Source organism: Vidua macroura, chromosome 34 (assembly GCF_024509145.1).
Source record: "Vidua macroura isolate BioBank_ID:100142 chromosome 34, ASM2450914v1, whole genome shotgun sequence".
NCBI lineage: Eukaryota > Metazoa > Chordata > Aves > Passeriformes > Viduidae > Vidua > Vidua macroura.
In genome coordinates, this window is record NC_071604.1 from 633,465 (window position 1) to 868,549 (window position 235,085).

General features: G+C 53.8%; 17 protein-coding genes across 21 annotated transcripts in view; 5 read left to right on the forward strand and 12 right to left on the reverse strand.

Moving 5' to 3' along the window:
• The window catches only part of SLC4A8 (solute carrier family 4 member 8), a 21,070-nt gene extending 20,292 nt beyond the window's left edge, over window positions 1-778 (forward strand). For both annotated transcript variants that reach the window (XM_054002013.1, XM_054002014.1), the window contains exon 25: window positions 458-778. The gene's annotated coding sequence lies outside the window, so the exon portion shown is untranslated. The remainder of the gene's footprint in view (window positions 1-457) is intronic.
• Window positions 779-1,841: 1,063 nt separating this feature from the next.
• Window positions 1,842-4,282, reverse strand: LOC128821121 (pro-glucagon-like). 2 transcript variants are annotated; one of them, XM_054002027.1, is made up of 4 exons: window positions 4,236-4,282; window positions 3,605-3,707; window positions 2,761-2,907; window positions 1,842-2,076 (listed from the first exon to the last, which is right to left on the reverse strand). In XM_054002027.1, the coding sequence occupies exons 2-4, from the start codon at window positions 3,697-3,699 to the stop codon at window positions 2,067-2,069; spliced, it is 252 nt and encodes an 83-aa protein (XP_053858002.1). In that variant the 5' UTR covers window positions 3,700-3,707; window positions 4,236-4,282; the 3' UTR covers window positions 1,842-2,066. The 2 variants fall into 2 exon arrangements, with proteins under 2 accessions (XP_053858002.1, XP_053858001.1); XM_054002026.1 differs by having other exon boundaries at window positions 2,761-2,910.
• An 11,523-nt stretch (window positions 4,283-15,805) lies between these two features.
• On the reverse strand, window positions 15,806-19,377 carry AQP5 (aquaporin 5). Its single transcript, XM_054001979.1, has 4 exons — window positions 18,955-19,377; window positions 17,535-17,696; window positions 17,209-17,292; window positions 15,806-16,553 (listed from the first exon to the last, which is right to left on the reverse strand). The coding sequence occupies exons 1-4, from the start codon at window positions 19,315-19,317 to the stop codon at window positions 16,368-16,370; spliced, it is 795 nt and encodes a 264-aa protein (XP_053857954.1). The 5' UTR covers window positions 19,318-19,377; the 3' UTR covers window positions 15,806-16,367.
• Window positions 19,378-26,630: 7,253 nt separating this feature from the next.
• On the reverse strand, window positions 26,631-31,111 carry AQP2 (aquaporin 2). Its single transcript, XM_054001980.1, has 4 exons — window positions 30,746-31,111; window positions 28,577-28,741; window positions 27,762-27,842; window positions 26,631-26,846 (listed from the first exon to the last, which is right to left on the reverse strand). The coding sequence occupies exons 1-4, from the start codon at window positions 31,109-31,111 to the stop codon at window positions 26,631-26,633; spliced, it is 828 nt and encodes a 275-aa protein (XP_053857955.1).
• Window positions 31,112-44,161: 13,050 nt separating this feature from the next.
• Window positions 44,162-62,234, forward strand: FAIM2 (Fas apoptotic inhibitory molecule 2). The gene is made up of 12 exons (XM_054002047.1): window positions 44,162-44,301; window positions 46,031-46,211; window positions 48,935-49,038; window positions 49,151-49,215; window positions 49,793-49,846; window positions 53,212-53,262; window positions 53,944-53,983; window positions 54,770-54,807; window positions 55,857-55,944; window positions 56,508-56,603; window positions 57,781-57,834; window positions 59,179-62,234. Exons 1-12 carry the CDS (start codon window positions 44,287-44,289, stop codon window positions 59,326-59,328), a joined length of 936 nt encoding a protein of 311 aa, XP_053858022.1. The 5' UTR covers window positions 44,162-44,286; the 3' UTR covers window positions 59,329-62,234.
• Window positions 62,235-66,091: 3,857 nt separating this feature from the next.
• Window positions 66,092-89,119, forward strand: BCDIN3D (BCDIN3 domain containing RNA methyltransferase). Of its 2 annotated transcripts, XR_008441016.1 has the most exons (3): window positions 66,092-66,281; window positions 67,929-69,402; window positions 89,075-89,119. XR_008441016.1 is itself a non-coding variant. In XM_054001952.1 (2 exons), the coding sequence occupies exons 1-2, from the start codon at window positions 66,096-66,098 to the stop codon at window positions 68,523-68,525; spliced, it is 783 nt and encodes a 260-aa protein (XP_053857927.1). In that variant the 5' UTR covers window positions 66,092-66,095; the 3' UTR covers window positions 68,526-69,451. The 2 variants fall into 2 exon arrangements, 1 of the variants encoding a protein (XP_053857927.1); XM_054001952.1 differs by lacking the exon at window positions 89,075-89,119 and having other exon boundaries at window positions 67,929-69,451.
• Window positions 87,192-101,153, reverse strand: KRT80 (keratin 80). The gene is made up of 9 exons (XM_054001951.1): window positions 100,550-101,153; window positions 97,197-97,411; window positions 92,737-92,797; window positions 91,728-91,823; window positions 90,292-90,456; window positions 89,787-89,912; window positions 89,125-89,345; window positions 88,612-88,667; window positions 87,192-88,536 (listed from the first exon to the last, which is right to left on the reverse strand). Exons 1-9 carry the CDS (start codon window positions 100,877-100,879, stop codon window positions 88,388-88,390), a joined length of 1,419 nt encoding a protein of 472 aa, XP_053857926.1. The 5' UTR covers window positions 100,880-101,153; the 3' UTR covers window positions 87,192-88,387.
• Window positions 101,154-114,607: 13,454 nt separating this feature from the next.
• LOC128821078 (keratin, type II cytoskeletal cochleal) lies at window positions 114,608-125,202 on the forward strand. The gene is made up of 9 exons (XM_054001950.1): window positions 114,608-115,355; window positions 116,099-116,307; window positions 118,822-118,882; window positions 119,525-119,620; window positions 120,290-120,454; window positions 120,907-121,032; window positions 122,383-122,603; window positions 123,113-123,147; window positions 124,034-125,202. Exons 1-9 carry the CDS (start codon window positions 114,969-114,971, stop codon window positions 124,219-124,221), a joined length of 1,488 nt encoding a protein of 495 aa, XP_053857925.1. The 5' UTR covers window positions 114,608-114,968; the 3' UTR covers window positions 124,222-125,202.
• Window positions 125,203-127,322: 2,120 nt separating this feature from the next.
• Window positions 127,323-131,110, reverse strand: LOC128821082 (keratin, type II cytoskeletal 6A-like). The gene is made up of 9 exons (XM_054001953.1): window positions 130,619-131,110; window positions 130,021-130,235; window positions 129,697-129,757; window positions 129,506-129,601; window positions 129,102-129,266; window positions 128,723-128,848; window positions 128,106-128,326; window positions 127,811-127,845; window positions 127,323-127,691 (listed from the first exon to the last, which is right to left on the reverse strand). Exons 1-9 carry the CDS (start codon window positions 131,102-131,104, stop codon window positions 127,483-127,485), a joined length of 1,614 nt encoding a protein of 537 aa, XP_053857928.1. The 5' UTR covers window positions 131,105-131,110; the 3' UTR covers window positions 127,323-127,482.
• A 4,154-nt stretch (window positions 131,111-135,264) lies between these two features.
• On the reverse strand, window positions 135,265-139,744 carry LOC128821077 (keratin, type II cytoskeletal 6A-like). The gene is made up of 9 exons (XM_054001949.1): window positions 139,200-139,744; window positions 138,173-138,387; window positions 137,604-137,664; window positions 137,315-137,410; window positions 136,937-137,101; window positions 136,632-136,757; window positions 136,170-136,390; window positions 135,897-135,928; window positions 135,265-135,790 (listed from the first exon to the last, which is right to left on the reverse strand). Exons 1-9 carry the CDS (start codon window positions 139,692-139,694, stop codon window positions 135,594-135,596), a joined length of 1,608 nt encoding a protein of 535 aa, XP_053857924.1. The 5' UTR covers window positions 139,695-139,744; the 3' UTR covers window positions 135,265-135,593.
• Window positions 139,745-147,022: 7,278 nt separating this feature from the next.
• Window positions 147,023-153,535, reverse strand: LOC128821076 (keratin, type II cytoskeletal 6A-like). The gene is made up of 9 exons (XM_054001948.1): window positions 152,891-153,535; window positions 152,119-152,333; window positions 150,427-150,487; window positions 149,708-149,803; window positions 149,309-149,473; window positions 148,806-148,931; window positions 148,387-148,607; window positions 148,057-148,091; window positions 147,023-147,886 (listed from the first exon to the last, which is right to left on the reverse strand). Exons 1-9 carry the CDS (start codon window positions 153,452-153,454, stop codon window positions 147,615-147,617), a joined length of 1,755 nt encoding a protein of 584 aa, XP_053857923.1. The 5' UTR covers window positions 153,455-153,535; the 3' UTR covers window positions 147,023-147,614.
• A 5,844-nt stretch (window positions 153,536-159,379) lies between these two features.
• Window positions 159,380-164,788, reverse strand: LOC128821097 (keratin, type II cytoskeletal 5-like). Its single transcript, XM_054001982.1, has 9 exons — window positions 164,000-164,788; window positions 162,956-163,176; window positions 162,070-162,130; window positions 161,449-161,544; window positions 161,178-161,342; window positions 160,931-161,056; window positions 160,410-160,630; window positions 160,263-160,297; window positions 159,380-159,867 (listed from the first exon to the last, which is right to left on the reverse strand). Exons 1-9 carry the CDS (start codon window positions 164,786-164,788, stop codon window positions 159,380-159,382), a joined length of 2,202 nt encoding a protein of 733 aa, XP_053857957.1.
• A 4,743-nt stretch (window positions 164,789-169,531) lies between these two features.
• Window positions 169,532-176,176, reverse strand: LOC128821101 (keratin, type II cytoskeletal 4-like). Its single transcript, XM_054001987.1, has 9 exons — window positions 175,631-176,176; window positions 174,276-174,490; window positions 173,169-173,229; window positions 172,801-172,896; window positions 171,907-172,071; window positions 171,244-171,369; window positions 170,450-170,670; window positions 170,059-170,087; window positions 169,532-169,944 (listed from the first exon to the last, which is right to left on the reverse strand). Exons 1-9 carry the CDS (start codon window positions 176,174-176,176, stop codon window positions 169,532-169,534), a joined length of 1,872 nt encoding a protein of 623 aa, XP_053857962.1.
• A 14,979-nt stretch (window positions 176,177-191,155) lies between these two features.
• LOC128821059 (keratin, type II cytoskeletal 4-like) lies at window positions 191,156-196,613 on the reverse strand. The gene is made up of 9 exons (XM_054001929.1): window positions 196,158-196,613; window positions 194,956-195,170; window positions 194,528-194,588; window positions 193,807-193,902; window positions 193,056-193,220; window positions 192,851-192,976; window positions 192,389-192,609; window positions 192,102-192,130; window positions 191,156-191,631 (listed from the first exon to the last, which is right to left on the reverse strand). Exons 1-9 carry the CDS (start codon window positions 196,611-196,613, stop codon window positions 191,156-191,158), a joined length of 1,845 nt encoding a protein of 614 aa, XP_053857904.1.
• A 15,383-nt stretch (window positions 196,614-211,996) lies between these two features.
• LOC128821057 (uncharacterized PE-PGRS family protein PE_PGRS54-like) lies at window positions 211,997-216,701 on the reverse strand. 2 transcript variants are annotated; one of them, XM_054001928.1, is made up of 2 exons: window positions 216,250-216,701; window positions 211,997-216,135 (listed from the first exon to the last, which is right to left on the reverse strand). In XM_054001928.1, exons 1-2 carry the CDS (start codon window positions 216,605-216,607, stop codon window positions 212,264-212,266), a joined length of 4,230 nt encoding a protein of 1,409 aa, XP_053857903.1. In that variant the 5' UTR covers window positions 216,608-216,701; the 3' UTR covers window positions 211,997-212,263. The 2 variants fall into 2 exon arrangements, with proteins under 2 accessions (XP_053857903.1, XP_053857902.1); XM_054001927.1 differs by having other exon boundaries at window positions 211,997-216,701.
• On the forward strand, window positions 216,606-218,131 carry LOC128821064 (uncharacterized). The gene is made up of 2 exons (XM_054001933.1): window positions 216,606-218,023; window positions 218,110-218,131. The coding sequence occupies exons 1-2, from the start codon at window positions 216,606-216,608 to the stop codon at window positions 218,129-218,131; spliced, it is 1,440 nt and encodes a 479-aa protein (XP_053857908.1).
• A 33-nt stretch (window positions 218,132-218,164) lies between these two features.
• Window positions 218,165-223,840, reverse strand: LOC128821060 (keratin, type II cytoskeletal 1-like; the record flags this gene model as incomplete). Its single annotated transcript, XM_054001930.1, has 9 exons — window positions 223,333-223,840; window positions 221,831-222,048; window positions 221,101-221,161; window positions 220,401-220,496; window positions 219,918-220,082; window positions 219,703-219,828; window positions 219,077-219,297; window positions 218,858-218,886; window positions 218,165-218,286 (listed from the first exon to the last, which is right to left on the reverse strand). Coding segments are annotated over exons 1-9 (1,317 nt in total), but the record flags the coding sequence as incomplete, so codon positions are not given.
• Window positions 223,841-235,085: the final 11,245 nt, after the last annotated feature.

A 235,085-nucleotide genomic window follows, 5' to 3' on the forward strand; every position in this document is an offset into this window, starting at 1 on the left:
GGGTCTGGAGAGCTCCTAAGAGCTGGAAAGGGGCTCAGCCTGGGGAGAAGGAGGCTCAGGGGGGACCTTGTGGCTCTGCACAGCTCCCTGAGAGGAGGGGACAGCTGGGGGTGTTCAGGATCTGCTCCCAGAACAGGGACAGGAGGGGAGAGAACGGCCTCAGGTTGACCAGGGAAGGTTCAGGTTGGATACTGGGGAAAATTCCTTCATGGAAAGGTTGTGCAAGCCCTGGCACAGCTGCCAGGGGCAGGGGGGGAGCCATCATCCCTGGAAGAGTTCCGTAAACTTGGATGTGGCACCTGGGGACACGGCCAGTGGTGAACTTGGTGGTCGACGGTTGGATTGGATGATCTTAAGCACCTTTTCCAACCTGAACAATTCCATGGATCTCTGATTCCACTGATTCTGGGTCTTCCCCCCCCTCCTTTCCCTCTTTTCCCCCCATCCCCACGTTTAGGCGCCTCGACGCCGCCGTCGAGGAGCAGGAATGTGACTCAGGGATGTGCCAAGGCAGACACGGAGGAGCGGCTCGTTTCCCACCCGAGGGGTCCCATAAAGCCATGCAGCGTTTCCCGTTCCCCGGGCTGCTGCGTCCCGGGGATCCGTGTTGTCCAGCCTCGTGTGTCCTCGTGTGCGTGTGTTGTGCAGTGGTGGAGGCTCCGCTACCGCTTCCCATCAGTTCTATTTTTTTAATCTCGAATTCCTCCTCTCCTTCCTCTTTTTTTTTTAATTTTTTTTTTTTTTTTTCCAAAATATAAACTCTGAATGTACAAAACCATTCCCTGCTCGATCTGGCGCCTTCTCCTTCCTCACCGCTGGGTTTTTGGTCTGGTTTGGGACCCTCCTTTGGATAACTTCTGTCTCTTACTGGTACAAGAGGAATGCTCTCCATGGTGGGACAGCATTGGGAGCATCTCAGAAATTGGGATGAACCACCCCTGAGCACTCGGGATAACATAAAGGAAAACCATTTTCTCCCTATGCTCCATTTTCCCATCTTCTTTGAGGGTTCTTTTTGGGCTCTGCCGCCAGCCTGAAAGCGGTAAAATCCAGAAATGTCCCTTTTTAGTCAGCTCTAAAATGTCCATAAGGGAAGCTTAAAAATAAAATCCCTGGATTTTGGTGGTGGGAGCAGCCAGGTGAGATGTGGAGCTCTGCACCCCCAGAATCCCAGCCCTTGTTCCTCCACTTCTCTTCCTGTCACCTCCCTGGACTCTGGATTTTCCTTCACCCCTGTCCTTGCAAAGCCTCTTCTGGCCTGGCAGGGAACTGGGAAGTGCCTTTTCCTTTTCCCTGCTGTTTCACAGGGAGAGGCTGGGGAGCGGCCAAGGTCCTGAAGCTCTCCCCACATTTCGGGGGCTTGGGGGGCTCTGGTGTCCCCCTGGAATGTGTGGCTGAGGCTGGGGGCTGTGGAGCTGGGAAGGGAGGACATTGCAGAGGAAAAGGTGCTCCCACAGCCCTCGGGATGCTTGGAATGTGCTCCAGCCTCTTGGAATATGCAGCTGGGACAGGAGCGTGACCACTCCTGCCATCAGCTCATCCCACCCATCCGGGAGCCTTTTCCTGCATGGAACCACCCCAAGAGGACAATGGTTGGGGAAAAGAAGATGTGGAATTGCTTTGTAAGGATGGAGGTTCCACCTCCCCAAGCAGGGCAAAACTCCACCAGATTTGATGGATGGGGATTTGGGAAGTGGGGTCTCACTCCTGCCAGCCTGGGATGGGCAGTGGCAGAGCAGGAAAAGCTGCCTTGGGCCTTCAGGAAGCAGAGGAGGCTGAAAAATGAAGTAAATTCTGGAGCAAGGGAAAGCTGCAGGATTGAGCAAAGGTTTTATTGGCATTCAGGGGAAACTGCGGGGAGAAGGAAGCCAGAGAGAAATCCAGGCTGGAGGGACGGCTGATCCATGGGGGCAGATTTCAGGAGGAGCTCCCAGGGCCTGCGGGCTGGGTCCAGGAGCTGTGGGTGATGGGTGAATCCTTCCCCTGGAGCTCCGATCCCGGCGGGTGAGGAGAGGCCCAACCTTCCCGCGTGGACGCGGCTGGAAAGCTGCTGCCTGGATTTGCTGTTAATTGTACCTTAAAAACAAACCCCAGAGAGCTTCAGGGCATGGAGACTCCTGCTAAAATCAGGAGCTGGGAAAGGGCAGGGAGGGTTCCCTCGCTCAGGGAGGAGCCGCCCCTTGGGAATGGCTGGAACAGAAATGCCAGTGACCCCAGGAGGGTAAGGATGGAATGAGGAGGAAAATGTGAGGACAAATCACAGGGAGGACAAGACAGCCCCTTCCCATCCCAGAGTTCCAATCCCACCATAAATGCCTCCACTTTCCTGACCTTATTACAAGAGACCAGAGAATCCCCAGGAGCTGTTTGGCATCAGGAAAAGGGAGTCCAACCCTTTCTTGGCACCAGATCCACGGATTTCATGGTGTGGGTTGGGAGGGACCTCAAAGCTCATCTCATTCCACCCATTGCCAATGGAGGACACCTTCCGCTATCCCAGGGTGCTCCAACCTGGCCCTCGACACTTCGAGGGAAGGGGCAGCCTCAGCTGCTCTGGGAAACCCATCCCAGGGCCTCCCCACCCTCACAGCGATGGATTCCTTCCCAGTATCCCACCCATCCCTGCCCTCTGCGGCGGGAAGCCATTCCCCGTGTCCTGGCACTGCTCCAGGTCCCTCTGCAGCTCTCCCTCAGGGTCGGGACTGCGGGGTGGGCGGCTGTTTCCCAGCACGATCCCGCCCCTCTCCCTGCTCCCGGCACCTCTTTGTGTTGATGAGCCAATGCACGAAGTCCTTGGCCTTCATCCTGTCCAGGTACCGCGTGAAGTCGCTTGTGAAGGTCCCCTCCGAGTGTCGCTTGATGTGGGACAGGAGGCTCTGGGAGTTCTGGGCTCCGAACAACTTCCATCTGCTTGGGGTGGGAGGAGAAGGGAGGAAAACGGGGCTTAATGGACAGCCCAGCAGGATCCTCCCCCAGGTGATGCCCAGGGCAGGGCTGTGCCCTCCAAACTCTGTCCCTGTGCAGATCATCCCCCGGAAAAGATGGAATAGTGCAGAGGAATCAATCTGGAATGTTTAATATGATTCCTACAAATCAAACACACAATCCTTGTTTCAGTTTCTGGAGATTTGCCAAGCCTGGCCTGGGTTTTCCTGGCGTCCAATACATCCAGTGTCCTGTCCCAAATCATTTCCCTCTTTCCTGCTCAGTGGATCCCAACCTCCACCCTGGTCCCTGCTTCCCACATCAGAGCAGGAACGCGGGGCTGCTCCGAGCTTTGGATCATCCTCCTGCAGCTCCCGGGTGATTTGGGGATTCACCACAGAGGGTTCCCAAAGGACTTTGTGCCGTGGGAGCACCAGCCCAGAGGGGGCTCAGCCCCAGCCCGGCTGACCTGGGGCAGGGTGTCTCTGCTCTGACCCCGGCAGGAATTCCCGGGATTCCCTACAGGGAATGTCCCTTCCTGGGCTGTGGGGAGCCAGGAGGGAGTTTGTTTGGATCCATACAAAGTAAGTGGGAACACTGGAATAGGGAGAGCTGGGACAGCCACAGGAATGGAGAGGGATAAGCTGCTCCCAGAGCCCTGCTCCACCCAGCCCCGTACCTGGACAGGTCCTGCAAGTCCTTGGGAGCCACCTGCCATCCGGCCGGGATGAGCACGGCGAACACCAGCCCCGACAGGTACAGCCACCGCACCATCTGAGCTCCTGGGGAGGCAGAAATCCGGGGAATTTCCTGGCTGCAATTCCCACGCAGCCCCCAAGCCCTGCAGGAAGCCCTGGCAGCACAGCCCGGGAGTGCTCCACGTGGAACAGCCCCTTCCAGGGCTGCGGGCAGGATTGGGATGTGCGTGTGGCAAACCCCATCCCCACCCTTCCCTCTGGGCACATTCCCGGTGCGGGCACGCAGAACGACACCCAAAGACAAAATTGCAATGAACTTTATCCCAAACCTCCCTTTTCTATCTGGGGGTGACATTTCTATCCTGGAAATATCACCACAGTGCTGGAGAACTTTCCCACTGCTCGGAAAAGCACCTTCCAGATGAGCAGGTTTATTCGTATTTTACATTCCTTCTTTTTGCTGGACACCTCAGAAATTCTGCAGGAATAAAATGCCACTCCCACCCTTTATTTGCCAAAAATCAGACTTCTGCTGCCCATCACCAAATGCTTTCTTCACCTGGTTAGAGTCCTTTGGAGATTGAGAGAATGAAGGGAGGAAGAGGCACCTACCTTGGGGATTGAGCTGCTCCCTCCACACCAGATCTGATTTTCCTCCTTCGAGCGGGTTCTGGCTGAACTCTTCTCTTCTCTGGTGCTTTTAAGCTCGTCTGGAGGATGCCCAGAGCTGACAGGTGGGTCACAGGTATCCTGCTTTTCCTCGGATGGGTCACTGTGAATCATTACAGCTTTTCTGGAGTGGGGTTGCTGCAGACAATATTGTTACTGGTGAATTTTCCAATTGACGCCTTCAATGAAGTTTTTTTTTTTTTTTTTTTTTTAATTGTTGTTGCTGTTTTTCTTATATTTGCTTTCCCCCTCCCCTACTTTTTGGACCAAAGCAGTGACCTGTGGGTTTCCTCCTCTCAGGTGAGGTGGCCTCTTGCTGGCACAGTGTGTCCTGCACGGATTCCTCTGCCCACGGGCTCCCCTTTCCAGCACCTTCACTGGAGATAAGAAACAAGCAGGAAAAAGAGCAAAGGCATAAACCAACGATTTGTGTCTCCAAACACTTCCTGCCGTGAGAAATTCCCGCTGCAGATCCACTTGTGATCCCAGCCTGGTGTGGTTCCCCGGGTCCAGACCTGAAAATGGGGATGTTCCCTGTGATTTGTGGGATTTGGGGGTGAAATGAGGCCCCATGAGGGGCTGCAGTTCTGGATCCCCGTGAGACATCCAGGCTCAGCCCAGGAGCCCTGGCAACACCTGGAACTCATTGTTCAGGGTTTTCCAGGCTGCCCCACAGGAACGGGGCTCGTTTGTTTCGAATCCTTGAATCCAGCAAGGGAAAAAGGAGAAGAGGAAAACTGAGGGCAACCCTAAAGAGCCAGATCTGGGCCTGGAGGAGGGTGGGGGCTCCCAGGGGGGCCCAGGGCAGAGCCCTCAGCTCCCTGAAGAGCTTCTCCCCACCTGGGGGTCAGGTGGGCTCCTGGGGGCTCTGCATTCCCAGTGTGGATGGCAGGAGGTGTTTCCAGGGCAGGTTTGAGATCTCTGGGGCGTTTCCAGCCAAGGAAGAATGTGCAGGGTTTGGTGTTTGGGGGTCTGAATGTGCCTTTTCTCCCAGGAAAGAGCCAGTCCTGGGGAGCTGGGCCCCACCAGGAGAGATGAGGGCTCCAGGTGCAGATTTCTCTGCCGCTTTCTGTGCTCTCCACCGGGACCTTTCTGCTCGCGCCTGGGTAATTATTGTCATTCCACCACGGGCAGTTCTGTAATTACTGCCACTGTCAAAATAAGGTCGGTGTTCGGGGGACACTCATCCTGAGGAGCCTTTAATGAGGGCCACTCACGGCCCTTGGAGGGAGCCCGACATCACCCGAGGGAGGGGGACATTAATTAGCTGAACCTCGGGAGGAGAGAGCCAACTCTCCTGCCCATCACTTGGGTGGGATGTTTGTAATTAATGCCACCAAATTAGCTCAGGATGTCACCGTTTGCAGTGTCCCCCCGGCCCGGGAGGCCGCGGTGCTGCCTGCGGAGGTGGCAGCTCAGGGAGGGGAGATTCAGCTCAGCCGATGCTCCTCGTGTGGCTCCTCAGTTTTCTCGCCGTGGCTCTCAGTGCTGGAGTGGCCTCAGGAAATGTCCCACGGGGCCCTTTCCCCACAGCCCCCGGGTGATTTTCTGCAGCCCTTTGGGACGTGGTGCTTCCCCATTCCAGGCAAACCCAGGCATGCTCCCTTTCCCAGCTGGGTGGAGTTGCTGGTGCCTCTCCCGGGCTGGAGGAGCCCAGCAGGCAGGATCCTGAGCTTTGGGATGCTGCAGAGCTGAATTCATCCCAGTTCGGGACTTTGAGAGTCTTTATGGACAGCAGGTGGCAGCGTTTGTCTGTCTGTCCTTCCCTGCCCATCCTTCCTCTCCCCATCCTTCCTCCCCTGCCCTTCATCATCCTCGTCCCCTCCTCCGAGGCTCCCAGAACCCCCCTCCAAGGACTGTGGTGAGTCCCTCCTTTTGGGGCTGGGAGGCCCCAAGCTGGGGATGCTGTTGGTGACATCACAGTGACATCAGAGTGACATCACAGTGACATCAGAGTGACATCACAGCCAAACTGGGGTGGTTTGGGGTCAGACTCTGGCTCTGGGAGCATCCCTGGAGAAGCAGCTTTGGGGCTAACAGAGCATCCTGTTCTGATGGAACAGGGACCAAAAAAGCTGACGAGGGAGAGCTCCTGGAGCACGTCCAGACTCCACATCCATCGACTCTGGAGAAGCTCATCCATTCCCCATCCAGCCCTTCTCCTGTTTTTCCCCAGGAGCTCTCATGAGGATGAACTGATCTCCAGGAGTGGGGAGAGGCAGGAGGAGCCACGGCTGCTCCCATGGGGATGGTGGGACATGGTCCTGCTGGGACTGTCTAAAATCAGGCTGGCAACACGATGAGTTTGTCATGGAATCACGGATGATTTGGGTTGGAAGGGACCTTAAATCCAGCTCCACGTCCCTGCCACGGGCAGGGAAGTTCATGTTTAAACCTGCTCTTAAATTTAACCCAGATTGCTGAAGTGGGGTCAAACCAGGGGATGCTTCATTTTGAGGGGATTTACGGCTAACAGGGAAGAATGAAGGCTCACCTTGCTCCTCTGAGAGGCCTTTGCTGCCCACAGAGCCCAGCCCAGGCTCTAACCCAGGGCAGGGACCGGGGAATGTCCCCATCTGTCCCCCAGCTGTGGTTCCGAGCCCGGGGCCCTGGGAATCAGCGCTTTTCACTCCTGTTTTCCTCACGAAGGAGTTTGTGGCCTCCTCCTCCCCACCACAGCTGGAGGTGCCACAGTGGCCAAGGCAAATCGGGTGAAGAAAAACCTCTTTAGGTCACTGGTTCCACCTGGAACCTCCCCAGTGACGCTGAGTGCCTGGGCTTGGTCTCAGCATTTTTTGGGCTGTTTTTTTTCTGTTTTGCTTTGCAGGTGTTGAAGAGCCAAGGGAGGGGCCACTGCAGAGCGAAACTCTGCGTTCTCACCAGGTATTTTTGCAGCTCTGAAGGGCTGGGGATTATTTCCTCTCCCCTTTGTGCCTGGTGTTTTGGCAGGAAACATCTTGGAGTTGATGTCCCACAGGCTTGGTGCTAGGGAGGAGCAGTGGGGTGGGAAGCTGAGCTGGTGCCAAGAGTGGGACTTGATGGGTTGAGCTGTGAGAAGTCAAAAATCGGGCCCTTCCCAAAACCCAGCTCAGGCTGATCCCTGTGGTGGATCCCCATTTCTGATGGATTTATGACTCTTCTCACATTGCTGGTGACAAACTGGGTGAGGTCCCTCTCGTCCCCAGCTCCCAGCTCTCTTCTGTCCCCAGGCACCTTCCCTGAGCTCTCAATGTCCATGATCCCTGGGCACTGGACACGGACACGGAGCCCCTGGGGGCCAAGGACAGGCTTTGCCCATGGGAAACTTGGACGTGAGCCTGGAGAGTGGAAGTGGTTTCATCAGTGGGGCAGAAACCAGTTTGAGCCTGTTGGGAGATGGGTGAGAAAATGGGATTTGCAGGTGAAACCCTTTGGGGTTGAGCATGGGGCTCTCACCTGTGGGTCCCCAGCCATGGAGACACCTCTGGTGGTGTCCCTGCTCCTCCTCATCGCTGGGAGCTGTTCTTTGGGGTCACCTGGAGGTCAGGCTGGAGGCTCAGTCCTCTCACCGGGGTGAACTGGTGCATTTCACCTCTTCTGGTGAACCCCCTCCTTGGCCTTGGTGGGTGGAGCAGGCCATGGGACACACCTGGCTGAGCCTAAAACACCGGGGGTCCGAGCCCTCCATGGCCTCCAGCCCTGGCCCTCCTTGGCTGCTCCTTCTGATCCCTGGCCCTCCTTGGGGGTCCCTCCTGCTCCCTGGAGCTCCTCAGTGACCCCTGTTCCTCCCTGGCTGTTCTTCCCATCCCCCTTGGGGCTCCCTCCTGCTCCCTGACCCTCCAGGGTGCTCCTTCACTCTCCGTGTGCTCCCAGCACGATTCCCTACACTGAAAGGTGGTTTCCATTTCCTTTAGGGAGGAAAGACTTTCTTGGGTACTATCAGATGTTTTTGGGGAATCCTTGGGTGCTCTGAGCAGCCTCAGACCCTCAGGGCCCAGCACCAGTGACTGCTGGTTCATACTGGGACCCCACAGGAGCTGAACTGGGGCAACTCTGGGCATCTCCAGCTGTGAGCACTGCTTTTGGGAGGCTGTGGGATGTTTTTGGGAGGCTGTGGGATGGTTTTGGGAGGCTGTGGGATGGTTTTGGGTGGCTATGAGATGGTTTTGGGTGGCTGTGGGATGGTTTTGGGTGGCTGTGGGATGGTTTTGGGTGGCTGTGGGATGGTTTTGGGTGGCTATGAGATGGTTTTGGGTGGCTGTGGGATGGTTTTGGGTGGCTATGAGATGGTTTTGGGTGGCTGTGGGATGGTTTTGGGAGGCTGTGGGATGTTTTTGGGTGGCTGTGGGATGGTTTGGGAAGCTGTGGGATGGTTTTGACCCGGCACCTCGGTGGTTACACACCTGCAGCCTCACAACCGCTGATCTTGGGGCAGGGTGGGGTTAATTTCCCCTTTTTATCTGAGACAGAGGCAGACGATAGTTAATGGTTTATCCTGGTTAAAGGTTTATTTCTGCTAAATGTCCCTCTCTCTTTGAATGTGGAAAAACATCAGGGTTTTGTTTCCCTGACTCTTCTTCCTGCCCATAATTATGTGGAAATCTTAGACACCCTCCCGAGGCAACTTCCACTTGTGCACGAGCCAAAAACCTGCAGTGGAGTCTGGAGCAAATGTGGCCAAGGTTTTAATTTCCCCCTCCTGCAGGCTTGGGGATGATTAAACAACCCAAATACTCCTAACGCCGAAAAAAACCCTATTAGGGCCCTTTTTGGGCTGTTTGCAGTGCTTTTAGCTGGGCATCAATCACCAGTAACGGCTGATGAAACCCGATGGGGCCATAAATCTGCCCTGCTTTGAATTCAAATGCAGCAATTAATCCTGGGGGGGTGTGGCTGCAATTAGATGACAAATTGAGCCTCCGGATTCACTTGCCTGCTTGGACAGAAGCCGCCCGTGTTTGCTCAGCCGCCGAGGCTGGGCTGCAGCTCCTGCTCTTCCCCGGGACGGAGCGGCGACCCCCGCGAGCTGCAGCTGCACCGCGAGCGCCCTTCGGCCTCAGCTCCTTCCCCTGGAGCTGGGCAGTTCGGCTCTTTGCTGCCTTGGATTGCCTGAGCCCTCCTCTTCCCAGTCACAGAAATCACCCAGGCTGGGAGAAAACCTCCAAGAGCACCAGCAGCATTAACCCAGGTCCCCAGGGGCCGCATTCCCGTGGTTTATGGACACTTCCAGGGGCGATGACTCCCCGGTGCCAGGGCTGACAGCCTTCCATTGAGGAGATTTCCCAGTATCCAACCTAAACTTCCCCAGGCACTTTATTCTTGTCCCTGTTCCCTGGGAGCAGAGTGTGAGCCTGCCCTGGCTGTCCCCTCCTGCCAGGGAGTTGTGCAGAGCCACAGGGTCCCCCCTGAGCCTCCTGTTCTCCAGGCTGAGCCCCCCAGGCCCCTCAGGACTTCTCCAGACCCTCCCCTGCTGCTCCAGCCCTTCCCCAGCTCCATTCCTGGCTCTAGACTCACTCGGGGTCTCTCTTCTGGCCCCAGTCTGGGCCCAGATTTCGGATGTGGCCCTGGCCCAGCACAGGCTGCAGGATTTATCCTGACCATCCTCAGACATCGGGCAGGAGGATTTGGGATCCCCAGCTGGGGCAGGAGCTGCGTCCACCAGAGACACCCCTGGCAGTGCCTGATTTGGCCCCTCTGGGCTGCTTTTGAGCCTAGAACTGGTCCTAAATAGCATCGGCCCCAGCTGGAGGAGCCCAGCGCTGGATTTGCTGCCGGATCTTGCCCCCGCCGATCCCGGTGCTGCAGGCTGGCTCACCCAGGGATGGTCTGGGGCTGTTCCCTGCCCTGGCAAGGCTCTGGTTCACCACCCCGAGCCCTTTTTCTGCTGCAAAGCCTGGGGGAGCTGCACGGAGGGGAGGTCTCAGCTGTTTCCATGGAAAGAAAGGAGCATCTGGGGGTTGGATGGTGCAGGAGGGATGAGCAAAGCCCAGCACAGCTCTGCTGCTGCAGAGAGGGAGTTGGGCTCAAAATCCAAACACAACGTGGCAGAAATCCAGGAGAAAGCCGTGGAGATGCAAGCCCTGATGTCAGCAGCGGGATAAGGTTGTGTTTGCACACCCAACACGCTTTTATCCACTGATTAACTGCTCCTACAGGGCTCCTTTGCGAAACACACGAGCGCTTTCTGTTCCAAGAGATAAGAAAACAAGCTCCGTTTTATATCCCTTCCCTGTGAGGGTGATAACAGAATTTCAGAATTCCTGTGGACTCTGATCTCCAAATGGGGGGCACCCGGTGAGGAAACAATTGGCTGTTGGGATAAGTAGCTTAAAAAATAAGGAATTAAAAAAAAAAAAAAAAAAAAGAGTGGAGAAAGGGCTCATTTTCTTTGGCTGCATGGCAGGAAACCAACTGCCCTGTCCCCAGAGAAACCAGCTCCCGGGAAGGAGGGAAAAATCCCCGCTGGTAAAAGCTGAAAGATTTGCTGGGGAAGAGGAATCGATTTATTATTTTTTTCTTCCTGACTTTTTAGAAAAGGCTGATTGTGCCGGACATTTAAGTTTGTTTTCATCTCCATTTTTAATCCCGGCTGCACAAGAGGGCTTTATCCCAACCTGCAGCTGCACCTTGCTCTTGGGCACAGGAGCTCCCGTGGCCTTTGCCAAGCCGGATTAATGTCAAGTGGCAGAGCCGGGCCTGGATCCTGGAGGCCTCGTGCCAGGGGATTTATTTGGTTTATTTTGCTGCTTCGTGGTGATTTTTCAGGGGTTGTTTCTGCCATGGATCAGGCCCCAGTTCTCCTGAGTGGTTCTGTTCATGGAGAGGGCCCTCGAGGTGTTGTCCTCCCTTTCCTGCACATCCTGGGGCTGGATGGAGGCGCGGAGCTTGAAGAGCTTTTGTTTGGGAGGAACTCAGCCCAAAGCCGGGCTGGAGGAGCTGGGCCAGCTCCGACTCCTCACCCCAGGGCTGCGGTTTGACAAAGCTGAGTTTAATCCCTGCTGGGTTCTTGCTTTCTCCAGCCTGGGAACTCCTCACAGCTCCGGAGCTGACCTTTCCCAACAAAGCCCCTTTGTTAGGCCAAGCTCAGGCCTGCAGGGCACCTTTATCTTCCCTTCTTACTACTCTTGATTTTTATTGATGCCATCACCAGCAGCCCTCAGAGGAGCCGCCTGGACTTTGTTTGGAGGGTGATTAAGAACAAACAGATCCTGGAAAGCCGAGGCAAAACCTTGAGCAAGAGGAAACTTGGCAGCGGGAAGAGCCGCGCCGCCGCCAGCGCTGAACTGGAGTCCCCAGAGGCCAGGGAGGAACCTCCATTTCCATGGGGTGCTGAGCCTGAGCTGTGGGGAGCGTGGATGGAAACAGGAGAGGGCTTTTCCCTCAGGTGGAGCTGCTCTGGGGAGGGTTTTCCTGGCCACCCGTGGACAATCCCAGCAGAGGGCAGCAGGAGATGCCCTCGGCAGCCTTCGCTCTCCCAGGGGTGCTGCTCCACAGGACCCAGGGCTCGGAGCAGGGCAGGGGGACACCTGTCCCCCCCGGTCCCCACCTTGGGACATCTGGCTTGAAAGAGGCTGTTTTGGGGCTGAAGGAGTTAGAACTTTACTAGAGTTGAGTTGGGACTTATTAAAAGCTAAGCTGGGACTCATTAAAGTGGTTGGGATTTATTAAAGAGGCTTTTTTTTTTTTTTTTGGGCTGTAGGAGTTGGGACTTATTAAAGTTGGGAGTTATTAAGGAGCCATGTGGGGGGCTGTGGGAGGTGTTTAGTGGGAACAGAAGCACCTTTGGGTCTCCTCTTGCCCTCCCTGCTCTCTGGACGTCTCCAGCCCTTCGCCTCCTCAACGTCCTGGGTGTTTTTTTGGCAACTCTCACATTTCCATGAATTATGGTGCTGCCATGCACACGCTGGGGTCTCGGTGCACTGTGGGGACCAGGCAGGGCACTGGTGGCACTGGCAGCACTGGGGGGTGCCCAACCTGAGCCCCAAATCCCCGTGAACCGAGCCAGGGAGCCAAACAGAAATCCCAGGAGGTGCCGCTCCGGCAGAGGCAGCGTTCCCGGCCGGGGTGACAACAGGAAGGGTGGCTGCTGTCCCTTGCTGGCCTGGGAGCTGTTTCCTGGCTCCTAACGAGGGATCTCGTGGCACAACAGGCTGGGTAGAGGCTGAGTGGGAGGAGGAAGGCTCTGGAGGAGGTGGGTGCTGGCACAGCCTGTGCCGTGACTAATGCCAACACCCAGGCCGGGCTCTCCTGGGGCACAGCTCGCTCCTCTCCGGGGGAACTCAACCCTGGAAAAGCTCTGGAAGTGCTCTGGAAATGTCACTATTTGCAGGACTAAAGTTTCCTGGTGTGGAGCCTCGAGCTCTGTTCTGGGTTCTTTGTTCTGAGTTCCCTTCTGGGTTCTGGGTTCCGTGTCCTCAGTTCTCTCCTCTGGCTCAGCTCCTTCCCTGGTGCTCCTCAGCCGCTCTCTGCTTGCTCGGGGCTCTCCAGAGCAGCCCTGGAATTCCTCCTGGAGCAGGGAGGTGCTTCCTGGGCTGCTGGGATTTCCCAGCTGGGATTCAAGCCCCTCTGGGATGCTTTTCTCCCTCTCTGGGATTTCCTGCGCTGTTTTCTCCTCATCTTTCCAGCAAGCTGGGCTGAGCTTCCAGGTGAAACCAGGCTCTGCTCTCCAGGACCTGAGGATTCAAGCAAAGCATTCAGGGATGCAAAATAGCTGGAGCTGGGAGCAGGGTGGAAGGGACGTGCCCCAGATGTGGAGCTCTGTCCCTGCTCCCTCCTGGACTGAGCTGGGCCTCACCCTCTGCAAGGAACAAAACCAAAGAAGCTCCTGCATCCCACAGAAAAATCCTTAACTGGGCCATTTCCACTGAATTTTGCTTCTTCTTAGGGCCCTTCCCCTGTCCAGAAAATTTGGAATTCAGGGAATTTAAATTATCTGGTGGAGATCTTTCTTAATTAGACTCAAATAGACCTGAAAGCCTTTTGATGTATAAAAGATGTGAGGTTTCCAGACTGTTCCAACCTGTGAAAATCATTGGGCTTGTCCTCCGTCCAGGAAAAAAAAAAAATCCAATTTTTAAAGCTGAGCAGTGATTACCTGAGGATGGAAAAGGTACTCAGGAGAGAGGAATTATCTGTGAAATCTTCTTAGAGCAGAGCAGCTGCTCGTGGGCATGTTCAGGGAATAACCCTTAATTAGAGCAAAACCACCCAGGAACGGTAATGAGGTGCCTTTGGAGTGGTTTCACCTGGTGAGAAACATTTAAATTAGGGTAAAAAAGCTGGTAATAAAGTGTAATTCACCTTTTTATACCCCAAATGATGGTGGAGCTGTGTGGCTTAGGGAAGGCTGTGGGATGGGATGGGATGGGATGGGAACTCCTGTTTTTGGGAGAAGCAGGAAAACCAGCGCAGCACTGCAGGTAAGTCAGGGTGAACACACGGCTTTGTACCTGGCCTTGCTGCTTCTGCTGAAATAAAGGTAAAGGTGGATTTTTCTGTGAAAAGCCAATTTCTGCACAGGGAGTGAGTGGGGCACTGCTGCCTCCCAGCCTTCCAATCGAATTAAAAATTAGTCTGAAGAAGCTGGAATGTTAAAGGAGCAGTAATAATAAATTCTCCAGTGGTTTTCAAGTGCTGCTGTTGCCGTTCCTGGACAGGTGAGGACAGGTGGGAGGCCCTCAGTCCTTTCCCGGCCCTGCCCTGGGCCCTGCCCTGGCCAGGTGAGGTCACGGGGTTTGCTGCATGTCAAAATTCAGTCTGGATTAAATTCACCTCCCTGCCTGGATCAAATCCTCAGGCCCAGGGAAGCCGGGTGGGGAAGGAGCCCTGGGCTCTGTTCCTGAGGGGTTCTGCTGGGCTCAGCTGCACCTGCCCTGCTTTGGGGTCCCCGTGACCCCAAATCCCCCTGGCAGTGCCCGAGCTGGGCTCAGGGCTGGGCCCTGGCTGGTTTTTGTGCTGACACAGAGCTGGAGCTGCAGGAGCCTCTGATTCATCCCGGGAGGGCTCACACCCAGCCCGGGCTCCTTCCCCTGCTGCCGATCGCCTGGGGGGGCTGGGGGGGCTGGGCACGTCTGGGGGAGGCTGTGGTGGTCCCCAGTTCCCACTGGGGCTCCCCCATCCCTGCTCTGGTGTGAGGATGGAGGGGGTTCAGAGCTCCAGAATCAGGGGGATGGCCAAGATTCCCAGTCTGGGGGGGCTGAATGCACCCTTTGGGTGCTTCCTCAGGGTCCTGGGGCACAGGGGAAGCACACGGGGGGTGTGCAGGTTTTGGGGGGGGGGGGCTGCCCTGCCCCAGCCCCTGAGAGGGGGTCTCTGGGATCTGCTGTCATCTCCCCAGGGCCGGTGTTTTTCCCACCCCCCATGGGAAGGTGGCCCAATATCCCTCAACAGGGGAAACTGAGGTGTGGGGGGTCCTCAGCCCATCCCTGAGGACACTTGAGGGGGGCTTGCAGGGTTTAATTTCCTGGCCTTGCTGCTGACCCAAGGGCTCTTCTACCTCCCTTCGTCCTCCTGCGTGTCCCCAACCCCTCCTGGGGACCGCTGGGGGAGTGAAGGTGCCGCTCCCCAGGCTCAGCTGGGACTGCAGCTCCAGGAGTGCCAAAATCCAGGTGAGGCTGCCCATCCCCCCCGGCCAAGGCTGCAGGACCCTCCGGGCTGGGATCGAGCTGAAGCTGGGATGGGGCAGCTCCCAGGGAAGAGTCTCCCACCTCCCTGGGGGTCCGCGGTGGGAACCTCCCTTGGCAGCAGAGCAGGGGCTGGATCTGGGGAGTGGGGCCAGGGTGGGTGTCCCCGTGCCCTGTGTCCCTGTGCCCGTGTCCCTGTGCCCCTGTTCCCATCCCCGTGTCCCTGTGCCCCTGCCCCCGTGTCCCTGTGTCCCTGTCCCTGTGTCCCTGTGCCCGTGTCCCTGTGTCCCTGTGTCCCTGTGTCCCTGTGTCCCTGTCCCTGTGCCCCCCTGTCCCTGTCCCTGTGTCCCTGTGTCCCTGTGTCCCTGTGTCCCTGTCCCTGTGTCCCTGTGCCCGTGTCCCTGTGTCCCTGTGCCCTGTCCCTGTGCCCCTGTCCCTGTGCCCTGTCCCTGTGCCCGTGCCTTGGCCGGGAGCTGCTCTGGCAGAGGGTTGTGGTGGAACTGGAAGAGCAGGGCCAGAGCCGAAGGTCAGGTGAAGGTGTGGGTTTGGCACAGGTGAGGGGCTGGGGAGTTGTGGGTCACTTTTTGAGGGCACCCGTGGAGCTGTCTGGGAGAACTGGTACGGCCGGGGTGAAACCGGCGCCGTGGGAAGGCCTGGAAGCACGGGAAGGATCGCTCCCGCTCCTGCCAGCCCCGGGATGGACTCCCAGCTGCACCTGCTGCTCTCCCCCCTCCAGCACCGGTGCCCACTTCTCCTCCTCAGGATTGATTTTTCCCCTCACAACCCACCAGTTCCCACAGGATTCAGGGTCTGAGCCCTTGCTATTTCCCTCACCTTTTGGGATGAGTTTGTGTCCAGCTCGATCCGTTCTCCCTCCAAAACTTTGAGACTTGAGCCGATTTGCACCCAGGATTATTTTTGTTTTAAACTTTCCTTTATTTGCAATAAATAATAAACTATAATACAAAGATCTCAACACAGAATCCAAAAAAAGTCTCATTCTTTGGGAATAAAAAGGACTCCCAGCACCAGGAAAGGTGAAAGAGCATCTACGAGCAGCCCCTGGGCTGGGGGTAGCTGCACCCCCCTGCCCTAAGCAGTTGTTCCCCTTCCCCCAGGTGTTCCCATACCTGGGCCAGGTGAGGTGCTCAGGTGCCCCAGCGTGGGGTGTGGGGCCCTGCCACGGTGCAGAGCCGCACGGGGAGGGCAGGGATGGAGCCGAGGGTGCCAGGGCCTGGCCCAGGGGCTTTGTGGCTGGGGGGGAAGCTGGAGAGGTTCTAGAGCTCATGCAGGGGTTCTTTACACACACACAGAGCCCGCGGCCTGCCGGCACCCCGCGGGGGCCTGGAGGGGAAGGCTGTGCGTGAAGAGTCAGCAGCTGCAGCTGGGTGTGGTGGTCGCCTGGCTTTGGGGCACACACGAGCCCACGCGTGGGCCTTCCTCCCCTCCCTCGGCTCGGCTTTGCCAGCTGCTCTTACGGCGGGGTCAGCTCCATGGACTTCTTCCTCTCCTCCCGCTGCTCCTCCCACTCCTCCTCGGACTCGTAGGTGCCCTTGATGATGGCCACCCTGTCAGACATGTTCATGCAGTAGGGCACCAGGATGTAGAAGTAGAGCAGGGAGGCCAAGCAAGCCCCGAGGATGGGCCCGACCCAGAACACCTGGAAAGCAACGGGGACGTGGTGAGAGCAGCTCCTGGGGCTGAGCTCCAGCTCCACCGGTGGCATCACCATCCATCCCTGCTCCGCATCTCCTGCCGCGCAGAGAGAGGAAAATACCTGTTCCAGAGACTTCCTGGGCTGCAACCCCCTCAGCCTGTGCTCACTGAGGGCCAAACCTGCTCTCTAAGTTTGGGGCTGAGCTTGCAGGAAGTGCTGGGTGAGAGGAAAGACCAAGCCGGGCTCCTCCGTGGGCTTCCTTCCCCTCAGGTGATGCACCAATGGTGCTCAGAGGGCACCGGGGCTGATTTCCATGCCTGGAAGTGTCCAAGGCCGGGTTGGATGGGGCTTGGAGCAGCCTGGGCTGGTGGAAAGTGTCCCTGCCCATGGCACGGGGTGGGACTGGATGAGTTTTTAGGTTGTTCCCACCCAACCTACCCTGGGATGGGATCATTTCTGTCCCTGGCTGGCTCTGTGCCAGGGGATTAACTGCTCCCGATGCATCAAGGGGCAAAACCTCCCTCGTTCTCCAGCCCCTTTTAATCCTTCCTGCCTGTGGTGGGCTCTGAAACCCCCAGCCCCGCCATTCCCATGGCAGTCCCTCCCTGTCCCCACGTGGCCCCCACCTGTCCCTGTCCCCAGCGTCACCAACACCCACCCAGTGCACGGGGCTGAACCTCCTGGTGACGACGGCGGGCCCGAAGGAGCGGGCAGGATTCATGGAGCAGCCGGTGAAGTAAATCTGGAGGTGTGGAAAGAACCCTGGGTTAAGGAGCAGATCGGAGCCACCCTTTGGGAGCAGGGGCTGAAGTGGCCCCTGTTCCTGGAGCAGTGTCTCAGGTCCAGAGAGCTGGAGATGAGCCCTCACCACCAAAGACCCCAAGATCTCCTGTGTTTGCTCCTCCAGAGCAGCTCGCTCAGGACCAACTGCACGAGGGCATTTTGGGAAGCTCTGTGCTCACAGGACCCCCACCCTGGACTCACCCCCACCAGGTGGCCCACGGTGACGGAGAGGCCGATGGACAGCGCGGGGGAGCCGACGCCGCTGCGCCGGTTGTCCGTGGATGCGAAGATGCAGGCGGCCAGCTGGAAGGTGAGGATGATCTCCACCACCAGGGCCTGGCCTGGGGTTATGTTGTTGTTGAGCTGGAACCACGAGAGTGACAGTAATTAACCCTCCCAGGGGCTCGGCATCGCCGGGAGGGCTCCCGGCTGCTTTGCTGGTAGGTTTGGGAGGGTGAAGCTGGAGAAGAAGCCCCCCAGGGCCCCTGCCCAGCCCCTGCTTGAGCTCCCTGCTCCTTCTCTGAAAGGAAAAAATGATCATTCTTTCTTTGCAATTCTCCAAAATCTTTCTCTCCCCCGAGCCTGTCCCTTTCCTGGGCTCTCCACATCTCTCTCCACTTCCCATCTCCACAACACTGAGTGCTTTCCCACCAAATCCCTTTTTTCCTGCATTTCTTTGATCCTTGCAGGCCGTTGTGCCCTGACTTCTGCCCTGCACTTTGTGAAGCACCTGCCCAGGAGGATGAGGAGCAGCTGGGATGGGGTGGAGGGAGAGGGTTGGGATGAAGGTCATGGGCTGGGATGGGCTGTTGTGTCCCAGTGACTCTGCACAAAACCCTGCGGACTCTCAGGGGAACCTGACCCCTCTGGACATGGAAAGGACAAAGTGACCCAACCCATCACAGCTCATTTTTTATCTAAATCTGGCTTGTTTGGGATGTGGAACCTGTGGAATGAGAGGCATTGGAGCTCCTCATCCCAGCGACCGATCCCTCTGCAACGTCTGTGCTGCCCCCCGGGCTCCAGGCTGTCCGTCCCACCGCTCTCATTCCAGATGTTCTCCAGCACTGCCCCGAGGGTTTCAGGCCATGCTCCATTCCTGCTTATCTCAGAGGGTCCTGCTGTCCCTCCTCCTCCCCTGGGAGCAGCCCCTCGACACCGTCCTGCCCCTCGCTCCTTCTCCAGCTCTTCCCCACCACTCTCCCCATCCGTCTCCGTTCCCAGCTCCCCCAGCGCACTGGTTCCAGTGGGCTCCTGCTCCCCCTGCCCATACTGGTCTGACTGGGCTCTGCTCCCTCCCTTCCCCCTGCTGCTGGCACGGCTCCTGTCCCGCGCTAATCTCCAGGTGGAGAGGCTGCGCTCGGGAACATCTCAATGGTGCGGGTGACTCACGGGGCCCTCAGGACAGAGGAAGCTCTCATTAAAGGAGGGAAAAACATCCCACTCGTCACTCGCACAATAAAGCCGTCATGTCAGAGCTGGGCTTCACTCCCGTCCCATTCCCAGCCCGCTGTGCGTGCGGGACGGAGCGCTGAGGATCCATCCTGACGGATCCTCCTCCCCGCGCCCGTGCCGAAGGAAAGGCAAGGGAAGAGGGGAGCGCCCCCGGGCCGGGACTCACCGCGTTGATGGCCAGGTTGCCGCGGGTGTTGGCGGGGGTGACGCCGTAGAGGATCCCGGCGCCGGCGATGGCCCCGACCAGCTGGGCCACGACGTAGAGCAGCGTGCGGAGCAGGGAGATCTGGTTGCCTACGAAGAAGGCGATGGTCACAGCGGGGTTGATGTGGGCGCCGCTGATGTGGCCGAAGGCCTGCACCAAGGTGCCGATGGCCAGCCCGAAGGCCAGCGCGATCTGCAGGATGCTGGGCAGCGCCGACGGCCACTTCAGCGCCGAGCCCAGCCCAATGAAGACGAAGATGAGCGTGCAGAGGAACTCCACAAAGACGGCTCGAGCAAAGGCCAGGGTTAGTATTTCCTTCTTCATGGTGGGAGCAGGTGGAGAGCAGGCAGGGAGGAAGAAAGTTTAGGATTGCTCTGTGTCCGGTCTCCGATGTGTGCAGCCGGGTGTAGGGCCATGCCTATCTATATATGCAAGAGCAGCAGGAGCTGTGTTACAGGGTGGTGGGTGGAGCCAGGGGATTAGCCAGTCCTCCCCAATTACCATGTGAACCTGCAAAAGTTTCCACCTGAAAATGTGTTCGGAGCCTCTTGGTGAACCTGTGACTCAGATATTGGTGGTATTTCTCTCCTTTCCCTCTGCAAACAAAGAGCCCCTATAGGGTGTCTCTGTGGTCGTTAAATAACGAGGTTGCATAACGAGGCTGAGCTCCCTCCTCTGCTTTTTGCTTTTACTGCCTCTCGCCACGTCCTGGGTGTTCCACTAGCACAGGTGTAGTTAATATTTGCTCCCTCCCTTCCTTCCCTGTGCTTGCACACTCCTCCTCTTGGAAAACCCTTGTTGGGCTGGAGGAGCTCTGCTGGGGCTGGGCTCCGGGTGCGTTCGATTTCCATGGAACCTTGAAATGGAAAGGAAAATCAAACACCTGGAGCTTCTCCCAGGCTGTCAACAGAGCTCAGCTCCAGGAAACAAGTGGTTTGTGGTTGTCCAGGGAGCAGGGGAGAGTTTGGGGGAAGCTTTGTCCATTTGGGGAGCTGTAGATGAGCTGGAGCTTCCTTGAGGTGCGTGGATAGAGTAATGGCATGGAGAGGGCTCCTGGTACAAAGCCTGGCTGGGAACCTCTGCTCCCTTTCCTTTCTGCTGCTCCTTCCAGAGCACTGGAGCAAGCGCTGGAATTGGGGTGTGCAGCTGGGAATGGTGTCTCCTCCCCTGTCACCCCGTGCCCTTTCCTTTTCTTTCTGCCTTTCCAGCTCTTGCTCAATGAGCAGTGATTTTGCTCCTGGGAATGCCAGCACCAAGGCACAGGCTCTGCACGGACACAGGCTGTTTACACGTCTCCTTTCATGTTTCTGGGGCGCTGCCCTCCATCCCAAACCCATCCATTGGCAGATGCTTGGCTGGCAGGGAGGGGCAGGGCAGGCTCTCGGGGCTGTGCACATGGAGCTGGTGGGGACGGAGGTTTTGGGGTGGAAAAGGTCTCGGGTGACACTTAACAAAGAATTCTTGGTTCTCTCATAGTCCTTGCAGCCTTGTGCCAGGATATTTTTTTCAGATGGGTTTGGGTGCCAGATCTGCTCTCCTTGCTCGGTTGATCCCCTTTTCCTTTCCCAAATGATGCCCAGGCTGGTTTTATCCCTGGCTGCCAGGTCCCTCTGCAGGGGCAGCCATGCTGCAGCACTCGGGGAGCAAAGCTCTGCAGGCAGGACATTGGTAAAATCCTCCCTAAATCCAAAAAGTTGGATTCACTGCTGCCTTCTGAGGAGGCTGTCAGGCCTGGGGGAGGTCAAACACCTGGAGGACTCCTGTCCACAGCAAGGAGAGGGGACTTCTTGTCCAAGACTGGAAATAAATGAGCTTTTCTCTTCCTTTGTACCCAAAATCCTGAGCAAAACAGACCTGGAGGGCCTCGAGGGACTGAGGATCTGTTACAGCCTTAATTCCTGATAATGGTTTTCTCCTGGATCTGCTGATCCCGGGGCTGATTGCAGAGTCAAAGCCCAGATCTGTTATCCTCGAAACACCTGGTCCGTTGGCGTGTTTTGGTGAAAGTTTTGCAAGCTGGTATTTCAAGACACCCTGGCCAGATTCCAGCTGCTGTAATTACTTGCCACTTCCCTTCAGCCCTGTCTGTGGCTCCAGCTGGATAAAATGTTCCCTGTTCCCATCCTTCAAACCCTTCCTCGATGTCCCCATCCTGGATCTCCCTCGGTGGCAGCTGCATTGTGCTGTCCTCCAGCACACTCCTCGCTTCAGCTGAAAAGCCAAAAATGTGCTCTTCCAGCCTCCCAAGTGTGGATAACAACAAGCAAAATCCTGCAGCTGACTAGGAGATATAATCAAATAGGGCTGGGAATGACAGGGAAACTTCCGGAAAGCACACCGAGCAGAGCCTCTGTTCCCGAGGCACTTCGGGAACCTTTTCATTTCAGCTTGGCTCCTCCGATGCCAGCCCTGGATTTGGAAGGCTCCCTGTCCTGTCCATGGCTCCGTGCCACCCAAGGAGCTTGGCTGAACTGAAAGTGCTTTGATAGGTCAGGTTCAATGGAATTGGGCAAGGTGCTGCAGGCCTGGGGCAGGCCGGGGCTGACAGACAGACACCCACGTGGAGGGGTCACACACGCCTCGCCTCACCCGCCCTGCAGGAGACAACACGAGGAGGCTTTTGGCAGCAAGGGCAGGTTTGGCTGCCTTCCTCCTCCTCCTCCTCACTCTCCTCCTCCTCGCTAGCATCGGCAGACAAACAACACAACCAAAACCTGCCTCGATCCACCACCCAGGAGTGGGACCCCAGCGTGGGGAGGGGGTGGGAGGGAGGCAACTGCTGCCTCATCCTCACCTGGGGCTGCCCCGGGCTCTGCCTCGCCCAGGGAGGCTGTGTGTCATTGAGGCCACCCTGTGCCAGCCCCTGGCCGTCCCTGCTCTCCCCCAGCTCCTTGTTGGAGCCTGTGCGGGGCTGTTGTGAATTTGCTGTCGTTAATTTGGTGTCGTTAATTTGCATTTCCTTGCCTTTTCTGGTGAGCTCAGCTCTGTGCTGCACCTCGGGGCCTGGCAGAGGCTGCTCCAAATTCAGGTTACAAACGCTGCTGAGCCAGGATTTGGGATTTCCTCCTCACCTGCCTCCGTACCTCAGCCAAGGACCTTAAAACTGGCCCAGCAACAGAGGCAGGAATAATAACAGTGACAGGATGTCCTGAACAGGAGACGCCAATTCTGCTGGAACTGGGATGAGAAACACACAATTAATTGAGCTGGAAGAGCCCTCTGAGATCTTCAAGTCCAACCATGACCTAAAGTCATGAGCTGGGATTAGATGACCCAAAGACCTTGGCTGGGATGACATCAGAGGAGAAAGTTTGGTTCAGTTTTTCAAGAGAAAAGGAGTTTCTTGCTGGCTCAGCTCCAGGATTTTGCAAGGAGGGATTGATAAGGAAAAACTGAAATATCTCAGAGCAGAAGCAGCAAACTTTGCCCTCGTGATCCTCAGTTTGAGGGCTGCAGGGAAGGGTTTGCTGCTGCTTTGGGATGCCCCTGTGCAGGTGTTTCAGATGCGGATTTCAAGGATCCCTCTTATCTGACCCCCATCTGCTGCCCTCTCTTTGAAGCTGAGGGATGACACCCGCTGGCCTGGGGCTGGTGGCGTTTCCACTTTCTCCTGCCCTGCAGCAACGAGGCTTTGGCTTCCTTTAGAGCTGCCTTCAGAGCCGGAACGCTGTGGCATCGAGTTCTGGGGCTGTCCTCACGTCCCCTGCTGCTGATGGTGCCCTGGTAACCCGTGCCCTGGAAGCTCGGCTGCCACCTGACCACTGCTCTGTGCTCAGAAACTCCTGCTGGTCCCGAGGCAGCTCTGGGGCTGCTCTGCCCCCTCAGGAGTTCATTTGCATTGAAATTGTCCCATGGGATAATGAGTGTCAGGGAAAGCAAAGCCCGCTTGGAAAACCAAATCACACCGTGGGAAAGGTGGGCTGGACCCCCGGTGTCCTGATTTTCAGGTCCAGCCCCTTCCAGCAAAGCCACCAGCACCAGGGACATCCCCAGGCCCCCTTTCTGCTCACTTGGAATTCTTACGGGCCGTTTGTTGTGCCCTCGGGATTCAGAGTTGGGGCCAGTGGTGTTTGTCCTTTGGAGAGGTGTTTGCTGTGGGAAGTCTTCACCTGTGCAGCCCTTCCTTGGTTTACAAGGAGCACACCCGGGAATAGATGGAAAGGATCTGGGGTGGGAGATGTCCCTGGGAAGGTGATTTCCCCCCTCCCCTTGGCACTGCCATCCTACCTGCCTGGAGGAGCTCCAGCTGCACCAAGGCAGAGGGGCCTGAAATCACAACCAGGCTCTGAATCACCTGGAAAACACCATAAACAAATCAACGAGTTCTTGATGTCACTGTGGGAATCTGGAAACTCCTAAAAACATTCTGAGGACTGAGAGCTGAACAGGACCCAGAGACCCCTGAGCCTGGGCTGAGCCCCCCCTGAGCCCCCCCTGAGCCCCCCCTGAGCCCCTGTGCTCAGGTGAGACCCCACCTGCAGAGCTGCTCCAGCCCTGGGGCCCAGCACAGGCAGGACCTGGAGCTGCAGGAGAGAGCCCAGAGGAGGCACCAGGATGAGCAGAGGGATGGAGCAGCTCTGCTGGGAGGAAAGGCCAGGAGAATTAGAATTATCTAGCCTGGAGAAGAGAAGGCTCTGGGGCGACATCACTGTGGCCTTCCAGTGCCTGAAGGAAGGAGCAGGAAAGATGAAAGGAGACAATTGCCAAGGGTCTGGAGGGACAGGACACAGGGAATGGCTTCCCACTGCAGAGGGCAGGGATGGATGGGACACTGGGAGGGAATTCCTCCCTGTGAGGGTGGGGAAGCCCTGGGATGGATTTCCCAGAGCAGCTGGGGCTGCCCCTGGATCCCTGGAAGTGTCCCAGGCCAGGCTGGACAGGGCCTGGAGCAGCCTGGGACAGTGGGAGCTGTCCCTGCCATGGCAGGGGTGGGCCAGGATGAGCTTTAAGGTCCCTTCCCACTCAAACCCTCCCATGGTTCTATGAAAAGCCAAGATTTTCACACAGTCCCATGGCTCCAAGTGCCCAAGGTTTCACAGCAGAACACTGGGGACAATACATGGGTAGCTGGGAAATGGGAAAATCTATTTTCACCCCGTTCTGCCTCTGAAAGTCAGAGCAAATGCACCAAGGAATTTCTCAGCTTTAAAAATCGTCACTGGGGAGTTAAAGAGACCCATGCTGGGAAAATCCCTTGTGCCATCAGATCTGAAGCTGAAGGTTCTTGCCCTGAGGGGTGTCTGGAAATGTGGGCTTTTTCTTTCAATTGTTTCGATTCCTGGGAAGTTTGGATAAAAATTGAAGCACAGACTCCATTCTCTCCAGCAGATCCTTAGGCAGAGCTCTGGGAATAGAAGAATTTTGGGATGTTTGGCTTCCCCCTGGAGCACCAGCGCCTTCTGGGATGCTCTGTGGTCGTTTCCTACACCTGACCCTGCCTCCTCCTCTTGCCCTCCTGGCTCCTCAAGGAAAACACACTCAGGAAATATTTCTCGATCTGCAAATAGATCCATAAAAATAATGATGTAAAATAATGATGTACCTGATCCCAGGCAGGTCACGGCATTGCAGGGAAGTGGCTGCTGGAGGCTCACGCAGCCTCTGGGGTTGGGACTGGGAAGATTTGGAAAGGTCAGGCCAAGAAATCCCAAGCAGAGAACTCAGCTCTGCCCCACCTCCCCCGAGGTGAGCATCAAAAACCCCATATGACTTTTAAAAGTGAGAATTTGCTAACAGAAATACAATTTTGACACTGGGATTGGTTTAAAACATGATTTTATTGCCATTGCTGAGAACAGAGGGAATTTTTGAGAAGCCTCTTCTGAGCTAAAATTGAGATTCACCATCAAGGAGCAAAGGGAAGCAGAATCCCTGTTTTCGGGAGGATCAAACCAGGGCTGGAAGTGCCTTGGCAAAGCCCTCTGGGGGTATGTGCAGGGACTGGCTGTGGGTAAACACCTGGTCTGGGCCAGATCAAAGCTGGGCTCCCTCCTCAGCCCTCCAGCAACAGCCACTGCAGCACCTGAGGAAGAGCACGGGGAGGAAGGCAAGGGTGGATCTGATGGGAGGAGGGGATGGTGCCAGTGGAGCAGAGTGAAGAGCATCCCTTGGTGGGGGTGTCCTGTCCGAACCGGGGAAGGGAGATTTCCATTCTGCAAATGATCCAGAATGATCCATAAATCATCCCTTATGATTTGGAATTGGGCCCAACCTCACGGAATATTCCCAGAACAGCCTTTCCAGGGAGATCCTGCTGGAGCTGACCCTGGTGGGGCAATGCTGGAGACACTGCTGGGATTCACTCTGGGAATGGAGAACTTGGGGCAGAGCAAGTGAAATGGGGTTAAATCGATGGCTGAAAGAGCAACGTTCACCCAAAGACCACCCAAATTCCTTGTTCAGGCTGAGGACCACGACCAGGTCCAGAGAGGGCAGAGGGGAGGGGTGGGAGGGGTTTGGAGGGTCTGGAGTGATGCAGCCACGAGAAAGGGATGTGAGAAGCAAGTGATGGAGATGAGAAGGAATTCCTCCCTGTGAGGGTGGGGAGGCTCTGGAATGGAATTCCCAGAGCAGCTGGGGCTGCCCCTGGATCCCTGGAAGTGCCCAAGGCTTGGAGCAGCCTGGGATAGTGGGAGGTGTCCCTGCCCACGGCAGGGGTGGCACTGGGTGGGGTTTGAGGTCCCTTCCCGTCCAACCCATTCCATGGTTCTGATTCTTCACACCTGGAACGTGCTGGGTGTGAAATCTTTCCTTTGTGTGTTCCAGGTGATCTGAGTGTCCAAGGGGAGCAGGACCAGACGAAAGAAGGGAAAACCAGGGAGAGAGAGGAAGGACAACCCTGGCCCAGCAATAAGGTGGGTATGAGTTTGGGCTGTAACCTGGGCTTGCTGTTTCACAGGAGAGAGAATTTGCAAGTGCTCCCCAGTGGGGCCTGCAGGGACTCATGGCCGTGCTCCCAGTCCCATCTTCCCAGGAAAGCCCCTGAGGGAGCAGCTCTGTGTCCCGTGGCGGGTGGGAAATGGCACTTGGGTCCCCTTCACAGCAGAACCTGTCGTGTGTGACACTCATGGCTCAGCGTGAGCGCTCCTGCTCCTGCTCCTGCTCCTTTTCCTGCTCCTTTTCCTGCTCCTTTTCCTGCTCCTTTTCCTGCTCCTTTTCCTGCTTCTGCTCCTGCTCCTGCTCCTGCTCCTGCTCCTGCTCCTGCGTGTGAGCCAAGAGCCGAGCGGGGACCGAGACGGGAGCAGAGTGCAGCAGCAATGAGGCATCGGGTGGCAACCTCCACACCCAGGGTAATGAACACTCTTCAGGCTCCTCGGGGCTCTCCGGGAGGGACCAGCCTCAGCCGAGCTCCGTGTCCTGCGAGGGGGACGTGGAAGAGGGCATCCTGGGGAGCTCCCTTGTTCCTGCGGGGTTGGGATTTACTGGCTGTCCCCCAGATCAGAAACCCCCCCGGCGTGGGGAGAGCTGGGGACAGGAGGTGGGTGGGACCAGCACAGCATCTCCCCGGGAGAGGAGTCAACTTCAGTGCCCCAGGAGAAACGAAGGGAGAGAGGGGAGAGGTGAGATGCTCCTCTGGACGAGCACTGAAGCCATGCCAGAGGTTTCCAGCTCCTCTCTCGGCCCGGGGAGAGGTTTGGCTACACCTTCTCAGCCATGCCCCTGGGCAGGGTCTGGGGGGAGTGGAGCTCCACGGACTGGCGCCGCCGGACCTCGCGCTCGGCCCAGTCCTGCTCGGGCTCGCAGCCCTTGAGGACGGCCAAGCGCTCCGAGAGGGTTTTGGCCTGCGGGAACAGGACGTAGTTGTAGAGGATGGAAGCTGCTGCAGCCCCAATCAGGGGGCCCACCCAGAACACCTGGAGAGGAGAGAAAAGTGGGGTGAGCAAAACCCAGCCTGGCTTTGGAGGGTGGGGAAGAACTGGGATCTCTGAGGGGCATTCCAGGGGCTTGGGTTCCTTCCGGGGAACAAAACACGAAGTCAGCTCTGCCTTGGCCATCGCTGGGGATCTGAGCTCCCCTCCAGTGCCGGGATATTCCCAACCATCCTCTTCCACCATTCCCCCTCTGCTCAGAGTGCATTAATGACAGGCCCATTGTGAACGTGCTGAGTGATGTGGCATCATCTGGAGGAGCATTTTCCTACCCACTCATGGATTGCTGTGGGAGGAGGAGCAGGAGGAGGAGGAGGTGGAGGCACTGGCCTGGGCCAGACACCTTGGAACACACCAGGAACCACCACAGCTCTGCCTCCAGCCAGGCTCTTTGTAGATGAAAACAATAAAATCATGGAATCTCCTGAGCTGGAAAGGACCCACAAGGATCCTCAAAATCCAGCTTCCGTCCCTGCTCAGGACAACCACCACCAATCCCACCCTGTGCCTGAGAGCATTGCCAAAATGCTCCTGGAGCTCCGGCAGGCTCAGAGCCATGGACATTCCCTGGGGAGCCAGGGAGTGTTCCCAAAGGTGTACCCAGATCCAGGAACCAGGCAAGTTCCCCAGGACTGGCAACAGCTCCACTCTCCATTGCTTTTGTTCCCTGTGCTCAGTCATGTCAACAGACCTCACACCCTGATCCTGTTGCAATGCTCCCAGTTTGGAAGAGCCAATTAAGCACCCAGCAGCCCCACCTCTTCCTCCTAATCTCCCCATCTCTCCTCCAGCTGGGAGCTGGCATGGAAATGCCCGGAATTTGTCTGGCTTGGTGAGTTTCGAGGAATATTGGCAGTTTGGGGGCCTCACCCAACGCGACCCCCAGAGCCGAGTTCTCACCCAGTGGTCGCTGAAGTCTCCAACGACGACGGCGGGGGCGAAGGACCTGGCGGGATTCATGGAGCAGCCGGTGTAGCGGATCTGCCGGGAACACCACGGCTGCTGTCAGCATTAAGCCCTTTTAGCTCATTTTTAAAAATGTTGGGGTGTCATGAGGGTGACAGCTGAGCTGCTGCTTCACCCTTCAGCATTGCTGGTCCAGGCAAAGGGATCCCAGGAGCTGCCACCACCCGAGTCAGCACTGCCAGGTGTCTGAGCTCCTGTGTCCCGGGCTTGCTGTGCTGCAGCCCCAGGACCTGCGGGGATGAGCTCCCAGTCCTGCAGGAAATTCCCTCTCGTGCCTCTGAGGACAGGAGAGGAAGCGTCCCGTGGACAGCGGGGCTCGTGGAGCGCTGAGGACGGGAGGTGTGGTGGGACCACAGCGCTTTCCTGCGTGCACCGGGAGCGGGGGCTGCTTTGGGCCGCCACCCAGGCGGGATTCCCCCGAGCATCCATCCCAAACTCTTCCCAGGCTCATCCTGCACTTGAGAGCCCCAGCGGCCAACACGTTCGCTCCGGGAGAGATCCCACAGATCCCTGGAACTCCCAGTGGGACTCAAGGAGAGGCAGGGTGCAGAAAATCGAGTTTTTCATGCCGAATAAAGGCTGAGCTCAGGCCATGACTCCCCCATGGCTTCGGTGGGATTTTTCCCTCTCTCTGCTGGAAAACCACGGGTTACGTATTCCCTGTCAAGCCCGGAGATGCAGCCAAACCAACTTGGGGCATAAACAAAAAAAGAACCCCAAAAGTGCCAAGTTTTGGCCCATCCACTCACCCCGAGGAGGTGCCCCACGGCCACAGAGAGGCCAATGGAGAGGGCGGGGGAGCCCAGGTTGTCCTCACGCCGCTCGTCCGTGGAAGCAAAGATGCACAGGACCAGCTGGAAGGTGAGGAACAGCTCCACCGTCACCGCCTGCCCTGTCGTGGTCTCATTGTTCAGCTGGAACGGGAGGAAAAACATGTTCCAAGGCCGAGTTCTGTGAGTGGATGGGAAATGTGGAGGAGGACTCCAAAATCAGGGGGAGCCAAAGGAGACAGGGGAGATTTTTGGCACCAATAAGAAAAAACTTCCCAGGTAGAAGAAGTGGCTCAATGGGAAATGCTTGATTGATCTCTCAGGAAATTTTATTGGCAATTTTTTGGTATTTTTCCATTTTTTTCCTTTTCCTCGTACTCAAAATGCCTTTTGGAAAAGTTTACAAGTTGTTTTTTGAAGACATCGAAAAGAAATATTTTAGCATGAAAAAAGAAAACAATTTCCTTTCCACACTTTTTTGACTCAGAGAATTTGCCAGGTCTGATCTGGAGCTGATCCTGGTGGCACCCCCTCTCCTCCAACTCAGTCCCTTCTTTCCCTGTGTCCCCCAAATCTAATCCCATCGCTCGGCGATCCCAGGAAGGTCCTCACTGCCCTCCTGCCCGAGCTCTGGAGTCAGATCTTCCTCATTCTCCTCCCCAGTATTCCCCTCCCTTTTTACAGGGGTGATCTGTGCAGGCAGCCACACGATGAAAGCTCACCGGGGATAAAAGCCTTCTCAAAATCCCCAGTTCCCACCTTTAGGTGGTTTAAGCTGTAAGCCAACAAAGCTGAGCAGTCCGAGTCTCGCTTAAACCTCCCGCTTTTATTACCCTCAGTCATTACCAGCCTAAATCACTTCATTCAGATTAAACCACAATCCCTCTTTTTAACCCTCTTAATCACTCTGGCAGCGCGGCTGAGCCCTGGCAGTGCCTCCCTGCTGTGGGAAAGGTGATTTCCATGTGCTGCTTCCCAGCCCAGCTCCCTGCTCCTCCCTCGCTCCCTTGGGGTTGGGTGATGTTGATCCTGGCAGCATCCTGGGAAGCTGATCCTGTGTCCCCCTGGGATGGGACAGTGAATCCCTGCTGTCAGTTCCTTCCTGTGGGGAAGGGGGTGTTGGAGGCCAGGATACCACTGGAGAATCCCCCATGGCTCCCTGAGCTTCCCTGGCTTTGTTTTTTCCCCCTGTCTGAAACCAGCCTGTGAAGCTCTGGGGAATCCATGGGTTGGGTTTTGGGAGGAACCAGCTGGGTCTGGTGCGACCATCCCACCACAGTGGGAGGCAACGAGCTGAATCTAATGAAAATCTGGGGTTTAGACCCAAATCTCTCCACTCCCCACCACTTCAGCAACCTGGGAGCTGTGGCTTGGCCAAAGCAGAGCCAGGAAAAGGCGGCCTGTACCCACACCAGAGGGGAAATTGGATGAGCCTGGCACAAGAGGAAGCAGAGCTGCTATTCTGGATGTGTCCTTCCTTCAGCCCCTGGGGCCCCCAGAATCCAAGTCCCCCGAGTACAGTCCCAAGGAAAAATGAGATGGTTGTGACTCCAAGGGACAGGTCTGTGGCCAGCTGGATCCTTCCTCTGGCTTTAGCCCCCAAAACAGGGGATGTTTTTGGCACCAATATGAAAAGAGCAAAAATTTCCCAGCTGGAAGAAGTGGCTCCATGGGAAATAGTTGACGGACCTCAGGAGATTTTAGCCCTAAAACTAGAGGAGGAAGACGAGTCCTGCCTTCATCCCTGCTCCTGGCAGGACTGCTGGAGCAGCAGGGTCCAGCAGGTGCTGGGCTGTGGCATTCAGAGGCTTCCTCACCTGGAACTCTGGGAATTTTGGGGAATTTTGGGAATTCTGGGATCCCTGGCAGGAGGCTTTGGGGAGCTGAGGGGGTTTTTAGGGATCTTTGGGTGGATTTGGGATGAAATTCCCATGGAATTCCCCCGATTTCGGGCCTCTCCCGGTTCTCTGAGGAAAATTCCCAGTGGGAATTTTAGGGGATTCCGGGAATTTTTGGGAACTCCGGGAATTCTGGGATCCCCAGCTGGAGGTTTCGGGGCAGCTGAGGGGGTTTTTGGGGCTGGCCAGAAGCGCCTTCCTCCCACCCCACAGGTCCCCAGAGACCCCGCCCGGTGTCCCCCAGGCTGACCTTGTTGAGGGCCAGGCCCTGGCGGGCGCCGGCCGGCGTGATCTGGTGCAGGATGGCAGCGCCCACCACGCCGCCCAGCAGCTGCGCCGCCACGTAGAAGAGGGCGCGGAGCAGGGAGAGCTGCGAGCCCAGCAGGCAGCCCAGCGTCACGGCGGGGTTGATGTGGGCGCCGCTGACGTGGCCCAGGGCCTGCACCAGCGTCCCGATGGCCAAGCCGAAGGCCAGCGCGACCTGCAGGGTGCTCGGGGCCGGCGCCGAGGGCCAGCTCAGGGCAGAGCCCAGGCCGAAGAGGACGAAGACCAAAGTGGCCAGGAATTCCGCAAGGACGGCCCTGGTGAAGGCGATGGAGCGCAGTTCCCACATCATGGGGGCTGCCAGGAACGATCCTGCCCGCAGTGTCCTCAGTGCCCACCTCCTGCTGTGTCCCCGAGGGTCACCTGGGACAACGTTTATATACCTGGAGGCGGGGGGGCCGCAGGATCGGCTGCTGAAGGGGATGGGATCACGGTCCCGGGAAATCTGATGCTTTTTTCCTCCTGTGTTCCAGCTGAGGGAACATCAGATCCTGCCCCTTCTCTTAGAGCCGGGGAATGCAGCGCTCGCGCCCCGGGGAGGTCGGAGATCAGCCCCCAGCAGTGCTGGCAAGGACTGCTCCCTTTCTCCTGGGCTTCCTTACCTGGGATCTGTCCCCAGAGCTGCTCTTGCAGCTGGGAACGTGGAAAGGGCAGGAAGCAATGGGGGATCTGTGGAGCTGGAGCCGAGGTCAGGTTGTGTTGAAAATCAGGCCGTGGGCTGTGATTTAACAACCAGAGAAATCCAGGAACGTGGAGGGATTCCTGGGGGTGTCCTGTGCAGGGCCAGGAGTTGGATTCAATGATCCTTGAGGGTGTCTTCCAACCGAGGGTGTTCCATGATTCCATGAAAAGTGAGTGTGGGGGAGGCACAAAAGTGATTCACTACAGCTCAGCTCCTCAGAGCACCAGAATTTTGCAGCCTGGACACAGATTTCCTACCCAGAAAATTGGGAATCAATGCCAAAGCAAAGACTGTCAGAAATTCCCATGTGAAAATCTGATCCCAGGGCTGGAGCACCAACTGTGCCCTAATTATGTCCATTTGGGCCAACTCAGCTCTTCAGAAAAGTCCTTTTAGTTCTTGGTGTCAATCCCAGAGTGAGAATTTCTTCTCTGGGATTTGGTTCTTCCCATCTGCACCTTGCCCAGAAAGTTTCTTTTCCCTTTTCTCCATTTCCCATTCCTGAGGGGTATCTGCAAAACCTTTTTCTTGCCTTGTCTTTGGGGTTGGTGGCTTTACTGGAAATTGAGGAGCTGGTTTTTCCTCTCCAGAGCCGACTCTGAGGTGGGATCACTCCTCCAGCTGTAGCTGGAAGAACCATTTTATCCCAGAGGGATACAGAGCACCAGGCCAAGTGTCCATGTCTGGGCTCTAACAAAGGCTCTTGCTCTACAATAAACTGAGCGTTTTTCACTTCCAGAGGAGCTGTGCAAGTGCCATGGGACTGATGGCAAATGTTCCAGATTGGTGGGATTATATCATGGAATGATGGGGTACCCCAGGAGCTCCCAGGTGGAGCAGAGGATGGACATAGGTCCCTTCCAGTGGAACTGTTCTTCTCGTCTTCCCCCTTCTCCCTTCTCGTCTCCCTTCCTTCCTCCTCCACTTTCCCCTTCCCCTTTTCTTTCTCCTTCTCCCTTCTTTTTTCCCTTCCCCCTTCTTTTCCCCTTTCCTCCTTCCCCTTTTCCCTTCTCCCTCTCCCTCTCCCTCTCCCTCTCCCTCTCCCTCTCCCTCTCCCTCTCCCTCTCCCTTTTCTTTCCTCTAAAACAAGGTTTTTGGGAACATCACTCTTAACAAGTGAGGGACTGTGGGAAAAACAAGTCCAGCCCATGGCTGAGTCTGAACAAGGTGGGACTGTGGTCCAATAAAACATTTTCCTCTGAAAATCCTCTCCTTTGACTGTGTCCCGCCCCAGCATCTCTCCAGCCAGAGCTTTTCCATCAGTGGAGTCAGTCTCGTGAAACAGGTTTGGAGGCTAAAGGGATTTGGGTGCTGCTGAGCACCAGGATCATGGTCCCGGCCAGGCTCGTGCTCCACATGCCTGGCACAGGGCTCAGCCTTACTCAGGGCAGGAGTTACTCAGAGCTGCAATTACTGCAGGGAGGATGGAGAGCAAATCTGGGTAATTACTGGAGCTCATACCCTGCCTGATTAGTGGTTACCTGTGAGGAGCGTGGGGATGTCTCAGTGCTCAGGACTAATTAAAAGGAAGGAGAAGTCAGCAGGATTAGTTCGGAGCACTTAGAAGTCCAACCCTATGGTCCTGACTTTTGTCTGGAGATGCAAAACTCATTGCAGCTCGTCTGTACTGAGCTTGGAGATGCTGGTGCTGAAACTGGAGATGTTTGTTTCGAGCTCGGAGCAGCCTGGGCCATGGCTGGGGGGTTCCTGTGGTGCTGGACTGTGGGGAAAGGGTCAGAGCTGCACTTTGAGACCGGCTCTCGTGGTGTCCATGGCATTTGCTGGGAGATGGTGTTTTCCAGCAAGAACAGCCCATCCCATCTTTCCCCAGAGCCCCCCAGCACTGTAATTCCACTGGTTTTACAGAGGAATCCATCCACAGCACAAAACCAGACCCTGCTGGCTCCAGGCACTGAGTCAGTGGCAGAGCCAAGGTTTCCTGGCAGTGCCCCAGAAAAATGGGAGATCCCACAAGCTGAAGGGCCGGGAATGGGCTGTTGAATCTGTTCTTGTGTCTAGGAGGGGGTCCTGGAGCTGCTGGAGATGATGGAAATGTGGCTTTCCACCTCACCCCAAGTGTGCTGCTGCTTTGGGAACAGCCAGGAGCATTCCAGCCCTGCAGGGACTCCAACGAGTTTGGGAAGTGCATTATTTTACCTGTTAACCTCAGCCCCTGGAGTGTGACGGCGTTATCAGCCCTCCCTGGAACCAAGTGCAAATTTAATGATCTCGAGGAGCGGGTTGGCATCTGCAGAAAGTTGGAGCCCGTGTGGGTGCCTCGTGCTGGTGCCCTGTGTTGGAGCCCCACGCTGATGTCTCGTGTTTGGAGCCCCATGTCTGGAACCCCCTGGTGGTGTCCGTGTTTGGAACCTGGGTTGGTGCCCCGTGCTGATGTTTGGAACCCCCTGGTGGTGTCCGTGTTTGAGCCCCGTGTTTGGAGCCCTTGTCTGGAGCCCCGTGTTTGAGCCCTGTGCTGGTGCAGCAGGAAAGGTCCCGGTGCCTCGTTTCAAAGAATGTTTTGAAGGTGCCATGTTTTGAAGAACGTTTTGCAAGGCAGGGAATGGTTCTTGCACAACCAGGAGCTCCTCCAGTGCTTTAGATGGCCCTGATATCTCTGCTCCCCTGGCTTCCAGGAAAGTATAAACATCCTGAGGTATCTCCATTCCATCTGAAATACCTCGGAGCCACAAAAACACTTATTGCATAAACAAAGCACAGTTTTCCTGCTTGGATCCGACCTGTCACAGGAGTCCCATGCGCTACCCAGACCCTGCTGGAAATCCCATTTTTTGCTCTTTTCTGGGAGCAGGGAGCACCTGCAGGCAACTCCCCCTCCTCTAAACCAGCCTATGGGACAACCTGAACTGCTTCTTCCCATGGCAGCAAACGCCCTTTTCACTGGACACTGGAGAATCCACCACTGGAATAAGGCTTAGGAGAAAATTTTGTACAAACTTGAATGGCTTTGGTTCTGCTGTTCCTTGAAATGCAAGATTTCTGTCCCACAAAGGAAGGGGCAAACTGAGATGTGTAAAACTGGAATGGGTAAAACTGAAATCCTGTCTCAGAGAATGCTCCAAGAGCAGCCCTTAAAAGAAAAAAATTAAATTCTGGTATTGTGACAAATGCTGCTCTTGGTTGAGGTCCTCTGTTGGCGGCCTGGGAAAACGGATGTGCCTGAGCATTTGGTCCCACCCTGCTCCCCAGCAGAGCGTGGGGAATGGCAGCGTGGGCTCGGGAAGCAGATGGGAATGAAGGAATGGACTCACCTGTCTGGGACCAGCAGGGGCAGAAACCCCTCGGCCTGGCAGCAGCAGTTTGGCTCCAGGGATCTTCGCACCCTGGATGTCCTGATCGTGGTAGGAGCCCCAGACAGGAGGGGCTGTGAGTGGGGGTCCCTCAGCAGGGACAGGACCAAACATGGGTTCCTCACTGTGGGAGGGACTCTGTGCTGGGATTTTCCAGGATTTGGCTCCTGTTGCCTGATTTCAGACTGGTTTGGTTTGGAAAGGGTATTAAAACCTTTAATTCCAACCCCCTGCCATGGGCAGGGACAGCTCCCACTGTCCCAGGCTGCTCCAAGCCCCATCCAGCCTGGCCTTGGGCACTGCCAGGGATCCAGGGGCAGCCCCAGCTGCTCTGGGAAATCCATTCCAGGGCGTCCCCACCCTCACAGGGAGAATTCCACCCCCATCTCCCATCCATCCCTGCCCTCTGGCAGCGAGAAGCCATTCCCTGTGTCCTGTCCCTCCATCCCTTGTCCCAAGCCCCTCTCCAGCAGGGAGCTGTGGCAGTGAGGGGGGGGTTTAAGGTCCCTTTTGGTGACCATCAGGAGAAGGGATTTTCTCCCACTGCCAAAGGACGTTCAGCCAGGGGAGCAAAGTAGGGAAAAAATCCCCACCTTCTCTGCCTTGCAGGCCGAGTCCTAAATCCCTTTTTGCACAGAGCTTCTGTTGGCTCTGGCTGTGTTTGTTGTTCCTCAGGGAGGCACATGGATTACTGCAGCCCCGATTCCCTCCAGTGCCTCCCAAAGGGACCTTGGGCGCGGGCCAGGAGCAGAACCCGCCTGAGAGGCTTTGCTTGGTTTCTTTATCCCATCTCAAGGACTTGCAAGTTCAGTCCTGAATGTTTGCCTGGGCTTTAGTGCAGGCAGACAGCAAGACTGGTGCTGCCAGAGCCAGGCTGTGGATCCTGCTGGGATCAGGACATTCCCGTGGCTGTGGAGACCACGGAGCCTTTTGGCCCAGCAGGAATCATGGAACAGTTTGGGTTGGAAAGGACTTTAAAGCCATCCTGTCCCATGGCAGGGACACTTCCTGCTATCCCAGGCTGCTCCAAGCCCCGTTCAACTTGGCCTTGGACACTTCCAGGGATAAGACAGCCACAGCTTCTCTGGGATTTGGCCATTCCCAACATCCCATGACGTCAGAGATGGAAGCTGGGACCTCCCTTCAATCCCACCTAAGGGATGGCAGAGAGGAGAACATTCTTGCCATGTTTGGGTGCTGAAGTTCAGGCCAGGGCATATAAACATTTATAGGAGAATAATGAATGCTTTTCTCCCCAATCCATGAAACAACTGCAGCCAGGCTCCAGGACATCCAGAAAGCAGCAGATTCCCAAGTGATGGAGCCCCCGTGGCCCCGCTGGGTGCTGGAGGCTCTCTGCCACCTGCCTGGGCAGGAATGTGACATCGGTGAGGAGCAGGGAGGGTGGGACACGACCCCGGTGGCAGAGCCGGGCAGGAGAGCTCAGCTCGGCTGCACCGGGCTTTGTTTGCACAACCAAACACCTCAGAGAGCCCCAGTGCTGCGGGTGGGACTGGGGAGTGGCTGTGACATGGTGCGGTGACACCGAGCAGTGACACGGGGCAGTGCCAGGCTGAGCCCAGCTTTCCTCATTCTATGTAAATCTCAGTAATCCGGGGCCGTGGGCTGGAAGGGAATGAGCTCTGGAAATGCCAGCTCCACGTGATCCCAGAGTTAGAAAAGAAAATGAAAACCAGCGTTAGACACTGCTGGGAATTGGTCCTGGTGGTGGCTCTAGGAATGATGTCCTGTATCCCGACACCTGCAGCCCCTTTTCCCTGTCCCCTCCAGCCCCGGGGATCCAAGGTTCTCGCTCTCATTCCCTGTCCCCTCCTGTCCTGTCCCCTGCACATTATCCCTGTGCTAGTGTCTTTCCTGGGGAGCTGCTGCTGGTGAGGAGGTGCAGGGATGGGCAGGGAAAGAGGAGGGTTATTTCCAAAAATGCCTCTAAAAAACAGCTGGGATTGAGGCAGGAAGAAAAAGGATTTTGGGTTCTCTCACCTGAGCCCAAGGTCAGTCCATGGCCCTTGTGGGCCAGACACAGCAGAAGCAGGGCAGGGAACCTGGGGGTCCACAGGGGAAAAAACAAGGATGATTTTCAGGCTGAGATGCAGCAACCAGAGGAAGCCAGAGGAAAGGTTGGACTGCACCAAATACCTCCCGGCCTCTACATGGAATATTTTCAAATAAATTCCTGAGCAAGAAGCTGCTCCTGCCTCTGCTTTGGGGGAGTGTGGAACTGGGAGCTGGGTGTGGAGTTGGGAGCTGGGTGTGGAGCTGGGATCTGGGCACTGAGCTGGGATCTGGGCACTGAGCTGGGCACTGGGCACTGGGCTGGGATCTGGGCACTGAGCTGGGATCTGGGCACCGGGCTGGGATCTGGATGTGGAGCTGGGATCTGGGCACTGGGCTGGGATCTGGGCACCGAGCTGGGATCTGGGCACTGGGCTGGGATCTGGGCACCGAGCTGGGATCTGGGCACTGGGCTGGGATCTGGATGAGGAGCTGGGATCTGGGCACTGGGCTGCGATCTGGGCACTGAGCTGGGCACTGAGCACCGAGCTGGGATCTGGCAGCCCCAGCATTCCCAGTGCTGGGTTCCCAGTCCAGTGGGGTTTGTGCAGGACTGGTTGATTGCTGAAGGTCGATCCCACCCAGGATGGGATCCAGGGAGGTCGCTGTGCCCAGAGCCAGGAGGACAGGGACAGTTTCTGTCCCCCAGCAGCTGCCCCCTGCCTGGAGCTGTCCCTCCTGGAAGGGATTGGAAGCCATTTCTGGGCTCTGGGACAGCATTGGGAGCAAGGTTGGGAGCTTGTGATGAATTCCCAGACTTCCATCCCACCAAGCTGCCTCTGGGAGCTGCTCTGGCAACCTCCAGACACAGCAAATGAAACCCTCACGCTTCTCATGATCCCGACATTGCTTCAGGAAGTTCTTCCCATGGAGATTGAGTCTGGGATGGTGGGAGAAGCAGGCAGAAGGGCAGAACAGCTCCACAAGCTGGACACCCCCATGGAAAGGCCTCCACAGCCGTCAGGGCTGGCTGCAGCCCTTCCCACCAGCCTGGATTCTGCAGAGGTCTCCGTGTGATCAACAGCTGGAAAGGGGCTGGGACAGGCTCCAAAACTGCTCCCAAAACTTTTGTTTTTACACAGCAGGTGCAGGCAGGAGATCCAACTCTTGCTTTTCAATTTTCAGAGGAAGGGCCACTTATCTTCCCTCCTTCCATCTCTTTTCATCACTTCTTTCACCTTCCATCCTCCATGTCCCTCCTTCTGCTTCCTGGTCCTCCCCACACCCCTCCTCAGTGCTGAGGCTGAAATGAGAGAACCCCAGCGTGGGTTCTGCAAAGCCTCTGCCTCCTCCTCACTGTGGAGGAGAGAGGGAGGGTGAAGGTTCAGGGTGGGATATTTTTGTTTGTGGTGACTGGATTTCAGTGGGGTTTGGGTGTGGTGAGGCCTGGGTTGGGATTTGCCCTCCTGCCATGGTACAGAGACTTTTGGAGTATTTTGTTTTTAAATCTGGGCTGTGGCTCTGGTTTCCTCCCGTGCCCATGCCTGTGCTGATGGGATTTGGCCCCGCTGTCACTGTGATTTGCTTTGGCTCTCTGAGCTGTGCTGAGCCTCGGGGAGCCCTGGCAGCTCCTCGAGGCCATGCCAGTCAGTCCAGCGTGAGGAAAGCTCTGAAATCCTCTCCTGGGTGGGGACGGAGCTGCCCAGGGAGCTCAGAGGTTCATTTTGCTGCTCCAGTGGAGCTCGTGAATCTGCTGCTCTGGAATCCAAGAGGGGCTGGGTCTCGCTGGGGGTGGAGAAGCTTTGCTGTACCCCAAAACCTGGGAAAATCCACCCAAAGAACACAAACTAAGACTAAAAGAACTCTGCCTGGAGGTTTTGGGGGTAAAGGTCCCAACGTGGGGCAGGGAGAACTGGGGGCAGCCCCACGTCCATCCCGGGAGGATGGAGCCGTTCCCTCGTGGTGGAACGAGGGAGAGAAATCTGCCCCCATTTAGGGGCTGAGGTGCTTCCCAGGCAGAGATGTGAGTGCAGGGATCTCACAGGAAAGGTGGGGTTTAGGGAGGAAAGCGAAGAAGGAAGTGGATTTGGGATGTCTGGAGCCACACAAAGGAGGAAAGCGAGGTCTTTGTGCCCCAGGGTGAAGGTCAGGGAGGCGTCAGGCTTGGTTTACAAACTGCTGCAAGAACCTGGAGAGGAGGAGTTCAGATACTGGGAAGGAATTCCTCCCTGTGAGGGTGGGGAGGCCCTGGGATGGATTTCCCAGAGCAGCTGGGGCTGCCCCTGGATCCCTGGCAGTGCCCAAGGCCAGGCTGGACACCGGGGCTGGGAGCAGCCTGGGACAGTGGGAGGTGCCCCTGTCCTGGTCCCTTCCAACCCAAACCATTCCAGGACTCCCTGATTCTACAGTTCCATTCCTGGGACATCCTTAGGCCAGATGGGAAATGCCCTTACTTCTAAATTTGGGTTTCCAGGGCAAAGACAGAGGATCCTTCCAGGAGAACACCAGCAAACCTGGATCTTGAGGCAATTGCTGGAAATCTGGGCTCTGGAACCACAGAACCTGGAATGTCCTGAGCTGGAAAGGGACAGGGATCGCCCAAGTCCTTCCTCCAGCTCCTGTGCGGGGCAGGATGCAGCCCTGTCACCACCACGGCGGCAGGAAGAACGCCAGCCCCTCGCGTGGCCATCCCTGGGCCGTGTCACATCCAGTCCCTGCACAGCAGCACGGCAGGGGCGGCGCGGAGGTGTCACCGGCAGTGTCCCCAAACCTGTTCTGCTCCCCCTCCCAGGCAGGACTCGGAGCTCTTGAGCAATTCCTGCCCTCCAGCAGCCCAGCTGCACCCGGGGGCAGGACAGGCTCTGCTGGCAGCGGGCAGGGAAGGCTGCCAAGGCCTGAGAGCCGCACGGTTTAATCCTGGGCAGAGCCGGGCTGGATTTCAGCGTTCGCTCGGGCCCCGGGAGCGCGCGGAGCTGCTCCTCTGACCTGGGATCACGGGCTTGGCTTCCGTTTGCTCTCTCGTGTCCGCACCATCCCCCGTGGGATCACCCTGGAAACCTCACACCACAGCTCTGGGGGTGGTCGAAGAAACGAACCAGGCCCAAATTTCTCCAAAGAGCCCAGTCCTGCCATTGCCTTGGTGCCGAGGCAGGGATAAAGCAGGAGCTTCCTCAGCAGGTGCTGCCCACCACGGCAGGCCGAGCCCTCGTTAATTACAGCGGCCTGCTCAGGGTTATAATTAATGTTCCCTGGCAGCTGGGAGCCCAGGGGCAGGGGACGGCTCAGTCTGTGGGATTTCCCTCCAGGCAATGGAAAACTGGAGGCATAAAGGGGGTGCTGGAAGCGGGGTCTGGGGCCAGCTCGGGCACCAGCAGGAGCTCTCCAGGCCTGAGTGCAGAAACCCAGAAGGTTCCCATCCCAAAGGGTCCAGGCTCAGCCAGCTCCTTCTCCCATGGCTTTAGGGGCTGTTGTCCCATCCTTCAGGAACATCCTGGGGAGGAAGGAGGGGACATTTCAGCTGGAGGGGGGCTGGGTGGGAGTCAAGAGGCAGGAGCTGGCTGGGAAGGGAGACGGGAGCTGGGGATCATGGAATGGTTGTGTGGGAAGGGACCTTAAGGGAGCATCCAGTCCCAGGGCAGGGACACCTCCCACTGTCCCAGGCTGCTCCAAGCTCCTCCAGCCTGGCCCTGGGCACTGCCAGGGATCCAGGGGCAGCCCCAGCTGCTCTGGGAAATCCATCCCAGGGCCTCCCCACCCGCACAGGGAGGAATTCCTTCCTCACATCCAATCCGAATCTTTCCCGGTTTAGTTTAAAACCATTCTCCCTTGTCCTATCCAAGTTTCCATCTCTCATGCAGATGAAGCTCCAAGGCTGACAGCCCTGGGAAGTTCCCTGGGGTGTTGGCAGGGCTCTGCCCCTCAAGGACAAGGAGGTTTTCGTTTCTTTTATTCTCCAAACCCCTCTCTGTGCATTCCCTGATGTTCCCAGCCTGCATGTTAATCCCCCACCCAGGGACCAGGGATTTACCATTAATAATCCATGGATAATTCAGTGGCCTGGGGTAAATTCCTCAATTTTTAATGTTTTATTTTGAAGTCCACAGCACAGCTTTCACTGACAGGGATTTTTTTTTTTCCCTCTTGGGATGGGGGAGAGAGTATTTACCGAGGGCTTCTGGGTGTGCCACTGTGGATGTTGGTGCAGCAAATCCCTTAATTATCCCATCAGGTTCCCTTTCCTTTGGTTTTGAAGTGATTGAGTGTTCAGCAAAGTTGTTTTAATCCTGCAGAATCCCTGGTGGATTTGGCTGGGTGTGGCCTGGACAGAGATTTTTTATTACCATTATTTCTCAGTCTGGGTGTTAAAGGGAAGAGTGAGGAGGGGAATGGCCAGAGCGGGATGGGTGTGCCAGACACCTGGATCTGGGATCTGCTCCCCGTGGGACTGGGCCCTGGGGACAATTGACACCTTGGGGGACTCTGGCACATTTGGGAGCTGCCAGCTCAAGCAGGGGAACAAGGATCCAGGCTTGGGGCAGCGTTTTGGGGGAGGGATGGTCCCTGCAAGCCCGAGGGATCTGCTCTCCATCGCTGCGGGCTGGGCAGAGTCACCCTCGTCTTCTGGAGGACCGAGCAGAGCCCTGGGGGCTCTCCCAGATGGTTTTCCTGGCTCAGGAAGGACCTGGTGGCCCCTCAGAGCCCCACGGGGGTGGTGCCTGCTGGTGCTGGATTTGGTGCCAGGCTGGGCCAGGAGGGGAGACCGAGCTCCCCTGGCTGGGGATGGACCTTGGACACGGCCTGGAGCTGGGCCAGGGGGATCAGGCCGGAGATCAGGGCAAGGCTCTTCCCCCAGAGGGTGCCGGGGTGCTGAACAGGCTCCCCAGGGACTGGTCACGGGCCCCGAGGCTGCCAGGGTGGGATTTTGGGGTGTTTGTGCAGGGCCAGGGGTGGACTGGATGATCCTGGGGGTCCCTTCCCCACTGAGGATGTTCCCTGAACAGAGCAGGGCAGGGGCTGGAGTCTCTTCCTTCCTCCCCAGAGGAGCTGCTGGGGTCGTTGCTTTGCAGGGAGTTTTTCCTCTCCCAGAGCAAATTTGAGCCTTTTTTAGCCTGGGATGGAGCGTGTGGATCCGGAGTTAAGGCTCCAGGCAATCTGGCTTGGCTGGGCAGCGGAGCCCTGGGGCTTCCTGCGGGATTGGTGTCACAAATCACCCCGGGAGCTCCTGTTCCCAAGCCCTTGACCCCTTGGCCAGGCCCCTGCTTGGAGGGGATCACCACCTGAGCGTGTTGGAGGTTCTTCACCCGTCCTTGTGCTGTTGTTTGTCCGTGGTTGTTTGTCCATCCTTGTTCTTGGTTGTTTGTCCATCCTCACCCCCGCATCCCGGAACCGCGCTGGGCTCAGTTTCTCTCCCTCCCCTGGGACCTGCCCAGGTTTCTCAGCCCCTGCCCAGCCCCAGGAGAATGAAGCCCTCGAGGAGCCGGTGGTTAAGTGGCCCTTAATTGATTCGGAATAATCCTGACAGGTCCTGCGGAATCGCCCCTTTCCAACTGAATGGCTCGGGCTGGGTCCGCGTGGATGCCAAGGCTGCTTTGCTTGGCTGCATTCCTGCCCTTCCAGCTCGTGCTTTCCTTTTAACCCTTCCTTTCCCGGCTCCTCCGCAGAATCCAGGAACGGGGATGGTTTTCCCACCCCCTTTCCCTGCCAAGATTCCTCACCTTCTCTGCGCTGGGCCTGGGGAGCCTGGAGTTCGGCACGGCTTGTTGTTTCTGCCGGCTCAGAACAGCTGATTTATTGTTTGTACCTCTGCTATCGACCTGGCAAACTCAGGAGTGACTGGAAGGGGCTGGGGAGGGACGGGAGGGGGGATGGAGGGTCCCAGCTCAAATTGGCTCATTCTGGAGAGCTGCTCTGCTGAGAGCTCCCGTTCCTCTCCTGGGGTCCGGGTGGAGCCTGGGCTGTGTTTCCACTGTGCCTTCCTCTGTCCTGGGCCCGCGGGAACCACTTCACCCTTCAAAAGGGACAATTTTCCCCCCTGTCCTGCTGCCGCTGGCACAAGAGCAGATGTCCCCACCTCCCTGTGCCCTGAGGTTGTATTTTCCCCCCCCAGGCTCTGTCACAGCAGTGAAAACCCTGATTCCCTCAATGCCCCTTCCCCTGGACCCCCATTTCCCCCCTGCCCATGGGCCTGGATCAATAACACTGATCAATAATCTGCTGGGGGGTGGGGCTGCCCAGGGCACCTCCAGACTCTCCCTGTGCCCCCCTGGGCCTGCAGCGGCCCGAGGGGACAAGGGTGGGACACAGGAGCGTCCAGTGTGGGATTCCTCCCTCCTGCTCTCTGCCCGAGCCCGGCTCAGGCCGTCCCCTCTTGTCCCACTGGAGCCTCCAGCCCCCCCCAGCACCCCCAGGATATTTGGGAGTGCTCCCACAGTTGGCTCTGAGGCTGCAGCAAAGGCTCCTCAGAGCCTCCCTCCCTTTGCAAATCCCAGTCCTGAGGTTCAGCAGCTCTGGGGCAGCTGCTTCCCAGGCCTGGAGTGGGGCCCTCTCCCTGCATCCTCCCCATGCCCAGATCATCCCTGTTCCTGGATCCCCACGCCCTCCCTAACCCTGGGTTATCCCTTTCCCTGAATCCCCACATCCTCCCCATCCGTGCACCCTCCCCATTCCTGACCCTAACCCTTCACCCTCCTGGGTGCCATGTCTGTCCATCCCACCCCACCCCATCCCATCCCATCCCATCCCATCCCATCCCATCCCATCCCATCCCATCCCATCCCACCCCATCCCATCCCATCCCATCCCATCCCATCCCATCCCATCCCATCCCATCCCATCCCATCCCATCCCATCCCATCCCATCCTCCCCAACTCTGCATCCTCCTCATCCCATCCCTGCATCCTCCTCATCACCCCAGCCCTGTATCCTCTCCATCCCTAAGCCCATCCACACATCCCCCCCATCCCAGCCCTCTCTCCATCCCGACCCTCTCTCCATCCCAGCCCTCTCTCCATCCCAGCTCTCTCTCCATCCCGGCCCTCTCTCCATCCCAGCTCTCTCTCCATCCCAGCTCTCTCTCCATCCCAGCTCTCTCTCCATCCCAGCCCTCTCTCCATCCCGGCCCTCTCTCCATCCCAGCCCTCTCTCCATCCCAGCTCTCTCTCCATCCCGGCCTCTCTCCATCTCAGCCCTCTCTCCATCCCAGCTCTCTCCATCCCCCCGTGCACCGCCGCCTCTCCCGGCTCCCCTGTGCGGCGTGCTGCCGATGGTACAGCCCTGCCCGCAGCGCCCGCTGCTCCGGGGACGTCGCTGGCGGGCGAAGGCAGCGGCTGCGGGGGCTGCGGGGGCTGCGGGGGCTGCGGGGGCTGCGGCGGCCGCATCCGGCCCCGACACCTCCCGGCAGAAGGGCTGGAGGGGACCCCGCGCCCGGCTCCGTCCCGATCCCTCCCGCGGTGCAGGCAGGAGCCATGACCCAGGGGAAGGTAGGAGGGCGGCCGGAGCGGGCAGGACCAGCCCGTCCCTGTTGCATAACGGCGCGTTTGGAGGAGGAAAGGGGGCTGGAGGGAAGGGCTTTAAGGAGCAGAATCACGGTGGAAGGGGCAGCCGGGCACCCGGGCACGGAACCTGCCACGGGGCTGCAAGGGGCTGGGGGTGGAAGGGGCTGGGGGGCTGGTTTTGGGGTTGGGGGCTGGTTTAGGGATGATTTTGGGATTGGAGGCTGCTTTGGGGTTGGTTTTGGGATCGGGGCTGGTTTAGGGGTGATGGATGCACAGCTCAAACCCTGCTGGACCTGTGGCCGTTTTTACCCCCCTGCGCCCCCCAAATCCCGGGTGCCGGGGGCTCCGTGAGCTCTTTGTGCTGTCCCACCCCCGTCCCCACCTGGCAGCACCTCCTGCCCGGCCCGGGGGCTCTGGATTTTGGGGATTTTGGGGTTCTCCAATGCTCTCAGACCGAGGAGGGGGGGTTGTGGATCCTCTGCCAGCTCATGCACCATCGCCATGGCAACGCTCTGGATGCAGCTCCATCCCTCGGCATCTCCTTGGGTATCTGGGGGGGTGGTGGGGGGCGCTTGTATGAACTCGGCCCCCTCAACCCAAGGGACAGGGAAGGACAGGGAAGGACAGTCCCTGGGGCTGGCAGGGGAGGTGGCACAGCCGGACGTGCCCGTGGGACACATCCCAGCCCGGGCCCTGCTGTGTTTTCAGACCCCAGCTGGGGCGCTGCTCGCTCCGCTCTGTTAGCGCCCGCTTGCTCTGGGGCTCGTTGCCGTTGCAGCCCCCCGGAGCTGTGGGGACGCCCCCCGGGGCTGAGCCGGCTCCTCCGTGGGCAGCAGAGTTTATCCTGGCAGTTTATCTATGCCAGGCCCATCGGGAAGGTTAAAGGGATCATGTTCCCAAGGAGAGGCGAGTGCTCAGGTGGCCCCACGCTGGCTCCTTGCTGCAATCCCAAGTCCTTGGAATGCTGGGAAGCAGCAGAGCTGAGCCTCCACACGGGCAGAGAGGAGAAAATTCTGGAGGGCCAAAGCAGAGCATTCCTGGGAGCAGCTGAGCCAAAATGGGGATAAATGGGAATGAAGAGCCCAGGATTTTCTGCCCAGGAACTGAAAGCTCTTTTTAAGGAGCAATGTAGGGCGTTTGATGAGAAGCAGAGAATTCCCTGGATGGTTTTGGTGTCACATTGAGCCCGAGGCACTGCGGGGGCTCCGTGTCTCCCCTCAGACCCCCCTACCTGGAACTTTTCATCCCAATGAGCACCTCCAGGGCTTTCCCATCTCCCCTGAGTCATGGATGCCCTTCCTGGGGGTGCAGGGATGGGCCCGTGTCCAGCGCCCAGGAATGGCTGGGGGCTCCCCGTTCCCGTGGGGCTCCCAGTTCCCGTGGGGCTCCCCGTTCCTGTGGGGCTCCCCGTTCCTGTGGGGCTCCCAGTTCCTGTGGGGCTCCCAGTTCCTGTGGGGCTCCCAGTTCCTGTGGGGCTCCCAGTTCCCGTGGGGCTCCCAGTTCCTGTGGGGCTCCCAGTTCCCGTGGGGCTCCCAGTTCCTGTGGGGCTCCCAGTTCCCGTGGGGCTCCCAGTTCCCGTGGGGCTCCCAGTTCCCGTGGGGCTCCCAGTTCCTGAGCCCTTTTCCAGAACCTGTCCGTGCCAGCTTCTCATCCAGGGCGGTTTCTGGGATGCTTTTACTCAGATCTCTCTCTCTCTTTGCCCCTTTCTGTGCAGCTCTCTGTGAACAACAAACCCCCCGGCTCTGAGGGGCAGGGGGACAAGAAGGACAATGCCACAGCCCCCCCGGCTCCTCCGTCCTATGAGGAGGCGACAGCGGGAGAAGGGATGAAATCCGGGGCTTTTCCTGCCCCGCCCGCGGCCCCGCTCCACCCCAGCTGGGCTTACGTGGATCCCAGTAAGTCCCTGCATGGCTGTGCTGGGGTGAGCCCTGGGAGAGGGGCAGAGATCCCCCCAGGAATGGAGAGGAGAGGGAAGCAGGACAAGAAGGGGAGCAGGGTAAGAGGGGGAGCAGGGATGTGCTGCCCGGTTTGGCCCAGGGTGGAGGTGCAGCCGTGAGCTGTGAGCCTCTGTCTGCACAGGAGAGTCTCTATCAATGGCTGAAAGTCTCCATCTGCACATAAAAGTCTCCATCTGCAGAGGAAAGTCTGTATCTGTAAATAAAAGCCATTCCAGCCATCCCAGAGACCTCACTCCCTTCCAGACGTGGGAGTGAACTCCTTCCCAGTCCCATGGTGGGAGAAATCCCCATTCCCAGCTCGCTGCCCTGGGAGATCCCAGCTCCCGGGGCTGGAGGGAAAGTCCTGGAGCAGCTGGATCCCCCCACCCCCTCCTGCAGCTCCTGCTCAGCCCCAGCTCTCAGAGCAGCTGAGGTGGCACAATTGGTGTCACAATTGGTGTCACAGCCCTGAGTGTGGCTGTTGGCAGAGCCAGGGAGGCTGGGACACGGCTGGAGCCAAAGGCTGGATTGTTCCAGCATCCTTGTGGCCCTTCCTGGGCAAACCAGCAGCTTTTCCAACAGCCAGAAGCTCCCTGGAGCTTCTGCTGGGCCGCAGCAAAGGACAGAGCCCTGGCTGTGCCCAGGGAATGGCTGCAGGCTTTCAAGTGGGGCTGGAGGGGGATGGGGGGGCTGGGAAGTGACCCTGGGGGTGGCTAAGTGCTCACTCAGCACAGCTCCAGCCAGAGAAAACGCTGGAACTACGGGATTTAGGGATGCCTGAGCTCTTGCCCTGCTCCATCCCTTGCTGCCTGTTGTGTCCAGCTGCAGGGATGGGATCCCTGGGGAAGGGGAAGGAGTGAAAATGTCCCCTGCTGTGTCTGTGCTGGCATATTCTGATGTTTCTCAGCCTTTCCCCTAAGGAACAGGATAAATCCCCCCAGGTTCCTCTGGGGATCATCTGGATTTTTCTGCTGTTGTGATGAATTAGGGTGGGTGAGGCCGAAATGGGGTGGGATGGGGTATTTGGGTTTAGGGGGTGGGATGGGGTATTTGGGGTTTCCAGATGGGAAACCCCCTCTATGGGATGTGTCACACCTTACTGGGAGCAGCTGGAGAGAAGGGATGTGGATTTGGGGTTGTTTCTGTGACCATGACCTCAGGACACTCTATCCTGCCGTGGCCTTGGATGGGGGGACAGAGGTGGGGACACCAGGAGGGAGGAGGATGAAACCCTCTGGATGCTGGGAGGGAGGGAGGAGGGTAAAACCCTTCAGCTCCTCCGGGGCACTGAGGTGCCAGCTGGGTGTTTAGGGGCCAGTTTGGTGTTTAGGGGCCAGCTGGGTGTTTAGGGGCCAGTTTGGTGTTTAGGGGCCAGCTGGGTGTTTAGGGGCCAGTTTGGTGTTTAGGGGCCAGCTGGGTGTTTAGGGGCCAGTTTGGTGTTTAGGGGCTGGGACTGCTTTGGTGCAGGAGCCGTGGAAGTGTCCCAGGGATTCTCCTGGCCCCAGGTACTCTGGGACCCGCGAGGGATCCGGGGGAACACGCAGGAGGTTCAGCTCCAGTGGGGCAGGAAGGAAGGACCAAGGGATTTATTGACAGCAGAACAGCAGCAGAGACTTGTTTCCTGCTGGGGGCACCTAAGTGAGGCTCCTGCTTTTTGACCAGGAAAACAGGAGAAAATCAGGATCAGGACCTTGAGTTTGGTGCTCCTGGTGTCTGCCCTGAGACTGAGAGGGCCTTTGCTCCATCTTCCCGAAGGATTTGGGTATCCCTGAGCTCAGAAGCTTTAGGAGGAGGGGAGGCATCTGTGGACCAGGCAGGGACAGGAATGTAAAGCAGGAAAATCACACAGAAATCCTTCTGTGGAAAGCCAGCAGGGGGGACTTCAGTGACACAGGAGGGGACATCAGCAAGGGAAGCAAAGAGGGCACAGAATGATCACAGAGTCATGGAATGGTTTGGGTGGGATGGGACCTTTAAGCCCATCCCGTCCCACCCCTGCCACAGGCAGGGACACCTCCCACTGTCCCAGGCTCCAAGCCCCATCCAGCCTGGCCTGGGACACTGCCAGGGATGGGGTAGGGGAAAGCAGCAACAGGAGCTTCTGTTCCTGCTGGGGCAAAGCAGAGATGACTTGTGCAGGGATTTGAGGCTTTGGGGGAAGGTTTTTCTCACTGGTAGCATTGGAGCTGTTTCCTCCTTTTTCAGGCTCGGTGCTTAACTGATTCCTGAGTCCCTGCATGGAAATGGGATGGAGGGCTGGAGCTCAGGGAGCTGCCAGGAGCTGCTCTCGGAGCAGGGACGTTGTTGACAAAAGCCACGATGCAAACCCAGCTCAGGAGAGCAGCGAGGGAATCCTCCTGCTCCGCTGGGAATGCTGAGTCACGGCTGCTCTGGGGATGCTCTAACATCCAGTGAAAGGAGAGCAAGGGATGATCCCAGCCCCCCCACTGCTGGGAAGGTTTGGGAAGGTTTCAGACAAGGATTCAGCCTGGTGTTGGGCTGGTTTGTGGGAATGTTCCCCCTCTGTTCCCAGGGATGGTCCTCAGGAGCCGCAGGAGCGGGAAGGGAGCAGAGGAACGCTGGGGAATCTGGGGCACCTGAGCTGTGATTGCTCCCTGGGCTCAGGTCCTGCAGCTGGGGGGGGATTTGGGGTGGGAGCTGCTCCTTTGGCCTCTCTGCAGGCACCAGCCCCAGCTACGGCAGCGGGGGGTACCCGGGGGACACGGAGCTGCTCACGACCTTCAGCTGGGACGACCGGAACGTGCGCAGGGTGTTCATCAGGAAGGTGAGGGAGGGACACGTCTCTGGCCCTCTGGGCTGGCAGAGCTGGTCCCCAGCCCTTGGAGGGCCTGGCTGTGCTGGGCTCTGGGATCCATGGATCACCTCTCTCCCTGCAGGTTTATGCCATCCTGATGGTCCAGCTCCTGGTCACCGTTGTCATCGTGGCTTTCTTCACCTTCTGGTGGGTGCTGGGTGTGTCCTGAGCCACCTGGGCCCTGGGCAGGTTCCTGGGGCTGTGTCACACCTGCATTCTTTCTGAGTATTCCAATAGAAAAGCAAAGCTGAGGGAACACTCGGAGGTCCCTCAGTCCTTTTGCTCCCATTCCCACCCAGCTCGGGGTTGGATCATCCATCCTGGGAGCTCCTGGGTTTTCCCTGCGGGAGTTACCAGATCCCAGCTCCAGGGGCTGGCCCCCCTCCCCTGCTCATCCCCCTCTCCAGCTCGGATGACCGAGCGCTCTGGGTGTGTGTGGCTCATGTTGCCTCCAGAATAAATAATGGATCGGCCAGCCTGAGGATTTGGGCTCCTGATCCTCTGTGGGAGCCATTCCCAGCCAGCTCCAGTGTGGAACTGGGGGAGCAGCACTGCCCTTCCCACCTGGCAGCTGGAATTCCTCTCCACAGGCCCAGGCTGCCGCGAGGGTTCCCCCCGGGCTGGGTTTTTAATCCCCGTGCTAGGGCTGTTCCTGGGGTCCTTGAGCAGGGAGCTCTGAGGGACTGGATTCTTCCTGCTCAGGATCTTTCCTTCTGTCTTGCAGTGAACCAGTCAAGGGCTACATCCAGACCCACTCCGCCTGGTACTGGGCTTCCTAGTGAGTATCCCTGGCTTTTCCTGCAGCCTGTGCGCTCCAGACAGCCTGGATGGGGCTGTGGGGCTGTGGGAAGGGTCTCCAACACTTCCCAAACACTTCCCTGTCCTGCATGTGAAGCATCACTCCAGGGTGTCCAGGGACAGCTGGGGAAGGTCATGGAATCGTGGGGTGGGTTGGGAGGGAGCTTGGAGCCCACCCAGTGCCTCCCCTGGGTGGGCAGGGACGCCCCCCACCATCCCAGGCTGCTCCAGCCCCAGGGTCCAGCCTGGCCTTGGGCACTGCCAGGGACCCAGGGGCAGCCCCAGCTGCTCTGGGCAGCTCTGAGCCTGAGCTGAGCAGATGGGAAATGTCACCTGAAAGAGCAAGAGGCACGGGAGAGGAGAGCTCCAAACCCTTCCCCAAAAATGGCTCTAGAAACCAGGGTCGAAATAAATACCTGCAGGAAGCCAGAGAAAACTGGGGAGTTTCCAGGGAAAGTGTGGAAACTCCTACATGAGACCTGGAAGGATGTTCAGGGTACCTTAGAGGCTTGATTTTGGGAAGGTCCCTTGGGAAGCTCCAAAGATCTCCTTGCAGAGCTTTCAGGAAAACACTGCAGAACCCCGTCTGACACCTGGAAGGATATTCAGGGCACCATGGAGGCTGAATTTGGGGATTTTCCCCTGGGAAGCCAGGTGGTTGTTGGGGTTTTCATTACATAATACCCAGTGGATATGGGGGTTGGATTTGGAGGTGTTGGGATGTTCCTGGCCATGTCTGAGTGAGTGGGGCTGTCACTCCTGGGGCTCCATCCCAGAGCCCCGAAATTGGGATGCCATTCCTTGGTCGCCCAGCCCAGCCCGGAACGGAGCTCCCAGGTGCTGGCAGCTCCGTGGTTTCCGGGCTGCTGGCAGGGTCAGTGCAGCTCAGTAAGTGTGAGGTGAACTCAGCTTTAATCAGTTCCCACCCAAACCAGGAGATGAGGCACCGGCTTATGTAACCTGGGAGAAGTCTCCAGACAGCAGCGACGGGAGCATCCGGCAGCTCCGGGGCACCAGGAGGGGACCAGAGGTGCTCCAGAGGGCAGCTGGGCTTGGAGAGGCAGTGCCACCTCCCAGGGGACAGGGAGAGGGGGCTCAGCCGTGCTCAGGTCCCCACCTTGCCCTCGGGGGTCACCTCTTCCAGCTCCCTGCCCAGGCGGAGTTTATCCCCTCCTGTTTCCCAGGAGGACACCCTTGGGGCAGCTGGGGGGGCTCTCCTGGGGGAATTCCCCCCTGGTCATTGTCCCCCTGTGCCCCGGTGAGACCCCACCTGCAGAGCTGCTCCAGCCCTGGGGGCCCGCACAGGGAGGATGAGGAGCTGCTGGAGAGAGCCCAGAGGAGGCCACGGAGCTGCTCCAGGGCTGGAGCCCCTCTGGAGCCCGGCTGGGAGAGCTGGGGGTGCTCCCCTCACCCCAGGCAGAGCTCAGAGCCCCTGCAGGGCCTGAAGGGGCTCCAGGAGAGCTGCAGAGGGACTGGGGACAAGGCAGGGAGGGACAGGAGCCAGGGAATGGATTGCCAGTGCCAGAGGGCAGGGCTGGATGGGAGATTGGGAATTGGGAATTGTTCCCTGGCAGGGTGGGGAGGCCCTGGGATGGATTCCCCAGAGCAGCTGGGGCTGCCCCTGGATCCCTGGCAGTGCCCAAGGCCAGGCTGGACAGGGCTTGGAGCAGCCTGGGATAGTGGGAGGTGTCCCTGCCATGGGATGGGATGGGATGGGATGGGATGGGATGGGATGGGATGGGATGGGATGGGATGGGATGGGATGGGATGGGATGGGATGGGATGGGATGGGATGGGATGGGATGGATTTTAAGGTCCCTTCCCACCCAGGCCATTCCATGACTTTGATGTTTTTTCACTGCCCAGTGAGCCAAGCCCTTCCCTTGATTCCAGTGACCCCAAATGTTTTTCCCGCTCTGTGCCTGGGTCTCCTTCCTAACCAGAGACCCCTGGAAAATAACCCTGGGAGCCCCAGGAGCCCTGGGAGCTGGGATGGTGCCTCAGCCAGGGGATGGGTGACCCCGCTGGCTCTGTGCTCCCAACAGCCTCTTTCCAGCTGCTCAGCCGTGTCCAGTGTGGCTTTCCTGGTTTCCCAGTGGGAGGGCAGGCCCGGCTTTATCTCTGTGCCCTGGCTCTCGTGGCCCTGGGCTCTGCCTTGGCCGAGGGTCAGTGGCTATCAGGAGCCATCGGCACTGCTGCCCCGGGGGAAGCAGGGGAGCAGCTTCCAGAGCCTGGAAAAACAGCCAGCTGCGGGCAGGAGAGCTCTGGGGCTGCTGTGCTTTGAGAGGGGTCAAGTGCTGGGAGGTAAAACCTGCCAGGACCTGGGCGGGGCTGGGCAGCCGCGGCACGTTGGGCTCTGCTGAGCCGGGAGGATCCTCCTGCCCTGGGTTTGGCCCTGAGTCCTTTTCTGAATGGATCCTCCTGCCCTGAGCCCTTCCCCGAGCAGCCCCTCCTGCCCTGAGCTCTTCCTCAAGCACTCCAGCAGGGGAATCCTGGAATGGGTTGGGTTGGAGGGACCTTAAAGTCCATCCAGTGCCACCCCTGCCATGGACAGGGACCTTCCACTGTCCCAGGTTACTCCAGTCCCTGTCCAGCCTGGCCTTGTGCACTTCCAGGAATGGAAAATCCAAAAATTCCCATTCCTGGCAGGATGTGCCATGGGAGCAGCTCCCTCCTCCAGCACAGCTCTTCCAGCCCTGCCTGAGCCCCGTCACTTTTCCAGCCCTTGGTTTAAGAACCTCCAGCCTTGACACCCTCAAGCTAGAAGGGGTTTGGAAACGAGGGGCAAAGCCTGGCAGCTCCGTGTGAGAAACTCACAGAACCACGGAATCTGGGATTGTGAGGGTGGGGAAAGCCCCCGGAGATCATCGAGTCCCACCACCAGCCCTCCCCTCACCGCCGGCCGTGTCCTCCAGCGCCACATCCACAGGCTTTTGGGCACCTCCAAGGATGGGATTCCACCACTGCCTGGGCAGCCCCCTCCCATGCCGGACCTCCCTTTCCACGAAGGAACGTTTCCCAAGAGCCAGCACAAACCCAGCTCCTGCCCTGTTTGTCATTAACACATTTGGGTGCTCCCCAGGGTCTGAACCCGACCTTGGCTCTGCTCTAAATCCAGCCCTCGGCTTCTCCAGGGGTGTTTTGTCCCAGCCCGGGTCAGGCACATGCAGAGGAGGCCCCTGAGGGCAGGAGGGAGTTAGTGAGGGGGAGCAGGGGTGGGAGCCACCCTGATCCACGCCTGCTGGCTGTCTGCGCTGCCAAGATCATCCCCATCTCAGGGAATTCCCCCCTGCACCACCCCCCCAGGCTGCTTTTCCCCCCTGAGCTCTCCCTCTCTCCTTGCAGCGCCGTGTTCTTCGTCACCTACCTGATCCTGGCCTGCTGCTCCGGGCCCAGGTAAAGGGGAGGCTTTGGGATCTGGGACAGCCTGGGCAATGCAGCAGGAATGTTTTCCTCAGCTTCCCAGCTCTCTTAGGGCCAGGGATGCAGCTGCTGTGTTTCCATGGGATCGTGGAATGGTTTGGGTTGGGAGGGACCTTAAAGCCCATCCAGTGCCACCCCTGCCATGGCAGGGACACCTCCCACTGTCCCACGGTGCTCCAAGTCCAATCCAGCCTGGCCTTGGGCACTTCCAGGGATCCAGGGGCAGCCCCAGCTGCTCTGGGGAACCTGTTCCAGATGCTGGGAACATCTGTTCCAGGCCTTGGGTTGCTGCAGCTCAGGAGTCCAATTGCAGCTGTGACTTCCCGGCAGAAACATTCCCCCGTTTGCAGCTCTGGACTGTGGGAACGAAACATTCCAGAGGATGCTCTGGTCAGCTCCCAGTGGAGCAGGAATATCCTGGGGACCTTGGTCCTGCTGGCCCCGGAGGAGCCCGAGTGCCCTGTGGCTCCCAGCAGGGTCACTGTGCCCTGCACTGCCCGGCACCTGTGCACAGGGCACCAATTACCAGCGTGGACAGGAGTGACCCAGCAGGGTCATTAAGGGCCATTAATTACCCTCACAGTCACTAATTACCCTCATGGTCAGGGATTGCCTGGCACAGCCCCTGCTGACTGGCCCCTGTTTCCTTTGCAGGAGATACTTCCCATGGAATCTGATCCTGCTCAGCATCTTTGTGAGTAGCACATCTGGCCAACATCTGCCCTGGGGCCCGAGTGGCTCCAAGGACACGCACAAGGCTGGAATTCCTGGGGAAAAGTGGGAATTTCATCTTCTTATTGTCCCGTGCTTGGGCTGAGGAGCTGTGGTTGCACTTGGATGGGAGAAGCTGGGAAAAAAGGGAGCCTCTGTTTGTTAAAAAATTGCAAAAAATAATCTGTGGAGTCTGGTGGGAGCTGGGGTGAGAACTGGGATGGGAACTGGAGTAGGAACAGGGATGGGAGCTGAGATGTGCTGGGATGGGAGCTGGGATGTGGGATGGGAGCTGGGATGTGGGATGGGAGCAGGGATGTGGGATGGGAGCTGGGATGTGGGATGGGAGCAGGGATGTGGGATGGGAGCTGGGATGTGGGATGGGAGCTGGGATGTGGGGTGGGAGCTGGGATGTGGGATGGGAGCTGGGATGTGGGGTGGGAGCAGGGATGGGAGCTGGGATGTGGGATGGGAGCAGGGATGGGAGCAGGGATGGGAGCAGGGATGGGAGCTGGGATGGGAGCAGGGATGTGGGATGGGAGCTGTGTCCTGTGCAGGAGGGATGCAGGAGCAGGGGATGCTCCTGTGCTGTTGCCCTCCCTCTGCCCTGTCCCGTGCCTGTCAGTCACTGGAGGGCTCCCAGTGCTGCCCAGGTTCCTTCTCCCGGGAGTCTGAGAGGCTTCCCGGCCCTTTTCTCTGGCACTGAGGGGTTTCCTGTGGTGTCTGCTCCGGGACACGAGGGCACTAACCAGACTGTGCTTCCCCCCAGACCCTGTCCATGGCCTATCTCACTGCGATGCTCTCCAGGTGGGTTGGGCACTGTCCTGTGTCCTGTCTCTCCCTGGAAACATTCCTTATTCCTGAGGTCCCTGGGCCGCCTGAGCTGCCTGGGGCTCCCAGCAGCCACACAAAGCTGGAGCTTCCCTGTGAAAACACTTCCCCAGGAAGGTTTCCAAGGCCTGTCCCTGTCCCAAGGGAGGCAGCACTGGGGGATTCCCACATCCCAAATCCTGCAGGAGAGCCCTGGAGGGCCAGGACAGGGCAGCACCTGGATGGGCTGGAGGTGACCAGCCAGTGATCCCACAATTCTCACTGGGCAGGTCCCAGGCAGGTGGGGCTGCAGTGAGCCAAGGAATTTTTTCCAGCAGTTTCAGGAATTTGTTCCCTTCCGCTCATTTGCACCAGGAAATCTGCTCCTAGCTCACGTGGGAGCCTGGAGAGAGGGACACGGTCCAGGGCGGGTGATGGATGTGTTGGGACAAAGAAATCCGCAGCCTCAGCAGCTCCAGGGGGAAAGCTCCAGTGACTCCACACAGATCCCCCCAGGGAGAGCAGGACTGGCTTTTCCAAGGGCTGAGCCTGGCACTGCAGCCAAAATCCTGATCCAGCCTGGAAACCATTCCAGCCTGAGTCTGCAGCCCCTGTCCTGCTCCAATCCCTCCTTCCTGCGCTTTTCCAAAAGCCAGACTGGGCAGGAGCCCAGGGGCTGCTCCTTTGCTTTCCCCTCACGCTGCAGTGACTTTTGTCATCCTGGTTTTGTTACCTCCCAGTCAGGATCTTCCCCATTCCCTGTCTGTCCGTGGACAGTGGGATTGGTGGAGTTGGAGCTGCTCCGAAGCTCTGGGAGGCCCCGATGGACCCTCCTGCCTTCCCTCCATCCTTCAAAACAGCAGGAAAACCCATCCAGCCTTTTTTCTCTCCTTCCTTTTTTAACGTTAGTGTGTGATGTTGGTAATTCCAGCGCTGTTTGTGCCCGTGGGATTTATGCTTTCCTTGCCCAGCTCCTGCCTGTCTGAATCCCCCTTTCCCATCCCAGTGGGAATGATCCAAACGTGGTTTTCCTGCTCATTTCGCAGTTACTACAACACCAAGTCGGTGCTGCTGTGCCTGGGGATCACGGCCCTGGTCTGTCTGTCTGTCACCATCTTCAGCTTCCAGAGCAAGGTGGGACTGTGGGCACCTCCCTGGGGAAGGGCACATCTGGGGCAGGACAGGGAGCTGGGGGAGCTGGGAGTGTCTGGAGGGCTCTGGGTACAGGAGCAGCCCGAGGGACGTGGGGAGGTTGGAGTGGATCAGGACACGTGCTAGGGAGGGATGTGGCTGGGATGTAAGTGGGGCTAGAAAGTGCTGATAAATGGGAATAAAATGAGATTTTTTTTGTGGATTGGGGCGTGCCATAGGTGTAAATGGGACTGGAAGTTGCTGATGTGTGGGAATAGTCTGGGATGTGTGGAGGATTGGGATGTGTCAAGGATGTCAGTGGGGCTGGAAGAGGCTGCACGGTGGTAAACGGGGAATTTCCGAGGGTTGGGCTGTGGGATACAGGAGGACACTTGTGTGGGATGGATTTGGGATTCCTGGTGCGTGGCGGGACCCGAGCCCCTCCCTGTGGCACTGAGGGGGATTTGGGAAGTTGGCTCTGTGCCAGGGGGTGGCTGCTGGGATGGAGAGGCAGAAGCAGCTCCGGGTGCAGCCCTGGAACGGGAATTCCTCCCTCCCGCCCGCAGTTCGACTTCACCTCGTACCAGGGCGTTCTCTTCGTGCTGCTCATGGTGCTGTTCCTGGGGGGGCTGGTCCTGGCTGTCATCCTGCCCTACCAATATGTGAGTGACCAGCTGGGCCAAACTGGGCCAAACTGGGCATGCTGGGAGGGGGGCCCAGCTCCCTGGAAATGGGCGGGAGCCCCCACGGAGGGATGGAGGAGCAGGGTCATTCCCTGGGATGGACCACGGTACGGCTCAAGGATGGAACTGGCCCAGGGCTGAGGACGTTTCCTGCTCTTCCTGGTGATGGAATCATGGAATGATTTTGGTCGGGAGGGACCTCAAAGCCCATACAGTCCCACCCCTGCCACGGCAGGGACACCTCCCACTGTCCCAGGCTGCTCCAGCCTGGCCTTGGGCACTGCCAGGGATCCAGGGGCAGCCCCAGCTGCTCTGGGAAATCCATCCCAGGGCCTCCCCACCCTGCCAGGGAACAATTCCCAATTCCCAATCTCCCATCCAGCCCTGGCCTCTGGCACTGGGAGCCATTCCCTGTGTCCTGTCCCTCCCTGCCTTGTCCCCAGTCCCTCTCCAGCTCTCCTGCTCTGTGCCACAGAAACCTTCCCAAAGCACTGTGCAAGCTGGAAGTGCTGCAAATCCAGCCTGCCTTTCAGGGCATTTCCCAGATTTCCCCCTCCACCTGGGAGCCAAGTCCCTTGGGAGTGAAGCCCTGCATAGCCCATTCTGTGCAGCTCTGACGGCTGTGCCCGTGTGTCCCTGTCCGTGTGTCCGTGTGTCCCTGTCCATGCCCGTGTCCGTGTGTCCCTGTCCGTGTGTCCGTGTGTCCCTGTCCGTGTGTTCCTGTCCGTGTGTCCCTGTCTGTGTGTCCGTGTGTCCCTGTCCATGTCCGTGTCCGTGTGTCCCTGTCCGTGTGTCCCTGTCCGTGTGTCCCTGTGTCCCTGTGTCCCTGTCCGTGTGTCCCTGTCCGTGTGTCCCTGTGTCCCTGTCCGTGTGTCCCTGTCCATATGTCCCTGTCTGTGTCTGTGTGTCCCTGTCCATGTGTCCATGTCTCTGTGTCCCTGTGTCCCTGTCCCTGTCCATGTGTCTGTGTCTGTGTTCCTGTCCATGTATTCACATCTGTGTCCATGTCCATGTCCTTGTCCCCGTGTCCCTGTGCCCGTGTCCCTGTCCCTGCCCTGTCCCTGTGTCCCTGTCCCTGTCTCCGTGTCCCTGTGTCCCTGTCCCTGTCTCCGTCTCCCTGTCCCCGTCTCCCTGTGCCCGTGTCCGTGTCCTTCAGGTCCCGTGGCTCCACGCGATCTACGCTCTGCTCGGGGCTGGGATCTTCACCCTGGTGAGTGGCTGCTCCTGGGCTGCGGCAGGGAGAACAGGCGGCAGGGAAGGAAGGGAGCCTGGAGCCCGGCAGGGAGCGGGCAGGGATTGCAGCTCGGGGCGGCCCCGGGGCAGCGATCCGTGCCGGGCACGGTGTGAGTGCCGGGGTGAGCAGTCCCGGCCGGATTGCTCCGCGGGGATCGCGGGGACACGCCAAAGGCGCCTCTGGAGGGGAGCGGGCAGAGCCGAGCTCGGCAGAGCTCCGGGAGCGGGGGGATCCAGGGATGAGGCTGCGCGGTCGGGCCGGGGCTGGGTGCGTGAGAGCGAGCCAAGGTTTGGGATGAGTTTGGCTCACAGAGGCGCAGAGAAACAGGGAACGCTGAGATGGGGATTAAGAGGCTTTAGGAGGGTTTGCACGGGCTGGAAAAGCCCTGGAGCTGGGCAGCTCCTCCAGGGAAAGGCTCGCCTTGCTCCCGGCGGTCCATCCCCCGAGCGAGTCCCGGCGCTGCTGGGCCGGGAGCCGGCCGGGGGACGTGTCCGGGGAGGTGCCCGGGGCTCCCGGGGCCGGGGCTCGGCCCGGGGCTGCCCTGGGCTCCGAGGCGGTGCCCACTGGGCATGTTGGGAATCGGAGCAGTTGAGCAATTGCCTTTATCGCCCATAAAAGTCACTCCAAGGGAGCGCGGGGAGCTCGGCGCTGATTCATGGCTCAAGATCCCTCTGTAAAATACAAGGAGGCTTCAACATCTGATAATTACCCCATAAACATCAGTCAGAGGCTCGGCCTGGCCCTGCCTGGGCAGCTCGGCTGGGATTTGTTCTGGGGGGATAAAACAGCCTCTCCTGGAGGATGCTGCAGCCCCGGAGGGCTCTGGACCCCTGAGGGACAGCAGGATGGCAGAAGGAGGAAAGGGAGGGAGGGGAAAATGGTGGATTGCAGTCACACCTGGGATTTCTGGCGGTGCTGCTCCGGATCCTGCGGGGGCCAGGCCACCCTGTGACTGCCTCATTCCCTGGCAGGTGTTTCCCAGCCGAGGGAAGTCTGGGAGTAACAAGTTACGGCCTCTGGGAGAGGATGAGGAGGGAGGATGGCTCCAGAGCTGGCCCTGGGATGGAGGAAGCCTGAGGGAAGAGGGCCTGGAGTGGGAGTTACACTCGGGGTTTGATTGTCAGGAGGGAAATGAGGGAAGGGGAAAGTTGCAGCTTGTTCTGAGCTCTTAAATTTTGGCCCCAGCACACAAAAAGGGGCTGCACTTTCATCCCGGGTTCAGGGAGGCAGCGGGGACTTCTCCTGTCATTAGAGCCCTTCTTGCCTCCCTGGGCCAAACCTCCCTGTCACTGTCCCGGGGCTTCCTCCTTTCCCTTCCAGTTCCTGGCCCTGGACACGCAGATGCTGATGGGGAACCGCCGGTACTCGCTGAGCCCCGAGGAATACATCTTTGGAGCCCTCAACATCTACCTGGACATCATCTACATCTTCTCCTTCTTCCTGCAGTTCTTTGGCTCCAGCCAGGAGTGAGGGCAGCGGGGCAGGACGCTCCCTGTGCTGGCAAATGCGAGGGGTTAAACTGGGGAGCAGAGGTGAAAGGGTTCAAAGCCGCCAGCCTGAGCCAATCCCTCCCTTTCTGGCCCATCCAACGCACTGAGGAGCCCCAGGCCCCTCCCGCAGCTTTGTACATTTGCTGCCAGGCCTTTGTGACCCAGAGAGCAAAGCAGGGCTTCAGTGTCGTGTCCCTTCTGCTCCCCCCACTCCCGCCCAGCCCAAACCAGCCCAGGGGCTGGGGGCAGGAGACCGGGACCTGCCTGGCCCCAGGGGCTGCTGGAGGTGCCCTCTGAGTCCTGCCCAGGGCTGTGACAAAACAACAGTGAGGGCAGCAGAGCAGGAACTTTGCTTAGATCCTGGCAGGAAAAGCAGCTGAGCCCAGGGAAAAGCCTTGGGGAATCCTTGCACTGCCCTGTTTCCCACAGTCCATGGGAGCTCGGTGGCCTCTGCGCTATTCCTGGTGGCTCCTGCTGTTGGAAACGTGGAGTGTGGGATCACGTAGCTGGATTTCAGTGCTCCAGGCACAGAGAACCTGTTTGTTCAGGACGTGCAGCTCTCTGAGGTCATCCCTGGTGCCACTGCAGGAAAAATTCCCCTGGATCCCTTGCATCTGGCTGAGTGCCCTTCCCTTCCCTTCCCTTCCCTTCCCTTCCCTTCCCTTCCCTTCCCTTCCCTTCCCTTCCCTTCCCTTCCCTTCCCTTCCCTTCCCTTCCCTTCCCTGGGTCCCTCCCAGGGGGATGTGCTGGTTCTCTTTGGAGCGTGGCTCCTCACCGAGGGATTGGGATCCCAGGGAAGGAATATTGCCAGGAAATGGCAGAGAAGAGCTGGAGGAGGCTGAGTTTCCATGCTGGGAGATGCCATTCCACGTGGGAAACGGGCTGGGGTCCTGTGACCCACGCTGAGGCTCTGAACCCCTCACAGAACTGTCTTGGTTGCTCCAAATGAGCGTTCCTAAGGGGTTGTTTCCGGGGATGGAGGCCACTGGAACAGCAACGTTCCCTCTCCCTGGCTGTTTTCCACTTCTCCTCTCCCAGACGGGGACGTCAGCGCGGGCTCTGGATGTGCTCAGGTAACTTTCCACCGTGGCCACGCTCACATTCCCTGTCTGGGGCTCAGCTGGCTGATCTTGGGCTGTAAAGCTCCCCAGGGAGATAAGGGGCCTTTTGCTCTCATTCCAAGCGTGATCCTTCCTGCAGATAGCACCTGGTATCTCCCATCTCGCTGGGAATGCCGGCGCGTGCGTCAGGGAGCTGCCTCCAGCAATTCCTGCTGCACAGAGGCTCTGCCAGAACGCTGGAACGTTCCTGCTCCTTCTGCCCTGGGTTTTACCCCACACGTCCCGTCCTCCTGCCACACGTGTCCAGGGAAGGGCACTGTGCAGGGAATGGAAACGCTCCGGCCCCTCCGCGGCTGCAGCGATGAGCAGAAGTGATGCCTTCCCCTTATCTTCCTCCCTAAAACACCCCCCAAAAAACCCAACCAGGCCAAGAAACCCCAGTCAGACACAAAAAACCCCAACCAGACAAAAAAATCTCATCCAGGTCAAAAAAACCCCAACCAGACCAAAAAAACCCCCAACCAGACAAAAACCCCAACCAGACCCAAAAAAACCTCAACCAGAACAAAAATATCTCATCCAGATCAAACATCTCCAAACCAGACAAAAAAAAAACCAAACCCCAACCAGACACAAAAAACCTCAACCTGACAAAAAAAATCTCATCCAGATAAAAAAAAAAAATCCCAACCAGACCAAAAAAATCTCATCCAGATCAAAAATCTCCCAACCAGACAAAAAACCCCAACCAGACCCAAAAAAACCTCAACCAGAACACAAATATCTCAACCAGACACAAAAAACCTCAACCAGAACACAAATATCCAGATCAAAAATCTCCCAACCAGACCAAAAAAACCCAGCCAGACCCGAAATCCCCAAGCAAAGCCGAGCTCTTTGTAGGGATGAAGGCCACCACGAGGTGATGCCAGCAGGAAGTTCATGCCCTGCTGGCTCCTGCTGAGGAGAACCAAATCCTTGGATTGCGGAGCAGGCAGGACTGGGAATTGCACGGGAGGCACCCTGAAAGTGGATGGAATAAGAGTTTCAAGAGGGAACTTCCCGGCCCTCAGCAGACTGGCTGGGCAGCCTTTCCTTGCTCACGGTTATTTCCTGTAGGGATTTGTGCTTTCCAGGCTTGGAGGGAGGAGTGTGGAGCTCCATGATGAGCTCTGGCTCTGAAATAGTCCCAGAACTCCTCCAAAATGCCCTGCTGGGAGCTGGGGAGGAACACACGGACCTGCAGCCCCCTCTGGAATTGTTCTGTTTCCTTCTGGTGTGGAGTAACTTTGCTGCTGCTGCTGCATCCTGGCTTATTGCTGATATCTCCTGCCTTTCTGCTGATATCTCCTGCCTTTCTGCTGATATCTCCTGCCTTTCTGCTGATATATTCTGCTTTTCTGCTGATATATTCTGCTTTTCTGCTGATATCCCCTGCCTTTCTGCCCCTGCATCCCAGCTTTTCTGCTCCTATTGGGAACACCTGGCATGACCCCGCTCCAGGCACCTGGCTGGGGGGCACTTCTACCCTCCTGTGTCCCTTGCACATGTCCTGGTCCCTTTTCCACCCTGATCCCACCCCAGCCAGCCCTGCTGGATGCTGAGCACTGCCCTGCTCGGGGAGCTGGAGCTCCTCGGGAGGCTGAGGAATGCAGGATTTGGGGTGGGATGTGGAGGGCTGCTCCCCCTCCCCCTGTGTCCTCCACCCAAAATCCCCACCCAGCTCCATATCCCAGTCCTTTGGAGCGGTTGTTCCTATGATTTCACTGTAAATAGAATTTTGTATCTTCTCTGACTATTGCTAATAAATGGTTGCAAAACTGTGCCCGTGCCTGTTCCTGCTCTGGCTGTGCAGGTGCTGCTTCATCCCTCAAAATGCAAACAAGATCCTGGCACGGCCCAAAGGTCTAACGGAGCCGGGGTCGCGGCTTCCCCGGTGATGAGAGTGGAAAAGATCCCACAGCGAGCCATAAAAAGCACACGGATCTGGGACAGGTGCCGTGGATGGGGAATATCTGAGAACTGAGGGCCAAAGGGCTCCTGGAATGAGGGGTTTGCTCCCTTTCCCACTCGGTTTTTGTGACCACAGGGTTCAAAAATCAGTGAGTGGGGATAAGTTGTGGGAGGGCTCCAGCTCCAAGGGAATTTTCTGCGGGGCTGGAGAGCAGCCGGAGCTTTCCCAAGAGTAAATGGAAGAAAAAAATTCCTCCAGAGACAATTCACCACCCGAAATGAGAGCCTGCACTGGGAGAGGTAAACTCCCATCTCACTCCCTCAGCTCTGAAGGGATGATTGTCCAGGACAGAAAGCCCAAGGCAGCAGGTCTGTGCTTTTGGCAAGGAGTCAGACCCAAAGTGTGGGAAATTTGGTTCCTGGGAAGTGATGCTGATGGATGGATGGGATGGGATTTAGGGGATGGATGGGATGGGATTTAGGGGATGGGATTTAGGGGATGGGATGGGATTTAGGGGATGGATGGGATGGGATTTAGGGGATGGGATTTAGGGGATGGATGGGATGGGATTTAGGGGATGGGATTTAGGGGATGGGATTTAGGGGATGGATGGGATGGGATTTAGGGGATGGATGGGATGGGATTTAGGGGATGGGATTTAGGGGATGGGATGGGATTTAGGGGATGGATGGGGTGGATTTTAAGGTCCCTTCCCACCCAAACCATTCTGTGATCCCATGAAAACACAGAAGGGCCGATCCCGGGAGCAGGAGCCTTCCACCTTCATTTGTGAGCTCCAGGCGCCCTCTGCCCTTCACGCTGGGGTTGAAACCAGCAGCGAATGAAACCCAGGCTGCTGCGCCAGCTTAACCCTAAAGCTGCGCCAGGGCCCCCGGCCTGGGCCTCCCCCTCCTCTTAAACCCCCCTTGAACCGGGAACTTGCATTTTCTCCTGCTTTAAAACCTCTCTGAGCTGCAGCCTGCGGGGTCCTGGGCACCCCCAGCACAACCATGTGTTTAATTGTGATTTAAATAACTTTTATTAGGGGATACCACGCACAACCATGTGTTTAATTGTGATTTAAATAACTTTTATTAGGGGATACCACGCACAACCACGTGTTTAATTGTGATTTAAATAACTTTTACTCGTTATCGATGTGTGCAACATTTGTACGGTATTTATTTGATAACATCCGTTTCTATTATTCAAAAATGCTTTGTTGTCACCGTCCCTCTGCAGCCTGGCAGGGCCACACAGGGCTGGGGAGAGCAGAATTCACTGCTTAGAGTTTTTAAAAGTTTAATAATAATAATAATAATAATAATAATAATAATAATAATAGGATAAAAAGGACGATATTTCCAGCGCTGGAGCGCTCCAGGCCAACAGCCAAAGAGCACAGCTGGGTACACAGCCAGTGGTATTTTCACACTGTTCTATTGCTGGGCTGCAGGCATATTCATGTGTTTTGTGCACTGCTCAAAGGTTCTTTCGACCTTCCTGGTGCTTTGGGGACTCCTTGGTTTGACTTCACGCTCCGGCCTGTCCGTGTGACATCCCGGCTGTCAGGTCAATGCATTTCATTTCTTCTTGAGTCTCCATCTGCTGTTTCACATCCTCTGGGAAGATTTTCCTATGTCCTCCTCAATTTTAGCATGGTATTCTGTAATTGTCCTTAAATTTAACATGGTATTCTGTAATTGTCCTCCTTAATTTTAGCATGATATTCTCTCTTTGTCCTCCTCAAATTTAACATGTATTCTATAGTTGTCCTCCTTATTTTTAACATGGTATTCTCTAATTGTACCCCTTAATTTTAACATGTATTTTCTAATTGCACCCCTTAAATTTAACATGGTATTCTCTAATTGCTCCCCTTAAATGTAACATGTATTCTATAGTTGTCCTCCTTAAATGTAACATGTATTCTCTAATTGCACCCCTTAAATTTAACATGGTATTCTCTAATTGCACCCCTTAATTTTAACATGTATTCTCTAATTGTACCCCTTAAATTTAACATGTATTCTCTAATTGTACCCCTTAATTTTAACACGGTATTCTCTAATTGCACCCCTTAAATTTAACATGTATTCTCTAATTGTACCCCTTAAATTTAACATGTATTCTCTAATTGTACCCCTTAATTTTAACATGTATTCTGTAATTGTACCCCTTAATTTTAACACGGTATTCTCTAATTGCACCCCTTAAATTTAACATGGTATTCTCTAATTGCACCCCTTAAATTTAACACGGTATTCTCTAATTGCACCCCTTAAATTTAACATGTATTTTCTAATTGCACCCCTTAATTTTAACATGTATTCTCTAATTGTACCCCTTAAATTTAACATGTATTCTCTAATTGCACCCCTTAATTTTAACATGTATTCTATAGTTGTCCTCCTTAAATTTAACATGTATTCTCTAATTGCTCCCCTTAATTTTAACACGTACTCTCTGACTGTGCTCCGGGGCTCTGGGTTGTGTCACGGTTGTCCCTCGGGCAGGTTGGTCAGCGGGTGGCCTTACCCTGTTCTTGGTCACACAGAAGCCTTTTCCCCACTTTGCTGAGCTCTGTACCACAGAGCGTCCATCCCACTCCCGTTTCCAGAGGCGACGCAGGGCTGTTCCATCCCTTACAGCACGGCTCCCGCCAGCGGCACGGCGCACGCCGAAGCTGCTGAAGGGCATTATTCTAACGTGCAGCCAAAAGGAGTTATAACCAATATAACTGTGGAAAATGCATGTTTTCTTATTGGCTTTTCTCAAGTGTTAAAATGAATGTTCTATGTGCAATGTCAGAAAGTTATGCTGGATTAATTCTCCTAAGTGGTGCGTTGAGTATAGCTTTAGGCTGTAACACAATGTTAAAATAGAATATGTGGGGTTTTTAAGGGAATGAGACACTCGCTTGGAGATAACAGTCCCAGAACACCTAAATCTCCCAGAGAAGAGGAATTTCTGGTTCTCTTATCAGAAGAAGTGAATTTCTTCAGGCCTTGCTCAGACTCAAAGACACCACGGGGATTGGAAGAAAGAGTTGAAATATTCCAGAGAGAGTTTCTTGTTTTCAATAGAAGCTATGCCTAAGCATGAAGTCTGTATGAATGTGCAGCAGTGGATGGTTTTAAGGGGATTCCTCTGCTCACAAAACCCGAGAGCACCCGCACATCCGCAGTTCTTGGCTTTTCATTGTCTTGTCACTGTCCTAACTCTACATTTTCATTGCTCTAATTGTAGTACTATTTTTCATAACCATTTTATTATCACCAAACTTCTAAAATTTCAAAAACCAGGCGACTGGCGATTTTCACAGCTGTTATAACTATTTCTAAATAATCCCCAGCAACGCGCACGGGCAAACGCGGAAATGCGAAAGGCGAGATGAGAGCCGGGCATGGCCGGGGGATTTTGTACAGGATCGCTGCTGCTGCCCGGGGCTCTGCCTGCCCTGGCGCCGCGGCCGCTATCGCTATCGCTGTCGCTGTCTGTCGCTGTCGCTGTCTGTCGCTGTCGCTGTCTGTCGCTGCCGCTGTCGCTATCGCTGTCACTGTCGCTGTCTGTCGCTGTTGCTGTCTGTCTCTGTCGCTATCGCTGTCACTGTCGCTGTCCCTGTTGCTATCGCTGTCGCTGTCGCTGTCGCGGTCGCTGCTCGGGCAATCTCTGCCCCGGAACGTTTCTCTTCAGTTGCGGTTCCCGCCCGGCGCGCGGAGCAGCGCCAAGATGGCGGCGCCCATCGGCCGCGGCCGCCCCGAACCCGGCGCGGCTCCCTACGGGAATTTCCCGAATTATTCCCGGTTCCACCCGCCCGAGGGGCGCGTCAGCCTCCTGCCCCGGGGGCTCCTGCGCAGCCTCTTCCCCGCGGCCACCCGCCCGCTGCTCGGGCTCGATGTGGGCTGCAACTCCGGGGTGAGGGGGCGGCCCCGCGGGCGGGTTTGGGGCGCCCTGAGGGACGGGGAGGGGGCGGCTGGGGAGGCACCAGTTTGGGGTGTTGGGGGCACTGGGGCAGGCTGGCAAGTCCTGGCGTGGGGTCCTGGGGCAGGCTGGTGCAGACTGCAGGACACTGGTGTGGGGTACTGGGGATCCTGGGGGGCGCTGGGGGGGCACTGGGGCAGGCTGGCAGTGCCCTGGGGCTGGGGGCACTGGGACACACTGGGGAGGCAGGAGTTGGCACTGGGACAGACTGGGGGGCGCTGGGGGCCAATCCAGCCCGTGGAAAAGGCTCGGGATGAGGCACTGGCCTGGCGTGGTGCAGACTGGGAACACCGGTGGGGAACGAGGGAGGAGGGCAGTGGGACAAACTGGGAACACAGGGAAAGGCGGGGGTCTGGGGGAGATGGAGGAGCCGAGGGAGGCGCTGGTGAGGAGTGCTGGGAGCACTGGGACAGTCACTTCCATGGGGTGCTGGGAGGGCTGGGGCAGACTGGGAAGAAGCATTGCCCTGGGGCTGTTCATTCCCCCGGGAATGGGGACTCCTGCCCTGCCCTGGACAGCCCTTTCCATGAGGAATTTTCCCTGAAATCGAGCCTAAACCTCCCCTGGGATCTGCTTCCTGTCATTCTGTTCCCGGGAGCAGATCCCACCCCTGCTGCTCCACCTCCTGTCCGGGTTGGAGAGCGAGGAGGTCCCACATGAGACCCCCAGCTCCCTCGGGGATTCCCAGCTCTGACTTTCCCAGCTCCAGACACCTTCCAGTCCCTCAGAGGCCCGCCCTGGATCCAGGTGTGGCCTCACCTGGCCCAGCAAAGGTGAACTCTTGGTCCCACCTGAAGCCCACCGTGGCCGGGACAGCGCTGCTGTTCCTGGGGTTTGCAGTTCCCCCCGAGGCAGTTCCAAAGGGACAATTCCAGATCCCATTCCTGGTGAGCTGTGGAGCAGGTCGGTGAGAGGCACCTGTCACCCCCTGAGGACATTCCCAGCCTGTCCTGTGCCTGCAGCTCCAGGAGCTCCGTGGGATCTCCTTCAATTAAGGATTCATTCCCTTTCCACCAGCGTGCACTGTGCAAAGAGATTCCAGGCTGGACGTTCCAGGAGCCAGCTGCTCCTGTGGAAGTGTCCCGTGGCACAGGTGGATGGGCTGGGTTCCTCAGCATGCCATGATTCCCTGATTTTGGAGCAGGCCCTCGCTGTGGGGGTGATAAGTTACACAGACTCCACGCGTTTGCACAAAGTTGGGCAATTTCTTTATTAAGAAACCCATTGCTTTTTTATAGCCTAGTTCGCTACAGATAGACCTAATTAGTCCTCTAATTAAAACACCATCACCATTGGCTAATTAAGAAACTACGCTTTGGTAGACAAATCTCCAGAACACACTGCACATCACCAGGTGCAGCAAGTGAAGATAAGAACGAGAAACAATTCTTTTCTCTGATGTTCTCCCGGGCTTTTCCAGACCCATGCCTGGGAGAGTCGTGTTGCTGCTGCCGCACGGGGGATCCGCTCCAGGCGCTCCGGGCCCCTGGGCAGATCTGCTGACCTTGGTCAGGTTTTCCTTTGGACACCCACGGAGAGGAAGCTCTGGGGGGGTCCCTGAGTCCCTGTTTTCCCCCGCAGGAGCTCAGCGTGGCTCTGTACCAGCACCTCCTGGGGCTCCAGGACAGCAGTTCCGGCCCGGAGCCGCCGGGCGCCGCGAGGGAGCTGCAGCTGCTGTGCTGCGACATCGATCCCGAGCTGATCCGCAGGGCCCAGCAGAGCAGCCCCTTCCCTGCGTCCATCTCCTTTGCCAGCCTGGACATCATGGACTCGGGGGCCAGGGAGCCCTTCCTGAGCTCCTTCCTGGGGCGCTTCGGCCGCTCCTCCTTCGACATCGGCTTCTGCATGTCGGTGACCATGTGGATCCACCTGAACCACGGCGACCGCGGCCTGCTGGACTTGCTGGCCCTCCTGGCCTCGCTGTGCACGTTCCTGCTGGTGGAGCCCCAGCCCTGGCGCTGCTACCGGGCGGCCGCGCGCCGGCTCCGCAGGCTGGGCCGGGACGACTTCGAGCACTTCCGCTCGCTGCGGATCAACGGGGACATGGCCGAGAGCGTCACCCGCATCCTGACGCAGGAGTGTGCCATGGAGCTCGTCCGCTCCTTCGGGAGCACCAGCTGGGACAGGAGCCTCCTGCTCTTCAAATCCACCGCCGCCCGTCCCGGGGGCTCCGGCTGAGGAGCCGCGGGCAAGGGGGCGGATCTGGGAATTCCTAAATGCCTGTTAGGGCCAGGCCTTGACTTCCCGTGGGAATCCAGGGCAAGGAATGCCTGTGACTGATTCTTTTAACCAGTTCTGTGGGGTGGGAGGTTGTTCAAGGAAGTGCTCCTTCAATCCAAGTTCCTTCGTGTGCTTTCCACGTGTATGAAGAATAGTCCCTGGAATACCAGGGAGTATGCCCGAGGGAATGTAGAATGTCCTGATTGGAATGGCCTCACAAGGATCCTCGAGTCCAGCTCCTGGCCCTGCACAGGACATCCCAAAAAAAATCCCATTAATCCCAAAATCCTGATGCCCAAGTTGTCCAGACATTGCCAGACCTCCAGAATCATGGAATATCCGGAGCTGAAAGGGACCTGTGAGAATCAGGGTCATGGGACACCTGGAGTTGGAAGGGACCCACCTGGATCATCGACTCCAACTCCTGGCCCTGCACAGGACATCCCAAAATCCCACCCAGAGCCTGAGAGTGTTGTCCAAGCACTCCCCCCTGACTTCCAGAATTGTGGAATAATCAGAGTTGAAAGGGACCCACAAAGGATCACAGTGTCATGGAGTACCCCGAGTTGGAAGGGACCAACTCCAGCTCCTGGCCCAGGACAACCCAAAAATCCCACTGATCCCAAAACCCCAGCACCCTGGGCTCTGGCTTCTCGGGGCTGTCACCATTCCCTGGGGAGTTGGTCCAGTGCCCGACACCCTCTGGATGAGGAACCTTTCCCCAAAATGCACCCCAAAGCCCCCAGGACTGGGGTGAGGCACCTGCAGGAGGATCCCCTCCCTGGACCCAGCGCCCCTGGCTCAACTCTCCCGGGACAGGGGCTCATCCCTAACGGTGAGTGCTTTTGGGAATGGTATCTTGGAATAAAAATCACTGAATTGTATCCTAAATTCCGTGCTGGGGTGTGCAATCCTGTTTTTATTCCCATCCCTTTCAGCACCTCGGGGGTGCCAGGGAACTGAGCTGGTAATTCTGTTGTACTTCCACTTTTCCTTGCTCCAGTGGGAGCGAGGGAAGCCCAGGGGAGTCCCGAGCCTTGTTCCAGGTGAGCTCCATTCCAGAGGGAGAGGAGGTGTCACCTCCAGGAGGTGGTGCTCGTGTGTCACTGCTCCTGCCCAGGTGAGCAGGGCCACGGGAAAACCTGGATGGATTTGGCCTTGTCCTTACAGGGAATTCCTTGTTTCCTCCTGCTGGGGGAAAGCAAATGTGAGGGAAGGGAAGGGAAGGGAAGGGAAGGGAAGGGAAGGGAAGGGAAGGGAAGGGAAGGGAAGGGAAGGGAAGGGAAGGGAAGGGAAGGGAAGGGAAGGGAAGGGAAGGGAAGGGAAGGGAAGGGAAGGGAAGGGAAGGGAAGGGAAGGGAAGGGAAGGGAAGGGAAGGGAAACCTTGGAACCCCTCCTGGTGCCTAAAGGGAGAGCTGAAGAGGGGCTTGGGACAACGGGCTGGAGGGACAGGACACAGGGAATGGCTTCCCACTGCCAGAGGGCAGGGATAGGTGGGATATTGGGAAGGAATTCTGGCCCTGAGGGTGGGGAGGCCCTGGGATGGATTTCCCAGAGCAGCTGGGGCTGCCCCTGGATCCCTGGCAGTGCCCAAGGCCAGGCTGGACAGGGCTTGGAGGAACCTGGCACAGTGGGAGGTGTCCCTGCCATGGGAGGGGATGGATTTTAAGGTCCCTTCCCACACAAACCACTCCATGATCCCAGGTGTTTCAAGATGCTGAGCGGGGTTGCAGGAAAACTTTGAGGCCCTTCCCATAAATGCAACTTCCACAGGGATCCTGCAGCTCTTCCAGCCCGTGAATCCCTTTGGGAACTCCCTGACATTCCAGGAGCTCTGGGGAAGCTCTGCTGACTCCAGGGGTGTCACTCACATCGTGTTTTCCTCCCTTTGCTCCTGCTCAGCTGCTCTTTCCCAGCCGTGCTGCTGGGGGCACTGGAGGATCATGCATCCCACACCCTTCCCCCCCTGGAATGTTTCCCTTCCCTTGTGTCAATATTTGGTGCTGTTTTCTTTCACCTTTGAAAAGTTTCTGAACTAAGCCCAGCCCCGTTCCTGCTCCCAGTTAAAGGGGGAAAGAATTTCTGCCTTTCTTTTTCCTGTGGGGATTTTTGTGCTTCCCTGTGAAAAATTCTAGGAAGAGTTGCTAGGAGGGTGCATCCCAAATTGTTGTTCCTGCACCTGGTTGGAAGGATCTTTTCCTTCAGAGAGACCCTGGTTCATGCTCCTTATTTACTGGGAATCCCCCCAGGATGTTCCTGGGGAATCCTCCTGGGCTGCTGTTTGAGGGGATGGTGTGCTAGTTCCTATCTTATTTTTATGGACTTGATAGTTCCTATTTTTCCAGCCTTTCCATGCTGTCCACGCCTGGTGTGTCTGTAACTGCAGTGGCTCCTTATCTCTCATTCCTGGACTTTGGAATTGCTGATATGGCTCTGTCCCAGGGCTCGGGAGTGGCCCAGCTCCAGAATTCCTCTGCTTGGCTTTGGCACAGCCAATTCCTTTGGGTTTTGCCACAAATACAGCTCAGAATGGTCAAAACAAGTCCCTGTGCTCAGCCTGGAGAAAAGGAGGCTTAGGTGCTGGGGAATGGTTGGACTCCATGATCTCAGAGGGCTTTTCCAACCCAAGCCATTCCATCATTTCCATGGCTGCTTTTCCTGAGCCCCTGGAGCAGCAGGAATTCTTCAGACTCCTCAGCTCAGCTGTGATTCCTTCCCATTCCCCCACCCCTGGCCCTGGAAGGGATGAGTCTCCCCAGCAGCCCCTTTCCCAGAGCTCATCCAGGTTTTCATTCTCTACTTCCCAAATTTACCACATTTAGAAGTTTCTCTGAGTTCCCCCTTCCTAGAATTGGGATGGACTTAGCAAATGGAATTGCATTTCCTCAAAGGCACTCTCCAAACCAGAGCTGGATCATACCCATAAAAGGCTTTCTCAGAGTTTGTTCAGCTGTGTTTGGCTTTGATGCTGAGGGATGGACAGCTCCCACCCCTGGGAATTCCTGGCTGGGAAAATGGAGGTTAATTCTGTCAGTGTTAAATCACGGCTGCTCCATCCCAGGTGTTCCAGGCCAAGCTGGACAGGGCTTGGAGCACCTTGGGATAGTGGAAGGTGTCCCTGGGGATATTAAAGCCCACCCTGGGACTGGGTGGGCTTCAATGTCCCTTCCTACCCAGGCCATCCCATGATTTCTAACTGGGGACATGGCAAAAAATGGATTAATTCAACTTCCAGTTTAATCCAAGCAGCCCAGGAGTGGAGGGAGCCACTTCAGGAGCTGGGAGTTGGCAGCAGCTTCCTGGGCTTGGGAACTTGTCCCTGCAGGTCCCAGGGCACAGGTTTGGACTTCCTTGGCTCAGCTCAGGGCAGGTTCCTTCTTGCTCCTCCTGTCACTTTGGAATTACAGGAGAAAAGGGAGAGGTGGCAGCCTGTGGACACCTGGGAATCTGATTCTGGAGAGCTGGGAAAAGAGCAGTCCCAACCCAAACACACTTTGGGAGTTTGGCTTTTCCCTCCCAGTGTCACCAGTTCTGAGGCAAAGGTTGGACTGGGGAGGTGAAGTGGGGGGGAACAGAGCCCTGGTGGGAAAACCAAGCCCAAATCCAAGGGTGATGCTGGGGTCACTCCGGACATTTGTCCAGAGCAGCTGTGGCTGGCCCTGGATCCCTGGAAGTGTCCAAGGCCAGGTTGGATGGGGCTGGAGGCAGCCTGGGACAGTGGGAGGTGTCCCTGCCCATGGCAGGGGGTGGGATGGGATGGATTTAAAGGTCCCTTCCCACCCAAACCATTCCAGGGCTCCCTGACGTGCTGCGGGCAGGTCCTGCTCCCTTGGGTTACAAACAGGGAGAGTTTGGCTGTTCCCTTCCTCGGGCTGTCAGTGCTGGAAATGGAAGTGCCTTGGCCATGAACCCTCAGGTTTAAATTCCAGGTGGGAAGGGTTCCTCGGAGTCCCCCAGGCTTTATCCTCGCTGGTCCTGGTGGAGAAGCTGGCCCATTGTGGAAGCTTCTCATTGAGCTCCTTCATCCCTCTCTGAGATTTCATTTCAACACCTCAGGTTTCCCATTTTATTCACTTATGGAACAAACTGAGGCAGGTTTGTTTTCCCCCTTGGCACAGAAGTCTCTTGGATCATTATGGACATAATCTTTGCCACCATTTCTTAGCTCAGGCTCAAGTTCTTTGGAATGAGTAAATTTAGAGCATCCTTGTTCCTGTGGAGCTGGGCCCATTGGAAGGGGCAGGAGTCGTGGTGCAGGGTGGGGATCTGCTTGCAGGGAATATAAAATGCTCTCAGAACTTATCTCTTCTGACCCGACAATCCCTGTTCAATCAGGATCATAAAATGCTTCTTTATCAGCCCCCTGGAATTTCATTCTGATGTTTAACAAAGCTGCTCCGTCCTTGGGTCCTCCCCGGAGCACGGAGCCAGTTTTATTGGGAGTGAGAAAGTTCCGAGGGCAGAGCTGCCCAAGCTCGTGTGGGGACCCTGCTGTGGAGCAGGGAAGCTCAGCAGGGATCTGATCCACCTTTCCATGGCAGGGAACACATTGGATAATTGAGCAAACCCCCATCATGGGGTGGCTCAGGGATCAGACCCAGCCCTGTGAGGTGGCATCCCTGTGGGATGGGATGCACCAGGATCCCAGAATAACCCATTCTGCTGGATTGCTGGGCTGTAATTCCTGGGAAGGACAGGGGAGCTGATGCTGAGGGGGTCTCTCTGTGTCACTTGGTGTCCCTGCTCTGCCCTGGGGCCAGTCCCAGCCTCTGGAAGCTGCTGAGGTGCAGCTTTGTTCCCGCAGGAATCTGGGAGCAGTCGTGCTGGAACAGGCCCTGCTGCCAGGCTGACACATCAAAGCAGCTCCCTGGGATCCTCCACGGATCAAACGGAGGCAGCAGGGAGGGAACAGGGAGGCTCCCAAACCTGCCAGCCCTGCGATGGCTCAGCTCTGTCTCCACATCTCCATTAACTCCGGGAACATCCCTGCTGGACACCCCTGCTCCAGGCACTCCCAGCTTGGCTCCAAAGGCTGGAGCCCCTCTGGAGCCAGGCTGGGAGAGCTGGGAGTGTTCACCTGGAGAGGAGAAGGATTCAGGGAGACCTTGGAGCCCCTCCCAGGGCCTAAAGGGGCTTCAGGAGAACTGGAGAGGGACTTTGGACAATGGCCTGGAGTGCCAGGATAAGGGGGAATTCCTGGCTGTGAGGGTGGTCAGGGCCTGGGATGGATTTCCCAGAGCAGCTGGGGCTGCCCCTGGATCCCTGGAAGTGCCCAAAGTCAGGTTGGATGGGGCATGGAAAAACCTGGGATAGTGGGGGTGTCCCTGCCATGGCAGGGATGGCTTTAATGTCCCTTTAATGTCCCATCCCACCCAAACCATTCCATGGATCTGTGTGAGATGGTGCTGGGAAAAGCTCAGTGAAGGGACTGCTGTGAGGGAAGAGATCCTTGCTGGCACTTTGGGCAAAATTCCTGTTCCCTGTGTGAGGAAAACAGGCAGGAGGGTGAAGGTTCTAATGGGAAAAACTCCTCTAATCCAGCTGGTCTTGGTGTCCCCTCAGAGCAGGTGACACAGCCTGAGCCAGCAGTCATGGAATTGTTCAGGTCGGAAAAGCCCTCAGAGACCATTGAGTCCAGCCTAGCAAGGTCACTCCTGACCGTGCCACATCCCCTCACTTCTTGGACACTTCCTGGGATGGGCACTCTGCCCCTGCCCTGGGGCAGCCTTTTAGGGCTGGGCAACCCTTCTACGAAGGATTTCCCCCAAATCTCTAATAAATGTATGCAGATATGGAAAATCTCCTCCAAAGGCCCTGGTGAGCTGCTCTGGCTCCGTGTCCACCTGGAGAAGATCCATCCCCTCGGGCAGGAACATCCTCTGTTGGTGTTTCCACGGGTGGCCAGTGCATGGACACAAGGGAATTTGGAAGTTGTGAAGTTGGAATGTGTGGTGGCTTCTGTCCAGGGCTCATGGATCTCCTGGGAGTGATTTGAGGGAGTGACTGCTGTGTTGTCTGGCTGGACATTCCCAGCCTGAGCAGTGCCAGCTCCTGGGGGATAACTGGGGCAGATCCCAAAGGATTTCCTGTCCCCCAGCCCCTGAAGCAGGACCTGCAGCACATTCCTCAGGTGGGGCTTTACCTCCACACCTGCCCCCTTGCCCACACAGGTGGGGCTCAGTCCTTTCCTCAGAATTCCCACCGGATGAACCCCTGGGAGCTGCCTTTGGTTTGCCCCAATCCTGTTGTGGATCCCAGCTGTGGACAGCCTTGGCCTTGGATCCAGGCAACCACGGGGACCTGGGAAGGCTCATCCCACCTGGGGGTTTGGCTTCTTCCGGGACAGCTTGCTCAGTGCTCAGGGCAGGTGGGAAAGGTGTCCAGGTTTCCATGGAAAAGCCAGGAGAGAACAGAGGGGTTGCACCTGGGAGCACAGGAACGTGCAGGGAAGGTCTGAGTGGAAAAGGTGCTGTCTGGAAGGCTCAGGGAGAGGGAACAGGGATCCCATGGGATTTGTGAGCCTGGGAGCTGCTTGGGAGAGGAGGGAGGGAGGAAAGGAGGGTGACTGGATGAGAACTGGGAATCAAATTAGACATTCCTGGGTATCTCCTGAGCTTTGAGTGTGGATGAGGTTTGGGAATCAGGTATTCCTGCAGTACCTCCTGGGCCTTGTGTTCATGAGCTCCATTCTCCTGAAGATTGAGGGAATCTCACCTGAGCTTGGCTAACCCTGGATGAGGCTTGGGAATGGAACCAGGAATTCTTGGGGTTCCTGCTGGCCGTGCCTTCCTGAGCTCCCTTCTCCTGAGGGTCGTGCTGTGGGTGCTGGGGTGGGATCTCACCTGGCCTGGATAACCTCAGCACAAATCTCACCTGGGGGATTCCCGTGGCCACAGGAGCTTTCCCCAGGCTGCGGGAGAAGGGAAGGCCAGGCCTGGGCTGGGTCCAGGTTTCCCAGGAGACTCCGACATGTCCCAAACAGGGCCCTGTGCCTGGGGGGGAGGCAGAGCTGCTCCCTGTTCTCTCCCGCTCCGCGTTTCTGCCGGCTGCTGTCACCAGCACATTCCCGGTGCCCCGTGCCAGCCCGGCAGGCCCCGGCGGGTCCCCTCCGTGGGGATGTGGCTGCGTTTTTCCAGGCCTGGCTCCAGCTGGTTTGTGGGAAGTGCTGACTCGGGCGTTGTGCGGAGCTGACTCACACAGGACAGGCTCAGCCAGGAAAGGCTTTGTAAGGAGTTGTAGGAGCTGGACTCCATGGTGGAGCTGGGCTGGTTCCCCTTCAGGCTCCAAAGGAAGGGTTGTAAGGATTTTTAAGGATTTACAGAGTTGGAAGGTGAAGGAATGTTTTAGTGAGAGTGGAAATGCCCATAACGCCTCTCATCCAGTGAGGGGTGTGGACACAGGAGCAGAGGATGGGACAGGGCACCTGGAGGTTCCAGAGAGCCCTGGAAGCTTCCAGGTCCCAACTCCTTCTGGGATTCCATGGTTCTCCCCCTGTTCCCTGGGAAATACCCCGAGGATGGCCCCAGTTGATGATGCAGAACTTGGTTCCTTTGGACTCTGATTTTGGGTGCAGGGTGGGCCTGAATCTGCTGATCCCTGAGGGAACACCTTGTGCAGGAGCATCCCAAGGGTCCACAGGGCTTTGGGAAGCCCAGAGGAGCCATGGGATCCCTTGGAGGGAGGTCCTAGAGTGGCTCATCCCAGCCCCTCTCTGTGATGTCCAGAAATCCAGGTTTGGTTGGTGACAGAACAGGGAAAGGTCCCAGCCTCCCCATGACAGGAGGATGCCTTCCCTGGGCATCGGGACCATGGTTCCAGGATGGAAGACCAGGTGGGACTGTGGGGCTTGGAGGTGGCTGGGTCAGAGGGCAGGGGTGGGAGATGGTGGAATCACAGAATCACCAAAGTTGGAAGACACCTCCGGGATCATCCAGTCCAACCCCAGCAGCACCACCAAAGGGAAGGCTGGAACAGGAGCTGGGCACCTCCACAGGCTCCAGGAGCCCCCCCTTCCCTGGCCTGGGCATTTCTGTGCCAGGATGGCCGGGAAGGCTCCGCTCCTGCCAATGTGCTGATGTGGGAGCTTTGCACCACCAAGATTTGCCTCCTGTGCAAAACCCAGGGAAAGTGGGTTGGAGCTGGAGCCGCGGCGTTCCCAGCCCAGGGCAGGGACGCGGGAGGATCAGAGGGATCGCAGCTCGGGAGGCTCCAGGGCCGCACCCACAGCGGCTCCCAAAGCTGCCCCGGGGCCGGGCGGGGCCTCCCGAGCGCCTTTCCCAGCCAGGTGCAACAGCAGCTGAGGAAAAACGAGGATCCTTACTGAAAACAGGGACGTGCACGTGGGCTTTCAGGGATGCTCCCACACGGGTGGGATTCAGAGGTGCTCCCCCAGCTGTGTTTTACAGATGCAGGTTTAGCCCCAGATGTTCCATTCCCACACGCAGGGATCCGTGTGTGTGATCCTGGGCCTGATATCCCTGGATTCCCCCCTGCTCTGGGCACTGTTTGCTCTCTGAGTCTGTTTTCTCTCAAATTCCAGTCTCCTGACACTCGGAGCTGAGCACGTCGGGGAGCAGGAAGAGGTGAGAGGAGGGAGCTGGGTGGGATCTGGACGTGATCCAGGACTCCCTGTCAAAACATCCCCACCCCATTCCTGGCATGATTGGGATGGTTGGTAAAAACCTCCCAGTTCAGAGTAAAACACACAGGAATTGGCACAAAGGGACTGTTAAAGGGGCCCAGCTCCCACAAAATCCACAGGGATTCGTCCCATTTGTGCTGGAGCTGGAATTCTGGGTTTAAGCTGGCAGGGAAGGGCAACTCTGTCAATGCCTCCTTCAGGTACACCTGGATTAGTCCCAGAATCCCAGGATGGTTTGGGTGAGAAGGGGCCTTAAAGCCCATCCCATTCCTGACACCTTCCACAGCCCAAGCTGTTCCAAGCCCCGAGCAGCCTGGCCTGGGGATGGGGCAGCAGGATTCTGGGGGACTCGGAAGCACCATGAGGATGTCTCTGCCTTTTCCATGTGCAGCTGCAGCACCGGGGTGGCCGAGCACAGGGAGCAGCTGGGGGGGTTCTTTCCCTGAGGGGAGAATTTGGGGCTCTTTCCTGGTTGGAACAGCTCAGCCTCTTTGGGAAGGAGAAGGGAATGCTGCCCTTTCCCAGGATGAAGTGAGGAATAGGGTGAGCAGTCCAAAGGCAATTCCCAGTTGTGGACTGGGATTTTATCCAGAGCAGGGGCTGGAGCCACTCGAGGCCTGCTTTATAAAGCCAAATACAAAGCCCTGAGTTGCTCCTTCCTCCACTCAAGGTGGGCTGAGGAGCTTCCAGCAAGGTGGGAATTCCTGGTCCTGGGGGACACGCGGGCAGCTCGTGTTGGAATTCAGTCCCACCAAGCCCTGGATCCCCTGCCGTGGTCCAGGTGGGATCCCCTGCCGTGGTCCAGGTGGGATCCCCACGCTCCTGCCCAAGCTTTTCCCTGCGTTGTGTAAGAGCAGAGCTGCCGCCAGCGCCGGGCGTGGGCCGATCCCAAATCCCGGCTCAGGTCGCAGCGTGTCCCGTGGCTGTGGGCCATGGCAGGAGCTGCTGTCGGGAACTGCTGGGAGCAGGGAGGGAGGGAATCCAGCCCTTCATCCAGAGGCTCCACTGGTGCTCCCCAAAAGCAGGCTGGGGGAGCTCGGACAGGGCTGATCCCATGGGAGCTCTGAAGAGGGGAAACATCTCATGCTCCTGAATTTCAGATTCCCCATGGCAAATCCAAGGCTAGATCAACTCTGGGATTTTTTGAGTGTCTGGTGATCCAGATATCTGGATTTGTTTCCCCTGGTTTAGTCGGGGTTTGGGGTCCAAGTTTTTGAGGGTTTTCCTGTTGGTTTGAACCAGGAGAGCAGCTGGGATTCCATGAGGTCCTCACTTCAGGAACTGGGGCTTAAACTGGTGTCACCACTGGGAATGCTGGGGGATGAACTGGTGCAGATCCATCATTCTGGTGAATTAGCCAGGGAATGCTGAGGGAATGCTGAGGGAATGCTGAGGAAATGCTGCATTTACCCATTGTGGAGGGCAGAGGGGTGTAAATCCAGAGTGGATCCACAGCTGAGGCACTGAACTGGGGCTGTTTTACTCCTCTCCTTGCAATTCCAAACCCCCAAAGCCCCAAAGGCTCCAAGTCTTATGTCGGGCGTGGGGTCCTCATCCCTATTTCCCTTCTCCTGCCCAGAGGAAGTGACAGGTCCCTTTGGCCCCATGACGAGGCTCTGGAAGCATTGGAAATGAAGCTCCAGGTGTTTTATGTTCCCTTTTTTCGAGGGTGAATTGCCTCTCTGTGGGCAGGGGGCCGCTCTTGGCGCTGCACGAGGATTTCACCAGCCTGAGAAGCGCTGGCACGAAGGAGATTTTGGGACCCTTGGAGCTGATTCTGAGCCAGATAAAGGCTCAGAGGTTGAGGAGTGCTTGGAGCAGCTTTGCTGCAGCTGAAAACGTTCCATGAGCTGTGATGGTCCAAGTCTCCCCGGGCACAGGGGGGCGGAGGGGCCTGGCCCCCAGGAGCCCTCGCAGGGCTGCCCGGCCCTCGTGCCACCATTCCCAGCCCTGTTTGCTTCCTGCGTCAGGGCCTGAGTCACCCTGGGATTCCTCAGCTCTGAAGTGGTTCCTCCTCTCCCTCCTCTCCCTCCCGCTCCCCTGCCCAGGTGCTGAGGGCTTTTTTTCCGAAGCCCTGAATTTCTGGGTGTGCCCCGAGCCTCGCAAACACGGCAGGTCCTGGCAGGAGCTCCGCTCCCATTGTGCATTCCTGGCGTGGCTCCAGGGGCTGTGCCAGGAGCAGCCCCCGTCAGCTCCTTTCCCTGCTGAGCTGGGGCTTTTCTGCTCCCGCTGGGTCCCTCCATGGGCACGGGCACAGCGCTGCATCCCCCAGACCCCTGGGGCTCCTCCAGACCCCTCCCTGGACACAGGGCACTGTCCCAGATCCCCCAGATCCCTGTGTGGATCCCAGCTCCCTGAGGTTTGGAGAGTTCCTGATGAATTTGTCATCAGAGAGATCCGTGGGGCTGGGAAGGTGCAGGCTGGGAGAAGGGAAGGCTCTGGAGACACCTTGGAACCTTTTCCAGTGCCCAAAGGGGCTCCTGGAGAGCTGGAAAGGGACTGGGGACAAGGCCTGGAGTGCCAGGACACAGGGAATGGCTTCCCAGTGCCAGAGGGCAGGGATAGATGGGATATTGGGAAGGAATTCCTCCCTGGGAGGGTGGGGAGGCTCTGGGATGGATTTCCCAGAGGATGCCCCATTCCTGGCAGCATCCAAGGCCAGGTTGGACAGGGCTCGGAGCAGCCTGGGACACTGGAAGGTGTCTCTGCCCGTGGCAGGGGTTTGGAATGGGATGAGCTTTGAGATCCCTCAACCCAGACCTTTCCATGACTCCAGGATGTCCAGGCCCAAGCCATCCCCGTGTCCCACAGGGGAACTCGTGCTGTGGTCAGGGCTCCTTCCACCTCCTCCAGTGCCATGGTCTCCAGCTGATCCTGGGGAGGAACTTCTGGGATGGTGTTCAGTGCCTGAAGGGAGCGGGGAGGATGAGCTGAGCCCAACTCCAAACCCCAGGAACCACCTCTGGTCGCCGCTGTCCACAAACCATGGAATTGCTCAGGTTGGAAAAGCCCTCAGAGAGCATCAGGTCCAACCATCACCCCAGCACCACCCCGGCCACCCCCTGACCATGTCCCCAGGTGCCACAGCCACGCGTTTCTGGACACTTCCAGGGATGGGGACTGTGTCCCTGCCCTGGGCAGCCCCTTCCAGTGCTTTACAACCCTTTCTGTGAGGAATTCTTCCTAAATCCAACTTAAATCTTCCCTGATGCATCTTGAGGCCACTTTCACTTGTTCCCTGGCAGCAGATGCCAACCCCACCCTCCTGTCAGGGAGTTGTGAGAGGGAGAAGGTCCCCCCTGAGCCTCCTTTTCTCCAGCTGAGCCCCAGGGGAGCAGGTTTGGCTAAGGGGGAAGGGGAGGCCCTGGAGCAGGAGCTCAGCCAGAGCCAACGCTGCCCCTCCGACCCCACAGTGCCTGGGGGGAGCTGGAAATGGTTCCTGGAGGTGCCCAAGGCCAGGCTGCCACCCCCATTGCTGCCCCCACTGCTGCCCCCATTGCTGCCCCCACTGCCGCCCCCATTGCTGCCCCCATTGCTGCCCCCATTGCTGCCCCCACTGCCGCCCCCATTGCTGCCCCCACTGCCGCCCCATTGCTGCCCCCACTGCCGCCCCCATTGCTGCCCCCACTGCCGCCCCCACTGCCGCCCCCATTGCTGCCCCCACTGCTGCCCCCATTGCTGCCCCCACTGCCGCCCCCACTGCTGCCCCCATTGCTGCCCCCATTGCTGCCCCCACTGCTGCCCCCATTGCTGCCCCCACTGCCACCCCCATTGCTGCCCCCACTGCTGCCCCCATTGCTGCCCCCATTGCTGCCCCCATTGCCGCCCCCATTGCTGCCCCCATTGCTGCCCCCATTGCTGCCCCCATTGCCGCCCCCACTGCTGCCCCCATTGCTGCCCCCATTGCCGCCCCCACTGCTGCCCCCACTGCTGCCCCCATTGCTGCCCCCACTGCCGCCCCCACTGCTGCCCCCACTGCTGCCCCGCCCTGGGCACGGGGTCTGCGCAGGTGTAAATCCGGCAAAGCCCAAATTCCCTCGGTGTCCCAGGCAGGGCTTCCCTGCTGGAACTGGGGCAGGAATTGGGGCAGGAATTGGGGCAGGAATTGGGGCAGGAATTGGGGCAGGAATTGGGGCAGGGCCGCGGCAGCTGCCGCGCTGCCAGTCCCCGTCCCGGAGGTGGCACACGGGGCACTCCCAGCCCCGGGGCCGGGCTGGCACCGCTCCCGCGGGGCTCCGGGCAGGGCCCGGCCCTGGCAGCACGAGGGAATTCTGCTTTCTCCCGAATTCCGGGGCTGGCCGGGCCGGGCCGGGCCGTGCGGAGCCGCGGCTGGCAGGGACAGGGACGGGGACGGGGACAGGGACGGGGCAGGGACGGGGCAGGGACAGGGATGGGGACGGGGACAGGGATGGGGATGGGGATGGGGATGGGGATGGGGACAGGGACAGGGACAGGGACAGGGACGGGGACGGGGACAGGGACGGGGACAGGGACAGGGATGGGGACAGGGATGGGGATGGGGATGGGGATGGGGACAGGGACGGGGACAGGGACAGGGATGGGGACAGGAACGGGGACAGGGACGGGGACAGGGACAGCGCCCCGCTGTGCCAGCACCTTAGGGCTGCCGTTTCACCGGTCCAGGGGCAGCCTTAGGCTGGCATCCAGGTGAGGTGCCCGGATCCCAGAACACCTGGGGTTGGCAGGGAGCTCTGGAGATCACCCGGCCCAATCCCCCTGCCCGGACAGGGCCAGCAGATCCCGGTGCCAGGGCCGGGAGCAGCCCGTGCTGGCACATCCCGGGGCTGCCGGGATTCCCAGTCCCGGAGCCCCCCGGATCCTGCCGAGATCAGAGAGAGCGGGGCTGGGGACAGCGGGGAGGGGAACCCCGGTCCTAGCCGGGCACAGGGGGTGAATCCCAATCCCGGGCGGGTTTAGGGGGGTGAATTCCAATCCCGGGCGGGTTTAGGGGGATGAATCCCAATCCCGGGTGGGTTTAGGGGGATGAATCCCAATCCCGGGCGGGTTTAGGGGGGTGAATCCCAATCCCGGGCGGGTTTAGGGGGGTGAATTCCAATCCCGGGCAGGTTTAGAGGGATGAATCCCAATCCCGGGTGGGTTTAGGGGGTGAATCCCGATCCCAAATCGGTTTAGGGGGGTGAATCCCGATCCTAGGTGGATTTAGGGGGGTGAATCCCGATCCCAGGTGGATTTAGGGGGGTGAATCCCGATCCCAGGCAGGTTTAGAGGGCTGAATCCCAGCACTGGGATGGCCACAGGATACAGGGAGAACTGTTCCACCTCCCGTGTGGAGAATGGCTGGCAATGGGGGAGGGAAAGGTGCCAGCCGGCCTTAAAACCGAACCAGTGTGGCCACCTTGGGGCCTCTGGGGCCATTGTTCCCAGGGCGGAATTCCCACCGGACACAACTCCCGTTCCGTGCCAGGTGGGGAGGCGCTGCAGCCGCGGCCCCCCCGCCCCGTGCAGGGCGAGCTCGGCTCACCTGGGCAGGCTCGGCTCACCTGGGCGGGGCCGGGCTCAGGTGTTCCCAGTTCCTGCCCGGATTGGGCCGGGAGAGCCCAACCTGGCCTTATACGGGCAGAGCGCGGCCGCGGCCGCTCCCCCGGGATGGGCCGATGGGGCCGGGCTCGCTCCCTCCTCCCCTCCCTGGACACAATGCAGGGATTTGTTTGCAGCCAGCCCGGGGATCTGGGGCTCCCGGAGGGGTTTGGGGCACCCAGGGTGGGGCTGGTGATCCCCTTGAGCCTGGGGAGAGGGACAGGGACAAATCCCTGCTGAGCCCTTCCCTGCCCTGTCTGGAGCATTTCATTAGGAAAACGAAATTATCCTCCCCCAAATTCCATCTTCCTCGAGGCTGCAGATGAAAAAAACCAGGAAACTGAGGCACAGTTTGGGCCAGGATGGTGCAGGAAAGGGAAATCCAAGCCCTGTCTTTTCCCCAAAGTGGGGGAGCTCCTTTTCCCAATGGCTAATTTCCCGGGGTGAGCCACTTCCATCCTTGCAAACAGTTGTGCCAGGTCAGGAGAGGGCCTGGAGCATCCACCTTCCTCCTGTTCCACTGGAGTCACTCCAGGTGTTGGCTGGAGCTGGGGGAGCAGCTGTGGGAGAACTGGGATGGGTGGATTAAACTGGCTTTGGAACTGGAGTGGGAGCCCCAGGCCATCATTCCCCATGCCAGGATATTTCCATCTCCCTTCCCACACATTTAACCCCATGGCACACGTTGGGGGGGATTTTGGCTCCCCTCTGGTGCCGGATTTCTCCAGGCTCCGTGCACTGGGAAGGACTGGGAAAAGGCCTGGCTGCTTCCAGACTGAGGGTGCATCCCAAAATCACTGGGGGAGGAAGGAGAGGTGGAAGAAGAACCAGGAATGCTCCCACCTGCAGCTGTTTCCCGGGGAGCAGAGGGGCTGTGAGCTGAGATTCCAGATGGGAAAAGGGTTTTTCCCCTGATGAAGATGTTTTGGGTGTGCTCCTGGAGGATTTGGCCCTTAGAGGATAAAAAAGTGGAGTCAGACAGGATCTGGGGGTATTTCAGAGAGGGACTGGCAGCACAGCCAGCCAGGGACTGGTGGTGCCTGCCCCCAGGGAGGGGAAGGTGGCAGATCCATTGCTGCTCCAGCTGGGATCAGATGGAGGGATGAGTTCCTCACCTTGGGAGCTGTTTCATATTCCCAGAGTGATTCCAGGTGTGTGGGGGCTCTGGAGGAGGGGGGCAGTGAGTCTGGGAGCAATGGAGCAGCCAGGCTGGATCCCAGGAGTCATTCCCGCCTGGATGGGAGCTCTTGGTGGATGACAAACACCTTTTGGGTCACAGAATCATGGAATGCTTCAGGTGGGAAGAGACCTTAAAGCCCATCCAGTGGGCAGGGACAGGTCCCACCACCCCAGGGTGCTCCAAGCCCCACCTGGCCAGGGATGGGGCAGCCACAGCTGCTCTGGGCAGCGGATCCCCCGTGGGATCCCCTCCGTGCCTCGCTCCTTGGGAGCCCTTTCCCTTTCTCTGCGGGCCGGGCCTGTGGAAGAGCGCCGGGAATTGTCGGGGATTTTTGGGGAGGCTGCAGCGGCGTCACCTGCCCGGCAGAGGGAGCCCGGAGCTCGTTCCTGGCCGCTCCAGGTGTGCGGATCCCGGGATGCGCTCCGGGAGCCGCTTCCCCCCTGCAGCCGGGACTGATTCCCTGCTGCTCTTCCCGAAATCCCCGCAGCCCCCGCTTCCAGCACCCCAGGATTTGCCCCTGGGATGTCTCACGTCCAAGACCTCCAGGACATCTGACGTGTCCAGTCCTGGAGAGGCTCCAGGCAGGGATGGGATCATCCTTGGGAGCGGCTGGAGCTGATACGGCACTGCCTGGAGGAGGCTGCGCCGTGGATTCCTGAGTGGCCTGGCAGATAAGAGGGATAAATATCCCTTGATCCCACAGGTCTCCTCAGCAGCTCCCAAATCCCCGTGGGGAATGTGCCCCGGCACGCCAGGGGTGACTGATTGAAGGGGATCACTGGAACTGGCCATAAAGCACCATTATTGAGCCATAAATGGGGGAATGCTATTAATTATCCCACTTATTCCCATTTTTTAGTTAATTACAATCCTTAGCCCTGTTTTTCCCAGCAATCCGCAGGCCCTGATCCATTTTTTACATGGATCTGAGAAGGTGAGTGATGCATCCACCCCCCCAAGCACCCTTAACCATCACACAACCATCCCTTTTTCCATGAAACCCGACCTTTTCCATCAACTTCTCCCCCCCCACCTCCAAATTCAGGATCCTTTCAGTCCTTAGCAATTTTTACGAAGCAGCCAGGTGGAATTTTTGTCACATCTTGAGGCAAAACCAGGGATGTGACAGTCCTGACACTTTCTGGGGCTGCCCTTCACCACTGCATCCTTCTCTGTTTCCCCCCTTTTCCACATTCTATCCCTAATAAAAGGTAAATCCAGTGTATATTATTCTGGATTGACAGCGCTGACCTGGACAACACGGGGAGGGCAGCCAGGACCTTTTTTCAAGGGCTGGGATAGGGATTTTCTGGGGGCTCCTGAGCTGATGGTGCTGCCTGGAACCCGCAGCAATTCCCTGGGGAATTTACAGCTGGAATTGGGGCTGGTTGTGACTCTGGGATGAGAACAGCAACGGGAATTTGCCCTGAGGAAGAGGCTGGGTCCTAATGAGGGAGGGATGGTGGAGGGGGCAGGATGGGGCTCCCAAAGCCACGGATCATCCCAGGCAGAGCTCAGCTCCCGGTAAGGGAGGGCAGGAGTTCTGCTGGATGGGGCCATTCCCTGGTGCCCTCGGGAGCTGAGGCTGGGAGCAGCGGGAATGCTGGCTTGGGTCTGTCCCAGAACAGGGACCTGGAATGCAGCCAAAATCTCAAATTTGGTCAATCAATTTGGTCTCAAACCAAACCCTTTAATCCCCTGCTGTGGCCTCAGGGATCTCTCCCCATCTCATGGGTGGCGAAGGCTCAGAAACAGCAAAAAGATCCCCAAAATCCGATGTCAGCAGCAGCAAGGTCTCAGCTGAGCCCCAGCCCTCCCTAAGTTCCCCTGTGGGAATCCAGGGCATCCCTGTGGCTGCCCTGGAAGCTCTGGGACCCTGGCAGGGGGTCAGGAGCCCCCCTGTACAGAGCCCCGAGAGCCCCTGCCTCTGATCTCTGTGCATGGAAAAGTTCTCAACCTTACAGGATGAATTACAAGCTCTGAGTGTTTGATATCAGTACTAACTAGTGTGGCACAGGTGCAAAAGTAGAATTTTAGGATTCTAGATAAGGGGTTCAAAGGGGGCAAGATGGAGGAAAATTGGGCGTGCCTTGTCCTTTTTCTTCTTCTCCTTCATGCCCTCCATGTCTCACTGTGCTGTTGGCATTTTTCTGTTGGTTTGGGCTGGGGACACACTGATCAACATGGGAGATGGATGTTGGCACGTTATTGTAAATATAGCACACATAATTTCTAGTATAGAATGTTTGTAACGTCCCACTGAGGGGCAGAGCCCCACACGCTGCCCTGCAGGACAGACCTGCTGCAGGTCAGAGAGAAAATATTGTAGATAAGAGAGAATAAACAACCCTGAAAACCAGCCCAGATGAATTACGACTCCTCCTTTGGCAGCAGGGCTCAAAGACAGAGGTTTCTACAATCTCGGGATCATTTAAATATCACAGATCCCGACATTGCCCCGGCCTCCAGCTCCCCCAGTTTGGGTGTCCCAGGCTCCCATTCCGGCCTCATCCCGGACAGCACCAGCCCTGCTCCTGCTCCTGCCCGGGAACGGGGCTGCTCTGAGCACAAGCCCTGCTCTGTTCCTCTGCCTGGGAAGGGCTTTTTCCAAGGGCTCTGCAGGTTCCTGGCTCCAGAGGCAGCCCTGCACTAACCCTGCCCAACTGGGAGCAACTGCAAACTGCTCAGAGCCCCCCCTTCCCCATCCTGCCAGGCTGGGAAACTGGATTTAACTCTTCCCTCTGGTCTGGAATGTCCTTCCCATCCTCTGTGTCCCATCTCCTGCCCTGGACCTGGAGAGCTGCTCCCAAATTTGGGTCCTCTGGCACCTTGGGGGCCCTGGGCTGCTTTGGATCTCCCAGGGAAGTCCCCCAGGGGAACAGGAAGCATCTGTGATCCGAAAGGGCACCTCTGGAATGAAGGGCCGCAGGAAAATGTGGGTGCCCAGGATGGACCCGGCCCAGGTGTGCAGGAATTCCCCTTTGGAGAGGGGCAGGAGTTTGGAAGGGGAAGCTGAGCAGTGCTGAGCGTGTTCCCCTCGTTCCCAAAATTGGTCCCCAAGCCCTTGGATCCCACCCCGTGCCCTTCATCCCGGGGATGTGCCCAGGCCAGTCCCTGGGAAGCGATTCCAGCCCCGCCTGGCTGCCAGAGCCCAGCCAGAGCCCAGGTGAGTCCTGCTGGGAAGGAGCTGCTGCTCCAGGTGCCTGTGGTGGGAAGCTGAGAGAAAACCAAGGACAGGATGGGCTCTGAGTGGCAGAACTTTATTGTAACAGCCAAACCCCGCGAGCCAGAGCTGTGCTTCCTATCCTACGGGAATGTGGGAATGGGGACCCAGAATCTGGGAATTCGGGGGGCTGAGTGGCAGTGGCTGGAGCCAGGAAGGAAAATACTGCAGGATTCTGGGTGAGGTTGGCAAGAGGCCACAGCATCCCCCACCTGTGGCCACGTGGCACTTCCAGGGCTGGCTCAGGGAGCTCTGGAGCTTTGGGATTGGGATTGGCCAGTGGGGGCAGCCGGGCCAGGTACAAGTTGAGGTCAATAAATACAAAGGCAAGGGAGTTTTCCAGCTTTAGGCTGAAAGAGGGAAGATTTGGATTCAATTTTAGGAAGGAAATTCTTCCCCATGAGGGTAGAGAGACCCTGGGATGGATTTCCCAGAGCAGCTGTGGCTTCCCTGGATCCCTGGAAGTGCCCAAGGCCAGGCTGGATGGAGCTTGGAGCAAGCTGGGACAGTGGGAAGTGTCTCTGCCATGGCAGGGGTGGGAATGGGATGGGCTTTGAGGTCCCCCCCAACCCAAACCGGGCTGTTCCCAGTGCAGTTAAATAGGAACCAATTCCCAAATTTTAGGAGCTGGAACTGCTGTGTGGAGCTTGGAGAGAGGGAGGGATTATGGAAATCAGGAGTTTTGAGGCATTTTAGCTTTGGTGAAGGAGTGAGGGCCCCCCCAAAGGCACAGAAATGCCCTGAGGTGGACAAGGTCCCCCAGGTTGTCACCAGATCTGTCAATCCTGGTGACAAATCCATCCCTGGGGTTGTTTTCCTCCCTCTCCCCCAGTGTGGAAACCTGGATGGTGCTTTCCTTGGAAGCTCTGTCAGGGATCACCCTCGGAGCAGGGAAAGGGTTTGGCAGCACCAGTAAAGGGACCGATGGCAGCTGCTAAAACTGGGCTAGGGACACTTCCCTCGGGCTGGGCACGTTCCAAGGGGTGACTGCAAATCCCTTGGGAAGGGAGCCGTAGAGAAGAAGGGGAAGGGAATGGGAGCGCCCCTAAATTCCTGGGGTGGTTCCTGCTGTAACTGGGAATGGAGCTGTGAACTGGGATGGTGGAAAGACAAGGAACAGCCTGGACAGGACCCTCATCCTTCATCCCTTGCACGTGGGCCGGAGTTCAGGAGGAAGAGCTTCCCAGGTGCTTTGGGTCCATGTTCATCCCGTTCTCCTACGAGCATTCCCCGCGGGCCCCGGAGCTGCACTTGGGCCGGGTCCCGGGGTCTGCAGTCCCCGGCACGTCCTGGGCTCTCCCGCTCGGCTCCGTGGCCCCCGAGCCCCGGGCAAACAGCCGCGAGTTCCGCAGGGTGCTGGCAGAAACTGGGGGAAGGGGGAAGGTCAAAACCCTTCCATCCTTTCCCCCACCTCCTGGATCGGAGGGATCAAAGCACTTACGAGGCTTCGGCCGGGAGCGGACGGCGCTGATGACGGTGGGGATGGGCTGCTCCATGCTGGGAAGGGAAGGACACAGCGTGAGGACATGGCTTAAGCTCTCCCAGAGGGGTGGAAAGGGCTGGAATTGGGCCTGGGGGAGTTGGGATAGTGGTAGGACCAGGATGGGCTTCAACAGCTCCTGGGCAAAGCACCTGGAGAAGGTCTGGAACTTCAGCCTGGGGAGTCTGAGGAAGACTTGGGAGCAAGAAATGGGATTGAACTGCTGGGAATCACCAGGATTTGCTCCTTCTTTGATTTGCTCCTCCTTCTTTGGGTACCTTCAGTACCCGACTCAGAACCTGGGATTGGGCAGGCTGGGCTTTGGGAGGTGTCCCTGCCCTTGGAAGGTGTCCTTGCCCATGGCAGGGGGTGGGACTGGGTTCCAAAGCATTCCATGATTCCATGATGTCTCCATCCCCCCCAGGTGTGCTGGTGCATCTCTTCCCCACCTGAGGCAGAGGAATCCTGGCTCACCTGTTCTCCTCCCCTTCCACGAGCTTCCTGTAGGTGAGGATCTCCACGTCCAGGGCCAGTTTGATGTTCATGAGCTCCTGGTACTCCCGGACCAGGTGAGCCATGTGCTCCCGGCTGCGCTGCAGGGCCTCCTCCAGCCCAGCCACCTTGGCCTTGGCGTCCCTGAGGGTCCCCTCGCCCTGCTCGCCCGCCTCGCGGATGTGCTCCTCCAGGTACAGGCACTGAAGTGTGGGAAAGGGAGTGAGGGGGCGTGGGAGAGGGAATTCCACGTCTATCCTGTTACCCCACCCCAGCACACACCTTCTGGTTTCCCCCAGGACACACGTGTCCAGTTATTCCCACCCCAGCACACACCTGTCCCGTTATCCCACCCGGGACACACCTGTCCCTTCATCCCACCCAGCACACACCTGTCCCGTTATCCCACCCAGCACACACCTGTCCTGTTATCCCACCCAGCACACACCTGTCCCATTATCCCACCCAGCACACACCTGTCCCGTTATCCCACCCGGGACACACCTGTCCCGTTATCCCACCCGGGACACACCTGTCCCGTTATCCCACCCAGCACACACCTGTCCCGTTATCCCACCCGGGACACACCTGTCCCATTATCCCACCCGGGACACACCTGTCCCGTTATCCCACCCAGCACACACCTGGCTCTTCTGGGACACGATGCAGGAGCGGAGTTTCTGGATGCGGATGTTCAGATCCGCGATTTCCCGCCGGCTGTCCAGGAGGTGCCCCCCGAAGGAGCTGCACTGGGAGCTGCTGTCGGTGAGCTGAGGGGAGAGAGGGACAGGGGTGCCCTGGCATCACCTGGATTACTTGGGGAAAGATCTGGGGCTCGTTCCCGTCCTCGCTGCCTGTGGCTGTGCCAGGCTCACCTGGCTCCCAGGACCAGTCACATTCCTGCTCTTTGGAGAGCTGGAAGGACATTTCCATCTCCACTGGGAGATGTCCTGGGTTCCTCCAGTGTGGAAAGCCCGGAGTAACAAAACTCTGGATTTACTGTCCAGAGCTGATCACGGATAGTGCCTCGTCCCTCCCTCCATTCCCAGGGCCAGCCCATCCCTCCCATCCTTGCTGATCCAGCCCTTTCCAGGCCAATCCCTCCTGTCCTGCCCCTGCCTCTCCCGGCACAGAGCAGGGACCGGGTACCTTCCTCCGGGTGAGGGCCTCGGCCTCCTCCCAGCTCCGCAGGGCCAGGGCCTCGTACTGAGCCCTGACGTCCTCCACGATCCTGCCCAGGTCCGGCCGGGAGCAGCTGTCGATTCCCAGCACCACGGAAATGTCCTTGATTTCTGTCAGCAGCGCCTCCAGCTCCTGCAGAGCCAAGGGACAACAGGAAGAGGACACAGAGCTGGAAATTCATGGAATGATTTGGGTGGGAAGGAACCTCAAAGCCCATCCCTGCCATGGCAGGGACACCTCCCACTGTCCCAGGCTGCTCCAAGCGCTGTCCAGCCTGGCCTTGGGCACTGCCAGGGATGGGGCAGCCACAGCTGCTCTGGGAAATCCATCCCAGGGCCTCCCCACCCTAACAGGGAAGAACTTCTTCCCAGGATCTGGTCATATCCAAGATTCCCAGTACTCAGAGAGAGCTCCAGGTGGGCTGTGCTTGACAGATCAGCTTCCATGTGGAGAGGGGGACAATTCCCAAGTTTTCACTCTCTGGAGTTGGGGATCTGGTATTATTTGCTCCATAAAATCCAGACTCAGGTTAAGTTGGGGTTTGGGATCTTTGCATACAACCTGGTAAAAATCTGACAAAACAGTGCCTTTGGACTAGTTCAGGAGCAGGGAGAATCCTGGCATCCTTAAGGCTGGAAAAGGCCTGTAGGATCACCAGATTCCAACTGTTCCTCAGCAGTGCCAAGGCCACCCCTGACTGTGTCCCCAAGTGCCACATCCACACATTCCTGGGGCACTTCCAGGAATTTTAGAGCAGATCAGGCTCCCTGGGCAGTTGTGCTGGGAGGCAGCTCCAGCCTCTCCGTGCCTCAGTTTCCCACATGGAATGTTCATATTCCTCCATCAGGCATTGTAATTGTTTGGATTGCTGGAGTTTAGATAAATCCCGAGTGTTCCCACACTGCTGATCCTGCTGGGTGACATTTTCCAGGCCTGAGTCAGTGTTCTGATGGGGGCCCTCCCCCCCTGGCTGCAGTCATTCCTGACTGGGGACCCCTCGTTTTCCTGGGAAAGGAGGAGGCTGGACTGGGTTTCAGAGCACCCAGGTTCTCCAGGTGTCCTGGTTTTTGGGTTCTTCCTGGAGTCTGAACGTTTGGCTCACCTGGGCCGAGGTCTGGGGCAAGCCCCATCCCTGGGGGCAGGAGCTGAGCCCCAACAGCCAGTTTGGGATGAGGTTGGAATTCTCAGCTGTTCTGGGGGGACCCCAGGCCCCCGCAGAGGCTCTGGGGCAGAAGGAATGTTCTGGCCGCATTGCAATGTTGTTTTTAGGGGAGGGATCAACTCCTCAGGTCCTGCCTGAGCAATGGAATGGCTGTGACACCCTGGCCAAGCTCCCACCAGGATCTGTCCCCAAAATGCCGAGCTTCCCACAGCGTCCCAGCCCTCTCCAGGTGTGCTCCCACCTGCTCGTAGATGGTTTTCTTCAGCTCCAGCAGCTCCTGGAGCCCTTTGAGCTTCACCTCCAGCTCCGTGCGGTGCAAGGTGCTCACATCCAAATCCTGCACGGATGGAAAGGGATTCAGCAGTCCATAACTGGATGTACAGCGAGTCATTCCCTCTGCTCCCCATCCCCAGGGAGCGCCCTGCTCGCTCCATCCCTGGCAATGTTCCAGGACAGGGCTTGGAGCACCCTGGACAGGGAAGGTGTCTCTGCCCATGGAGGGCTGGAATGGGATGAGCTCCTTCCCACCCAACCCATTCCCAGATTTATTAACAGGGGCATTTGGAACTGCTCTCCAGCTGGGGAGGCTCCTTGGAGAACCTTTTCCCTTTGCTTTGTGGGACTTGTTGGTGGAAGGATCTGCTGGGCCAGGCAGGGCTGGGCCATCCCCTCCCAACCTTTGTTCCCCACCAAAAGCTCCACTTATTGAAAACTTGGGAGCCATCCATGGAAGTGTCCAGAAGTGCCTTTCCTGGGGAGTGTGCCAGGGAAAACATGGAATTAGCCAGGATGGATATTTGTGGGGAACATTCCCTCTCTCCAACACCCTTATCCTGCTCCCAGATTGGGGGTTTTGATATAAAATCCCAGTTCCAGCTGATTCCCACTGGCTCCTGCTGGAGTGGGAGCTTTGCCTGGGGTTTGCCCAGGGCGTGGCCCCTCCGCAGGGAACAAAGCAAATCCTTTATCAGTTCCAGCCTTTCCCAACCCTAATGGCACCCGGAGGGAACACGGGGAGCAGGGGCCAGCCAGGGAAGGGTTTGGACCCCTCAGGCCAGGGAAATCCCAGGGTGCAGGGATGGGGATGCTCCAGACTCACCCTCCCGTGGAACTGGGACTCATCCCCTCCCTGTCCTCCTCCAGACCTCGTTATCCCAAACCAGCTGAGCCTGGATCACCTCCAGGCCCTTCCCTGACTGTGCAGGGCTGAGCCAATCCAGTGGGAAACTTCCCCTTCCCTTCCTGCTGACCTTTTTGAGCTCCATGAAGGTGAATTCCATCCCGCTGCAGAGGCGAATTTCATCCTCGTACCTGCAGAGCACCCAAAGCACGGGATCAACCACAGGGCAACTCAGGGACACTCAGAGCTGTCTTGAGACCCCCGAAGTATCCAAACTTTCTGCTTTTCCTGCTTGTCCCCCCTCCTTGAGGCATCATGGGCAGGAGCGAGAAGAAGCTGCCACATTCCAGCTGCCCTGGAACACCAGGAGCACTTTTGGGATGAAGAATCCCAGAGCAGAGGGGAGGGAGCTTTAATTGGGATTTCATCTGGGGGCTGGGCAGCCCCAGGTTCTTCACAGAGGGACAGGGGATGGGGGTGGGGATCGGGCTTTGCCCAAACTCCTCAATTTCACCCAAACCTTTTCCGTTCTGCTCGTGTTTCCTCGAAGTTTCACTTCCAGGGTCGGAGTCTTCCCAAGGGAGAAAACTTTGGCTTGTGGAAATTCTGAGAATTCTGGACTGGTGTCCTAACTCAGCCCAGGTGAGTTGTGAAGGCACACAGGCAAAGGAATTCATGGAAAACTGCCCATGGAGTGGAAGGAAACCAGAGCAGGATGGGGTGGAGTCCTGAGTGTCCCTGTGAAGGACGAGCCCCGCAGGTGTTTAAATCCAGGTGGGAGAGGGCAGGGCCAGGGAGCAAACCTCAGTCCAGGGGCAAATGGACATGAGCGGGACTTGGGGAATACTCCAAGCCTTGCTGGCTCCATAGAATCAGGGAATTATTAAGGCTGGAAAAGCCCGTGGAGAGCATCGAGTCCAACCGTTCCCCCAGCACTGCTAGGGCCACCCCGACCATGTCCCCAGGTGCCACAGCCACAGCTTTGGGCACTTCTGGGGTTCCTCCCGAGTCCCCCTCGGTGCTGAACTCGCCCTCTCCTTCCCTGCTCCTCCAAGGCCGGGCAGCTGCGGCCGATGGGATTTACCTGACTGGTGTGTGCTCCTCAGCTGGAACGTCAGCCCAGCTGGAACGTCAGCCCAGCTGGAACGTCAGCCCAGCTGGAATGTCAGCCCAGCTGGAATGCTGTCAGCCCTGCTGTGCCAGGACCAAGCTGAGTCCCTGTCTGCAGCCCCCCTTCCTCCTCCTCGCACTCAGCTCAGGCCCAGTGTGCCTCAGTGTGTCCCAGTCTGTCCCAGTGTGTCCCAGTGTGCCCCAGTCTGTCCCAGTCTATCCCAGTCTGTCCCAGTGTCCCCCAGTGTGTCCCAGTGTGCCCCAGTCTGTCCCAGTCTGTCCCAGTCTATCCCAGTCTGTCCCAGTGTCCCCTAGTCTGTCCCAGTCTGTCCCAGTGTGCCCCAGTCTGTCCCAGTGTCCCCCAGTGTGTCCCAGTCTGTCCCAGTCTATCCCAGTGTCCCCTAGTCTGTCCCAGTCTGTCCCAGTGTGCCCCAGTGTGTCCCAGTGTCCCCCAGTGTGTCCCAGTGTGTCCCAGTCTATCCCAGTCTGTCCCAGTGTGCCCCAGTCTGTCCCAGTCTGTCCCAGTCTGTCCCCACGCCCTCTGCTCCCGGTGGAGCAGAGCTGGCCCAGCTGGCCCAACGCGCTCCTGCCACGCTCCCAGGACTGTGACTCACCCCGGGCTGGAGCTGGAGCATTCCACAGGCACATCCCAGCGTTTATCTCCTGGGAGATAATCCCGGGGCACCGCAGGAGGGCAAATCCAGCCCTTCCTGCACTTAGCACACTTGGGACGGCGTCTGCTCGCCCCGGGCTCCTTGCATGGAGCAAAATCCAGGGAACCAGATCTCAGGCAGGCTTAGTTCCCTCCTGCATGTGCCTGTCCCTCTCCATCCCTCCCTTTGGAATTGCTGGTCCATGGCAGAATCATTTGAGGAGAAGGTGGCAGTGTCCCAGTGAGTCCCATCCAGGTGGGCTTGGGAAGCAGTCCCTGACTCGGGAGGAATTCAGGGCCTTATGGGGGGACTCCCCCAGGCACACTTCCCATCCTGGAGGACTTGAGGTGTTCCCATGCCCATGGGGTGTTCCATCCAGAATGCCACAGCCTGGCTGAGGGCATCACTCCAGTGGGAAACCCGACTGGTTCTTCGTTTTTCCTCCCCCAGAATTCCCCAGGGAAAAGAAACCTCCTGGATTTGCCTGGTTTGTACTGAGATTTGCTCCAGAAATGCCCCTGGGCTGGGCCAGGGCTGGATGGGGCCTGGGAATTCTCTCCCTGTGAATCAGTTTTGAGGGATGAAGCATCCCAATTGTGTCCTATCCCATTGTCCAAGTCACTGGAAAAGTCACAAGAAATCCAATGGGGAGAACCCTTGGGCAGCACCTTCACCCCTAAGAAATCAGGTTGGAAAACCCTGGAGTGTCGGGAGCTGGGGATTCCTGCAGCAGTTCCTGAGTGCAGATCTGAGCACAGACCACGGCTGCCCCGTCCCTGGAAGTGTCCAAGGGCTGGGGACACCCTGGGACAGTGGGAGGTGTCCCTGCCCGTGGCAGGGTCCTTTCCCACCCAAACCACTCTGGGATTCTGCTTCCTCAGGGGAGTGCAGGGAGGGCCAGGTGCTCCAGAGAGGGATGGCAGCTCCTAACCTTTGCATTATCAAATAAACAGCAGGCAGGCACCTCCCATGAGGAATTTAGGACTTTTTAGGCACCTGGGTGTCATTTGAGGGACTCCCAGGAGGATGATTTCAGTGTAAGGTAAAGAATCAAACTCCTGGTTCTTATTCCTGTCAAATTCCTCACAACATTCCTTGTCCTTGGCACTGCTGAGGCCCCTGGAATCCTGGGCTTTGGGTACCTCACAAGAAAGACCCTGAGGGGCTGGAGCGAGTCCAGAGGTGGGAATAGAGCTGGGGAAGGGCTGGAGCACCAGGTTCTCCTCCTGGAGAACAGGAGGCTCAGGGGGGGCCTTGTGGCTCTGTACAAGTCCCTGACAGGAGGGGGCAGCCAGGTGGGATTCAGGATCCACTCCCAGGGAACAAGGGAAAACAGCCTCAAGTTCCATCAGAGGAGGTTTAAGTTGGATATTTGGAAAAACTTCCATGGAAACAGTTATCCAGCCCTGGCACGGGCTGCCCAGGGAGTGCCCACCCCTGGAAGTGTCCAAAACTGGATGTGACACCTGGGGACCACAGTGGCAGGGGGTTGATGGATGGACCTGATCATCTCCAAGGGCTTTTCCAAGCTGAATGATTCCATGATTCCAACCTGCTCTGAGCTGATTAAGGCATTTCACTGCAAGGTCTCCCTTAGGAGCTGTCAGCCCTTCCCTAATTTGCAGCCACCTCAAGCAGGGCCTAAGGAGCTGGAGAATCCTTGGACAGAACTCCCTGGGGAGGGCACGGATGATTTCTGCCTCACCTCAGGAGTGGGTTTGGATCCCAGCAGGGATTTCTGCCCTCCCCGAGTCCCTTGGCACCACTTTGGGTTGGACAGTCCCTGCACAGCCCAAATCCCCAGGGGAGCCTCCAGAGCTCCAGGAAGGTGCTGGGTGTCAGTGGGAGAGAAAGGAGCTCATTTGGGATTCTCCTGTGGGATGCAAATGAGCCCCATAATGAGGGAGGCATTGTCTGCTCCCCTGTGACCGGGCATGGCCCAGCTGCTCTCCTTTATCTGCACATCTCCGAGCTCCCCAGAGATAAGAGGAGCTCCCCAGAGATAAGAGGCAGCTGCACCTCCCCTGACCTTAGACTGCCTCCCTATTCTTGGTCAGGACCATTTGGGGCACAATTTTGTCCTTTTGGTCAAAGCACAGTTTGGCAGAAATTGGGTGAAGGGGGAAGGAAGGCATCCCACAGTCATGGAATAGAATATTTCTTCCTTATGAAGGAATTCCTCCCTGTGAGGGTGGGGAGGCCCTGGAATGGATTTCCCTGTGGCTGCCCCTGGATCCCTGGAAGTGTCCAAGGTTGGACAGGGCTTTGAGTGGAAGGTGTCCCTGCCCATGGCAAGGGTGGCACTGGATGATTCTAAAGGTCCCTCCTAACCCATGTGTGATGCTGAATATCCTGAGTTGGAAGACACCCACAGGGATCATCAAATCCAACTCCTGGCCCTGCCCATGCAGCCAGGAGCATTGTTTTTTGTACTGAGCAGCCTGGTCCAGAAATCACTCTGGGGACAAAGTTCTGGCTTGTGCTAATTTTGTGGAGAATAAACATTCCCTCTTTTCATGGCTGTCACTCCAGCAATGCCATTCCCTGAGTTGTTCTCTGGCAAAGGCTCCTCTCAGACCCTGCACTCCTTGGAATTGCATTGTTCCAGCTTTCCTTTCACCTCTCTTTAACCAGGAAGATGTTGTGATCCTAAATTCTCAAGTCCATACTTCTGGGCACACCAAACTAGGGATATTTTCCTGGGCACACCAAACTAGGGATATTTTCCTGGGCATCTCAGGCTGGCTGAGTTAAATCAATCCCATGCTGTTCCCTGTTCCCAGCTGAACCCCCCTGGATATGGATAGACATGGACAAGGACACCTACTTGCTCCGGAAGGTGTCCATGGTGCTCAGGACCTTCGCCAGCTCCGACTCCAGGTTTTCCTGCTCATAGTTGAGCGCCTTCATCTCCTGGTTCATTTTGCTCACGTACTGCTCATAGATGGCCTTGATGTCCGAGTCAGAGTGGGAATTGTCCTGGTCCTTCAGGAAGTTCCACCTGGTTGTCAGGATCTTGTTCTGCTGCTCCAAGCTCTGGACCTACGGGAGAGGTTTCAGAGGTGTCAGTGACACTGAGGGCCACAGTCAAAGCATGGCAGGGCAGGAGATTTTGAAGACCTTCAGAGGAGCTGCCAGAATCAGCAGATTTCCAAGGAAGAATGAGAAATCCCTTCAAAATTAGGCCTGAGGATGGAAGGTTATAGAATCATGAAATGGTTTGGGTTGGAAGGGACCTTGAAGATCACCCAGGTCCATCCCCTGGCATAGGCAGGGACACCTCCCTCTTTTAGGGGACTTTTAGGGGTTTTATACATTACCCACTAATTAATTTCTCGATAGAACACGGTGACATCAAAATAGACACAGTGACATTGGAATAAACATAGTGACATCAAAATAACCAGTGACATCAAAATAAACACGTTCACATTGGGCTAAACACAGTGACATTGGGATAAAGGAGTCACTGACAACAGGAATGGTCAGTTCTGTCCCTTTTGCGTGTGACCATGGACTACTGGAAACACCTCCAGCATCACCAGATCCAGGTGTTGAGTCCCACATGATGAAGCCAAGGCTGCGGATCCACCCCAGGACACACAGGGATGTCCAGGGTCAGGGAAGGGCAGATTTCCTGCCCCAGAGAGCACAAAGAGAGGGAACCCGCTGGACTGCGAGGGATTACAGCACGGAGAGGTTCAGGGAATGAATCAGGTTTATTGCAGAGCAGCTCAAAGCTCTGGAGAACATCCCAGGTAATTACAGACTCCAGGTGAGCTCCCTGTGCTGGCTCTGAGAGGACAATGCTGCCCTTCCATCACCTGCCTTAGAGGAACCTGCTCCTCTTTCCCAATATTCCCAATCTCACCAGTAACACTCCAAGTTTAACAGTTCTCCTCTTCAAAGCTCTTGGCCAGCTCCAATTAATTGGCTAATTGCTACCTCGGGGAGCAACCCCAGTCACGTTTTGGCTGGAGATGCCAGAGTTTCCTCCAAGTTTCCCGTGGTGCAATCCGGGATGACTCGGGGCCGGTGCCGTGCCCGGAGCGCTGGGGGCACTGGGGGCAGGAGCCATCAGACCTCCAGCCTTGGCCTTGGGTCCAAAGAAGAAGCAGAATTCCAGCTGCTGACCCAGATGTGGCACCATCTTTCTCCAGATCCTTCTTTTCTGAACAGAGAGAGCAGCCAAGCAGAGCAGAACCATCCCAGTGCTTGGGAGTTCCCAGCAGAGGGGATGGGAGTGTTGGGATGTTCCAGGTCTCACTCTTAGAGACCTCATCCTTTCCTCCTGGGATGAGAATGGATTGTGTTGGCTGTTGTTCCGTGTCAGTCTTTGACCTTTAATTAATTCCTGACCTCCTTCCTAATCCTCACATCCCTGCTCCTTTTGTCCCTGACATTCCTGTTCGCAAACCATCCCTGCGCTCAGCTGGTTCCATCTTGGCTTCCAACATCTGTTTGGAACTGGATGACCTTAAAGGTCCCTCCTGACCCAAACCATTCCATGATTCTGTGTCTCCTGCAATGTCCCCCTCAGTGGAAATCCCCCCTTGCAGAGCCTTTCAGCAGGAGCTTTGCAGAGGGATCACCCAGATTTGGCCTCATTCCCTGGAATTTCATGCCTGAACACACAAGTGGCCACAGTTTGGTCCTTGCAGACCCTCCCGTCTGGGCTGCTTGGGATAACGGCAGGGCTTCAAACAGGGCCTCCAGGGCCTGGCTTTTCCCTGTCTTCTTTTACATCTGTCTGGAAAATAAAAAAAACAGCAGATCTGTAAAGCTGGAAAACCACCAGCACCAAACTCCTGTAGCTGCGTGGTCAATTATCCCTGGAATCACCTGCTGGGGACTGAGAACATCCGAATCCCTGATTCTAAAGCCAGGTTCTCTTTGACAAGGAAGTGTCGTTCCCTTCCTCTGGAATGAGGGCCTGGGGCAGGTGCCTGAAGTTGCCACTTGATGCAGCTCTTGAAGCCTTCAGAGGAGCTCAGGAGCCGCAGTCGGACACCTCGGCCAGGGGGTGTTTGTGCCCCTGAACCCCTGGCCCAGGATCCACACGGATCAGGAGGTCACTGGGTTGGGTTTGTTGGGAAACCTGGAACTCCCAGTTCTTCCCTCCATGGTGTCAGGGAGCAGCCCTGGCTCTGGCACATGGGGTTTTTGTCCCTTTCCCCCACTCCCATCCCTGCTCTGAGGGCCCAGCAAAACCCAATCTCTCTGCCTGGACAGTCCAAATTCCAGCCTCTACTGTGTGGGTGTTTCCCACACCAGGAGTTCTCCAAATCCCCGGTGCCACAATCTTGGAAAGGCTCACAGGAGGAGGCTGTGCCCATCCATGAGAGCCAGGCCTGGGCCCTGCTGACCCTGCCAGGTGTGACTGGTCACAACTGCTCCCCTTGGAGAGATCCACTGGAGATGTTCCCACGTCCTTCTCCTTCCCAGTGTGAATTCAGGTCCTTGGAGAGTTGAAATGAATCAATCCCGGGCTGCTGGAGGTTGGCAGGGAGAGTTGCATGAAGCAATCCCGGAGATTACATCTGTTTACGGAGCAGGGCTCTGCAGGAACCTGCCTGCTCTGGGAGTTGTTTTCCTTGGAGAAACTTCTGCTTCTCCCGGCTCCGCGGAGATGAAAGCAACACTTTCTTGGCCCCTCTCCTCAGAAGCTTGGAGGCAGTGGCTGGGGGGTCCCCCTGGCCCCCCACGCTGCCCAGGTGGAGGTGGGGGTGAGTTTCCAGGGATGAGTTTCCAGGGATGAGTTTCCAGCTCTCTTTAGCAGCCGGAATTGGAGCTGCCGCCAAAAATGGCGTCACTGCCCGTGGCTGTTTGGCCACTCCGGGAGCCAAGGGCTCGTGGCCGTGATGCCTCCTGCCCGTGGTGCCTCCTGCCCGTGATGCCTCCTGCCCGTGGTGCCTCCTGCCCGTGGTGCCTCCTGCCCGTGGTGCCCCCACGGCTCTGCCGGGGCCGCTCTGGGGGTCCCCCAGGAGCTGCCCGGGGTGACAGGCGCAGCCCCGGCCGTGCCTCCCCCAGGGATGCTCCTAACCCTCGTCAGAGAGAGCTCCGAAGGAATAACTAATTGGGTTAATAACCAATTAGCCGGATGTGCCAGCCTCGCCGGGGCTGGCTGCAGACCCCGGCAGGTCCCCGAGAGCCCCCCGCCCAGCCAGGAGCTGTCCCTACCTTCTCGATCAGGGTCACGAACTGGTTGTTGAGCACTTTGATGTCCTCCTTCTCCTGCTGCCGCACGGCCTGGAACTCGGTGTCGATGTCCAGGCGCACGGGGGGCGGCAGCCTCCCCTCCACGGAGAACGGCGAGTAGGGCGAGCAGCGCAGGCTGCCCGGGGAGCCGCAGCCATCGCTGGCCACCGAGCCGCGGCCGTCGCTGGCCCCGCCGTCGGGGCTGCGGCGCTCCGGGGACGGGCTCCCGGCGGCTCCGCCGCGGCTCATCCTCCCCGCCGCCTCCCCGGAGCACAGCGAGCCGCTGCAGAAGGCAGAGCTGGGGTTGGTCATGCCCGGGCTGGGCTCCGGGGGAGGGAAGGGCGCAGGGAGAGAAGGGTGAAGGTTTGCGGCTGCCGCTGCCGCCGAGAGAGGAGCGATTCCCGTCTCCTGGGCTTGTGGGCTGGTAATGAATTCCAGGCACCTGTTCTGCGATGTTCATTAAACGGAGGAGGGTGGAACCCTTGATGGAAATCCAGATCAACCTGTTGGCTTTTTTTTTTCTTTTTTTTTTTTTCTATTTTTTTTTCTTCTTATTCCCTCCTCTGTCTGTTCCCTCCTTTCTTCAGGAGCTTGTTTGTGTGAGGAGGACTCAGGCCCTTGCAGCAAAAACAAACCCTCCCAGGTAATTCCAGCCCCCAGCAGCTGCCTCCCTCATCCTTAAAAGGTGAGGAAAGGAACTGGAGGTGCCAGGGTTGGGAAGGACTGCTCCAGGCACAGCTCTGCACAAGGACTTGGCACAGGGAGCCGGCATCAGCCCCTGGCTGCTTTCCAGCCCAAATTTTCAGGAAGCAACAGTAATACTTTATTTCTTTTTTTTTTTTTTTTTTTTTTTTTTTTTTTTTAAGTACAGGAGGGTTTAAAACCATAAAGAGTCTGAATTGGCTAAAGAAGGAGTTGGAAAATGCATCCCAAGCTTGGTATGGCTGGAGCTCTGTCACCACAGGGGCACAGCGTGGATGGGTCTGGTGCTCAGGTGCTTTAGAGAGGACAGGTCTGGTTTTAGCAATGTTAGGTCTAGTTTATGGATAATAGGTCTGAGTTCAGGGAGGATAAATCTGTTTTTAGAAATGGTAGGTCTGGCTTTTGGGAAGATAGATCTGGTTTAGGGAACATAAGACTGGTTTTGAGACCCCTGGGAGTGGGGTCCAAGAGTGCTGAGGTTATTCATTCATCTGCTCTGGCATCAGCAGAGACCCTCAAAACCTCTGCACCCGAGGTGGATCTCAGGTGCCCAGGTCCACCTTTGACTGCCCCATCCCCATTCCCCAGAAGCCCTGTGAAAGCTGGAGACACAAAACCCCTCTGAATTTCAATGGATTCTGGGTTCCACCCTTAAATCCCTGTTTGGTGCAAACCCAGCCTGGACGGGGTTTCTGCTTTGGCTCTGTTTCTCCTGCGAAGCTTGGGAAAGAAGAATTCCCATCTGCACCTTGCTTTGTGGCATCCTTGGGAAGGGGGATGGTCTTCTCTGGCCATCCCAATTTCCATTTCGTGGGAAAGCTGCTGCTTTGCTGCTCTGGTTCCGCTCCACACTGGGGTTTCCCCTCCGAGGGAGGTGAGGCAAGGTGAGGTTGGATCTGTGCTCTGACAAGAAATGTCTGCTGAGGAGCAGCTGTAGTTTGGGAAGGACTTCCCAGGGAAGGGGACCTGTTCCAGTGGGTTTGACCTTTCCTTCAGGTGGAATTGCAATATATTGCCAGGAACGGGGGGTTTTCCCCTGTCCACCTTCCCAAAACATCCTTTCCAGGGAAAATGCATTTGCACACCCGGTCACTCGCTCAGTGGGTCCTTGGCAGGACTTCTCACGGAAATCCTGATGGTTTACTTTAATTATTAAGCCCAAATTCCAGTCTGGGAGCAGCCACAGCTCGCGGCTCCTGCTCTGTGGGTGACATTATCCCTTCCTGGTGGCTCTGTGGCTGCAGGCACGGACGGATCCCAACGGGCACCAGGTCAGAGGTCACCCTTGGCCTTGGGGCTGCTGCTGGTGCTGAGGGCACTCGGGACAGCCCTGGGAAAGCTCAGTCCCTCTGAGGGAAGCAGGTGGAATGAGGGCACTTCGGTGCAGTAGAGGCTGGGAGCAGTGTCTGCTCTGATCCTCGTGGGATCTTTCATGATCCCAGGTCATCCCACCTGTCTGAGCATCAATCCCTGCTCCTTTCTTCTCTAAGGATCTGTTCTTTCCCTCATCCTTTTTCTTCCATGAAATTAAGTTTCCAAACCTAGGTCTAGCCCGTGGGAACAACAAGTTTGGCTCAAAGAGCATCTCCCAGTGCACAGTGGCCCAGGAAGCCTCTCCAGGTGATGGGATCCAAGTGGATCTCGATGCCTTTTGATTCCCAGTTCCTGCACAGCATTGTGTCCTGTGTCCCACATCTTCCCCATCCCTGGAAGTGTCCAAGGATAGGGCTTGGAGCAACACAAACTAGCCGAAGGGGGTGGAATGGGATGAGCTTTGAGGTCCCTTCCTACCCAAACCATTCCATAATTCCATGATTAGATGCTGGAGTTGGGCCCAAAATCCCTCTGCCACAGAAAGGTGCAGAAGGATGGTGGATGGTTCAGGATGAAAACTGCCTTTAATTCTTGGGACAAGCAGTGTGGAACCCTATTTTTCACTGGGATCACTACAGCCACTCTGCTTTGAGAGGGATGAGGGTTTTCCAAGTGCTGTGCCCTTTCAGCAGGATGGGTTTGATCTGCAGGTGACATGGAATGTGTTGGAAGAGGATTCAGCCTCTCCCACCTGGCGAGCAGAGGGCCCAGGGGAGCCCCGTGGAGGGGGGACGCTGGGGGACCCTGGCTTCAGTGCCCGTGGTGCTGCTCCTGGGCATTTTTGGTGTTTGTAGGGAAGGATCCTGCGGCTCCTCCCTCCCGGAGAAGGGAGGACCTGGCCCCAGCTCAGCATCTGCCCCCGAGTTCCTGCCCCTCGCTGCTGCCCCTGCTGCCCTCCCAGCCCCGGGAGAGGCCGAGCTGACTCAGGCACGTCCTGCTCCTCCTGATGTTCTCGGTGCTCCTCCTTGGCCAGGTGTTTGGTTCAGTTTGGGATGGCCTGGTCCCCAAACCAGGGCTTCTCAGCCTTCCTGGCTGCACAGAAATCCTGCTGGAGAGGGACAGGGACAAAGGAGGTGGGGATAAGGTGGAGAAAGGGATGAAGGCTCCGGCCCCGTCCAGCTGACCTCTTTGGGGGGTGCACACCTCCCTGTGTACTCCCAGCCTGCTGGGTTGAATCCTGCTGTGGTTGCATGGAGTGATCCCAGGATCTCCCACTCCGGACGTGTCACCGTGTGTGGTTCTCTGGGGGGCTGAGGCTCAGGGCTGGGCACAGGGAGATTCAAACCATCACAGGGAGCCTTGAAGGTGCTTCAAGCCCCTTGGACAAACCTGGGAAATCTGGAACCCTTCCCTGGACATTGGGGGTTATTGCCAGCACCTGGAACTCCCAGGGTTATTGGCTCAATATATTCAGGCAGAGTGGAATCATTGCTTTATCAAGGCTCCCTGAGTAATTGGTGTTTATTAATGAGGAATAAACTGGGAATCAGCCCCAAGGGATCTGAGTAGGAGGTAGAGCAGGACTGACGGAGCTCTGGAGGGAAGGAGAGGGTGAGCAGGAGCCAGGTAAGGGAGCTGCCCCTGGAATGGGAATTGTCCCTGGAATGGGAATTGTCCCTGGAATGGGAGCTGTGTTGGGCTGGTCACGCACGGCTGGGAATGGCCAGTGCTGTGGGACAGGGAATGGCCAGTGCTGTGGGACAGGGAATGGCCAGTGCTGTGGCCAGGGGTGGGACAGGGAGTGGTCAGTGCTGTGGCCAGGGGTGGGACAGGGAGTGGTCAGTGCTGTGGCCAGGGGTGGGACAGGGAATGGCCAGTGCTGTGGGACAGGGAATGGCCAGTGCTGTGGCCAGGGGTGGGACAGGGAGTGGTCAGTGCTGTGGCCAGGGGTGGGACAGGGAGTGGTCAGTGCTGTGGCCACAGGTGGGACAGGGAGTGGTCAGTGCTGTGGCCACAACAGGACAGGGCAGGGCAGCTCCTGGTTCTGCTGCTGGGGCCTCCCCGAGGTCAGCTCAGGTTTAAAGAAACAGAAGAAGGAGAGGATTTCTTTTGTGAAATGGTTTGGTTTGTTTTATTCAGTTTGGCTGGGCGGGGCAGGCGTTTCCTGCTCCACCGGGGGCTGGGCTTGGAGGTTCCAGTTTGGGACTGGGCACTGCTCAGTTTGGGTTGGGGGCTTTGAGAGCCCCTTCCTTCAGCTCTGCTCTGTTCCCTCTCTGCAGGTCCCTCTGGGGAAGGGAAGGGGCCAGGCTGGGGACGTGTCCAGGCCATGCCAGGGTGGCACAGAGGGGCTGAAGGAGGTCCATGGCCCTCGAAGGACAGTGCCCAGCCCCAGGTGGGCACAGAGAGGGAGCACTGCAGCCACAGGGTGGGGGACACTGCAGGGATGCTGCAGGGACAGGAGGAGAGCACGGAGGGGACGCTGCAGCCCTTCCTCCCCTTCTCCCCTGCCCGTGCTGGGACCGGGCTGTGGGAACGGGAGAATTTGATGCCAGAGTGGGAGTATTTGTGTACCCTGGTTTGGGGGGTGGCTGGGGGGAGCTCTGCCACCTTCCCGGGCTCTTTCTCCCACTTCATTATTCCTTCTCTTACCGTCACCTGTTCCTTCTCCCCCTCACTCCTCCCTTCTCTCCCTTCTCGTGTCCCATTCCCACTCCCACCTCCTCTTTTCCTTGCTTTCTGCACCTGCCTAGAGCTGTCCGCATCTCTTCCCTGCTTTCTTCTGGAATCCCAAATCAGGCTCTTTCTGATTTCTGGGTGAAACGCGGAGAAGAAGCTGAAACTCAGCCCCAAGCAGGCGTCAGAGCCCAGGAATGTCCCGCGGGGCTGGGCCGGCCGGCCGGGACCTGCCCACGGCAGCTTCGCTCCCAGGAAACGGAGCGTTTCCCACTCAGCTGAGCTTTGGCTCACGGAGTTTCCAGGAAATGTCAGGTATTGAAAAAGAACAACCCTAGAAAGGACTAAAGGCGGGGTGCGACGCCCCCATTCCTGCGGGGGTCTGCTGGCCCTGCCCGCTGGGCAAAGGGGCTGGGTGGTCGTGGCTGTGCCGGGGGGTCGGGAGCGGATCCAGCTCTGGGAGCTGGAAGTGCCCCAGCAGCGTCTCCCTGATGGGATCAAACGCTGCAGTCCTGGAATGGGAAGGGACATCAAAGCCCATCCGGTGCCACCCCTGCCGTGGGAGCAGCTCTGCAGGTGGGGTCTCACCTGACGGGGCAAAGGGGCAGAACCCCCCCCCCCCCCTCCCCTGCTGCCCACGCTGGGGGTGCTGAGGGGGCTCTGCTTCATCTCCGAACCCTCTTTTTTCACCTGAAATGACCCCGAAGTCCAGGAATGGTCTTCCCAGGGAAGCCGTGGCTGTCCCTGGGTTCCTGGCAGTGTCCAAAGCCAGGCTTGGAGCAGCCTGGGATAGTGGGAGGTGTCCCTGCCCATGGCAGGGGTGGCACTGGATGGGCTTTAATGTCCCTTCCAACCCAAACCATTCCATGAATCTCCAGCTCTTTCTGTTGTCCATGCTCTTCACTCTGGGCTGTACTGGGAGCCTGGACGTTCCAGTTCCCTCTGCAACAACCAGTCCTGTTACTTTGGCAAATGGCTTCTCCTTTCCCAACATCCCGCTAATAAAAACAGCAGGAATGAGAGGCACAGGGAGGATTTACAGCTTGGTGTTTCCCAATCCCCACCGGTGTAAATGACTTCATTCCCTTCAGCAGCACCCAGATCCAGCTCCGATCCCGACGGGCTCTTGTGTCACTTTAATGAGGCTTTTGTTTGCTCTGGGTGTCACTCCCAGGCTCTGGAGCACAAAGAAGGAGCTGCTGCTGTGGCTTCTTGGAGCCTCTGGCTCTTCTGGAGCTGTGGGAGGTTCGGGAGCCAGCTCCCTGTTTTGCAACAGGTTCTGTGCATTCAGTACACTGTGATCTTTTTTTTTTTTTTTTTTTTTTGGGTTAGAAAAGGGCCTGTGACATCCCAGTGACAGTTAGAGGAGGATGTTTGCATCTGGAATTGCAGGAGCATCCTTTTGCCCCCGTTTGGGGATTTGTGGTCAGAGAAATCCCAGCCTGCAGCGGCTCCTCTCCCAAAATCTGTGTAGCAGCAGGAACTTTAGGGGTGGGATATCTCTGGGTATGGGTTTTTCTCCCTGTGAGGATTTGGGCTCATCCACTGGGAGTAGAGGATGGTGGGAGAGGGAGAGGGGATAGTGCCACTGCTGGAGGCAGTGTGGGGACAAACTGAGGGACAATTTCTGGTGGGCTCAGGGTGGCAGCACCTCAGCTGGGGAACCAGGGCCTTGTGCCTGTAGTTTCCATGCCCAAATCACCAGGAAAAAGGTCTATTTTTTCCCATATTTTCCTGGCCACTTATGGGAATTGGATCCATCTCCCACTTTTCCCCTTGTGCTACCAGAACCTTTGTGGCTGTGTAAAAGAGGTGTTGGGCCATGGCCAGACCTCACCACAGCATCCCTGGGGTGCCTTGTCCTGCTTCCTAAATCATGGAATCGTGGGATTGTTGTGGTTGGAAAGACATCCAGGATCAACCTCGGACCCAGTGCCCATAAACCCGTGTCCCCGGGTGCCACATCCATTCTCTCTTTGAACACTTCCCGGGATGGGGCCTCCACCCCTGCCCCGGGCAGCTGTGCCAGGGCTGGACAGCCTTTTCCAGTCCTTTCCAGACGTTTTCCCAAATCTCCAATGCTGTGGTGCAGGGCGGAGAGGAGCCCCAGCCCTGGCATTCCTGCAGAGGGGCACTCTTGGGGCTGGTGGATTCCTGGAGCTGCCAGGCATCCTGATGCACCTCGGAGGGGAATCTGGCACCGAGTGTGTGCCCCGGCGGGTTTGGAGCCCGGGATGCAGGCTCAGGCCCGAGCCAGCACCCAGAGGCAGAGGCAGGAATCTCCTGCTGCTCCGCTGCTCCTGCCCCCCGAGGCTGGGCTGACGTGGCCCCAGGCCTGTGGCTGTCCCCACGTGTGTGACGTGTGCCAGGGCCACCCTGTAATCCCTGTGAAGTCAGAGACCAGGGCTGAGTCATCCCCACTTTTAACTCCTGGGCTCAGATTCTGAGGTGCTGAGTCACACCCAGAGCACTCAGGGAGATCCTCCTGCCTTGGAGGGGCTGTTTTGGCCCGGTTTTTGGGTGGCAGAGGCTCTTCCCTGCACTGAGGAGCTCTGGAGCCCACGGAGTGCAGGAAGGAAACATTCTCAGCATGGAATTACGGAGTGGTTCAGGTGGGAAGAACATTAAAGCCCATCCAGTCCCACCCTGCCATGGCAGGGACACGTGCCACTGTCCCAGGCTGCTCCAAGCCCCGTCCAGCCTGGCCTTGGGCACTGCCAGGGATGGGGCATCATGGAAAACTCTTCTTTTTCACTGCTTTTCCCTGTCTCCTTTTCCTCCCGTGGGAGGTGGGAAGTGCCACAGGTGGAGCTCGAGGCTGGAGCTGGCTTTGGGGTGCAGGTGGGTGTGGGTGTGAGGCCGCTGGGAGCTGGGGCTGGAGGAGGGTTCCAGGTGTGGCCCCTGCTCCACGGAATGCTGGACCTGCTCATCCCTCCCCTCCCAGGGCGGCATCGATGTCCTCGGCAGTGTGGGCGGGTCCAAGACAATTATCATTACAATAATAATTGTAATTATTGTTGTCAGCGCTGAGTGCATTGATTAGGAGGGGCCCGAGACAGACAGACAGACAGACAGACGGGCCCCACCCTCTGCTCCATCAGCACCAGGGCTGGGCTGCAGCAGCTCCAAGGCTGCAATCCTGCCCTTTGCTCCCACCGTCCTTCCTGGTTCCAGGTCTCCACCCTGGAGAAGACCAGAGCAAAGGAGGGAATGGCACCTTCCTTCTGGAAGCTTCCGACTGTCACCTTTGGGTTCAGTCTGGGCCTGGAGCAGCTCCTGCTGCTGAGATAAAAATGCCGAGATAAAATCCCTGACTGGGGCGACAGGTGGGAAGGCTGAAATCCCAGATTTGGGAGCTCGGTTCTCCCTAGTTCTGCAGGAGGAGAACCCCCTGTGAGCCGGATTGGCCCCTCGGAGGCTGGGATAACTCAGGGCTTACAGCAGCTGTAAAATCCCTGTAAAATGTGCTTTGTTTGCTCTGCTCCCGTCCCTCCAGTGCAGCCAGTGACTCACGGGGCGGAGGCATCGCTCCTTCCCCCAGCCCCTCTGCTCTCCTGCTCCTTCTCCTGCCCCACGGTGGGCTCTGGGTTCTCAGCTTGGAGCTGCTTTGGGAAGGTCCTTCAGCCTCCCGTTGTGACCAGTCAAATATCTTAGAATTTCTGAGGTATTTAAGAAATACATAGAAATACATAGAAAACATGTAGAAATGTAGAAACATGTAGAAATACATAGGAAATGCAGAAAATGCAGAAAATACATAGAAAATGTAGAAACATGTAGAAATACATAGAAAACATGTAGAGGTGAACAAACCCTTGGTCATCCCTCATCCTTCTGGATCCAGGGGTGCCACCTCTGGAATTCTGGCTGATCCTGTCCACCCTCTGGAGCAGGAGGACAATTTGCCCTGAAAATGATGGAGTTTTTCCAAGATTCCAAGGAATCTTTGGAGCCACATGTTGGTGACATGTCCCTCGGTGTTTGGGGAGTGAGGGAGATGACACCAGTTCTACTCCTGCCTTTCCCATGTCCTTCCTGCAGGACAGTTTACCTTTGAGTTCCTTTTCCATGGACAACAAATCTGTTTGGTTTTGCCAAAGACCCTGGAATTCCCTCCTGGTGGCAGAGGGTGAGGAGCAGCTCCATCCCGTGTCCTCCCTGGGCCGAGGATGGCGCTGGATTCTGTGGGAGATGTTGAGACCCCGGGTCCTTGCCCACCATTCCCTTTGCCAAATGCCAAGCACATTTCTCTCTCTCTCTCAGGGTTTTTCATAGAGGTGCACAGAGAGAAAGAAAGAGAAAACAATTTCTATTTCTGCTCCTTGTTCTTCTCACGTGGAATGTGCTTGGAGAATTGTTTGCCTGGGGTGATTGTTTGATTCTAGTGAGGATTGTTTAGACCTGGTGGCCAATCCAATCCACCAAACAGGAGTTTTCCATCCTCTCCTGAGATGGGTCTTTTCCAGAAAAACGGAGCCCAGCATTCCCAGCGCTGGCAGTTTCACCCAGCGCTGAGAATTAAGTTTTAATTTCTTTGTTTGTTTTTCCTTAAGGCTTTGGCTGTGGGAGGGACTCTCGACTTTCATGTCAAAATTATGCAGGTGATGATGATTATCCATAATTATAACTATATTTATCTGTATTCCTTCAGGTTTTCTTGTAATCACAAGGTCTTGTCATTTGGGGGAAAGGGGAAAAAACAGCTTTAGGCCCTTGTCCAATGAGCTGGGGAGGGGGAAAGTGCACAGCTGGAATACTGGTGTTGCTGGCCAGGGGTCTGTGTCACATCCTGAACGGGACGGGACTGCTGAGGAACGCGGCTCGAGCTGTTCGTTTTCCAGCATCAGTCTCATGACATGGTTATGGCAGTGGGAAGATGCCAGCAGCTCACAGAACAACGCAGACAAAGAACTGAATGTTACAACTTACTTTAAAAGCTTTTTGACCAATCACACGAAGCAAAAGCATATTGACACCTGTTCTATCCAACCACTGCAAGCACACGTTCCTTTGGTTAAAACAACGCTCGCTTCCTTCCAATGCAATGCCTGCTCGTGAGCCTTAAAACACAGAGCTCCATTCCTAAGCTTAGAACTTCCTAATATCTCACTAGATGTACTTTTCTATAACTTAGGGGGTTATTCTAGACAAGCATTAATACACAGACCATTGTTCTATTTGTCCTTACTTTCTACTTCTTGTATAATTTTTCTGCTGACAAATCTTACAGCTACTGCCCAGCTCTGATCTCAGTTCTGCTGTCTCTGAGGCCTGCCTGCTGCAGCTTTCCCAAAACCCTCTGATTTTAAGGACTCCCACAACTGGGATACCTTCCCCATGTGTCAGGCCACATTCCATGTCCCCCAGAAGGATCCCTGGGAAGGATCCTGGGCTGGATTTCCTGGTGTGTCCAGGAGCTCCTGGCAGTGGGCAGAGCAGTGGGGGTGGAAAAGCTCCTCTGCAAGGAGGGCAGGAGGAATGTGGGGCTCCATCCATGGGGGAAGGGCAGCCCCATCGCTGCACTGAGCACCTGGAAGGGGCTGGAGGGAGAGACTCCAGCAGGAGGAACTCCTTGGGGGTGTCCAAGTTGTTCATAGAATCATGGAAAAACCTGAGATAGAAGGGACCCATGAAAATTATAGATTCCAACTCCTGACTCTGCACAGGCCACCCCAAAATCCCCCCAGTGCCTGGAGGGAATTAGGAGCTTGTGGGAAGCCTTGGGAACACAGCTGGATCTGTCACCCTGGGCAAGCTGAGACAGTGCCCTGGGCACCCTGGGGACCTTGGGGCTCATGGAGAATGATGAATGATTTAGGAAAATTTCCTCCCTGTGAGGGTGGAGAGGCCTTGGAGTGGATTTCCCATAGGACCTGTGGCTGTCCCATCCCTGGAAGTGATGGCCAGGTTGGACAGGGCTTGGAGCAGCCTGGGAGAAGGGGGAGGTGTCCCTGCCCATGGCAGGGGTGGCACTGGATGAGCTTTAAGGTCCTTTCCCACCCGAACAATTCTATGATTCCATGATCCCATGATTCTGTTCCTACTGGTCCCTGTGATAATTCATATTTGGGTTTTGCTGTGTTGCAGCAGGAGGAATGCCTGGATGAGGGTTTCCTGGATGAGGAATGCCTGGATGAGGATTTCCTGCATGAGGAATGAGTTCCTGGAAGCCTTGGAGCTGTTTGGGTGAGCCCAGACCTGGCCGCCTCTGGCAGAGCCCTGATTCCTGTCCCAGTGCAGGGCTGGAAAAGTGGAGAGGAAAATGAGGTTTCCATGTGTAAATCCACGTGAAGTTGCAGCCTGAACAATCCACTGGCCTCTGCCAAAGGCTCTGGAGCAGGGAGAGGCCACAGCAGGGAATTCAGGTCCTCGGAAAAGCCACTTCATGGAATGTGAGGAGTTTGGCCCATCCAGGTTGTGTGGATAAAGCTCAGAGTGTGTGACTGGGATGGTGGAAGGTGTCCCTGTCCAGGCCAGGGGATTGCACTGCATAAACCCCAAGGTCCCTTCCAACCCAAGCCATTCCATGATTCCCGGGGGAATCCCATCAGGCTCACAGGAATCACTGCAGGGCAGGGACAGAAAACCAAACCAGGCCCCATTTAAAGGACATCCAATGGGACACAGGGCCCCGAGTGCTGCCCGGAAGGAGGCACCAACCTTTGGAACTGATGATCCCTGTGGATCAGCAGCTGTTGCCAGGCTGGGAAGGGCACTCCCTGTCACTGAGCTCTGGGCTGGAGCTGCGTCATTCCATTGACTTTATGGCCCGGTGACACAGGAAATGGGCCTGGAATCCATAAAACCCTGATAAACCTAATAAACCTCATCCTGATAATCCTCCAGTTGTGGAATATCCTGAGCTGGATCCCGAGGATCATCGAGGCCAACTCTTGCCTGGTGACATCCAACACCTGCCTTTGGGATGCAGGAGAACAAGTTCCCTCTGCTCACAGGAATTATGATGAGCTGGAAACTTTGATTAGTGAGGCTGCTTTGATCCTGGAAATGGATCTGGGTTTGCAGTGTGGGGAAATCTTCAGGATCTTGGGAAAGGTGCTGTTGTGTTCCCATTGATTTTGGGTGGGTTTAGCAGGAATAAGAGCTTGGCAGTGCCATTGGATGTCAGGAGAATTTCTTGGGACGTCATGAGGAATTTTTCCATGGAAAGGACGGTCAGGCACTCCAGTGATGGAGTCCCCATCCCACAAGGTATCCAAAGGATGTGGCACTCAGGGCTCTGGTGGGGACTGGTCACAGCTTGAACTCCACGATCTGGGAGGGCATTTCCAGCCTCAGTGATCCTGGGATTCTGGAATTCTGACAGCCCTGAGTGCCATCTGGGGGATTTGCCATCCCCCAGAGCCTCCCGCCTCCCTGAGCCCGGAGATTGATCCCAGCATCCCATATCCATCCCCAGCCACCAGCCCACGCAGGCACTGGGAGGTGTTGGAACAGCAGATGTGGGATCCAGGGCCAGAGCCCTTTGGATCAGGAACCACCAGCAGGGCCTGTGCAAGCAGAACCTACGGACGCTCCTGCTCCCAAAAATCAATCCAAACACGGAAATCCAGGCAGGCAGCAGGAGGGATCCCCCTGGGATAACACAGGAGGTGTGGAAACCCCACAAGAACACATTCCCAATGCATAATTTCACTCACCTGTAAAGGTTTTCCTCTTCCGTTACAATACTTGAGTTAGTTAGGTTTTTGTTTTTTTTTTTTCCAGCTGGAATTGAGAGCCTGGCTTGTTTTCCCAAGGATTCGTGGAGGGATTGATCATTTGTGGGGGGTTGGCTGCTCTGGGAGCGCCGGAGCCAGTCCTAGGTGTGCAGGGCCAGGGTGATGTGACTCCCAGCATGGCAGGCAGGGAAATCACTTCCCCAGAAAGTCAAAAGTGAGCTCGGTGTCACCAAACCCCATCCGTGGGGTCACTCACTAGGGCTGGGAGGAATTTACCGGTCGGAGCAGTTGTGGAGCAAGCCCGGGTTGCCATGGAATAACAACACAACAAACCCTGGGACACCTCTGGTGGCCACGTGGCTTCAGCCTGGGCTCAAACGGGGAACATCCACCTGGCAGGGGGGGAAGGGAGCAAAACTGGGAACAGCAAGCAGGGGATGAGGCTTCCTGATCCCACCTGGGTTGCTCGTGGTGCAGGGACGGAGGGTTGGACTTGGGTTGAAGATGGGCTCACCCTGACCCAAATCCAGGCTGAAGTCCAGCTTCCCAGTGCCAAACTGGGATTCCTGGAGGCTGCTGGGAGCAGCTTTGCCTTTGTGGCAAAAGGTTGGGATTCACCTGCCTGGATTGCTCCTCCTGTGCCTCTCTCATGTTGTGTACAAGTCCCTGTGTGGTGATCCAGGCTGGAATCCAGCCTGCTGACAGCCAGAGCCGCGTGGGAATTGTTGCCTGAGCGCCGGTGCCACCCTCAGCTTCCATCCCTGCCTCCTCAGGACATCCCGGCGCTGTTCAGGAGCAGCCTGGCTGTGTGAGGCTGGACACTGCCCTGCTCCCAGCTGTGCATGGATGGAGAGATCCCTGTCCTGTCCTCCAGCCCCAGGGGAGGTGCAGGGCATGGCTGTAACACTCCACTTTGTTTGCACTCCATGGATTATTTTTATAATCCCAGGATCAGTTAGGCTGGAAAAGACCTCTAAGATCATCGAGTCCAACCTGTGATGGTGGGAGCCAAGCCAGGTGCAGGGCTGGCAGGAATCCTGCAGGAATCCTGCCCCATCTCTCTTCCTGGATCGAGTTCCCCCTTTTCCCTCTTTAAAAAGAGAATTTCCCTGTAGCAGCCAGGCTTCTCCTCTCCCCCCAGAGCAGGACGGGTGGATTTTGAGCAGGCTGAGTTTGCAACCAGCCTTATCTCCCTGTCCTGGGGACAGAAAAGCTGAAGGGTGACACTTTCAGGCCAGACTTTGAAATCTCCTGGGGAATTTACGACCTGATAGTGAAGGGCTGAGGCCCTCTGGGACTATTTGGAAATGGTGAAAACCCTGAAACCCAATTTTTTCCTCTGCTTTTTCTTCATAGAACTCCAAAATTCAAGCAGGGACCCAGAACGCTGGGGCAGGATTTTAATCCTGTCTCCTTTTGAGTGTGGACTAAATGTTGGGTGGGTGCAACCCTCCGAACCCACTTCGGTTTGGAGGATTTATTTGAGGGACTAGCAGGAGAGGGAAGGGCAAATACAGCCCCCCTGATCTGGCAGGATCTGGGTACTGCTGGCAGGGCCCGGGCAGTGCCCTGGTTTATATTAAACAGCCAGGACCTGGCGCCGGGGCCCCTTTATCAGCTTTGGGCCGTGCCCAGGGGAGAGCCCGCCTGCAGCACTTCCAAATCCATGTGTATTCCCTGTGCCCCCCCTGCTCGTTGCAACACCCGGCTGGGCACGGCGAGTCCGGAGGGAACGGGGATCAGGGCTGGGGCTCAGCCCGCAGGTGGCAGAGGAGCAGAGCGGGGACGCGGCGCCAGGTGTGTCCTGTCCCTTCCCCGCGGCCCTTCCCTTCTCCGCTGGAGGGTGGGAATGCGGCCAGGCACACCCAGCTCCGAGCAGTAAAACGATCCCTGCGGTGCCCTTGGGCCAAGCCCAGCTTTTCTAACGGATAAAAGGGGAGGCAGCGGGAGCGCTCTCACTCCCCTGGGCTCCAGCGCAGCCTCTCCGAGCTTTGCAAGAGCGAGGCAGCCGGACCGTCCCTCGGAGCAGCATGTCCCGCTCTGTGACCTTCAGCTCCCGCTCGGCCGCCGGGCCAGCCCTGAGCCAGGTGCGGGTCAGCTCCGTCTCCTCCAGCCGCAGCTCCGGCCTCGGCCGCGCCGGCGGCTTCGGCAGCGCCAGCCTCTACAGCCTGGGCTCGGCCAGCAAGAGGATCAGCCTGGGAGGGGGCAGCTCCTTCAGCGTCCGCTCGGGCTACGGCTATGGGGGAGCGGGCTTCGGGGGCAGCCTCAGCCCCGGCGGCATCCAGGAGGTCACCGTCAACCAGAGCCTCCTGACGCCCCTCAACCTGGAGATCGACCCCAGCATCCAGAGGGTCCGCAAGGAGGAGAAGGAGCAGATCAAGACCCTGAACAACAAATTTGCCTCCTTCATTGACAAGGTGAGGGCTTGGACGGGCTCGGAGCTCTGGGGGTGCTGAACAGTAGCTGGGACCCAAAATTGGTTTAATCACGAACGGGGTGAGGATCAGTCCTGGAGAACGTGGTGGGATTTGCCCACTGCAATCAAATAATTCTTATTATTCGATGTATTAAAGCATTGCCAACAGAACAGGTCGCCTTGCTCGGGCTGCCTTTGCAGCCTTGATTTACCTGGGATTGCCCAAATGGGGGTGCAGGCTCTGCACCCCCACCCCAGCACCAAATCTGGGGAGGGAGAGGGTCCTGGAGGGAGTTTTCCCAAGAGAGCAGCTAAAACCAGAGACTGTCCCAGGAGAGCAGATGGAACCAGAGCCTGCCCCGGTTGTTCATACTGCCCTGCACAGCTTGGCTCTCTTGCACTAACTGACCTTGTGTAAATCCCACTCTGGCATCCCCGAAATGTGAGGAATCCAGCCCTGGAGTTGGAGCAATTGGAGGGTTTGATGTCTGGGGCAGGTTTCTGTCAAGTATCAGCCCAGCAGAATCTGCTTTTCTTTAACTCCTCCAAAGCCTCCAAGTCACAAACCAGGTCCCAGAGCAGCCAACCTCTTTAGCGGGGTCTCCACGACCCTCCCCTGGTGCTTCCCGTGAACACCCAAATTCCCGGGCCGGGATTCCCACCTGCAGCCCAGTCCTTCCATCCCCTGCCGTGTAAGCTCCCCTCTCTCCCACCATCCCAAACGACCCCTGCGCTCCCTCCCAGGTGCGGTTCCTGGAGCAGCAGAACAAGATGCTGGAGACCAAGTGGAGCCTCCTCCAGGAGCAGAAGACGACACGGAGCAACATCGCTCCCATGTTCGAGACCTACATCAGCAACCTGCGGCGGCAGCTGGACGGGCTCCTGGCGGACAAGGGGCGCCTCGAGGGAGAGCTCAAGAACATGCAGGACCTCGTGGAGGACTTCAAGACCAAGTAAAGTATCAGTGTCCCCCTAAGGGGGTGGTGGAGCCGCCGGCTGGGCCAGTGGCTGGGCACGGATGTCCCCGGCTCTCCTGCCAGGGAGGGAGATGTTTTCTGGCCTGGAATGAGGTGTTTGGTGCAGAGAAGCTGCCTGGATTCTTCTTGCTCGTTGTTTCTGACACCTTGTTCCTCCCTGGGCCGGTGCCTCCATCCTCTTGGCTTTGCTTTGGGGCCTGCTCAGGCTTGGAAGTGGCATTTTGGGGCCTCCCTGGGGCTGGAGGTGACATCCTGGGGCCTCCCTGGGGCTGGAGGTGGTGCTTTGGGGCCTCCTCAGGGTCAGAAGTGGCTCTTTGGGGTGGCTGGAGCCCCGAGAGTTCCACAGGAGCTCCCGGCTGATTCCCTGGGCAGGGAATGGAGCAGCTGCCCTGCAATTCTTCAGTGACTTTTCAGTGTCACCTGGGAGGAGCCCCAGAAGAAAGGTGGCCTTTGTCCCAGCCCGGGGCAGCCCAGCCCAGCCAGGAAATACCTCTGAGAAGGGAAGGGAAGAATAGGACAGAGCTGGCAAACTGGATCAGGCAGGAACTGCAAACAAACAGAGCTGATAATTCCCAGGGTGTGTTTAGGGAGGGTCAATACCCAGAGATTCCCGAAGAGCTGCTTGGGAATGATGCTGCCCCCAGCCCTGCCTGATTATTCCATCCACAATCGGCCTTGGAATCTCTGCAAGGAGCTGGTTTGCAGCCAGAGGGATTAAACCCCAAAGTTTAGTTACATTCCCCATGGATTCAGTCCTTGGACTCATGGATTCATTCCTGTAGCCTACAGATCCATGGAAAGCCAAACTCTCTGTGTGCTAACAGAAGCAAAGCAGGAATTAGGAGCTGAGGGAGTGAGGATGCAATAACTAGAATGCAGAACCTGCTTTATATGGAGAAAATCTCAATTATAGATGGAAAACCTAAACCATGATGTGCTCTGGGGGTGCCTGTGGCCTCTTTTCCATAGGTTTGGTTTCCAGATGGTATTTAGGGGAGGAAAGGCTCCAGGGATGAGACCCAGCCCCTAACTCAGGAACTGCAGTGGGAGAGGGTGTGGAGCCAGCTGGGATCATGCTGCTCACAGGGCTCAGTTCCAAGGAGTGAGTGTCCTGGGCTTTCAGAGGGGTATTGGGACACTATTGGACAATTTAGGAAGAAATTCCTCCCTGTGAGGGTGGGGAAGCCCTGGGATGGATTTCCCAGAGAAGCTGTGGCTGCCCCTGGATCCCTGGCAGTGCCCAAGGCCAGGCTGGACAGCGCTTGGAGCAGCCTGGGATAGCAGAAAATGTCCTTGCCCATGGCAGGGGTGGGAATGGGATGGGCTTTATGGTCTCTACAAACCCAAATCATTCCAAGATTCCATGCTTTACCAGCTCATTGACCAGCTTGGTGGAGCTACCCCCAAGGAAATGAGGAATTTGATGATCCATTCTGGAAGAATTCAATGTTTTTACCTCTCTGCTGATCCCCTGTGTGCGGAGGTGGCGCCTCTGCGTCACTTCCCGGGATTTATTCCTCTGGAATAGCACTGGCAGCTCACTGACCTCCAGAGGGGCAACGTCCATTAATCCTGGTGTGGATGGGCACAATTCCAGGTGGGAGCAGGAGGGAGGGCCAGGGAGGCTGGGCAGGTGAAGCAGCTCCTGCTTTGGAAGGCAAATTCCAGCTCTGGCCACGCAGGGCCCATGTAAATAAAGAGCCTTAACCTGGCAACAATTCCCAAACAGCCAAAGTGCTTCCTGCTCTGTTCCTTGGATGCTTTCTGGATTCCCAGATCCCCAGAGCAGGTTGGGGCTGGATGTTTGGGCAGGTTGGGAGTGCACAGACAGGTGCAGGTGGGCTCCAAGATCCAGGTTTGCGAATCAGTGGTGGTCTTGTAAAATCTATGGAGAGGAATTTTTATCTGCTGGAGACCTTTAGGTGAACCCCCGGAGATTTTCAGGTGAGCCCCTCATCTGAGGGTGAACACCTAAAGAACGGGAGTCACCAAGACTGGAACTTGGTGAGGCTTTGGAGGAGAATGAGGGTAATTAATTACCCAGGACAGTGCCGTGTGTTCAACACCTGCTGAATGGTGCCAGCAGTCTGGAGCAGGGAAGTGCAGAGTGGAAGCAGCTCCAGCAGGTGCTGGGATCAGCCCAGAGGAGTTTGTGTCTCTCCTGCTTTGAATTTGCTCCCTGAAGGGTTGGTGGAAAAGTGGAGGCACGGCCTGGACCCACCCCAAAGGAGGAGCAGGAATCTTCTGAAGCACGGGGAATTTTAAGGATTGTGGGAGAGCAGAGAGGGGACACTTTCCAGGTGGTGGTGGTGGTGTGGAGCAGCTCCTCCAGAGCAGGCCTGTGGCACCGCTGGTGCACCCCCCTGGGGAATTGCTGGGCTGGCTCCCAGGAAATGGAGGAATAGAGACGAGACCTGGGATAACCTTTCACTGGGATGTTTTTCCTTTCATCCAGGCTCTAACTTCACAGAAATCCCTTTTTTTTGGCAGATACGAAGACGAGATCAACAAGCGCACGGCGGCCGAGAATGAGTTCGTGGTGCTCAAGAAGGTGAATATCATCGTGGGTCAGGGAATCCTCAGATGGGTTGGGTGGGAAGGGACCTTAAAATCCATCCCATTCCCACCCCTGCCATGGGCAGGGTCACCTTCCATGGGCCCAGGGTGCTCCAAGCCCCGTCCAGCTTTGGACACTTCCAGGGATGGGGCAGCCGTGGCTCTTCCCTGGGATTGATCATCAGTGTGTGCAGCCCTTCCCCCTGTTTGCCCCTACTCACACTTTACTCTTTGCTCTACTCACAGTTTACTCCAGATCTGATGAAGCTCTGAGGGGCAGAATTCCATCCAAAGGCAGCTCAGGGGAGGCCTTGAGGTCTCCACACATGCAGGGAAGAGGTGGCGGGTCCCAGGGGTATTGGAGATGATGCCAGATCTTTATTTGGGATCTTTCCCGAGGTCTCCGTGTCCAACCTGACACTGAACTTGCAAACAGGGATCCAAGGGATCCCCAGGACTCTCAGGATCTGCTCTCCAGCAGCATTCAGTGCCCTGGGAGATTACTTGTAGGCCCTGGGGTACCACTGGGACACCTGGAGCTGGTTTGGGGAACTCTGCTTTGGAATCCATCAGAGGCTGGGGGGGGCTCAGGCATCAAAGCTCCACAATCTCAATGGATTATTCCTCATTTTTCCAGGATGTGGATGCTGCCTACATGAACAAAGTGGAGCTGGAGGCCAAGGTGGATGCTCTGACAGATGAGATCAACTTCCTGAGGGCTTTCCATGAGGCGGTGAGGACCCTTGTGCTCCTTCAGAGGGGCACAACAGGGAATGCTGGCTGGGAAAATGAACGAGGGGAAGGTGATGGATTCATGGAGTCTTTCCTTCCATAAGCAAAACTATGCCTGCAAGTGAAGTGATTCCTCTGAATTCTGTGGATTGTCCCACGGATTTCTCCCTGTGTGGGATGTGGGATGGATGGATTGCAGACATAAGGGGACAGACGTTGTATTTGAGATGCTGTTTGTATGAAAACAAAGAAAACGAGTGGCTGGGGAGGTGGTGCTGTGTGACAGGAATGAAGGAAAGCTGCTTGTTCCAGGCTCCTTCCTCCTCCCCACTGTTTGCAAGATCAGGGATTACCTGAGCTGGACACACATCCTTGAGGGAGGTGCTGGAATTTGGCCCCTCCAGGTTCTGCACTAGCTGGGATGTTGTCTAAGGAATGGGATAACACTGGGATAAGCAGCCCTGCTGCCAAAGTAGGGATAAACAGCTCCAGCTTTGCTGTTGGTTGTTGCTCTGTGCTTTGCAAGGTTGTTTCCCTCCTAATTAGTAATTATTTTGATGGGATTCTTATCTGCCTCCCTTTCCCTTTTCTCCTTGGAGTCTCCCTTTAATGAGCTTCCAAAAGAGGGTTCCTGAAACCTCACTGACTAATGGGCTTGGTTTTCCTGCAGGAGCTGAACGAGCTGCAGGCGCAGATCTCCGACACCTCGGTGGTGCTGTCCATGGACAACAACCGGAACCTGGACCTGGACAGCATCATCGCCGAGGTGAAGGCGCAGTACGAGGAGATCGCCAACCGGAGCCGCGCCGAGGCCGAGTCCTGGTACCAGAGCAAGGTGAGCTCTGGGAGGGGAGAAGGATCCACGGACACCTTGGAGCCCCTTCCAGTGCCTAAAGGGGCTTCAGGAGAGCTGGAGAGGGCCTGAAGTGATGAGACGCAGGGAATGGCTTCCCTGTGCAAAAGGGCAGGGATAGATGGGATATTGGGCAGGAATTCCTCCCTGTGAGGGTGGGGAGGCCCTGGAATGGATTTCCCAGGGAAGATGTTGCTGCCCCATCCCTGGAAGTGTCCAAGGCCAGGTTGGATGGGGCTTGGAGTTCCCTGCACAGTGGAAGATGTCCCTGGCCATGGCAGGGGTGATGCTGAATGGGCTTTAATGTCCCTTCCAAGCCAAACCATTCCACGTGTCAGCACGTGCATCCCCTGTGCCATGAGTGGGGGGGCTCTATCCTGCTCATTCCCTGCCATCCTCACCCCATCACTCTGTGTCCCACTGCTCTGTCCCAGTATGAGGCGCTGCAGGTGACAGCCGGGAAACACGGCGATGACCTGAGGAACACCAAGAATGAGATCACGGAGATCAACAGGGTCATCCAGAGGATCCAGGGGGAGATCGAGAATGCCAAGGCCCAGGTGAGGAGCTGCCCCTCTCCTGTCCTTCTCTGGCCTCGGAGCTGGGATCTGGCACCGATCCCTCTGGGGACCTGGGATAGCATCTGAGGGAGTGGCTGGGGAGGGTCAGTGTGGGTATTGGGAAAAGCTTCTTCCCCCAGAGGATGTCTGGCACTGAACAGGCTCCCCAGGGAATGGTCACAGCCCCAAGGCTGCCAGGGCTCCAGCAACCTTTGGACGACACTCTCAAGTGTTGAATTTCAGGGTTAGTGGGATTTTTAGGGTTGTCATGTGCTGAGCCATGATGGTCCTTGTGGATCCCTTCCAACTCTGGACATTCTGTGATGTTCGGGATGTTTCAGGGGTCTGGGTGTCACAGAACCCCTTGCACTTGGTGATTTCGCAGATCTTTTCCAACCTTCACAATTCCATGGTCTCTAAGATCCCTTCTGGGGTGGCTGCACTGCTCATCCTGAAGGATTTTAGTTCTGCTGGGGGAGGGGGAGCATTGGGAGCAGGGTGATCCTGCCAGGAAGGTGGATTTGGGAGAGGAAATCACCCCTGGGACACAGAGGGGCCCCCACACAACCATTGTGCCCTCCTGTTCCTGGGATCACTGTCCACTCCCTTTCCCAGTAGGGAACACCATGTTTGGGCACACACACAGAGATTTGGGGAGCTCTGTTTGCTTTCACTGGGGTTTTATCGCTTTATCAGGGCCGTGGCTTAGGCCTGGCCTGGAGCTCCCAAAGCTCCAGATAAACCTGGTGATTCATCCCGGATTATTTGGTTTCAGGGCAGGGAGGCTCTGGCACCAGCCAAGAGCTGTCCTGGTGGGGCTCCCTTGGACAATGGATGGAGCACAAAGCCTCTTGGGAGCCCTTTGTGCCAAACACGGAGGTTTGGGAGCTGTGGGGGCACAGCTGGGGGTTCCCTGGGGCCCCACAGGGCTGGTCTTGGGGTGGGTGTGGGTGTTTGGTAGCTCCAGGTGTGCTCCAGTCCACACCTGCCCACATCTCAGCCAGAGCCTGCCCAGCTCTGAAAAAAACTCTGGGGAAATCAGCAGAGAAGACCTGAGCTTTCCTGAGCCCCAAAGGATCTGTGGGATGTGGGGGACTGGGAAGCTGAGGATCACTTGAAAAAAGTCTAGCCAGTGGAGAGAAACTTGGTCTTCCTTCTGGGACACCTTGGAAGGAGATGAGTTTCCATCTCCATCTAATGCCCAAGAAACCAGGTAGGGATGAAGACCCAGGGATCCAGTTGAGCTCCATGTCCATGAAGGGGATCTGGGCAGCAGAGCCAGAGGTTTGGAGCCCAGGATCCTCCTCCAGGGATCAGGAGCCCCCTGATGTGGCCGCTCTGTCCCTGCAGCGAGCAAAGCTGGAGGCGGCCGTGGCCGAGGCCGAGGAGCGTGGGGAGCTGGCCCTCAAGGACGCCAGGGCCAAGCTGGAGGAGCTGGAGGCCGCTCTGCAGAAAGCCAAGGCTGACATGGCCCGGCAGCTGCGGGAATACCAGGAGCTCATGAACGTCAAGCTGGCCCTGGACATCGAGATCGCGACCTACAGGAAGCTGCTGGAGGGCGAGGAGAGCAGGTGAGGACACCTGGGGGGATTGGTGAGCAAAGATTCCCCGTGTTCCCTCTGGGAAGGATCCAGCCCTTTGCTCCCTTTGCCTGGGGACACTGTGAGAGCCCAGTTCTGATTTCCACAAGGAAATGCAGGCAAGGAAAGTTTTGAAAAACTGAGTTCTGGTCCTGGAAACGCTTTGGCAGAAGAGCCAAACTGGCAGATTCTGGAGGGAAAAAAAAAAAAAAAAAAAAAAGGGCAATATAAGCGAAGAAGGAAAGAATTGGTTTCCATCATGTTTGATGCTGTGGCAGAACATTTCCAAGTGGAAATCCCTGTGGAATTAGGACAGAACCTCTGTGCTCTGTCCTCCCCCCCAGTGGTAAATGCAGGGCTGGAGCAAAGCCCTGGAGGGCGCAGGGATCCTCCCTGCATGGGTACAGCTGGAGTAGTAACTCCCTGCCTCTGTCCTCCTCCTCCACCCCCAGGACCAAGGAGACTGAGTTTAATCCCTCCCCTTGTCTTTATCTTTTCAGGTTGGCTGGGGATGGAGTTGGCAACGTCAACATCTGTGAGTGGATTTTGTTGTTTGTAGTGGTTCCACCTCATTCCAAACCCATGGAAAAGGGGCTCAGAGTGTCCCAGTTCACCCAGTTGAGCCTCTCCTCAGTGGGAGCACCCTGGGACTGGGGGTGGTGCTGGGGCTCCATCCCGAGCTCAGCTCCAACTCACTTGGATGAAATTGGAATTGGGGCAGCATTTATCTTCCTTTCCCCCCATTTTTGTATGGATAGAAAAGCACTGATGGGAAATGCATTCCCTGGGTTGGGAATTAGTGCACAGGTGATGGCAGAGGGCGTTTTTCCAGCTTGGGAAGTGTTGGATCCTCACCTGGCCCGGACCTTGGGCAGGAGCTGCTTACTCAGGGATGCTCCAAACCAGTGGCTCCGATTTTCAGCCACTTAATTCCTGCTGGGAATTGGGGAACCACATTCCCACAGCTTTGGGGCATCAGGAGTTGAGCTGAGTGTGTTTGTGAAATGGGATTCTCCGTGGATTTTCTAGGGGCTCTCCATGAGTGCTCCAAGCTCAGGGGATCCTGAGCCTGGTTGGGTGATGGAGTGATATGACGAAAAGGAAGGACTTTAAACTGAAAAAGGGGAGGCTTAGATGGGATATCGGGAAGAAACTCTTCCCTGTGAGGATGGGGAGGCCCTGGAATGGATTTCCAAGAAGATGCCCCGTCCCTGGCAGTGCCCAAGGCCAGCTTGGACAGGGCTTGGAGCAGCCTGGGGTAGTGGGAGGTGTCCCTGCCCGTGGCAGGGGTGGCACTGGATGGGCTTTAATGTTCTTCCCACCCAAAGCATTGCGTGATCCCATGGCAGCCTTGCCTGAGGGTGCCCAGCTGGGTGCAGTTTCCAGGTGCTCACGTTCCCTTTGCTGCTCTCCCACCCCAGCCGTGGTCAGCTCCAGCGGCGGGGGCGGATATTCCAGCTCCGGCGGATTCCTGGGAGCAGGGATCGGAGGAGGCCTCAGCCTGGCGTCGGGAATGGGCAGCGGAGCACTCGGGTTCTCCTCTGGAGGCTCCTCCAAGTCCTACACCATCACCACCACCTCGTCCAGCCGGAGGAGCGTCAGGAAGTAACTCCAAGAATGGAGCTTGGCATTCCCAGCCCCTGAGGGAAACCACGGAAGGAAAAGTCTTGGAGCCTTTTGCAGGATGAATTGGCTGCAAAACGCCTGCAGTGCTGAGGCCCTGCCCCTGCCTGCCGGGGCTTGACCCTGCACTCTTGGGTTTCAGCCATTCCTCTGGGAGCAGGATCAAGCCTGTGGGGTGAAATTTATCCCGGGATGCAGGTGGGGTATCCCTGCTGTTACCCTTGTGCTTGGTACCCCCTGCTCCAGGCTGGATTTCACCCTTGGAAAGGCAAATCCCACATTTCTGCTGTGCTTCTGCACAAGACCAGAAGATTCTCTCCCTCTTAACAGGATTTGGAAGACTCTAATCCCTCAGGCTCCTCAACCCCTGCAGAGGGCTCACCCTGTGGGTTTTTAAAATATACCAGGAAGAAAATAGGTTTGGGTCTCCCCTTATTTTCTTTGGAAATGGGCTCAGGGTTGGGGTTCAACATTCTCCTGTGACTGAAGCTGTTTCTGACCAAAGGCAGCTCTGACAGATTGGTTCCAGGCTCCTTGTAGCAAAATAACTCCTCAAGAACCTCCTACACCCTTTCCCTCTCTTTAAATGAAGCCCAAAGCTTGAGGGATCTAAAACTGCTTCAAATGCCATGTGTCCCACTGAATTGGGAGATAAATTCCCTATTTTTGGGTGTCTCTGTTTACCACTCCCTATTTAGGGGTGTTTAGTGATATCTGGAGTCTCCTGCAGTGAGGGTTCAGTTGATGCCCCATTCCAAAAGCTCCTTGTTCCTGCCAAAATGGGTCTTCAGCATACCAGGGAAATTGTTACTGCAGTAGGAAGAGTTTTTAGGGAACTAACTCCAAGGACCTGCTCCCAGTTTTTGTGTTGATGTTCAGCCCTGTCCTGGCATTGGGGTTTGTGTTGGATTTTTACACTTTTTATGTCTCTCACGAGTCGTTTAATAAAGTTTCCCTTTTAGCTGCATGTCCAGTCTCAGCTGAGTTCTTTTTGCTGCTCTGGGTGCTCAGGAGCTCTGGAAAAGATGCAGGAATCACCTTCCTGCCAGGTCCAGCCCTGCCCTGGCTCTGTCACCTGAAGCAGGGCTGTGGGCAGGGGCAGGCTTCGGGGTTTGCTGCCTGCACAGCTCATTCCTGGCTGGATTTTGCCTGCCTGGAGTCTGGGCAGAGGGAAGGGGGGAGTTTGTTCAGAGTCATGGTTTGAGCTCAGGACTGAAATGGAATCTGGTTTTAATGGGAGGGAGGAGCAGGATTTTAGCCCTTCTTCAACCTGGATTCCCTGGGAAAAAAACAGCAAAAATCCTGAGCATGGAAAAGATGCTTCTGTGTCCCAGTGCAATGGGAAACGTGGGGAGCTTCATTCCCGGCTTTATTCCCAGCTTTCTTTCCAGCTTTGTTCCCAGCTTTGTTCCCAGCTTTGCCATGATCCACTCTCCCTGTCCCAGCCCTGGCTCCCTCGTGGGAATGTTTGAGCCTCCTGGGAGCTGGGAGCTGGGGTCTGGCTCATCGGGAACAGGGACACAATTCCTTCTGCCTGGGGGGCCCGGGGGGAGCTGGGCCCAGCCCAGGGTGGGCCGTGTCTCTCCCAGCCCTGTCCCAGCCTGGCGGGACATCCCTGGCTGGAGGCACAGCTCTGTGGAGCCAGGGCCAGAGGCTTTGGGATCCCTTGGGAATGCTGATTCCTCTGGGGTGAGGAATCCTTGACGAATTGAACTGCCTCTTACCCAGCCCCGCCGCAGCCCAGCACCTCCCAGCTGATCTGTTCTGAGCCAGTTTGGGGAGAAAGTGCCCCTGTTTGTCATCCCTTGGGTGGCTTTGGGACACTTGGGCAGGAATTGTGTGGTTTTGGGATACTTTAGAGGAGCTGTGGGCCTCACTCAGCGTTACCAGGGATTTCCAAGTGCTCCAGTGCTGCTCCGTGAATTTTTGGCTGCCAGGACCTGGGAAGGGTAGTTGGTCTGGGTGGCTGCAGGTGACAGCTCTGAAGGACGGGACCATCCCGAGGGACCTGGACAGGCTGGAGCAGCGTCCTGTGGGAATCTGCTGAGGTTCAACAAGACCAACGGCAGGAGCTGCCCCTGGGTCAGGGCGACCCCCAGGATGGACCCAGGGGGATGAGCAGATGGAGCAGCCCTGGGAGAAGGACCTGGGGGTGCCAGGGGGTGAGAGCTGGACAGAACCCAGAGACCCCCGAGCTGGGCTGAGCCCCAGCGTGGGCAGAGGGAGGGCGGCTCTGCCCCTGTGCCCAGGTGAGACCCCACCTGCAGAGCTGCTCCAGCCCTGGGGGCCCGCACAGGGAGGATGAGGAGCTGCTGGAGAGAGCCCAGAGGAGGCCACGGAGCTGCTCCAGGGCTGGAGCCCCTCTGGAGCCCGGCTGGGAGAGCTGGGGGTGCTCACCTCACCCCAGGCAGAGCCCTTTCCAGGTGCTCTCTTTGTTTTCCTGCCAGGCCCTGACGTCCTCGATGGTTCCATCCAGGTGTGGATCTCGGCTGTTACCCCTCACAGAAGTGTCTGGACGTGGGCCTGCAGGCAGTGGAGCTCCTGGTGGGGACACGGGCTGTGCCTGCTGTGCGCCCAGTCCAGCCCCCAACTGGTTTAATGGGTATTTTCCATTTCTAATTATGGTAATGGTAGTGGAGGTGTTTTATCAGTCCCTGCAGATGTGTGTGCAGATCAGACGAGCTGCAGCACTCATTTTCTTGGGAAAATCGGATTTATATCCCTCCATGACTCATCCCATTTGATTACAGAAGTTTGGGCACAACTACTGTGGCATAGAAGGCTGAGATGTCATAATGGAAGAATTAAGATAAAAGGACTTTCTCTTGTACCAAGCAGGAAGGGTACATGTCTTCCCATCCTCATGGAAATGGAACATCCAAATGTTCTATTCCTGTTGGATATGAGGTCCATGGAGTTGGAGTGGAAGGAGTTGTCTCAACTTCCGTGTGACTTTTTTTACCTTCAAAGCAGCAAAGTTACTGTGCTGTGCCAACCCCCCTTTGCCACAAGATAAAAGAATTGGAATTAAAAAGAGGATGCGACATAATTAATTCCACATGCCTTTTATTAGACAAACACTGGGAAATGAAGAATGTTGAGGGTCAAAGGACAAACGGGAGCACAGCATCTTTTATATAAATAGTGACAGATGGGTTTTATTTCCAAATCTTTTGAAGGAGCTGGGTGAGAATTGGACCCAAGAGGAGCCTCAGCGCTGGTGGCGCTGGGGCCTGGAGTCAGCTCCTCAATAACATCTCCCAGAGGAAGAGCTGGTGGAGATGGACTTGAAGCTGGAGCTGCTGCCTCCGACCATGCATGAGCCACCTGTGCCGTATCCACTTCCGGAGATGGAGCCCATTCCCATTCCAGCACAGAGCCCACCTGCAGCCCCGCCACTGGAGCTCAGGCAGTTCCTGCTTCCATATCCCATTCCTGAAGTGCTTCTGGTCACAGCTGCCAGAGGAAAACGACCTCATGAGAGGAATCCACAGGAAGTGGGTGAGTGGGATAGGCTCTAAGCAGGGGTGGGAGGTAGATCTAGAAAGTGCCAAATGTCTCTCAAAGTTACTTACAGATGTTCACTGAGCCAGCACCTTCCCCAGAGAGCCTGTCAGGGAGCAAAAGAGAGCCAGTGAGACTTCAAAGGGAACCCGTGAGCAGGACCTGCTCACAAAGGCAGCAAAATTTCCATTGGATATTTTTGAAAGCTGGGAAGTCTGTGTGAAAGGCTGCTGTTCCTAAACAGCTCCTCTTCACAGGCACTCAGTGGTCTTTAAACAGCTTTCAGGTCTGAATGTGGACCAAAACCTGACCAGGGTCTTTAACTCCATTGCACCTCAGAAAACTGGTATATAAAATCCCACCCACCTGCTCTCCTCGCCCTCCAGCAGCTTCCTGTAGGTCGCGATCTCGATGTCCAGGGCCAGCTTGACGTTCATGAGCTCCTGGTATTCCCGCAGCTGCCGGGCCAGGTCAGCCTTGGCTTTCTGCAGGGCTGTCTCCAGTTCCTCCAGCTTGGCCCTGGCGTCCTTGAGGGCCAGCTCCCCACGCTGTTCTGCATCATTGATGGCCGTCTGCAGCCCAGTGACCTGCAGGGGAAAATCCAGATTTTCATTCCTTATCAAAAGCATAATCCATCTCTTTGTATCCTGAGGTCCCGATCCCATGTCTGATGTTTGGGTTAACATCAATAGGTGTGATCTTAACCATCACTGACCCATGAACTGAATCCAATTCATTGAACTGATCCATGTCCTGAGCCAGGTGACAATCTGGATTTACCTCCACAACTCTCAGAATCTCCTTGGGGTCATTGATACTACACTGAGTAACTCTTGGTGATGTCACTGCTCTGATATAAATCCTGTCATGTTCATTCCTGATCCAGCAGAGCTCCCTTGGTTGAATTTATTTTTATTCCCTGGGCAACTCAGAGGTCAGGTCACAGCAAGAGTCATATTTGATGCACTGGTGCTGTCCTTCACCTGCTTTTTCACGCTGTCAATCTCAGATCGGAGCCGCTGGACGTGGCGGTTGAGCTCCGAGATCTCCTGCTTGGTGTTCCGGAGGTCGTCCCCATGCCTGCCGGCCGTGGCCTGCAGCTCCTCGTACTGTCACAGAGAGGAACAACCAGTCAAAGGAAAATAAACTGGATTTAGAGCCCAACAGAGTGTAGGTTTGGGGGTGTTTGCGCTGCAAAATGTGTGCGTGTTCCCAATCCCACATTAACACTTCCGAATTCCATGGGGTTATTAAATCTGAGGATATTCTGTGTTTCAAAATCACAGTGGGACCCATCTCCCCGGGGGACTTTGGGGATGGCACGATGGCTTTCTCCTTGCAGAAGCCTTCCCTGGCACTTACCCTGGATTGATACCAGGACTCGGCCTCGGCGCGGCTGCGGTTGGCGATGTCCTCGTACTGCGCCTTCACCTCGGCGATGATGCCCTCCATGTCCAGGCTCCGGTTGTTGTCCATGGTCAGGATGACAGAGGTGTCGGAGATCTGGCTCTGCATCTGGGACAGCTCCTGCAAAAGCAGCAAATATTCCTGAGAGTCACAACACGAGTGTTGCTTGGAGGATGGAAAGCCCCAGGGTGAGAGGTGAGAGCTGGGTGAACAAAAGGATTTTTCCAAGACAGCTTCATGCAGAAATGTGAAATGGAAAAACCACTGAATTATTTAGCGCAACAGAGGGGAAAACAGTCAGCCCTGAGGCTCTGAAATGGGAAAGGAAGGCAAGGACTGATATAAGCTTTGGTGCTCACAGCTTCGTAGAGGGCTCTGAGGAAGTCGATCTCCTCTGTGAGTGAATCCAGCCTGGCCTGCAGCTCTGTCTTGTCCAGATAGGCAGTGTCCACCTCCTAGGAGAGGAGACACATCACCAGAATGAGGCAAGTTTCAGGGAAGCAGAGGAAAAGCTGGAGAAGGGGTTTCTTGCAGGTGGGTGGGCACCCACCTTTTTCAGGGTCACAAACTCGTTCTCGACGTCTGCGCGCTTGTTGAGCTCCTCTTCGTATCTGTGGAATGGAGGTGGAAGGGTGGTCTAGGCTTGTTTTAAAATAATTTCATGTTTTCAGGACCAGCCTCTACATTTTTTGTGTGTACAGTTCTGCTCCTTAGTCTTTTTGCCCTGTAATTTTCTGCCTGTGACTTTTCAGCCATATCTTGTATTAAACTCAGGCTTTTCTCAAAGGATTAAATCAGCAAAAAGGCTTTTTTCCCTTGTTTTCTGCATCTGTTGCAGCCCACCCAGGCCCAGGAAGACCATGAACAGACTCACTTGTTCTTGAAGTCCTCAGCAATGCTCTGTATCTTGCTCAGCTCCCCTCCTAGGTTCTCCTTGTCTGTCATTAGGCTGCTCAGGTGCCTCCTGAGGTTGTTTAGGTAGGTGTCAAAAAGGGGCTCAATGTTCTTTCTCACTGTTTTGTTCCCTTGTTCTTGCAGAAGAGCCCATTTGGTCTCCAGGACCTTGTTTTGTTGTTCAAGGAATCGGACCTGGAAAGAGAAGGGTGTTTTATTTAGGATGGTTTTCCTTGGAGATGTGAGGGACATCCTGCAAGAATTCTCTTGCTGGAAGGTGGGAGGTCTCAGCCCCTCAGGAACCACTGACAATTTAAACACTCCTGCTGTCTTTCCCAACTCTGCTTCCTTACATCCAGTACCACCACTTTGTCCCTGTTTCTGGTCTCACTGAAGCGTTCCTGAAACGTGTAAATGGGCTCAAAACTGGAAACCCTCAGGATTTGTTCCCAGGCTGCTGGGATTTTTGAAGTGGCAGTATAGGAGCAGCAAAATTGTGGCTAAAGATATAATTCACCCTTGTTTGTGCTTCCCCACCAAAGAATCACCACAGCATAACCAGGACTCTCAGCTCTCACCTTGTCGATGAAGGAGGCAAATTTATTGTTGAGGGTTTGAATCTGATCCTTCTCATCCTTACGGATACTCTGGATATTGGGGTGAAACTCCAGCTTGAGCGGCTTCAGAAGGCTCTGGTTGACTGACACTTCCTGGATGCCCCCAAATGGGACAGCAGGGAATCCAGGGCCACCACCAAACCCAAATGGACCAGCAACTGCCCCACCAAACCCACAGGAGATCCCAGTGCCGGCACCAAAACCTGCAGGTCCGTAGGAGACACCACCTCGTCCAGCTACAGAGATCCTCTGGCATTCGCCAAGGCTGTGGAGGCTCCTGCTTCCAAACCCTCCAGTGAACCTTCCATAGCCAGTGGTGGCCCCACAGCCTCCAGCTTGGGGTGCAGGGCGCAGGCAGAGGCTGGAGCTGCTGGCGTTTGGGATGAAGGCAGAAGCAGCGCTGAAGCAAGTTCTGGCCGGGCTCCTCACGGCGCACTGGCGGGACATGGCAGCTGCCAGGAGTGATCCAAGGAGTAAAGGAATGAGAGGAAGTGGCTGGAGGTGAAGCTGTGCTTCCCCAGCCTGGGACTGGCCCTTTATACCCTCCTTAGGAGGGGATGGCTCCGATGTGGGGCTTATCCCACTGATTAACCGGGCCCGGCACACCCACAGTGAGTTCACCATGAGCACCTATGGAGCTTTCAAAAAAGGGCAGAGGTTGCATTTTTTTGGTGTTGAAATATCTGAGAAAACCTCGATAGTGGCTTCTCAGCTCCTGTTTGCAGCCACCCCTTTCCCACTCCCTCCTTCCACTGCTGCAGGAGATGGTTCCTTGTTGGGCAAGTGCTTGCTCATCTCCAGTCCATGGATGAATCAACACGCATTGTGTAAGGTTAATTTGGTCGATTTTGGAGTGTTGGCTCGTGGTGCAGGGTCTGAACTCTGAGAAGTCTCTGATCAAGGTTTTGAGCAAACTCCAGAGGGGCAACAGCACCTCAGGTCCCAACCTGATGGGAACTGTTCTCTTGTTCCGTGCCTAAACGAGAATTCTTTAAAGCACAGCTGGTACAGGAGAGGGAAAGAAGTGATGGAGGGAGGGCCAGGGTGGTGATGGGGGAGTCTTGGAGCACCCGCCACCAAAAAACAGCTGGGGAGAGGGAAGGATGTGGAGGGAATTTTATGAGTGGTGTTCTCAGACCTTTTCTTTCTGTGAGAACTGTCCACATTGCACAGAGTCATCAGCCTTCAGGACGACCCAGTCCAGCTGCCAGCCTAGCACTACCATGACCACCCTAGACCATGTCTCCAAAAGTGCCAAATCACCCTGATTTGGACTGACAACAGATGGTGAAACATCAGAACCTGATCCAGAAGGGAGTTTCCATCATCAGTGATGCCACAAATGCTGACTCGGTGATTTCTCAGGGCTTCACCTGTGCAGATTTTTGATCTGTTTCCTGACTCATGGGATGACCTTGCCTCCACACGGTGTTACCAGGCTGCCCTCCCCACGCCTGTTATTTTTCCCCTCTTACTCACCAGGAAATTCAGTGCTTACGACGTTGCTCACAGACTCCTCTCTTCACTCCTACACCCTGTGGCTTCCAGGAAAAGCCAAACAGGGGTTAGGAAGGACCGTGAAGGACACGGTGTCTCAGCTCCAGCACACAGGGGATTGTCCTAGAGCAGCCAAGATGCTCCCAGGTCTCTCCTGGTGCCGTGTCTGGATGCCCAGGGGTGGGCAGACTTTTCCCAGCCCCTGCAGCCCCTGGGGTTTGTCATGGTTTGTCTCTGCTGCAGGTGCCCAAGCTGAGCACCCACTCCTCGGAGGAGGTGGCAGCCCTCCCACAGAGCATTCCTGGGAATCTGTAGCTTTCCCCAGCCATGTTCAGGCACTGGGATGTGCTGCAGGAGTTTGCAGGTGCATATTTCAGGAGCTTGTCCTGGCACATGTGGCAGCCGGACAAAAAAGTGAGTGTGACCAGGTCTCAGGAGGGAAATGAGCAGTTTCTCATCATCTCGTTTTGCTTTTCAGCTAAGCTTTTTTAATTTTATTTCTATTTTTCTCTCTGTTCTTGTAACATTTGCATTACACACCCTGGAATGACAATAACTGTCTTGGGAGTGTTTCAGCTCCCGTGTGTTACAACAAGCAGGCGTTTTTAAGAGAGAGGAGCTCGTGTGACTGAGCCTCGGGCTGTCCTAAAGAACTCTGTAAAATCCTTATGGGCACCAACCTGCAATCAGCTCCCTCCACACACTGCAAATCCAGGCCCCTGAGTGCCAGCACCATCCATGTCATTATGACTAAGGCTTTAATCTGGGCTGGGCTGAAATTAATGGGAATCATCTTCTCCTGCTGAAATACCAGCCCCAGGTCATGGCTGCAATCTGATGGGATGCAGGAGGTGACAGCCTGGAGACCAGGGCCCTGCTCTTCGGCAGGGACAGCTGTAGGTTGGTTGTGTATCCAGAAATGTGATGCCCTGGAAGAACAAATATTCTGGCTCTGGCATTTCCTGGGCTGGATGACAGGCTTTGAACTCTCTGTGCTGTGACCCAGCTGTGGATGCAGTGGGCAGCACCTCCTGATGTCCCTGTTGGATGTGGGACCAAGTGTTGGTGTCACAGATGATGGAAACTCCCTCCTGGGCCAGACTTGGACATTTCCTGATCAGGGTGATTTGGCACATTTGGGTTTAGGGTGGTCATGGTAGTGCTGGACTGGGTCATCCTGAAGGTCTCTTCCAACCCTGATGACTCTGTGGAATGTGGACAGTTTTCACAGAAAGAACAGGTCTGAGAACACCATTCATAAAATTGCCTCCACGTCCTTCCCACCCCCCAGCTGGTTTTGGTGGCTCCAAGACTCCTGCTAATGCCCCATGTAGTGACCCCTCACAACATGAGGGGCTGGAGCGTGTCCAGAGACTGGAATGGAACTGGGGAAGCGGCTGGAGCACGAGGGAAGGGTCTGGAGAACTCCTGAGGGATCTGTAATGGCTCAGCCTGGAGAACAGGAGGCTCAGGGGAATTCCCTGACAGGAGGAGGCAGCCAGGGGAGAGTCAGGCTGTGCTCCAAGGGAGCAACAGGACAAGAGGAAGCAGCCTCAGACTGTGCTAGGGGAGGTCGAGGTTGGACATCAGGGGGAATTTCTCCATGGGCATTGGCAGGGGCTGCCCAGGGAGGTTTGGAGTCCCCATCCTGGAGGTGTCCAAGGAAGGACTGGATGTGGCACTTGGTGCTCTGGGCTGGGTTACAAGGTGGGGATTGCACAGGTTGGATTCAGTGATCTGGGAGGGCTTTTCCAGCCTCTGGGATTCTGGGATTATACAATCCCATATCCTCGTGGTGAGTTTGGGCAGCAGAAGGAAGGCCATTGGCTGAGCTGGCCCAGCCTGCTGTTCTGAGGGAGGGAGGATATTGCTCCTTCCCTGGAGGCTGCTGAGAGAGGTGGTGGAGCAGGAGTGGGGACCCACAGCAGATCCACAACCAAGCCTGCAAGATTCCAGGAGGGAGATTTCCTCAGGGATACACATGCAGAGCACAGGGCATCCTAGAAAGTTAAGGGAAACTACTGGTCCTGAAGGAAACCCTGAATCCAGTCTGTCATTCCAGCACTGCTAGTTCCCTTCTATTTCCCCAAATCCATTAATATTTTCTTAAGAGAGCCTCTCTACTCATTACTTGAACCTATTAAAATCCAGGGAGTGAGGGCTTGCCTGTTTTTTCCAGTCACAACTGGAAAAAACTCATTCAAGTGACCTTCCAGCAGTGAGATCTCTCACTGCAGATGTTTCTCTGCTTTTACTCCCCCATTAATTTCTCCCAATTAGTCAGAACCACATCTGAAATCCCTACACCTCCTCTGGTTTTTCTTCCACCATCTCAAAACAAGACCTTGTCTCCAACATATCCTAAGAACCTGAAGAAACACTGGATCTTGAAGACTTTCACTTTTCAACAGTGAAATAAATATCTTTCTTGATTTTTTTAATTGCTACTGGATTAGTGACATTTAATTCAGTGTAGGACCACATCTGGTTCATGATTCTTGCTGACCAGAGTATGGACCTGATCTTTCCCCTCTGTGTGCTTAGAGGAGAGGGAACATCAGCTCCAGGACCCTGAGCCAGGGAGGGCTCTCAGCCTGCTCGGGCAGATGTTGGCACTGCTGGCTCCAAGGCGTGGGTGACACCAGGGGTTTGGGGTGGATGATTCACCTGAACAAGCCAGGGGGTTGCTCTGGCTCCCTTGGGAATTAATTCCCTCTTGTCTGAGGTTTGTGCAAGTACATCACACACCTGGCACTGGGATCCCAGCCTCGGGATCCAGGCTCTTGGATGCTCCATGGGCTGGGTGCTGGAAGTAAATGAAGCTCAGACCTTTTCCCCTGTGCCTGACTCCTGCCTTGGCGTGTCCTGGTGTTTGGCTTCCAGGTGTTTTCCCTGCACAGTGGGGAGGGAATGTCGAAATCAACACCAAACCTCCCTCTGAGGTTCCTGCTGGGCTGGGGTGTTCTGGCTGCTGACAGTGAAATTCAGTAAATCTGAGTGAGGAGCAAAAATCTGAGTCTTTAACTGGTCAGGGCCTGAGGGAAACTTCTTGTTACCTGTGTTTGCATTTGCTCTTGTACCTCTTTAATTAAAAGGACTACAAAATAGAATAAATTACATGTGCATTTTTATTAGACAAACTCCAGAAAGTGAAGAGAGACGAACAGTCATGGGACACATTTTATATACAAAATCCGGCCAAAAATTGCTGAGCTGGAGCAAGCGAGCTGCAAATTTAACCCAGTGAGACTCAGGTTCCAGGGCTGAGCCCAACAGGACGTGTGCAAGACAACACAGCTGAGAGAGAGTTCCTAAAGTAAGGCTCCTGTGGGACAGGACTTGGGGTGCAGGTGGCCCTGGTGGTGCTCACCCCGCCACGCTCCAGTAAAGGACCAGTTTTGGTGTTTTATGGTGCGTGGCGGTGACTGGAAGGAGAACTTTAGCTCCTGTAACTTCTTCTGGTGGAGGAGCTGGAGACAAACTTCATGCTGGAGCTGCTGCCAGCTCCAAGGGTGGTGCTGCTCACCCCGGGAACGCTCCCACAGTTGAAGCTGTTCCCCAGATTGCAGATCCCCCCTCCCATGCTGAGGTTGCTCCCTCCTCCATATCCTGTTCCCACTGTTGTTCTGGTGACGGCTGCAAGGAGGAGAAGGAAATGTTTCAGTGTCTCTGGGCATTGGCTCCTTGGTGTAGAGACACAGGAATGTTTAGATAAGGCAATTCTTATATTTTAGAGACTTACAGATATTCACTGGGACCCCATCTCCAGCCAGCCTGTTCAGGGATGGAACACAAGAGGATTAGAAGTCTGTTGATATTGGGGGAGGGGAACAATAAGATACATTTCCCAAAGGCCTTTGGGGAGCAAAATAAAATCACAGCATAATTCATGGATTTTTGTAATTTCCATTATTTGGGATAATCTCCCCACTCTGTGACCCCTGTTTAGCATTCCCGAAATGCTGAGCTTCTCCTGTGCCATCCCCAGCCCCAGGGCTGGATGTTTCCCACCCACCTGCACTCCTCGCCCTCCAGCAGCTTCCTGTAGGTCGCAATCTCGATGTCCAAGGCCAGCTTGACGTTCATGAGCTCCTGGTACTCTCGGAGCTGCCGGGCCAGGTCAGCCTTGGCCTGTTGCAGAGCATCCTCCAGCTCAGCCAGTTTGGCCTTGGCGTCCTTGAGGGTCAGCTCCCCGCGCTCCTCGGCATCGGCGATGGCAGCTTTCAGGTTTGCACACTGTGGAACACAAAGCTCTGCTCAAAGTCCCCACCCCAGACCCAGGCTGTTCTTTACCTCCCCTGCAAGCACAAGGTTTTATCCCAGCACCATCAGCTCCACCAGTTTTAGTGACAGTTTTCTCTTTGAATGAAAAAGGGTCAACCTGAGCAGAGCTGTTCAGGTTGCTCCAACCTCTCCCTTCCTCTCCCTTGCAAGTCTGGGGCTAAATTGGTTAAAAGTGGGGTTTGCTGTCCTTCACCTGCTTTTTCACGCTGTCAATCTCAGATCGGAGCCGCTGGACGTGGCGGTTGAGCTCCGAGATCTCCTGCTTGGTGTTCCGGAGGTCGTCCCCATGCCTGCCGGCCGTGGCCTGCAGCTCCTCGTACTGTCACAGAGAGGAACAACCAGTCAAAGGAAAATCCACCATTTTTGGAGTTGCCAGGAGCCTGAGAGTCCCTCCTCAAGCCCAGATCAACAGCTGGGAAGGTTTTCTTGGAAGAATCGGTCTTTATCTGTTCCAGACAAGAGATGAAGATAAGAGCATGGAAACCCCAGATCCTTCACCTTGGTCTGGTACCAGGACTCGGCCTCGGCGCGGCTGCGGTTGGCGATGTCCTCGTACTGTGCCTTGACCTCAGAGATGATGCTGTCCAGGTCCAGGTTCCGGTTGTTGTCCATGGTGAGAACCACAGAGGTGTCAGAGATCTGGGTCTGCATCTGGGACAGCTCCTGCAAAGAGCACAGGGAATGAGGTAATCCCCTTGGGAGATGCCTTTTCACCCTTCCAGGTGAGCTGCAGACCTGGGAGAGGCTGTTATAGATCGTTATCTGAACAGCTCCAGGTGTTGGTGCAACTCAACAGAGGGGAAGGATTTAGCATCACCCGGAGGGAGAGGAGCTCTTCACTGAGGGCTGGGATGTTTTGGAGCTGGTTGTACTCACTGCTTCGTACAGTGCTCTCAGGAAATTAATTTCTTCACTCAGCGCATCTGCCCTGGCTTGGAGTTCCACCTTGTTCATGTAGGAAGCATCTACATCCTGGGGGATGAGAGATTCTTGGGTGGTTTACACCCCTATCAGTAAATCAGGAACATGCATTGTGATAACAGTCCAGGGAAGAAACCATAATAAAATGGAAGGGGTTGGAATTGTAATGGGTGGATTTGTGACTGAGTGGGTGATCAGAGCTCTACAGTGAGCTGTCCCACAGTGCCCTGGAATTTGCTCTCACCTTCTTGAGCGTCACAAATTCGTTCTCTGCGATGGTCCTTCTGTTGATCTCATCTTCATACCTAAAGGAGGGCGGCACAGGGAGTTTTTGTTTGGGCAGGTAACAGAAAGATTTGAGTTTGCTGGAATGAATTTACTTCAGAGCACTTTGCATACAATGCTCTTTTCCCTCAATGAGAGACCAGGAGCTGAACCAGTTAAAACAAGTACATCAAAACAATTCGAACAAATCCATTATTTTTTACTTATTTCTGGCCATTAGTCATCCTCCTTCTGCTGTTTTAAGCAAATGAAATGTGCTGCTCTGAAACTTTCAGACCTACTGTGTAATTTTTCCCTCTCAGTAGGTAATTTAGTTAATAAGTCTTTGATCATGCTCCAAATTATTCCCTAAATGCTGGCGTACTCGGATCTGTTACTCCGTTACTGAGAAAATTTCTCTTTGAGAAAATGTTATTGCCAGGAATTCCAGGATCCCAGACTCTCCTGGATCCTCCAGTTGGTTTAAGGATGTTGAGAGGAGAAAGGCTGCACCTGCTGAGGTGAGTAGAGCATTAGCTCAAGACTTACTTCTTCTTGAAGTCCTCGACCAGGTACTGGGTGTTAACGAGTTCTCCCTCCAGCCTCCCCTTGTCGCTCAGCAATGAGTTCAGCTGCACCCGCAGGTTGTTGATGTAGGTCTCGAAAAGCGGCTCCAGGTTGTTCCTCACTGTTTTCATTCCCTGCTCCTGCAGCAAACTCCACTTGGTTTCCAGCACTTTGTTTTGTTGCTCAAGGAATCGGACCTGGAAGGAGAAATATCCTGAAGGGGCTTTGAAAGAACAGAGACTGGGGAGAATTTCCCTGCAAATGGGAGGGTCTCAGAGCTGGACGAGAGGGTAAAATGCTCCTTCCAGCTGGTTTTCAGAGCCAAATTCTCATCTGCTGGGAGTTTTGATTGCAGGGACCCTGTTCAGTGTTAGAAACTCTGGAATAACCCTTGATTTTCAGGCTTCCTGTTCATTGTTTAAATTGAGACCAGGTATAGGGATTTTGTGTGAAAAATGTGAGCAAAATCACATAAGGAGCAAAGCAGGGCTTGGTCTTTAATTAAAATGACATTGTTAAGGTGCTGCTTCTCCTTCCCTTGTCTAGAGCTCCCCTAACCCACTAAATGTCCAAAATATTGCAGCATTTTCCTTGAAACCACAGAGGAGCAGCTTGACTAGAGCAGGAGCTGAGCAGATGTTCTTGTACATCAGTGAAATGTGGTGGAGAGACAGATTAGGTGGGTTTCTGGAATTCATTTGATCATTTACAAAGCTGTTCCCAAGGCTCCTGAAATGCTCAGCCTAAAGTCTCCAGAAGGGTGGGATTTTCCTCTGGAGATTTCTTTCCCCACTGCCTGTGAGATGTAGAGCAGCAAAAGAGGAGGAACTCAAGCACTGAATGATTAATTCATGGCAACCGCTATGGAACAGGTGCCATTCCCTGGAGCTTCCAGGACATCTTCCAGTCTTATTCCTCACTTCTATTCCTCCTTGATCAGCTTTTGTCCTCATCAAGCAGAAAAGAAAAGTGTCCCTGTCAAAAAAATCAGATATTTAGGAAAGCTCACCTTATCAATGAAAGAGGCGAATTTGTTGTTGAGGGTTTTGATTTGTTCCTTCTCCTCTTTTCGGATCCTTTGGATGTTAGGGTCAATCTCCAAGTTGAGCGGTTTCAGAAGGCTCTGATTGATGGAGACTTCGTGGATGCCCCCAGCTGGGAATCCAGGGCCACCCCCAAAGGCCCCGTATCCGTAGCCAAGGTTGGCTGGAACACCAAAGCCGCCCCCGTACACACTCCCGGCGCCACCACCAAACCCTGCCGAGCCGTAGAAGCTGCCACCCCTTCCAGCCACAGAGATCTTCTTGCAGCCACCAACGTTGTAGAGGCTTTTGCTTCCAAAGCCCCCCCCGACCCTGGCAAAGCCACTGCCAGCATTGCAGCTGCCCAGGCGGGTGACGGAGCAGGAGCTGAAGCTGGTCCGGCACGTGTTGGGGACCATGGCCGAAGCAGCGCTGAAGCCACTTCTCCCCCTCTGAATCCTCACGGTGGACTGGCGAGACATTGCTGGGGTTTTTTTGGATTGGGGTGGATGCTGCAGCTAGAATAAAGCAGCAAAGGTGCTGGCCTGGAGCAAGGAGTAGGAGGGAAAGGAGAGAGGTGAACCTGTGCTCTGCAAGGGCTAGGGAGAGCCCTTTTATGCATGTATGAGCCTGGGATGGGTTGGATGAGGTGGATCATCTTTCTGATGAATTAGGCTTGGCATGTCCAACAGCATTCTGGAGAGTGAACTCACTCTGCACACACGCCCTGCTGAAATAATACAGCCCAGGTTCTCAGCAACAGGGAATTGTTTGGGAATAACTGTCGCCGGTCTTTGTAGACAGCCAGACTCGTCCCCATTTCAAAGCTGGAAAGTGCTGATGAGTCACGCTGGGCACTGCCAGCAAAACACCGCTCAAGTGCCTGTCACTCAACAGCTCTGTCATTGGAAAACTTCATCCCTCGGGATTGCTTTTGCCCCTTTTGTTCACAAGCAGGGATTGGGAAAGTTTAAATCCTTGTGCTTTAGGAGTGGGACCGGTGCCAGTTCCACAGCCAGCCCTGCAGTCAACTGTTTTATCCTTGGGTTTTGGGATATCTTTGTGAGAAGATTCTTGTGAAATTTGCCCAGAGAAGTTGTGCACTCCCCATCCCTGGAAGTGTCCAAGGCTGGGTCAGATGGAATTTGGATCCACCTGGTCTATGGAGGGTGTCCCTGTCCATGGGAGTGGATGATCCTGAAGGTCCCTTCCCATCCAAACCATCCTGTGATTCCGTGGACCACATGGTCCCCTCTGAGCCACCACAGAAATCGTGATAGTGATAGAATCAAAAGAATTTTGCTCCCATCCCTAAAAAGCTCAGGTCCCTCTGGAAATCCTGCTTTTCCAGGCTTATTCCACTGTCCTAAAAAATACAATTACATGAATAAAAATGGAATATTTTGACAAGATCTTTTTGTTCCTGTGTGGATTTTGCCAGCTGCCACTGAGCTGGCACGTGTCACAAACATGTGCTGCCACCTCGGGTTTGAGGGTTTGGACTTTATTTTAGCAGGATGAAAACAAACAAGCAAACAACTCAGAAATATATACATGGGAGGAAAGATTGTGGGAATGGCAACTGCTTTGACTCCACTGGCTCTGTGGAAATGGAGTGCTCCGGGGCTGTTCCCAATGCACACTTAATAAACACAATGTCATTTCCCAAGGATTTAATCAGCTCTTTCAGCACATCTGGAAGTGTGATCCTGCCTGCTGAAATCCACTGAAAAGCGCAGGATTCCCTCTGCCCAGAACCACAGGACCTTCTAGGACATCCTGGGTCTTTCCCACCACAGGTACCAGCACAGCCCTTTGCATTTAACAGGTGGTTTGAGTCAAGATAAAAGATAAAAAAGTAAAAAATAATTCATTTTGAGGGACAAAAAGTGCTTGTGGTGTTTTGTGTTGTTCAGGAAAATAGGATTTGTATTTAATTTATTTATACAAAAGGCTGAAATTGTAAATGAATACCCCTGAGCAGCTTCCCCTTGCGCTGGCTGCTGGCTGCAGCACAGGAAGAATGGAATAATGAGGAATCAATGGAAAAATGAGGAATCACCAGGGTGGGGGCAGTTGTGCTTCCATCTGCCCCTGCCTGCTGATGTATCCAAGTGCAGGAAACTCCGAGAAATTTTTTGTGCCCCTGTTGTATCCCAGCTCTCTGAGGGGCGATGTTTGCAATGGAGGTTTTGAATTCAATGTTATTCTTAGGCAGGGTTTGTCAGGTTGCTTTTGTGTTTATTGCCAGACTGAGATTTTATCGCAAGGGAGGGCTGAATCCTGCAGGTTTTGCACAGTGAGGCCATGTCACTGACTCTGCACCCTGGGAGCTGGACGCAAACAAGTTGGAAGCAAAGTCTGTGTCCAAAGGGCATTTTTGAAAGGATTATTGAACAGTCTGGGGGCTTTGCCCACCAGCAGACAGATACCAAGACTTGAGGTCATGAGGTTCATTCCCACATGCTGGATTCCAGCCCCAGGAAGAAAGATCTCCAACTGAAAGAGGGGAAAATTAGGTTGGATATTGGGAAGAAATTCCTCCCTGTGAACGTGACGAGGCCCTAGCACAGGTTGCCCAGAGCAGCTGTGGCTGCCCCTTCCCTGGAAGTGTCCAAGGCCAGGCTGGAGCAGGCTGGGATAGTGGAAGGTGTCCCTGCCCATGGCAGGGATGGGATGGGATTTAAAGTCCCTTCCCACCCAAACTACCATAAGATGACCGTAAGATATTCAAAAGCAGCTGGAAGTTGTCAGCCCATGGTTCCTTTGGGAATACTCTCTCAGCTCTCTCCATCTCCCCTAGCTCTGAGTACTTGAAAGGAATTTTATTCCAATTTTTCCAGTGGAGATCAGCACCAAAGGGCAGATTGTCCCTCCCTATTGTAAAATGCAGGCGAACCCAATGGGAAGAAATTATGTCTGACTCCATTTTCAGAAGGCTGAATGATTTCTTTATTATAACTGTGCCATAATACATTAATATACTATATAAAGGAAGATACTAAAATTGCATACCTACTTTCTCTAACTACCATATCTAACTACCAACATCTCGTGACCCTGTTCTTGAGAGTGCAGACACAGGTGGATTGGATTGGCCACCAGGTCTAAACAATCCTCAACTGAATCCAACCAAGCAATCACCCCAGGTAAACAATTCTCCAAGCACATTCTGCATGAGAAAAACGAGGAGCAGAAATAGAAATGGTTTTCTCTTTCTTTCTCTCTGTGCACCTCTATGAAAAACCCTGAGAGAGAGAGAAATGTGCTGCCACACCTCCCCAGGGAGATTCACAATGTGGGGAGTCTGAGTGTGCAGGGCAGAGCTCCCCCAGTTCTCCCAGTGGGATGTGAGAGTGCTTTCCTTTTTCCCCTCAGGCTCCCTTTGCATCTGAAACTTGTCTTTTTTTGGCTAAGAAATCCACTGGGTGCGTTGGAGCCCACGGTTAATAACAGTAGTAATAATGCAGCTCCTCCAAGCAACTGAGAAGGAATTAATTTCTTTCCATTCCATGTTCTGCCAGGGTGGAGGTGATGTGGTCGTCACTCATCCGGAAGGAATTTCAGAGGTAATTACAAAAGGCAGAACTGGGAGCACAAGGAGCTGTAGCTACAGGTTTGGGGTATGGGCTGATGGAAAGGGGGGTCCCCACCCTGCTCTGTTGATGAAACTCAGGGTTTCCAGGTACCTCCTGGGGGTGTGTCTCCCATGCTCCTGCAGCTCCAGACATGGCATGGATTTGCTGCTCTGGTGCGGGGACCTCCTGATACAGAGGTTCCAGAGGATGGTGCTGGAGCTCACCCGCTGCTCAGGAGCTTTTCCTCCCGATCCCACCTCAGGAGCTGTGTCTGGGCAGGTCTCTCTGGGCCAGAGTCCCTCTGGTGCGAGAGAGACTGGGCAGGTTCTGGACTCCCTTCCCTCCCCCTCCTTGTTTCTTTCCACCAGGATGAGCTGCAAGCCAAGAGCAAGAGGCAGGAGAACACTTTACAAACACTGTAAACCTGGGAGTAAAGTCTTGGCTGAATTTGCATCTGCACCATGCTGCTGTCAAGGTAAAAACTTCTCCTTTGAGATTAGGGAGTTCTGCCTCTGTCAGGGCAGCTAATGCAACTCCAGCCCCTTTAGTGAGAAATTGGAGCCATTTTCCTGTGGTTTAGTGAGCAGGGATGTCTCCAACAGCTTTTCATCACCTCCTCTCCATGCCTCTACTCCACTGCTCCTATCCAGAATCCACCTCAGAATGCTTCATCTGATGCAACTTCTTGGGCTGAAATTTTTGGATGCTCCTCTCTGTGTTTTATTTGCAAAAATAACCATATTTGTAAAACAAGAGCATGTCAAAGTACCTTGCATTGCTTCACCTGTGCTACCTAATCTCAGTTTAATGATCAGCAAAGTCAAGGATGTAATTTAGGTTAATTTCTTAAATTAAAGCCTTTGGGTTAAACTTGGGCTTCCAAGCTAAATTCAAACCCGACTCATTTCGGGCGTAATTTACTATTTCATCCGGCATTAATGAAGACCAGCAAGACAGAGGTTTTTCCACAGGAGACCACTGAACTCACAGCATCTCTGTGCTGTGGGGCCAGGCCCCTCTGAGACCTCCCAGGTGAGAGGTGAGTGTCCATGAATCCCATTTCCCGAAGGGATGAATTAGGGCGAGCTCCTCAGAAGTTTTCCCATAGGTGTTGCCCTGTGCTGGGTCCTTTGAGCCTGTTCCCAGCAGTATCTGGAGGCCAGTCAGCTCCAGCTCCTGGGTGACTTTGAAGTGTAGGCGTGACCTGCTTTCCCCAGATAATTGTTTTCTGTGCCAGAACAGAGACTCTGGGTGCACTCCAGGCTTTGCTGCCTGGCACACGCCTGGGAGGGCTTGTTCTCCCTGGGGCCTGCTGCATCTCGAAGGACCCTCAGACTTTTGGGGGGTCTGGTACCTCCTTTATCCTGTTCTGGTGCCTGGCTGGTGGCACCTGAAGGAACCTGGATCCTCCACATCTCCTTGTAATGCCTTTGGAAAATCCCCTGCCCTGGGCTGGGCTGCTGGGGCTGTGACCCTACATGAAAACATGAACTCCAAAGGCTGACGGTGGTCACAGGGTATTTGTTCTATCCTATCCTTTCTCCTGGCCCTGGGGCATGTCTTTTCTCTCAGTAAAGAACACAGAGCCCTGGAAATGGTATTGCTGGAGAGTCCCACATTCCACATCCCTCAGCTCCATCCTGCTCCTGGCTTGGTTTTCCTTCTGAAGATCCACAGTGCTGGTGTGGAGTTTAATTTCTCCCAGTTAAAACAAACCTGGATCAGCACAAGGAGCTGGGAAGACAAACAAGGATTATCCATGTGTCCTGTAAAGTGGATCCAATCACAGGGCAGTGATCCCAGGGGGCCTCGTGTTTATTTACCACTCAGCTGTCCCGAGGGATTGGTTCCATTCCTGACCTCCAGCTGCTTTGGGCAGCAGGATATTGCTCCAGCTGAGCAGATGGCAGCTGGGAATATTGTTCCATTCTGGATTTGCTGCATCCTGTGTTGCCTTCCCTGCAGGCATTCCGTGTCTTGTTTCATTTGCAGCCTGTGCAAATAAACAATTTGCAAATTAAAATAATTTTCTTTGATGGGAGTTCTGCTTTTGAGTCAAAAAAGCTGCAAACTTTCCTTTTGGAATTGTTAAGGGGAGTTGGTTCAGTGTTTTGGGACAGGATCATTCCCATAGGAAATGCTGAAGTTAAATGTTGGGTTTCAGAAAATGTTTCACCCAGTGTTTTGGTGGCAGCTAAAATCACGTGTCACATTTGACTTGAGTGTGTCAAATTTTTCAGGTCTCTGCAAATCAGGAGGATGGAAGTTGAATACAGCTTTTTGCATCTGCTCTGCAAATTCACACGGAAGTTGTGCCAGGATGGGCTCTTAGAACACTTCACTGGAAACAGAAAACACACAGAGCTGCTCAGGGCTTTTTTGGTTGCATCCTCACCCTCAGAGCGCAGGAGACAGACCCAGCACTGGCTGACGGAGGCTCGGGAGCTGTCCTGGTGCCATGGGGCTGGGTAAGGATTTGACAAAGATCTTTCACGGAGGGTTCATTGGTGGTGGACCCATGTGTTGACGTGGCCGATGGTCCAATGTGTTGTGCAACTTGTGTTAAAAGCTAGAAACCATCAAATGTAACATTTTCAATGATAAAACCCAACAAATTGGGCTGCTCTGCCTCCAATCACCACCTCAGCTCTGGGAGCTTGTCCCCATTCCCTCAAATCAGTCTAAGGAACAAGGCCAGATGCTTGAAAAGTGGGTAAAACTCTTCAATTAATGGAGCCCAACCATTCACCCACCATAAAACCTCCTGTGGTGCAAATGGGCTGTCCCAGCTTTCCCAAGACATCATTCCATGGCCCTTCCCAGGTGCTGGAGTAGAGCCTGGGGATGTTCATCCCACCATAGGACCACTGGGCGGGACCATCCCTTTCCCTGCTCTGGGTCCCCACCTGCTGGAGACGCTTGGCTGGCTTGGCCAGGACACTCACACCTGCACCAGGTGATGGACAAGGGGGTCCCGTTGGTGTGGGAGGCTTTTCCCTGGAAAGCTGCTCTGGAATGTTGCACGAGGGGCTTTCTCTAGCAGACCTGGCTTACGCCCCCTCTCCTCCCCACCCCTGGCTGGAGGTTGCAGGGCTTGAGGGATGGGTTGATGGGCACTGACCATCTCCTTTTGGGACCAGCATTCCCAAAGGGCTGTGGGTCCTTCCTCATCTGCCCCCCTTCTGCCCTGGCTCTTTCCTTGCCCATGGTTCTTGTCCTGCCATTGGGGCTGGATTCCCCTTGCCTGGTGCTGCCCCATTCCTGCCGGGATCCACACCTGGACTGGCAGGAAGCGGGATCAGGAGATGCCTGTGGAGCCACAGGAGGGAGCCCAGGGTTGGTATAAGATCTCAGCTGAAACCCCCCATCCAGGCAGGTCATGGAAACCTCCCGGGTGGCTGGGTGGGAACTGGGAGGCTGAAATGCTGTGGGCACTTTGAAAGACCTTGGGTTGACTCCAAATAAACCTGAGGCCCCGAAACTGCCCTTGCAGAGGAGCAGCCAGGATGTTTCATGGGATATTTGCACGTCCCAGAGAAACCTCAGTGTGTAAGCAGTGTGTATGCAGATTTTGGGTGCCTTGCCCTGTGCCTGCCCCTGCAGCTGCTCTTCCCAACCAGGGCAATGCCCACCTGCTCCAAGCCCTTCCTGCTGCGTGCCGATCTCGCTGTGTCTTTGCCATGGTGCTGATGCCAGAGATGGGCTCCTCTGATTTACTCCTGCTTGTACAAACTAATGGCTGAGCCATGCCCTGCATGAGCCAGCCCATGAATCCCAAATAAACCATTGGGAATCATCTTCCTTTTCCCCACTTCCCTGCACTTCCTTCCTCCTGCAGTGACAGGCAGAAAAGGTAACTTTGTAGGTAACCACCGCAGTGGGCTTCATCCAGCTTTTGGCTCTGTTCTGAGGCAGCTTTTCCTTCCTGTGCCTCAGTTCTCCATCCATAGAACCATGGAATAGTTTGGGTTGGAAGGGACCTTAAAGCCTATCCAGTTCCACCCACATGCCATGGGCAGGGGCACCTGCCACAGACCAGGTTGCTCATCTCACTCTCCTTTCCATTTGCCCCAACTTGTCCTGGAGCCCAAGTCCTAAAAGTGAGTTTTGTTTCCTCAAGGAGCCAGTCCCGTCTCAGGAACTGCCCTCAGGGTGTCCCCAGTGCAGCAGGGACAGGGCACAGGCCAACACCCACAGCAGGAGGAGGGAAGAAAAGCCAAAACCCAGCAGAGTTTAAAAATGACAAATGCTCTTTTATTGGACCTTACAGTAGGTTAGGCAGGGAAGTGAAGAGGCTGCAGCCATGAGGATGAGTAGTTAGAAATCTTATACACACAAAGCAAAAACCTTTCCCACAAGTGCCAGAGAAAACAGAAGGGGCTGGAAGAAACCTTGAATTGCAGACAAAACCTTTGGAGGTTGTAACGTGTTGGGGGGCAGAGGCTTTTAGAGCCTCTTGGAGATGTTTTCACTGCTGAGGACCTGGGACTGTGGTTCCACAAGGCTGTGATTCACCCTTGGAATGGGATGAACGAAATGGCTGTCCCTGTCCCATAGTGCTTCCATTTCCCTTTAAACGCCTGACCTTGAGGAGACACCAAGGGCTTGCTGACAGAGGGGCACCACGGGGTCCATGCCTAGCCAGTGACCTGTTACAACCTGTGCTTCAGCCAAAGGTGCTCCAGATTCTCACAGAGGGGTCCTGGTCCCCCCTGGTGCCCCAGAGGTGAAGGACGGAGGAAGGAGAGGCTCTAGCGCAGCTATTTACACCATGATCTGCAGGGCAGGAGGCCAGAACTGCCGACGGCCACGTGCTTGCCAGCCTTATCTGATGGTCTTTTTGCTGGTGGTGGTCTTGGAAACGATCCTGACGCTGCCTCCTGTGCCGCAGCTGATGCCCCGGCTGCTCCCAGAGCTGAAGGAGCTGCCTCCGCCATAGTTGAGCCCCCCGGAGAAGCCTCCGCTGCCGCCTCCGAAGCCGCTGCTGCTCACGGTGTAGCTGCTGCTGCCGCCGCCGCCGCCCATGCCGAGCCCCCCGCCCAGGCCCAGGCAGCTCCCGCCGCCGTAGCCCATCCCGCTGGAGCTGCTGACCACGGCTGGAATGAGCCAGGAACAGCCGTGTGAGGGCACAGCTGGACTCCCAAGGAGGGGAGATCTGCAGTGTCACCCCCTTGGTGAGGGGTGGCTGGGAAGAGGTGGAAGGGAGACAGATACAAAGAGGTGGAAGGAGGGGGATAAGAAGAGGTGGAAGGGAGGTGATACTCACAGACACTGACAGCTCCGACTCCTTCTCCAGCCAGCCTGTTGGGAAAGGGGAAAGTGAGCAATTGTGCCAAAGCCTTGCCCATGGGACCATCTAATTAGGACTGCACGGCCTTCAGTAGGGTGGGGTATGTCTGTGTTACAGGTGAAAGGTGGCAGTGCTCATTTTTATCAGTATCAGGTGCCAAGAGCTGGAGAAACAAAACTTTGCCTACAAAGTTCACAATTTCAACCATCTGTCTGTCTGCCCTGGTGCTCCAGCCCCTTGGGAAGAGCTGTTTGACCCCAAGGAGATGGTCCTTGGTCAGCACACAGCAGGTCCACGTGTCCTCACCTGCTCTCCTCGCCCTCCAGCAGCTTCCTGTAGGTCGCGATCTCGATGTCCAGGGCCAGCTTGACGTTCATGAGCTCCTGGTATTCCCGCAGCTGCCGGGCCAGGTCAGCCTTGGCTTTCTGCAGGGCATCCTCCAGCTCGGTCAGCTTGGCCTTGGCGTCCTTGAGGGCCATCTCCCCGCGCTCCTCAGCCTCAGCAATGGCTGCTTGGAGGTTGGCACACTGGGAGTTGGGAGAACAAGCAGTTGTTTCATTTGGGCTCCCCAAACCACTCTCTCTCTCGCTGGGGGGTTGTGGACACTGGCTGGTGGCTCCCAGGATGGCACTGAGGGCTCCTGATGGGACCTGGCTCCTCCTGCTGTGCCTGACCACCACTTCCCATCCACCTCCTCCTGCTCTGCAGGACCATCCCTCTCCTACCTGTTTCTTCACGCTGTCAATCTCATTCCGCAGCCTCTGGACCATCCGGTTGATCTCTGAAATCTCAATCTTGGTGTTCCTCAGGTCATCACCGTGTCTCCCAGCAGAGACCTGGAGCTCCTCGTACTGGTGCAGGGGAAGGAGGAGAGCACTGGTGAGCACTCAGAGCTCAGGGAAGGATGAGGGGACTTCAGGGGACAAAGTGCAGGTCTGGATGAGGATTAAGGGGTGGGGGACAAGATTCCTCTGAAATCTGCCCATGGAATAATGGCCTTAACTCTCAATATCTGCTGGGAAGGCAGTGCTTGATGGCACGGGGGACCTGGGCATTGTCACTTACAAGAATGTGGATGGGGAAGTGTTTAAGGCCAGTTCTGCCAGTGACTCTGTGAGCCCAAAGTCAAAACTTTTGAACATCTCGTCCCTGTCTCCCCTCAGCTGATGGGAAATAATTTCTGATCATTTCTGACCACAGAAATCAGTCTGTCACCCTGGTTACCCACCTTGTTCTGGTACCAAGCCTCGGCCTCGGCGCGGCTCCGGTTGGCGATGTCCTCGTACTGCGCCTTCACCTCGGCGATGATGCTGTTGAGGTCCAGGTTCCGGTTGTTGTCCATGGACAGCACCACCGAGGTGTCAGACACTTGCTGCTGCATCTGGGACAGCTCCTGCAGATGATGCAAAAAATGAAGTTAATGGCCTGGTATCGATGGTGGAAACCACAGAGGTGATTTGGGAGTCCTCCCCGCCAAGATGTTTTCTTGCATTTCCCTTTCTCCATCTCCATTTTGTAACTTATTTAGTTACAAAGGCTGGGACCACCTTCTCCTCTGGTCCCGTAGAGCCCTGGGTGTGGGATCCACGGGGCAGGAGCTGGGGGATGCTCTCCAGGAACCACTCACCGCCTCATACAGAGCTCTCAGGAAGTTGATTTCCTCTGCCAGCGCATCGGCCTTGCCCTGCAGCTCAACCTTGTTCATGTAGGCACCATCCACATCCTAAAGAGAAGACACCAATGGTTTCTGATGAAACCAGAACACAAAGGGGCTTCAGGACACCAACGGGACCGTGTCTGCTTCCAGGTCTATTACTCATAGAATTGTGAAACCATGGAATGATTTGGGTTGGAAGGGACCTGAAAGCTCATCCAATTCCCACCCCTGCCATGGGCAGAGAGACCTTCCATAGACCATACATATTGCCTTGGACTCTTCCAAGGATGGGGCGGCCACAGCCCATGGGCAACCTGTGCCACTGCCAGCAGTTCCTTTGGCTCATTTTTATGTCACCGTGATCAAGATATTTTTCTAATGTAATGGACATTGACTGTGAGCCAGAACCAGCTTCTTGGGCAGAAGGCAAAGCTCTGACTCACAAGGATGTGACCAGAGACTGAGCTGAGCTGAGCCGAGCCACAAGAGACCAGAAAACAGGGCAGCTCTACTGGCACAGAGAAGGTTGTGTCCATTCCTGGCCTCAGGAGGACCCAGCCTAGGACGTGCTGATCTCCCAGCTTGACCCAGCCATGAGGGTGCAGGACCCCAACTCCCACCAAGTCTTGCTTGAACTCTGCAAGGTGAGTTAATTCCCTTTCCTGGCCCATAATTCCCAACCCAGTCACCTTTTTGAGGACCACGAACTCGTTCTCAGCACCTGTGCGCCGGTTGATCTCATCTTCATATCTGCCAGGATAAAAGAGTGAGGGGGGTTGGATGAAATGAAGAGGTGGGAGCACCCCATTCCCAAATCATCAGTTGTGGCTCATGGATATATTCCCTACTCCCACATGTTTATCCAGAGCAGACGCAGAGCAAATATTGCTGTCTTTGAACTGTGGGACTGCATGGTGTGAGTAGTCCCAGTTAAATTAATATATTTTAATCACTGCCCATAAAGTCAAGCTCATACATAAATGTGCAGATTCAGAGCCCGTTTTGGCAGGAAGCAGGAGAAGCCATTCCTGGTGACCTTCGCTCCAAGCAAAGTTATGCAAAAGACTTTGAACAAAGCTGCACTGCAATGCCTACAAATGTATAATAAAGCAATCATTTGATATTTGATATTATAATAATGCTAATGGCTCTGAAGAACCCACTGCAGCATTTAATTAAAACAAAAAACTCCACAGTTGTGCAAGAGAGGATCATTACAGCTCTGACAGTAGTTCTGTGGAACTTTCTATGGCTCTGAGCAACATTCTCTCATCAGATAATCAGGGCAGGGCTCAGCTAGAAAGTAGACAAAACATGCAGGGTCTTGGGACAAAACCTGGCTTTCAAAGGCAGATTTGTCCAGTCCTTTCACCAATACTGGCAGAGTTTTACCTGCAGCCGGATCTCTTAGTGGACAATGGAAGAGGTGGGAATTAGCCAGTGGACTGGGAACAAACTCTAGACTTAAAATAAAATGTGCTCTCTTTCCCAGGAGGTAGCTCTGAAATCCATACTGCAGAATGGATTATTTTGGACCTAACCGGTATTTCTAAAAGCCTAGAATACATTTCAAGACCTCAAAAGGACACAAAACCACACCAGAAGCTCTGCCAGTCCCTCCTGTTGGATCTAAGTGTTGTCTTCCCAGCTCCCCTCACAAAAATTCTGTCTCTTCCCATGCTTAACTACCTAATATTAACATATTCCAGCCCTGCAGTGTGATTCTCAAATTTGCAGCCAGGACTGGTTGAAGAAGAGACATATTGTTCTCAGCCAAATAAAAGTCAATGGTCTCACCTAAAAATGCCCCCGCAAAAATCCCCTCCAGGCAGCAGGTACTAACTGGTGTGTCCTGAGAATGATCCATCCCCCCTCCGCTGGATCCCACATCTCAGCAGGGGGTTAATTCCCTCCCCAGGGAAATTTTTGGCAGAGGGCTGATCATCTTCCAGGTGATGGGAGCTGAGTGAGCCGGAACGCTCCCAGGTCACCTGGGCCCTCTAGAAAGGCTGGAATTTCCTTCACAGAATGGGAAATGGGGGATTTTGGAGCTGGAAGTTAATTGTCTACACTTCATTATGGTTTTGCCTGTCTATTATCCTCGCAATTTACTAATTTTTCTGTCTCCTGGTATATTATTTCAGGAGACTCCAGGGATCAGACTATGACTTCTGTTGTGCTGGAGCAGTTCCCCAGGAATTCTGTGCTAAACGCTGACCTTGCTTGTGATAAACATAAAATAACGAGGGGTAATTCCGGGAAAACGTTTTATGCTGGGAAGAGGAACCCGGATCAAACACCAAATGTGCACCAGCAGGAATGAGCACCAGCCCAGATTTTCCTGGCTGGAACAACTCACGCTCCAGAGCGGGATCCCTTACTTGTTCTTGAAGTCTTCCACCATGTCCTGCATGCTCCGGAGCTCGGAGTCCAGCCGGCCCCTCTCTCCCATCAGGCTGTCGAGCTGCCGCCGGAGGTTGTTGATGTAGGCTTCGAAAATGGGCTCCAGGGACTTCCTGGTGACAGTGTGACCCTGCTCTTGGAGGAGGGTCCACTTGGTCTCCAGCACCTTGTTCTGCTGCTCCAAAAAGCGCACCTGGGGAGAAACAAAACCAGGGACATGTGTGGAAAAACCTCACAACTGCCAGGAAAAGGTGGGATCACCAACAGAAAAGGTCCAGAGATGTTGGGACAATCAGAAGGGAATTATAAGGAGTGTCCCAGTTTAGGGCACTGGATTCTTAAAAGTATTAGAAGCTTCTGGAGATGTTTAGCAAGATTTTTTCAGGAGTTTTAATCAGGCCAAACACCCGTACTTGCAACTTTAATGTTTCTCCCCCCAGCAGATGTTCATCCCACCTTACTGGTTTAAACTGGTTGTATTCCATTGTAAAGGAGAAGATTCATCCACCCCAGGATTGTTTTTACAGGGAAGAGAGAGAATTACTTTGTCAATAATAAAAAGATGCTGAAAATCTCATCCTTGCTAAGAGGAAACATAAAGCAGTTCTTAGTTTTCAGCCAAGCCCACGTTGTTTGTCGGCTCGGAGCAGTTCAGGCAAGTCCCTAAATCCAAATGAAGTTTCTTCCTGAAGCTTTTTTCCGAGGCAGCTGATAGCATGCGTGGTTTGAAGGTTCAGACCAAACTCTCACCTTGTCAATGAAGGAGGCAAATTTGTTGTTGAGGGTCTTGATCTGCTCCCTCTCCTGTGTTCGCACCTTCTGGATTTCCGGATCGATATCCAGCTTGAGGGGTGCCAGGAGGCTCTGGTTGACAGTCACTTCGTGGATGCCACCAGGTGGGCAAACAGGGAACCCGGGGCCACCTCGGCCACCAAATCCGGGCCCTCCCAGCCCAAATCCACTTCCCAGCCCGTAGCCACCACCACCGGCTCCTCCTAAGCCAAAGCCAGCGCCTGCTCCGCCACCATAGCCAAGACCAAAGCCGTATCCGCCCCCGGCTCCACTCCGTAGACCTCCACTGACCGAGCTGTAGGAAATTCTTTTGCTTCCACCCAAGTTATAGAGACTTCTGCTGCCGAAGCCACCACCAGCTCCAAAGCCTCCTCCACCTCCAGCTCTTCCTCCTCCAACTCTGGAGACAGAGACAGAGCTAAAACTGCTTCTAGTCCCACCACCACCTCCTACGATAGCAGAGCCTGAGCTAAAGCCCCTCATGCCCCCTCCAGTAGATGATCTGAAAGAGATACGGCTCATGGCTGGTTCAGTTGGGAAGACAAAGAGTAGGAGAGAGGAAAACAAAAAAAGGCTGCGCAGCAGGAAAAGAGCAGAGGGCAATGGAGACAGAAACCCCTGTAATGGGAGAGCTTGGGAGCCTCCTCTTTTATCTGCTTGGAAAACTTGGCACGGGAATTCAGAACTTGACGTGCCTTGCAGCAACTTGCCTTGTCAAACACACCTCGGCTATGGCAAGGCGCTGAAAAATGCATTGTTTGCAGGCAGGAAAGTAACGGCGAGAGGGAGCTCCCCCCTCCACCAAAGCCGCCGCTCTGAGTCATGGAATTAGCATTGAATGGGACGAGGTCTGCACTCAGGGCAGGATGCAACATGATTCCCAAGACCCTGGGAGCCGCTTTCCCTCAGGCGAGCCAAGGATTCGCTGGCTTGAGCAAAGCGAAGATTTTGCAAGTCGCATTTTCAGGTTTAACATGTTGCATAGGCAAGAAAAGCAGGGGCTTTTCCAAGATTTCTAACTCTGCGACTGGCCATGCGTGTCCTGTTGTTGGCTCGGGAAAGTTGGGTCTGAACGTGGTTTCAATGATCAGTGCTGATATTGTGCTCTTTTTTTAATATTCAAGTTTGATTGATTTTTTTTTTTTTTTTTCCTGGATCTAAATGGTCATGGGCTTGAGGAGATGAGCTGAGTGGAAGTTGTATCATGGCAGTATTTTCTGGGATCTTACCAAAAGTCATCTCCCCTCATTCCAGGGGAAACTGAGGAATTAGTTAACACGATTTTGAAAGACAGCAAGTAAATGCCTTTTCCAAAACCACGTCAAAATGGATTGAATAGTACTTTCCTTAATAGAGACTTATACTACTAAAAACCTGCTTGAAATTACTGTGGTTCTGTAGTACCTCCTTGTCAGGCTCAGGTTTCAAAAGCTCTGTCTGAAGTGGTATTTTTATCATTTTTTCTGCCTCCGTCTGCCTCCCCCCCCTTATATTTATCCAACAATTTCCACGTCATTGCTGGCTCTAAAAGATGTTCTGTGGAGGGGAATTCACCCACTTTCCTTCCCAACCCCTCCTTCTCTCCACTGAGATCACACAGTTGGAAAAGGAAAAACTTTTTAAAATAGATTTTGCCTCTTGATGTTGCTTCTGGGTGAACCCTTGTGCAGGACTTTCAACCCCCACAATGAGTCTGGGTTGTGTAAAGGCTTGAGAGCTGGGGATCCTTCTCTTGTGTCCATGAAGAGTTGGACACAAGATACAGGAGAAAAAAATCCCCTCATTCCCACTCAAAATACGTCCCCAAATACTTTCGTGAACTGGATTCTGCCCACTGGCCAGGGCTGCCCACCTTGGCCAGGTGAAGTAATAGTGAAAGACAGAGAGATGAGACCCTGAGCAGCTCAACCAAAAGAATTCCCAAATTCATCTACGTGAGCAAAAAGTGCAGGGGCTCAATCCAAAAGGAGGCGTTTAAACGGACCGGCTGCGTCTCAGAGGTTGTTTGTGTTGTTATGTTTCCAACCGCTGCTTTTTTTTCTGTCTGGGAACTTGAAAGAGCCTGAGCAGGAGGGGTTTGGTTGGGTTGGGTTGGGTTTGGTTTGGTTGGGTTTTGTCTCCTTGCAATCAGAAAACAGCAGTGCTCCCAACTCCCACCTCCTCGGAGCGCTCCCGATTCCGATAGTGAGTCACCGCGGGCGCGATCGGAGCCGATCCCCAGACGGGCTGATCCCAAATCCCTCCCGCGATGGGGAGGCGGCCGGGCTGTAGCAAGGGGGTGCTCTCGCCCCAGGAGTGGAGATGTGGGAATATCCTGCTGTAAACTCAGCGTTTTTCCAGGACTTCACTCCTCGCTCCATCCAAACCCAGCGGCCCCTGATTTCACAGCGGCAGCAGCCTCAGCCATGAGACCTCTGGGTGCTGAAAATAACACAGTGATACTGAAAATAAATAAACTCTGCTCCAAGCATGGCAGATCCATGGAGATTTGCTTTCCTATGCCTGCCCACGTGAACTGGCACAACTGTGCCAGGAGCCTGCGGACGGGGGCCAGGCAGGGAACTTGCCTTTGACTCCCAAATTGCTTATGCAAAGTCACACCTGGGAACAGGAGCACAGGTTTTAATTAAAGCAGAGGGAAAGGATTCATGTGGAAGGGAATCATTACTTCCCCAGCTCTTCTAGGAAAGCCTGTTGCTGCAGACAATGCCAATTAAGTGGAATATTACAAAGGATTTGGAAAAGCAAAGCAAAGGATGGTTTAGGCACCAAAACAAGGAAAATTCATTCAGAATCTCTCGGTCCCTCACACTTTTCCTTTCTTGGTTTGTGTCGCTCACATGCAGCGTCCCACTGAAGGTGCTCAGGGCTGCAGGGGGGCTGTGCTGGCCCCTCAGGTGGGACAGTCCCCTGTGGAGAGGCAGGGCGTGTCATGGGGGGTTGTCTGGGGGGGTGAGGGCACTGCAGAGAAAGGGGAGGAGGAACAGGGCTCCTGTCTGCAGGACCTCAGCTATCGCTCTGATTTGCTCTTTTTTTCAGAAGGGACTGGAAAAAAGATGTTAAAAACTCTCCGGGTTGGTTAAGGTTGGGCTGTCATGAGCTGTGTTAAATCTTTGCACCCAACCTGTGCAATTCGGCGAGATCAGAAATCAAGGTGACTCAGAGTTTATTTTTAACCTTCACTGGTTTTTTGGCCTGTCTGCAACATCCTCTGAACAGAAGAGACTGAGGAGTCTTGGTGGATGACAAGCTGAGCATAAGCCAGCAGTGCTCATGATCAGAAGGAATCGCATTCCCAATGGAATCCTGGGATACCTTGGGAAAAGCATGGCCAGCGAGGGGATCCTGCCCCTCTACTTGGCCCTGGTGGGGCCACGTCTGGAGTGTTGTGTTCTGCTCTGGACTCCACAGTTCCAGAAGGACAAGGAGCTCCTGGAGAGGGTCCAGTGGAAGCCACAAAGGTGATGAGAGGTCTGGAGCATCTCTTTGATGAGGAGCAGGAGCTGGGAGTGGTCAGTCAGGAGAAGAGGCGACTGAGAGAGAATCCCAACAATCATAAGAATATCCAAATGTCCATTAAAATATCTCATCTGAGAGGGTCTCTCATCAATCCACGTGAACATCTCCAAGGGGTGGAAAGAGGATGGTGTCAGACTGTTCAGTGTTGCCCACTGACAGGACAAGGATCCCAGAATCCCTGAGGTGGGAAAAGACCTCTAAGATCATCGAGTCCCATCTGTGCCTGATCCCCACCTCATCACCAGCCCAGAGCACTGCGTGCCACATCCAGTCAATCTCTGGATGCCTTTAGGGATGGTGATTCTACCACCTCCCTGGGCATGGAGAACTCATGGCCATAAACCAGAACACAAGAAATTCCACCCCGACATGAGGAAGAACTTCTTTCCATGGAGGTGGCAGAGTCCTGGAACAGCTGCTCTGGGAGGGCATGGATTGTCCCTCTCTGGAGACATTCCAAGCCCACCTGGACACCCTCCAGTGTCACCTGCTCCAGGTGTCTGTGCCTTGCAGGGGCTCGGACTGTATGAGCTCCAGAGGGCCCTTCCAGCTCCAACTATTCTGGGATTCTGTGACACTTGAGTCTGGTTTTGTCCCTGGATTTAGTCTTTCACTGAGGCTCCTTCAGTTTCCTGGGCAAAGGGGATGAGATATTGCTGTGTTTTGGTGCACCTGGGTTTGAGCAAGGTTTTGCTGAAGCGTCTCCTTTGAACTTGCCAGGACACGCTGACATGTCTGCTCCTGCTCCTTCCCATGTTCCTGCTCCTTCCCGTGTTCCTGCTCCTTCCCAAGTTCTGCCCGGACTTATGCAGGGCCAGGATGTTGCAAGGTCAGGGCAGAGCAAAACATCTGAACCTTTGAAATTCAATAAGGGCTTTGCAATAACGTTTGGCTGAGGGTTTTTCTCCACTTTTTCTTTGTTTTATTCTTCTTTTGCAATGACTGACTGAAATATCTGCATCAGTGCTCCAAAACAAATATCTGTTTTGTGCTCCAGCACCCATCCCCAGCCCAGATCTTCCAGATAAAGCCTCCCCGAGAGCCCTGCAGACAATTGGGTTTGCTCTGGCTTTTTAAGAAAGCAAAAATTGAATCCTGAGGTTTTGCCTGGCTGCCCCAAACCCTCCCTTCCATGGAAGAAAATATTTTGGATTAACCCAAATAAGTTAAGAAAGGAATGGTGATTAATTATCTTGTCACTTATGGATAAACCTCTACCCTCCTTCTCTTCCTCCTCCAGTTTTCTCCAATTCTTCAATTTATTTTGAGACAACCAATTTCAAGAGTTTCATTATAATTTAATCAGAATTTCAAAGCTTTTCCCTGGTAGTAAAGAAAATACGCCTCCAGCTTATTCTAAGGAAGGATGAAAATATTTTGTATTGCTGGTTCTGGTTTAGAATAAAAAGATAAATAAAAAGAACAAATAAATTACCATCTGGTTTTATTGGACACATTCCAAATACAGAGAGGAAGGGAAATGTGGAGTCGCATCACTATTACAGAAATAGAAAAAGCTGCAATTTTCTTTTTTAATGTTGCTTTCCAAAAATAAAAAGACACAGTGGAAGGCTAGAGGGGTAAATTCCACGAGAAAAAGGGAAAATAGATTTGGGATGCTGGAATTCCTTTGTGATCCTGCTCTCGACTGCCTTGTTTCCCACACACTGGGCTGGAACCTGCTGCACTTCCCAGTTTCCCAATGGTCTTTCTTTTGGCAGAGGAACCCACACAGAGAAGAGATGCTGGAATTCCCCCAGGAGCTGTGGACATGGCCCTTCAGGCAGCTTTTCCAGTGTGACTTTCGCAGTCTCAGACTTTCCCCACTTTCTGCCACCAAGGCCATGGGGAAAGACAGCAGGACTTGGATTGCTGGAGGATTTGGGAATTTCTGAAGACATTCCAGCAAAACCTTGTATGGGACAGGACAGAAACCCCATTTAACAGCAAGCATTGATCTTGCTTTTGAAGGACTCCTTGTGTCAGACATTATTTAGAATTTTAAAATCCTATAATTTAGAAAACATGTCCTTTTTCATAGGTTTTGGATCAGTCACTGGTGAATCCTCTGACAAAAACCACCCGCAAAGTTACGTGTAAGGGCCACTGTGGGCAAACTTATTTAAGAAGAGAAAGGACAGGAACGGGAGAGTGATTTGGGAAAAGCTTTTTGATAAGCTCGTGGCACACTGAATTCTCATCTGTGGGTGGAGGGATCTCAGGTTCCTGCTCAAACATTAGTGCTCCGAGTGCCTGGTCACGCTCAAGTGCCTGAGCTGACTCAGCAGCAAAACTTGGCAATTTGTGGAAGAATCATATCTTTCAAAACTTGGCTGTGAATGGAGGAAAGAGGGATTTTCCATCTCACCAGAGTGACTCAGAATGAATAAAATTTTAAGAGGGACATTACAAGCCACTGCCTGGGATCTTTGAGTAGCCTCCAGGGGTATTTCTAGACAGCAGAAAAATAACCCAGACCTCTGATGCAGATGAGCTTCTCTTGTGAAGGAGCGAGTTGGGCTCTTTCCAGCAGTGAAGGCAAAGCAGGGTGAGCTAAACACATTCCCAGCCCATCCCTGGGCTTCTGGGATGAAGAAACCAGAATTGAGCTAAAACTTCCCCTGCTATTTGCTCTGTTTTAGCTGATGGCTGTGGGTGGCCACAATCACAAACTGCTTTGCCTTATTAAAAACAAATGGAAAACCAAACCAATTCCCCATTCAGAACAATCACTTAGGCCCGTGTTTTCCTTTAACTCCTGTTCCAGGGACTTGGAGAGCTCTGGTTTCTGTGTGTTCCACTGCTTTTCTTGACCTGAGATCCAAATGCATGAGAACTACAGAGCAGGAGCAGGGCAGGGGCAGCTGGAAGGGTGGAGGTGGGGGAGAATGGTGGGCAGGAGGAACAGAGGAGGGTCTGGGCTTGGCTTTACTCTGGCTCTGTGGCATTCTTCAGGCTTTGGCTTTTTATGCTCTTTTTGCTGGAGGAGGTTTTGGAGACGATTTTCACACCTGGGTTGACTTTTGCACTTCCAGAGCTGAAATTCCCTCCGCTGGTGCTCAGGGTGCTGCTGCCGCCTCCGGCATGGCTGTAGCTGCCAGCAGTGCCCAGACCACTCCCTCCTCCAAATCCACCTCCAAGACCACCTCCAGCCCCGAGTCCAAGTCCTCCTCCGCTTCCAAAACTGTAGCTTCCTCCTCCTCCTCCTCCACCGCCAGCTCCAAGACTGAAACTGCTCCCACCGCCTCCTCCAAGGCCAAAACCATTTCCAACACCTCCTCCAAGACCAAAGCTGCTTCCACCACCTCCTCCAAGGCCAAAACCACTTCCGCTGCCTCCTCCACTCAGGCTCAGTCCACCAAATCCTCCTCCTAAGCCAGCTCCTCCAGCAATGCCAGAGCTGGAGCTGATGACTGCTGCAAGGAAAAGCAACCGTAAGGTTGGACATCTGCTTGGCAGCCATGGAATCATGGGCTGGGCTGGGCTGGAAGGGGCTATGAAAGTCATCCCATCCCTACCCCTGCTGTGGGCATTATCCCAGGTTGCTCCACGCCCTGTACAACCTGTCCTTGGACATTTCCAGGGAAGGGACAGCTACAGCTGCTCTGGGGAGTCACCCAGTTCCAGGAAGCGCCATCATCAGGACCTTGACCCACAGGACTTGAACCCAACTTCCATCCCCTGTGCAAGCCCGTAAAGACAGTGGAGGGCTCCAGAAGTCTTATGTGGGGCAAAACTTCCCTTTTCCCATGGTTTCCCCCAGGCCTTGCTCCCAAAGCCAGATTTTGGGATCCAAAACTGTGATACTTACAGTAGCTGATGGGGTTCAGTCCCTCCCCACTGAGCCTGTTGGGGGATTAGAGAAGATAAGAGCAAAATTACAGAGACAGCCAGAGGAACCAATCTCTGATGGGAAAAGTGATAGTCACTACTATCCCCACAAGGACTTTGCTCCCACCTGCTCTCCTCGCCCTCCAGCAGCTTCCTGTAGGTCGCGATCTCGATGTCCAGGGCCAGCTTGACGTTCATGAGCTCCTGGTATTCCCGCAGCTGCCGGGCCATGTCAGCCTTGGCTTTCTGTAGAGCATCTTCCAGGTCAATCATCTTTGCCTTGGCGTCCTTGAGGGCCATCTCCCCGCGCTCCTCAGAGTCTCCGATGGCCGTCTGCAGGGTTGCACACTGCAAGGGATGGGGGGGCTTGGAAAGCTGCTCTTCCCTTTGGGTGAGAGTCATCCAAGGAAGAAACCCATTCTGGCTGGGACATTCATGGAAAATGTTCCAGCTGAGCTAACACAGCCGGAGTTGAAATGCCAGGCTGACAAGAATGACTTAATAGTTAAATTTTACAGTGTGAAGTCCTTTCCAGGAGGGAATTCAACACCTTTAACGGGGCTGGAAAAGTCCCTGATTAGCAAAGCTGAGCTGTGGTGTTGAGGGACAACAGAACGGGGCCCTCTTGGCTCCTTTTGCCATTCCTACCTGGTTCCTTGTGTTCTCTATCTCGGAGCGGATCCTCTGGATGAGCCGGTTGAGCTCTGAGATTTCACCCTTCGTGTTGCGCAGGTCATCACCGTGTTTCCCAGCCGTGGCCTGCAGCTCCTCAAACTGAGGTGAGAAGGAAGATGTAACCTGAACTGTCTGAGGTGTCTGGCTGGATGAGACGTGGCTCAAACAGCCCCTCTTCGGGGCAGCAGGAATTTCCTGTGGCAACGATAGGTCAGCTCACCTTGGTTTGGTACCAAGCCTCGGCCTCGGCACGGCTCCGGTTGGCGATGTCCTCGTACTGAGCTTTGACTTCGGCAATGATACTGCTCAGGTCCAGCTCCCGGTTGTTGTCCATGGACAGGATGACGGCGGTGTCGGACACTTGAGCGCTGAGCTGGGCCAGCTCCTGTGGGAAGCACGTGGGAGCTGCACTTACCTCTCCCAACCCTCAGAGTGGTGGCATTCCCCAGCCAAGGACAACGGCAGGACAGGAATTGGGGATTTGACTGTACCGCCTCGTAGAGGGCTCGAAGGAAGTTGAGTTCATCACTCAGGGCATCCACCTTGGCCTCCAGCTCCACCTTGTTCATGTAAGCAGCATCCACGTCCTGGAAAAGAGCAGCTGTGGGGACACCTGTGGCACCTGGATCCTCTTCTCAGCCAGCAAGAAGTTCCTTGGCACAGCCAAGAAACGGCCAAGCCTGGAGATGAGGCTGCCCCTTTCCCTGCTGCCTGGTAGAGAAGCTGTGCTTGGCACATCCCTCTGGAAGAGCACCAAGACAGCATCTCTTGCCTCAGAAAAGTGCTGTGTGTAATCTGGAAGTGGATAAGGAGGGAGGTTCTGGCTCTTTGGCCTTGGTACCTGGGATTCCCAAGTATGACTGATCCCCTCTGTCTCTACATGGTCTCTTTTGCACCTGTACGTGTTGTGGGACCGGAGTGGGAGGAGATTTTGCTTCCTTCCTACAAGACACTCCATTCCTTTCCCACAATACCATGATCAAATGGTGATTTAAAACCCTTCTAAAGGATGAGGATGCAGTTCCGTAAGATTTCCCATCCCTCAGGATATTCCCAGTCTGTGCAATGGTTGGGGTTGGCTCAGCATCTGCAGCACCTCCTGTCTCACCCACCTTCTTGAGCACCACAAATTCGTTCTCTGCTGCTGTGCGCCGGTTGATTTCCTCTTCATACCTACAGGGATAAAGGGAAAGAGGTGCTGGATCAGACCTCGGGAAGCAGAACAGGTGTCCAGGTAGGACTGCAAAGTGATCTCCACTGGGGGTGGCATCTCCAAATCAGCCTCCTGGGAACTGTCCAGCTCAAATGTGTGAGATTCCCCTTCCTCAAAAGGCAGAAAAGACATTCTTGACTTAACGCAGATAGAAGAAGAAAGGTAAAGCTGGTTTAGAGGATTTTCCTTTGCAAGAGCCATCACAAGGTGCTGCATCCTGGCTGAATCTCCATTTTTTGATGGGAAAAATGTTGATGGACCCTTTTTGGTGCTGTTGAGGAAAATGGTCCTGCAGGGAGAGATACCTCTGAGCAGGAGGTATTGGAGGTGATTAGTGATATTCTGTGTTATGGGTTGGAGCACAAACTGGAGACACTTTTCCCCCTTTCCTAGAAAAATTTCCATTAATACTTCAGTCTGGATGTTTGACTTTCAGAAATTGAAATTTCTGACATGAATCATAGAATCATGGATTTACAGAATCATAGAACAATAGAATCATAGAATTATAGAATCACAGAATCCTAGAATTACAGAATTACAGAATCACAGATTCAGCTGAGTTGGAAGGGACCCATGAGGATCCTTGAGTCCAGCTCCTGGCCCTCACAGGACACCCCACCAATGCCACCCTGAGAGCATTGTCCAAACACTCCTGGAGCTCTGGTAGCCATGGGATGGTAACCATTCCCTGGGGAACCTGGGCACTGCCTGACCACCCTCTGGGTGAAAACTCCTGCTGCTCAATGTTCAGCTGAACCATTTACACCCCATTTCACACTCACTTGTTTTTGAAGTCCTCCACGAGGTCCTGCATGCTCTTCAGCTCCCCATCCATGCGTCCCCGCTCGTTGAGCAGGTTGGCCAACTGCCGCCGCAGGTTGTTGATGTAGGCCTCGAACAGCGGGTCCAGGTTGCTCTTGCCAGAATTGTTTTTCTGGCCCTGCTCCTGCAGAAGGGTCCATTTGGTCTCCAGCACCTTGTTCTGCTGCTCCAGGAAGCGAACCTGAGCATTGGGAAGCAGAAGATAAGATAGAAGATATCTTAGGCAGAAGATACCTATGAGCTGACAGCCAATATTCAGCACTGGCAGTGATGCATGGCAGGAGCCAAGGGATTCCTGAACTAAGAGTTTCCAAGCTGGGAATATCCTCTGGATTACCCAGGGCTGTGTTAGCCCAACCTGTAGCTGTGCAAATCCACCCTCATTGGACAGTTCTCTTCAGAGGCAATTTGATTTAGAAAGCCAACGAGCAATGGTAAGAAAATTTGGGTTCAGCTCTTTCTTCACCAGACAGTGAAGTTCTTCTTTCACACCCGCTGGGTTTTCTTTCTTTGTAAGATATGTATCTTCCTTCATTAAAGACAAGGTCTGAGTACTAATGATAAAAGGCTTAATTGTCTTTCCTTTTGCTCACACAACAACACATTTATGAGGAAGGACTTGAGTGGTTGAATCAATTGAGTCAATATAAAAAGGATTTTATCTTGCAGACAATAAACAACAAAGACCAGGACATCTGCTGTGATTGCCCAGAGAGAGAATTGGGTTGAGCCACTAGACGTGGACCCAAAACTGACTTACTCCATTTCAACTAATCTGTGTTATTTCTCAGGCACAAAACCTGGATCTAATCCCATTACTACAATTTTTGTCTTGTTTTCTCCCCTGTAAATGTTCAGAAGGACATTATTGTTTGAGGGAGTTAACGAAGACATGCAGGGAGGAAATGAGTGAAAGACTGGAGATCTCTGAAGTCGTATTTTAGTACCTACTAGATCCTCACTGCCCCTCCACCACAGATCCACAGCACCCAATGAAGCCTCACCTTGTCGATGAAAGAAGCAAATTTGTTGTTGAGGGTCTTGATTTGCTCCTTCTCATCTTTCCGCACCTGTTGGATGTTTGGATCTATCTCCAGGTTCAGCGGTGCCAGAAGACTCTGGTTTACGGTCACTTCTTGGATTGTACCCACTCCAGACGGGCCACCAGAAAATCCCGTGGGGTTCCTGCCACCACCCAGCGCCGCAGGGAATCCTCCCAGCCCCCCCAGTCCACCAAAGCCAAACCCTCCACTACCTCCAAGACCACCACCATAGCCAAGCCCACCAGCACCTCCACCAAAGCCAAATCCGCCACCTCCACCACCAAGCCCCAGCCCAAGCCCACCACCAGCTCCACCACTGCCAAGCCCACAGCCACCCACTCCGCCGCCACCTCCCAGGCCAGCTCCACTTCCAAAAGCAGCTCGGAAGCTGCTTCCAACCCCGATGGAAATCCTCTTGCTACCACCAAGGTTGTAGAGGCTCCTGCTGCCAAAACCTCCACCACCACCAGAACTGCCGCCACCACCTCCTCCAATGAGCCTCCCAAAGCCACCTCCTCCTCCTCCTGATCGTGCCACAGACACAGAGCTAAAGCCAGCCCTGTTGCTGCTTGGAATTATGGCCGAGGCAGCGCTGTAGGATCGGCCTCCACCTCCTGCCCTCATGCTGAGCGTCCGGTTCATCGTGGCAGCAGAGAAGGGCCCTGCACAGCCAGAGAGACTCTGCAGATCTCTGAGGAAAGGGAATAGGGGTGCCCCTTTTATCCCCCGGGGATCTGGGCTTGGTTTCATGGAAGTCCACTGATCAATTTAGTGCCTTCATGGTTTTGACATGCCAGGAGGCAGCTGTCTCCCTGAGACTTGTTAAACCCTGATTGCACCCAAACACACCTCCTGGGGCTGGATCTGCTCAGCTGGAAGGGTTATCTAACACCCAGATTTCTGGCAGGGAGAGCTCAGCCTGGTGCAAAGCCTCTGTCCCCTCGCAGAGATGGATTACTTTATTTTGTATTAGTTTGCCTAACCCTGCAAGGGTCCAAGGCCAGGTTGTGAGGGGCTTGGAGCCACCTGGGTTAATTCAAAGTGTCCCTGACTGTGAGGGGCGGGGGGGTGTGGAATGAGATGGTCTTTGAGATTCCTTCCAACCCAAACCATTCTGGGATTCCATGATTCTATAATTTCCTTACTGTGAAAGAAAATAATTTTTAGATGTTATAAAGAAATAATGTCTTGGATCCCCAGTTCTACTTAAAAGATGCAGCACATCAACACAGAGATCAGTGGAGAGTCCTCTGGACTAACTCAAGTGAAAGACAGTGAGAACAAAATGGTTAAATCTGAACAAAAATAATTCATGGAGTTTCTTCAGCTGAAGGCAGAAGGCAGCTTGATGTTCCTGAAACCTGACATCCCTTTTGGGGCTCTAATTTATCCAGTTTGCTGTTCCTACTCCCTGGGCAAGGACAATCTCTTCGGGATGACTAGACAAAGAGGTCCTGATCAAGTTTTCCTCTTTCTCCTTTCCAGATGTAAATACCACCTTAAATTTTGCCCATTTATATTCATTATTTAGCCTATGGCAGGCTTTCCAGGCTTTTCCTCTGGATATTTGCATTTCCAGAAGACAACTCCATTCCATGCAGAGGCTGTGTTGTGACTTCTCCAGCTAGCTGATGATGTGATTGACACATTTTCATCTTGACCTAAAAACCATTTCAAAAAAAGAGGCAGATTTTCTGGAAAACTGTCTGCCCAGCTCTGTGGAACGATGCCATTTGCCCACTTTAGGATGTAGTCAGTCCTGAGTTTCTGGCTCTCTCTAGCTCTGATTTCTTTTAAAGACCTTTGAACCTTCCATCCAAAATGCTACCAAAAGCAGATTTAACCAGCATGAAAAATACTCCCACAAATTCTCCTTATTTTACTTCCTGAAGTCCTTGGGAAAAAAGATAAATTCCACAGGGTGTGGTGACATTTTCTGGCATCTCAGACTTTGTGGAACTGCAGTGCTGAGAGTATTTTATCCCTTGCATGTCAGAGCTCAGCTGGTTTTTGGCATGGGGCTGCCCTGGTGGCTTTGCCTGAATTCTGCAGGACTGGAGCTTAAATATATTTACAGGACAGGACTCTACTTGCCTTTCAAAACACATCCCTCTGCCCCAGAGCTACAAAACCATTAAGGAGCTAAAATCCCACTGGCATCTCTGGAAGAACACTTAAACAGGTGCTACTGAATACAGAAGACCAAATATCTGATTATCCCTGGAGAAATGCTGCTGGGCAGGCTCGAATGGGAGAGCCGGGGCACTGAAAGAGAATTTCCCTTTGCAGTGAGAAATTATTCCAAGATGGTGCAGATGGTGCAGGTCAGCTTGTTTCTTTTTGGACAATGTGGGTCTGAACCTGGAATGTCACTTTAAATTCATGAGCATCCATTGCCTCGGTGATTTGCATAAAATTCAAAGCCAGGGTGCGATGGGAAAATGAGATTTTTGTCTTCATGGTTCCTTGACCCCAGTAAAGGCAGCTCGTCCTGAAGCTGAAGAACGGGTTCAGATCAGATGTTAGAGCTGAATGAATGTAATGGGATTAAAGGTGGGGCTGCCAAGAAGAAAGAGGGAATTGTCACTTCAGGCTCCCACACTCTTCTCGCTCGGCTCGTTATCCACAGGGTATGTGAGTGATGCAAAGGCCACCTGGAAAACGCTCCCTTTCCTTCCTGGGCTGCTTGGTGGTGTGGAGGAGCCGAGGCTTGGGGCTCCAAACCCAGAGGCAGATGTGGCATTTTCATGTCTGTTTGGATCAACTCTGCCAGGCTCTGGGCTCAAGCTGAAAGAGGGAAAGTCGAAGTTAAATATATGCAAGAAATTCCTCCTGTGATGGTGAGGAGACCCTGCAATGGATTTCCCAGAGCAGCTGTGGCTGCCCCATCCCTCAAAGGGTCCAAGGCCAGGCTGAATGGGGCTTGGAGCAACCTGGCATAGTGGAAGTTGTCCCTGGCCATGGCAGGGGGTGGAATGAGGCAGATTATAAGATCCCTTCTAATCCAATCATTCCATGAATCCATAGGTTTAGACTCTATCAATTTACAAAAGGGTCTGTCCAGATTGACACTGTGCAGGACTTGACCTCCATCTTCCCCAAACCCACATTCCTATCTTTTTTCTCTCCAAAATACCCTGATCTACATGAACATCTTCAAGCAGGCAGCAGCAAACATGGCTTTTGCAATAGCTGGGAGTTGAGGACAGGGATGATTAAAGGTTTTTTCCCAGAAATGCAAGAGCTGCCAGACTGCTTTTTCCCCCTGGGGAGCTGGCTGGTGTTTGGTGTTCAGGTATTGCTTTGCAGGGAGATGATCAACATAAATTATGAGCTGTTGGGGCACTGGAAGCTTCTTGTTTTGGGTGTTTCTGCTTGGTATTTACATAGAAATGAGATGGAGCCTGAGTCGTGTTCATGGAGCAGAAAGGATGAAGACAGCATTTCCAAAAACATCTTTAGCAGAGTAAGTTTTGCTCTCCCACCAAGGGCTGACCCACTTGGCTTTCACCACCCCCCAGCCAACTGTGGCATTTATTAAAATAATATTGGTGCTCTGCTCCCTGCTGATCACATCCAGTATACCACAAGGGGAGCTAAAATGCCGGATGCCGGGAGAGCAGCAGAGGCCAGAACTCATCCCACACTGGGTCCACCCCCACCCCACCAGCGAGGACAGACTGAGTGTGGGATGGGGGCTGACCTCATCCTCCTGCCCTGGAGGGGTCGAGGGAAAGAAGCCGCGAGTCAGCAGGGAAGCCTTGGAAGCAGAGTGGGACATGGGGGAATAAATTCCAGCCCCTGGTTCTTGGTGAGCCTTTCACAGGCACAGGAACCTGCCCACACCCTGCGCTGCTCCAGGCTGGACACAGGGATTTCTCCAAGGGTGATGCAGAGCTGGCCCAGGGGCCGTTGGCTGTACCACGGGGAGCTGTGGGAAGAGAGGAGCTGCAGGGCTGGTTTGTTTTCCTGTGATTCCTGCTGTCCATCCAGCTGGGCTGAGTTGTCACCATGGCAAGATCCTCCCAGCCAAGTTATAGAGACCCATCAGGGGGTCACTGTGCAGGGGAACTGGGAGCCCTGCAGAACTCCAGGAGCGTTGGGACAACACTCAAGCATCCGGTGGGATTTTTGTGGTGTCCTGTGCAGGGCCAGGACTGGGATTCGATGATCCTTGTGGGTCCCTTCCCACCCAGGATATTCCATGATTCTAGGAACTTCATAGAGAAAAAGGAGAGGCTGATACGATTTCTCCTAAATCCCAGTTTCCTAAAATTGTCAGAGAGGGTTTTCCCTCCCTGGAAGGGATGATGGAGGGGCATGTCTAGCCACATCTCCAGACCCTGCTCTTTGTGTGAGTTCACCTGTTTTAAGGAAGGTGGTGGTTGAAGAAGAAGCCCTTGGTGCTGCATTTTGGAAAACTGCACTTTGCTCTTACTTTCTTCTAAAATCAACCCACTCTTGTGAGAGGGTTTCACGGGTGTGGTGTGGGATTATTTTCCTGATCCTCCCTGAGCTGGGTCTCACTGATTTCCTTAAACAAGGGCCTGCCTTTTTGTTCCATCTCCAGAGGTGCCAGACACTGTGAGAGATCCCAAGCAAACGGCATACCCATGCTTAAATAGTCTCCTTTCCAGACTTCCTTGTGGCCACACTAATCAGTGGATGGAATAAAGGTATGCAAAGGTGCTTCAGGAAGGAGAGCAGACAAAACTTTCTTGAAGCTCCAAACTCCACCCGTTTGGAGACTCAGGTTTGAGGAAATTTCTATGATTTGCAATATCAGGGAGGGAAATAAAGCCCAGGCAGTGCAGCATGAATTATGCATGGAGTTTATTGAAGGTACAGCTGAAAGTCTGGAGTAAGCGAAGGGTAATAACTCTGTTCACTTACACATGAAAAGCTTTAACTCCGTCTATTGCACACAGGAAAAACAACACATGCATTTAACTACAGAAATATAAGGTGCTCGTTGGGGTGTAATTAAAATCTGCTCTACCAAAACACAGTGTAGCAACCTGGACCAATTTACATAAGCATTCCCAGCCCTCTTGTAAACAGGAAAAATTGGATTTTCTGCTGTCATTAAAGAAGTTAAATTACAGATGCAGCTTTGTCTTGGACAATTAAATTGTGGCTTCTCTCTCTGAAGTTGGGATGACCAAATTTTTCATCCTTTTGCAATAGCTGCATTAGGAGTCTCTGCTGGAAAGGGGTCAAGCAGGGAAGGGTGATTGAAAAGCCAGCATGATGAGTAGAGACAGGGATGGTCTCTGAAATTAAAATCTCATCTGGCTGAGGGGGGCAGGGGGGAGTTACCCCCAAGAAAGACATCAGGGAGAGGGTGGGTTTTGTCAGGCTAAGGGTGTAGGCAGAGCGATGTCCTAGCGCACGGTTGTGTGATCCCTGTGGCTGTCAGAGGGAGGGGGAATACTGTTTTATTGCAGAAATGCTGATTATTATAAAATCTGCCGTGTCGGGCCCTGCCGGTCTCTACCGGGTCGTCCTGACCACGCGCACGGCTGTGCTGAACCTGTTCCCGCAGACCCCCGGGGGCCCGGGGATGAGCACGGGCCCGGGGCCGCACTGCTCCACCCCCGCGCACACCACGCTGCCCAGGTTGCCCAGGTTGCCCAGGTTGCCCAGGTTGCCCACGCCGGCGGCGCACTGGACTCCGTCCACCCCGGTGAGCACTTCCCTCCCCACGCAGCCGACCGCGCTCCTGGCCCCGAATCCTGCCCCGACCTTGGGGACACAATCCACGCTCCGGGTGCTGAACCCGGCGTTGCCGAAGGACGAGACCATGCCCAGCCCCGCGCCGGCCCCTCCGCTCTTTACGGTGCATTTGCCTCCGATTCCAGACAGGGATCGGCACTCCCCGACCGTGCCCCCGCCGCTGACCACGGCTGCGGGAGAAAAGCAGGCTCGGTCACCCCCAGAGCAGCGAAAACCCGGCTTAAAAGGAGCGTTACAAGCTTTAAAAGCTTGTAAGGAAATCAAGGCGGGGTTCATTAACTCACCTACGCTCACGGGGTTGCCGGTGCATATCCTGTCAAGGAAAGAAAAGTCTCAGAGATGTATTTAGGGACATATTCCTCAAATTCACAGGCAAATAGAGCCCAGCCACTGCCTCCTTAGAAACCTGGCATGTCCTTCGTCTCTTTAGGTGCACCCTGCTGACAGGTGCTTGCTCAAATTGCCCACCAAAGCAGTGCAGGGTTGGATCCCTAATTCCATGGTCATACTAATGTCCCATCCTCTCTTTGGACGAGAACGTGATGCCCTCTGCACCCAGTGGGAGGGAAAAAAAGGGACCCCGCTCCCCTCTGCAGCCCTGGGTGCCACATTTCTTTCTCCTCCCATTGTCTTTTGCTGATCATCCTTGCAAGGTGCGTCCAGGGCTGCTCCTACCTGCTCTCTTCTCCCTCCAGCAGCGTCCTGTATGTGGCAATCTCAATGTCCAGGGCCAGCTTGACATTGAGCAGCTCCTGGTAGTCCCTGAGCAGACAGGCCATCTTGTCCTTGGCCTGCTGCAGAGCTGTCTGCAGGTCAACCAGCTTCTGCCGGGCATCCTTGAGGGCGCAGTCTCCTCGTTGCTCGGCATCACAGATGGCTGTCTGCAGGGCTGAGATCTGGGGACAGCCACGGGAGGACGTTCCCACAAAGCTTCAGTCAAGCAAGGTAAAGCCCATCCAGTCCCATCTCCTGCCATGGGCAGGGACACCTTCCACTAGCCCAGGCTGCTCCAAACCACATTCAACCTGGCCTTGGACACTTCCAGGCACAATTCCTCTGGGCAAGAGGGCAGCCAAGGGTGATATTAAGGAGTATCTCCACAGCACTGCTCATATATTTCTCAGCCAGGAAGTGACAGAGAGCCAAGATTTAGGCTGGATTTGTGGTAGCCAAGCTATTTGGGATGAAGGGGATGGGATCTGTTGGCTGCAACCTGGTGAGATGTTGGCTGTAATCTGGTGGGAGCCCACAGCAAACACTTATCCCGGTACTGGCAAACCAATGCACTTCTTATTTGCAAAGTGAGAAATAAATATGCTTTTTTGTGTGCATGAACAGCAGATGAGAAGTAAAAATAGACCTAATCTGGGGCAAGGGGTTCTTTGCAGCTCCACAGGGTGGGAACTGGTAGGACAATGCCCTTTGGTGGAGGAGCTGCGCTCCCAGGCGGATCCAGCCCTTGGTCCTACCTGTTTCTTCACGTTGTCCGACTCACACTGCAGCTTCTGGATCATCCTGTTGAGCTCGGTAATCTCGCTCTGGTTGTTCCTCAGGTCATCACAGAACTTGCCCCGGCTGCTGTGGAGCTCCTCCAGCTGTTGCACAGGAAGAGGATGATGTCAATGCACCCAAATCCCCCTTCCCAGGGCCCCCACCTTCCCGGGAAGATGGGAATCTCTGCAGCTGCACCAGGGTCAGTGTCCCCAGGGCTCCACCCAGACATGGCCTCAGACTGGGTAAGGTGAGAGTCTCAGGGGAGTCCTGGACTTGCTGATCTTGGAGGTCTTTTCCAGCCTTAAGGTTCTATGATTTGCCCTTTGGGAAGTAGTGATGCTCCTCAGAGTGCACAAAGGGGGCATCTCTGAACATTCTGATCTGCTCTGCTTGTACTGAAATGTCTCAAATCACACTTCTAAGGTTGGTTTGTGTTTGGGTTTTGTTGGTTTTTTTTTTTTTTTTTTTTTGTTGTTGTTGTTTGGTTGGTTTTTTGTGTTTGTTTTTTGGTTTTTTTTTGTATGACTTTATTAAGCAAATTGAAGCTAATACACAGTGTGAGGCAGGTTAAAGTTGCATCATGGAGGATGGGAACGGTCTCAGAAATGGTCAGTCACAGAAATTCACAGAATACTCACCCTGGTTTGGTAGAAAGCCTCCACCTCAGCCTTGCTCTTCTGGGCAATCTCCTCGTAGCAGCACTCCACGCTTTTGATGATGCCCTCCATGTCCAGGTCCCGGCTGTTGTCCATTTGCACGATGACAGAGGTGTCACACAGCTGGCAGTCCAGCTGAGCCCTCTCCTGCAGGACCAGAGCATCAGTTCCATTCCCTCAACCAGCCACGCCAGCAGCAACCCCAGCAAGGGGGGTCTGGCTGGAGGAGGTTCTCCCCTGAACTCCCAGCATGGGGTTTTCCAGTTGGGCAACTGGTGTCCAGCAAAACCTGGCAGCTGGGATTTGTTTTGGTGGCACAACATGGGATGGCTGGATGCAGCTCCCTAAGGATGGGTGGGGAGTCTGGTGAAGTCACTTCTGCATTTTTGGCTGTGTCAGTGCTCTCCTGGATTTGGATTCTTTGAGCCCCACTGACCCCTGCTGAAGGGGTTTAGCTCAAGAAGGTGTCAATGCAAAGTGTCCCCTGTGTCTTTTGTTAAAAACTTGCGGAATTTTAGACAGAAGTGTTATTTTCATAAAAATATTTTGACTAATGTAAAAAAAAAAAAAACCCACAAAAAGTGCTAGAAACATTTGGCCAGCCCAGGGATGGTTTGGACTAGAATGTAAGAGGTTTTCAGGCAAAAGATCCCTCCCCTTGTGGACAGCAATGTAGCAACCAAGACACTCTTTGCCTTCCAAAGTAGGTGTGACAGCGTTGTTATCAAATACTTCCAAAAGGCATACAGTTTTGGGCTGCAATTCCAGGATTTTCTGGAAAGACACCTTTCCCTGCACTCTTGGTGTAAGACTTGGGTGGGGAGGGCAGGAGATGATGCCTCACCCCAGGGAGCAGATTGGGCCAGGAGCTCTTACCTCAGCGTAGATGCACTTCAGGAACTCCAGCTGCTGCCGCAGGAGACCCACCCTCACCTCCAGCTCCTCTTTGGTCAGGTAGAGACAATCCACATCCTGGAGAGATAGCAGGAATTTGGTGAAAAGAGGTGAAGGAACGACTGTGGCAAATCCCAGGTTTTCTTTAGAGTAGGAGAAAACCCTACTATTTCCAGCCCTTAGCGCTATGTGGGTTTGGGCTTCATGTGCTAAAAACCTCAGAGGCCCTCCAGATTCGTTGGGTTGCCTCATTTTTGGGGCATCACGGTGTGCCATGGTGCCAGGACCCCCCACTTCTCCCACTGACCCCACGCCCAGGGTTTGCCCACCCTTATGTGGCCCTGACTCACCTTCTTGAGCACCACGAACTCGTTCTCCGCTGCCGTGCGCTTGTTGATCTCATCTTCGTACCTGCAGGAAAGCAGAGTGGGGAGATGCTGAGCCTTGGGGGTCCCATCTGCATCACCCAACTGCCCAGTGCAGACAGTGGGAAATGAGATTTCACATTGCACCTCGTTTTTTATCATTATTTTTGCTTTGTTGCTGTTTCTTACACCCTCACTGGGTTTTACTCAGCAGTTTCAGCCATGCTAGTGGTTTGGGTGGCTGGAGTCAGAGGACAGAAAATCCAGCCAAACCACCAGAAATGCAAAGCTGGAGGCTTGGGTTGCTGCTTCCATCCCTTCTGCTTTGTGAGATGTTTTTCCAGAGCATCCAGGACTGTGCTCAAAGTGTTTATGGGGAGACTGGCCAAAATACCTCAGGGGAAGTTCAGGAGCTTGAGCAACCTGTGAAACTCCAGGGTGCACTGGGGAGCACAGTCAGGGCATAATGAGTTAGTAATTGGGACCTGCAAGAACTTCCAACAAGATGCTGATTCTGTGAGTTGGACCTGCTTGGTGGTGGCTCAGCCAGAAAAAACACCTGAAATGATGAACTCTGGGGAAAGTTGATCCAGTGACCTGGTTTGTGGCTTAGCAGAGCACACAGGGAGATATTAAGGAGTATCTACAGCTTAGATTAAGAAAAAAAAAAAAAAAATTTCTCACATTCCCTCTGGGAAGAGAGAATGAATCCCAGCATGATGTGGGTAAAGAGTGAGGTGGAGAAAATTGGCTGAGGGGTTTGTTTGTTTTGTGGGAATGGATGGCACTGGGGAAAACACAGGCACAGGTGGTGGGGGAGATTTGATATGGCAAACCACAGGGGTGTGCAGGAGGCAGAGGAAGAGTGGTTCCCTATCCTGCCCTGTATGGAAGCTGGGCTTGAAAACGTCTCCCAGTCCATCTCCAGTGCAGCACTGGATACCCAGTGCAGGAAATTCGCCCGGTACTGCGGCACCTTGCCCTGTGCCCCAGTTTGTTGATCCATCCAGTGCAATTTCCTTAGATTCACACTCAGGGACACCACCCAGGCCAGCAACATCCACCTCTGCAGCTTGCCTCTGTGTGACTTACTTGCACTTGAACTCCTGAACCAGGTCCCGCAGGCACCGCTCCTCATTCTCCAGCCGCTCACGCTCCCCCATCACACACTCCAGCTGCTTCCTCAGGTTGCAGATGAAGTTCTCAAACACAGGCTCCAAGTTCCTCCGGGATGCTGGGAGCACATACTGCTGCAGCAGCTCCCACTTGGTGGTCAGCACCTTGTTCTGCTGCTCCAGCAGCCTCACCTGGGCAGGGAAGAGATGGGAGAGTCAGGCTCTCCTGTCCCAGGGTTTCTCTACTTCCCAAAGGGAAAAGTGAAAATCAAATTGGAATTGCAAGTGGTCAGGTGCTGCTGTCTCAGGGGGTTGAGTGGGACCAGCATCTTCTCTGAGCTAAACGGTCCCACCCAGGACTCAAATCTCAGGCTGAGCAACATCAGTGCCTTCACTCTGTGTTGAGGCCAAGCCTGGCTTCAGCCAACGCTTGCTCAGCCAGACAGCTTCGCTCCTCCTCCAGAACTGGATCCTCGGCCTCCCGATGGGCCCAGGGCACTAACAAGTCTTTCTCAGCACTAAAAGCTCCATCCAGGACCTCATTTGGATGTATCTGATTTAAACTCCAATTGTGGATATTTATCATGCCTTTCCACTTCTAGATTAAAGGGCTCTCTAGGAGCTTGATGGGTCATGAATAAGTCATTTTACAAATGGGAAGAAGCAGGAGTTGCTGCTCCTGGGTGGATTCAGTTTTTCCAGTTATAGAACAACTCTCCAGGAAAATCAAGATCAGATCAGACAGAGCAGATTTTCTTTGGTGCTTGAAAAATTCTTTCCCATAACAGCTCTCTAAACAGTCATGAAAACCCTTAAATGTAGCCAAGAAAACAATGATAAATTACATCTTTTTAGGAAATCACCAAATCATTTTGTTCACAGAGTGGAGGGACAGAGAAATTAAAATAGTTCCTCCCATTTTAGTTAAATTCATCCTTCCACATCACCTTCATGAAACACAAACTATTTTAAGAATGCAGAAGTCCTTTGGAGTTTATAGATTTGTGAGAGCAACATCAGATTATACACTTGAAATAAAATTTCTTATCCTTCAGTGTCTTCATCTCATCACTCACATGTTTGGATTTACTATATCCCTGGAGCTGGTCCTGACTGACCTCTTTAGCAGGTTGGTGACCACCCAAAGGTACAACACTGGTGGTGTTGCCTTGGTGCAAGGCTTAAATCCAGAGGGTCTCCAGGCCAGGACCACATGGCTCATAAGAAACATTTAAATACCAGGACACCAGGAGAAAGAGCTCCCCTTGTTGTCTCTGGGGACATGCACCCTTCGGAGCCGAGGGATGCGGGGAGGGGAAAGTGGGGTCTCACCTTGTCGATGAAACAGGCGAACTGGTTATTGAGGTTCTTGATCTGCTCCTTCTCGTGGGTCCGCACTTGGCACTCCTCGGGGTCCACGCCCACGCACAGGGGCTTGAGGAGCTCCGGGTGGATGCTGACGCCGCGAATCCCCTCGGACCTCCCTCCGCCGAGGCCAATGCCGATGCCACCACCGTAGCCCCCCATGGCCACGCCATCCCCCAGGCCTCTGTAGCTGCCCAGGCCCCCGAAGCTCGCACAGTTCCCAAAGCCCACGACGGTGCCAAAGCGGCCCCCGCCGTAAGCGACGCCGCAGCGCCCAACGCCGGCACCGCCGTAGACCCCGCTGCGGCAGCTCCCACCAAAGGAAATCCTTTGCCCTCTGCCCAGGTCACAGACACTGCGGCTGCTGAAGCCACCGATCCCACACCTCCGTCCCACGGGCTGGCAGACGGAAGCCGAGCTGCTGTTGGGCCTGCCCAGGCCGCAGACGGCAGAGGCCGAGGAAAAGCCTCGTCTTCCCAGGATGGAGCCAGAGGTGTAGCACTGTCGGCTCATGGTGGCTGGGGTGGGCGGGCAGTGACGGCGACGCAGAGGAGCAACAGAGGAGCAGGGGCTGGAAGAAGGAGATCTCCTTTAGCTCCTCTGAGGCAGAGCCCTTCTCCTTATATACATTTCAGGAGGTGCCTCAGATGCAAAAATTTAATTTATCCACTGGGTTTGGTCTGCCTGGCAGCAAGGAATGGCTTCCAACATTTTAAACCCACAGCAAACACTTCTATCTCATATGAAATAATGTGGAAATTAAAATAAACTGCTTTGCTTGCAAGCTTCAGTTTCAGGACTTATATTTTACTTAATTAATCTGCTTCCTTATTGTGTAATTATAGTTTAGCAAAATAATTCAAGGGGTTTTTATTCATGGCTTGTTTACGGTTTGGTTTCACCACAGTGTTTAATTACGTTTCAGGACCTCCTGCAAAATGTCGTGGGGATGCCGCCCCTTTCAGGGTCCATGGCCAGCTCCGGGCGGGCTCTTGAGCAATGACAGCTGCTGACAGGGAGAGGGAAGGCGGATCCATCCCGGCTCAGCACTGACGTTGTTGGGAGCGCTCTCGTAAGCATTTATTCCTTCCTCTTGTGGGGATGGCTGTGGCTCTTGGAGAGAATTCGGGCGCTGATCGTCAGAATGGGGTTGGTGGTTTCCATATGGATGGAGCAGGAACCGCGTGAGGTGGTGCTGAGGATGAGTTTGGTCATGGGGAAGATGCTCTGGGGGTTCACAGAATCATGGAGTCATGGAATGATTTGGCTTGGGAGGGACCTTAAAGCTCATCTCAATCCACCCTCTGCTGTGAGCAGGGACACCTTCCACTGTCCCAGCTTGTTCCAAGCCTCATCCAACTCGGCCTTGGTCACTTCCAGGGAAGGGGCAGCCATAGCTCCTTTGGACAACCTGTGCCACAGCTCAATGGGGCTTCCACTGCCCCTTATCATGCCTGAAATTGAAGATAAGGCATTTCTGGAAAATGAGAGTGATTTATTACTGAGTTATGTGCCCAGGGAAAGTGCTAAATTTCGAACATGGGCGTGAGGGGACTGGGGCACACAGCAGATTCACAAGAACAGGACAAGCAACAAAGAAGGGAAGTGTTACAAGGAGGTTGAGAAATGTCAGGTGGAGTGAAGGTTTTGCCTGGTCATCCCTTGACACACCTTTTTGACATTAAATCTGTCCAGTAGTATCTGGCAATGAGAAGGCATTGTCCCATCTTAATTAAAATTCTTAAAAAGATTTTTGAATTTACTTGGAAACAAAGTTCCTTTTTTGCCTTAAAAAAGGGGTCTAATCGCATAAACAAAAGAGATTGCGGAGCTTGCCCTGAGAAATCTTTACATCTTTGCTGGGGCAAAATTAACTGGTTCTGGGCGGACTCAGTGCTATTGTCAATGTGAAATGCACAGGAAGTCAGGAAGAAGAATCAGGATATTTAGAATATTTGTGGAGTATTTCCTGGAAGGATCTTTCCTTTTTGTTTTAACAGATCTCATAATGGGTTGAAATGGAAAAATTACTATATTTAATTATAATCATGTGGGGTTCCATTATAGCTATGTTGGTCTGAGTATCCACAGATGCACATCTTGCAATGAGATGTACTTTCATAGAATCGTGGAATCATGGAATGGTTTGGAAGGGGCTATAAAACCCATCTCATTCCAACCCCCTGTTGTGGCCAGAAACACCTTTCACTTTCTCAGATTATTCTCATTTGCAGATATTTGGAGAAATCAAATGAGCTTTTGGGCACCACATGCTTCATGTCACTTTGAGGTAACCCAGGCACTGGGGCCTCTTGCATGCAAGTGAAAAGAGAAGAAATATTTTGGAGATGAGTTTTATTTTGAGCCAAAGCATTGGTGCAATCCCTGGAGAAGACTCTGGGTGTGTGAAGCCAAACATGGAGCACTGCCTGGGGACAGGGCGTTCACGGACAGGACAAAGCATCACTGAGCCCTTAGGGAGGTCCAGACATGACCTCCATGAACTTTTTTAGTCTGGCACAACCACGGGCAAGCCGAAAAGAGGGAGAAGCCAGGCTCTTTTTCTGCTCTCCATGTGGCTCAGCCCTCCACAGCTGTGGGATCGGGAGCAGCTGCTGCTCTGCTGCCCAGAAGAACCACAGAGAGACTGCATCTCCTCTTCACGGCAGGAAAGACATGGCCCTTTTCCTTGAGGACAACAACTTTCCAGTTTTTCCAGCTGTGAGAAATCTGCATCTGGCTGGGGTCAGGTCCCAGTTATCCCCCGTATCTCTGCTCAGCCACCGTGGAGTGCCTTGTACCACAAGGGTGACACACATTTCAGGGCTGTAGACGCTCCAAACCCCTGGTTTTGTTGGAAAACAGGGGAAATGCTGCTCATGGGACAATCATCCTCCACCAGCTGCAAGCCCTGAGATCCCTTCTTGTGTATGAAGAGTTGTTGGGCTGTTCCTCCACAACAAACCTGATCTTCAACCTCTGGCTCCTGCTCCTGTCCCTAAGAAGTGGCTTTTCCAGGTGCCCAGCCTTGCACACCAGAGGAAGTCAGTCCAGGGCAGCACCTGTGGTTTGCAGCTGCTGAGCTTTCACAAAGCCGGTTTGGAGTCACATGGTGGAGGTTCACCAACTTCAAAGCAGGAAGGACTCCAATGGGATTTGGGCTTCCCAAGAGAAGGGTTGCAATGGTTTTCATGCACAAGTCGTCTTCCTTGAGACCTTTTCATGTGTCCACACTTTGTCCTGGCTGGTTGTGGGTGAGATGGTATTGGCAGAGAGGGACCCAACCTTCCTCTTCCCAAGGAGGATATGAAACTGCTTCTCTCATGGATTCATCTTTTATTTTAACCTACAGCTTCCACCCAGTTTTACAGGGGAAACCCCTGAGCTGCTTGGCTCTAAACATTCCTTGAGCTGTGGTGGCTTTCATGAGACTTTAAAACCTTTGAGATTTACATGTGCCCAGATAAATTCATTCTGCTTAAGCACCTACTAAACTGGGACCTGCTAAGCCACTCCTGCAGACAGGGAGAGCCTGGGGGCATTTCCAACCTGTTGTTGGGATTTTGGCTGAAAACACCATCCAACAGAGTCTGCTTTGTCCCAGTGAGAAAAGCACTTTTTAAGACCCTCTTGTTGGAAAACAGGGCTGTCAGGGCTCGTGCTGGTGGTGTGCTCCCTCCCTCCCTGCAGGCTGGGCAGTTTTTGTGGCTCCCTTCGGAAGGGACACAAAGTCACCATTAAAAGGGTTAATGAGGCCCCCAGGACACCTCCCACTGGTTTGGCTGGTCCTGCTCTCCAAAGGTGGCTGTTCCCCATCTCTTAAGTGCAGCTTGATTCGGCTCCCACATCAAAGCAGACAGGGATTAGTGGGGACAGGGGTAGAGATGATGGTCTGAAACTGGGAACCAGTAACCTTGATGCACAGCCACTCCTCACCCTCAGCCTGGGTTGTCCCTGTCCATTTATGCTGCTTTGGGGCAAAGAGATGGAAGAGAATTCCTGAGGTTCCTTCCAGGCTGTTCCATGATTCCTGCCCATATGTACCACTTGCATTTGAGGTGTTTCCAGGTATGACCTTCCCAGAACTTCATCCTTCCTTCTGCTGGACTCTGGGTGACCCGTGTGATCCTGTCACCAGTGTTGGGGTGTTGTGACAGTCTGCTCAGAGAACAAAATGAGAGAATAGGATCCACCTGTGTGCCCCGGCAGCCCGGATGGACACCACCTCCAGGGGACACCAGGCCCAGCCTAGCCAGGCCAGGGAGGAGGATTGTCCTGCTTTGCTCTGGGCTGAGGCAGCCTCACCTCCATTCGGGGGGCAGATTTGGCTGCCATAATATAAGGAAGACCTAAAGATGCTGGAGAGGGTCCAAAGGAGGGACATAGGGATGGGGAATGGTCTGGAGGGGCCGCACAAAGTCAGCCTGGAGGAGACTGAGGGAAGACTTGTCAGGGGCTGCATCTTCACCTTAAGGGGCAACTGTGAGCAGGGAGAGGACCCAGGGAACAGCTGGAGCTGTGTCAGGAGGGTCAGGTTGGATATTGGGAAAAGGTTCTGCTTGCAGAGGGTGGTCAGGCACCGAACAAGTTCCCTAGGGAATGGTCATGGGCCCGAGTCTGCCAGAGCTCCAGGTGCCTTTGGACAGCGCTCTCAGGCACACGGTTTTTGGGATTTTTGGCATGTCTTGTACAGGGTCAGGAGCTGGACTGATTATTTGGGTGTGTCCTTTCCAACTCAGGATATTCCATGGTTCTATAAAATGCCCCCCCTCAAGGTGATGTCTCACACGTGGAACACCTTGAGCCACCTTTTGCAAGAGATAAAGAGGTCTCATAGCAACCACCACAAGTGTCCACCCCTTTCTTTGTAACATTCCTCCTTGGCATAGGAATTTGTGAGGCATTTTGACATCATTCAGACAACTTTGTGTCAGTCCTCAGGGCTGAGGGACCACAAGGGCTCTAAACAAGGGTGGGATCAGAGTGATGGTGTCAGGATGAAAGCAGAGTGGCCAGAAAGGAGCACTGAGGAGGGTCACCCTGTTGAGAAGGAGCCCCCCAAAGGCACAAGGGGTCCACTGGAAGAGTTTTTTGGGGAAAGGTTGGCAAAAAATCTCCCATGGGGAGCGCATCAGGTGTGGAGGTGGGAAATAGGGCTGTGCTGTTTCACAGGATAGTTGTCTTGTCTCTTCTATGGTACAGATGGTTTTAATCAGAAAATGTGTTCCTTCATGCACAGAGCCAACTGGGGACTCTGCAGGTGCCTTCCACCAGCTGAGTGAAAGGGGAGAGTGTGGAAGGAGGGAAATTCAGCCTCAGAATTTCAACTAGTTCCCATCAATGTCTGGAAATCTATCTGTGTGTCACACCAGTATCTGCAGTACCACAGGGAGTAGCTGCTCAGTGTTTGATGTAACAGAGTTAACTTTTCAAACTTTTGTTTTAGAGTTTTCTTTAAAGAAAAAGTGAAGTGGAGACAATGCACAAACATTTCATGCTGCTTGCTGGCAGCAGAGCAGAGAACACAGATTTCATCAGCAAAACAATCTCTGTGCTGAATTTAAAAGTGAAGAAGGACAAGGAGAGGCATTGGTTAGAGAACAAAGCCTCTCACAGGCCATGTAAAAACAACTCTGTAGATGAGATCACCAATAAATAAAAACACTTCCAGCGTGGGAGTCCTTTACCTAAATTCAGATGCCTAAAAGCCAGGCACCAAGTTGAAGAGAGAGGCTGTGAATAGCCAATGAGAGAGCTTGGGATCATCAAGGAATAGATTGTTTTCTAAAGCCACCATTGCAGGAGAACCTGGAGACAGGAGTCAGCAGGGCCCATGCAGGGTGATCCCAGAGCAGAAGTTCTTATCTTCCACAGCTGCCTCAGCAAAATAAAGGAACAAATTCGAAGCAGGAGAAATAACAATGGTGTGGTGAGCACCTATTCATTAAACTTCCCAGATGGACACTCAGATTAAGGAGATGACAGAAAGCTGAGCTTCTGGAGGATGTACCTATTACCTTAATGAATGGTTGGAGTCACTTTTGTGATTCATTTTGTCACCAACATGCAGAAAACCTCGGTGTGTCACCCCAGCAGTGGCAGCTCAGTGGGTGTGCTGTGTGTAATGGTTTCTCCAGTGAAATAAGTGGAGATAAAGGCAGGATTTGTCCTGGAGGAGTTGGCAACCACCTTCACTGCAGCCCTAATACTCAGGAGCACCTGCTCCAACGTTCCCTAAAGCCCCAGTGCCCTGGAGCAGCCAGATGGAACATTGGGCTCCTCACTCTTTATTTCCCTGGCTCAGCAAAGCCTGCAGGGTTGGAACCTCCATTTCCAGAGATTAACACCCTGAATGGCCACAAAACCACACGTTCCTGGCGATGCAGCACAGCAACAGTCACGGCACCTCTGGAGTGATGATCCCTCTCCCCACTGAGCAAGGTCATGGGATCATAGAACCACGGGATGGTTTGGCTGGAAGGGACCTTAAAGCTCATCTCATTCTGGCCCCTGCCATGGGCAGGGACACATTCCACTATCCCAGGTTCCTCTGAGCCTCACCCAGCCTGGCCTTGGACACTTCCAGGGGAGGGACAGCCACAGCTTCCTTTGGAGGTGCAAAGTCACACTTTGAATTCATTGCTTCTGATGGGGATTCCTTCACTGCTCAACCTAAATCTCCTGTTTTGGGAAACTCTTCCTTTCATGGCTAGAGATGTGCCCATACTAGCTTTGAAATCCAGCTGGGCCCCATCTGTTGCCACCAGGCTTGGGAACCTGGGCTGCAGGAAAACCCAGAACTGAGTGACTGGAAAAGAAAGCCAAGAATCAGCACAGAGAAATGGGAATGGAAAATCCCCCTGTGAATCCTGTCCTGGGCTGAGACCCCATCGTGGGCAGCAGGCAAGGGGGGCGGTTCTGCCACTGTGCCCTGCTCAGGTGAGACCCCACCTGCAGAGCTACCCCAGCCCTGGGAGCCAGCACAGGCAGGACATGGAGCTGCTGGAGAGAGCCCAGAGGAGGCCACGGAGATGATTAAAGGGATGGAGCAGCTGCTGTGAGGAAAGGCTGAGAGAACTGGGATTGTTCAGCCTGGAGAAGAGGAGGCTCTGGGGTGACCTAATTGTGGCCTTCCAGTGCCCAAAGGAGACAACAAGGATCATATAGAGAGACTGTTTGTAAGGGCCTGGAGTGCTAGGACGAGGGGGAATGGCTTCCCACTGAAAGAGAGTGGAGATTAGGTATCAGGAAAAAAGTCTTCCCTGCGAGGGTGGGGAGGCCCTGGCACAGGTTGCCCAGAGCAGCTGTGGCCGCTCCACCCCTGGAAGTGTCCAAGGCCAGGTTGGACAGGGCTTGGAGCAGCCTGGGATTGTGGAAGGTGTCCCTGCCCATGGTGGGGGCGGCACTGGATGCATGTGTGGGTCAGACTGGGGAAGAGAAGGATCCAGGGCAATCTTGGAGCCCCTTCCAGCACTTAAATGGGCTCCAAGAGAGCAGGAGAGGGACTTTGGACAAGGGCCTGGAGTGCCAGAAGTAGGGGGAATGGCTTCCCACTGGCAGAGGGCAAGGTTTGGGAAGAAATCCCTCCTTGTGAGGGTCCAAGGCCAGATTGGACAGAGTGTGGAGCAGCCTGGGAGAGTGGAAAGTGTCCCTGTCCATGGTAGGGGTGGCATTAGATGATCTTTCAGATTCCTTCCAACCCAAACCATCCCATGAATCTCTATTTCCTGCCAACAGGACTCTCTGGCTATGCTCTGTTAGAGGATCAAAAGAAAGCACTTTAGGTAAACCTACACTTTTCTGGGCAAACTGTGCTGAGTGGGATCTTAGAAATTCACATTTTCATTTCCAGCTCAGCACCTGGGTGATCCCAAGTGATTCAGGCTCCCTCTTCCCCCTCGGCTTGGCAGGATAGACACACTGGGGACATTCACTGGGGGAACTCCAGGGCAATTTCTCAGAGCTGCAAACACACATCAGTGTTTGGCCTTGTTATTCCCTTTGTTCTTGTTATTATGTGGCTGATTTTTCTCCCTTAATATCCCATGGGGAAATCCACCTGCTGGGCACCGCGTGTGATCCCAGGCAGGGTGAAGCACCTGCGTCTCTTGTTCCCCATGCAGAATGGTTTGCATGTGGAAATCTCAATGTTCCAATGCCAGCTTGGTGTTCAAGGCATCCCAATAATTGCACCCCTGGTATTCCAAGCTCCTCCTTGGCTTCACCTGGAAATCCTTCCATGTTTTTTTTTCTCTGGGACGTTTTCGCAATGCTGTCACTGCTCAGCTTAGCCTTCCTGATCCTGTCTGCAGCCAGGCTGCTCCCAAAGCACAGACGGGAGGCTTTACTTTCCCTTTAATTACTGAGCACGACAGCTGCGGCTTCCTCAGCCTCATTTCATTAAGGGCTGACAAACACCCTGGGCTGTCCCCAAAACATCACTGCCCCTTTGAGCAACTCCTTTCAAGTCACTCCAAGAGTTCATGATAAAGGGGACTGGTTGCTTCTGCGATTGCTACTGGGTCTGGCATAAGTGCCTGTCACCCCGCGGGGTTTAGCACCTCCTTCCCACCCAAACCCTCATCGCTGTCACACACAGAGCCCTGCAGGGCAGGCTGTTGGCCACCACTCTGAATCCAGAGCTCTTGGATGCACAGTTCACAGTTCCTTTACCCTGAGTCCTCATTCTCTGACCTCAAAACTGAACAAGAACCTTAAAATCTGGAAGGTTTTTATCCTTTCCCTTCTTTCCCCTAACTGCCAATTTTATTTTTGTCATACAAAACAACCCATTTCAAGGCAGCTGGCAGAGGTCCTGTTTAATTCCTTCTCCCAGATCAACATCTGGGCTCTTCCAGAACTGGAATTGCTCTTGTGAAATAATATTCAGTAGCTGATTCCTCCTTCCTTTACAGTTCCAAGTCTTGAAGCCTGCTCTGGGCTGTGCCCTGTGATTTCTGACAGGGCCTGTATCCCAGAAATTGTCCATTTTCACAACAATGCAGGCGTCACAAACCTTGTGCCTAAAGGTTGTAGAAAAGCTGCTGTCCGGAGTGAATCCCCCTCATTTGCATCACTTTTGGGGAAATGCAGAACTAATTTTCTAATGGGAGTCTCCCTCATGCCCAGACTGGGGTGATTCAGCATAGAAGAAACCACCACAGCCTCCTTTTAATCCTGGAAATTAATAAATCTCCCTACTGTGCTGGGCCATGGCCAGTGAGTGCCGGGTGGAGACAGAGGATTCCCCACCTGAACCATGAAGAATATTGGTGGTATTTTTGTTCCTGTATAGAACCAGCCCATAAACCTTTGTGGGTAACGCAGCCCAGCTCTGTCACTACCAAAGCAGGCTGTGCTGAACACCAGGGTGTTTCAAGGAAAAAAGCAAATCCAACCTGTATTTCCCTATGGATAGATAGAAAGGGAGGGATTTCTGCTCTTCAAACACATCTCAGCAATCCCAGGTCCTGCCTCCCCCAGCCCGCCCTGCCCCACAGCGCTCTTGCGGCACCATCCAGCTCCCAGAGCCAGTGCAGGACTGGTGACACTGGTTCACACTTGGCTGCTTTGCATGGCTGGCTGGGGCATGGGTTCCTTTCCTTTCTTCTGAGCAGATTTGTGGAGGGTGTTGTCTGTGGTCAGGAACTTCCCCAAGCCACCTCAATGACACAGACCTGGTAAAAGTGGAGAGGAGGAATCACAGAATCACAGAATATTCTCATTTGGAAGGGACTCAAAAGGATTACCCAGTCCAACTTTTGCAGAGATAAATCTGCTCGTCTGTGCTCTGGGAAGAGCAAATTTCCTGAGAAGGTTTCATGGCTGTAGAAAAGAAACCCTGAACCCCTTAAAATTAGGTCAGAATTTACCCAAATGTTTGGTTTGGCCACCAAAGAAATAGGTACAATGTTCCCCATGTTCCAGGGCTGAAGAATCAAAAAAAAAATTGGAATTTCCACTAAAACCACGGTAAAGTGTGGTTAAGCAGAGGAGAAAAAACCCCTGCATGACCCCACTTCGCTTTATCCAAGGAAGTGGAGAATCCTCCCCACATGCTAAGCCTGGACCACAGGCCTGGAATATCTTTGTCCTGCCCGATCCACCCCTTCACAACTCAGATCTCGAACCAAACCTTCTCCCTTCCTCCCGTTAGTAACACTGACCACATCAGAGGGAGCAACTTGCTTTGGAATAAAGCGTGGATTGTGGAGCCATCTGACTGCAAGGAATGAGTGTTGGCAGGAGGAACTAATTAGGGACTAATTTCTTACCTATCTATCCACAATCTGCTCTGTTTCAGGTTCTTTGGATCTTGTTTGTTCCCACCTGCCCAGGGCTGCAGGGCTGAAAACCCAACCTTGGATTTCCCATCAGTGCAGCTACGAGTCCCCCATTTGGCTCCACCTTTGTGTGCTGGAACTGGCAACAGTGGCACAATGGGCGTAGTAAATTGTGTGTTTGGTAATTAATAGAAAGCAATGTCTCAGGAGAAGAGACCTCTCATTTGGGGTCAGAAAGGGGAAACAAAACCACTGGACTTCCCAGGAGCTGGAAACAGACTGATAACTGGATAGCCGAAAACAAAGAAGCCCAGATTATTCCTGATAATCATTCTCTGGGAAAAATCCGCATCCACTTCACAGAATCTCAGAATCACTGAGGCTGGAAAAGCCTTCCAGGATCACCGAGTCCAACCTGTGACCAATCCCCACCTTGTCACCCACACCAGAGCTATGAATGCCACGTCCAGTCATTCCTTGGATACCTCCAGGGATGGGAACTCACCAGTCACCTTCTGTCCTCCAGGAACAACTTCTGAGACATTTAAACCCTTTTTTTAACACCTAAAACCAAAAGCTGAAATGGCACAATCTGATTTGGTTTAAAGTGAGATATTCCAAACCAAATCATTGTGGTGTGACTGGGGACTTCCCAGTTTGACTCTGTAAGGAATCCACCATGGAGTAAAGCAAAAATCCCATTCCTACATTGTCAGCAAAGGAGGCAGATTTGCTTCTGAGATTTCTATATCTCTCTCACAGGTGATTCATCCCAGGAACTCTGCTTGTGCTCCAGCTATTTAATTTTTTTGCAGAGTGGGAGCAACTGGGATGACCATGACCAGGGTTCATCCTCCAACTTCTCTGCTGCCAGAACACCAAATCTCTTCACTCCCCAGATTCTGAGATTATTAAAGCCAAGCCTAAGACATAAACATGCTCCCCTCGTGTCCCTCTTGCCTCCTCCTGATGTGCTCCACCACCACCATCTCCACAGAGGCCAAAGAGGGTTCCTGTTCCTGTAAATCTGATCCAATTTTTGCTGTTGCTGTTGATTCAAAGGCTGGATGAGTTTGGTTTTCCCTTTTCTGCTGCTCCTAAGCTAAAAGGCTTGAAAAGTTCCTCATTCAATGCTAAAGTGAAGAGGTTCAGCATCTTTATCTTATTCCAGGTCAGGAGAGAAGGAAGGGGCAGAGATGCCAGGGAGAGCCTGTCTAGTGGCAGACTTAAGAAAATGTTCCTTATCTTGGATTCCTTATCCAGGCTGGATGGAAGAAATGTCTCTTGAGCTTGCCTGGTTTTGTTTGGCTTGTGATGGTTGGTGTCACCTTTTGATGTAAAAAAACATTTTGGTAACTCTTACACACGGGGAAAAATGAGCAAGTGGAAAAGCTTAAATGACAGCCTTGGCTCGGAGAGCATTTCCTTGTTCCATTCATTCTGCCGGGGTTAATTACCAGCTCAACTATTTAGTGGGATGGGTGTTCTTCCCTCTGTGGCTGCAGTTGTGCTGCTGTTCCTGCCTTGTGCTGCAGGGACACGCTGTGGCCAGCACTTCTGAGGGGTGATTTTCTGGGAGATTATTTTCTGGGAGATCACTTTCTCTCTGTTCCTGTCAGAGTCCCACCTCTTCCTCCTCTTCCTGCATTCCGGTCTTGGTGCAATCAGTGCACAGACATGATGTAGGAGAAGAAGGATCCAACTGAGGGATCCTAAAGCCCATCCCATTGCAGGTTGCTCCAAGCCTTGTCCAAACTGGCCTTGGAACTTCCAGGGATGGAGCAGCCACAGGTTCTCTCAGCATCCTGTGCCAGGCCCAACCCTCACCTTTCTAGTCTAGAAATTAAGCTCAGGTTGGGTGGGTTGGTGCCATGAATCCCTCCTGTTTTAAAGATGAATTTATGGTAGAATTGTCCCACCCTGCTCAGGATGATTGAACTGGAAGATGCTTGTTAGGAAGGGTGGGGAGGGGGTCTGACACAGGAGAGTCTCCCCTCTCCTCATGATGCTCTTCTGGCAGCACAGGTTTGGTTTTTGGAGGAGGAACCGTCTGACTGGTCCATGTGTCCCTGGATGATGGAAGAGACCTGGACTGTGCCCTCAGCCTGGATGGCTTTTCTTCTTCCCATTCTCTTCTTCATCTCCTCAACCATGGTAGGCGTTATAACGAGTGTCTGAACTTGTTTCTATTGAAAAGAAAGGGAAAAATAGTCAAAACACTCCTTAAGACTAAAAAGGAAATAAAAATAATAAAGTCAAAACAATCCCCAAGATTAAAACACAAAATAGATATTGGGAAGACAGGTAGCAATGCCTTGCCAGGAGAGAATTTTGAGCTTATTTTACAGCTTTAATGAATGGTTTGAAAACCATTTGAGATGAACCTTTTTCTCTTTGCACCTGAGATAAAATTTTTAAGAGCTGTAGCCAGAGAGAGAAAAATAAATGCAGCCTTCATTTCCCTCTTTGGTTTGTTAATAGCTCAGAATATTTGGGTGTTGGCTTCAGGAGGAGGAGGAGAAGGAAAGGAGCTGCCCTTGTTTTGGGTGAGGCAGGATCATCTCCCTTTCTTCTCTCTATTATTCAGGCTAGTAAAAGTTAATTATTCTTCTGAAATCAGTCAGTCACCTCCCGCTTCCTCAGTCAGGAATGGGAAGAGTCACCCTTGGTAATGCTCCGAATATTTCAGGCTTCTCTCTGAGCTCAGCCCAAGGCCCCACAGGGACAGCCCAGGCTCGAGTCCTCTCTCATCTGGGGCTGCCTCGGTGTCTGACTTTTAAAAGCTCTGGAAATCCCGGGGCTTGCCAGGCCCCCGCCCCTCTAAGCTGGGAATGCCTTGCAAAGCCAGTTCCTGTTTGTCCAGGGCATAAAGGCAGAGAAGGGAGGGGAAGAGCAATGGGTCAGGTCAGCCAGGTGAGGATCAAACCCCAGCTCCGAAGCAGGGCTTCCTCCCCCTCCTCTTCCTCAAGAAACCATCTTTTTAGCAAAACCCAACAGAGAGGGACCTCAGCACAAAGCCAAGACAAATCATGCCGGGTATGGATTGTGAAGGGATGGCCAGGCCTCCTCACAGACACAAGGCCCAAATTTGGAGCTGCAGAGTTTCCTGAACACATGACCGAGGCTGAGTGACATCCGGACACCACACGACGAATCCGTGATGTTCACACAATTAACAGAAGCTGCCTGAGGTGAGACACTCCTATTTCCAAATTCCACTTGCAAGTGGTGAATGAAGCAAGCTCAGATGCAGAATTCCCCACTGAGGTGGGCTCCATCCCATCTACTTGGAGACGATTAAAAATGAAACTGATGAACTGGGATTCCTTGGAGAGAGGGCACAGGTGGAGGACAAGCGTCCACCTCACTCTGCCAGGGTCTGACATGCAGCTGGTCAAAGCTGGATGAAGCATTTTCCACTCTCAACACAGAAATTACATCCCCTGCTGTTCACCAAAGGTGCTGATCTTCTTCCCCACCTCGCCCTTTGATTGTCCCCTTTTTTCAGGTTGCAATTAGAATGTTGCCTGTGAGAGTGAAGAGATTACTGGGGCTGCGTGGCCTGTAATTCTTCCTGGACTGGAGACAGGAAGAAATTCCCTGTGATAATAATGTCTGCAAGTCCGGCAGGGAGAGGCAGGGAGGATTCCTGGGAACTTGCAGGCGCCTGGCATGGGACACCCATGTTTGGGTTAATCCCCCTGCCCGGGGCTGCCTCCAGAGCCAGGACGGATCCCATTGGTGCAGACGGCCTCAAGCTCGATGCATTTCACGCTAAATTATGCACTTGTGCTTGGCCAGATGAATCACCCTGTGGAAATGTTATTTTTTCCATGAAATAAACCCCCAGCAACCCGGCTGAGCTCAACATGGTAGACTCCAAAACCGGGGCAAGGTCAATCCCACCTCATTAGGGACAAGAGATCTCAGTGCCTTTAAGTTACACAGTTCAAATAACACTTTGTCATCACCAAAGCCACTAAAGCCAAGTTTTTGTGTCTGAAACATGTCTCTGGTCCCACAGCCCTGATGACCAGACCTATGAGCCCAGAAGGGCAGTGCTGAATTCATCTTCATTCAACTGCTCTGACTTGAAAGGATCAAACAAATACATTGTTTGGAGGTTGCAACAGGCTGGGAAACACTGCCATGTGGTGCTCAGGATTATTTTGGAGGTTTCTAGAAATCTTTGACATCAATTGTTAATTGGTCTATAAAATATCTTACGTGATATGCTCTGAGGAGATAAATAAACCACAGTAACCCCAGTGACACCTGAGCCCCATCATGTCCCAAACTGCCCACAGAGAATCCAAAGGTCTCTTTGGTTCTTATTCTCCCCAGAGTATTTTTTCACCTATTTTGTAGTTTCTTTAAATAACATCTATGGAAAAATTGAGAGACAAAAGATGTCCTTTCAAAGCAGTTTATTGAGGACACGGTGAGAAGCTGGGAAGTTTGAGCAGTCAGTGGGAACAGCTCCATTCGTACAAGGTGTCAGTATGGACAATTTATGCACCAAGAACTTCCCTTGGCATTTTGGGGGGATGGAAAAGGAAAGGGGGTGATCTCTTCTAAAAATCAGCACGCCTTGAGCCAGCCACCCCAACATGCAGAAGCAAACAAAAGTACTATGTGCTCATCCACGAGCAAATTCCACACACACAAAAAAAAAAAAGCCGATGGCTGTGAAGTAACCAGCAGGTGCTTTGAAAATTGCCTTGTTTCAGATTTAAGCATAAATTTGCAGTGCAGGGTTTTCTTGGACCAAAAAAAGATAGGATAAAAATAGAGGGAGTCTGCTCTTTGCAGCATCTCCTGGGAAAGTTAAGCAGTTAAATCCTCACTCTCTTTTCTGAAATGCTTTGGGAGGAGCTGGAAGAAAAAAGAGGGCTCTTGGAGGGGGGAATATTGTTAATTAATCTGCTTGTTATGGGAAAAGACAGAGGGGGAAGCAGCACAACAAACAAACCCTTAAAGCTGTGATGACCTGAAGTTAGGATTCAGAAATCACGCTGTGCTGAGCACCTGCAGGAGAAGTTGCTAGAGGGGTCTTTAGGCTTGGGGATTCTGAAAACACAGCTCAGGGGGATAAATCTGGGGCTAATAAATGTGGGAATGGGTTTGGTGACAAATGTTGCTACTGAGGGGCAGAGGAATCACCCTGCATCGTGTCGGCACAGGGCTGGCACATCTGAGCGCCGCTGTCCTATGGGACCACACAGGGGTCTCTGACAACCCCAAAATTCCCCACCACACCATTGTTGCACCCCACAACCTCAGGACTGCTGGACACAACGACGGGGGGTCCCGCCAGCTGCCGGATGACGCAGCCCTGGTTCCCAAAGCTGAGCACTTGTCCAGCCTGGCAGGGCCCCATCCTGGCATTCAGGCCCCCGCTGCCCGCGCTGACCACGGTGCGGGCTGGGTATCCCCCGCTGCGGGAGCTGAAGCCTCCAGCTTTGCAGCTGACCCCTCCAGCCTGGCAAAACACCTCTGGGATGCACTGCTTGGCCACGGAGCTGAGGACTCTCTTGGGGTGGATCCCAGCGCTCCGGGAGCTGAATCCGCCGCTCTGAGAGCTGTGTTGCCCGGCCCGCCTGCCCAGGGAGCCGTAGCCACACACGGCTCCGTTGGCCATCATCCCGCAGTCATCAGGGATGTTGTAGCCACTGCTGACCACAGCTGCAACAGAGCCCATGGGAGCCAGCAGTTAGGGAGGAAAGCCATGACTTTCACAAGGCACGTTGTTTCTTGAGTGACAGAACCAACCGAACCTGATTTCCTCCAGATTTGTCCAATGTGTCTGAGCCCCTGCTCCTTCCTACTCCTCCCCCGTGTCCCAGCACATCCCCTCATGGATCCTCCCCCTTCCCATGTTCCTGGTGCCTCGCAGGTTCAGTACATATCCCATGGTCCCCAGGACATCTCCCTGTTGCCTCCAAGGGTAGAAAAGGGTCTTGAGTTTGACCTTCTCCCCTCACTCCAAAAGCTGGGCTTTTTTTAATTCAAAGGTATTTGAGATTTCTGGGGCTAAACTTTCCAGAACTGGAAAAGGGAGGCAGAGGGACCTGGAGCAGACAGATAATGCTGCTCCCAAAGGTGTCTGTGTCAAAACAAGAAATCTTCATTGCTGAAAAGGTGCAGTTACTTACACACGCTCACAGGGTTCCCCACACATATCCTGTGGGGAGAAAAGAGAAACGCACGTTACTCACAACTTCCAGACACAATCCAGACCACTTAGTCCTTTGTGGCAACATGCCTCACTATCCCTAGGACAAGAACTGCTTTTGCTGGCACCCCTGTGGCCTTCATGGCCTCCAGGCACCTCTCCAGGTCCAGTTTCTATGAACCTGGGGAGATCTTGGAGCTGTAGAATTCACTTGGGAGCAGGAACTGCCATAGTCTCAGATACACAGGAGGGAAATGTGTCACCAACCTGCTCTCTTCACCCTCCAGCAGAGTCTTGTAGGTGGCAATCTCAATGTCCAGGGCCAGCTTGACATTGAGCAGCTCCTGATAGTCCCGCAGCATGCAGGCCAGCTCGTCCTTGGCCTTCTGCAGAGCATTCTGCAGCTCAACATGCTTTTCCCGAGCATCTTTGAGGGCACAATCCCCACGCTGCTCAACATCACAAATGGAGGTTTGCAGGCAGGAGACCTGTCAGGGGAGGAAACAGTGTAGGTGTCTGCAAAACTTATCCTAGTTTTTGGACACTCTGGGCTTGCATAAATCTGGTCTTCCAGTTGCAAACAATTGGAAACTCACCAACATCCCATCCCTCTCCACCCAATTTTCACTTTCCAGCTAGGGCCTAGAGCAGATGTCAAGTCTTCTAAAGATCATTGCATCACCTTGCCCTGTGTCCGAGCTGTCCTGCTTCTCTGGAAACGTCTCCTACCTGCTTCTTGACGCTCTCCAGCTCACACTGCAGCTTCTGGATCATCCGGGTCAGCTCTGAAATCTCACACTTGTTGCTCTGCAGGTCATGGCAGTATTTCCCTCTCTTATCCTGCAGCTCCTGAAACTGGAACCAAGAAATAGGACAATCGTCACTTCTGGCCTGTGACATTGCCAGGCACAGACCCAGCTGTCCTCTTACTCACCCTGGTCTGGTAGAAAGCATCAACTTCTTCTTTGCTTTTCTGGGCAATCTCCTGGTACCAGCACTCGACATTCTTGATGATGCTTTCCATGTCCAGGTCCCGGTTGTTGTCCATCTTGACGATGACCGAGGTGTCGCAGAGCTGGCGATCAACCTGGGCCCTTTCCTGTGGGGTGGGAAGGGCTTTGTCAGCTCTTTTCACCTCCCAGGCTTTGCAGGGAGGGAAGGGCTGGGACACAGAGTGGCTGAGGGATAGAACAAGTCAAGAAATGTCCCTCAGGATGGCTCAGCAGAAAATCCTGCAGCAGGATGAGTTGCCACCTGTGACTGCTGACCTACGTGCTGACCTGCAGCAATTCTGTCCACATCAAGGGCGAGGAATTGGAGTGACTTAACCCTTGGTATCCTCTCATCTCCTGCTGCCTGAGTGATTTAATGACAGGACTGAGCTGGGAGTTGCTTCAGCTCTAATCAGGCAGCTGCAATCCGGAGGAACGAGATGGACTCATCTTTTCTCCGGGGCAGAGTTAGGACACAACCAATTCCTACCTGGAGCTGCATGAAGGAAGAGGGAACCACCCTATCTCCAGCATAATCATGTTAATTTATATCAACCTTGTACTTCCACGCTTGGCATTATTCAGGGCTTTGTATGAGACACATCCCAGAGGAGTTTCAAGAAGTAGAAATTTGGAGCACCTGAAGGATAAGACAGGACCACCAAAGTCCCAGGATGTACCAGAGGAACTCACCTCCTCAAACACACATTTCAGCAGCTCCAGCTGCCTCCTTAACAGATCCACCTTCACCTCCAGCTCTTCCTTGTTCAAGAAGATGCAGTCTGCATCCTGCAAGAGGACAGACACACACATTCCAGCCAAACCTGGCTGCAAATGTTGGAGAAACACACAGAGGCAACACCAACAAGACAGAAATGTGTCTCAACAAGATTTCAAGAGAAAAAAGGTGTGAGAGGGTGAGTCAGGATATCCTGGTGCCTCCTGAAGGAAAACAAAACCATTCCAACATGACTTACAGGAATTAGTTGATTTATCACTTAGGACGCAGCTACAAACCCACAATTGACTAATGAGTATTTAAACACAATTTTTTAATATTCTTCAAATGATTCCTGCTTTTCTGATGTCCAAGAATAAAGGATGTGGAGAGACAGACAGAAATAACCTGGTGTTCTGGTGTGACCTGTCCTTCTCTGTCCCCCTCCCACACTTCAGGAATGTTTTTGAGGCAAAAAAACCCTGGTGCTGTAGTGCTGATGATGTAAACTTTGAGGAGACATTATTTTTACTTTCTACTTGGCTCTTTTCCCAACCCTGTGCCTATTTCTAAGTCTCCCTCCAACTCATCATAACACTTTTGTGGGTTTTTGTTAATAATTAACTATTTCAGCCAAGTTTTGCCCCAGAAAAACCTACTACAGGGATAACGATTCATGTCGTTTGAGCTTCTCACCTTTTTGAGTGCCACAAATTCATTCTCCACAGTTGTGCGCCTGTTGATTTCCTCTTCATACCTGTTGGAAAAGGAGGAAAAAAGGGCTGAGGAATGAAAAATGCTCAGACACTCAGACATCAACCATCAGGTACAAATGATAATAGCTTCAGGTATAAATGACAATAACCACCAGGTAAAAATGACAACTCTTGCTTGGACTGCCACCGGGCACTCCCAGATCAGTGTCTGGAGACCAGCATTAAACCATCCCAAGATCAGAAGCTTCTTCACGAGCAACAACATTATTACCAATGCAAAGAGCTTGCCAGTGAGACAGAAGAATGTGACACTCCCAGAGGGGACATGCCACAAGTCTAGGAGAAGTTGCCCGAGATGAACCAGAAAAGTAAAACACCACCAGCTAGAGGAGCCCAGAAGGTCCTTACTTGCACTTGAACTCCTCCACCAGCTGGCTTGTGGCACATTCTTCACTGCCCAGTTTCTGCTTTTCACACAGCAAACAGTCCAGGCGCTTCCGCAGGTCACAGATGTAATTCTCGAAGTACAGTTCCAGGTTTTTCCCTTTTTTTGGCAGCACGTATTGCTGCAGGAGGCCCCACTTGGTCTCCAGCACTTTGTTCTGCTGTTCCAGGAATCGGACCTGAAGGCAAAAGATAGCAATTCTTCAAGTAAAGAGGTGAAGGCAGGGACTCAACACCTGTTTAACTCCCTGCGCTTAACCACAGGTGCAGGAATGGGATTTTCAGGAAGTGAGAGATGATACAGCACCATGATCTGAAAGTTATCTGCCCTCATTAAGAAGCCTTTATGCCATGAGTCTGAATTATTTCAAAATCTAAAATTCAGACATGTAAATTATTTAGAAATCTAAATGTCATGTCTACATTATTTAGAAATCAAAGAGTCCCATGTCTACATAATTTAGAAATCCAGGACCCTGGTGTCTAAATCTGCATTTCTTAACAAGTATTAGGAACAAAACTCCAGATGGTGGCTCTGATGTATTTTAGGATAAAATCGGGTCCCCAGATAGTGAAACTACTTTGTCTCTGTTTTTTCTACAAAGGGATCCTTGGGTGACAGATCAGATTTCATCTCTAACCTTCATATATCTGGATCAAGATTAACCACCTTTGCCTTCAGGAAAGATTTTGGAACTGTCGCTATATTTAAAGTCAAAGAGAGGAGAGAATCATTGGAATCATTTAACACAGGACAGAAAGATGAACCTGTCAGGGCTGTAACTTCTACCTAAGCTGCAGCAAGAAATCCAATTTGGACTGAGACTGTCCAAGAGGAAACAACTGCGAGAAAGTCCAGTGCAACCATGGCCATGATTCAAAGGCCATGGAATGCCAGAACAGGGACAGGGCTGAAATAAGCCCCATTAAAAAGATCTCAGTCTGGACCAACATGCTCTTAAAATTATTATTAGTTATCAAAAATTGTTAGAATTATCTTAAAATTCTCTGTGGAAAGCTGGACCCCTGCGTGGACCCAGCTCAGCGATTCACGGCAGAGCTGGACTGGGGCTTTGGAGGAGGTGGCACAAGATGGGTTTGGGAGGGGTTTGGTCAGGTTTTGTTTTCCCCGAGGAAGAGCAATTCCGGAGCAGGTCAGGACTCACCTTGTCAATGAAACAGGCAAACTGCGTGTTGAGGGTCTTGATCTGCTCCTTCTCCTGGCAGCGTATCTCGTGTTCCAGCGGGTCCACCCCGACGCAGAGGGGCTTCAGCAGCCGCTCGTCGATGCAGATCCCTTGGATGCCATCAGCCTTGCGCTCGGGGTACCCCCGCACGATGCTGTATCCCCGGGGGCCACACAGGCCAATCCTCCCTGCTCCAGCGTTCCCATAGCCCACGCCTCCGAACCCCATCTCCCCAAAGCAGGCGGTGGAGCAGCCCCCGTTGACATAGGAGATCCTCCTGCTGCCGCCCAGGTTGCAAACGCTCCTGCTGCTGTAGGCGCCGCACCGCGCCGGCTGGCTGGCGGATGCGGCGTAGCTGCGACCGCAGATCTCCGAGGCTGAACTGAAGCCTCTTCGTCCCAGGACAGATCTCACCGTCGGTGCCTGCCTGCTCATTGTGGCTTATTTGAAGGTGGAATAGCAAAGTTATGGGGCTGCTCTGGTGCAGGATAGGAACAGGGATCCCACTGGAGAGATGTGGGGATGCTGTCCCTTATATATATTTTGGGAAGCTGGCCTTGATAGGATCAGGACGGTAATTTAAGTACTTAAGGGTTTGGTTTGCCTGGCAGCAATAAATGCTCCTCAAAATGCAAACCAGCCCAGCAAATAGTAACTACTGAGGAAATAAAAAGGAATCTAAAAGTGCTCTGTTTGCAAGTTGCCTTCGAATACATTACGGTTTGAAGTGCTCCCCTAACTTAGTGCTAATTATAGTTTAGGAACATTTTTGAAGGAACTCTTTGTGATTTGTTTGCAGTGTGTTGTTTGGGGTTTTGTGTCTCATAGGGCTGTGTGTGATGGGATGTTTTGCGCACTTGCACTTTGTGGGGGTAATTTCACAATTTTGGGTGCGGAAAAGTAACTCAAAGGAAAAATAAAAGAAGAAAGTCATCTGTAGAACAACAAATGCTGTGGAAGTTGTGTCATAATGGATCATTTCTCTATCTGAAACACCAGTAAATTCACGGAGCTTAAGGTCTGAATTTGCATGCAAGGAGACAAAATATCTCCCAGTTACATGCACAGAATCACAGAACTCTAGGAATTCTGGGAATGTGCAGAAGCCTGGGAATCTGCAGCATTTCACAATGACCTTCCCTGAAACACCAGTGAAGCACATCAGGTTTCATCCAGGATCTGTGACATATTTCTGTTTGCTCACAGATGTATGTTCTGTGCCATCAGTGACCATTTTTTTCTAGAATTACACTGTTAGTTCTTACTTGTGACAGTTAATTCTTTGGCTTTCACTATTCTTGAGCTTCTCGCAAGGCTGGGTGTCAGAGCCCTTTCAGACTCACCTCCTGGAAGTCTCTACGGGGAACAAAAAAGGAACAATAGTCTGTTCCAGCTTGGTGAGATCTGCCCCATTCACCATGTGACGGCTGAGTTTGGGTGACTTTGCCAGACATGTCCTTGAGACTTGGGGAGACAGCTCCGAGGCAAGGAGCCCCCGGGGCCGCGCTCAGGGGAATGGAGGTAATTTGCTCTCTGCAGGGGCTGGGCTTTCTGCACCAACAGAGGAAGTCTTAATGAGTGGATTAGGCTGGACACCCGGGAAGGCTCTGAGTCACACCAGGGAGATGAATCCCTCTCTCTCCTAATCACCAGCCCAAGGAGGTGAGGCAGGAAACCTCTCCAGGCCTTCTCCAAACTCGCAGTTGGAAAGTCAAAACAAAAGAGCTCTTTCAGCTCTTCACAGAAGAAGTGTTTGAGAGAAAAAAAGGACATAGTTCAAACAAGTGAACACCCTCAGTCCTTCCTTTCGAAAGGAGCAATGCTTGGAGGAATCTCCATATTATACAATGGGATGGCAGCTGGAGACACCCAGGTTCTATATTCCCTCATCCTCATTAACCTCCTCCAAAAACATTTTCCAAGAGTCAGGATGACAAAAATTATGCCAAACCTCCTCCAAACACACAACTTTCTAATATCAAATGGTTGAAAAGAAGATGCACATGGAAACCGCGGGATGTGACTGCAGCTCCAGGATCCCCAAAGCCATTAATTGAACCTGTAATTGCAGCTTCTGTGAGTTTGAGGGCTTGGTGGTATAAATTAGTTGTGTAAAGTGCTACTTTTGCTGTATCCAAAAGGGGTAATTCCAGATATTTACAACATTCAGATTACACCTTTGTTTGTAGTCGTTCAGGCTTACAGTGTAAACTGGGCTGCCAGCACAGTTGGAAATATCAGATTAAACAAATATGAGAGGCTTCAAAAGCTGCAGTTTGGAACTTCCACAGTCCTTGAAGTTCTAAACAGATTTATCAGAAGCAAAATGCAGATTTGACTCCAAAGAAGAGCAGTTGTTCGGAACCCTATGGAGGAAACCAGCCTCATCATCAGACTGAAGATGTGCCCCATTCCTGCTCTGCACCCCATTATCCCAGTCGCATGTGTGGGAGACACTTGGAATGCAGCATAGGCTGCAATTAAACATCTGTGAAACAGCTGTGCTGCAGCAGCCCCAGTTCCCAAACTCGTGAGAGCCACTGGGTTCCTAAGAGGGAAGAGATTTTGGGTAAAGTTGCTCAGCACTGGGTGAAATTTGTGTATTAGCCAAATTCCTGTTGTTTCTTCTGGATCCCTGTGGGACGACAGCTCAATTTAATGTCTTTTAGGTCTTTCCAAGGAATAATAAGTGGTGCATAAGACCTCAAGAATAACCAATTTGGTTTTGTGAATATGGACGTGGGAAAGGGGAGAGCACTCAGAAGAAAAACCTGCAGCTTTTTGACTCAAAAGAAAAAAAAAAATAGAGGGGATGAAGTGAGGAAATCAAAAAGGAAAATATTTTGATGAGGGATTGGATAAGTCATTTTGACAACTTGCAATCGCTTCCTTTGTCAGCATTTCACTCCCTGAATGTGCTGCCGAAAAAGGAATTCATTAGAGGAGTGGTGGCGTTCACTAATTTGTTTGTTGCCTCTGGAGATGAATCTGGATGAGCTCTCAGAAGGTGTTTTATGCGATAGTCTCAAAGGGCTCTGTTATTATCCTTAGCCATTGAGAGCTCCTCACAGTCAGGTTGGACAATGGCAGGAATCTGCCTGTGCCACAACCATTTGATACATGTAAGATTGGGTCAGAACATGGACTTTTACAGTTTCTTGGACCGGGCAGATTCTTGTCCAAGTTATTAATGACATGTTGGAGGATTGATTTGATTAGTGCAGCCTCTTGTATCCTAAAGCCAAAGATATCCAAGGCAATTCAGTCTGGTCATATGTTTTTGCCTCTCATTAGCAATCCAGGTGAGTAGTCAAAGCTGGGATTTTCAAGGGATATTCCTCATAAAATTCATCAAACACTGCGCCTGGGTGCACTTTCCTCCCTCCTTCAGCCATTAATGTGGCCACAGATTCTAATTTCCTCTTTGAGACTCCCTCCCTGGCTCATGGAAAGAGATCTGGCATCCCCAGACAGTGATTCATCAACTCCCAAAATAGGCAGTGGAGGCAGGTGGGAGGAATCCACCTCTGCAGCTCCTTCCCTCTGTTCTTCCTGGAGACCAGAGGCCGTCTAGACAACCAGACACCGGCCCCGGCGCCTGCTTGGGGAGGCTGAGGGAGGTGAAATGAGTCCCACCCTTTGGGCACTAAATTTCTTCAGCACCTTTGAAGTCCTAATGAGAGCCCAAACGTCCCACGCTCCTGGATCCACTCGGCTCGCAGTGCCACATCGCCCGATCCTGCGATTGGAGGCTCCCAGCAAAGTAAAGGCTTGATTTGATCTTCCTCCTGTTGTTTTCTTCCTCCCACAGTGGAAATGAATGTGGGATGTATGGGAATCCTGGATCAGGATGGTGTCCCACTGCCTGGCACAGCAAAAGTGTTAAAAAAGGTGAGAAAAGATCTCAGTTGTTAAAAGGTTTCAGAAATGTCCCTGTAAATCCATAAGATCGCTGATCCCTTCCAGCTGAAGTGGTTTTCCAGCTGAAGAGATACCCTGAGCCATCCCAGGGAAGGAAATGCCTGTGGAAAGTGGGAAGTGTATTTAGCCAGGAGAAAAGCTCTTCCTATGCCAAAAGTCTGATGCCCAGTAAGGATTGGATTGGATTGGATTGGATTGGATTGGATTGGATTGGATTGGATTGGATTGGATTGGATTGGTGCAGCTTTGGGAGGTGCTGCAGAATGTCTGATGTTTGGAGAGGCCAGGTTTAAGTTCAACACTTGCCAAATCATCTTATCACATCTTGAAATTGTGATAGGGGAGTTTGGAGGCAAAGAAATAACCCTAATTCCATGTCATTGCCCTGATTTATTCTCCTCTTGCATAAAAAGTGAGAGGGTGATCTGTTTCCAGTGGGAAACCTCTGGTGATCAGAGCCCTCCTAATGAATATTTATACCTCTTTGATTGCTCTTTTCTTGTCAAATCTTTCTTGTGGTTTCCTTCATTAACGATTGAGCCTGACGTATTTTGTGCTTCTCATATTTGATTGGGAAATAACTTCTTATTACATGAGAGTGTGGGGGCAGAGGAAGCTCTTCCAGTTCTGAATCCTAATAATTTTGGTGAGGAAAGAACTTTATTCTGGATTTTGCCTTTGGTAAAATGTATCTGCCCAACCTCAGGTTCATTTCTTTGTTGTGCTCTTTCATCAGTTTAACCACAAAACACTTTAATACTTCTTTTTATTAATAATTTTATGTTGATTTATGTTCCTTATTTCTGTTTTTTAATCTGCTCAACTGTACAATGAAACAAAAAGATCCCCATTTGATCTTTTTGAAAGCTTGAATCATACTCATAGGACCTCAAAAACTTTGTTGAAAAACCAACCAAGCACATTACGGGGCTTTTTTCCCCATAATAACCTCTTCCAGCAGATTTTGAAGAGCTGTAAAAAAATGTGTTTTGGCATCTCATGTCTGCAACAGACACAGCATAAAACCAAAAAGTCTGAGATGATTTCACTCTGAATTTTAGAACACCCATTGAATCCAGGTAGGAGTCAAATTTGGTGCAAATCATCTTAAAAGACCTTAAATTTACACCAGCCAAAGACTGGATCTACATTATTGAATCCCTATTGCCCCAGCCCTGGAAGTTTCCAAGGCCAGGCTGGAAGGGGCTTGGAGCCACCTGACCTATGGAAGTTGTCCCTCCTCATGGCAGGGTGTGGAACTGGATGGGCTTTAAGGTTCCTCCCATCTCAGATCATTCCATGATTCCATGACTCTCTCCAGACTGCTCTGTCTCCTCTGTTTAATTAAGACTTCTAATCATTAGATACGTCTTGTGCAATTGAGGAATGGGCATTTCTGTACTTTTGGTAAACACCGAAATGCAAATGGTAACATGTTGGCTCTCCATTAATTTTACTGGAAAAGGAGCAAAAGGTTTAAAGCCACCCAGGAGAAATGAGCGTGGTGTAATTTACGTGTGTGACCAAGGAGCACAACTGGAGTAATTAATCTTCGCTGACTCCAGCGGGTGGAATTCTGAATTAAGATTTTCTTTATGGCTTCCCTGCCTGCACATGGATGACCAGTTATTCCCAGGACATCACTAAAATCCTTCCTTCCTCTCTGTGACTCCGTGTGTTCCACCAACGAAACCACTAAGTCTCCTAAAGCTGCATCAGAGAGACTTTGATGAGCTCCTTTTCCAGAAACACTTCCCAGAACACTTTAGGGAAAAGATTGTGGATTAAATCTCACTGTTTGGCACAGAGATAGCAAACGTTTAGTGAGGAAAAATAAAAGGGAAACAGGAATTGAGTGATAAGAGGATAAGTGCCCCAACACAACCAACAACCCTTTAAAGAAAGAGTGGAAATCAAAAGGATTTGTGGGTTTTTAATGTTCCAAGTGTCCCTTTTGGATGTGATCCCAGTGGAGGAGCTTTTCTGATGTGGTTTCCTGATGCTCCAGTGTTCTCACACCCAGTCTGCCTCTCCCTTGTGTTGAGGTGGGGTTGAGGTTACTTTTAGCACTAAAAGTGGAGCAGGACTTTCATTTTTATACTTTAGCCCTTAAATCCTGCTTGTCACAGCCCTCACAGCTGAAGTCCAGATCTGGCTGTTCCTGGGACAAGGAAGTCCAGTTAAAATCCTCACCCCTGGTCCACACATCCCTCATGGCTGAGCAGAGCTGCTCTTGGCAGCCCTGCAGCTCTTCCCACACCTCCCAAGTGCCCCAATGTCTGGAAAGGCTGAGCCCCTCTAGCCCTACATTCCTCTCTCCTGGGGATGCAGCCAGGAGCACCAGGGATAAATTTCCTCACTTCAGAGCAGCCACGCTTCTGGAGGTGAATCTTCCACAAGAGGCACAAATGTCGTGGGGTCAGGATGCAACACTGCAGGAGGACTTGAATCTTCTGGGCTGTCCAGACCCACATCCCAGGTCAGTCCCAGAGCCGATGGAAATCACTGCTGTGGGAAAATATAACGGGAGTCACTCATGGGGAGGACTCAGCCTTCCTTCTCCTCCTCCTCCTCCTTCTCCTCCCCCTCCAAGCCACAGTGAGATAGTTTAATTTTGTAAGGAAATTTGAAAACCTTTATCTTACATACTCCAACAGGATTCCCAAGGCAGATCCCAGAGGAGAAGGAGGTCACAAGGTTATCCATGATGCAAAAAGCGTTTCTAGCACTCTTCACCCTCGTGGGGCTGTGGAGGAGCCCCAAGGTCTGAGCACTGCCCACACATGGCTGTGGTGGAACCCACCTGCTCTCTTCACCCTCCAGCAGAGTCTTGTAGGTTGTGATCTCAATATCCAGGGCCATCCTGCCATTCCACAGCTCCTGGGAATCCTGCAGCATCCATGCCAGATCATCCTTGGCCTTCTGGAGCTCATCTTGCAGCTCACTGTGCCTCCCCCAGGCATCTCTGAGAGCATGACCCCCACACTGCTCAATGTCACCAGGTGATGTTTGCCAAGACGACACCCTCTGGGGGGACATGAGGCATCCTGCCTTTTTGTGTCTTCTTTCTCATCATTCCCACCTCTAAAAGAAAAAATCTTGCTTATTTTGAGAGTCTTAAACTGGGGGGAGAGGGGGTATCGGGGTTTTTTCTTTAGGAAAGCCAAACATTTCCGAAATCAATAGTCAATTATAAAATATTCAGGAAGTCTGAACATGTCCCTGCGCTGCCAGACTGGGTTTGAGTTTTGTTTGGAGGATACCAATACTCTGCCCTAACTGGAACTAATAATTAAGGTTTCCCATTGCTTCCCGTTATAAACTATATAATGAATTAGATGGTCTGGAAATTATACCAGTTTCTACAGGTGCTGAATTACTGGTGAGTCATAATTCTACCCGTTTGTTGGATGCTTTGAACCCATGTCAGAAGTCAGAATTCCTGCTGAAGCAATTTCAGCAATTTTCTGAGAGCTGTAGCTGGCTCCAGGTTCCATAGCCTCTCCCAAACAATGCCAGGAGGCCAAAGTGCTGCTTCAGCCAAGGGTCAACCCACTAGGAGCAGAGGATGGTGAGAAGAATCTTCTCCCATGGAAAGCTCACCCAGCTGACAGCTGCTGGGTCATGCTGGAAGACACCATGGAGGAGAAGATACAATCCAGAAGGATCCCTTTGCTCTGACACGTCTGCACTCCTCCTTTATACTTTACACATATATCAGGAGTGGAGCTTGTTTGATGAAAAGGAATAATTTGGGCCTTTCCTGGGGTTTGCAGTACCTGGTAGAAATTAGGAGGTTTCAATATGCAATACAAGTGAACATTTGTGAAATCCAGTGGAATTTCTCTAAGTGTACATCATGCAGTCAGCTCAAATTCTTTTATTGGGTTAGCTTGTTCTGCTTCCTTACAGTAAATACAGGCTAGGAAATGGCCCAGAGAGTGTTTCTCTCTTCCAAGGACAGTTTCCTCTGCCATGAAGACAAGGTGGGAGAGCTAATGGTGTTAGCTTGGAGAACAGAAGGCTCCAGGGAGACCCTGGAGTCCCTTCCAGTGCCTAAAGGGGCTCCAGGAGAGCTGGAGAGGGACTTGGGACAAGGCATGGAGGGACAGGACACAGGGAATGGATTGCTAGTACCAGAGGGCAGGGATGGATGGGAGATTGGGAAGGAATTCCTCCCTGAGAGGGTGATGAGGCCCTGGAATGGTTTTCCCAGAGCAGCTGTGCCTGCCCCATCCCTGGAAGTGCCCAAAGTCAGGTTGGATGGGGCTTGGAGCACCCTGAAAGTGAAAGGTGTCCCTGCCCATGGCAGAGGTGGAACTGGATAAGTTTTAAGTTCCCTTCCAACCCAATCCATGATTCTGTGATTCTTTGGCTTTGATTGTGTAGAACACCTGGAAAACAAAACTCACATGGAGAAGGCAAAAAAAACCTTTTAAACTAGGAGGTTCTATCCCAAGGCTGTTAATTTGACACTGGTTAATAATTTAATTGAGAGCAGTGGTAAGCTGGCTGTGGTGGGCAGAGCATAAATGTGGGCAGAGCATAAAGCAACCTGTATTCTGCAAAATTCCTTATTAATCCATCTGCTACTCCTTGTCACTATCCTTTACATGGGAGCTTGTAATTAAAACCCTTGGGATAGCTCAAGGCACATAAAAAGGGATTTATTAGAGTGTCTTGACAGGTGGAGAAGAAAAGGCTGAGAAGTTTCAGAGTTGCTGAGAGCCCGAGAGGTGGAGCCAAGATTCCATCTCTCTGCTCATGGCTTCCTGCCAAAGCCTCTATCAAAACAAAACATAGTGAAGGTTTCATTTCAGATCACTCAGAAGAAATAATTTTCCTCTGCTACTCCACCAGATCAATCCTGAACTTTTTCAATAGTCTCAAACCTCAATCAGTATTTTTATGGCCATTAAATATTTAACATTTCTAATCACCAAGAAATGGGATAATATTTCCCCTGTTAATTTCTCACCTTGGTTTTTCAGGATTTTTTTTAATTTTTAAATTATTTTTTCCTGGGCTCGTCAAAGCAGTTTTCATAAGAAAGCTGATAAAAAGCTAATCTGGTTACCAAGAACCTTGCTGGAATTCTGTTTCCAAGAGCAGCTGATGCCAAAGTTTCCCTGCACCTCATTATTTGCAAATGTTCTGTTCTGGAACACTTTGCCCTCAGCCAGCAAGGGAGATAATTGATAGGATGAGGCAGCTGGAAAGACAAGCAGCTTAATTAGGGGTTCTTGACAGCGCTATCAATTACACCCACACAGGACAGCAATTGAAGTCTGGATGTTTCATTTAAACAGAGGCAGCGTCCATGGAATTCCCAGCTGGAAGAGCAGGATTGGAGCCCAGGGGAGGAGGACATTTGGCCTGGAGATGCTCTGATTCAGCTTCATTTTGTGCCTCCAGTTTGTCTCTCCTTGGGCTGTGCTGAATGCTCCTCCCGGTACTCCTGCAGTACCCCAAGGGTTCTGAGCAGAGTTCTCACAGCACCTGCCTTGAAAATTTGGAGCTTTTCAAGCAAAGAAAGAGTTCACATAGAGTCTTTACTTCCTTCCTGTGGCCAGAGCCAACAGGTTCATGGCTGGGTCCAGGTTGTCCTCCCAGAATAAATTGCAAAAGGTTGTGGATGGTTTAATTGAGTTTTTTTCTACTTTTCTAAGCCAAACTTCTGATTTTGGGTTTTTACAGCCCTGGATGTCACAACAGATTCATCCATTGGATCACCCTCTATTCTGGCCCCCAGCCCACTTGACCCCTAACGACCCTGAGTCCCCAAAAGGTACCTGAGGCCACCTGATGTCACCCTATCAGCTCTGCCTCCCTCTCCCAGTTCTACCCCATCCCACACAAATTGCTGTAGGAGAAAAAATATTTATGCCTCATTTGACAGCCAAAGGTCCCCAGATTTGAAGCACACCAGGTGTTCTCTGCTTCTCCCACCCAACTGGTGGAACTCGGTGTATCTGTGTCAGAGCAGTCGCCTTTCTGCAGCTCCCTCCCAGGACAGGGAAGGTTGGTTGTGGCCTGTGTACCAGGGTAATCACAGCTCACCAGTGCTCTTCTAATCACCAGGAATTTTGGAAAGAGGCCCAGCAATGAGCCCCACAATTTTGATGGTGCTACAATACAGCCATGACTAATTTCACGGCTTTTTGCCAAAGTAAATCAGGAGGGAACGTCTTGTTCTGGTCACATCTGCACAGCAAAGATATAAAAAATTCCACCAGTCAGACTGGGAGAACTGGGGCAAAGACCAGCTCCATACTAGCACAGCACAACCTTTTTCTCCCACTAGATGGTGGTATCTAGTGCATTTGGGCCCCTGCTGGGTTCCTGGGGGTGTCAGGAGCATCCTGGAGAATCCTGGAGTACCCAAAGGAGGGCTGTGAGGATGAGGAAGGGTCTGGAGGGGCCACACAAGGAGCAGCTGAGGGTTGATTTGTCTGGCTGGAGAAGAGGAGTCTGAGGGGAGACTCATTGGGGGCTGCAGCTCCATCCTGAGGGACAGCTCCAATCTCTGCTCTGGGGACCAGGGACAGGACCCAGAGAATGTCTGCAGCTGTGTCAGGGGAGGTTTAGGTTGGATATCAGGAAAAGGCTCTTCCCTAGGGAATGGTTGAACACTGCCCAGGCTCCCCGGGGAATGGTCATGGACCCCAGGCTACCAGAGCTCCAGGAACATTTGGACAATGCTCTCAGGAGGTGGGATTTTGTAATTAGTGGAATTTTTGGGGTGTCTGTGCAGGGCCAGGAGTTGGACTCAAAGATCCTTGTGGGTCCTTTCCAGCTCAGGATATTCCATAGTTCTGCAATTCCATGGGATGAGCCAGTTCACACCCAGAAACACTCAAGAACCTCCCAGGATGCCACAAGCAAGAGGTTCTTACAGCAGTGGGAGAGAATATTTAGGACAGCACTTGGACAACGAGGTCCTCAATCCATGGAAGCTGACGTTCCCCATGGACTCATGTTCCGAGGCTGACTCAGCCCAGGCTGTTCTGTAAAACATGTGTGTGGACCTCTGGCATAAAACCAGCAATGAGACAGAGTCACCAGCTCCAAAGAGAACTGACCTTCTGCCAGCTCCTCCCTTCTCCCTGTCCTCCCCCTATTCCCAAGATCCTGCTCATCCGCCAGCACTCCCAGAGGCTCCTGCTCTGCCTGGGCACAGGATGTCAGCAAACTCCTTCTCTTGGCATTCACAGCCCGGTGGAGAAGGAAAACACACACCAAGACATCAGCTGGGGCCCCCTCTTTTGATCCCCTTCTTCTCGTGCCTTGAGCTCAGCCCGTGAACGCCAAAACTCGAAATGTCTGCAGCCTTATGGAAGCAATCTCGTGACATTTTCATTGGTGATCTCGAACTGACATTTGAAACAGAGGCTGGACTTCAATGATCCTTGGGGGTCCCATCCAGCTCAGGATATATTCTGTTGTTCTATGAACTTAGGGATGAGCCAGTGAGGAGCCAGCAGAGGACATGACCATGAAAACATCAACATTGCATCTTTTTTTTATGTTTTCCACACATTTTTCAATATGCTTTGGCACTGGAAAGAAAATCATCCGCTTGATCACCACAGCTCAAATCTGAATGGTCCAAAGAACTGAATCTCAGCCTTCATCTTAAATTTCTGTGGTCCATAGACCTGAATGTTGGTGTTGGTCTTAAATTTGTGTGGTCCAAAGTCCTTAACTGGGCCATATGCTCTCCTTGCAGAACCAGCAGGAGACGGATCAAAAGTTCATGGAGGAAAGGAACCACTATAATTATTTAAAAAGATGGTATTTTTAAGGCAACTCAAACACCAGATGAGATTTTGCCCTCCTACTCCAACAGGTATAATTGGATATGGAAGGAGGTGCTGGAACACGTCTCCAGAAACCAGGCAGCCCTTGATGGCTCCGCTGATGAGCAGAACTGGCTTGGATATTCCCTTCCAAGCCTCCCCTGCAGTACCTGGGACACTCCCAGCGTGCAAACAGCACTGAACCCCCTCGGGGGTTCCCACCTGCTGCTCTCAGCTCTCCTTGGAACCTCAAAAGTCTGGCGTCACCTGGAGCAGAGGCTGTGCCTGATCCCCAGCAGGTGACTCATCCCCTCCAAGGGAAAGGCATGAATGGGATGCTGGAATTGCCTCCAGAAGTGCTCATTTCTTACTGATTTTCTTCCTTTCTGTCCTTTCACTCTAGAAAAGGGATCAGTAAAAAACACTCAGGCCTGACCACAGCACTCGTATTTTTATTATTTATAAAATATTTTTACTATTAATCAGATATTTCTATCATAATTCCAATTTTTTTACTAAGCAGATTTTTTGTTGGTAATCCAGTATTCTAATAATTAATCAGATACCTTTATTATTAATCTAATATTAACCAAATATTTTAATTATTAATCAATATCTATATTATTGATAATATAATTATATTACTCTAATAGTTTTATATTCAATACTTTTATTATTATATTATATTATTATATTATATTATATTATATTATATTATATTATATTATATATGAAATGTTTTATTATTACCATATATCTTTATTAATAATAAACATTTTTATCAATAATATTTTTATTTTATCAATATAATATTGTATTCTTAATCAGATCACTTTAAATTAATTATATAATTGTATTATTCATACTTTTTATTAATAATCTGATATTTTTATTATTTATGAAATTTTATTTCTTCTGATTAGAGAGATGAGAAACACCCTGGTTGCACAATTAATTTATCCATGAAACCAAAGCCCTGAGACCCTCTGGACTGTGCAGGATTACTCCACTTTTTATCCTAAAAGATGAGGTTCTGCCTGAATTAAAGCCTAATCCCTTGGATAAAACCAGAATTGTGATGATGCAGAGTGGCTTTCATTTGGATCCCGAGGTTTCACCTGGATGGTGAAGCCTCTTGAGAGCCATGAAGCTGAACCCAGGTGAGACCCAGTTTTGAACTACAACATCTGGAACTCCCTCCCGGCAGATTCCAAAGTGCCTCTGAGTTTGGTTTAGCCCTTTGTGGCTCCACATGGAATCAAGGAATGCACTGGTGTTGGGGATTGGGTTTTTTCTTGTTCTTTCCTTATTACCTGTGGAATTTCTTCCCACTGAGTTGCTAAGAAGCGCTGATGGGTGGGTGCTTGAGACGTTGGGGAGGGGGAACTCCTTTGGTTTTTGGGAGCTTGTCTGGGGGCGAAGGGAGCAGAGATACCGTGAGAATGGGGGCAGGCAAAAAGAGACGGGGCTGGGGGCAGCCGCTCTCTCGCTGCTGGGCTTCGTTGGAGGACAGTAGGACCTGCAGCTCGGGGAAAGGAATTCGCTGCCACCACCATAACCCAGCGGGGAACTTTTCTTCTGCTGCTGGCCCCCTCATCCCCCAGCCCTGCCAGGACATCCCGCAGGTTCCAGCTATTTGCTGTGGAGTTTCTGATACATCTCGTCCACCTCCCCGGGATTTCTGCTCATCCCTGCCGCTCCAGCCTGCTTCTTCCGAGAGTCCTGCTGGGGCACCGGAGCCGGCTGCCCCAGGGCTTTGTGAAGCAAAGCCTCCCCTCAATCCCTTCCCTTGGGACAGAGCCGCCAGGGCTTGTCCCTTCCCTTGGGACAAAGCCGCCATGGCCGTGAGCTCCCCGAGCCCGCGCCGGAGCGCCCCCTGCAGCCGCGCGGGGATCACCGCACCTGCCCTGCCCGCCGGGAGCCAGCAGCGCCCCTGCCGGCCGTGCCCGGAGCTGCACCGCAGGGAAAGTGCCGCGGCCGAAAGGCTGCACTGGGCTCCTGTTCTGTTTGCTGCCAGCGCCGGAGGTGCTGCTGTTTGTTTGCTTTATTGTACATGTTATGAACAAGTTCATAGGTTCATGAAAATAGAGCTGTTAATGCCCTTAAAAGTTATAATACGTTAATTATGTTAATTAAGATTGTTGTTAGGGGTTAAACCTTTAAGTTACCCACACTGTTAATCCCCTATTAAAACCCCTTACCTATACCCTTGTTGCATCCATCCGGGTATTGCCTCCGCTGCTCCCCAAAAATGGCGCCGGGTAAAATTCCCGGGAAATACGCAAATTAAAAGACATTCAAGAAAATCCAACAAAAGACCCTAGAAACTACGAACCAACTCAAAACTTGAAAAGCTAAGTAACTGGTCCTACTGGCGGGAAGTCCTCCTACTCCACCAACAAGGTTTTAGATGTTACCGTGACCTAACTAGAATTGAGCTAGAGTGAGAACCCTAAACAACGAGCCAAAGGACGTCTTCCTAGGCACGCCCGTGAGGATGGAAGCCCCAGTTCTGCTGCCAGCACAACTGCCTACCTCCTCCTCTGTGTCGCCAAAGGGAGCAGCAGCGGTGTGCGCGACCCCTGGGGCCCCCACCCAGAGCTGATCACGTTAATAAAGGCATCCAAAAGGAGCTAGTCTCCTTGCCTGTTTATTTCAATACACACTGGTAAAAAACTGCTATTCCTATTCCCATATCTTTGCCTGAGAGCCCTTTAATTTCAAAATTATAATAATTTGGAGGGAGGGGGTTCACATTCTTCATTCCAAGGGAGGCTTGCTGCCTGCCCTAGCAGACAGCTGTCTTGTAAACCAAGACAGCTGGGATAGGAGAGACGTTAAAGCTCATCCTGTTCCACTCTCTGCCACGGGCAGGGACTTCTTCCACTATTCCAGGCTGCTCCAAGCCCCATCCAGCCCGCTCTGGACACTTCCAAGGATGGTGGATCCTTGGAAATCCATTCCAGGGCCTCACCACCCTCACAGGGAAGAACCTCTTCCCAATGTCCTGCCCTCTTCTGTCCCCTAACCCACCCTTTGTCCCATCACTTCTTTCCAAGTCCCTCTCCAGCTCTCTTGGAGCCCCCAATGAAGGAAAATGACCATTAAAGATCACTTCCTATCAAAATAGTTCCATAGGTCCATTGACATTCTGTGGTTGTTTTTGTGGCTCTACAGCCCTTTGCAAAAGGGTCTCCACAGTGGATTTCCCAGAAATCTGGGTTTCTCCCCGTCACCCTCCTGCCCCTACCAGGACTCTTCACAGTTGGAATTCCTTCCAAAACAGAGGATCCTCCTTCCCTCCAGCTGGGGAAAGGACATTAAATATTCCAAATGGGTTTGGGACACTCCAGATGTCTTAGTGGAGTGTTGCTAAACAAGAGTGACATTATTAAATTGAGCCTCTTGAACAAACTTTTGACATAAAATCAGCTGCTCTGTGCTTTGTTAGAACTTTTTATTGGATTTAAGGAGGTTCTGGGAGAAATGTAGGGAATATCTTGCTTCTGTGATAAAAATCATCCCTGAATAAGATCACAGAATCATGGAATATCCTGAGTTGGAAGTGACACACAACAATTATCAAGTCCAATTCAAGACCCTGCGCAGGACAACCCCAAAATCAGATGTTGGCCAAGAAATGTTTCTTCAAGTACACCCTATCTCACCTTAACTTGGGACTCCAGGGGGAAAACTGAACCAAAAGCGAGATGAGACTTTGCTATTCCCAGACTTTCTGCTCCTTTCTTCATCTGCAGCTGCAGTGACAAAAATAAAGCTATACAGAGGATCTGCCCCCAAGTTATTTAATGAGTGACTCCTAGAGGGAATGATGGATCTGAGGTGTAGCCATGTGTCTTGGCTGACTGGTCAGACCAGACATAAAGGACTTGGCCCTAAACCCCATTTTTACAGCAGACGATCTGCATTTGTCATTCTTTTCCAGCCACCTTCTTCTACTTTTGCACTTTTTCCAGGAACTTTTTCCTGTGGTTGGATCAGATTTCCATGAATTCATTTACATGGAAAGTTCTATCAAAGATCTCATCAGAGACATCAGAGTCCTGCCCTCCCCCAGACCAAAACAAACACACCAGACAGGGTTTCAAGGTTTTAGTTGCCAAAGATAAAGGTTCCACACAGCCTGAGATTAAAAGCTCTGAGAAAGCCCAAGGAAGGGACATCATCACAATACCAGCATCCAGCAGAGGAGTGGGCAGGAGAGTCCAGGGATGGTTGTGCAGGGAGAGCACAGGATGATGCACAGCCCATCCAGACCAGCAGTGACAGCAGAAAAGCACCATTGCCTCCAACAATGAGGGAATGGCTTCATCCTGTTCCACTGCTGAGATTTGCATCCAAGTTTTACTTGTCGGCAGCATCTCCAGGGGAAACAGAGCCACTTCCATAGGCAGACCAGTAACCTGGGCTTGGAGAAGACCACGCTCCTCCTGACCTGCATTCCTCAGTCACATCTCTGCAGCTGGCATCTCCACAAGTGCCTCCTCCATAACAACTGTCCCCTCCAGAGCAATCCCAGCCTCCTTCCCCCGCACTGCCAGGCCTGCAGGTGCCAGCAGAGCTCAATCCCCAAACTCCAGAGGTGGAGGTTCCTCTTCCTCCAGAGATTGATCCTCTCCTGCCTGAGCTTCCCCCTCCACACCCTGAGCTGTGACCACCATATCCAGAGACTCCCCCATACCCTGACCCTCCTCCGTACCCTGAGCCCCCTTCTCCTCCACCAATCCAGCCGCCACTGCCATAACTGGATCCACCACTGCCTGAACTTCCTCCTCCTTCCCCACCACCAGACATGGAGCCTCTCCTGCCAGAGCTTCCTCCTCCGTACCCTGAACCTCCTTCTCCTCCACCAATGCACCCACTGCTGCCATAACTGCATCCTCCATGACCTGAGCTTCCTCCACCTCCAGAGATGGAGCCTCTCCGGCCAGAACTGCTCCAACCTCCAGAGCTCATCCCCCCACTGTGGGGGCTGCAACTGCCAGAGCCTGATCCATATCCACCAGAGCTGGGACCACCTCCAGACATGGAGCCTCTCCTGCCCGAGCTTCCTCCATACCCTGAACCCCCTTCTCCACCACTAATGCACCCACCAGAGCTCAATCCTCCACTGCCTGAGCTTCCTCCATACCCCGAGCTGATTCCTCCTCCAGAACTGCTCCCACCACTGCCAGAGCCCGATCCCAGCCCTCCAGAACTGTGACCACCACCAGACATGGAGCCTCTCCGGCCAGAGCCACCTCCATATCCTGAGCTCCCTCCATACCCTGAACCTCCTTCTCCTCCACCAATGCACCCACTGCTGCCATAACTGGATCCTCCATGACCAGAGCTTCCTCCTTCTCCAGACATGGAGCCTCTCCTGCCCGAGCCACTCCAGCTGCCAGAGCTCATCCCCCCACTGTGGGGGCTGCACCTGCCAGAGCCTGATCCATATCCACCAGAGCTGGGACCACCTCCAGACATGGAGCCTCTCCTACCCGAGCTTCCTCCATACCCTGACCCTCCTCCGTACCCTGAGCCCCCTTCTCCACCACCAATACACCCAGAGCTCGATCCCCCACTGCCTGAGCTTCCTCCATACCCAGAGCTGATTCCTCCTCCAGAACTGCTCCCACCACTGCCAGAGCCTGATCCCAGCCCTCCAGAACTGTGACCACCACCAGACATGGAGCCTCTCCTGCCAGAGCTTCCTCCTCCATACCCTGAGCCTCCTTCTCCCACACAGATGGACCCACCACTGCCATAACTGCATCCTCCATGACCTGAGCTTCCTCCACCTCCAGAGATGGAGCCTCTCCTGCCAGAACTGCTCCAACCTCCAGAGCTCATCCCCCCACTGTGGGGGCTGCAACTGCTAGAGCCTGATCCATATCCACCAGAGCTGGGACCACCTCCAGACATGGAGCTTCTCCTGCCAGAGCCACCTCCATATCCTGAGCTCCCTCCGTACCCTGAACCTCCTTCTCCTCCACCAATGCACCCACTGCTGCCATAACTGGATCCTCCATGACCAGAGCTTCCTCCTTCTCCAGACATGGAGCCTCTCCTGCCCGAGCCACTCCAGCTGCCAGAGCTCATCTCCCCACTGTGGGGGCTGCACCTGCCAGAGCCTGATCCATATCCACCAGAGCTGGGACCACCTCCAGACATGGAGCCTCTCCTACCCGAGCTTCCTCCATACCCTGACCCTCCTCCGTACCCTGAGCCCCCTTCTCCTCCACCAATCCAGCCGCCACTGCCATAACTGGATCCACCACTGCCTGAACTTCCTCCTCCTTCCCCACCACCAGACATGGAGCCTCTCCTGCCAGAGCTTCCTCCTCCGTACCCTGAGCCTCCTTCTCCCCCACAGATGGACCCACCACTGCCATAACTGCATCCTCCATGACCTGAGCTTCCTCCACCTCCAGAGATGGAGCCTCTCCTGCCAGAACTGCTCCAACCTCCAGAGCTCATCCCCCCACTGTGGGGGCTGCAACTGCCAGAGCCTGATCCATATCCACCAGAGCTGGGACCACCTCCAGACATGGAGCCTCTCCTGCCCGAGCTTCCTCCATACCCTGAACCCCCTTCTCCACCACTAATGCACCCACCAGAGCTCAATCCTCCACTGCCTGAGCTTCCTCCATACCCCGAGCTGATTCCTCCTCCAGAACTGCTCCCACCACTGCCAGAGCCCGATCCCAGCCCTCCAGAACTGTGACCACCACCAGACATGGAGCCTCTCCGGCCAGAGCCACCTCCATATCCTGAGCTCCCTCCGTACCCTGAACCTCCTTCTCCTCCACCAATGCACCCACTGCTGCCATAACTGGATCCTCCATGACCAGAGCTTCCTCCTTCTCCAGACATGGAGCCTCTCCTGCCCGAGCCACTCCAGCTGCCAGAGCTCATCCCCCCACTGTGGGGGCTGCACCTGCCAGAGCCTGATCCATATCCACCAGAGCTGGGACCACCTCCAGACATGGAGCCTCTCCTACCCGAGCTTCCTCCATACCCTGAACCTCCTTCTCCACCACTAATGCACCCACCAGAGCTCAATCCTCCACTACCTGAGCTTCCTCCATACCCTGAGCTGATTCCTCCTCCAGAGATGCTCCCTCCAGAGCTGTGACCGCCTCCAGACATGGAGTCTCTCCTGCCAGAGCTTCCTCCTCCATACCCTGAGCCTCCTTCTCCCCCACAGATGGACCCACCACTGCCATAACTGCATCCTCCATGACCTGAGCTTCCTCCACCTCCAGAGATGGAGCCTCTCCTGCCAGAACTGCTCCAACTTCCAGAGCTCATCCCCCCACTGTGGGGGCTGCAACCGCCAGAGCCTGATCCATATCCACCAGAGCTGGGACCACCTCCAGACATGGAGCTTGCACTGCCTGAACTTCCTTGTCCACCACCTCCAGACATGGAGCCTCTCCTGCCACCGCTGCTCCCACCTCCAGAGCTCATCCCCCCACTATGGGGGCTGCATCGGCCACTGCCAGAGCCTGATCCGTAACCACCGGAGCTCTGGCCACCTCCAGACATGGAGCCTCCACTGCCAGAGCTTCCTTGTCCTCCACCTCCAGACATGGAGCCTCTCCTGCCACAGCTGCTCCCACCTCCAGAGCTCATCCCCCCACTGTGGGGGCTGCACCTCCCAGAGCTGGACCCCCATCCTCCAGCGGTCTGGCCACCTCCAGACATGGAACCTCCACTGCCAGAGCTTCCTTGTCCTCCACCTCCAGACATGGAGCCTCTCCTGCCACAGCTGCTCCCACCTCCAGAGCTCATCCCCCCACTGTGGGGGCTGCACCTCCCAGAGCTGGACCCCCATCCTCCAGCGGTCTGGCCACCTCCAGACATGGAGCCTCCACTGCCTGAACTTCCCTGTCCACCACCTCCAGACATGGAGCCTCTCCTGCCACAGCTGCTCCCACCTCCAGAGCTCATCCCCCCACTGTGGGGGCTGCACCTCCCAGAGCTGGACCCCCATCCTCCAGCGGTCTGGCCACCTCCAGACATGGAGCCTCCACTGCCAGAGCTTCCTTGTCCTCCACCTCCAGACATGGAGCCTCTCCTGCCACAGCTGCTCCCACCTCCAGAGCTCATCCCCCCACTGTGGGGGCTGCACCTCCCAGAGCTGGACCCCCATCCTCCAGCGGTCTGGCCACCTCCAGACATGGAGCCTCCACTGCCTGAACTTCCCTGTCCACCACCTCCAGACATGGAGCCTCTCCTGCCACAGCTGCTCCCACCTCCAGAGCTCATCCCCCCACTGTGGGGGCTGCACCTCCCAGAGCTGGACCCCCATCCTCCAGCAGTCTGGCCACCTCCAGACATGGAACCTCCACTGCCTGAACTTCCTTGTCCTCCACAGATGGAGCCTCCACTGCCAGAGCTTCCTCCTCCTCCACAGATGGAGCCTCCACCACCTGAGATTCCTCCTCCAGATCCTGAGCCTTTTCCTCCTCCAGAAATGGAACCACCACCACCAGAGCTGGACCCCCACCCTCCAGAGCTGCTGCTGCCCTTGGACATGGAGCCTCCACTGCCAGAGCTTCCTCCTCCTCCACAGATGGAGCCTCCACTGCCAGAGCTTCCTCCTCCTCCAGATCCTGAGCCTTTTCCTCCTCCAGAAATGGAACCACCACCACCGGAGCTGGACCCCCACCTTCCAGAGCTGCTGCTGCTGCCCTTGGACATGGAGCCTCCACTGCCAGAGCTTCCTCCTCCTCCACAGATGGAGCCTCCACCACCTGAGATTCCTCCTCCAGATCCTGAACCTTTTCCTCCTCCAGAAATGGAACCACCACCACCAGAACTGGACCCCCACCCTCCAGAGCTGCTGCTGCCCTTGGACATGGAGCCTCCACTGCCAGAGCTTCCTCCTCCTCCAGATCCTGAACCTTTTCCTCCTCCAGAAATGGAACCACCACCACCGGAGCTGGACCCCCACCCTCCAGAGCTGCTGCTGCCCTTGGACATGGAGCCTCCACTGCCAGAGCTTCCTCCTCCTCCACAGATGGAGCCTCCACCACCTGAGATTCCTCCTCCAGATCCTGAACCTTTTCCTCCTCCAGAAATGGAACCACCACCACCAGAGCTGGACCCCCACCCTCCAGAGCTGCTGCTGCCCTTGGACATGGAGCCTCCACTGCCAGAGCTTCCTCCTCCTCCACAGATGGAGCCTCCACCACCTGAGATTCCTCCTCCAGATCCTGAGCCTTTTCCTCCTCCAGAAATGGAACCACCACCACCAGAGCTGGACCCCCACCCTCCAGAGCTGCTGCTGCCCTTGGACATGGAGCCTCCACTGCCAGAGCTTCCTCCTCCTCCACAGATGGAGCCTCCACTGCCAGAGCTTCCTCCTCCTCCAGATCCTGAACCTTTTCCTCCTCCAGAAATGGAACCACCACCACCGGAGCTGGACCCCCACCCTCCAGAGCTGCTGCTGCCCTTGGACATGGAGCCTCCACTGCCAGAGCTTCCTCCTCCTCCACAGATGGAGCCTCCACTGCCAGAGCTTCCTCCTCCTCCAGATCCTGAGCCTTTTCCTCCTCCAGAAATGGAACCACCACCACCGGAGCTGGACCCCCACCCTCCAGAGCTGCTGCTGCCCTTGGACATGGAGCCTCCACTGCCAGAGCTTCCTCCTCCTCCACAGATGGAGCCTCCACCACCTGAGATTCCTCCTCCAGATCCTGAACCTTTTCCTCCTCCAGAAATGGAACCACCACCACCAGAGCTGGACTCCCACCCTCCAGAGCTGCTGCTGCCCTTGGACATGGAGCCTCCACTGCCAGAGCTTCCTCCTCCTCCACAGATGGAGCCTCCACCACCTGAGATTCCTCCTCCAGATCCTGAGCCTTTTCCTCCTCCAGAAATGGAACCACCACCACCAGAGCTGGACCCCCACCCTCCAGAGCTGCTGCTGCCCTTGGACATGGAGCCTCCACTGCCAGAGCTTCCTCCTCCTCCACAGATGGAGCCTCCACTGCCAGAGCTTCCTCCTCCTCCAGATCCTGAGCCTTTTCCTCCTCCAGAAATGGAACCACCACCACCAGAGCTGGACCCCCACCCTCCAGAGCTGCTGCTGCCCTTGGACATGGAGCCTCCACTGCCAGAGCTTCCTCCTCCTCCACAGATGGAGCCTCCACTGCCAGAGCTTCCTCCTCCTCCATATCCTGAGCCTTTTCCACCTCCAGAGATGGACCCACCCCCACCTAAGCTGGATCCACCCCCTCCAGAGCTTCCACCTTTTCCCCCTCCAGAGACTGGCCCTTTCATTCTACTCCCACTGGTATCACCAGAACTCATTCTCCCCTTCACACTTTTTATGCCTCCAGAGACTCCAGAAGCTCTGGCATTGTGGTCAATGATACCTGCAAGAAATGGAAATTGCATTCAATTTACTCTTTTTACAAAAAAAAATTCCGAGCGGGGCTGATTTAAGCATCATCCTTCCTACCCCAGTGCTCATGGACTTATCTTTGAAGGGGTCAACAAGAATCTCCCTTAGTAGACATCAACCTATGGAATATTTTCTCTTTTTTCTAGGGCTTTTAGCTTTTTTTAAAAAAAACATAATTTGTCTTATTTCACCCATGAACACCCAGTGCAGCCTATCCTTTACAAAGGCCAAGACTGTGTTTGTCTTTCAGCTTCCTTAACTTTCCCACAAATTTTAGGATTAGTTTTTATTTCCTTCCCTTCTGCCCTGCATCAAAGAGATCTATGGGTTAAATGTGGTGTTTCCCATTTTCTCCAAATTTATTAGGAATTAGCCAATAATTCTAAAGCCACTTGTTATATTAATGTGTGTTCACAAACTCCCCTTTGCATCCTTCCTTGAATTAAGATGGGAACTGGGATAGTTTGTTCCAGTGGTGTCAAGACCACAAAGTAGGAACAGTTTTCTTTAAAAGATCCTGAGAAAATCCTTGGGATACTCACAGATCGTGGCTGGTGATCCTTCCTGGATCCTGTGGTGGAAAAGTAACATTGAAGTAAGGCAGCCAATAAAATCAGAATTAAAATTCAGGTTAGGTTTTATCAATGATCTGCAGAAAGGTGACTCCTCCCAGGCCCCGTGCATCCCAGAGATCCCAGTGACAGATCCATGGGCATGCTGCATTGTCTGGGTGTTTCACCAAGGATGGATTTTGCCCCCACCTGTTCTCCTCCTCTTCCAGGAGCGATCGATACATGGCTATCTCAATGTCCAGGCCCAGCTTCACATTCAGGAGCTCCTGGTAATCATGGACAAGCTGAGAAAGGTCATCCTTGGCCTGGTGGAGGGCATTTTCCAGCTCCTCTAGCTTTTCCTGGCCGTCCCTGACAGCTGAGCTCCCACGGTGCTCAGCATCTTTAATGGAGTCCTGGAGGCTGGAATTCTGCAGAGGGAACAGAGGGAATGTGACCGTGTCCCATCTATGGGGAGAATTTTATAATAGAATCATGGAATATACACAGTCAGGAGAGAACCACAGGAATCATCGAGTCCAACTCCTATCCCAGCACAGGAAAACCCCCAAATCCCATAATTTTCACACCCTCCTGGCATTTATTGGAAATCAAAAGACTTTCCTCAGTGATAGAACAGCAAAAATACATTGGACTGGGTAAGGTAACACAATTAAACCCCAATATAGATCCCAAAAATCTAAATCTGCTTCAATTGGAAGAGAAAACTCCATCCCTAAGTTTGCTTCCAAACAACTGGCTGCTACATACTGCACTGAGATCTCATGGAAAAGGGGCTTAAACCATTTAGTCCTCCTGGAAAGTATCATCTTTACCCTTTTCCTTGCGATTTCAATTTCTGGTTGGAGTCTTTGGATCTGCCTGGCAAGTTCCTGGATTTCCAGGTGACTGTTCCTCAGCTGCTCTCGTTGATTCACCCACATGTTCTGCAGGTCCTGGTACTGATGGGAAGAGGACACAACAAAGAAACGTTTTCCATTTCTTTTCCAATGAGGAGATTTGTGTTCCTGTTTCCCTGCTGCCCACTCACCCTGCCCCGGTACATGGCATCCACTTCAGCTGTGCTCCTGTGGGCCATCCCCTCGTACTCCTGCCTGACCTCCTCGATGATTCCATCCATGTTCAGGTCCCTGTGGTTGTCCACGGACAGAATAACGTCCACGTTCCCAACAACCGTTTGCAGCTGGGAGAGCTCCTGCAGGGAAAACCAGATTAGGGATTTTAACAGTCCTTGTGGTCAGTCCAGGTCTTTATAAGGAAAAAATGGGACATTGTGTCCAATTTCCCACTGGAATTTCTCCACCTGCAGCCCCCAGGTACCACTGTACCCCCACCAATTGTAATTTGCAAGGTCTTCTAGCCTTCGGGACACAAGTTAGACCAGACCCCTTTTCAAGCACAAAAGGCCAAGGATAATTAATTCTCCAAGCCAAAAAATCCCACCCAAGCAAAATTTCTGGGAATCTCCAGAAGGCATCCTTCAAGACCTGAGAGTAAGATTTGAATCACTCACAGCTTCATATAAACACCGGAGGAACTCCAACTCCTGCCTCAGGATATCCACTCGGACATCAAACTCCATTTTTCCCATGTAGGCACTATCCAGTTCCTGTAAAAAAAAAAAAAAAAAATTGTAATAGTTGCATTTTGTTGACCCAAAAGCTCCAATGAAGTGCAATTCTTGGGATATTTCCATAAAGCCTGCATTCCTGGGATCAAATAATGACCTGGAGAGCTCAGATTTCATTTGAAAAGCAAGGGGAACAAAGGGAAAGCATTTAAGATTAAAAAATTGGCTGGGAAATGAGTACCACGGCTGAAGCAATAAATCTGTTCCTGGGGAACATGAGAAATAGGAAAACACAATTTTTTTTCATACTTCTAGTAAAAAGTTGCCTGAATTTTCTCTTCACAGATAGCTTTATTTTTCTAAGCCATCTACAGACATTATTTAACTTAATAACAATATTCCACCTGGATTGGGATTGAGTGAATAGGGAAAACCCAGCACTTTTTAGATATTTGTCCTACAAAGGACTGATTCATTCTCTATACAAAATAATCACTCCTCAGTCTTGTTCTGGTTTTCAGTTACTTTGATTAAAATTAGAAAAAGCTCAGCAAAAACTTCAGCTTTTGAGAACCTTGGCAACCACCCAGATATTGTTTTATTTCCAAGGCTTTGATTTGCTCAGGATCTCAGGTTAATTCACCTTTTTAAGCTCCACAAATTCCTCCTCCTTGGATGTGCGTTTGTTGATCTCATCCTCAAATCTGGGGGAGAGAAGGAGGTAGATTATTATCTATTATCTATTATCTATTATTAATTAATCTATTTAATTAATCATTCTATCCATTACCTTTAATTATTGATCTTAATTGTTAAGTCAGGTGGACCAGTAAACAACAGAATCATCATTTTACTTTAATTGCAATTTCTGGCAAGTGCAAACCGTCTACAAAAAGAGGCACTAAAACAGCCCAAAAAACGGGGTCAATACAGATAACTCCTAAATTTAGTAATTCTGAACTAAACTTTCCATTTTTCAGAGCTGTGGGTGGACATAAATTATCTAAGCCAGAAAAGATAACAACTCTTCCCAACTTGACCCCAAGCTCAGCTCTGTCCTTTCCCACCAAGGCCCCGCAAGTGGAATCTTGGGTCACTCACTGCTGGGGGGGAGAAACAAAAGGAGGACTCTGGGAAGGAAAGAGGATGGGAGAGATCATCTCAAACTTTGATTTTCCTCTCATTTTTGGGAGTTCAACCCTTACCAAACTATTCCAGCATCAAAGTCAAACCCCATAATGCACCTGCAGCAGAGGAGGGCTAAGAAACTCCAAACTCCTGCAGATGCAAAGCTGAGCTTTGCCATCCAAGGGCACATAAGCATCACCTGGGAAAATCCCAGCACCTGTTTTCCCAGATTTGTGACTATTCACCTGTTTTTATAATCCTCAACAAGCTGGAGCATGTTGTAGGCTTCGGGATCCAGCTGCTCCTTCTGGCTCTGGAGGGTCTCAAGCTGCCGCTGCAGGTTGGTGATGTAGGACTGGAAGAAGTTGTTGATGTTCCTGCTCTCCTCGGGGCCAGAGCTTTGCTGCTGCAGAAGTTCCCACTTGGCCAAGAGTGCCTGATTCTGCCGCTCCAGACATTGAACCTGGAAGGTGAAGCAGATCTAGAGGGGCTGCATGTCTCCAGTTGGCATCTCTGCCATGGAGACAGGCTGAGAGAGCTGGGGGTGCTCACCTGGAGAGGAGAAGGGAAAGGAGACCCTGGAGTCCCTTCCAGTGCCTAAAGGGCTCCAGGAGAGCTGGAAAGGGACTGGGGACAAGAGTCTGGAGAGAAAAGACAAGAGGGAATGGCTTCCCACTTCCAGGGGGCAGGGATAGATGCAATACTGGGCAGAAATTCCTCCCAGAGAGGGTGGTGAGGCCCTGGAGTGGATTTCCCAGGGGACGCTCAACTCCTGCAAGTGTCCAAGGCCAGGTTGGACAGGGCTTGGAGCAGACTGGGAGATAGTGGAAGGTGTCCCTGCCCATGGCAGGAACTGGACGAGCTTTAAGGTCCCTCCTGATCTGAATCACTCCACAATTTCTATAATATTGACCGGGTGATAACCTGGACACCCAAAAGTTTAGGAAGGAAAGAAGAGTCACAGACATGCTAATTTTTCAGGACTATGGAATCTTAAACCTCCTCAGTGTAACCAACACCCCCTGCCCAGTGAAATAGGAAACCCTGAAGTCCCCACATGTAAAAGAGAGAAGCAGAGACAGAGACACCTCGCAGATACCACCGGGGTGGAAGAGCTTTTGTGGCTGGTTTGAGTAGATGCAGAAGAGAAGACAAAAGTGGAGAGATGGAAACTAATGAAAAAGCTGAAGATGGACCACCTAGTAGAGGGCAGGGCTTCCAAACCAAGAAATGATTTGTTTAATATTGAGAAATACAAAGAAATTGAATTCACTTGCAATTTCTGCTAAGTGAAAACCCCTGCAAGAAGAGGCATTAAAACAGCCTATTCTTGCAAGGTTTGTCTTTGTTTGAGAAAAAAAAAAAAAAAATACTAACTCATCAAGATGTCCAAGTCCCTCATCCATTTTTCCTGCTGGCATCAACAACCTCCAGGCACCGGAATATGGGAATATATATTCCCAGAAACCCCTTTCCTCAAAAGAGAAGTGAGTCTGTGTGCTGGTGACATCTCAGCAGTTTATTGTCCTGCCACAAAATGCAGCTCTGAGATCTTTAGCACAAGGCAAAAACTGATTCACCCAGCAGCGCTTACAGGGACCCATTGTGAGCTTCACAGCAGCCTGTGGGAATTCAGCTGTGATTTGTGGGTGGAGAAGATGGAACATGAAGGTGTCCCCATGACTAACACCTACCTTACACCTCCCCCTTCCAGCACAGAGATAACAGCACAGAGACCAGGACTCACCTTCTCAATGAATGATGCAAATTTGTTGTTGAGAGCTTTGATCTGCTCCTTCTCATCTGAGCACGCTTGCTGGAACTCAGGGTCCACCTGGAGCTGTATTGGCCTCAGCAGGTTGGTGTTGACATGGACCTCCTCAATGCCTCGGAGAACTCCAGCCTGTCCCAGTCCCTGTCCAGCCCCTTGTTGCCCTATGCCAAGGCCTCCTCCGAGTACCTCTCTGCCTGAACCTTCTCTGTAGGTGCCACCAAGCCCTGTTTTACCACTTTGAAAACCTCCCATGAAATATCCTCTTCCACCAAAGCCTCTCTCAGGTTGTCTCCAGCCACCAAAGCCAAGGCATCTCCCATATCTTACTCCTTCTCCTCCGTAGCCTCCACCAGTATAGACATTCCTGAACCCTCCAAGGTTGTGGAGGCTCCTGCTGCCGTACCCGTGCCCAAACCCTCTGAATCTCCCGTCTCCACCACCCAAGGTCCCACAGTGAGCAGAAGAAGAACTGAAACTCCCGTCCCCATATCCAGAGAAATATCGTCTCATGGCAGCACTTCCAGGTGGGAGAGCCGGTGGAGGAGGTGATGAAACAGGAGGAGAAATGAGAATGAAGGATCCTCAGCTGCTCCAGAGGAGTATGGAAGTTCTCCTTTATACGTTCTGGAGGAGCTCATCTCCATTCCGTAGTAATTAGCAGGTCTCTAATGTTGTTATTGGGTTTGGTTCATCAGGCAGCAATTAATGGCTGCCCGGAGAGGTCAGATAAACACCAACACCGGTGGGGCAGTTGTGAAATTCCCCAAATCCTGCCTGACTCATGAGCTTTGCTGACGGATCTCCTTATCTCATTAACCTCCATCCATAATTACAGTTACCTCTGCTCATCCCCACAGCTCATTCTCTCCCATATTTCCCCATTTCTTTAGGTATTTCAAGGGGCACAAGACCTTGATGGTCCTTGGGGGTGTCTGACCTCCCTTTACTGCATCACCAGGAGCACCTGCTGCTCCTTTTGTTTCCCATTCCTGTTCTCTCATTCCCAGAATATCCCAGGAGCAACTTTTGCTTCTCACAGGGAGGATCCATCCCTCTCCCCATCTCTGTGCCAGACTCCACCTTTCCAACATTCAGTGGCTATGGAAATATGGAAAAGCATTTGGTAGCCAAACCCCACTGCTGGCAGGACCACTTGGAGGCTCCAGCCTGGATCAACTGAGATGTGGTTCCTCCAAAACCACCTCTGGAACCACATCCCCATGGGAAGAACCTCCTCTTTGACCCTTACATGACTTTAGGTGGAGCTGGACTTCACCTGGCAGGATTCTCTTCCTCCCAAAGGAGCTGGATGAAGCCAGGCTGAGAATCCATCACATAGAGGTTTTGTGGTCAGGGCTGTGCAATCCTGGCTCCATTTAGAAAGTGCCTCATAAATTCCCTAAATTAGGGGTTTGTAGCTGGAGGTTATTAAAACAGCTGGAATATCTCAAGGTGGACAAGACTTTGGATGCTCAACGAGACTTTTCTCACCTGGAAACACAGTGTTTTCCAGGAAAACAACTGAGAAACCCACTTTTCCCTACCAAAATCCCCTACCTCACCTTACACCAAGAAAAGCCGAACTGGTATCTCAGATCTTCCTTCTGTGCTAATTTTGTAATTAAATTTTACTCATTATCTACATTTCCTGAAGAAATTCAACCAGATTTCCAGCTGACTTCTGCCTTTTTATGAACCTGTTTGAAAATCTGACTTGGACTGAGAATTCTGTCTCTTGCAGGAATTAATTACGGTGAACATTAAAAAATGGTGCAATTACCAGTATCTTAAAAGTGGGGGAGAGGGGAGGGAATTCCCAAAGGAGACTGGAAAGGTTGGAGCCAGGTGGGGTCTGACTCTTCTCCCATGTTATGAATAAGAGGAAATGGCCTCCAATTGTGCCAGATTTAGGTTGGAAATTGGGGGAAATTCCTCCCTGGAAAGGGTTGTCCAGCCCTGGCACAGCTGCCCTGCGCAGGGGTGGAGTCCTCATCCCTGAAAATGTCCAAGAAATGTGTGGATGTGGCACTTGGGGTCATGGTCCGTAGTGGCCTTGGCAGTGCCAAGGAAATCATTGGACTTGATGACCCCAACCTAAATTATTCTGATTCAGAAGGGCTGGGGCTGGTTCCAGTGTGATTCCCCTCTCCACCCCTTCTCTTCCCACTTTGCAAGTGCCTTATTCCAGAGCTGCACTGGGCAACACTCCAGGTAATCTCCATGGATCGTGGAAGGAAGTGTTGTGACCCCAGAGAGTGAGTAGCCACAGCTCCCTGTGGAACACTGGTGAGTGTCCATCCCAAAATCCTGCCCTGTGCAGGAGCTGAAGTGAACCAGGCATGAATTCTGAGCTTTCTGTAGCAGCTGGAGCCCAGAGATCAAGCAAGGAGGGCAGCCATCCCACCCCACGTGCCATAATCCAGAGTGTGGGCAGCTGTTGTGATCAGAGCTGACACCGGATCAGCCTTGGCAGCACATCCCAACCACACCTGGACCTGTCAAGCTGGCTCCAGAAACAGGGATGCATCCTGGGATGTCCACGCATCCTGTGGATGAAGGAGGAGCTTCCTGTCGTTCCTTCCTCTTTCTGACATAGCTGGGACAAAGGGATCACAGGTTCATCCATCATCCTTCCCAGGGAATTGGATTTTCATGGGATCAGGGAGTTACAACCACAGGGTCAACCTGGCTCTTTGTCTTGGGATTTTAAGGATAAGTTTAAACTGCCTTCCAAAACTTGATCCATCCTGGGCCACTTGTGCAGCTGTTGGAGCAGGGACTGAGGGCCCCTGTGTTGTTCCACCCATCCAAAGCAGTCCCTGTAGCAGGTGGGGAAGGTGGGGAAGTTCGTCCCACCAGGAAAAGCCTCTGAGACAGTGACATGAGTGTGGCTTTTTGTGCACAATGAGGGAACCAGAAGAGCACCAGGATGGACATGTTGGAAACATCCAGAAATTTAGAGACAGACCCAAGCTGGAGCTTTTTGGGCACAACTGGGGCAGGAACCTGCCAAACTCCATCACCCTCATCCACCTCTGTCCACCTTTAACTCAAACCCTAAATGGGACTAATAAATCCCAGTTCTCAGGCTGATGCTCAAGGAAACACTTCAACATTCCCACGGGATCATCTAAATCAGCTCAAAATAAGGTCATTGAATGGTCTGGGTTGGGAGGGACCTTAAAGCTCATCCAGTTCCTGCCATGGGCAGGGACACCTTCCACTATCTCCCAGTCTGCTCCAAGCCCTGTCCAACCTGGCCTTGGACACTTGCAGGAGTTGAGCGTCCCCTGGGAAATCCACTCCAGGGCCTCACCACCCTCTCTGGGAGGAATTTCTTCCCAGTATTGCATCTATCCCTGCCCCCTGGAAGTGGGAAGCCATTCCCTCTTGTCTTTTCTCTCCAGACTGTTGCCCGAGTCCCTCTCCAGCTCTCCTGGAGCCCTTTAGGCACTGGAAGGGACTCCAGGGTCTCCCTTCCACCAGACCAGGTCACTCCAAGCCCCATCCAAAGTGTTCTTGAGCACCTCCAGAGATGAGGCAGCCATAAACTCTTTAGAAAATAGAAACAAAAAGAAGTAAAAGAAAAGCGGGGAAAAAAGAACTACAGAAAACACAAAACCTAAAATTACTAAAATCCTGAGGGTGTCTCAGAAAACCAGAACCTAAATATAAATTAAGGATCTTTGCAAGCTCCACTGGCAGAACAGAGTGAATAAATAAGGATATCAATGCACTTCTGACTATTTAAGAAGTACTGCCAGAGCCATACAGTAGAACATGAAGAAATACAGTATTTAAATTTAATAACTGCCCCAATGAAGGAGATAAATGAGCATAAGAGAGATCTTGATCTCCAGCTGCCAAAGTTCCTGCATAATTAGGGCCCTCAGTCACTTGGAACTGGGGCTGGGATGATACAGACACACATAAAAATGCCTGTAGCCCACATCTTTCCTTTTCTCCCCCCTTCCTTTCCTGGAATAGCCACAACCTCTGCCTGTGGTCAGCAAAGGCAGCAAGGACTTGGAAAAGAAAAAAGAAAGGAGAAAAATGTCAAAAACTTCGTGTTTTTTGCAGAACAAGAGGTGAAACATTGGTACTCTTCCAAAGTTTATCCTATTTTAAGCCTGAGGTTTCCCAGTGCAAGAATATATATACTGTCCTAATGATACAGATAGTCCAAAGTGGATCCCACATTCATCATTCAGGGAACAGGAAGACCAGATGGAGTTTCCCTCACACAGACCTAGGGCTGGGTGAGACTGGAAGTTGCTATTAAACCACAGGAAAAAAATCCCTCTATCAGGGAATTTTTAGAATTCCATGAATTCTCAACACTTTGTGGTAAATAGTGACGTTTTCTGGTGAGAAAACTGTAACTGAAGGGGGTCTGGGAAGGCTCTAAATGGGAGGGATTTGTCCTGTGCAGACAGGCAGAGCCCAGGTGGTTAGGAATGACTTTGGTGGGGGATATCTTCTTTTGCCCTTGTTGAACAGCAGTGTTTTATGGAATCACTCAGTTGGAATTGGCAGGATCCAGGGCAGGGAGGGCAGGGAGGGGAAGAAGCAGTGCTGGATGCTCCAGACAGGGCAGGTAAGGAGGAGCAGGACCCATCCCTGGGCTACTCCATCAGGAGCTGCTCCAAAACACGAATGGAAGGAAGCGGGGGATCACAGAATTCCAGAGCAGGAGGAATGACTCTGCTAGCACAGAGGAATTTTATTTGGAGGGGAAGGAGGACACAAGCAGATGAAATGGAGACCAGGATCTCTGGGGCAGCACGGAATAACCTGGTAGAGGTTGGAATCACATCCAAGATCCAATGAGAGCGAGGGAAGCAAAGGAGATCAGTGTGGGAAGGGCTGGAAAGCCCTCAAAGAGCAGGAAGAGCTTCCCCAGAGCCAGAAACATCCGTGCAGGGAATGGCCATAATCTTTCGCTGTGCTCAGCAAAGGCAGGAAGGGAAATGTCAAAAACATGGGAATTTTTGCAGAAAAAAAAAAGGTGAAATGCCCTGGTGATAACTTCAGACTGGAATTTTGACTTTGAGAAGGCTAGAGGGAGTTTCCAGGGTGGATTCCACCCAGAGTGGGGAGGGAGGTCACCAGCTCCAGGGTTGGACAGTCCCAGTGTTGTGTCCCTTAGGGAGGGGATCTCTGGTGAGGCTCATTTAGGGACCAACAACCCAAAATCTGACTTTGATTTGTGATCCCGTTAACAAGGGACTGATGGCTCTTTTAATCTCTTTCAATAAATGGTTCGTGATTTGGGGTTGACAGGAAGGTAAACAAGACAATAAAGTCCTCAATAACACCCTTGATATTAAATCATCTATTCAGAAAATAACAACATAATTATGATACCAGTTAATCTTCTCTTTCCCTGACAATAATGTGAAAGTTTATTAATTAAATTTAATATGATTTGTGAATACACTGAAGTCATTTTTCTATTGCTGTTATTATTAACAATGGTGGTGAGTGGACAAAGGACAAGCTCATTAATTTTTTTGCTTAATTGGCTAATGCCAAATATCAGCCTCTGATCCCTGAGATCTCCAACAGGCTGAGCGTGTCCCGAGCCTCCACACACAGCTGATGCCCTCGGGCTCGGGCGGGAGGTGCTGGAACAAGGCAGAGATAAAATCTCCAAAGGGTTTCAGAAGAAGGAGGTGGAGGAGGAAAGTACGGCCTGCAGAGAAAAAAAAATATTAAAATAAGGAAAAAAAAAAACAAAAAAAAAAAAAAAAAAACAAAAAAAAAAAAAAAAAAAAAAAAAAAAAAAAAACAGGAGGAGGAGGAAATTGGGTTGAACTCCAGGTTAAAAGCACAGGGAGACATGAGATTTTTTTTTTTCTATGTGCACATGTTTCTCAGCAGAAAAATGGTCAATGGACATGGCAGTCATGATATAAATTTATTTAAATTTCTATTAGGGCAGGATTTTGATGAGGATCTCCAGGTGACCCAACAATCAGAGGTCTCAGGATTGGCCTCTGCAGGCGTTTGAAACCTCAGGAATCTCTTCACTTGGTCCCCAAGGTAAAGAAGAGTCTGAGAGTGTTCAGCAGCTTCAAAAGGTGCTGTGTGAGTTGAGGATGATTTTAATCACATCCTTTCCCACAGGAAGTTGAAGCAGCTGGAGTTAATCCTGGCAGATGTTCCAAATCCGGTAAACAAGGTGATTACCGACGTCCCAGCAAAGCGGCTCCGGTGCTGCTTTCCCAGGCTAGCATCAGCAGCAGGAGGGTGACTACACCCAGCTCCACCTGGGCTGGACTCCAAGCTCATAATTAGCCCAATCAAGGTCAGACTTTGCGATCGATTGAGTAAATCCCTCTATTGATGGATCCCAATGGCTGCGGTTGCCTCTGCAGCAGCAGAAGGAGCAGCCGCAGGACAACGAGGCAGGTGCAGGAAAGGTAAAGCTGCACAAAAAGCACCAAAGCCATGATGGTTCCAGAGGAAATGTCCTGCCTGGGGAGGGAAAGGCCTGAAGGTGGGGTGGAGAAAACCAGTTTAAGAGCTTCAACAGGTATAGAATCCTGGAAGAGTTCTGGAAGGGACAGACAGGGATCATCAAGTCCAAATCCTGGCCTTGATCAGGAGAATCCCAACAATTCCACCATGGACCTGAGAGTGTTGCTTAACATAGGGAGGATGTGTTGCTGCTGGAGTGAGTCCAGAAGAGGCCACGGAGATGCTCCAAAGGCTGGAGCCCCTCTAGAGCCAGAGGGAGAGCTGAGGGTGTTCACCTGGAGAGGAGAAGGGAAAGGAGACCTTGCAGGGCCTCAAGGGGCTCCAGGAGAGCTGGAGAGGGACTGGGGACAAGGCCTGGAGTGCCAGGACAAGGGGGAATGGCTTCCCACATCCAGAGGGCAGGGATAGATGGGATATTGGGAATAAATTCCTCCCTGTGAGGGCAGTGAGGTCCTGGAACGGATTTCCCAGTGGATGCCCCATGGAAAGCAATACAGGTGAAAGGTTTGACTCCTTGTCTGCCAGCCCAACCTTTACTCCAAGGGGTCACAAACACCTGCAGAGCCCCCCTAAAAATGGAAGAACTCATTCAGCAAGAAGTTTTGTGGGGGAGGAGGGAAGGAGGCGGCTCCAAGGCTCCCCAGGGCCAGCAGGAGGTCCTTGTGCAAGGCTGACACACAGAGCAGTTCCCAGTTCAGCTGATTCTGGCCCCAAATCAAATCCTGAATAGATCAGACTCAGCAGAGAGCCCTCAGCCCAGAGAGACCCACCACAAACATGGGCACAACCCACCTTTTCTCCTGTCACCTTTCTCCTGGTTGTCAGCTGGAGTATCCACCTGGAACAGTGGTGGGTTTGTACCCAACCTGAAATTCCTGTCTCAGCCTGACCCATAACTTATGGGAAAGTCAATTTGTCATTGACCTAGGGGACAGGGACAGGTTCTGGTGTCAGACCAGCACCTGGAGGTCACTGGCAGGTTCAGTTGTCAGAGCAGGATGTGGAGGACAGTAACAGATTCAGGTATGTCAGAAGGTCTAAAGGACAATGAGAGGCTCAAATGTTTCACAGCAGGACCTGGAGGACAGTGATAGGTTCAAGTGTGTGAGAGGGGTCTGGAGGTCACTGACAGGTTCAGGTGTGTCACAGCAGCACCTGGAGGTCACCAGCAGATTCAGCTGTGTCAGAGAACTTTGCCTTGCACAGGCTCCAAACCTTCCAGAGACGTTTTGTGACATTTTGTGGCTTTGTCTGTTCCCCCAGACCAGCTGAGTCCCCAGGCCACAGGAGAGGTAGAATTGACTCAACCCATGCTCCAACAGAATTGCTCAGATAATGTGGCTTTGGGGGTCACACCTGTAAACCCTATGGAACATCATTCCACTCCAAGGACAGAACTAGGGAGCGTGGAGGAAGGATGAAGCTCAGGAAGCACCACCATCCCAACTGAAATGGGTGGGAGGAGGAAGAGGAGGAATGGTCTCTGTCAGCAGCAGGTGCAGATGATGCAGTTGCCGTAAGTTGTGCAAATCTGGCTCTACCTGTCCTAGCTGGAGGCAGCCCTGGATGGAACAGGGCCGGGAGGGAGCGGGAGGCACCACATTCCCAGGCAGCTCATCCAGGTCATGGGGCTGGGTGGCAGCAGCTGTTTTGTTCAGAGGAGCAGGGTCAGCATCCAACAGGGGCCAAGTCCAGCAGGAAAAGTGCTCAGATGTCAGCTCAACCTGTCCAAGCAAAGTTGGGTGAATATTAGTTAGATTAAAGGCCCAAATTTTTCTGCACAGCTGCCAGTGATGCTCTGGGACACAGATTCCTCTGGATCCCGGCACAAGTCACCCCTGGAGCCTGGCAGTGTATTCACTCACAAGGAACCCAAGGCAGGGTCCAAAGAGCAGGAAAGGAGGTGATGGAGTATTCAGGATTAAACATCAGGAGCCTAGCGCGGAAAGCAAAGGGAAGAGCTTCCCTTGGCTGAATTTCTTTAGAAGTTGCACAGCTTTAGGCACCTTTGTCAATGTATTTGCCCACAGGGGTTTTAAACCTCCTCCCAAGCCCAGATATTCCATAGCTGTCACTGCTTCCATGAGCTGCTGATTTTGGTCTCTCTTGAGGAGGTCAGAGGGTTTTCTAGTGCGCATTTGAGCTGGTTTTTTAGACCAGTCGAGTTGGAGGTAACAGAACTGAGGGTGTTGCTGTTTGAAGTGCAGAGAGGATAACAAAGGATGCTGATCCCCAGTTTTAACCTCCTTTAACCTCTCTGCTCCCTAATTTCTTCCCCTGAGCATCCCATCCTCAAGATCCCAAATGACTGCAACTGCTCAGAAGTGTGCCAGGTAAACCCCACTCTGGAGGATGCAGAGGGTGGTTTCCTCCCAGGTGACAAACCAGTGCTTTTCACAAAAGCAAATATTTCCTGCTCCCCAGCAAGCCCAAACTGGGGGGAGTCTCCTCCATGTTTGCATAATGACCCACCCAGGGGAAAAAACCATGGTGGCTCCCGAGGCCCTCCCATCATAAACATGATTAGTAGCAATTAAAAACTCATTACAGCCCTAATTACGGCAAATAAAATCCCACTTGGGTTAACTTCCCAAGAAGCTCATAAAACACGGCACTGATTCAGTTTCTTCCCATGTTCTAATGCAAAAGATCCTGCACAGCCCATGCCCTGACCCCAGTGGAGCAATGACTTTTCCCTGCCCTCCAACCCCAACCTGGCTGCACCCTCCTTTCAGGGAGTTCTGGAGAGTGAGAAGGTCCTCCCCAAGCCTCATTTTCTCCAGGCTGAGCCTCCTCAGCTCCCTTAGCTGCTCCTCAGGAGTTCTCCAGACCCTTTTCCTTGTGCTCCAGCCCTTCCCCAGCTCTGTTCTTGTCTCTGGACATGCTCCAGCCCCTCAGTGTCTTTTGTGGCATCCCTGGATGGAATCCAGCAGCTCTCACAGTGCCCCACAGAGCAGGTAAAGGGGATCCTAACCCTTTCATCCCAGCACAATGCACTAGAGCAATTTCCTTCAACTCCCTCTTTCATGAGTGCAGCAGATGGGAATGATAAACCCCGGCACCTCTTGGCTCCTCTCCAGGAAAAACTCAGGGAACTCAGAAAAATCCTGTGGTTTTTGGCAGGATGACGTCAGCACCTTTGGCTTTCTGCACTTCAAGAGGCTGGAGATCTGTGTCCTCTCTGCCACCCTCCCAAGGGTGTCCCCAGGACATTCCTGGGCTTTGAACCACCTGGGTCCATACCTGTCCCTGGACTCTTCCCTGGGATGAGGAAGAAGGAGATGATTTCAGACTCTTCCCTGGGATAAGAAAGAGCACCGTGACTTTTCGGTCATTCCCATCCCAACGTATTAATTTTAGAATCAGAAATGTTATTTTTGGCTCAAACAGGAAGATAAGATACATTGCAGCCTGGTGTAAACATCATTCAGAAGTCAGGAGGATGAACTGGAAGGAAATTTGGCGGTGAATAAGAAAAACAGCAGGAAAATAACACTGGTTCAAATGGAAACAATAATTTCTTCCTTATTTTGCTCAATTAGATGACAAGGACTTGACAGTATTGATCTCCATTTCCATATTTTATCTGCACCAGATCAATCATAGAATCATGGAATGGCTGAAGTAGGAAAGGACCTTAAATCCCATCTGGTCCCACCCCCTATAACACACACACTGCAGAGAAGTCAGAGCTGATTCACCTCTCGCTCCTCCCAGAGCTACAGAAGAATCTAGTCAAGCATTAATCAAATTAATTTGGTTGCAATGGGATGTAATTTGGAGAGGGCTAATGACTAAGCTGGCTGGGCAACCTGGAGCTCTGATGGCAGGTTCTGGACTCTGGCTTATTCTTTCATACAGTTGTTTGTTTTTTTTGGTTTGTTTTTTTTTTTTTCTTTGTGAGTAATTTGTCCACTCAAGAGTTGTCAGACCTTCCCACCGCTCACAGACAAGGAGCTGGTGTAAGAGCCCAGCCAGACAGGCAGAGGGTGCTGCTCATCCTTGTGCCAGCCCTGGGGAGGATTTATCCTCCTCACCCCGGCTCCAACCACCCACTGGAGACTCCTCCATGGCAGGAGATGGAATGAGATGATCACAGAATGTGGGAAGGGATCCTAAAGCCCATGCAGTTCCACCCCCTGCCGTGGGCTGTTAAAGTGTGGCAGGGTGGTAGAAACGCTGCAACCTTCTTCGAAGGGTCTCCTTCAGGAGCCGCCCGGAGTAAGGCCACGGGAGCAGCCATTGCAAGTCCATGCACACACACACACCCCGCAGGTCGCTCAGAGGAGGAAGGACAGGAAGGATCTTTGCATGGTGTATTCCAGAGAAGGTTTATCGCACCTACGACACCAAAGGGATCAGAGACAAAAGACCAAACCATGTGGTCTGCATGATGTGAGTCTGGGGTCAGTGACCAACGACCTGAGGGCACGGAGTGGGCAAAGGGCAGCAACCTGCAGAGGCAATGAGGGATGAATAATTGGGGTGGGCAGTGTCAACTGGCCAATGGGGGGGGCAATCGAGTGTAGATTGGCAATAGTGCTGCAGAGCACCATGGGCTGAGTCCTCTCTATCAGCTTAGAGAAAACTCTATGGTGTATTCTTCCAAGGCAAGGCCCTGGAGATTTCCCTGAGGGGAATGGTTCAGAGGATTCCACAAAGGGCAGGGACACTTTCCATTAGATCAGGTTGCTCCAAGCTCCCACCCACCTGCAGCCAGCCCAAACCCTAAATGTGAATAATGAATCCTAGCTCTCAGGGTGATGCTCAAGAAAACACCTTGACATTCCCACAGGATAATCTAAATCATCTCAAAATAGGATCATAGAAGGATTTGGGTTGGACAGGATCTTAAAGTTCATGTCATTCCACCCTCTGCTATGGGCAGGAACACCTTCCACTATCCCAGGTTGCTCCAAGCCCTGTCCAGCCTGGCCTTGGACACTTCCAGGGATGGGGCAGCCTCATGGAAGTCCATTCCAGTGCCTCATCACTCTCACAGGGAGGAATTCCTTCCCAACATCCCATCTAACTCTCCTCTTTTCCAGTTTGAAGCCATCACCTCTTGTCCCATCACTCCCTTTCCAAGGGGCTCCAGCTCTCCTGGAGCCCCTTGGAAGGGGCTCAAAGGTCTCCTTTCCCTACTCTGCAGGTGAACACCCAGATCTCCCAGCCTGGTCCCAGAAGAGCTCCAGCCCTCAGAGCATCTCCGTGGACTCCTCTGGACTCACTCCAGCAGCTCC

Coding starts and splice junctions, on each gene's coding strand:
- LOC128821121 (XM_054002026.1), bottom strand. CDS start 3,699: ATGGTGCGGTGGCTGTACCTGTCGGGGCTGGTGTTCGCCGTGCTCATC. Junction 2,911..3,604: donor GACTTGCAGGACCTGTCCAG/GTACGGGGCTGG, acceptor TCCCACCCCAAG/CAGATGGAAGTTGTTCGGAG.
- AQP5 (XM_054001979.1), bottom strand. CDS start 19,317: ATGAAGAAGGAAATACTAACCCTGGCCTTTGCTCGAGCCGTCTTTGTG. Junction 17,293..17,534: donor CCGTGGGCCACCTGGTGGGG/GTGAGTCCAGGG, acceptor CCACACCTCCAG/ATTTACTTCACCGGCTGCTC. Junction 16,554..17,208: donor GGTTCAGCCCCGTGCACTGG/GTGGGTGTTGGT, acceptor GTTGCTTTCCAG/GTGTTCTGGGTCGGGCCCAT.
- AQP2 (XM_054001980.1), bottom strand. CDS start 31,111: ATGATGTGGGAACTGCGCTCCATCGCCTTCACCAGGGCCGTCCTTGCG. Junction 27,843..28,576: donor CCGTGGGGCACCTCCTCGGG/GTGAGTGGATGG, acceptor TGTTCCCGGCAG/ATCCGCTACACCGGCTGCTC. Junction 26,847..27,761: donor GAGACTTCAGCGACCACTGG/GTGAGAACTCGG, acceptor TCTCCTCTCCAG/GTGTTCTGGGTGGGCCCCCT.
- FAIM2 (XM_054002047.1), top strand. Junction 53,263..53,943: donor GCCTGCTGCTCCGGGCCCAG/GTAAAGGGGAGG, acceptor TTTCCTTTGCAG/GAGATACTTCCCATGGAATC. Junction 56,604..57,780: donor TCATCCTGCCCTACCAATAT/GTGAGTGACCAG, acceptor CGTGTCCTTCAG/GTCCCGTGGCTCCACGCGAT.
- BCDIN3D (XM_054001952.1), top strand. CDS start 66,096: ATGGCGGCGCCCATCGGCCGCGGCCGCCCCGAACCCGGCGCGGCTCCC. Junction 66,282..67,928: donor ATGTGGGCTGCAACTCCGGG/GTGAGGGGGCGG, acceptor TTTCCCCCGCAG/GAGCTCAGCGTGGCTCTGTA.
- KRT80 (XM_054001951.1), bottom strand. CDS start 100,879: ATGACCAACCCCAGCTCTGCCTTCTGCAGCGGCTCGCTGTGCTCCGGG. Junction 92,798..97,196: donor ATGGACACCTTCCGGAGCAA/GTAGGTGTCCTT, acceptor GGTGCTCTGCAG/GTACGAGGATGAAATTCGCC. Junction 88,537..88,611: donor CCGCTCCCGGCCGAAGCCTC/GTAAGTGCTTTG, acceptor CCCTTCCCCCAG/TTTCTGCCAGCACCCTGCGG.
- LOC128821078 (XM_054001950.1), top strand. CDS start 114,969: ATGTCCCGCTCTGTGACCTTCAGCTCCCGCTCGGCCGCCGGGCCAGCC. Junction 115,356..116,098: donor TTGCCTCCTTCATTGACAAG/GTGAGGGCTTGG, acceptor GCTCCCTCCCAG/GTGCGGTTCCTGGAGCAGCA. Junction 119,621..120,289: donor TGAGGGCTTTCCATGAGGCG/GTGAGGACCCTT, acceptor GTTTTCCTGCAG/GAGCTGAACGAGCTGCAGGC.
- LOC128821082 (XM_054001953.1), bottom strand. CDS start 131,104: ATGTCCCGCCAGTGCGCCGTGAGGAGCCCGGCCAGAACTTGCTTCAGC. Junction 129,758..130,020: donor GCTGAGGACTTCAAGAACAA/GTGAGTCTGTTC, acceptor TCCATTCCACAG/ATACGAAGAGGAGCTCAACA. Junction 128,327..128,722: donor TTGACAGCGTGAAAAAGCAG/GTGAAGGACAGC, acceptor TTTCCCCTGCAG/GTCACTGGGCTGCAGACGGC.
- LOC128821077 (XM_054001949.1), bottom strand. CDS start 139,694: ATGTCTCGCCAGTCCACCGTGAGGATTCAGAGGGGGAGAAGTGGCTTC. Junction 135,929..136,169: donor CTGGAGGGCGAGGAGTGCAG/GTGGGTGGGAAA, acceptor ATCCCTGAACAG/GCTGGCTGGAGATGGGGTCC. Junction 135,791..135,896: donor TGGGGTCCCAGTGAATATCT/GTAAGTCTCTAA, acceptor TCCTCCTTGCAG/CCGTCACCAGAACAACAGTG.
- LOC128821076 (XM_054001948.1), bottom strand. CDS start 153,454: ATGAGCCGTATCTCTTTCAGATCATCTACTGGAGGGGGCATGAGGGGC. Junction 149,804..150,426: donor AGTTCGTGGTCCTCAAAAAG/GTGACTGGGTTG, acceptor TCTTCTCTTTAG/GATGTGGATGGTGCCTACAT. Junction 148,608..148,805: donor TTGACAGCGTGAAGAAACAG/GTAGGAGAGGGA, acceptor CCCAACTCCCAG/TGTGCCAACCTCCAAGCAGC.
- LOC128821097 (XM_054001982.1), bottom strand. CDS start 164,788: ATGAAACCAAGCCCAGATCCCCGGGGGATAAAAGGGGCACCCCTATTC. Junction 161,545..162,069: donor AATTTGTGGTGCTCAAGAAG/GTGGGTGAGACA, acceptor GCTCTTTTCCAG/GACGTGGATGCTGCTTACAT. Junction 159,868..160,262: donor ACTGAACCCCATCAGCTACT/GTAAGTATCACA, acceptor TTTTCCTTGCAG/CAGTCATCAGCTCCAGCTCT.
- LOC128821101 (XM_054001987.1), bottom strand. CDS start 176,176: ATGAGCCGACAGTGCTACACCTCTGGCTCCATCCTGGGAAGACGAGGC. Junction 174,491..175,630: donor TCGCCTGTTTCATCGACAAG/GTGAGACCCCAC, acceptor TTCCCTGCCCAG/GTGAGGCTGCTGGAGCAGCA. Junction 172,072..172,800: donor TGAAGTGCATCTACGCTGAG/GTAAGAGCTCCT, acceptor CTGGTCCTGCAG/GAGAGGGCTCAGCTGGACTG.
- LOC128821059 (XM_054001929.1), bottom strand. CDS start 196,613: ATGAGCAGGCAGGCACCGACGGTGAGATCTGTCCTGGGACGAAGAGGC. Junction 193,221..193,806: donor TGAAATGTGTGTTTGAGGAG/GTGAGTTCCTCT, acceptor CCCACCCCACAG/GAAAGGGCCCAGGTTGATCG. Junction 192,131..192,388: donor CTGGAGGGTGAAGAGAGCAG/GTTGGTGACACA, acceptor TTCTCCCCACAG/GATATGTGTGGGGAACCCTG.
- LOC128821064 (XM_054001933.1), top strand. CDS start 216,606: ATGGAGCCTCCACTGCCAGAGCTTCCTCCTCCTCCACAGATGGAGCCT. Junction 218,024..218,109: donor TTGGACATGGAGCCTCCACT/GCCAGAGCTTCC, acceptor TTCCACCTCCAG/AGATGGACCCACCCCCACCT.
- LOC128821057 (XM_054001927.1), bottom strand. CDS start 216,607: ATGTCCAAGGGCAGCAGCAGCAGCTCTGGAAGGTGGGGGTCCAGCTCC.